The sequence below is a fragment of the Camelus bactrianus genome, chromosome 2, assembly GCF_048773025.1.
Source record: "Camelus bactrianus isolate YW-2024 breed Bactrian camel chromosome 2, ASM4877302v1, whole genome shotgun sequence".
Classification (NCBI taxonomy): domain Eukaryota; kingdom Metazoa; phylum Chordata; class Mammalia; order Artiodactyla; family Camelidae; genus Camelus; species Camelus bactrianus.
The window spans coordinates 108,344,000-108,573,128 of NC_133540.1; the positions used below are offsets into that span (position 1 = coordinate 108,344,000).

The following is a 229,129-nucleotide window of genomic DNA, read 5'->3' on the forward strand; positions in this document are numbered from 1 at the left end:
CAGCAGTCACTCAATAAGTAAATCAATGAATGATGTCCTTACAACCTGGACATAACTGACATTCATCCTTTCATTTTTGGTGAGTGTATCATGGGTTTGCATTTACTCACACAGATTGGTAAGTATAGGAAAATAGCTTCAAATCTAGATGAAGACAAGACTCCTTTACTTACTGAAATCATTTCTTTATTCTTTCTTGTTTAGAAGACAGTATGAAAGTGCTTAGATAGAAGATCACTTTCTTAGTGGAAAGTAACTCAAAATGAAGACATCTCAGTTCAAGGCTTACTTTTTATAAAGTCTTACCCAAGAGGAAGTGAGTATGAGGTAAACTGCATAAACTTAAAGTACCGCAGAGATGAAACTTAAACCAGGAAGAAACATGCCATCAGTGTACTTGATGGGAACACGTGTATCATGTGAATAGAAAATGACAAAAACAGCCCTCCTTAAATTACTTTTGGCAATAGTGATCATGTTCATTTTAACTTTGCCGGAATATTTCAAGACACCAAAAGGTGAGTATTTAATTACAAACTACTTTTCCTTTTTGAATTTTTGAAAATTATGTCAGCTAATGGTTACAGGAAAGGCCTATTTGTTTTGGATACATGCTGCATAGGCTGAACTTCTATGTCTGAAAAGCTAATAAAATGAGATTGCAATTTTAGTCGACTGTTACATAGTATAGCAATCTTACTCACAGTACTTAAGTATTGTAGCATATAATAATGAAATGAAAAAATGAAAAGAAATGTTTAAAATCTGTAGTCTAGCTTTCAAACACCAAGTTTACAAAAACCTCATAATATGATTTTGCTCTTTGAAAGTTTCTTTCAAAACGGTTTTAAGTATAGTTTACATCCTGGAATTATTTTATAAAGAAAGTAACATTTACCATGTTAAAAATGCTTGAATTCCCTCCATCACAACTATTTTACACAAATAACTTACTGTCACTTTTTGGGGAAAAAATAGTATTAAGATTTTTTTCTCAAATACAGCTAAAATAAGATGGGTACAAATTTAAGCAGAGGTATATTTGTAACTAGAGAAAGATGGAACAAAATGAACTCTGGATATTTCAGAAAATCGTGATAGGATTGTTGAAACCTAGGGTAGGAAAAGAAATAGATGTAAATTTAAACTTTTTTTATATGTCAGTAAAAACTTTGAAAATATATCAGTGTGATTGTTTGAATGGTAATTGTGCTTCCTAGCATTTAATAAGAAGAAATAGTAAAAAGAAAATGCTGTATTCTATTTTTTAAAAAGTTATCATATAAATTTGATTAAAATCAGAGAAAAGCTTATATTTGATGACCTTTGCAATGATTATTTATTGCTGCGTATACATAATACGAAGTGGCCACATAAAACATTTTTGCTAATTACATTTGGTTACGTATTGCAACGATTACTTAATATTGCATATATATGATGTGAAGTAGCAGATAAAATATTTTTGCTAAATAAACACTGAATGTGCAATTTTGTGAATAATTGAATTCTTCAAATTTCTCTATTTTCTGGGATTATGTTGCTTAGATTAAGCAATCATAGCATATATTTTTAATTCTTGATTTCACTGAGTGAAACTATAAAAAGAATAGTTAGAATTGGAATGGACATAACCTATTTCAATTTTTAAGCTGTTGTGGGCTGAGAGTAAGCTCATTTAATAGTTGTCTAAGGTAGGTCAATTAGTTTTATCTAGCACCTTCAAAAAAATGGATTGGATCTAATAAAAACCAGATAATCAGCCTAAAAAGATTTAATGATCTACTTGCTAACCATTGGCTAATGTTTTATGAGGATCAGTGACTAAGAGTATGTTAAAAGTTTTTCTGTTGTGGGGGCAGATAGCTCAAGGATAATCAACCGTATTTGTTTGTTTAGTTTTCTAACTAATTACGTTAGCTTCCAATACTATTTTTACTGCCTCCTCAAACTTAAAATAGCCATTTCTCTTTTCCTGGTCCAAAAGCAATGTAGATATTTCCTCCAACTCTTTCTGAAGTGATGGATTTATTTGAGAATTTTGTTTCAAAGGAACTATCCTTGTTGCCAACAAACAAAACTGCTTGAAAACCACCATCTTGTCCTAATGTTATTTTGTGGTAGCAGGAATTTTGCACAGAGCCACCACAAATGAAAAGTTGATTATTAGGCAAAATGTTTTACACATGCAATAGTGTAATAATAATGCTTTATATTTTATAATGGTTTATGGATTACCAAGAGCAAGTTCATATAACCTTATTTTATACAGTTCTATATTGATTAAACAAAGGAAACATAATTGTTTTGCCTTTTTAAAGTATTTTTTAATCACAATAATAGTTGCCTTATGAAATGATTTGACTTGTTAACTAGTGTACTTCATAAAATATCTAGTAAGATTATTTAGATGATAAGAGTGTTCCAGGAGTGCTAAAATTAACCTTGAGAATCGCCTGTGTAGTCTTACCCTCCCTATCATTTATTTGCATCTTCTTTTCATTCTTTTTTTATGTTCTATTCACTTTAATTTCCAGGATAAATATTATAAAATGATTTTTACTTATAAATTATTTACTGATACACTGCCTTTAACATGTCATATGAATTCAAAAGGAATCTTAATGAGGAATAATGTATTCACAAGGTTTAATAGATTTGATTTTGAAATAATAAACCCTCTGAAGGCCTAAGTTAAAAATAGAGCACTGTGTTTGATCATTTTTCATCAAGAATGTATTTGAGTCTCTGAATAATCTTACTCAGAATATTCAATTATTATAATCACATAGGATAAGTTATTTACCTAACTTTACCAAAGGGAACTTCTCCAATGGTGTTTGGAGCTTTTAATGAGTTTGCATTGGTATGTGCTGGCAAGATAGCCTATTCTAGCTTTCAGTTTACTGGAAAGGCAGCTTACACTAAGATACAGTGGTGAATATAATGGTTTGATACTCTCAGATTGAATTAGATAATAGAGATGTAAAAGGGGATGGGTATGTTTTTATTCAGAGTTTCTTGAAATTAAGGGAGCTGGGTTGTCCCAAACAAGTGACTTTACCAACCTGCTTTTGGTGGACTTACAGTACGTAAGAGAGATCTGATTAACTCATCTAAATTTCAGGGTCTTTTATTTATTTATTCTTTCACTCATGAATAGTGTCTTACGGATACTAGGAACACAAGGCTACAAAAATGAAAGGCAATTCTACCTTCAAAAAGCTTTCAGTCAAGCGGAGGACTGACTGGTAAATAATTAAATACAACATGGAAATTACTAAAATAGCGATGTAAAGAGGTGCAAAGGGAACATAAATGTGGCTTCCAGTCCTGTCTGGGGGGTGATGTTTCTTCCATTTTTGTTTGCATAGAGAAGTAAGTATCAGAGTTCTAATGATCGCCTAATATTTCTCCTTAGCTGCTTGCAGGAACACTTTCTAAAAGAAGCAATTGTTATTGATTTTCAAATAAAATATACTTATTTTGATATCTCAGAAATTCTTGAAACCAGAAATTTTAGTGACTTATGGGTGTGTGTTCCTGATTGTGGTGACAAGGGCCAGGAATAGCACAGGTGAAAACACCTCAAACCTAATTTTACCTAGCTGTTTTGACTTCCTCTCTTAAGAGCCAAACTGACAAAAGATGTTTACCAGCTTTCATTGCCCCCTCCTCCCACAACTCACACTTTCTGATGGAAATGGTACTATAGTAAGCAGTGAAACTGAAGAAAACAAAGGATAACAGGAACTTTAAATATTCACAAACTATAGGATAAACCCTGAAACATATAAGGATATGTACATATTACTTATGTCTATATCATAAAGAACAGTGTTATCAAGGTAACTGCAATTAATTTGTGAAATTGTTACCTAGTTCTCAAAAACCGGGCACTTTATTTTCTTATTGGCTGGCTCATTAATAATTCAGTCAGTAATCCCCAATCAGGTTTGGGATATAGTCATGATCATTAAAATTTTTTTAATTTAATAAATACTCGTACATACATATATAGTTACTACATACCAAGTTTTTTTTTTTTACATATAATAACTCATTTCAACTCATTAAATATTTCAACTCATTGATGGTGAAGCATCATTCTCAAGGGAGACTATTTGGAAAATCTTTGGAAAGAAGGAACAAATCTAGATGGATAAATTGGCTTTGCTGAAAGATTTTATTTCTTACTGAGTTTCCTGAATCATTATAGTTTTAAAATGCCTATTGATGGACACAGTATTTTTACATATATATTTCAGACAATATATACTGCCAAAAAAAAAAAAATACTGCTGAAAATAATGTTTTTCACTGCTTTGGTGGAAATGGCCTTGTTGTCTCCTGGGTTAGGTTACAATGCCAGCAACCCTTGCTTGGGATGCTTTCGAATTACCCGTCTCATTCATTTGTACTGGTGGATAAATGCTCTCTCTGTATATCCTTTGTGGTTTTATAGAAAAAACGGCTTTCTCTAAAGCATTACTATAGTGCTGTATCTTCCCCTTATACTGCTCTGTTCCTTTTCTCCTTAGCACTTATCACCTATATTATTTACTTACTTAGTGTTTTGTTGTTGTTGTTGTTGCCTGATTTCTCCAAACAGAATGCAAACTCAATGAAAATGAGGTTTTTGTCTATTTGTTCATATATCAAGCACTTAGGACAATACCTGCCACATTAGAAGGCCCTCAATGAGTATTTGTTGATTAAATAAAAATTCTGAGTCATATTGTAAAGGAAATTAAATGTACTGTAAAAGAAATAAAAAAAGAAAATGCTTTCTGGAAGGAAGCATTTCTCATCAGAGCCTGACAATCATCTTTTGATTTAGGTAGGCAAGGCAATTTTTTCCTCATCTTACATTGTTGAAACATAAAATTTCATCATAAACCTAGAACTTTGAAGTTGTGCAGCCTCTGAAATTTATTTCACAGAATCTTATACCTAAGAGATATGCAACTCTCTACTCTGAGTTATTCTTCTTACTTTTTCCCCAATGGAGAATTTCATTATGTGCATTTACTTTTCTTGTTTTGACAAGTAAAATCAGCAATCTCTTTCTTATGTCCCAAATCTGCCTTTCATAGACTACTACTATAAATTTAAAGTGACCCCAAACCTTGCCCCTTCCTCCAAGGAAATATTTTAAATGGTCTTCCCCACATGATCTATGAATAAATCTATATCCTGTCTAGACTCCTCCGGTCCTAAAATGGTTAACACCATGGATGTATCATTTATACACAACATGACCTTTTTCACGCTTTCCCACTCAATATTACTAGGGAAGCTTCAGCTGTTGGACCCAAATGGAAATATAATTGAGTTTTTGCTATTGAATTCGATACTCTTTTGAGTCTATGACAACTGCTAAAGAGGCAGACCTGTGACCAAAGGGTAGCAACTATTTTAACTAATGTCTTCGTAAATTTGGCAGCTAAGCCATAAGCTCCTATCCTGGCAGCTAATATATATATTTTAATTCCTGTGAAAAATAAATTTATTATGGCTTTAATTTTTTTCTTAATATCTTTATGCAGTATATGTGGTTATAGACTTCAGAATTTTTTAATTAAAAATTTTAAATAGAAGTATAATTGACTTATAATATTGTATTAGTTTCAGGTGTACAACAGAATGATTTGATATTTTTATATATTACAAGATGATCACCACAGTAAGTCTAGTTACCGTCTGTCACCATGCAAAGTTATTACAATATTATTGATTACATTCCCCATGCTGGACATTACAAAATTGAGACTTATTTATTTTATAACTGGAAGTTTGTATCTCTTAATTGCCCTCACCTATTTCACTCTTCCCCTCACCCTCCTCTCCTCTGACAACCACCAGTTTGTTCTCTGTATCTGTGAGTCTGTTTTGTTATGTTTATTTTGTTTTCTAGATTCTACATGTAAGTAAAATCATACAGTATTTGCCTTTCTTTGTCTAATTTCACTTAGCATAATACAATCTAGGTGCATCTGTGTTGTCACAGATGGCAAGATTTCATCATTTTCTAGGCTGCCCAATATTCCAGTGAATATACAATTGGCCCTTGAACAACACAGTTGTTAGGGATGCTGACTGTCCTGGAAGTGAAAAATTTGTCTATAACTTATAGTCGACCCTCTGAATATGCAGTTCCCCCACATCCATGGTCCTGCATCTGCAGATTCAACTGACTGTGGATTGTGGAATACTATTGTGTTTACTATTGAAAAAAAATCCATGGAGAAGTGAACCCACGCAGTTCAAACCCGTGTAGTTCAAGGGTCACCTATGTATGCCACATCTTCTTTGTCTATTCACCTTGGATACTTAGGTTGCTTCCATATCCTGGCTATTGTAAATACTGCTGCAACGAACATAGGGGTACACATATCTTTTTGAATTAGTGTTTTTGTTTTCTTTGGAAAAATACCCAGAAGTGGAATTTCTGGATCAATGGTAGTTTTTATTTCTTTGAGTAAACTTATACTGTTTTCCATAGTGGCTGCCCCAATTTACAGTCCCACCAATAGTGCACGAGGGTTCCTTTTTCTCCACCTCCTCACCAATGCTTATTTGTTGTCTTTTTGATAATAGCAGTTTGGACAGATGTGAGGTGGCATCTTATCGTGGCTTTGATTTATATTTACCTGGCGATTAGTGATGTTGAGAATCTTTTCATGTGTCTGTTGGCCATCTATATGTCTTATTTGGAAAGTCTATTCAGATCCTTGACCCACTTTTTGATTGGTTTGTTTGGTTTTTTGATGTTGAATTGTATGAATTCTTTGTATATTTTGGATGTTAACCCCTTATCAGATGTATCATTTGCAAGTATCTTCTCCCACTCAGTAGGTGGCCTTTTTGTTTTGCTGGTAGTTTTCTTCACTATGCAAAAGCTTTTTAGTTTGATATAGTCCCATTTGTTTATTTTTGCTTTTGTTTCCCTTGCCTGAGCAGACAGATCCAAAAAATCTTACTAAGACCAATGTCAAAAAGCATAATGCCTATGTTTTCTTCTGGAAGATTTATGGTTTTAGGTCTTACATTTAAATTCTTTAATCCATTTTGAGTTTATTTTTGTATGTGCTGTGAGAAGTAGTCCAGTTTGATTCTTTTGCATGTATCATTCCAGTTTTCCCAACATCATTTATTGAAAAGGCAGTCTTTTCCCCATTGTATATTCTTGCCTCCATCATGGATTAATTGACCATTTAAGTGTGGGTTTATTTCTGGGCTCTCTATTTTTTTCCTTTGATCTGTGTGCCTGTTTTTGCCCCAGTAACATGATGTTTTGATTACTGTATCTTTGTTGTATAATTTGAAACCAGGATATGTGATAGCTCCAGCTTTGTTCTTCCCCCCACCCCAAGATTTTTTTACTATCTGGGGTCTTTGTGTTTCCGTGTAAATTTTACAATTATTTGTTCCAGTTCTGTGGACAGTGTCATCCCTGCATCCCTGGGTTAATCCCACTTCATCATGGAGTGTGACCTTTTTAATATTTGTTGAATTCAGTTTGCTAAGATTTTCAGTGATATTGGCCTATAATTGTGTGTGTGTGTGTGTGTGTGTGTGTGTGTGTGTGTGTGTGTGTGTGTATGTGTGTGTGTGTGTGTGTCTGTGTGTGTCTGTGTGTGATATCTTTGGTTTTAGTATCAGGGTGATGCTGGCCTTGTAGAATGAGTTTGGAAACATTCCTTCCTCTTCAGTTTTTTGGAACAGTTTGAATAGGATAGCTGTTAATTTTTCTTTAAATGTTTGGTAGACTTTACCCGTGAAGCTCTCTGGTCCTGGACTTTTGTTTGTTTGGCGTTTTTAAATTACTGATTCAATTTCATTACTATGAATTTGTCTGTTCATGTTTTCTATTTCCTCTTGATTTAGTCTTGGGAAGTTGTACATTTCTAAGAATTTATCCATTTCTTCTAGATTGCTTTTTATTGGTATTTTACTGTTCCTAGCAATCTCTTATGATCCTTTGTATTTCTGTGATGTTAGTCGTAACTTCTATTTTGTTTCAGATTTTATTAATTTGGGCCCTCTCTCTCTTTTTCTTGAATATCTGGCTAGAGACTTATCAATTTGTTTATGTTTTCCAAGAATCAGCTCTTAGTTTAATTGATCTTTTCTAATTTTTTTTAGTCTTTATTTCATTATTTCTGCTCTGATCTTTATGATTTTTTTCTTCTACTAACTCTGGGGTTTGTTCATTCTTCTTCTTGTGGTTCCTTTAAGTGTAAGATTGTTTACTTGAGATTTTTCTTGCTTCTTGAGTCAAGCCTGTATCACTATAAACTTCCCTCTTAGAATTGCCTTTGTCGTATCTCATAAATTTTGGGTCATTCTGTTTCCATTTGCATTTGTCCTCAGGTATTTAAAAAAATTCCCTCTTTGATTTCTGCAGTGACCCACTGGTTGCTTAGTAGCATATTGTTTAGCCTCCATCTGTTTGTGTTTTTTCATAACTTTTTCCTTGTAGTTGATTTCTAGTCTCATAACATTGTGGTCAGAAAAGATACTTGATATGATTTCAATCTTCTTAAATTTACTGGGACTTATTTTGTGGGCTAGCATGAGATCTATCATGGAGAACATTTCATGTGCATTTGGAAAGAATCTGCATTCTGCTGCTTTGGGATGGAATGTTTTACATATATCTATTAAGTCTATCTGGTCTAATCTATCGTTTAAGGCCAGTGTTTCCTTATTGATTTTCTGTCTGGATGATTTGTCCATTGATGTAAGTGGGGTGTTAAGTTCCCTGTTACTGCATTACTGTCAATTTCTGTCTTTATATTTGTTAATACATGCTTTATGTATGTTGGCTGCATATATATTTACAATTTTTCTATCTTCTTGGATTGATTCCATTATCATTATGTAATGTCATTCTTTGTCTCTTGTTACAGTCTTTGCTTTAATATCTGGAAATACATATTGTTTTCAGGCACTTATGGAACTTATAAAAATTCACCATATCCTAGGTCATGAAAGTAAATAAACCACAATAAATTTCAAACAATCTTTGATATACATATCTGACTAAATACAATTAAGCTAGACTTTAGTAATAAAAAGAAAACTAAAAACAAACAATGTATTTGGAAATGTAAAAAGTTGACTTCTAAGCAACCCATGAATGAGAAGAAATCAAAATGAAAATTAGAATGTGGTAATAATTGAATGATAATACAAATAGTATCTATTAAAGCTTGTGGGATATAAAAATGGTAGGTATTTAGAAGAAAGTTTAAATACTTATATATAAGATATCAAAAGAACAGTGAGATAAACCCAAGGGAAGTAGAAGCCAGGGAATAATAAAGACAGAAGCAAAAGTCAATGGAATTAAAAGATAGAATAGAAAGGATCAATGAAGTCAGAAGTTGGTTCTTTGGAAAGACTAATTAAATGGACCCACCTCTGGAGTGATTGATGTGTTAGTTTCTAATGGCTGCTGCACAAATGACCACAAACTTAGTAGCTTAAAACAATACAAATACGTTATCTTATAGTTCTGTAGGTAGAAGTCCAACAGAGCTCTCACTGGGCCAAAGGCAGGGTGTTAGTAGGGCTGCATTCTTTTCAGAGGTTCTGGGAAAGAATCCATTTTCTTGTCTTTTTCAGCTCCTGGAAGCAGCCTGCTTTCCTTGACTTGCTGCTTCCTTCCATCTTTGAAGCGAGCAATAGCTTGTCAAGTGTTTCTTGCATCTTACCACTCTGGCACAGTTATTATTGCATTATGCCCACCCAGATAATCCAGAATAATTTCCCTATTTTAAGAACAGTTTATCAGCAATTTTAATTCCATCTTTTGCCTTAGTTTCTCTTTGTCATGTAATGTATCATGTAATGTATGTTATGTAATGTATCATATTGACAGGTTCTGGGAATTAGCATGTGGACATCTTTGGGAGGTCATTATTCTGCCTACTAAAACTGAATAATCAAGAAATGAGAAGGCACAAGTAACTAACATAAGGAATGAAAAAGGGACATAGAAATTAAAAATGTAAGGAGATGATTATGCTTATTATTTAAATCAATAAATTTGAAACATAAGGACACACTTGTAGAAAAATGTATCTTACCAAAACTTACTTAGGAAGAAATGGAAAACTCAAGAATCGAACAGCAATAAAAGAAACTGAGCCAATGATTTGATTTTCCCTGAAAAAACGCTAAGTTCAGATGATATTACATATAAATTGTGCCAAATTTTCAAGAAATGTTTTGAACAGATAAATGTGATTTTATAATAAACCTTTTCAGAAAATAGGAAAAGGGGAATCTTTTCCATTTTATTTTTTTAAGGCTAGTATATCTTAGTATCCAAACCCAAAAAAGACAGTCCAAAAAAGGAAAAATTTACAAGCCAATCTCATTTATAAACATAAATAAAAAGCCTTTTAAACAAAACATTAAGAATCTGGTTGCAGCAATGTATTAAAAATGATCAAAATGAAATTTATTCCTGGAGTGCAAGATTGAGGTAGCGTTAGACAATCTATTGATGTAATTCACTGTATTAACTGATTCAAGAAGAAAGACCATATAATCATCTCAATAGTTGTTGAAAGAGCATTCAGTTATATTCAACCATCCTTATAATTAAAAACTCTTAGCAAACTAACAATAGAAGAGAACTTCCTTAAATCGAAACAGGGTATCTAAAAACAGTGATACAAAATATCACTCTCAGTGATAAAATCGTATTTCTTCTTAAGATCAGAAGCAAGCAAGGATGCCCACTCTCAGCACTTTTATTCTTCATGAACTGGAATCCTAGTCAGTGCAAAAAGACAAGCAAAAGAAGTGAAAGGTATAAGGACTGAAAAGAAAAGCAAGAAAAAAGGTATCATTATTTATGGTCAATATGTATATCTGCATAGAAAGCTCAAAAGAATTACAGGGAAAAAATTAAAATTAATAAGGATGATTACAGAGTGGTAAAAAATAAAATTGATATTCAAGAGTCAATTGTATTTCCATATACCTCTAACAAATAGAAAACATACTTCTTAAAAGATAGTACTGGCAATAGCAACAAAAAATAAGGTACCTAGGAGGAAATCTAACAGAAGTTGTATGGGACCATAATGGTGAAAGTTTGGAAACTTTGTTAAAAGATATCAAAGAAGACCTATATAAACAGAGAGCTAGAAAGGGAGAAAGGAGTGAAAGGAGAAACTCAGTATCATCTTTCTTCTCCAGTTGTTTTACAGCTTCAGGTGAGAACCACAACTGGGTTCGTCACCAAACTTAATAAGATGATTCTAAAATTTATTGGAAATTTATTCTTAGCCAAGAATAGCTCTGACACTCCTAAAGAAAATGAACCAGGTGAAGGGATTTTTCCTATCATACATAAAAGCTTAACACAGCAAAAGTAATTAGGTCAGTAAGATATCTTTGTCATGATAGAAAAATGAACTGATGGAACAACATTGAGAACCCAGAACACAGTCTTATATACATGGATACTTGATATATGACAAAGGTGTCATTATATATAGTGAGGAAAAGATAAACTACTTAATAATTGCTAGTACAATTGATTAGTACATGTGGGAAAAGTTAATTTGGCTTTCTGCATCATGCTGTACATAATTCCAGATAGATTAAGAACTTAAATGTAAAAGGCAATTTTTTTTAAACTTTTAGAAGAAAATGTGGGTGAGGGTCTTTTTGAATTTAAAGGAGAAAGGTTTCTTAAGACAAATTGTAAAGAAAACGATGGATACATTCAATACGTTCAAATTAAGAGCTTCCTTTAACTGAAAGGTCATAAAGAAAATGAATAGGCAAGGTACAAACTGTGAGAAGATAGCTTAATAAAAAATGTAAAGTTCTTATAATTTCAAATAGAAAATTTAAAGAAATCCTGAACATTAATAAGAAAAACAAAACCATCTAACAGAAAAATGAAAAAATAGAAAAAGTAGGGAAAACTAGGAGAATGCATTTTTAAACCATGATGAGATTCTATTTAACATTCACCGAATTGTCAAACTTGAAAATCATTGGCGAACATATGTGTCAATGGGAACCTTTGTACACTGCAGGTGGGTGTATAAATTGGTACAACTGCTTCGTATAATGATTTGGCATTTTCTAGTAAAATCAAAGATGTGCATATTGAATACCCAGCAATTTCATTCAGTGTGTATGCTAGAGAAACTTCTGTATTTGTGTACCAGGAGACACGTTCATGAATATTCATAGTAGTATTATTCAAAAGTAAGCTTTATTGATGTATAATTTACATACAATAAAATGCTACTGCTTTTAAGTATAAAGTTCAAGGTTTGACAAATGTTAACAGCGATGTAACTACCGGCACGATCAACATATAAAACTTGCCAGTACCTCGCAAATGTCCCCCTTTCTCCTTTGCAGAAGAACCAGCTATCAGTATAGTTTTCCATTTCTTAGGATTTCATATAAATGGAACCACATAGTATGTAGTCACTTGTGCCTGGCTGCTTTCTCTTGACATAATGCATTTGAAATTCATCCCATGTCGTTATTTGTAACAGCAGTTTCCTCATTTTTGTTGTTGAGTGGTGCTCCATTATATGAATATGTCAGGAATTGTTTGTTTATTCACTAATTGTTGGACTTTTGGGTTGTTTCCAGTTCTTGGCTATGATAAATTTTAAAACTGCCATGAAAATTCCTGTACAGGTATTTGTGTGGACATATCTTTTTTACTTCTTTTTTGTAAAATCCTAGGAGTAGAATTGTTGGGTCATATGCTAGATATATATTTAACTTAAAGAAAATTAAAATGTTTCCTAGAGTGGTTGTACTATTTTATATTTCTACCAACAATGTGTAAGAGTAGAGTTCATAGCAATAATATCCAGAACAACAAAAATAGAAACATCCTGAATTTTTACTGTCAGAAGAATAAATAAATTGTGGTATATTCATTCAAAAGAAGACCATAAATAATTAACTACAGCTATATGCAGCGACACTAATAAGCAAAAAAGCAAGTCATAGATTAATACATACAATATAGTCCATAAATGTATGCATTATGTTAATGAAATAATGCTATTTAGGAATATATACATTTTGTGACGACTCTGAGGATTGATAAACACAAAATTCACGGTAGTGTTCAACCTCTGGGAAAGAAGGAGTGTGCAGGGCTGGAGAGGGTTAAGGCGTTCCAAAGATGTTGCTAATATTCTGCTTCTTCAGCTGTGTGTAGATACATGGGTGTGTGTTTATTTGTTTACTCTTTAACAGGCACAATATATTTTATATATGCTTATATATGATATATGTTTACAATAAAAGGTAAAAAGAAAATAAAGATAGTAAATGTTTATTTAGCCTCACTCTTTGCTTTTCTTTAAAAAGAACAGATAATTGACATGGGCATTTGTCCTATATGGTAACTTATTTTCCTAATTCTATTTAGTAGTCTGTATACTTTGAGAGACTGCAGTCTTGGTGCTGGAGTGACTCTGGAATGCATTTCTATCTCTGGGAGTGAAAATTTAGATGTCTGACTCTTGGCAATATTAATGGCAGTAGTGAAATTCATAAATCCTTTTTTATGAAGATGAGACTGTAGCCCACCTGATAACAAAAGTGACTGAGCAGAAGTCATTTATTTCTTAAAATTATATCCAGGGAAGGATGTGTCCTCTATTTCTTTCCTAATTGAATTATTTAAAATTAAGGTTTAAAAACCATCATAAAGTGCCCTTATAGCCAAATATGAAGGATATATCATCAATTCTAGAAAGCCCGGTTTGTCACTTACTGGATAAGAGGACAGCAATCTGGACAGTAAAGATTTCTCTATCTCCCTTCTAGGTCACATCATAGCAATATAAATTCAAGAGGTTGAAAATTTTGTAAGATGAAAAATGCTAGTGAGGAAAATGGAAAGATGGCAAGAAATAAGTTTTTCATGTGTTTTAGTAATATCAAAAGCTATAGATTATAGTTTCATCAGATGGTGCATTCCTATCTTCTTCTTGGGATGTTATCATTGAAGACATTCTTTTAAAAAATTAGTTACAACTTGATTACAACTTTGTTTACAAATATATTGAGACATTAAAAAAATGTGTATTTGTATAAAATACAATCTCCACATCCCAGAACCTTTATAGCAACTCAGGGATAAAATGTGTTTATAGATGGAAATCACATGTGAATTATTACAGAAGCAATTTCAAGTGTAGAGGGCTGGCAAATGAGCATTTAATTTATAAAAATAATAAAAATATAATCACCAGCAATAAAACACTTATGGAATTACTATCAAAGTACAAATTCCAGTAGTAAAAAAAGTGCCTTAATATCAATCAGTAGCTTGATTTTCTTTTAAGTTTGAATCAAGATGTATGAGTAGGATGGGAAGAGATAAATTGGGAGTTCAGGATTTGAAAATACTAACTACTATATAAAATAGATAAACAACAAGTTTCTACTGTATAGCACAGGGAACTATATTCAATATCTTGTAGTAACTTATAATGAAAAAGAATATGAAAGGGAATATATATATGTTCATGTATCACTGAAACATTATGCTGTACACCAGAAACTGACACAACATTGTAAACTGACTACATTTCAAAAAAAAAAAAAAGATGTGTAAGTAGGAATAATTGTTCTTAAAAATCAAGTAGTTCTTTCATTGTGCTCCACATTATTTAGAAAATTTTAAAAATATATTTTGTCCATATGATTACATGAGAAATACTGAAGAAAGCTACATAAAGGTGGAACTGAGTTTGTCAGTAATTTTTCTCATCCTAGTAAATGACTGTAAGACTGAGACTGTCTGAGAGAGAGGTTACCTGTTCCTAAGTTCATCACTACTGCTACAAAGGGATTCCCAACTTTTATGTAGTGAGCTTTAATTACTTGTGTGGATTAAATCGTAGATAATTCTATCTTAAATAAAGGATGAATTTTTGATTTTTACTTTGGAATATGGGTTTGCATTTTAATAATACACATTTGAACAATTTTCAAAAGGGTTTGCATCTGTACTGCACCACTTGATGCTACCACAACCCCACGAGGTTAGCAGGATCTAGCTGTTATCTCTATTTTGCTAGTGAAAAAATGAGATTTGTGGAGACTAAATTGTTCAAGTATCTTGGCTAGTAACAAATTGAGCAATTAAAGTCTTTGTCTTTTGTTTTGAACTCAGTGTGCTTTCTATTATACCATTATTTCCATATTTGATCTTTGGCTTCAGACAAAAATAAACATTATGATGTCATCCTGTTAAGTTTCATCTTTGGAGGTTCAGGTAGGTTGAATAACGGTCACCCAAAGGTGCTAATCCCTGGAACCCATAATGGTTACCTTATAAGGGAAGTGTCTCTACAGATGGATTAAGTTAAGGATCTTGAGATTATCCTGCCTAATCCAGGTGGGATTTAAATCCAATCACAATTGTCATTATAAGAGAGAGGCAGAGGGAGATTTGACACAGACAGCAGAGTAGAAGACAGAGACAGTAGAGACACAGAGGAGATGGCAATGTGACCATGGAAGCAGAGATTGTAGTGATGGGGTCACAAGCCAAGGGATTCCAGCAGCCACCAATAGTTGAAAGAGGGGCAAGGAACAGATTCTTCAGAGGGAGTGTGGTTCTGTGGACATCTAGGTTTCAGACCAGTAAAACTGGCATTGAACTTCTGGCCTTCAGAACTGTAAAAGAATACATTTCTCTTGTTTTAAGTCACTGAGATCGTAGTAGTTTGCTATAGCAGCCCTCAGAAACTAACATAGAGATACTGTGCAAGTTTTCCATTCCCTGTTCAACTCCATGCAATTGGCTTGAACTTCTATTTCAGAACAGATGGATTCAGAGGGACCTAAGGTTTGTTCATTAAAACTTACCCAAAAGAGAGAATGGTTCAAATGCTGGGGTTTCTGAGAACTTCTCAGCGAGTACTTCTCTTCTCTGAAAATTAATAGGGAATGTTGACAAAGTTTGAAAAGAAATATTTAAATGGAGTAGATATTGCTAATTCACATAAAAAGAAAGTTTTGTCACTGATAAACTGAAGAAACACCGAGAGCTTATTGCGTATTTACTTGAATGCCAAAAACTGAAAATTTTACAGTAAAGAAAGCTTTTTTTTTTTCCTTTTATAGGAAACGTATTGGAGCTATCATGTTTGGAAGTGTGCTTACAACCCAATTTCACCTATTCATTCTCCTCTTTAAATTCTCCTTTCGTGACTTTTCTGCAACCAAGAAGAGAAACTCAGACTATTATGGGAATGTTTCTAAATCACTCCAGCTTTCAAAACATCACCAGGATTTGCCAAGACATCACAAGTGAATTTAAAATGTGCTCCTTGTGTTTGGCTTGTGAGTCCAAAGGAAACACGGATTTTATGTCTCAGGAACAAACATCAAAAGGTAAATACAAAAGAAGAATGAGAAGAAAATTTATCAAGGATAAATAACCTTATTCTGTTAAAAAAACAAGAAGTATTGACAATATATCCCAACGTTAAGTCCAGTTGCACTGGAGCACTCAGTGGCATGGTGCTCGCTGAATGACTTGCAGGCTTTGTATATTAACTTGTTCTTGGTTTACTTTGATTTATTGAAAAGAAAATATCTATGCTGAAAATACATCAAAATGCCACTGTAATCCACCTACATTTGATGGGTAAAGGATAGTTTAGCATGCTGTCTTCAAAGGTATTGAAATAAAATTCTAAGTAAACTTGTAGGTTCTCATAGTAAAATCACACTTTGATTCCCCAAGGAGTCATTGAATCCTCGATGCATTTGTACCTATTCTTTGTACCTACTCCTGCCTAACATTCATCCATTATCTATAAATTGTCTTTTTACTTGTTTAATGATCCAGTGAGCTTCTTGATGGCAGGAACTTTGTCTTTGTTCCCTATGACATTTTAAGATCTTAGAATAGTGTCTACATGAGGCATTTGAAAAATACCTGCTTAATGATTGAATGAACAAATAAAAATTTGACTATGTATTTTCTGTAATGTCTAACTGAACCTTGCATTTATTATGAGACAAATATATATTATTTAATTAAATCAAATCAATTTGGATCATTGAGAATTAAAATAATTAATTTACAGTCATAAAATATACTGGTGGCCTCAAGCCCAAGCATCAAATTCATTGCTTATACCTATTTAGTGGGATCACTTCCTATATTATTTCATACTGGCATTTTTTCCCATTCTTTCAGGATGGGAACAAGATTTCTTGGCATTGGCTGTGGATGAAGTAAGATAGATATGTCTTTTTCTGTGTTCTTATTCAAGTAGTGCTGTAACTGTTGTAGGGTCAAATTAATCAGAAAACAATTTGGGAAAATACCTTTATTATGATAGAGAACTAGGAAGTGTTTTAAGAACTGGCAGCTCACAGGTGCTACTTCTCTGCCTCCTTGAAAAGTAAAACATTGATAAGTTATTCCAGTTGCTATGGCTGTGTCACAATCATCCCAAAACTCAGTGACCTTAACCACAGCAATCCTTCCTTCTTACCTTCCCTCCTTCCCTCCCTCCCCTCTTTCATTCGTTCATTCTTTCCTTCGTTCTTTTGTTCTTTCTTCTTCCTTCTTTCTTTCTTTCTTTCTTTCTTTCTTTCTTTCTTTCTTTCTTTCTTTCTTTCTTTCTTTCTTTCTTTCTTTCTTTCTTTCTTTCTTTCTTTTTCTTTCTTTCTCTCTTTCTCTTTCTTTCTTTCTCTCTTTCTCTCTTCTTTTTCTGTCTCTCTTTCTTTCTCTCTTTCTTTTTCTATCTCTCTGTCTCTCTCTCCCTCTCTCCCCCCACTCTCTTTCTCCTTCCTTCCTTACCTGTTGGGTCCGGGATTCAGAGTGGGCATAACTGGGCATTTCTGCCTTGAAGCATTTCGTGCTGCGGGAGTCAGACAGTGACGAGCTAAGACAGAAGTGGGGCTGGAGCAGCTAGAGGCAGGTGGGCATTTCTCTGTCTTCATGTCATCTCAGAATTTTTCTATGTGGTCTTTCTACTTGGGCTACTTTGGGCTTCCTCACAGCAGGGCAGCCTTAAGTTGTCGAACTGTTACTTAATGGTTCAAGGCTCCAATATTAGTGATGCAAAGATCAAAGTAGAAGTTGCTTCACCTTTTCTGGCCTTATCATATAATGTCATTTCCTCTGCATTTCACTGGTTACAAGCAAGTAACTCCTTCCACCCAGATTCAAGGGGAAAGATATTAGACTCTATCTATTTACGGTGGAGTGGTGAAGTTTTAGGCTAACATGTGTTATAGGTTGAATTATATTGAAGTTCTAACCCCCAGTATCTCAGAATGTGACATTATTTGGAAATAGAGTTGTAGATATAGGCAGTTAAGCTAGGATAAGGTCATTTGGGTGGGCCCTACTTCAGTATGACTGACATCCTTATAAAAAGTGAAAATTCGGATACAGACACACACACACGTAGGGAGAATGCCATGTGAAGATGAAAACAGAGATCAGGATGGTGCTTCTGCAAGACAAGGAACACCAAAGACTGCCAACAAACCATCAGGAGCCAAAGGAGAAGCATGGAGCAGACCCTCCCTCATAGCCCTGGGAAGGAAGCAGCCTTGAAAGTCTAGCCTCTAGAACTGTGAGACAATAAATTTCTGCTGTTTAAGATACTCAGTTTATGGCGCTTTGTTATGACAACCCTAGCAAACTAGTGCACTGTGGGGTGGGAAACATTGTTGTGACCATTTTGGAAAATACAGTGTGTCCCACAAGTCATCAGGGAATTGTTTTTTTTCTTTGAGATGCTCCAATTCTATTTCAACCCTACTGTTAGCAGGTTTTCACACTCTTAAAAAATGTAAGCACTTTGTTACTTTTAGTAACTGATACTTTTAGAAGCTGATAACTTCTTGTTCCTTTTTTTTTTTTGTATAGGAAGGAGATTTAATTTTGAGTTGTATCTGTTTTCTTACTGTGAAGTACTGTTTTGTAAATAGCATTTCTTTAATCTCTTTCTAGTTCTCATCATGAAAGGATCAATGCAAGTGAAGGGAAATGATCTTCACTCACCTTGTCAACGTTTTAACTTCACTGTAATGCCTTCAGTTGACCGCTTGGAGGAATATAATAGCACCTGCAACCTAAAAACCCGCACTAGAAGGTCAGCCACCAAAGAGGAAGACCCCACCAAGGAAACGTCCATAAACCACGCCTGTAGAATTATGGAACACCCAAATAATTGTATTAACATTTCTTTGTACTTAGAAATGGATGTAAAAAGTAAGTTTTAAGGAAATTAAAGGGAAAAAGAGAATCTGATACAGACACAAAATTAAGTAAGGGCTACCACATTAACTTCACTGAAAGTCAAATAGTTGAAGAATTTTACTGATGAGATAACAAGGCTGGAAAGAATGTCAGCCCTTTTAACTGTTTATTTTTCTTTCAAAATGTGCTTTCTGTGGAGCCTAGCTTCCAGGAGGCTTCTGTGGGTTGCGATTTGAGGGGCACTAGAAAGACCCTCTGCTCCAGAATAACTTCTGGGAATGCCTGTCCGCTGTGCTTGAAGTAACACTATCACACTCATGTATTAAAGGGTGAGATTTCTTTTTAAATGTAAATATACATGTACATTGTGATGTGCTCTTAACTTTTGAATTGATTTAACATGTCTTCTTTTACAGCTGAGAAAGATACCTGAATTAAGGAGATTTTTGAGGTACTGCTGTGAAGATAGGTGGGGTATAGGTTAGGCATTTTGGGTCACTGGATGACTCTAAATAAAGGAAAGGCAGGAGTCTGAAAGAGAAAGCTTACGTATTTCTTAACCCTGTTTAAGGTTGATTAGCTTCCTGGTCACTCTATTCTGAATTAACACAATTGATCCCCACTACTAAGCAGGGTGCCCTTCCTTCACCTATAAACCCTACTCTTGAAGAGCATTTTATCATATAACCATTTAATGAGTGCCTGCTGTATGCCAAGCAGTGTGCTAGGCATTGGGGTCACAGAGATAGATGAATGTAAAACAATCAAACAAGTGCAATCACTGTGATAGGAGGTGCTGTCACAGCTGGGGAGGCTGCATGCTGCCATTCCAGTCAACCTGCACTTTCTCCATGCAGCCTCCTCTCTAAATAAATGTTGACTGCCTCTTTAATGAGGCAGGTGACTGAATCTGTCTATGGATTGTGGTGCCTGTGAATGGGATACCCAGACCATGAGTCCCACAAGAGCAGTTATCCAAGGGTTATAAGCAAGTTATATATCCTGCTAAGCTGAATAATTACTAGCTGTGTTTTGCATGCAGGGAAGCAGGTACTTAGGGTGGCTTAGAAAATCAGTAGACAGTTGTGTTTTGGACAGGAAGACAACCTCGTTTAAGTCACTGATTCCTGGGTCTGCTGGCCAGTGTGTCTTTATGGGATCAAAGGAGACCATGTTAAGCTGTTGCTGGATGGTGACTATCCTTCCACATTGCCTGTCATTTGAATGAACAATTTTTTACCTGTATCCTTACTAAATTTAGGCTAGGGTAACTATATGTTTAACTAATGCATGCACTTGACCTGATCATGGCCATGAGAGCCCCTGTAGAAAGGAGGTCTGATTAATCGTCTACCCTGGCCTCTTCTATGCCTCAATCCAGCCTCTTTCTTTTTCTGTCTTACACTTTCTTCCATTCTCATCTTACTGCATCTTTGTTGACTTGAGGGCACATTTTTTGGCTGCTTGACCCAGGGCCAAATTGTTAATCACAAATGGCTTTGATTATGGTACTCTGCTTATTGCAGTCTTGACCTAGTGATTGTGATGATGGTGAAACTAACACCAACATGACCTGTAAGTGAAATTAACCTTAGAATTTTGAAACCAAACAGATCCCTGGATGCCACTTGGTCAAATTTCTTCCTTAAATACATTAGGAAAGAATTCAGGAGAGCAGGTGACCCTGTAACAGTGATGGTTAGATATTCAACTTTTCAGTTAAGGGCAGAATATATAGTAGAATCCAGCTGCACCACCATATAGCCTCTTATCTGCTGCATTATTTTACTGCATTTTTATAGTACATTTTTCTTTGCAGGTTTTATTTGTTCCATGAAGATCACTTGGTATGTTCTAGTTCTATTAGTTTTTATATTTTTGTTCATCCTCATTATCCACAAAATACTTGAAGGCCACAGGAGAGTGAAGAAGTGGCAAAGTAAGTATTGAGAAATAAATCCATCATTTGGGATAATTCATCTAATGTCAAGGAACTCCTAATCTTATGTATAGATTCCACTTATCTTTTTTTTAAGTTCAATTTACCATTTACTGAGCACCTACTGTGTGTAGGTGGTGATTCTAGGAAGCCCAAGGAACATAAACATAAGTAAGACACAGTGCCAGCTCTCAAGGAGCTTGGTGTGTCTTTCTCCTGCCCAGACAAGTGAGTAAGAGGGGAAGAAAGGCTGGGTGAATTGGAAGAAGTTGACGGACTGGAGGTTGAGCAGGAGCTTGGTGGAAGTGAAGGCAGAAGAGAGGCAGAAAAATAGGGAGTGGTGATAAAGAATTTCAGAGTTGGAGATCTTGAGCAGAGTGGTCCTAGGTGATGAGTGTGAGCAGAAGTCAATCTTTGATAAGTGTGGAAGTGACACTTTTTAGATTTTTGACTATGAAGAGCTCAAATGTGTAGTTGGAAATCAGGACAGTAAAAATGATACTCAAAAAGAATTAACAACTAGTATGATATAGGCACCTATCAGAATGGACAGTGACTGTCAACTCCTGGTGTGGCCCGGTGGCATGTACCCATGTGCATACTGGCCCTACTGGTGGGTAAGCATGTAGACATGCCCCTCTGGTGTGTACCTATGGGCAGACTGGCTCCAGTGTTATGTACCAATGCATATACTGGCTCCATGGGCATGTACCCATGCATATACTGGCTGAATGCGAGACCTGATGGACAGTTTATAGTATGAGAGGTTGATCTCTTAAAGACAGTATTAAATGTATCATTATGAGAATAGCCTTTGAAGACAAGTAGACTTGGGTTAGAATTCTAGTACTGTCACTACTAGCAAGTTACCATGTTTGAGTGTCCCTTTTCTCCTTTGTAAAACAATAATAATCATCATTTCCACATAGGGTTGAGGTAAGGATTGAACTAAAGAGATTATATAAGAAATTTATCCCAGTGCCCAGTAGTTTTCAATAAAGGATAGTAGCATTGTGCTGGGTGGGTGCAGTATTTCCCAAGGTTCCTATGTTCTTTACCAGGCGAGGCTGTGTTAGTCCTTTCAGTGGGCAGAACAAATGGTTGCCTCTAGGTTGGAATCAAACTATCATTCATTCTTTTGGCTAAGTCTTTGTTGGAGATCTTTCTGAGAAGTTTCCTATCAAGTCTTATCATTGGTACTTTAGTATATAAGGGTCTAAATGAATTGGTTACTAACATCATCAGCATTGTATATTTGTAGAATAAACATTCTCTGTTTCTGGGTATGTGCTATTACTTTTATTTTATAGTTAAAAAACCCCCGAGCCTCAGAGGGATTGTTTTGTCCGAAGTTATACAGCTTATAAAATTTCAGAATTAAGACCCAGGGTCTTTCTCATTTTGAAAATTATATTATTTGAAATAAGTGTGTGTCATTTGCAATTAGTACATAGTTTTGAGTTTTTTTGATCCCTTTATCTATAAATGATTACATATTAGGAGAGATAGAAGCCAGATAGAAAAAAATGTCTAGAAAGAAACCCATAGTGGGGAGTGACATTCAGTTTTTAGGAACATCTACCCAAATGGCAGGCTTAGTGGCTTTCAAAGGCTGACCTTATGAATCCAAGCATATGAAGTAGTGAGAAATATCCTGCCACTTAGGACAGTAAACATTATTAAATATTAAATATACATCAAATATTCTGTATATCATACCTATTATATATAATAATATAAATAATATTGTGCATATAAGAGGAGATGCATCATGGCATTTATAGCAGTGGAGAAGCCACTGGTTTTAGAAAGAACCTATTTATTAATGGAAAATAACTTAATAGGGAAAAGCTCTTAATGTCCTGCTACTCTGGGCTCTGGTGTGAATGGCCCATTTTCCTTGGTAATCCTTTGAAACAACATGGGGAATACATGTTAAGAATGTGCAAGCTTATCATCTAAATATTTAATTTCTTTTCTTGGAATAGGTCATAAATACAAATCTACATCTGTTCTCTTAAGAGGAAGTGATTCTGAGAAACTTCGAACCCTGAACGTGCGGGTTATTTCAGGTGAGTTCAGTGACATGCAAAAAAAGCACCGCTCTGGAATCCCAACTCTCCACCCTTTCACTCTAAACAGAGAATCAAATGATCTGAGCTCATTTAAATTAGTCTTGTATCTGGAAGAAAGGAGCTGTGAGCAAATGAAATCTAGTGTAATATGTCTTATTATCAAGGGACAGTTACGATCAAAACTACCTCCTTAAGTAATGGAAAGTTTGCTTAATTGGCAAGAAGAAGTATATGTGAGTAGGCAGAGGGGAGAAAGCAATAAGGAATAAGCCTCAGGTTTATTTTTAAATGAGACAAGATACCATTATTCCTCAGAATTGCAAGAAGTAATTGCAGAGTGGGCACAGCTCTTTGCTAGAGACTTCACTTAGCCGAGGGTGTCATTGCACAAAGAGAACATCTAATAGCCCCAATTAAAAAGTCCCCTGTCCTCTCTTGAGAACTAGAAATGGAATAAGGGAATCTAATTAGAGCAGCTAAGGGGGCTGTTAGCACAGATGCTGTGGGTCGATCTCCTTCTTCTAATTGTGAAGACTCCTTCTGAATTCAAGTTGTCAAACTGTATTAAAAAGAAAGAGAGGGAGAAGGTGACATGGGCAAATCTCTTCTTCTTCGGGGAGAAATAATATCCTTGACTCTGAGAACCGCAGAATTATGACTGATGCCCCACGGCTTCCACGCACAGCCAGTGAGCAGGCTCCTTCGTACTTTATGAGAACTTAGACAAGGAAGCTTCAAGTCTGGTGGGTAAACAGGTTTCAAAAATAAAAGGAAATGGAACAAACCCTGAGCTCCTCACTGCAGCTGCATCTGTGGCCACTTAGAGATTTGCACATCATTTCACTGGTGCCTGTGCTTGGAGACTTTTCTGAGCTATTTAAACCAGGAGGTCCTCAGACCCCTGGCCTGAGGAAAACCTGGGTTGGGTGCACCTAAAAAGCTCAATTAAAAAAAAAATTTAGACTTTCCAATCTCAGCATTAGCATTAAAATGACTAACCTATGGCTAAAAATAAGCATTAGCTAAGTAATTACTTGATACTAGATAAATGTGGGGAAAGTTGATAGAAATTTTGTGTGGTCAGTGAGAGTTTTATTTGGTGAATGAGGTAAGAATCAGAGGGTTGTTTCAAATGGCAAAATCCATTTTTAAAGAGAGAAAAACGGCGCTTCCTCTGCGCTCCCCTCTTGGCCAGTACCCGTGCTGACACGCAGGTCCCAGGCATGCTTTAACCTGGTGCTGCTGGGCTTTTGGTTGCCTTTGGAATTCTCATCTTTTCTCTTTTCAAGTCATAATTTTGAGCACTGCAGCCTCGTCTGAGAAAAAGTCAGTAGCTCCCCGTCCACCCCTGTCAGCGGGGGAGCGGCCGATTTAAAGCCCTAGCAAACCACAAGACTAACCTCTCAGGTTCTATTTACAAGCCTATGATTTTCATTCACCAGAGAAATCTGTCTGGGCCATACTTTCCGTGTAATAGCTCTCACTAAAAATCCTCTGGCTTTATTACCAGGCATATAATATTAATGTTCAGAGTGGGCCAAGGGGTGATGGCCTTTTTTAAAAACCAAGAGCCTTTTTGAGGCTTGGCATCTTAAAGAGGGGAAGAAGAAGATTTGTTCTTGTTTTATATATATATTCTTTTAACCTAAATGCGTTTTTCCCCCTCCCATTATAAGTTGCTCTTTCTGAGGGAGAAATGGGAAGGAAATAATATCTCCCTCGAGGGCTGTTTTTAAGGCCTCTTTTTGTAATGATGGATTATAGGCAGGAGTGAGAATGTAAGGGGAAAAAATGTGCCAGTACGGTTCTCTAGAGAAGCATTAACATAAGTGAAAAAAAAATGTAGTTCAAAGAGAGCAGTGACTATGCCCTCTTCAGCAGAGCAGCCTGCTGTCGGCCTCGGCTGTACGTTCCAGAATGTCTCTCCAGTTGTTCACGTATCGCAAAGTGAGTATTGTGGCACACATCCACACAGAGATATGGAGAGCCTCACAGCCTCAAAAACGATAAGAGAGAACTAAGGGGAGATTACCAACACCCTGGCGCTGCACGGGGCTGCCACGTACTGGGGGCAGAGGAAACATGGAGAGACGGAGACAATACATGAGTCTCATCACTGTAGAGAGCGACGTCATAGCATCCAACCCCAGGCTGTTATGCGTCTCTAGTATTTCCCTCCTTGCTCTGGGAAGCATGATGGCTTCTGTTGCCTGCCTTGGCATTAATCTATTTTACATCTTATTCATTATCTGCACACAGGTGATGACTCTCTCATTCCTCTTTGGAGCCTTGTCCCGAGCATACTATCTGGCATGTAGTCCATGCATAATAAAAGCTTATTAAATCGCACAAACCCTAAGGGGAAATGCGTATAGAGTAAAAAGAGCAGATGAAGGAGAAATGAATCCTGGGGGTCAGGAAAGGTGAAAACGAACAGAGAGACAAAGCAGTGATCAGAGGGAACATGATTCCACTTCATTAAAGAGCATAAGATGCACTTTACAGAATTGCTAAGGATATCAGAGAATAATGAAAAGCACTGACCATCTTGAAGAAGAGATTTTGAGAACCATGCAAAAGTAGCTTTGAAATGCATCCCTAGAAACAGTCCTTAATGAGCTGACCACACTGAGAGACCAAGGCCAGGGGCAGGAGCAGTGTGCTAAGACCCGAAGCGCTGGATGCAGACAACAGAGACCAGCTTGGCTGACTCGGCAGAAAGGAAATGTATTGGAAAACCGGTAGGTAACCCTTGGCAGCAACAGGAACATTGGGCAGTCTGGGCTTAGAAAAGGAGCAGGAGTCAAGGGAGGCCAGACAGCCAAAAATACAACCAAAGTTGTCCCAGGAGGAAGGTCTGGTGAGAATGCCTCGGCCAGTGTCACCACCGCTGGACACTCCCTCGGAGCTGCCAGAGCTACCCTCTGACCACCTTGCAGCTTTGCCTCACAGTCCAGGATGGCAAACCCCAAGGAGGGGTATCTGGCTGATGGAATACAGGCCACAGATTGGTTCTCTGGGTACCAGGAAGCAGGGAGAGGGGCTATCTGCTTCTCTGGCTTCTTGTGTACTGGACAGTTCCCCTGAGATGTCCACTTGCTGGACAGCCAATAAATACATACCTACGTATAGGACACTGTGTTCCCAGGATTAGAGCGTCCGCTTACTCCTGCTGCATGGGTCAATTAAGGGAGTCCTTTCATCTCTCCCTTCTATGTCCATCAAAAACGATGAGATCTTTAAAACTTGAAATTCTTCACCTTCAAATATTCAGTCAAAATCTACTGAACACTGACTATGGGCCAGAAATTGTGCTAAGCATTGACAATGCAGTGGCCAGAACACAGCACGGTCCCTGCCTGTGCAGAGCTGACACCACAGTTCAGGAGAGTCTACCCTGGTTCCTTAGGAGAATGTAAATGAATTAAACTATAAAAACTCATTAAGCACTGTACATTCACACACATCATTTTGTTTTATTTCATAAAAACTTCACTTTTTTCCTGATGAGAAAACTGAAGCTAAGAGAGTTGAAAGTAACTGACCCACTGCCAGCTCCTAGCAGGGTGAGAGGCCAAACTCAGTTCTGTCCAGTGGATGCACTTTCTGGCACACCGCTTAAAGGCAGTGACGAGCGGGGACGTTTTCTCCTGCTGCTTCAAGCCATAGATCAAAACTCTTCTTGCTCTTTTACATTTAACACTGGAAACAGAGATGAGACATTTTCTCTATGAGGTAGTAAGTAGGAAGGAGCTTGTGTGAGACAACGTGAGTCATCTGCAAAGTAACATTTTGGCACTGGCAGTTAACGTGGGTGGGCTCTTGGGGACCACAAAGCAAAGGAAACAGAATTTTGCTGTGCATGAGAACTGCCAAATGCCAAAAGGAAGCGGATGACCCAGTAATATGTATTACCCCAAAATAAAACTAATGGCAATGTAAAATTATAATTTGCAACATGTTTAAGGCCAGTATAAATAAAGACTAAGCAGGTTTCAATTTCCTATGGAAGGGAAGATAATTTACTGGTGCCAGATGTCCAGCAACCAAGCAAGATAACATGAAAATTTAATTTTTACTTGCTTAACTATGATATTTATGACTCTTAAAATACAGATTTGGGTTCATAAAACAGAAAAGGTTATAGCCATCTGCTTGGTTACAGACTAGATCAAAATGCAGAGGGTGACTCTGCCTGCAGGAAGAAATTCTTAAGTGTGAAGAATCTGTAGGCAAAAGAGGTTAATTTATTCTATTCATTCACTGAATGACTTTATGTGACAGCCAATTGTGCCTGGTCTGGAAGAACTGATGATGAAACATATGCAGATAAACATCTTCTCTTTGCACAGACTCTCCCTACCAACCATCAAGGCTCCCTCACCACCCCACTGCAAACCTCCCCCTTTCCCCCGCCCTGGTTAGCTCCTACCCTGCCCTTCTGATCTTGGCTTAACTAATATTTCCTCAGGGAAGTTGTCTCAGACCTAGTGGACCAGGTAAATTACACCCTCAACATCACACATCTCTCTTTGTGGCAATTAATTTACATTTTTGTTGCTATTTTACTTTTTGTTATTGATTGATGTCTCTTCCATGAGCCAGTTAGCTTCTGATATCGGGGACACTGATAATTCTCATCACTGCATCCCCAGCTCAGAGCACAGTGCATATAAAGATACATAGTAGGTACTCAATAACTGTTTGTCAAATAAATACAACTTTACATCCTCAGTGTTGAAAAAACGGCTGCTGCTGTCTTACATAGGCCTTTCAAATACTTTCCCCCCTAGATTATAACTTTTGATAATGCTTATCCAAAATAATGAAAGGAGAATGGTTAAACGCTTCATCAGCTTCATTCCTTGGAGTATTAAGTATACCTGCAGTGTGAATGAATCAGAAACCTAGTCAATGGCGCAGAATACTGGCAGCTGTCTGTTCCAGGAGTTTCTTTCCTCTTTAATTGTTAATTCCAGATAATTCTGTAGTCATTTATTTTCCCATCCTCATTTGATTTTCACATTGGCCAGATTGGGAACAGCTGAGTAGTTTTAGGACCACTGTTAATGATAACAGATGGAGCTTTGAACATAGTAGGGAGTTGGCACCTTGAATAATGGAAATCTATTTTAAGCCACTGTAATTGGTTCTATTAGCCCTAAAAAGCTGCTGGCTATCTTGGGCTTGCATAGAAGTGCTCATGCTTTCATGTGATGGAAAGTCCAAAATGATGCAATATTGAAGTTTTGTATTTCTATGGTAATAGGAAGAAATAATTAAGACTGAAAGGTTTTTTTGGAAGTCAGATTAGAGAACTAAGAATCACCAAACCACCTGAAGATCTTCACATCTGTCTTGATCAAAGTAATCTGTGAGGATTCACTTGAATTCCTTCATCTTTGGAAAAGCTCTTATGAGGAAACCAAGTACTTTGCAGGTAAAGGTTTAGCCATTTAGTGCCACTGTGTTCGCAGAGTTGTGGCTGAATACCTCAAAGTATGAGGTCATCATTTCCAGGGTTAGCTGCCACAGCCCCCCTGCTGCGCGCACACACTGGGCCTGCTAAGTTCCGAGCAGGGCTCTTGACTGGGCTTCAAACGATGCTGGGAAAATACTGTTTTGCACTTAGTGGTGCTTACTATTTTTCAAAGTACATCAAAATACATCTTTATTACCTTGTTTTACCCTTACCTTTATTTTCTTCCTCTTAGCCTCAAGGCAGCCTCACTAGCTTTGCCCAAGTCACAAAGAAACGATCTGGGCAGTTCAGACATCAGTACCCGCCAGCCAAGCTTTGAACCGAGCATGTCATGGGAGGCCCGGGCCCTGCTGCGAGAGGCTACCCGGTTGCCGCTGCCCACAAGGCCACACAGGTGCTGCGTGGAGGTGACTTTACCTGGTCCGGTGCCTCCCCGCAGGCCAGGGGGCTCAGCCTCCTGCAGGGGAAGCACAGCAGGAAGGGTCCTTGGTGTCATCCCGCTCACATGAGGCACAAAGAAGTTAAATAACATTCTTTCAGTCATTCAACACATCTTCAATGAATACACATTATGTGTCATGCTCTAAGGTGGGTTCTGGGGAATATAACCATACATAAAATACAATCTTTGCACACATGGAGGCAGACAAATAAGGAATTAAAACAAAATTGGATAAATTCACTATGGGGAGGAAGAGATCAGAGAGGGTCAAATATAGTAAACTAAACCTGTTTACTTCTCCTTGCTTTGTTTTTTGGCTTTCCAATTTAACAGCCAAGTAAAATATACCTGAAAAGTATTTTTGGGGATAGGAATATCAAAAATTGGTGGGGCAAATGTCCTTACCAGACAGGAGAGCCTGAGTAGGATGGGGAAGTTTTAAATGTGCCTTGACTGTGGGAGATGGACCTTGTCTTTGACATGAAGATCATCAGGAACTAAGTGAAGAAAACACCTCATAAGTTTCCATTACTCAGTGGGACTTGAGAATTTCTTTGGAAGGATGAATTGACGTTGGCTACCTGGTGTCACAGATATAAAGCATTTTAAAAAGTGATGGAAATTTTCAAAAAGGAGAAAAAGAAATATCAGAGGTTAACCTGGACATTGTCGTGGTCAGAATGATAAGGACTTTATTCGAGACGTAAGGTGTGGGGATTTATTTTCAATCAAAGTTTCCTCTGTTGGAAATTCATTTTGTTCACTGGGTTTAGCCAGGTCAAAACTCAGACCGGGCTTCTTTTATTTTTTAGGCTCTGCTGAGGTTCTTGGAAAAAGTCAAAAAAATGGTTCAGAGATTTGACAAATTCATGAAAAGACTTCTGTGAAGTTTTAAAATATTTCAGACTGCTTCTGCTGCCTTAACTAGTGTTGCTGAATTAATATGATTTGAAAGAAACTCTATTTCTCAGTGTAAAACTAGAAAAAATTTCCACCTGTTTTAGCTATTCTGAAGAAGGTATTAAAATGACATGTAGCCTACCTTTTTGCCTTTTTATAAATTTTTCAGAAGTTTTCCTATTAGCATATAACTTACATGATTTTGGACACTAGGAGAAATAGAAGATAATGTACTGGTAGAGAGTTACTTTGGACCAGCCATCAGTTTGACAGATAATGGCTTTCTGAATGATGGTCATACCATGCTATGAAGCATCAACAAACCGAATGAATAAGCAAATGACGAGCAGTTTGGCTTTCCAACCAAAGGAGGGCTGTTAATTTTCCTCAGTCATTATTTGGTTTCATGAATAGGCTCTTTTGGGATTTTAACCATTAAAAAGACCTATCTCCAAATCTCCAATTCTGGACGTTAATAAGATGCTTTGTCAAAGATGTCTAAACAAATTATTCGCATGGCAATTCATTCTGAAGCTTTAACGTACATCAGAATCAACCATCAAACACTCCTGAGCCTTTGTGAAGGGAGGTCGTAATTCAGTAGATCTGGGACAGGGTCCTAGAACCTGCATTTTAAATTACTACTTCTTGTGATTTTTCAGGCCAGGGATCTGTTGACCACTTTCTTCATTTTCTATTACTGTGTAACAAATCACCACAAATTTAGTGGCTTAAAACAACACACCTTTAGTATCTCATAGTTCCTATGGGTCAGAAATCTGGGCACAGCTGCTGGATTTCAGAGACTCACAAGCCTGAGCTCAAAATGTGACTTGGCCTGCATTCTCATCTTGGGGCTCCCCATCCAAGTTTGTTCAGATTGCTGGCAGAACTCATTTATTTGAGGATGTAGACTGAGGGCCCTGGCTTCTTACCTGGCTCTCTGCCAGATGCCACCTTCAGGTCCTGTAGGCTGCCTGCAGACCCCTGCTACATGACCCTTCCTGTAGACAGTTCAGGACATGCCAGTTTGCTTCTTTGAGCCCAGTGAGAGAGCCCCTCTGACCTCAGGGAGAGCCCAGGCTCTCAGTTAAGGGCTCTCGTCTCATTAAGTTGGACCCACCCAGGGTGGTCTCCCTTTTAAATAATTCAAAATCAAGTGATTTGGAATGTTCATTACACCTGTGAAAACTCTTCATCTTAGTGAAACCCAATCACAAGAATGAGAACTTATTCACAGCCCTGCCCACGCTCAAGGGAAGGGAATTACAAGGCAGGGGTGGGAATCTTGGGGGCCGTCTTAGAATTCTGCCTCCCGCAACCAGCCTTGAGAAGTACATGGCTGAAAAGACAAAAATCACAGACTACTGGGAACTTTTAGTGTGACAGACAAGGTTGATCGATCTAATCCCATAGATGTGGTTGGTACTTACTGACAACAAAATAAAAATAAAGATGCTAAGGGCCTCCAATGCACTGGATCTGTGAGGAAAAGAGTGTGGGGATGGGAGCCCTGAACTCTGGTAAAGACTGGTCTCGTTTTCCCACCTCTGTTCTAATCAGTCAGGGGAGCTCTGTCATTTACTCTTTAGAGTTATATGCTCCATAAGAAATTTGAAACTTGGTGGTTATTTTAGCATTTCTATAGGAATGAAAGGGCCCTCAGTTTCTGCTGGAAATGCTTCAAAGAGGCATCTATTCCTGCCCCTTGAAGAGTAGTTGCTATCTTAATTTTTCAAATGTCTAGTTAAGATGGATATTTTTCTGGAGAAATTTATAAGAGCTGACACCAGAAGAATAGAAAATCTAAACAAAACAATTGTCATAGAAGAAACAGAATTTGTCAGTTTTCTCTCAAAAAAAAAAAATCAGGAAGAACAGTTCACAGGGCAATTTTAACAGTGTCTAAGCAACAGATATTTCCAATGGTATTTAAACTGTTACAGACCGTAGAAAACAAGGATATTTCCTGCTTCTTTTTATGAAATAAACATTTATATTTAAACCTAAGGAAGATTTGTCTAAAGTGAAGGCATCGAGGAATCTTACTTATGTATATTATGCAAAAATCCTCAACAAATATTAGCAAAAGGATACAGTAGCACAGGTTAAAAACATGCATATATGCAAACTGGCACGCACGTTCCTACTATGGTCTTGTGGGGCTTACTCCGGAATACAGGGACAGTTCAGGACATCTACTGTGTCACTCATCATGTTAACAGATCTGAGGGAATGATTGTTGGATCATCCCTATAGGTACTAAAAATGTATTTGACAAAATACAATACCCATTCTTCATAAAAACTCTTAATAAAAATAAGTAGGTACTTCCTTAATGTGGTAAAATATATCTGTCTCAGACAAGAACCTAGAATCATGCTTACAAGGGAAACACGAAAAGCATGCCCAACTAAAGCCAGAAGTGTTCAAGAATGTTCGCTATTGCCACTTTATCTACCACTGTCCTAGAAGTCCTATCAACACAATTAGATAAGAGACAGAAATACAAGGTTCACAAGTTGGAAAGAATAGGTAAAATGATCACTTATATTGCAGAAGATATGATGTGTACCTGAAAAATCTAAGGTAATTCCCTAAAAAAAAAAATCTTTGAAAAATCCAGTAAGGGGCAGGGTACAAAATTAATATAAAAAATCAAATAGCATTTGTATATTTAAACAACAACCAGCTGGAGGATACACTGCATTTCAAATCAGGGCAAAAGATAAATTAGGAATAAACTTAATAAGAAATGTGTAAGGTCTTTCTGAAGAAAACTTCAGAAGAATGCTTCTGAGAGACATGAAAATGACTTGAACAAAAGGAATGGTATATCATGTTCTTGAAAGGAAGTTGAATATAAGAAGATGCCATTTTTTTCTAAATCAATAAATAAGCAAGTTCATTTCAATATCCCAATGAAAAATAAGCTGGCAATATGAGACAAAAAAAATTGACATAGAAGAATAAAGAGAAGTGTACATTCCATTATGGCAGTGATATTTAACTAGATTAAAGTATCCAGTAAAACATTAGAAAGTTCAGGACTTAAGTAAATGATGAAAATGGCATATCAAATCAATAGGAAAACAAAGAATTACTGAATAAATGATGCTGGGACAATTGAATAGTCATCTAGGAAAAAAAAATTTACTTAATCCAGAGCTCACACTAATACTAATACAGCGTAAATTCCGAACAGATCAATGATTTTAATGGAAACACGAAGCCACAAAAATTATAGAAGAAACGATGGTAGAGTTTATTTATAACTAACTCAAAGCTGGCCTTCCATTCATGACACAAAACTCAGCCAAAACACTAATAAATTTGACCGTGTGAAAAAGAATGTATACAGCAAAAACAACTGGGGAAAAGTTATTTGCAGTTCATAACAGATCAGCAACCTTTCCTTGCACAGAAGGAGTTTCTGATAATTGAGGAAGAAAAGATCATAGCCCAGTAAGCCAATGGGTAAAGGGTAAGCATGGACTGTTTACAGAAAAGGGAATACAAATAGTTCTTAAACATATGAAAGGTTGTTTTGGTCTCACTCAGACTAAATTCTTTCAAAAATATATATATTTTTGGGTGTTTATTATGTGCCAATATTGGCCATCGGGTATAGGAGATACAGTAGTGAACCGCACTAAAGATTTCTGCTCTCATGGGGCTTACATTCAATGAAAAAGCAAATTAAAGCTACACTGAGGTGCCATTTTCATCTATCAGATTGGCAAAAATCCCCAGAAGCTTGACGTCATACTCTGTGGCAAGGGGCAATAGGTCCTCTCATATACTAAGGTAAATTGAGAGGCAAAATTGGTACAACGTCTTGGATAGGTCATTTGGCAATAACTATCCAAGTTACAAATGTACAAGCCCTTTGAGCCAGCAATTCTATTTCTAGGAATTTATCCTATAGATTTACCTACATAAGAGAGAAATGTCATATGTACAAGTTACTGCTAGTTTGTTTGCAATATCAAAACATTAGACACAATCTAAACAAGAGGCCATTTAAAGACACGGTGGTATGGAGTACCAAGAATACCAGGTAGCTGTAATACCAGGTATTTGGAATACCACGAAGTTGTGAAAAAGGAATGAGGAAGCACTTATGTGGAAAGATCTCTAAGATATATCATTAATTACATATATGAATGATATTCTACCAATTGTGTAAATAAGGACAAAAATACATTTTAATAGCATATAAAAGTACAAATTTATCCTCTATCCATCTACCCACAAAAAACTAATTGGTTGCCTTGGTTGTCTGTGGCAGAGGAACAGGAGAAGGGAAGGAACTACATGATGTGGTGGGATGCGGGTGGGAGATGGGGCAAGAGGGAACATTCACTGAATAGCCTTTCATGGTTTAAAAATTTTTAATCATGTGAATGTATTCCTTATTCAGAAAATTAAACCCAAAAAATAAGTTTTTCTTATCAAAAAATTTTTAAATTGAAGTACAGTCAGTTACAATGTGCCAGTCTCTGGTGTACAGCACAATGACCCAGTCATGCATATACATACATATATTCATTTTCATATCAAAAATTTTTTTCTAATTAAAGGAATATAATTCTGAGAGAAGGTTTGATAGTATTTCTATTTTGGTAAACTACCCCAGTATTTAATTATCTTCTTGGACAAGAAGCATCATATTCTTGATTACACTTAAATCTTCTGTTTTGATTTATCTTCTTAAGAAGCAACTACTCAAATTTCTCTTTAAATTATAAGTCACCTCATTTCCATCCATGTTCAGGGCTTTGAATAAAAAGTAGAGACATCTGTGTAGCCAAAACCACTTGTATTATGTAGAACTCAAGTTTCAATATAAAAACTAGAAAAGCAAGACCCAAAACCCCAGTGGAATGAAAGAGGTACCATTGTGCCATGGACATCAAGTTGAATCTCCTACGTGAAGGCAGCGAAGATAATATTAGAAGAATTTTATAAAGTCACAGAGTTGTAGCAAAGGAAGACAGGTTCTAACCTGTCAATTTATCTAATTTGTAACTTTGCTTTTTGGTAAAATAGACCCTGAAATCAAGGATGTCCTTAATATTCTCCCTAGGGACATATTTCAACAAGATGCAATGGAAGGAAATGTTCGCACTTCCCAAAGTCAAATTCTTTTCTTGTTACTTGACATCGTACTTTGTCTTTTTCTTTGCTTTGCTCCTCCTTATGCTTCAGGTCTTGTGCCCAGAAGGCGGTGGGAGAGGAAGAATGAAAAGAAAGATACAGAGCTGAGAGAAATGGGTTCAAAGTGTCAGAGCTGCAGGCAGGAAATTTAGTGAGTGGGGGAAACTGCCAAAATCCTGTCTAGAGGGAGCGCATGGTCCTCTTAACATGTTAGAATATACCGTGCCTGCTTTTGCATTGCTACTGACTAAATATTGACTAGAACCGCTCTCCTTCTTAAACAGCAGAGACCACGCAGAGGCTGCCTTTGGCCCAGGTCAAGGACGTGCTTCCTCCAATACCAGAACTAGAAGCTTCTTCCACAGCACATCAGCAAGATCAACACACACGGTGAGTGATGCTTCAGTTTTACCAATGATTTGACTATTCATTATGAATGCGAATAGATCCAAGGAGGTATAGTTAACCCCAAACTGCATTTCTATCTGGGTGTAGGAGATAGAAAGTGAGGAACTTGCAAAATCAGTTAATATGGATTAGAAAGTATGAAATAAAGTCACTATTTCCTCCAAAATTTAGGAAGGACCAGTCAACTAACCTCTTGGTCTGTTGAACAACATGTGTACTGATGCACCGAGATGTCAGCTTATCCTCTGGCACTGTTTCCTGGGATTGAGTCCTCAGTCCAGCAGGCTAGTCGTTGCTTCACTTGGAGCATGAAAAAAGAATGTAAATTTGTAAAGCAGAGCTACTCACTGGCCCTCAACTACTGAAATAAAAAAGCTCCTCTAAATTTAATGTTTGGTAATCTAGATTAACTCACATCGATTTCCATGTATTTGAACCCAAAACTGTGATCAGATGTGTTTAGAAATTTTTTTCTTTCATTCAACAAATATTTATGAAGTAGCTATTTTGTTGACGGCACTAATGATGACCGTTGGGGAGGGTATAACAGGGAAAACAAGGGAAACTAGCATTTTTTTGTTGTGCTGGGTGGTGGTAGACCAGATCATTTACTCTTCGTAATATCTGGGTAGTTATCAGTCAAAGGTCCTGGCAGGAAACCCATGGTATGCTCACACTAAATAACCTGGAAAGAGTTTCATAAAGGACCTATTAAACCAGGATGTGGGAAAACCAAAAAAGGAGAGTGCAGCCCCCTGGGACCAGTAACAGTGGGGCCCTGCTACTGTCCCTAAGACTAAAGGGACAAAGAAGTCATAGAGACAGAGTCAGAGGCAGACACACACTCGCAGGTACACGCACAGAAGGAACCTGTGAGGAGGGCTGCCTGACAGCTGCTGGGGCCTTTGGTCATGGACACGACAGCCTGTGGTTGCCCTGAGGAGAGAGAATCAATGTCCCAATGTGGCTGACCTTCTTTTTCCCACTGTAGTACTCCGCACTGGCCCAACCCACCCAGAGCGACAGGACACAAGCTAGACTGAGACAGTTCATATAGAATGGCCTCCCAGATCACCAAGCATGGTGAACAAAAGGAGAGAGCAGATCTGGAAAGGCAACCAAAGGTTTTCAGCATAGGTGGCTCAATGCATCAAACTGGAAACTAAGTGCCAAGGATACCTTTGTGCTTAGGACTAGAGAGAGGCAGGGCTTCCTTAGAGCTCAGGATCTGCTGTTGGCTCAGAAATTCCTAGGGCGAATATGATGTCATCATAGACTTGTTTTAGTGAAACGTTCCTGGATATTATGCTTGATACTTCTCATTCTAGTCCTCATTCTGGGACGTTCAACCTTGCACATGAAGAGCTCTCCTCTGTTCATTCACTACATGCTTTTTGAGCACCTACTGTGTGCCAAGAATTCTGCTACTCATTGGCAAAAAAACATGTAGTCAGTGGTGAATCAGATTAGGGAACCCCCAATTCCAACCGAGCGTCAAGTTAACATGATAGAAGCACTCATGGGGGACTTGGGGAGCAAAATGGGGAAATCCTCATTCAGAGGACATGTTGCTTAGCATTTAATAGATGTCCAATAAGTATTTGTCGAGTGAATAAATAAATCTCAACTTCTGTATCTTTCTACTAGAATCATGGACTGTTACAACCAAAGAAACCTGTGTGAACACTTTCACTTTCATTTTATAAAAGTGGAAAATAAGCCAAAATATGTAGTGGCAGAGGCAAGAGGAAACCCTAGGTTTCCTGGGTCCTAGCTGAGACGTGTACCACCCACCACTAACCTCCCTGTCTTCTTGGGGATGTAAATGAGGCTCCATTGCATTGGAAAGAGCCCTTAATCAGTGACTTTAGGAAGTTTTAGGGTGATGTTATAAGACACAGTTTTTTAGAAAAATTTTTCTTTATTGACATAGTCAGTTTACAATGTGTCGATTTCTGGTGTACAGCATAATGTTTCAGTCTACATATACATCCATATGCTTGTTTTCATAGTCTTTTTCATTATAGGTTACTGCAAGATATTGAATATAGTTCCCTGGGCTATACAGAAGAAACTTGTTGTTTATCTGTTTTGTATATAGTAGTTAGTATTTGCAAATCTCGAACTCCCAATTTATCTCTTCCTGACCTCTTTCCCCTCTGGTAACCGTAAGTTTGTTTACTGTGTCTGTAAGACACAGTTTTAATAAATGTTTTTAAAATTGTTTTCCACTAATTATTTTCAGGTTAACAAGATTTTTGTGTGAATCATATTTGCCTTTTTTTTTTTTTTAATCTTCAGACAATCTCTATGATTTCCTCTGGACAATCTAGACTGAACCCTTTTGAAGAGTACTCATACTTTTGTTTTGGGAATGAGGTAACTGGTAAACATTTGGTCCAGCTGAGGATGCACAATAGAACCAGTAGGAATGCTGACTGGTGGACGGAAACTAACGCGAGAGCACTCATTAGACCCAGGAGATTAAAGGAATGAGTTTTTTCAGGAAGCCATTATGAGTCTCATGGAAAACAAGCTGATGAAACTGGTGGAAACAGTAAAAGAATGCTTACTCTCCTTGTTTATCCATGTTTATACAGCCTACAACAGCCCCAAGATTTTGATTTTGAGGAACCAAAAACAATGTTAGGAGGAAAATCCCTCCTCTCACTGACCCACATTGTAGATCCTGATTTGATGGGTTTGCCTTTTCAGATGGACCATTTCTATTTGGCAAATTGCTTAAGAGGACCAGGGTTGTTTGTTTATACATTTGTTTGCATTTATAAATATTGCTTCCTTTTGGCACTGGAATTTTTTTAAAAATTCAAAGATACCAAAATAAAAGGAATTTAAGTGAAATACTTGAATATTTAAATCTAACAATACAATGTTTCCTCTGATTCTTTTGGCTTTCATCTTTTTATAGTTTTGATGGATGTCAAGAATAATTATAGTTATTAATTTACAGTGAAAACTTGGACAAGAGGGCAGTTTTTAACTATGAAAAATAGAAGAATACCTTCCCAGAGTTAAGATGGAACTTAACCTCCTGACATCATTATATGGTTCAAATCGCTTATCTGAGTAGATTTGCAGAGTTTAACTGCAAGATCAGGTTTGATACTAAGCAACCTAACAGGAACACATGTTCAGCACACAGAGGTGTTTTTGGTATTCCATTTTCTTTCTTTTTTTTTTTTTTTTGTTAGATCACAAAATGAGATTCTAATTGTAAAATTTAGGAATTGACGATGTGGCAAATGGAATTCTACTAGTCTCACTTTTTCTTATTTGTGTACCCCTGACTAATAGGTGAGTCAGGCTCAGGTCTGGGATTATTCAGCAGGAATTTAGGGGTGTCACATTCTCTCAGGTACCAATATTACACAATTTCTCTGAAGCCAACTTATTGTTCCCTTGCATGTCACCTATTATGTTCTGACAAATGACTTGGAAATCAGTGGGAACTTGGCTTACAAAAGGCATAAATTAAGCTTCAAGTTCTGTTACATTGTGGCAGCTTTTAGAAGCTAATTTCACTTGTTTATTAAAATAATAAACTCTATCAGAAACTGTGAAGCACTGAAAGATGTAGCTGGCCTACTGTCTGCCCACAAGGAGCTTATGATGTGGTGGAGGAGACAGCACACGTGTGCCGCTAGTTGTGACACTAGACGAAAGGATAAATGTCATTAACATTCCCAGCTTCCTGCTGGGAATTCACAGGCCAAAGGAATCATTTCCAGTTGCAGGTAATCAGGACAGCTTCTCAGGAGGGCCACTATCAAGCAGGGTCCAGAAGATGGCTTTTTCTGATCTCTTAGTATAAGTCAAATCTCCCGTTTTACATGTTCTCAACCCTCATGGTTCCTTCCGTATCTGTCATTTACAATTATTTTCATGGTTGTTAACTAATGTCTGGCTCCCTCTCTAGACTGATTCTGCTCACCCTAGTATCTCTGGCAGCTGGTAGAATGCTCGGCTCACAGTAGGCATTTAATAAATATTTGTTGGATAAAGGACTATTTATTGAGCCTTCCACCCCATACATTAGGCACATGCCATGTATACTTATTTCTTTCTCACAACTGCTCTCAAGACAGGTATCGTCACTCCCGAGGAAGCTGAGGTCAAGGAAAGCTCAGCAATTTGCCTGCTCTCTGGACTAATATTTGGATTTAGTCGAGGTCTTTGGGACTGCGAAAACTTGCTGCTCCCAGTACTTGCAATGCAGGGTAGAGATGGGACAAAAGGGAGCAGGATGCTCGGAAGGGGTGCCCGAGAAAAGGGGCTCCAGCTCAGAGCACCAGCACGGTGCTCTCCTGGGGGTGCGAGGAGGCTGGGTGGACCGTGCCCTTGAAGGAGACCTCTGCCCGGAACTGCTGCATGGGTGCTGGTCCTGCGTGTCTCCCTTAGCCTGGCAGTTCTGCTCTCCTCCCCGCCCACCTGGGTCCCATAGAAACCAACTCCTTGGTGCCTGGTGTAATTCCTGGCTTCCAATCTGCACCACTGAGCCTGATGTTTAGCACACTCTGCTCTTTTCAACTAGCTCCCAGTCTGACGTTGACTCACCTCGCATCCCCTCCCTAGGACTTACAGCTTCGTCGTGTGTCTGTGGCTCTCACCGCAGGCTTCCCTTCCCAGCTGTGACCCACACTCACCTCTTTGCCCTCTGTGTCCTGCTGAGTGGCCAGGACCCCAGCCCGCCATGCGAAGGAATTCAGGTGCAGATTGGAGGGGCAGAGAGGAATCAGGGCACTCTGCTGGAAGGCTGCCTGCATCCAGTCTCTGCAGACACAGTGGAATCAGAGTGGTAGGAAGAGGGGTAGGTAGATGAGAGGCTATGAAGAATTGGTGACACCTGGCAAATGATTTGATGCACGTGCGGGAGGGACGGTGGGGCAGGGAAAGAGGGAGAGAACAGATACAGAGGACAACCTTCCTGATCTTTGTGGGAAAAACAATAATGCCCAAACTGACAGCTGTTAGTTCTGGTTTCTAGAAAGATTTTCATTTTCCAGAGGATTCCCTTCAAACTTGACTTTCATCCTAGTTTTAAATTCTACTTCCCTCACCCTCTACCCTGAATACTTAGTCATCCTGGACGGAGCAGTCATTCTTCAGACCACCTTGCTCCTTCTGCCTCTTTTCTGACTGTGGCATCTGCCCGTTTCCTCCCATCTGCAGAAATCGTCTCCACCCTTCAAAGGCAGATAGTCTACCTTGTCCATGGAGCATCCCCTGCTGACTCCAAATGGAATGATATCTCTTTACTGTGCTTCCCTGGGATTTAACCCTCTTGCCAGGGTACTTCTCACATCCTGCCTCATACCGCACTAGTTATACTTACGTATGTCTCCCCAACAGACTGTGAGTGAGAGTGGGAACCACATCATCTCCAGCTGACAGGTACCCAGAGCTCCCTGCCCACTCCTCCCTTAAGATACTCATCTTGGTAATGGAGCTTGACAGATGTTGGCTGTAAATTCAGCATAGTGGTTAGCTCTCAGGGGATGGGGAAGGGGATGGGGCTGGACATCGACATTCCAGGAACTTCTAACACAATGGTAATGTTCTTTTATAAACTTGGTGGTAGGTGTATGGAAGTCATTGTGTCATGATTCTATGTAGCTTACATGTTTTAAAATATACTTTTGTACCTACCTACTCTAAATTTAATAAAACCAAATTTCCCAAGAGACAAATATTGTATAAATTACATCTTCCTTTCTCCTTCTGTCTGTCTATCTTTCACTCTCCCAACCGTATTTCTTTCCCTTCATGTAAAATACAGTAGAATAAAGACTTGGACTCAATTTTCTGGCATTTAATTTCCATAATTTGACCTTGTTATTTCCTTCTCTGTCTCTTTTTAAATTTTACTTCTTTTTTTGCCTGTCTACATCTTTCTCAACCATCTCCAAGTATTGGTGCTATTCTGATGAGTGGCAATTTTAGGATACCAAGTGGAAGGAAGTTCTTACGTTTTTAAAATCTAAATAAGGTATGTTGTTGATTAACCTAGAGATATGACAACCAAAAGAAACAGTTAAAAATCCTCTATGAACTGGGAATCATGTACTTTAGTAAAGATAGAGTAGTCTAGAAGCTTCTGTGATTTGCAGATGAAGTAGGCATATAGAAGCAGGGGACATTTGGCAAAAAATAATACTTTACAAAATCCTTTGAATGAGGTATTCCACTCCCCACCCCCACCCCCAAGAGTTAAGGCTGTCAGAGGGAACTATGGAGACAAATTTATTGCTGACTGGGAGAGTATTTTGTGGGTTATCAGCTGAGATATTTTCATCTGCAAATAATAACAAGCCCAAGCCGGAATGATATAAGTTATAAGATTTACTGTCTTACCTATAGAACCAATAGAAGTTCTGAATAGGGTGTTTTCCAAACTGGGAAACTCAAGAACTCACATCACCAAGTGCCTGGGTTCCTCCCTCCTTTTCCCCTCTGCCATCTTCAACTTGTTGGCTTTTGTCTTCAGGCTTCCCCTCTTAGGCTTGTATTAAGTGGTGGTGCCACAGCACCAGCAATCATCACAGTCTTACACCACGATTCCTTTTTAAGAGTAAAGAAAGCTTTATAAGGAGCCCCATCCTGGAAAGGTTTCTCCTCGTGTCAGATCATCTAGAATTGGGTCACAGACTCACCCTTAAATCTACTGATGACAGGGGAATTGGGACCATCATGACTCGTTGAGAAGGATCAAGATTTGCCTGGTTCTCAAGGAGGGGAGAGGAACTGACCATCAGAATGAAAACAGGGCTCTGTATACGTGGAAGAAGAGGAAATGACTGTTGGGTGCCTCTGTGAATGTTCCTCCTCAATTCCAAGGAGATGTGCGGAGAGAAACTGACTAAAAACAAAACACAGACTTGTTTCTCCCCCTAGAACGATTCTGGAGTGCACGCTCAGGCTGTTCGTCAAGCATGTGTCATTGCCTCACATTTCGTGATGGTGTCTACAATATCATCATGGGGCTATTAGCTCCCTCCAAAGACATGTCTATTTGCAGATGGACTGTGAAAATAGTCCACCTGTTTCCATATAGAAAAGTGATGTCAGTGTGTGATATTACAAAGGCAGGCACACCATTTGTAGTGAAGAACTGCCTGGTGGTCACCACCTTTCCTTTGAAATCTTATGCCACTTTCCTCTTAGGGAACTACCTCTTGCCTATTGAATGATATCTCGATGAAACTGTAAATCTAGGTTTCTTGCCCATTAGTCAAGGGGGGGTCATGTGACCAATTTGACCAGCTATCTCAGGACTTCCATTTATAGTGACATGAGGGTGAAAAAAAAAAAAAACGATTTGAGTTTCTTCATTCCAGCAGCTAAGTTATTCCTCTTTTAAGACACCTCAGTATCTCCCTACACCCACCAAACTGCCTTGGTTCTGAGCCTGGCTCTCCAGCCTTCCCTTGGACTCCATGAGCTACCAGTGACCTCTTTGCAAAGAGATCTTTTTCCTGCTTTAGTTTCCAGAGCTGGTTTCTGTTGCCTGCTAGATACAGCATCTAACATCTACTTTATTTCATAAAGTCATAGGATGTCTGAGCTGTAAGAAATCTTATAGATCATCTGGTCAACGCCCTGATTTTACAGCTGAGGAAACTGAAGCTTCTAGAAGATGAGGGTTTCACCCAAGGTCACATCACAGAGCTTTTCAGTGACAGAACTGGGAATAAGACAGTGTCTCCTTTGTTCAGGGTAATGCAGTCTGCTTTTGATTTTAATTCCTTTTTAGTATAAACTACAGCCTGCCTTTCTCCTCTCTCTCTCTCTCATGCTTAATACAGAATAATGACTTTAAAAATCTTCATTTCCCACACCCCTAAACTGACAATTTGCTTTGTGTGGTTAAAAAATTTGCTTCAGAGATAGTCCTTTCAGGGATTTGGCATCTGGTAAAGACAGGCATCAGTTTACATCCTTATATGGAGCCTTAATTCTTTCCAGTTATCTATAAATGTTTATTTTCCCCTTGAAATTCATGTTTGGAAAGGAAGTAGTTTGCTCTAGGGAAATATATGGGCAAAGGTTCTGAAAGTGATAATCTACCATTTTTAACTCTAGCTTCATTTGGGGAGAGCCTTCCTCAACTCCTACTAAAAGATATATATTTGCATTATTTTTTCAGTTGCTTTAGGGCAGTCAAAGCTCATACAATGGCTGCCAAAATAGCCCAAGGTTAAAGTCAGAGTTGGTGAGCAGTTTAATACTACTACTACTAATTATGTGCCAGGCACTATTTTAAGCACTAAGAATATATCAGTTATCTCATGTTACCTCACAATACTAGGAGGTAAGTTCTCTCATCAGCATCCCAATTTAAAGGTGAAGAAATTAAGGCAAAGAGAGTTTAAGTAACTTGCTCAAGGACACATAGATTTAAGTGGCAGAGTTGAGATTTGAACTCAGGTGGTCTGGGTTTAAAGTTTATGCCCTTAACCCTCTGCTCTGATGCACCTTAATCATGGAATCTCTCTCTATGGAGGTAAAAGTAGATTCATTTTCTTAGGGAAAAAAGATTGTCCAATGCTTCTCATAATTCCTTCTAGCATGGGGTTCTGTAGCATGAATTTCTTGAGTTCCAGTCACGCTTGGAGTGTATACTTGTCAGCACTCCTCTACCACAAGTACTCCTACACCACAAATGCTTTCTTGTCTCTACCCAGGTAGTAAGGTACGTCTAAAGAACTCAATTATTTGGTAGTTGTGAGAGGAACTGCACAGAATGAAGCTTTTTGCTTTGAATGCTCATAAAATAGATCAAAAGTAAATTGTTTAATAGATTATTTAAAAGCATTAAATTCTTTGAACTCATATCAAGATGCCCTGTGGTGAAAGATATTAATTACAATGCAAAACACCCAAATATTGATGAGAAAAGGCTGTGAACTAAGTGCCTGGAAAGTCCCTTTCTGCTTACTGGGTTCGAAACACATTTTTCTACTTGAAATTAGTCACAGAGAGACAGGAAATCATCTCTGTTCTCCTTCCTATTTTGGCAAATGGACAATGTAAGTTTTATTTTTAAGCAATTTATCATAACAAAGTTCCACTATGTCAAAACAAATCAACCGTGCTTAATGATTATATCATAGTGAGATTTTTTTCAGAGTGAAAAATTCAGTAGAAAAAAAGGGTGTTTTTAAAAATTGTCTATTTTATTCCAGCTATCTAAATAAAAGGCTAATATAGGAAGAAAAATTCATTATTCAGTAGTAGTTGTTGCTTTTTTAACAAAATAATTAGATCAATGTGAGCAAAAAGGATCTTTTTGAATGACATGTTTTAGTGCCAGAAATTCCATCAGAGATAGAACTCACACAAGCTGTATTCTAGAGAATCTGCCGGTTTGCATGGGATGGAGAGTAGGGGAGGACCAGTAGGGAGGTAAGAGAAGGAGGGGGTTATCCTACCTCTCTTGGGAACTGGTTGTATGAGCCCTTGTCATGTAGGCACCCCCTCCTCTGGGGATGCAGGTTGGCCTACCTGTACCCCAATACACCAGTGTGTGAGTACCAGTTCCAAGTACTGGTATCTGATAGAGAAATTATGCAATAAGTGTGTGTGGACTTAATGAATGGAGTGCTATGGGAAACCCAGACAAGGGGCACCTAAATCAAGGAGGAAGACAGAAGTGAGGGAAGACTTCCTGAAGGAGGGGACACAGTCTGAGTCTTAAAGGATAAGTTGGCCAGGATGGAAGGAACATACATACAGTCACTCAGGCAGTTGTGTTCCGAAAAGGGGGGCCTAATTTAAGATCTCTGTGTCCTCTAACACACACACACACACACACACACACACACACACGGGCTCCTACCGAGCAAGAGACAGAAGCATACTCTCTTTGCAAATAGTAATAACCATGCTATTCTCTTTCAAGGACATTGCAGTAATTAACGTGGGAGAGAACTGGGCTTTGTTAAGCTTGAGAATGTCAGAGTTCTGCAGGAGAAAACTGACAATACTGTGATCTATTGTGATATTTTTCACACTCTATAATTTAAGCTTGTAACTGCTTAACCAATTAAAGATTAAGCAGGCAGACTTTAAATGGTACTACACAACTGAAAGAATGATTTATTACACACAAGGATATTGGAAGAGAGGGAAGCCAGATTGCAGAGGAACACCACTGTCGGTAGCTGTTAATTGGGGCTACAGATCTAGGCTTCCCTGTTCAACTTTGAGAGAAGCCGCACCTTCAGTCCCACTTTTGGAGAGTTCCAATGCACAGTAATAATCTGAAACGTTTGGGAAGTCCCTTGAGGTTTTTTTTTTTTTTTAAATCTTTATTAATGGTTAAACACACTTCCCAGGAATATTCTTTTTTTTTCTCTTCCCAATTAACCCTGAATACCAGTTTTTGAATCATTGCAGTAAGAGAATGGAGACACTGGAGGAAATGTCATCCCTCTTTTGGGGTTATACAATAGCCAGTTTTTTAAAAGTTCAGTCGAAGGTAAATTCCATTAAAGCACAATTTGTGCTAACGCTGCTACGCTGATTTCAGGAATGCACTGGTCTATGACGTTATCCGTACTGTTGAGTCCCTCAGTTCATATGGTCCCCTCACGGGCTCCAATCAACGCAGGGTAGCAGCCGCACAAGGTAAATTGCCAGTACATAGAGCTGAGAGGGAGCATGGTGCAAGGGGCACATTAAGTTGGTGAGGAATTGATGAAAGTACCTGAAAAGGTAGGCAGGGACCTGACTATAAAGGGCTTTGTTTGGGTATTTTCCTGAATGCTGGGGTCAGTCAATGAAAGTGTCAATTAGGGGAGTAACCAGATTTGCACTCTTAGAGAGTGTATGTTGACACTACCATTATGGGTGGCTAGAGGGAGACCAAGACCCACGCTGACCCCAAGTTGGTATTGTAGGGGATCAAAATGATTTTCCCTCTACCTTTCTGAGTTCTTAGCTGAGACTTGTAATAAAAGGCAGATTGACAAGAGAAAACAATCAGATCAGAAGTTTATTAGCATGTAACCTCATGTATGGGTGATACCCAGGGAAAAATGAGTAACTCAAAGAGGTGGCTTAAAATTCAGACTTAAGTGTTACCATAATAAGGAGAAGGAAGAGGGACGTCAACCTCTTTGTGGAGAGTAAATGATTTTTGGGGAAGATGAATAGGCCCTTAGAGGAATAGGTGAGACGTTTGATAGTTTGTGATGGTGTTGACTTCCAGTCTCCTCTCCTGTGATAAGAGTCCATCTTCCCTGGTTGATGAAATTCCTGGTGTGGGGAATCTATGATAACTGAGTTCCTTTTGGAAGCTCTGTCTTCAGACAGATAAGTGAAATTCAGAGGAAGACTTTCCCTGTATTTGCTGTTTTTTCAAGTGCCTAGAGCTCACAATAATCAACATACCACAGCAGCATATTGGGGGATGGCGTGTCCTGAATTCCTGCAGTCATATATTGGGGTGGCATATGCTGCTCCCCTTCAGTATCTATCACACCAGTTCATAGGAATGATGACAAGAAAGGGAAACAAGACTGAGGCAATGGGGTGGAGGAAGAGACACAAAGAAGTAATTGACAGCACTTGGAAACTGATTGGGTATTGAGGGTGAAGAAAAGCAAGAGCCTGGGGTGATAGCTAGGCTTCTGGCAGAAGTAACACTAAGCATCCAACTAAGACAGAGAACATAGGAGGAAGGGGAAAGATAATTTCCATTCAGACATGTTCAGATTAAGTTTAGTGGGACCCCCCAGATACTGATGTACAGGTGTCTGGTAGGAAGCTGACTTTATGAATGGAATTCAGGAGTGATATCAGGGTTCCAGGTAGAAATTTGGGGGTCATCAACCTATAGTTGGGTGGTTGCAGAAATCACGGATATACCTAGTGGATTTTTTTGCTCCAACTGATTAATGTAATTTTGGCTGAGAGAACTGCAAAGTGAATTTCAAACTGAATCCTATTTTACTTGGTAGAGTGCACGACAGTTGCAATGAATGTTGTGGATTGACTGGATGAATATATGGATGAAGGGCTGATTGAATGAATGAAGGGTATAGGCCTATGAAAATCAATAGATATTTTCCTCTTTTACTTTACTTTATGATTTGTTTCACTTTTAGCTCTGGAAAGAAGAAAAAATATAACTCAAAGAAGCAAAAAGGCAACAATGGAGGGATTGTTTGGATGCAGTACATGGAAGACTTTATTCCTGCTCTTAAAAATCAATGAGCCTTTCATTTTTAGGCCAACTAATTTCAGACCATTTGATGTATATTGTTCCCCTGAGGTATCAGTGCCCTTGCAGTGACTGACCAACTGCTGCCTCTGCAGCAAATGCAGATGGAGATGACCAGGAAAGTGACAGACTTGTTACTGTTCAGCAAACAAACATGTTATTTTGCACATGACTTTCTTTGAGTGCGAGTCTCTACATTTTTGGCCAGAAATCAAGTGATTTTAAAGGAAAGAGAGATGCAGAATCTCAGGCATTGGCTTGTAACACCCATATCTTATTATAAATGGCCATACTATGGCCCCAGGGGCCGCAGAATAGCCCAAGGCTCCTTAATAATCAATCACACCACCATCAAGGCAACAGATAGGGCAGGTGGGAAACAAGTCTTCCCATTGATGGATGACTTTTACCTTCCCATGGAAAAGTAGTTCTAATGCTTCATGAATCATTGAGGAAATAAAATGCACAGTTGTAGCCCCAAATGGTCAAAATGTTTTCATAACTCACTATGGGCACCAAATGGTTTGGGCAGTGCCAAGTAAATTACAAATCCATTTTGTAGTTCAGGAAGGTCATTAGGACACAGATTCATTATCTGCTGAGGCTTTTCTTTGTTTTCTATTTATTATTTTGAGTGAAATGGAGCTGTAGGAGCAGAGCAGAGACCTCAGTTCATTCAGCCCTGACACATTATTTGTGTCTACAATTTCACCATAAATTTGGAGCGGGAGAGACAGAAATGGCAAATACAGAGATTTAAATCCCCTTGTGCTACATTTGTCAGGATGAGCAGATTGCAAACTGCCTCTTGCAAATATGATACACATTTGGGGATCAAGCTAATAACTGTGAAACACAGATTCATTCATTTCTGTGGTGTTTCCCTCCAGAAGTTTCTAAAATTGCTTCTGTAGCCATTACATAGATGTAGAGCTGTTCAGGTTTAGAGGAAGATTAGAGACACAACCTGGCTAAAGAAGTTGGCTCTTTCCAGTGAGATGGAAATGACATACTTTTCTGTTTATACCATCAGAGTCTTCACAAACTATGCATTTAGAATACTTGGTTTGGGCTTTTCTATGGAGAGTAAGGAGAGACTTGTATAGTCATCAGAATGGTCTTAGAATTTTGTAGTAACATTAATGACAAAGAAATCCAGATCGTGTAGATGCTCTCACTCACACTTCTGGCCCTACTGTTGAAAAATAACCTGTGCATTTTACACTTTAAATCCCTGGCAGGGCCCTGTCCTCTCATCTCCTTCATCAGAAGCTATTTTCCTTTGCTTCTTGTTTTGATTCTTAAAAATTTCATTACAATAAATAATCCGTTTTGGAAAAACGAAAATATTTTTCATTATAAAAATATTTAAATATTACAAATAACATTGGAATTCCCTTTAATTACTGTGTCACATTCAGATGTTCTCCCTACCCTATCCACTCTTGGTCACAAATGTTACTAATGATTTTGTGTAGATCTTTCCATATCTTCTTCTAGGAATGTGTGTGTGTGTGTGTGTGTGTGTGTGTGTTAGATATTTGTGTGTGTACATGTTATTTGAGATAAATATACTACAAGTACTATACTGTAGCTTTCTTTTTCCACTCAGTGATGAATCTTGGAGCTCTGTTAGTACAGAGATCTGTTCCACCTTGCTATGGAATGAATGTTTGTATCATTCCAAAATTCATATGTTGAAGCCTAATCCCCAGTGTGATGGTATTTGGAGGTAGAGACTTAGGGAAGTAATTCATTCATAAGGGTGGAACCCACATGAATGAGATTAGTGCCCTTATAAGACAAGGCATAAGAGAGCTTGCTTCTTCTCTCTGTGTTCTCTGCCTTGTAAGGATGCAATGAGAAGACAGCCAACTGTGAACCAGGAAGCCAGCTCTCACTAGACTTTGGATCTGCCAGCACCTTGATTTTAGACTTCCCAGCTTCCAGAATTGGAGAAATAAATGTTTGTTGTTTAAGTCACCTTGTCTATGGCATATTTGTTACCGCAGCCCAAACTGACTAAGACACATTTTTCTATTCTTTTTAACTGTTACATAATATTCCATATAGTTATTTATTTAGATGGCTCTAATTTTTCACTATAGTCTACCCCTGCCTGATGAAGAGTCTTAAAAAATCCTTTATAGAGTGAATTCTTCTAAGTTAAAAATGTAAATTCCATCCATTTTAATGGACAAAATGTTTATGCACTTCTAAACCCCCAAATCATACTTATTTATGCAACAACACCAAATACCATTGAAATGGACACAATGACTTCTATGGTTAACGTGTCATGATATAACTTGACCAGATATTCTCCATCATTAATTACTCTATAATATGGCTGTTTCCATTCTCTCATTCAATGTTTACAGATTGGACACTTAAGACTTTAATGTATTTGTTCATTCAACAAATAATTACTGAGTACCTACCATGTGCCAAGCACTGCATTGAGTGCTGGGAATATGGTAACAGACTAAAAAAAAAATTCCCTGTTTTATGGAAATTACATCTTAGCAAAAGAGATAAATAATAGATAAGTAAGATGCAAAGGATGGTAGATAGTGATGTATTATCCTATGGAGAAAAAAGCAAAGCAGAGAAAGGAAATATTGGGAGGGTTGCAATTTTATCTGGAGAGACCTCACAGAGAAGGTGGCTTTTGAAGAAAGACCTGAAAGAAATGAGGGAGGGAGCTGTGAAGCTGTCAGGAAGAAAATTATCCTATGTATCCCTGACTAAGATGCCCTCTAGGACCAAATAATTCTCTTTGACAGAAATGGCCAGAGTCTTTCTGCCCTGCAATTCATCATTTGGTTTCTTGACCTTTATCACATTTCCTGACAGCGGATTTTTCCCCTAAAGATAGCAGACAAGCGCTTTCTTGCCGAAGTGTCAAAAGGCAATCACAGTTTTCCGTGAGAAATGGATCACTCAGCATGAGAGTTATAACATGAGGGAGAATGGGACACACAGGCTACTCACTCTCTCTTGGGATCAGAGGCATCAGCAGGAAAAATGTGGTTAGCCTCCTGACAGGGAGATTTGTGGAGCAATTTGTCTCTGCCTGGGGCCACAGGACAGAGAGAGGAGAGCCCAGGTATTAGCTGGAAGAGAAGAACTCAACCCAAGGGAAAATGGGCAACTTTTCCTTTTTATGACCAGGTATCTGCTTATCTGTGGGCTCTGGCTAGCATTTTATACACTGCCTGGGTATGAATCCTAGTTCTTGCACTTATCAGTTGGGTGACCTAAGGCAAATTATTTAATCTCTCTAAGCTTCACTTTTCATTCATAAAATGGATATAATAGTCACTATCATTTCATAAGGTTGACATTAGCGATTAAACGAGATCATGGAGGTAAAGTGTCTGGAGCACACTAAGTACTTAGTAAATAATCACCTTGTCCCCACACCCACCATCATCACCACCACCACCAAAATCATCATTGTCACCACCACCACCACCGTCATCGTCACCACCACCACCATCATCATCGTCACCACCACCACCATCATCATCACCACCACCATTATCATCATCACCACCACAACCATCATCGTCACCACCACCACCATCATCATCACCACCACCATCATCATCATTACCACCACCATCATTTCTACACCACTACCACAACCATCACTTTTTGGGCTTAACAGGGAGCAGCACCAAGTTCAGGGACAAGTAGGCATTACTGAGTACATCTTTCAAACATTTATCAGTATCTCACAACACCTGGTACTGAAGATTCAGTGGAGAGGCTGCCTAAAGTTGGTAATCTTTAAGGCAAGGGAAGCATAAAACAACCCCAAGCTCCAGGCAGGCAGTAGAGGGTTAAGGATTTTCAGGAAGGGTAGTGATTTGCAAATGCCCACCCCCCCCCAACCCCGCACCAGTGAAGGGGGAGTGGGATCTGGGAGCGGGAGGAGGAAATAGAGCCACTTTAGGACTATCAAAGGTACCTGTGAGTCAGGCAGCTGTGATGAAGTTGACCAGGAAGCTGCCAGATGGAAATGTCTGTGAAGCAGGGAAGAGGCCTCTGGTAGAACCACCCAGGGGCCCAATAACCTCGTATGGCTTCGTTCTGTGTCTCTTTGGTCCCAGTGTGTTCTCAGTTGCGTGGAAACCATCAAAGTTGTCGACCAAATCTTTCAGCTACAAATCTACCTAATGTTGCAAAGAGAGCTAAACATACAAGTGTTTGAATGTCTCTAAAAATAACTTGTTACTTTTGCTGGGAGGCTCTGCATAATAGTTTACAATGTTAGCTGGTCAGGTCAAATTGACGTGGGTTTGAATCCTGGCTCTGTTTTACTAGTTGTGCCACATGGAATGAGTTACATAACTTCTCTGGGTCTAAATGTTCTCATTTGGGCAGTGGAATTTGTAATAATATCTACCCAAAAGGGTACTTATGGAGATTAAATGGGATAATGCATATAAAACACTCAACACAGTGTCCAGCACACAGTAAATACATATTAGTGATTATTATTGGAATCTTTTGGATAGATTGTTTTCTGGTGACATAAATGGGGAAAGGAAAGTATAAATGTAGAGAAAGAGAAAGGGAAGAAGAGGAGACACAAAAAAGAGAGGCAGGATGTTAAAAGCTGATCCTGGAAGAGAGGCCCTTAATGACAGTCGTCAAAGAAGTTCTGAGAGAGGAAAAAGGGTAACGATGGCAGAGACTCAGAGGCAGAGAATTAGATTTGCTTTTTCGCCAAGGTTTCATCCATCTGCTCTTGGCTTCTGTGCTGGTTTTCCCCTCCAAATGGCAGCTCTAGAAACCTAGTAGTGAAACCCATGGCAGGGAGACAGACCGTTTCTGAATCACCCTAAACCTCTGTGCTCAGTGAAGGCATATATGAAACGTATGTAAAATTCTTTTGCAGTATGGGATTTCTTTGAGACCAACAGAAGAGACAGGTCTGTCGAGTGAGTCAGCGGTGACCACAGGCAGACATAATCCTATTGCTTTTTGGCTGACAGCTCATGCAGAGAAAAATACTCTCTGATGCAGACAAAGGTAAATGCAGCTTCAATGCCAACACAAAATTCTCACTCGCCACAATCAGCTTCTATTCACAGTCTATGCTGACCCCAGGCACCAGAAATATCAGAAACACAACGGATTTCTTACTGTTGGGTTGCAACAGGTTAATCATTGCTAAAGGTAAAATGCTCAAAGGGTAGAAAAGTTCAGATTATTTTCAGGATCTGAATACACACATATACAAGAAAGAATCTCAGATTTGTTTAATAGCATGTATTGCAGTGGAGCATCTATTCTAGGTGAATATACAGAAAATAAACATAAACCTGAATAAGTTATGAGGTATCTAGAAAAATGGAACAAATCGTTGACCACATGATTTTTTTTCCCTTTAATGTGAAGAATGGCTGATCTGAATCCACTCCTATGGCTTTTTGAATTCTAATCAACTACAAAACCAAGGCAAAACTGCAGTTCTGAAATGAGTTTTCAGTATGATCTCTTCTGACGTGCTTTTACAAACACAGTAATTTAAGAAACCAAGTTGAAGCCTGGATCTGAATATCAGAATGTAGAGCATGCTTAAGAGGAAGACCAAAGGGCAATTTTTACATTACAAAAATTAGCTTAACCCTGAAGGATAACTGCTTTTATAAAATCAAATACAGATTGAAGTCATGTGGTAAAATCCATCCCATCTGTTCAGCATACATACATACCTACATTGCTATATATATGTATATATACATATACACACACACACACACACACACACAGTATGTAAGTATACATACATACCTTCTTTTTTTAGAAAAGAAGAAAAATAAGTTTATTTCACATTTTTGCTGAATTACTTCCTAAGACATTACATTGTGGACCGCTAGGATGGCTGTGACTGGAATATGCCTGCTTTTGTTACTAACTTGAACGCAGCCCAGCCGGGCTGTGCAGAAGCTGACTTCTCAGATGCACGAGCACCTCGGGGCAGCTGACTGGAGAAAGCACAGGAAACACTCATTTCTAGGTTCAGACTTCTCCCATATAATGAGCACTTTCCTTAGCCCGTCCAAGGCTGGTGCTTCTTCCCTTTGTGCTCTGCAGCTGAAGTCCATGCTTCCATAGCGGGTGTAGCTGAAGCAGCTCATCCTTGCCACCATCCCGGCGAGCCACACTGCTCATTTAACCATGGACGTGAAGTACAGCACAGTGTGAGACTCAGAGAAAAGAGACTTCTGTCCTCAGTGGGATAGAATATTTAAGCTTAGGCCTTTGCTTTAAGATTTGGGACTCAATTTCACCTTCAAAGCTTTATGTATCAACACCCCAAAGTGGTTTTTCTTGGACGCATTTTGCTTTGAATTTGAAATATGCTTTTGATGCTTTTTATTTAATAAGGCACAGGTGCAGGACTTCATTCATTATTTAGACTAGAACTTCTTTTGCACTTGATCTCAGGAAAAAGAAAAAAACTGGCAGGCATATTCAGGGTAATTGCATAGAGTGAAATGAACCCAATTTGTGTAAAGGATTATTGAAGGAATGCAAAACTTTCAAAGCAAGCCTGCTGAGTCATTCATTCATTCATTAACTGATTGCCATTTGCCTAGATCTGGAGCCTGTGCTTTCTAGGCTTTAAAGGCAAAGTAAAGAAGCAATTATTTAAAAGTGATGGTGAAAAACAGTACTGAAAAAGAGCAATCCTGAAGGGTGGATATATTTTAAGTGATTATTCTCTCCTAAAATAATGTAATTCACAGACTGTGGAGCTAGGCCCCAGGAATCATCTCTCAGACTGTGTTTCCACCTGGCAACATTCCATCACTAAAAGATATATATGTGCCATTTAAATAACATCAACCACTTTTTAGAGAATAATTCTCTCTCTCCTTTTTTTTTTTTTGGTGCAGATTTCTATTTTATGATAAAAAATTTTGCTATGCACTCAATGGGTGCTGTTAGGCTTCAAGTCTAATTTTGGGGATCTAGCTCCTCTGAAACTATGTTTCTTTTACATTTCCAGTTAATGTCTATAAATCCATCTGATGCTAAAAAAGTCTGATGTGAAGAAATCGTAAATCTAAATCCTTTCTTCTGCTCTGAACATAAGAAGTGTAAAATTTACGAAGAGGTAATAAATGCAACATTTTTATCAGTTAATTGTTCTCTAGACTTAGTAGCAGAAACATTTCAGGCAATCCAAAAGCAAGTAGGAAAAACCATCTTTAATTGATTCCTCAGAGCAATTTTTTTTCTAGATTATAAATAAATTCTTGTATTTTTCATTTGGTTGTTTCAGGAGATATACCAATGAAACAAAGGATATAGGAAAATGAAATGTTAGTAAGTAGGATGATATTCAAATATCTGTACTTTGCCTGGGTGGAACAAAGGCAGTCTACTCTATCAGAGGAATAAAAGCAAATGTGAATGAGGGATTTTCACCCTGGCAAAAATACAGGCTTCACTTGGCCTGGAGAGAGCCACTGGGCAAGACGTCTTGTGACAGTACCTGTAGGGATGTTAATGGTCTCTGAAATAGGAATATGGTACAGAACCCCCAGCCGGAGTGACGTGTGGGGCTCAGGGCAGAAGTGTCCATTGACAAAGCCTCTCCTGGCTGCAGGGTCTTCTGTGCAGCTTCGTGGACTGTGAAACCATGTAGTCATCCACACATCAGCACTGTCTGTCTTTAGAAGCAATGATGCCATTTGCCACCGGCGAGTGTGACCTGTGCATTCATGGAACAGCGTGACTCAACTGTAGTGGATTTAAAAGTGCATCCCTGGGGCTCTGCCGTGTTGGGCTCCCTTCCATCTGCTGTTCGCGTATGTGCAGGCTTTGTGACTACACTCTCGTGTGTGTATGGCCCTAAGAAGTCAACTTCATACAAAATATTCTTTAGTATCCCTTTTCATATATGTTTTCACTCCAGATGTAAAGTTTGGGATAAAAAAGTTCAAGAAGTGTGAGAAAAAATACAATCAACTGAAAAGTAAAACATTAAAAAAAAAAAAAAACCCACTAGTATACTTTGTTCTTCAATTTTTTTCAGGTTTAAAAAATTTATTAGTATTTTAAAGTATTTTAGGAATTATTATAAATCCTTTTTCAGACTAGCTGCCTCTATTGGGGTGAGAGCATGTTCCTCTATTGTGAGCACACAGTAAGAGCTCAATAAATGCTTATTTTGAGAATAAATGACAATAAAGAGATACTTATGTTCCTCTTTCACCATCATTGGTAAAATCTGTAAGTAGTGTTATCTCTACCCATGGTATTTATAAAACAAAACTAAGTTCAGTATAAGAATTGATTTAAAGTCATATTATAAGAATGGGGAACTTAAAAGTGGAAATTTAAAGTCAAAGGTCTGCCCAGGAATTTCTAAATGTAGTGTGCTTGAGCAGGAAAATGGAAATGAGTATTTGTGAGTGAACTTCAGATTAAAGAAAATTATCAATACAAAGCTGTGTAAGTTTAAATTAACATTAAGGAAACATAATTATTTGTAAAATAACCATATACATTAAGAGAAATGATATTCTCTTTAAACTTGCATTCTCAATACTGTCCGTGCAAAATTGCTTATAGTGTCTTCAAACGGGCATCTGTGGCCAGGGGCGTGGAAAACATCCCATGAAATGGTATGTAACAATGCACCAGGGCCTGCCGTTTCCTTGAACTCCATGGAGTCTGGCCAGGTCACGGCCGTGCTCTGGAACAACTGGTCTGGATGTGTGAAACCTGCAGGACAGGCAGCAGCAGCTGGAAGGCATCCTGTATGTACGTCGTGCTGTTGCAGCCCTGAGAAGGGAGAAAATCGTAGTAGAAGGGTTATCGTCAGAGTTCCATCTTGACAGTTCTTCCAATTTGATAATGTTCCTTCTTCTCAAACCCCACACTATTTTTTGGATGTTTTTCTTTTAATGTTGGTGCTTAAAGCAAATGTAAATGCTTTTCTTCAGATGGAGTACCTCCAGCTCTGAATTATCTATGCTAACAGAAGAATTCACTTAAAACGAGGCAAGCCATTTCCATAGACTTTTAGGATATATCGATATATATATATATATATATATATATATATATATATATATATATATATATATATATGTATGTATGTATATATTCATGATCCAATGTCCAGTCTTACTTATCCTCTTTTCAGATCAACCCCACTGCTCTGAAATAACATAAAAGCAAAGCATGTAGGAGGCTGTAGTTTGTCCCAACCTATAGCTGAATAAACAAGAATGGGCTCCTGGAGATACCACTGTGTAATTATTTACGGCAAATCCTTGAACGCCGTCATCCTCCCATGGATGTTGGTACCTTCTCCTTGGTTTGGATATTCGATGTTGCTAGTCACGTTGTGGTGCTCTAACATACAGTATTTGACAAGAGGCTATTTAAAGTTTCAGGTAATTAGAACAGGAGAAAACTTCCACTGGGGGAATAAATAAACATTTGACTTCATATTCTTCATGGGTGACACGGTAATTGATCTGCTAATGCCTTTTGGATGGCCAAGGGGGAGATTTTCTCATTCTGTATTCTGCCTCTGACTGCCTGGGTTTCCTCTTAGCTGCCACTATGGTCCCTTGTCCCTTCTTTTCAACTCCATCCCCCGTGTGGCTGTGTCTTAAGGAATAACACTTAGTGTCACCACTTTGTTACTCCTGTACCCTGGTAGTTTCCCTTAACAGTAAGACCCAATTCCTAAATGCATTGCTATCAATATACAGGTAGCTCTCCCTTGAGGTTTTGTCATTTCCAAATTTTGCATTTGACGGCTACTTCAGACAGCGAACAACTACTGTATACGCACTGCCCATGTTCAGACTTAACTTGCTACCACCCTGTGGCTTCAGCTGGGTTCCCTGGGGCTACAGATGTGCGAGTTCCTTATGGTTTGGTCCCTAATAGAAGGTTTTCCTCCACTGGCCACAGGTGGAACACAGTGCCTATGACTCATAAGTGAGACCTCCTGCACTGCTTTTCTTCTCTCTTACATCACTGCTTCTGGCAAAGCCACAGCGGCGAGGGGCAGCTGTGTATCTGGGTTACAAAGCCCTGGCCCACGAAGTGAGTGCTGTGGTCCTAGAGGATCTTGCCTCTGGTCACTGAACAGGCAGTTGCTTAGGATTCTACTTGTCATTTCTGCCAGTCTGGAGCTTAGACCTAACTAAACCAAAAGTAATCGTGAATGGAGGGAAGTGTCCATTTTTACAAAAATCACCCTTGTGCAAGAATCTGTCGTTGCAGTCAGTAATCACAGTGTTAAATCTGGTGTCAAACTTGGCAGCAGAAATGTGCTTCTGCCAGGGAAACAGTGACAGAAATAATGTGCAAGCTTAGCATTTCTCTTTATAATCAGGAATTCTTGAAAATTAGGTATTGTAGCTTCACCCGAGGGTTTAACAGCTGGTTGAGCTACACAGATGTACTCAAAAAACGCTGTCGACGATAAAATTTAGAATTGCAATGACATTTGCTGCCTGGGAAAGAGACCAAAAAAAAAAAAAAAAAAAAGTAGCTCTATCATTTCCTTTGATTCACAAGCATTTTCTCTCCGGAGGGTCCACTTACCTCTAACAATACACTATTGATCATGGGGTTAAGGACCTCGGCCTTCTGGTGGCTCTGTGGAATCAAAAGGATGAAACTGACAGATTAGGTGCTCATACCCCAAGGCTCGTCACACACAGTGTCAGACGTGTAAGATGCCGGCTTTGCTCAGGGATCTCTTAGAGAAGGGGAGAAGTGGATGCTTACCGCAGACAAGGCTTCAGAGCTGGTGCTTCCCCCACACGATATCATTTAATTTCGACAGAAAACTTGGGAAGTAGCTAGGGTTCACAATAACCCTAACTTGAGAAAATGGGAATCAGGAAGGTTGAGTAACTTGACTAAGGTCACAAAGTTAGAACTGTAAACTCAGACCTTTCTACTCCTTCGAGCTTGTAGCAAGTCTGGGATTAGGGGGAGGTGAGGGAGGCTGAGTTGTACAGGGTTGGACTCAGTCTTTACTTAAAATTTTGATATTTTGTTCGTCTTGATTTTTTGGTATTCATCTTGATTTTTAAACATATTGCACTAAAATACCTATCTAGAAGACTGAGGTTGTTTCTTTGTGTTTCTGTTGGGGGTGGGGGTTCCCTTAAATTTTGTAGGCATGTTAAGTTCCTTTACTTGTGTCCCCTAGTCCCAGCCCAGGTCTGTAGTCTTTTTTATTTTAAATGCAAACTTGGGTACTTGATTATAGGGTGTGTCTTCCAGATTAGCAGCAAAGTTAAAATGCTCTAAAATATAACTTGCAAACACGTTGGTACATCTTGGTTCCAAGACATGAATATATGTAAAGTGCAGACTACAGAGCCTGGTATTAAGGAGGTGTTCAAAAAGTGAGAACTGGTGTTAGTGTCATCATTATTACTATGTCCACTATTGGTCCATCAATCAACAGTCTTCTCTATCTAATGTTCAATCCACTCTTAGGCAATAAATAATTAAATGGACTAGCAAGAGAGAGGCAACCTTAAAAGACTGCTTGCCTCACTCTACTTGAAAGACTTTATGGTAAACAAAAGCATATAAACGAAACACATCTTCCCAGAGCAGCCCACTTGCACTGGCATCGCTCTCCTGAGGGCTAAGTAATGTCTTACTAGGGAAACCATAATGGAGTCTTGGGAAAAAGCTCTTTAAAAACCCAGTCATTTTAGAGAATCACCAGAAAATCCATTATGGTTTGCTTTCATGTTTATCTGATTATCAATAAACCTCTAAAATATAATCAAAATGAGGGCAATAAAATGACATTGGTTTTCAGAATCAATGAGATGTGCAAGCAATTTAAATAGAGTCTGGAGAGCAATACACACTCATTAACTTCAAGATATGAATAATGGCTCTTTTAGAGATGAGAAATAACGACTTGATGTGAATGATTCATCAGTGCACAAGATGGCGGGTACTGTGGTGAGATAGCAGATCAGTAAATGCGATTTAGATTCGGCTTTTTCTTTCTCCAGAAGATAACTTGTGTGTTCCTGATTTTGTGCATGCAATCATTTGTACACGTGTGTGTATGTGTGTATTCTGTGTGTAAGTGTGTGTGTATAGATACTCATTCAAGTACATATTTATCCTCTGGAGCTTTGCTATTCAAGACGTAGAATGTGAATCAGGAGCTCTGTTACTACCTGGGAGCTTGTTAGAAATGCAGAATCTCAGTCCTCATCCCAGACCCACTGAATCAAAAACCTGCGTTTTAATAAGATCTCTAGGTGATTTGCTTGCACATTAAGGTTTGAGAACCTGGAAGAAACAGAGAAGGATCCTCCCCTAGAGGCTTCAGAGGAGGCATGGCTCTGCTAACCCCTTGCCTTTGGTCTTCTAGCCTCCAGAACGGTGAGATGATACATTCTGTTGTTCAAGCCCCCAGTTTATGCTGCTTGTTAATGCAGCCCTGGGCAACTAACACATTTATAACCCAAGCACCCCAGTCCAAATAGGAAGTAAAACTTGCTGTTTCTCATGGAAAAACCCCCTGCCCTTAAAAGAAAAAGTAGAAAGATTAAAAAGGGCTAATTTCCACTTGTCTTCCCGAATCCCACTTTGTTACATAACATGAGTGACTTCTAATGAAAATAACCAGAAGCCACATCTCCAAATGAACACTAAGCCTTTCAAAGTTGTTACCTTGGAACAGAAACACTTCTACAGAGCGATAGGTATAATTTTTTCTTTCGGTGAAAGTTAAAATGCAACAATAAAACATGGACATTTCCAACTTGCATGGCTTATTAAACAGGCTTTGAGGGCAACAGTGAGTGTGAATATTAAAAATGACTTTTTTCCCATTCAAATGTTTATTTTTTAAAAAGGAACATGAAATATCCATTATCCTACACAACACTGTAAACTGACTATACGTCAATAGAAATAAATATATACAAAAAAAAATCCATTATCTTTATGGCAAATCTGTCCCCTTCTCTGGCTAAACAACCATTTTCATAATCTGTCTTGTATCATCAAGTGAGTATAAGATTACCACTCATACACACGCCCATGAATACTATATTGTACTTCTGAGTTAGTTTTCAAAAATTCAGATAAATTTATCATTCTGTACTGCATCTTTTTCACACAAAAATGAATCATTTTAATAGAGATTTTTGAATTATATATCCCAGATATTCAGTTATAGAAGGAAACCTCATTTGACTTTATAAAAAACAAATCAAGGAAATGAGGGCCAGAGAGGTTTGAAACTCCACCCGGTATCCCGTGCGTTTGAGACGCAGCAGCAGGGCTGGAGCGCAGTGAGACGAGCGCCCTGAGCCTCCTGTCGCTAGAGCAGGTGCTCTGACCTCGTTTTAGTAAATGTCACGGCGGGGCTTCTGCTTTGGGGAGCTGTCAAACGCGGCACTGCACCCTCCACTTCATCTCACAGCCCCTCATAGGCCATCCTCCTTAAAAAAGGTAAAGAAAGAATCAATATCATAATCTTACCCCAACAGCGGTTAAAGTTCTTGTAAACTTCTCTGATAGGGTGGCCACTTCCTTGCACATTGCAGTAGTTAATCTGAAAGAAGAAAAAAAGAGGTTTGGGGATTTTTAATAAAGAAAAATAGTTGAACTACAACATAATTGTTGATATTAATACAGCATTCCCTTTAAAAGAACGGCACACACATTTGAAGATGTTCTATAGAAATGCTTTCCTCAGTAACCTTCCAGGATTCACAGTCACAGGTTACTTCTCCCCTACTGCTTTCTAGAATCAAAAGCATATGGAGGAAAAATACCAGGCTTGAGCTTCACATGTATAGGGTCTTGCCAAGTGATTTTTCTCCAGTTTTTCTGTTATTTAAAAATAATAACAGACATTCACTGAGGTACTATGTTAAGTACTTTTGGGTGCATATTCACATTTAATCCTCATAATGACATTATTAGGGTCCATTATTATTCCCATTTTATAGATGAAGCAACTGACATTTAAGAAGGTTAAGTAACTTGCTTAGGACAAGTAGTAGGAAATGAAAGAGGGGGGATTCAAACTCAGATGTCCCTTGATATCTTGATTATGTTTTTATTAGATGCCTCAGGATAAAACTCCTGTAGAATATGTTTTTCAGACTTATATCGAAACTCCACGTTTATTCCAGCCATTGCACTCCTAGGACTTAACCCCAAGAAAATAATGCAAGACAGACACAAATATTTAACAAAGCAATGCTCGTCATAACACTGCAGATGATGACAAAAACTGAAAACAATCTAATTACCTAACAATGTATTGTCCGATTTTTTTAAACAATAAGTATATATGACTTTTATGAATAGTGATTAAAATGCTATTAGTAAAACAGTAACTCCAAGTTAAGAATCTTACATGTTAAAAGGTCTAGTGACGTCAGTGAGGTAAATCTCGGTTTTGTTTTGATAAATAGGATTCTGTCTAAGCTGTATGTTCAAGTTTGTTGAGCTATATCCATTTATCCATATACCCATCCACCCATCCAGAACTTATCTACAGAAAGGGTCAGGAGTAAGGCCAGGAGAGAGCTAAGAGCATTTCTCTCTGTTCTCGGGCAGGTGGGTGAAGAGGCACTAATCATACAGACATACACGAGGCCTTGTTACCTTTTGCTTGGTGCCACCTGGTAAGGTGGGGACAGTCAGGGGCTGGGGATCGGACAGGAGCTTAGGGTAAGGTCTTGCTTTCCATACTCAGGAGCTTCTGGCTTTAGCCCTCCTCTTTCAAATCAGCACCACAAATATAAAACAGTGCTCAGATGTTTTCCTCAATATTTTAAACTTTTCTTATTCTGCTCTTTCCACTTCCTTCTATACAATGAGGTAAGTACATATTCTTTGTAGGCATTTTAAAGGCAGGACTTGTGTAGTTCTTATATTTTTGATTTTCACATGTTTAGGTATGAAAATCTAGACTAGATGACAAATCTGTACAAGTGAGGCAAAAATGCTACCAGTAATACAAAGACACTAATAATGATTTTTTGGAAGGTCCTGCCACTAAAAATTTGCTCCCCAGCCTACAACGCCAAGTGCAGTAATAAACGAAGACTAGTTAGCTAGCGAAGTAAAGGAATGTGTTGAGCTCTGTATGTGTGTGTGTGTGCACGCGCGTGTGTGTGTATCCATATATTTTTAGGAGGCTCTTATTTTGGCTCCTGTGTCTGTGTAATAATGAGAGGGCATGTGGACTTGTGCTAATTGTCTATGCCACAGCACACAGTCATATGCATAAAAGTTAATGGCTTTTTTCTTCAGCTCCATAATCAACTATCTTAATGAATACTCCATACCAGCTATTTTCATTTATAGAACATAACATATTACACATTTTTATTTCACTAGATAAACTAATAATAGTAGATACCACTTACTGAAGAACAAACATATGACAGCAAACATGCACACACAAGCAGTCCACAGTGAACTGGCTGACACTGGTGACCATCACTGCCAGAATTCAGACTATGCAGAGTTGGTGTAAGTCCCTAGGAACAGTGGGGGTGTGTTTGCATATTTCTGTGAAGCCAGCTGAGAAGTCCAATAAGGTGTCCTTTCTCTATTTGTGTGGCATGTCGAAAATGTAATTATCTTCAAAAGTCTGTACTTCCAGATTCTGATCTATTAAAACAAACACTTAGCTCTGAATGATTTAAGGTATCTTCTCTTAAATCTCTTCATAAGTAATTTCTGGAATATTTAGCTAATTATTACTATTCTTGCTAACATGGTTCTTGAGAGTCCTTATTTCTTAAGATGACCATAGAACAATGGAATCAGTTAACTTGAATTCTGAATCTTTAAGACCTGAGGGTGTATACATTCGTGTGTGTGTGTGTGTGTGTGTGTGTGTGTGGAGGGGGTGTTGTGGGCGTGCATTTGAATGGCACATATACATAAAACTGGAAAAATAAGAATTGAAAGTAACATTTACAAGACATAGAAACAACCTAAATGTCCATTAACAGATGACTGGATAAAGAAGCCGTGGTATATTTATACAATGGAATACTACTCAGCCATAAAAAGAATAAAATAATGCTATTTGCAGCAACATGGATGGACCTGGAGATCATCATTCTAACTGAAGTAAGCCAGAAAGAGAAAGAACAATACCACATGATATCACTCATATGTGGAATCTGTTAAAAAAAAAGAAAGAAAGGACACTATATACTCATTTATAAAACAGAAACAGACTTGCAGACATAGTAAACAATCGTATGGTTACCGGGGAAAGTGGGTGGGTGCAAATGTTATCTACTATATATAAAAATAGATTTTAAAAAAGAAAGTAACATTTACTTTATCAGGACTTTTGCTTGGTCCTGAGCTGGCTTTTCCTCTTCTTGTCCATGAAGAATTAATTCTGCTACTTTATGAAGCTGCTCAATACAGCGAGCTGTTACTTCTGCCAGACTTTCGATGGACAGCATGTATACATCCTGAAAGCAAATAGTACAAGGCAGAAAATTAATTACTGAACAGATGCCTTCTAAAAAATTTCTGTAACATTAAAACAATTATGTAATTCCTGGGGGAAAAAACTCCAAAACACAAATATGACCCGAAAAAATTTACCTAAAGATTAATGGGTACTCTTAGGTCTTTTTTAAGTGGAAATGGTACTACAAAACAGAAGTGTCATCAGGTAACAGGAACATGACAAGCCCTCTTCAGCTGGGTCCCCAGTTCTCAGAGCAATGCTGGGCACACAACAGGCAGGTCCTTAAGAAAGTGTATGGGAGGGTGCCAGAATGAATAGACCTCAGTGACATTTGTCTTCAGAGTGACCTAATTTGAAAGATTCTTTCTCTAAAATTAAAATTCAGTGTGAAATGAAGTTATTGCAAATTCATTTTCGGACATAAAGTGTAAATTATGCACTTATAAATTTATTAAACTATGAAATAAAAACTGCGGCAATGAAATTCTTTTACATCATTAGTTATGGGCATAAAGACATTTTATGATTACAAATTTGCATATAGGATAGAATTTTACCTTAAAGATAAATCAACTATGTTCCTAAAGATCTTTTTTCCTTTAAATTATAATTGTAAAGCTATGGAGGAAAGCTATAATATCTATGCTAAGTCACGAAATGTCTTGGAGTAGAGAAATCCTAGCGTCTACGACATTGATATTCATATTTCTATAATGTGTAACAGGGTAGAAATGAAAACGAAATGGCTTCGCCTCACTTAAAATTGAGCTGTTAATAGAATTAACATAGTATTACTGCTCTTTAGGTGGACAATGGAAATTCGTTTACCTCAACTGTCTTAGTTTTCCTTTCTTCCTCCTTGTCTTCTTTGGGGTTTGCAGGTTTCTCTTCCTCTTCTTCCTTCTTGGCTGTGTCCTCTGACTCTCTGGCCACATCTACTGGCACCACAGCTTGATCCTCTTCCACCCAGTCATGAGCTTTTTTCATGGCCTGCAAAGGCCCCCAACCAAAGCAATATGTTTATTGTACAAACATGGAAACCATAAGAAATGCCAGTCCCACGACTCAGATCAAACCCTAAAGCATCAGAGGTGGTTCTCTGTACATTTAAAGAATGATGGGGCCATTCCTCAAGCTCCCTGAAAACACTTTGTTGTTGTTTGGTAAAAATATAGTAGGAAAAAGGGACCAAATAGAAAGCATGGAGAGAACACTGCAGGGCCAGAGGAATTTTTGAAAAGCATCCTAAAATGATACTCAGAGAGGAATAAAAATGACAGTCACTTTGGAAGAGCCATAGTATATTTTTCACTTTTTGTGACCAACTATGAAAGAATTACGTATCTATATGAATTAGCCAGGGTCATTGCTAAAGCAAATTTCCTCATCTGCTATGTCTCACGAGGCCCTTGATGCTTCATGAAACTAATAATGTGTCATGCTAGGAAGATGCCGGATGGCTCTGCTCCTCTCCAGCCAGGCTGGGTCTCCCGGCCTCACGAGGGAGGAGGGTTGTGATTAGTTTCATTGCACGTGAGTGCAGTTTGAGCAACCTGTGGCCTTAAAAATTATTGAACAAGCAGAAACCACCTGCTCTCTCTGTTATTCCCTGAATTTTGAAAGGGCAGTCTCACCAGCTTTTACATTACAGTTTAAGCTGCTTGCTTAAGAGAAAGTTGTGCCTGAGCTTAGGCTAAACGTACTTCTCATGTGAAAGCTTGCATGTCAAAGTTTATTATGTCAGGGTGTTGATGGCAAGTTAATGGGGAGACAAAACCCCCACAAAACTACCCTTGGTGTATCCTCTTTGAGGGACAAAGGTTTACCTGACTATGTAAATAAGATCTTGGAGGCACTATGCACTCTCTGAGCGGTGGCAGGTGCTGCCCGGAGATGAATGAGGCAATTTCCTGCTGTGTTCAAGTTGCTGACCTGCCAGAATCAGTGACCTCTATCAGAGATAAAGAAATTACTCATCTCTCCACCTCACTGCCTCAGTCTGCCCTTTCCTCACCCACCTTGATGAGTGAGGACCTGCACCAACCACTGATCGCTAAAGAGAAGGAAAGAAAAGACGAGAGAGAGAGAGAGAGAGAGAGAGAGAGAGAGAGAGAGAGAGAGAGAGAGAGAGAGAAAATGGGGAAAATGATGCCATTTAAAGTAATTAATGATCAGTGACCTCATTAAGAAATGACATAGCAAGACCCTGTACTAACTTGCAAAACATCCTGTGTTACTTTACCATTAGAGAGCTCGAATGGCCTTAGACACTGGGTAGCACTGGCTTCCCAGTGGGAGGGGCATGTGGGTGAGCTGGCTCTGGCTGACGTGCATTTCTCTGCCTCATTCTGACATGCTGCTTTAGGGGAGGGGAGACGGAATCTAAAAAAGCCCTTTGGTGATTCTGCACCCTCTGTCCTCCCCTATGCTGAAGATAACCACTGCTCTGACGGAAAATTCTATTTTGTGGAGAAGTGCCTTGTTCAAGGCCACAAGGCAATTACTAGTGAAGTTGCAACTCCAGTGTAGGTCCCATGACAGCCTAGCATGTTCTCCATCACCAGGTTTCGTGATGTTGCCTCCTGGAACCTTAACTACCGCGCTCAGATGCCCCTCCCGCCATGTGCCACTGGGGGCTTGGAGCTTCTCTATTTCAGGTGGATCTCTGGGATGTTACAACTGAGACCATTTTGAGGAAACAAACAAAAAAAAAAACTCAGACTCATGGTGCTGACCTTATTGAGTTTGTCAGGTGTGGCCGCAACATGTAATTCAAAGAGAAGCTCTGTAAGCATGCTCGCAAATTCTTCACCCTTTTCTTCTAAGCCTGGAAACAGAAAATGACAGAAGTAAGAAGCATGATTTATCTTTCATCCTTCAGAATGTGGCAGCTCCCCCAACCTCACAGCCTGCGGTCAGAGTGGCAGTGGGGGCGGCAGCAGCCCATGTTCCAGCCGCCTGGCAAAGGGGAGCTGTGCCGGTTTGGCAGCAGGGCAGCCAGGCAGCAGGCTGCGGCCGGGGCCGGGGCTGGTGGAGCCCGGCTGCTCGCAGCTCTACCGGGGCACCCCGGGCTGGCCTGGAGGGCACGTGAGGGCAGGGAGGGCCCTATCGGCCTTGTTCCCAGTTGTAGGTGGTCAGTGGCTCTTTATTGCAAGAATGACTGAGTGAACAGATGAATGACCTTTCTCAGGTCTGAGAGCCCTGGGACAGCACTGATTTTATGACTTACAGTATATTGTTAGGCTTAGCACTGCAACCCTTAATGATACCCAGGGCACCTTTTTATGTCCACGAAGCCGCAGTGCTAAGCAAGTGGAAATCAAGCAAGTCTCCGTGGATTGTCTATCTGATGTAAAAATATTATACCTCTAGAGAAATTTCCCACGATTTCCTAGGCCACCTGCTTGGTCCTACAATATTTCGTATTGATATGTCTTCCCTCCAGATTAGAAGCTACTTAAGGACACAGACAGCATTTGTTTTGCTCATTTCTAAATTCAGAGCATCTAAATCAGTGCCTGGAACAATGCAGGTGATAAAATGAGTATTTACTGAATAAGGAATTTACTAATTAATTACACCGTATACACTAATATATTCATGATATAATATAACATGTTATATATATCATAAAATAAAACTAATTAATAAATTAGGAGTTTGGGATTTGCAGATACTAACTACTATATATAAAATAGATAAACAACAAGGTCCTACTGTATAGCACAGGGAACTATAATCAATATCTTATAATAAGCAATAATGATAAGGAATATGGAAGAGAATATATGTATGACTGACTCACTGTGCTGTACACCAGAAACTAACACAACATTGTAAATCAACCATACTTCAATTAAAAACACTTACAATTTTTTTTAAAGAGTAAAAAAAGTTTCTGGTACGTGCTAAAGCATTGATTCCACAACGAATTTATCACCAGTTTGGGGTGGTGGATGGGACTAAAAGCATCATTCGTCTGGTCTGATTACATGAACTCAAAAGCCTCTGAGAAGAAAGCACTCTGGCCTATGTCAGTGGGTGAAGGCAGCAGGTTCAGGGACGACAAAGCTATGTGAGAAATACTGTATCGAACACGTCTAGTTGTGCTGTTTTCTGTTTTATAAACAAAATGGTTAATCAGCAGCTTGTGAAGATAGCCAGGGCGACTTGTAGGTCTGTGTTCAAAACATTTGGCTTAATCAGTTTATCATCACCTCGAATTTGGGAGCAGATCAGTAAACAACAAACCAGAGAAGTAAAGCACATGTGTCCAGTGAGGAGTTTGATGGAGAAGCACAGACCAAGGAAGAGGAATAGGGGCAGCTCCGGGTTAGGAATTTCAAATGGAGAAATTGCCTTTTGAATAATAACCAGGAGGAGGAGAGTGGAGAGCCGCACAGATCCCGGGAAGAGCCTTCAGGCAGAGACACTGCCAGAGCCAAGTCCAGGAAGGAGGGGAGTGCCTGGCTTGCTAAGGGACAGCTGGGAGGCCAAGGCGGCCACGGCTCGGGGCAGGGGGAGGGAGGCGTGTGCCTTGCGGGTAGAGAGAGAGGTGGCTGTCTTTGTTCACGATGAAGATGATATAAGCAAATCATAAAACCCAAAGAGGTAAGGGCTCAGATGGAGCAAAATTTTGCAGCACGTAATCCAGTCCTCAGGGGTATTAAGAAAACTTCCCGGAGGTGATGCCTGAACTGAGCCTTCAAGAATGAGAAGTCTGTTACAAGGAATTGAATAGAGCTCCTGTGCTATATAGTAGGCCTTTGTTGTTAATCTACTTTATATACAATAATGGATGGAAAAGAATCTGAAAAAGAATATATCTGAATCACCTTGCTACAGACCTGAAATTAACACAACACCGTAAATCAGCCATTCTTCCAAAAAAAAAAAAAAATACTGAGGGAGAATAAAAACAACGGAAATTAAAGAAAACAAAAGAATGAGAAGGCATTAGTCACAAGCACAAAGGGAGAGCTGGAGGGCTACAGAGTCCAGGATAGAATGAGAGAGCGCGATTTCAACAAAAGCTAAGATTATGTCTTTGCTGGGTGGAGATCTTGAACCCATCTTCCCTAGTTAGGCAAAGAGGGGCAGCTCCCACAGGGTCTCATTCCCAAACTGCCCAGTCCTTCTCCTCTGGGTGAGGTGGTGCTGCAGGGCAGAAAAAGCCCTGGCCTGAGACTTGGATGGTAGGAGTTCTTCCCCAGCTCCTGCACTTACTGCTACGTGACCTGGGGCCAGTCACAGGGCTTCTTACCTTCCATTTCCTCCCTTGTAAACATGGGATAATAAACGCCACCCATCCCCTCTTTAGCATTGCTGTAAGGACCAAATAATACAACAAATGCGTAAGTATTTTGCGAACACTAAAGATTTACATTACTATATTGCTATGTGCTACAAAGATATAAACACAGGGAGATTAAAGATATTTGAAAGTAATCAACACTAAATTAGGATACAAGCACCCTGTGTAGCCCCCACTTTTCAATGTGCATTCATTCTATAAAACAGAGAAATACACCAATAGCTTGCAGCAAGTATTTTAGGAAAATAATCACAGAGAAAGTGCAAGTGGATAAAAAACAGATGATAAAGAATGATGCAACAAAGAATACCTATTGCCACAATTCTTGGTCTGTACATGTGGCCGAGAAGATCTTTACCAAAGCAATAAAAGGAGGAAATAGCTTTCAAAGATCTCCTCACAACAGTGGTAAACCAAATTAGAGACCCATAGCAGTGTGATAAAATTACACTCTGCTGGAAAGACAAACATGCAAATCATTAGCTAATGTTATTAAATGCAGAGGAGCCTGATATTAAATTTATCTAAAAATGACAGTTTATTACATTTCCTGAGACAATCAAATAAATTATTCAGGTGTTAGAGGGCTTTTAAGAATGTAAGTGCTTACAAGAAAAAAATATGATGAAAATGCTCTGGTTTCTCTCTGAATTTTGCTCCTGGATTGCCTGCTCACCCTCACCCATGAGACTGCTCTCTATAGCTTTCAGTTAATCCCTCACCTTCCTGGAGTTGTAACACTCCATTATAATTGGATTGATTTAATGACAACCCTGCTATTCTTCTTTCCTGTTCTTCTTTCAGTGTTCAAATGTCATTTATTTATTAAATTAAATTAATTAAAATTAATACTGTTTTGATAATCTGGAGATGCCCTATGGGAAAATGGATATATTATGGGAGATAACAGGATTCTGTCACTTAAAGAGAAATGAATCTATCATTTCTTAAACATGCTATCAAGACCCCAATTTTTTTTTTTTTTTATTTTGGACATATTCAAAAGTCTCTATTAAGCCTGGAACATATCACATGTAGTAACATTTTTTATTTAACAGTATTGAATCAAGTTTCCTTTCCAAGAAAAAGCACTAGTTGGGGATGCAAAACTGCCTTAACTACTTGCACTGGCAACAATATCTCTTCGCTGTTAGGGAGAATCTAGGATCTTCTTTTTATCCTTTTTGAATGACACCCCAAGAGGACCAAGGTCTGCCTCAGGTATCATGAGACTGAAGAGAAATAGCCTGGATCTTTTTGCTGATTGTTACTCTGGAAAAGAAGCATCTACATGAACTCACCTTGGGTCCATAACACTAGCTGCATGAACTTTAACAGCTAGTGTCTTAGTTTCTTCATTATTAAAACAAAGACAAGGCTGTCATCCTTTGTGACTTTGTAGAAACACACAAATGTTCAGAAACATTGTTCTCCAGCTGTCTCTTTGATATTGGCCTCTATGCTTCAGTATAATTGATTATTCTATTTTGATGCAAACGAGCATAAATCTCATTAAACTGAAGGCATATAAGGTCATTATGTGGGGCTAAAGCAGGGGATAGTGTTTAAATGATAGTTTGTAAATGTTTAGAATAATTTTGCCCTGAGCATCGAGGCAGAAGCATTTGAGGTCTTGTGTCTGAGCTTTCATTAAAGGTATGTAACACAGCTGGGCACAAAATGCTTCCAGGGACTGAGTATGCATGCATATTATCACGGATACAATTAGAAATAAAAGCTACAGTTTATTGCATCCTTACTATTTTCCTGGCATTGTGTTAGCACTTTAAATAATAATAACAGCTAACACTTTGAGTAGTTCTGTGTGCCAGGCACTATAATATATGTTTTTACATGTATTACTTAATTTGATCTTTACAATAGCTCTTGGGAATACATATCACTGTCTCCATTTTGCAGGTGAGATACTGAGTTTCAGGAAGGTTAAATAACTTGTTCAAGGCCAAATAGCAAGTAAGTAGTGAAAATGTTGCAAATGAGACCCTTCAGATGATCCCAGGAGAAGTCAGCCTTGTGTGTCCACGGTTGCTTAAATTTTCAGCATAACCTACACAAAACAGTTGTGGTTGTAGTGCTTGGTGGTGACATCAGTCACCCTCTGTGTATGTAGCCAATGCTTTCCTATCTTCTGCTCCCAAATGGACAACCTAGTCATTAAGCACATCCAACTCTGAGAACATCTTTTCCCCCTTAAGGGAGCCTTGATTCTCACAAAATAGGTTCTAGTCTCCTTGGGTCATGTCATTGTCTGGCTGGAAGGTTACTGGGAGCGGGTACCTGGCTTACTCAGTGATTGACAACCCCACACATGGCACACTGGTGTACTGCGTGCCTTCGTGCCTTTGATGGAGAGAAGCTAGAACTCTTAAAAAATGACCTTTGTCAGAACTGTACTCTTTGCGTGAAGCGTAGGTCACCGACAAATACACCCTGATTCCTACACATGTAAATCAAAAGGAAGAAGAAAAATATGAAGGGTAGGGGGATAAATTAGGAATTTGGGATTAGCAGATACAAACTACTATATATAAAATAGATAAACAACAAGGACCTACTGTGTAGCACAGGGAACTATATTCAATAGCCTGTAATTCTGAAAAAGAATATTAATAAGGATATGTATCTATATATCTATACATATATATATATGCTGTACACCAGAAACTAGCACATTATAAATTAACTATACTACAATTAAAAAAAGAAGAAAAATATGAAAAGAAATCCACTGAAAGACCTGCCCACCAACAAATCAACCACATTCAACAACTTTCACATGCTGATAAAAAAAAATTAGACACTGGAGCATAAGCTGTAGTCACTGGGCCCTGTTTAGTGCACTGTGACCTTGGTTCATTTGACCAGATGCATTTTCTGTGTGCCTGTGATGTGCCAGGGACTGCGCCGTCCAGAAAAATAAAGACGCCTGACTCTGGAGTCCCCACCCAGCAGAAGAGAGGATTAGAGGTCAACGTGACCAGCCCCCGTAACAAGAGCAGGTGCACAGAGTGTTTGGAAGTGAGAAGGAGGAGCGCCTGAATTAAATAACTCTGCCCTGTTCCAAGGGCTGTGCTTATTAACAGCAGTTGCATAAGGGTTTTCACCAACAGTCTGTCTTGCTATTTAACTGGTTATTTACCTTGGTCTTCTTGAGTCTCTTCATTCTCTAATTCTTTGGCTGCAAAGATGTCTTTAATGGAAATTAGGTCATTTTTTAAGAGTTCCAGCTTCTCTCCGTCAAGTGATGCTAAAAATGACTGAACCTGAAAAAAAGAAATAGGTCAGCATAACTGTCATCTTTTCTTCTCATTAATGATGTTTGTGTACAGCTGTGCCCAGGTCTCCCAGGTGAGTCCTGGTGTGGGAGGTAATGCTGGGTTGAATGTTGGATTTACTGCTTACAAACTGTGCAACTTTAAGTAAGTTACATAAGCTCCTTGGGTCTCAGTTTTCTCCTGTTTTTGATTAAATATATTTGACATATAACATTGTGTAAATTTAAGGTGTACATCTAGTTAATTTGACACAAGTGTATATTGTAACCTGATTGCTGTTGTAGCAGTATTTAGGACCTCTGTCAGATTACATACATAATTATCCTTCTTTTTTTAGTGGTTGGGATAATTGTTTTAGTCTCTTAGCAAGTTTGATGATTGCAGTACAGTACTGCTATCCACATTCCTTATACCGCACACTAGATCTCTATGGTTTATTTACTACTTTTGCAAGTTTGTACCCCTAAACAACATCAATCTTATTCTCCACTCCATCCCCTGGTAACTGCCACTTTACTGTTTTTTATGAGTTTGACTTTTTCAGATTCCACATATATGTGATACAATATAGTATTTGTCTTTTTCTGCCTGACTTTATCTCACTTAGCATAATGTGCTCAAAGTCCATCCATGTTATCAGAAATGGCAGGATGTCCTCGTTTTTCATGGCTGAATAATATTCCAATGTGTATAGCACATATTTTAAATCCATTCATTTGTTTATGTACATTTAGGTGTTTCCATACCTTGGCTACTGTGAGTAATGCTGCAATGAACGTGGGAGTGCACATATTGCTTTGAAATCCTCTTTTTTGGTTTCCTCCAAAAATTAGAAATAGGTCTACCATACAATCCAGCAATTCCACTTCTGTGTATATACCCAAAGGAGGTTTTCTATTTTAAAGTGAGATCCACACTTCATTGTGATCCTTTGTGGGGTAAATGCAAGAACAAATGGGAAGAACATTGCATGTACACACAACAGATACTAAATAAATGGTCGTGGTCGCTCTTCTACCACAGCGACTAAAGACACACTTCAGAGTTAACCCTGGATTCAAATATCAGCTCTTCACTTACTAGTTATGTGACCTTGGGTAATTTATTTAAGCTTTCTATGCCTCAGTTCCCGTAGCTATAACATGAGAACTAACAGCATCTACCTTAGCAAGATTGTTTTGAAGGTTAAATGAAATGAGGTACTTAAGAGTACTTGTAGTGATGCTTATAGTGATGGTCAATACCTTATATATATAATGTAAACAAACATGTATGCAAACAAGTTATAAATAAATAAATGTTATATGCATATTACAGATATACATACAAATACACGTGCTGAATGTGTTATTGTACTGGGGTTACAAAAATGTATGAGACACACTTTTCTTCTCAACGATCTTGCAGTCTCAAGGAGGGAGGCCCTTGTGAACTGGTAACAGCCACACCAGGTGTGAGTGCAGTGACGGTGGGCGCGCCAGCAAGGGGGCTGCAGGGCCTCTTGGGGAGGTGAGAGGGTGCATGGGGACACTGCACAGAGGATGATGCTTGAACTGGTCCTCCCTGCTCAGTGTCTTCAGAACCCCTCTTTTGAAACTATCCTTCATAAATACTTAAACATTATTTGTACAGATGGCCAGTCATCCTCTGTGAATCTGAAGACTGATTTGAAAGTCCAAAATGGTCACAGTGCATGGAGAACCGTATGAAAAGTGAAGTCTGACTCTAAAGTAGCAAGGTTTTAATTTTTTCACTCTGCAGGCCAAACACTTGCTCTAGAAGAACAGCCCACAGAGAAGCTGCCATATTCTTTGGATGATGTTTTATTATTCATCACAGTAGTGGATTCGCACATCAGGATAAGTGAGAGAGTTAGAGAGGGTGTCCTCGATGCCAGGATGCCACTTTCCTGAAAGCTGCTAATGCTCGTCATCAGGATATAATGCAACGATCGCCAAGGCTCTGAGAGGAAGCGTGGTGGGAAGCCATCAACACAAAACCCACAGGCACGGAGTCCAGAAGGTGGAAGCAAATACACCCTGCATGGTGGCCGCCACCACGCCTTTCTGCCCTGACCTTTCCAGAGTCTTCATTTCAGCTCATACACGCATGCATAGAGCTCATGATCCTAGATACGCTCACATCACATTCCTACAGTACAGATATATTTTCTAAGCAGCAGTTTTCTAAGAGCAAAGAAAAAAAGGTAATTGAAGAAATGTATTCAACTACAACACTTAGTGAAAATGTATACACACAGGTGGGACCTCCTGGTTTCTCCACGTCTTTTGAGGGTGACCATCCTCTGGGAGTGAATGCACTGGGGTTTTATGCTTTTGGCATCCCCCAGGAAGGGTTCCCCTTAGTCCTCTTGGTCAGCATCTTTCTATGAAGGCATCTCTTTTGCTTCCTCCAAGTTCATTCCATTATGCCAAGATGATGTGCACTGAATCTTGACTTCAAGCCAATAATAAATAATAAATAACCATGCACTCCTCAATAAATATTTGCAGAATGCTGACTACATGCTTCACACCATGCTTAAGTGTTGTCAGGGACACAAGGGTAGAAAGCCTGCCTTATAAATCTTTTCCCTGAGAAGGAATGATAATTCCTTCCTCGAAGGTTAGCAGAGGAGATGTGTATCACTTCCCGGTCAAGGTTTATCCTCACGCGTGCTGACGAGGCTCCTTGAGGTGAGAAACAGCTGGAGACAAAGGGAAGAGAGCAGGCAGGAGGGTGGTGTGGAAATCTGAGAATTCTAGATGGGAACCTGGCTTTTCAGGCCATTGTGAAGGTGTATTTGTCAAGGAAAGACAACAGAATATATTTTCTTTAATGGTTGGTTTCCAAAACTTCTTTAAGTTTTAAATATTGGGTATGTGTAGGGTTGCCAGCTAAAAATCTAGGACATCTAATTGAATTTGAATTCTAGACAAACATCAAATGTTTTCTTAGTAGAAGCGTGTGTCTCAAATACTGCACAGGACATATTAATACTAAACAGTAGTCCTTGTTTATCTAAAGTTAAAATGTAGTCATCCTGCATTTTCATTTGCTGAATCTGACAAGCCCCTGTATGGGTCTCCATTGGTATTCTTACCAGAAGCCTGTGAACATTAGGATGGGCCTAGTGGAGCCGCACCATGAACAAGGTGAACAGGGCCTGGCTTCTGGATTCCTCGATGCTGGAAAGCTGCCTGCCCACCAGGCACCCACATCTTGGACTTACAGGAGTGAGGGTAACTCCTGCTGTTTTTGATCCATATATTTTTGGGACTATTTATCATAGCACCCAGTAACTTTATCATTACTAAGCCAAGGAAAAATTCTGCATTTCTTACTATGAAAACTACAAACCTCTCCAGGCTGGAGAACAAAAGCAGAGCTTGTGGGAGGAGTATGCAGACAGAGGGAAACGCGCCCCTCCAGGGACCAAACCTCCTTCCTGGCAACAGCAGACCGCTGGGCTCTTTCTAGGGGCCTGGGGCTGTTTCACATCTGATAGAACCGGCCAGAGTGGAACGTCTCTCCGCTACCATGAACGCTTTGAGGAGCCATGTCCTCCATAATGTTTTATATAATAATAATACACACACACATATTTATAAAACATAGGAATGCATATAAAAATAAAATGTCACCAACATTATATATGCATATATATATATATGCATAAAATGGCAGCTAACATTTATTGACCAGTTTATTTGTACCAGGCCTGCTGACACTAGCTTCACATGGATTATCTCATTTAATTCTTTTAATATAATTTTATGAAGTAGATTACTATCATTCCCATTTCATCGATAAGGATATTGAGGTAAGATAAGTCCAAAATCATACAGCTACTGAGTGGACTGGATCACATAATGTATGACCTCCCCCACCACAAATCCTGCTTTTGTAGGGAAAAATTGGTGCTTCAGTGGAAAACTGCTTTTTCTAGAGCTCACCTTCCTAGACTGCCAGGCTCTGATTCCACGGGAATAATTTTATAACTGTAAAGTGTAGGTAGCTGAGAGCAGTGCAAAATAATTCTTGTCTTTAGACACGTGAATGAATTTTGCCCAGTGGAGGGACAACCTCCCCTCCCATAGAAAAGCCAGACTTGTGCCCATCTGTACATTCATTTCAAAATTGCTTTATTCCATATGAATTTGTGCTTCTTTGGCTTTTCCTTTGAACTGGTTATAACATATCTGATTCTTTCATTTAATTAAAGAGTGAAATAAATCCTTTGATTTGTGTTCATTTGATATTTGTATGATTTTGCTTTAAAAAAGTTATCCGTTAACAGTTTAACCACGAGACTGTCAGTGATGCCTTATGGATAACAAAAGAGGAAATAAACACAGGTAGTAACTTGTAACTCTATAATCTTGGTAGGGGGGGGGTGTCTATCCTGTTGGTTCTTGGTGGCAAAGGTCATCTTTCTCTCACTAGTTGGGCTTCAAAAATGTCTCAACTTCCTCAAAGTCCAAACATAAGAAGACAAAGCCTAGAAAGAGTCAAAAATCACTGCTCCCCTGTAAGGCTCACTTCCAAGATCAGCTTCGTGAGCGAGGACCTGCCTTTCCCCAGCATCACTGGGATCCCCGTGGCCCCTCACAGAGGGCCCAGAGGTACTGCCTTGTGGCCTCCACTGGAAAAACATTCCAGAGTACAGTCAGCTTGACATTCACACAAAAGAGCTGTATATGCAATTAAATGAATTAATAGTTTTGAAGTGCTTAGATTAGTGATTATATAAATTAGTGGTTATATAAACACATATAAGTGTTTGCTAAATAAAAACACACACATTTGGGGACACACGCACATCTGGGACACACAAAAACACACTCACATCACATAGATCCTTTAAAAAAAAGAAATCACCACATACTACTATGTATAAAATAGATAAACTACAAGGTCCTATGGTATAGCACAAGGAACTGTATTCAATAGTCTGTAATCACCTGTAATGGAAAAGAACCTGAAAAAGAATATGTATACACACACACACACACACACACACCTGAATCACTTTGCTGTATACCTGAAACTAACACAACATTGTAAATCAATTATACTTCAATTAAAAAAAAATCACCAATCCTGCTGACTTCTACTCTTGTTTTGTTTTCTTGGGGGTCCCGATAGGACAGTGGGAATGAGCAGGACTGTTAGGTAATTTCCCGGGGTTCCGTTCACGAGAGATCCTAAGTAGAACTTTAACCCCCAGTAAAGGAATCCTGCCCTCTGTGGCCCAGGCATTCTAACAAATGAGTGAATAAATAACTATATCGCCCATGAAAGTAAATATATTAAAACTCTGCCCTCTGGGAGAAACACCAGCTGCTTTTTTTCCACTAGGTAGGAATGAAGGTGTGGCCCGGGTGCGGGGGCACCTCTGACCCAGGTATCACCAAAGGGAGGCCCAGGCCAGGCACCTGACAGCAGTTTTGAGCAGCCCTCTGCACCATGAGGTGGGGGTAGTGATGACTCCGTCCATGCTGGCCCTCTGGGGGCTGGTGAGGGGGAACAGCTCAGCACAGGACAGGGAGGAAATAATATAGAACCTGAACGGGTCATCAGGCTGGACAGTACTTGTGACCTCAGCACAGTTACGAGGCTCTAAAAAAGAGACATTTTCATAACAGATTTTCTTTCATGTTTAAGGAAACACATTTGTGAACCTGCTACTTCAAATGACCAGGACAGACCTACCTTGCTCTCGCTTTCATTGGACAGAATCTCCAGGGCTTCCAGGTGTGACAGACCTTGATACTCATCAAACAGCATCCCGTAGTGTGCGGTCCTCTCGGCCGTGAGCTGCTGAGCCAGTCTCTGCTTCTCTTTCTCCTTGGCTTCCCGTAGCATCTGCACAACACACAATGTTGCATACTAGACGTAGGCTCACAAGCCCCACTTCCTGCCTGAGACACAGGGCGGTGAGCACTGACGTGGTACTTGCGAAAAGTAGGCTTTAGTCACTTTGGAATTTCTTAAAAAAGATTTTTTGATTGATTTTTACTCAATTTTTTACGTAATATTCCACTTCGAACTTATCCTGTTCATACATACACAACACAACAAAGCAACAATTCTACACCTAGGAATAGGATCAGAAAGAAGCAAAGCAAAAGCTGAACAGTGGTTTCCACTAAAGTGTTTTCCATGTGTGTGATGAAGTGTATTTTTTTAATGTCCAAATTTTCTATAATGAGCACATTTATGTACATTGGGGAAGTTTAATCTATTGTGGCAGGAATCATGGCAATCTGTGCACCAAGGCAGACTCCAAAGCAGAAACAAGCAGGTCTGATCTTCTCTGAGTTATTTTTAAAATTTTGTGTGTGGTTATTCAACACCTTTGGTGAAAAAAGTTAGTAAAATATTAACTCATAGTGTATTCCTCAACATATACGGAATATAAGTAAGAATGTTAGCTCCTCAATTCTTAGATAGACTGGTTTTGAGAAGTATCACTGTGAACTGAGTTCCTCTCCAGGTTGATCATTTTTCTCCAGTTATTTTTCTGTTGATTAAATAAGAAGACAATAAAATGAACACATGTCCACCAACCCCTCCTAATTTCCTGCATTTGCTTTCTTTGATTCTAAGCATCTTTTACTTGATCCCTCATCAAGGTTACTGCAGTATTCAGTTTACAGGGGTCTTTAATATCTGTAAAGAGCACCATAAATGCACTGGCCACCACAAGGTCACAAGGGGAAGATCATGAAAGAATAGATTTTGTTTTTTATTATGTGTCAATAAAACGATCAGCCTCATTCTCTTTTTGGGTTCTTGTGGTGTTAACCCAAAACCCCCTGGGCTGCAGAAGGAATTCTCCCTCCTGTCTGTTTTCAAGGCTAAGTAAGTACAAGATCTGAATTTTAAAGTTTTCAAAACAACCCCATCAAATCACTCCCAGGAATTTTTAACACTTACAGTAAGACCCTATTATCCCTGCTGATCTCACTGGCTTGGTGGTGAGGAAATAAAAGTTAGAAAGTGACACTGAAATTGCTTCCTTTCTCTACACCAACTTGCATCTTTAAATCTGCACTTCAGATCAGAGGGGGAAAGAGATGAAATAGAAGGTAAAGGGAAAATGTCACTCCGGAATGATCTGAATTCACTCAAGAAACGGAGAGTGAAATTAAAGTGGCTTAAAGAAGAACTAAGTGGCTTTCAGGATGCTGCCTCCACGTTCCCTCTGGAGAAGAAGAGGAGGTGGGTTTAAACAGCAGGAAGTGATCCTGGCATGGAAGACTTCAGGACAGAAGGGCAGCTCTGGAAACTTAGATATTGGTGGGACCTGAGAACCACCCTGCCCCCATGTTATTCAAACAGCGAGATAGAATACGTAAGAAACTTCGGGCAGGTGTGGATGAACATTTCTGATGTTTACAGTTACTTAGTGTGGATTAGGAAAAACATAACTGATCTCCTGTCTCAGTTGGTGGCAGCTTCATCCTTCTAGCTGCTCAAGCAAAAACACTGGAGTAATTATGCCTCCTCCTTTTATCTCATACCCCAGGTTCGATCCACCAGGAACTCTGGATTGACCTTCAAACCATACCCAGAGTCAGCCACTCATCACTACCTTCCTGGCTTCACACTGCTCTGAGCCACCGCGATCCCTTCCTTAGATAACTGCTTGTACCTCCAGAGGAGGCTGTGAGAGTGGAGCATAAATGAGCAAGGGCCCCAGATGCTGCGCTTTGAAATACATCCCTCATTCTGACCGAGGCCATGCCTCCCACAACCTCTCCCTGCCAAGCACTGGTGCAGCAGGGTCTGTAGGGCAGACCTGTTCCTGGGAGATGGGAACTCCTCTGTCAGCAGACTTCAACTGAAAGACCCTCCCATGGCTTTGCCAAACCTTTCTTAGACAGTACAGGACACTTCCTCTTCCACCTGGTCTCCTCCCTCTCCCCTTCACTGGGGACTTGCATCATAGTGTCTCCCACGATGGCTCTCCCAGTCTTCCTGGACACTCCCAACCCCTACAATTTTCTCTCACATTGTCATTTCCCCTAATAAAATCCTCACACGTTTAAGATCATCTTGGCATCTGCTTCTGGGAGGATCTAGACTGATACACACTCTAACTGGTCTCCCTGCCCTTGACCCTCCCCTAGCCCAGTCTATTTTCAACACAGTAACTAGAGTGATACTTTTAAACTCAGATCCTAACTTCAAAATACTGCAAAAGTCTCCCCATTTCATTAACAGTAAAGGCCAAGGTCCTTAAAAATGCCCTCATGATCTACCATCACCTGCTCCCCATTACTACTCTGGCCTCATCTTCAACAACTCTCATCCTGGCTCACTCCTCTCCTACCACATAGCATCCTTGCTCTTTCTTGTTCATATCAGACACTGCTGCCTCAGGGCCTTTGCACAAACTGCTCTTTCTGCCTGGAATATGCTTCATCCAGATTCTGCATAGCTAAGCCCCTCATCTCCTTCAAGTGTTTGCTCACATGGCATCATCTCCATGAGGTCCCCCCTCACAATCTGACTTAATACTTAACCTGCCCCTCACTCCCGTGTTCCTGATTACCCTCTTCTCTTTTTCTTTTTTTTTCCCACAGCACTCATCATCTTCTAAAATATGAGGTAATGTTTATTATTTGTTTGTCCCTCCTCACTAGACAAAATCTCCATAGTGACAGGGATATTTATCCATAAAAACCACGGGTGTATCTCAAGTGCTTAGAATGGTGCCTGGCACGTAGTGGACATTCAAAACGCATTCGTGGATTGTGTTGTGGAATGAATAAATGAACAATAAATTATCATTTGGAAGGAGACTGAAGTGGGTAATGTGGCAATCAGTGTAAGGTGGCCATGTGAATTACAGGTGCAACACTCAGATGTGCCCCAGAATGTTCTGTACCACACTCCCTGCACACGTTTCAGATGTGTCATGACAAACATTGCAAGTGTTCACATCTACCGTGTGGATTCTTGGGTGACACATTTCTATGAGCACTGCTATTTGCTTTTTAGCGGTAGATTGAATGCAGATGTGATAAAAATTATGAAGGTGCCACAAAAACTATGGTAATCTAGAAAATGGACCAGGTCTAAGTCTTCGCTTTACAAGTGTGTAAATTTAAGTCAAAGATGCCACAGAGTTAGCCAGCTTCTGGACTGGTCACATTTTCCATCACATTATCTCCTTCTTGACTAGAAGCAAATTTATATATATGTACAAATTTATGTATGTACACATACATGTTTAGATGTATGTATAAGTGTGTATATATAATATATATATCTATGCATGTCTCTCTCTATATATATATATATATAAAATCTTGCAGCAAAAATATTTCTGAGTGCTTACTGAATATCCTTTTCCTCCTAGACACATAGCTAAATGATATTTTTCAGTCCTCCTGAGTTGAATTAGGTAGAATATGTGATAAGTTTTGGCCAAAGGAATGAGGGTAAAAGTGATGTATGCTATTTCCACGGCTAGTCCTAAATTGTCCCATATGGCTATCCACACATGTCCCTCCCCTTTCTATGAGGCTGCAAGTAAAGGATTTTAAGATGGTGGAGCCACAAGATGCAGGCTCAGAAGAGAGCTGCCCAGAGGAGCCACCTGAACAGGAACACTCACACCACAGGAATGAAAGATAAACCTTTCTCCTTCTAAGCCATGTTGATACTTGGGTTATTATTATTATTTTTGGTTTTGTTTCACTTCGTATTTTTACAACATCTGGTGTTAATTGCCTGCTTAACACAAAATCTATTTTCTTCTTTAAGGATCCATAGTGGGTAGTGGTCTAGCTGATCCTGCCAAGTTCCTACCTGGGCTATGATATCAGAGGGGTTATATGTGGGTTATTCTGGAAGAGCCAAGGAGAAATAACCTAAAAACCAAACTTTTCAGGGGATACCACTAACCTGTTGTCAGACACAACTCCTTCATGGCTTCCCAGCACTGAGCCATAGAAGATATGTTTGTCCTGCCTGTGAAATTCACAAAATCCTGCGTCTGCTGCTCCTGATTTTGGTAAGACACAGAGAGACCCGGTGTATCAGACTTTTAAGGGGGTAGGGGGAGGGGGGTGCTTGAACTTGTGCTTGCACTGTGGTGTCTGGGCTGGGCATATACCAGCTGAAAGGGCAAGTTCAATGTTAGAGTTTTATATTTGGAAAAATGAGAAATATTATTTAAAACTTTCTTGGCTACTACAAGTGATCAAAATATAAAATAACTTGTTCATATCATATTTCTCACAGAAGAAAACTTCAGAGCTGGAAGTGTGAGAAGAGAAGCCCAACCCTGCGCCAGAGTAAGAGAAACATAAATTAAAATTCCAATGAGATACAATTTCTAACTATCATACTGACACATAACAATAACAACAACAATAACTAACATTCGTGGGGGCTTACTAAGAGTCAGGTTCTATTCTAACTCAGTTAATCCTTGCAACGGAGCTATCAGTAGTTATTGCTGTTACCCCAGTGTACAGGTGAGTAATCTCAGGCAGAGAAGGGTTAAGTCACCTACTCAAGGTCATGGAGCTAGAAAGTGGGAGAGCTGGAATATGGTGGTGCTATAGGCTGAATGTTTGTGTTTCCCCAAAATTCATATGTTGAACTCTAATCCCCAGTGTGATGGTATTAGGAGGTGGGGCCTCTGGGAGATGACCAGGTCATGAGGGTGGAGCCCTCATAAATGGGATTAGTGTGCCCTTCTAAAAGAGGACTAAGAGAGCTTTATCACCTTCTTCCACCATGTGAAGAAACTGCATGAAAACTGCCCTCTATAAATCAGAAAGCCAGACACCGAATCTGCTGGGGCTTTGATCTTGGACTTCCCAGACTCCAGAACTTTGAGAAATAAATGTTTGTTGTTTATGAGCCATCGGTCTATGGTATTCTGTTACAGCAGCCGGAATGGACTAAGACAAATGGCATAAATGGAATAATCTTCAAGAAATGATTAAGTATAACTTAATAAAGCAAGGTACAAAGGAATATGCTTAGTATGCTACCATTTGGTTGAAAAAGGTTGTATGTATATATGTGCATATGTATCTATATGTATATATGTGCATATATATGTTTGCTACATCTATCTATATATCCATATCTATATCTGTATCTATATAATTTGTCTATACAATGTCTCTGATAGAATCCATAAGAAGTTGTTAACAGTGGTTGTCTCCCATGAGGAATGGCTGGGGAAAAGGGTGTATTAGAAACTCAATTTTCACTCTCAGCTATTTTGTGCCATTTAAATTTGCATCATGTGCCTTAAAATATCTAATAAAAAAGATAAATAAAAATGTATTTACTTTATTGACCAAAAGAAAAAAAATCACAAAGTATATAATCCCACCTGAGACAAGGAAACAGTTCTCTCCATGAGTGTCTTAGTCCGCTTAAAACCTGGGTCACTTTCTGCAAGGACATTCATGGTTTTCTTGCCGATGAACTCCAAAGCATCGAGACCACCCGTTAAGACGCTTTTACCCTGATGATGGAATCATTGCGTGAGATTAGATTTTTATGTTTTGCTGTTTCACAGCAGTCAGCACCTCCTACATGGCGCTATCTTCAAATATTGAAATCAATAAAAAGTCTCAATTTTTCCCATCAGGAGATTTATCATTCATTTAATCCTATTTTTTTCCCTTGGAAGGGTATATGTCATATAATTTGAAGGACATATAATGTTATTTTAAAAGGATGCTTAAGAAAACCAGGGCACATTAGGGGATTAATTTTATTGGCTCTGTGTATATGAATAGATATGTTTCTAAGACAAAAAATTAATAGGTGACCCAATTGCTGTTTTTGTTTGAAAAAATTTTAAACCCAAGTAACAGAATTATTTGGAGCAGTCCATTAAAATGTCAAATACTCTTGCCATTCTGGGGAATCCTTTAATCTAGAGCCCTGGAGCGCAGGCCCCTCGGGCTGTGTCGATGGCTCTTGTACACTTCCAGAAAATAGCAATAACCGCCTGTAATTAGTATATTCATGAAATAAGACAGGTTGGCTTCCATATACTTTTGGCTTTAGAAACTTTTATTATATAGTTATCTCCTTGCAAATCCCTTTGCCAGCCACTGTTCTTCTTTATAAAAAAAGATCAAAACAGCTAAGATTTATTCACATTAGCTGTTCATATAAACAGAACTGCCTGCATTTCTTTGCAACAGCTTCTGTGCGTATAACCCAACTACACAACTACAATTACAATATGCATATGTCTGTGTTTTTTCTCATCTTACATGAGTTTGAATATGCTATATTTTATGATTACATTATTATCTATATGCATTTTCCATTTTTCATAATTATCACTTCAGTAGCAACATTTGATTTCACTGAGTGGTGCATTTATTTGGATGCATTCACTAAGTGGTGCATTCACGTAATATGCTTTGTTAGTCATCTCCATCTTGGACATTTAGACGTTGTTTCCAAATTTGGGAGACAATCAGTAATCATACTACCAAACAGATTTTAAAATGTACGTATGTTGGGAGGACTAGCAGATATCAGCATTTCACACTTTTTCTCCTAACATCCTATGAGTGGTTATTTCAGGAGAGAGTAAAATGGGAGAAGGAAGGACGCAGGGACTTTGAGTAAGGGCAGACTTGGTGGCGGGTGTCTGGAGCTTGGGAAAACTGAGTACTGGAAGGCTGGAGGGCACACAGAAAGGAAGATGAGGATGCTGAGGACAAACTCAGAGGGCCCTGCCTTGTAGCAGAGGGGGACTACGATTTCCTTCCTTAGACCAGGGATAACAAAAGAGCTCCGTCCCATACCTGACCCTACAGCCCCCATGGGCACCCTGGACTTGTACTGCTATCTGACCCCTAAAACATATTCGCTGATCTCCATTCTCCCTACTTAGTCTAGGGGTCCTCAAGCAGCAAGGAGAGGAAGAGTCACCTCCCACTTCTGGCATGCCCTGACCCCGGAGTCTGGGTAAGGCACCCTCATATGTGTGAGCACAGCCCCCTCTCCTTCCCACATGGCAGTGCATCTGACAACTGTTGAGTCCCCTCCGTCTTCCGGGATGTTGTGCCCGCTTGCTTATCAGCCTGTGCCCGGCATCCAGCATAGCTCCTGGTATATAATGAGGGCCAATCACCATTTTTAAAAAATGGATAAATAAATAAATTGGACATGAGCCATATTTCTTGAGAAACTAGTTATTTGGTTGTACACAGCAGAAAATAAACCTTTTGTTCCTCATCCCAAAGACTAGCTAGCTGCCTCATCTCAGTTGGGGTGCCTCTCCCTTATTCTCCATCAGTGTTTCGTTGCCAAGAACAAGCAACTTCAGCTTCTTTAAGAGGCAGGGCCTGGGAAGGGGAGGTGGGTATTAGGGTTATTCAAGGAAAGAGGGGAGTGGGAATTGGGAGGTAGGGATGGAGGAGAATGTTGGTCTTAGTTACCTGGAAACATTTTAGAAACATTTCAGGATGTTTCTGATTCTAAATAAATAAATAAATATTTACTTGAATTGCTCTATAATTTTTCAAATTGAAGGTTAAGAGACACAGAGCATCTCAGAAAAACAGCTGTCCCAGCTCTAAGAAAGAGCCCTCACTCCCCCTCAAATAGATGCTATCCTTGCAGCTGTTGGAAAGGACACTATTAAAGCAGACTGAAAAATGTTCCTTCTAAGAAGCTCCTTCCTTTTAAACATAAAATATATTTCATTTTGTTCTTATCATTTTGGTTCCAAGGTTATGCCTACTCCATAAGTGAGAAAGCATAACAAAGCCATAATCCAAAGTTATGATCAGATGTATCTAGGTCACTGGTAAATAGAAATATCAAAAGAAGGCACTGGCAGACCTCAGGGAAAACAGAGGAAGCAGCTAAGGACTCACTGTGTTTTGAACCGCACTGGTGATGGCCGACAGCATGCCCCGGGACCCCGATGAAGGTGAAGTGGGTGGACTTTCCGCGGGGCTCTGCTCTGCGGCCGCATCTGCTACTAAAGAGAAAAACACCCTTTTAGAGTTCATTTTGCTGATCTGAACTTGGAAATCTTCAATTTGCACACAGAGTGTAATACAGCTCAAGTTCAAGAAACCCCCAAATAAATGCACCACTCACCTTGAGGGACTTCATTTTCGGTATCAGGTTGGGCCCCTTCGGAAGAGCCAGAATTTGCACTGTGAATCCTCAAGGTGGCCCCTGCTTTTTCCTTGACCGCCGTCAGTCCATGACCTGTCAGGAAATAAGACACGGCTCATGGATACAGCAGCAGTCCGTGGTCTGCAGTCCTAGAGCCCATCTGCCAGGGCTCCTGTAAGTGGTAGGCATGTATCCGATTGTAAGAGAATGCAGTGATTAACAGCATAGAATTTGCAAGCCCTCAGATGTGGGGTCCAATCTGAACTCAGCTTCACCACTGCCTAGTTGGGTGACCTTCGAGAAGTTTCCAACCTCTCTGTGACTCAGTTTCTCCACTGCGCTGCTGTGAGGAGCAAATGAGATAAATGCAAGTCAAGTGCTCCCAGGTGCCTTATTATCTCCTTTTGCTTCTCACCCTAGCTAACTAGCAACCTGGGATTCTCAGCGCAAGATATATTTGTGAATGGTGTCCCAGTCTTACCCTCTTTCCTCTTTCCTAAGCTTCTCAAGGCAAGTACGCATCATTCACTTTTTGATTCCTTACAGACCTAGCCCATTGCAGGTGCTCAATTACTATTTGTTGAATTAAAATCAGTTGAGCCTTCAGAAGCTCTTCAAAAGTGTCAGTCACTGCTTTAGCACGGTCTGTGTGTGTGAGAGGTGTCAGGAGAAGCCGTGTCAAAGTCAAAAGGCAAGCCAGCAGGAAAACCAGGATGGGCACCCGAGAGCTCTGACAGTTATTTTAAGCAGTAACAGGCCAAACAAGACGTAAGAATAGACAGCCAGGATGAGGGGCACCGATTTTGCTCCATCTGAGCAGGACAATCCCTGTCTTAGAGCCCAGCACAGGGGGTATTCAGTAACTATTTAGTAAATACAGAGCTGACCTTCTCATCCACTCTCCCCCGACACACACACGCACACACACCACCCTTGGCTTGACAGAGAAATAGTCTTGTCTACATTTTATTTTGGAGCAGTATTTTTCTCCTTCGAGGCCCCCACGGTTCTCAGAGTTCCCAAACTGAACGAAAATTAATAGCTTAGTGATGGTCCTAAGTGGCTGTTTGAGTTCTTGAAGGAGAAGCAGCTTGGGCTGCCGTCACCACGGCGCTTTCCTCCCCATAGGGAGAAAATGGCTATTTCCCTCAGGACCTGTGCAGCCTCAGGTTGTTAAGACTCAAGGCAGCAGCAATATTTACACATGGAGAAAAAAGTCCCAAGTCACAGGAGGATCTGAGAGCCAAAGGGAAGCACCTAGCCGTAGAGGGCAGTGTTAAAATGACTGATCGTCCCCCTCCTGAGGGAGAGAAAGGCATGGGTGCATCCCAAACCCAGAGTCACATTTTGTCAACCGTAACCTTATATATCAGAGGGATCTTAAAGTAATCACAGCACTGATATTTACCAAACTGATATAGGACTAATTATACCGAATGGGAATCACCTGTCATTACACACCATCTAGAAAACACTGAAACTTAAGAAACATTATTATTAATGTTTACAACATTAATTACATACAGGAATATATTCATGTATAGATCATTAGACAAAGTTCAAGTTCATTACTGAATTACTTTTAAAAAAGATGCACAATAATTGCTAAAACTATGACTTGAATTCTCTCTAGCTTCCAATAAATTCCAAGCATCTCGATGGAAACTTATAGGAGTTTCCATAACACATTTAAGTTACAGGATATAATTATCTACATTTACATAATGAGCCCATATCCCTTGCCATCCTTTAAAAACATACATATTTTCCAAAAGGAAATAATATAAATCCAAATCTCAATGTATGATTCTTATCTAGATTTCTGAGAGCTAAAATCAAGGAATAAATAAAGGCCTGGAGGCATCTGCTACATTTTCTTTGTATAAAACCATTCAAGGGATGATTCCACATCCTTCCCTGAGACCATTCAGGGTTTTTTTTTTTTTTTTTAACATTTTTTATTGATTTATAATCATTTTACAATGTTGTGTCAAATTCCAGTGTTCAGCACAATTTTTCAGTCATACATGGACATATACACACTCATTGTCACATTTTTTTCTCTGTTAGTTACCATAACATTTTGTGTAAATTTCCCTGTGCTATACAGTATAATCTTGTTTATCTATTCTACAATTTTGAAATCCCAGTCTATCCCTTCCCACCCTCCGCCCCCCTGGCAACCACAAGTCTGTATTCTCTGTCTATGAGTCTATTTCTGTCCTGTATTTATGCTTTGTTTTTGTTTGTTTTTTAGATTCCACATATGAGCAACCTCATATGGCATTCAGGGTTTAATGGGCCTCATTGTCATTAACTCCTCTTTCTCCTTCTCTACCCCTTGCAGGTTAGGGCCTCGACTGAATCTTTTCCTGGAGAAGAAGAACTTCTCACCATCTCATAACACAAATAATGACGAATATGAATTACCTGCCTCTAGAAAAATCACTTGGTTTCTGGAAGGAAACACCACTGTTACGTGTATAATAAGTGGAATGTGTCTGTCTAACAGACATGACAATAGGCTGCTACTCCAACCACACACACACACACACACACACACACTAATAGCTTTGTTGAGGTATAATTGACATACAAAGATTTGCACTTATTTAAGACTCCTCCAATTATATTTTCTGACTAACAATTCTTTTTTCTGCATTCTTTTGTGAATGAAAGAACATCATTACTACATTCTACTAGGAACATAAAGCTATGGATTTTCCACAGTTAAGGTTTCTACTCTATGCCACACCCTACTTTGAAGAATAACTTCTAAAACTTTACTTAGTGTGACATCTAGTGCCCAGAACAAGGAAGTAATAATATGGTCATTGTAGCCTTTTCACTGAGAGTGATTCACTCTGAGAGAGATTGATTTGGTTCTACCAATAACAGAGAAAAACAAGCAATATGAATAATACCAGAGGGTTTAGTTCATGGATTCATCTCCTCACTTGTCATCATGAACCCTAAGTATCCTCAGGAAATGAACCCCCTCCAAGTTATATGGTTCTTAAAATGGAATATCCTCTACTCTCTGACTTACTGCAGTAAAAAGAATACTACAAAGAAGAGAAGGTAATACACGCTGCGATACTGTATCATTTTAAAACAAATGTTAAATGATTAGCTGGTGTTTAATTTCTCATCTATACTCTAGTGGAAAACACCCTAAACTCAGGAGTCAGGAATGTTGTGGAGGAATTTTGGTTCCATCAGTTATTAGCTGTGTGGTCTTGGGGCCCTTCCTGAGTCACTGCTGCTGCGTCTTCTCTGAAAGGAGGATTATAACATCCACCTCCCAGGGGTTTGTAAGGTCACTGAGGAGAAATATGGGAAACCCTCGGTATTGGCCAACATGATTGAATACTTACAATGTCCCAGGCACTGGACTAAATACTTTTAGTATAGATAATTATCTCATTTAATCTTCTCATTACAAAGTAAGGGATATTATTATACCCATTTCACCACTGGAAAACCTGAGACCTGGTGACGTGAAGTCACTTGCCTAAGGTCCCAAGCCAGTAAGTGGCAGAGACAGGATTTGAACTCAATCTTTATGACTCGAAAACTCGAACACTCAATCACTATGTTACATTAAGAAAGTTTTACATGCCGTTGATAGTTTACCTTTTTTAACTGAAGTATAGTCACTTACAATGTGTCAATTTCTGATGTACAGCATAATGTTCCAGCCATACATATACATACATATACTCGTTTTCATATTCTTTTTCATTATAGGTTACTACAAGATGTTGAATATAATTTCCCATGCTATAAAGAAGATATTTGTTTTTTATATATTTTATATATAGTAGTTAATATTTGCAAATCTCAAACTCCCAATTAACCTCTTCCCACCCCCCATTGATAGTTTATTAAATATCATTTTAGTCCCATTTCTATAGCTCCTTGGAAATCAGATCCTCGATTAGGAGTTTCCTTGTTTTTAAAACACTGGTTTATGCTAAAGTTAGCTTGACTTACCTGACCTTGACCAGACAGCAAGCTGAAGGTCACTCCTGCAGTGAAATCTTACTCTAACCCTGCCCCTCCCAGCTGTGCCTTGGGTTGGCAAAGCTTGATGCAGGCAGGATCCCAAGGTACTGTGTGGTGCTGGATGAAATATTTTATATCTTAATAGCACCTCTAGTTTTTTTTTTTTTCCCCTCTCAAAAAACACTGTGATTCCATCAACCCCTCTTCTTGTGAGTTCCACCAAGATCAAAATCTCATTGAAGGGAGGTCTCTCCTCTTTTCAAAGGATGAAAATAATCATTTGTTGGTGGGAGGGTCTCTTTGACCAACTGGTAACTTAGGGGAGCAACAGCCGTTCTACAGGACCTGGATGCACACCATAACCCTATGCGTACTTTCCACTGGTCCCTTATTGTAAAGGACCCCCAAGTAGGGCACTAGCTAACTTGTTTAGAGAGTTTTCCCCTTTTCGATTGTTTTAATTTTAATATAACATTTCCTTCTTTTTAAATTTCTTTTCTTTTAAAAGAGTGGATATATAAAAAAGACAGTTAAAAAAATCCCGTAATCTCACTTCCCTGATATATCTGGTTGATTTTTAAAAGTAAAAATTCATAATGTTAGTAAAATCAAAGAGTATAGACACAGAAAACAGGAGGTGGAACAGCCTTTCTCCCTAGACAGCGTCCACTGACATAGTAGGCAATAGAGCGTATGAGCATGTAAGGACCTACAGAAATATCTGACCTGGAAAAAATATGTTAGTTCTAAAAGACAAAGAAGAAAATTTGCAAGTCGGAAATTAAATAATATTTACTTACATGTATTCAAAATGTAGTATTAGGTCAATTGGTCAACTATAGTTTAAGTGAATTCAATTCTTCCATAGTTACATATAAATTATATATTTAATGAGGGTGTGGGTGCATTTTATTATATTTGGTGTGATAAGAGAGAGACCTCCAAAAGAAGGAATACCAGAGGCTCTTAAAAGGCTTAAAGCGGCCCTGCCTTCCTCTCCCCTAACCCCCCATTTCCTTTTAACAATAACAATTCTGATTTGTTTCTTGTTGATTTCTTTCAGAAAAAAATTTTTAAAGCATATGGGTACATATCAGTGTTCTGCACCTGCCTTCACCACGCACCGTGGAGGCCTTAGCACACGCAGACAGTGGGGGAGGCTGCGTGCACTGCCTGGGACTGCAGGGCTCTTCTCCCCGGCTCACAGCTCTCAGCTGAACGCCCACCTTTGAAACGCCCTTGGCCAAAGGGAACTGGCTCCCCCACGACTGTACTATAAAGTCTGGTCAACGGGGGAGTTGGTGATACAAAAGCCTGGTCCTGTGCATTAACAGGGGACATCTTTGAAGAGTCATCCCAACCACCAGGCTCCCTATGAGATGGGCTGAGGCCTCTGATGCACCTGCACTGCAGTTCGGCCTCTCCCGCAGCCCCGTTCTGTTTTCCTAGTCCTTCACTCTCTTGCAAGCCTTGCTCCTGAGAGCCCTTCTCAGTAAAACTCCAGCAACTCATCTCTGCCTCAGTCTCTCCCCTGGGCATCCAACCTGGGACACTGATCTACCTTATTCTTTTTAATGATTGCAGAGAATTATTCCACCAAGTGGCTATGTCACATTTTAACATTCTCTATGGACAGATCCTTGGGTTGTTTCCAGTTTTTCGTACATGCCTGGGGAACTCCCTCATTTCCTTCAGGTCTTTGCTCAAATATCGCCTCACTAGGTCTACCCCTCACCACCATTTTTAGAACCTTAACCTGTATTCCTGACTCCACTTTATATTTTTCATAGACTTACCACTTTCTAACCCTCCAAATAATTTTTCTATTCATTATGTGTATTGTTTATTGTCTGCATCCTTCCACTAGTCTACAACAGGGTCTTTGTCTTGTTTACTTACCGCTTTATCTCAAGCTCCTAGAATAGTGGCTAGCATGACAAGTATTTGCTGAGTGAATTCCACACTGAACATCTTTGCACATATATATTAATGAACTTTTGCAAAGAATCAACAGTGGACCTGTCGGATAGGGATTCCAGCCCTGGACAGAGGGCACGTGCATTTAATATTTTATGGATGTGCCAACTGCTTCTCTGAAAGTTGCACCCATTTTACTCTTCTTTGGGTGAATTTTCGAGAAATAGAACAATTTAAAAAGATTGCCTGCATTTCAGACTCTACTATCAATGAATTCAAGATATTATAAAAATCGTGTGAAGTAGTTAGAAACACACACAGATGCTGCTGCTGCGCTCAACTAAAGCAAACATCAGGGCAGCAAAAAGTGGGGCCAGCCAACCTTTCTTCCGGGAAAGTCTTCCCTCTCCATAATGATGGTCGATGTCCACTCTGCAATCAGATACTCACTTCTCTTTAGGTTCAAAATTGACAAGAAGAGTTTCTGAACTCATAGTGTTTGCCTCGCGGTCACACAGGAATTCATTAAACTCTGGGTCTTATTCATAGCTTGTAAAGGATTGCGAACAAGCTCCAAGCATTAATCCTATTATCTTTCCTATTGATGATCCTTGAGAATTTTCACATCATCAGCAATGTCACCTTCAAAAATGAACCCGTGTGATATTGATAGTGAAATACCTAGTGAAGAGTTTTTACTGTAGTATCATTTTGACAAGTTTGTCGTTCTCTGTGATAAACACTGTCATTATTTCTGACAGCGCTGGTAGAAGAGTTTCATTAAAATGTGCAGAAGGAAAAAATTGTGCAAGTCAAGAGAGGATGGGGAAGGGGAACAATGGTAATTCTGGAAAGTTCAATATACAGATCAGATCAGATCCGCCTCCTCTCCTCAGGGAACTTGCATAAGGTGTTTAGATTCATAAAACTGTCAAAACTAGAATTTTAAATAAACATTTAGGCCTTTTGTAGTAACTGGAAATAAGCTGTTCCATTCCACTACAGACATTTTACTTGGTATGTCTGGGTATGTCTTAGCATTGTCAGCTTTCATTTTGATCACTGGTCTATTGGTTAGCAATATATCCTATGAATATGTCAAGTCTCTAAAGTGCTTGTGGGAAATCACATCTGGTTCTCACAACAGTACTTTGAAATTATAATAAAATTTTTTTTTAACATGTTCCTTTTCCACTCTGGTTTCTGCCTGGATCTTAAATAATAACCATATCAATTGCATTTTACGAACATATCCAAAAGCATGGATAGCAGCCAATCAAGTCTTCTTAGAATGTGATGATAATGTAGCTGTGAATGAACTAATGCATGAGTTATGGCCTCTCCAAAAGTAATTGTTGGCTGAGAAATGTTTGATTTTATAAAAGCATCAGGAATGTCACTTTTTCTCATTTTCCCTTAACTGTGGGGTCCAAGTGGTGAGACAAAAGATAAGATATAAACATATAGAGTAGCAAAAAGTCAATTTTCTGTATTTTTCTACTTAGCACAGTGGCTACAAATATCTTTCTCCTGCTCTAAATAGCCACAGACCATGGAATCATCATATTCCAGAAGTTGGAAGGAATCTTAGAATTTCTCTTCCACCCACACTTTTCCAAGTAAGGAAGCTGAGTCTAGAGAGGTTCAGTGCATAATGCAGCTAGTTAGTGATCATTCTTTGTCATCACAAGTTAGTAGCAGTCAGGACCAGACCTCAGGTCTTAATGACTCTTGATACAGTGTTTTTTTCCAAGAAAGAACCATCTTCTAAATGTTTCCATTCTCCAATTACTCTCCTGCCAAATCTAAACAGTTCTAACAATTGTGACGGCAGTTTTTCAACAACTGTAAGAAGTATTGGTTTCTATTTCTAGTGCTCAATTGACAGCTCTGAGTTTTGTTACAGACTCTTGTGTTTTGCACATAGATCAGTCTGCAACTGGAATTACCCTGGGGGTAACATGAGGTTTCTGAGTGGGAATCAATTGCAATAGAATATGTGGTTATTTTCTTTCTTGGCTTTCCACAGGCAATTTATAAACCTTCAAGAGCTTGTCTACTGCTGTGAGTGCTCTGTTTTCCAATAAGTTTCTTTGCCCTGTGATAATAAACTATTAATGCTGCAAAGCCCCTGGTGGGCACTGTTTGCCTGTATATAAACAGCTTGCTTCTCAATCCAAAGACAGCAGCTCAGATAAACCACAACCCAGGACAGCGCCTATAACTCTCTCAAGCTTCCATTCACAGGTGGTTGAACTCTATTCCAATTCTCTGTTTCAGGCTGTGAGCCTGACTATGACACTTGTCCATTTGTGGGACACTTGTAATCCCTATTATCTTTTGGGAGTCAAATTCCCAATCACCCCCACTGCCTGTTTCCAGCTTTGGAACCTATGACTTCAGCCTCCCCTTATGCTACAAGTTTTAGTTCTCTATCAGGTCCACAAAAATACTTACCTTATTTTAAAGTATATATTGCTATTATTTTAGCTATGATTACTTTGTAAAATTACAGCCTGTCTTGACCAGAAATCTCCAAAATAGGCCTTGGGAACAACTTAGGGATGGTATTCAGCTATCTTGCTATTGAATCCACTGGGGCTGTGATGAGCAGTGGTGACAAACAAATTCAGTCTCTATGTCTCTAAAGATAGTGTCCAAAGGGATTCTCAGAATGGGTATCAATATTTCACAATTTCTTTGCTCTCCCTCATGTGCCCCTTTGTCTGAGAGAAGGAAACTTGCCTTCTCCAAACTATTTTGCAGAGTATATTTTCAGCTCCTTGAATAGTACAAATATTCTCCATCTATTGGGTAAGGATGCATTTCATGAATTTAATTTGTGGTCATTGTGGGTGCAAACAAGAGGAAAATGCCAAGATTAAAATATTTTTTTATAATTCTAGCATGTAGCCAGAGCCATAAAAAAATACTAAGTTTCTGAAGTTGGTAGTGTAACAGAAAAGGGATGAGCAGTCATCCTCAAGTGTGAGAAATCACCCCCAAGATTCTCACTCCTGGCATATACAACATGTGATCACTTCTCCTTTGAGTGTGGGAAGGATTGTAAATATGATAGTTCACTCCCATGATTAGGTTACATTATATGGCAAAAGTGAAGGAATGTTTCAGATGTAATTAAGGTCCTTAATCAGTTGAATCTGAGTTTATCAAAAGAGAGATCACCCTTGATGAGCCTGAACTCATCAAGTGGGCCTTTAAAAGGGACTCAGGCCCTTCCTAAAGCGAGAGACTTGAAGCCTAGGAGAGATTATCCTGCTGGCTTTGATGAAGGACCTGAGGATAGCCTCTAGGAGCTGAGTAACCCCTGGCCAATAACCAGCAAGAAAACAGGGGTGTCAGCCCTGTGACCACAAGGAACTGAATTCTGCCAACAACTTGAATAACCTTGAAAATGACCCTGTATGTCAGATGAGAATGCAGCTAGCTTACAGCTTGATTTCAGCCTGCTAAGTCACTAAGCAGAGAACCCAGCTATCCCGTACCTCAACTCCAGACCCACAGAAACTGTGAGATAATCACTGTGTGTTGTTTTTAGCCTCCACATTTGTGGTAACTTGTTACACAGCAATAGAAGTGAATACATGAGGGTCCACTTGAACTTCATTCTGTGATTTGATAGGGCAATGTGCAACTGTCATGCTGTCTCAAAGGAACCCTATCTCCACCAACCAAAAGAGGGACAGTGGCAGTAGTGAATGCATAGCGATCATGCTGGTCCACAGGCAGTTATCTCTCTAGGCTCCCCTGGATCAATTACTGCACAGAGCCAGGTGAGAGACCACCACAAGTTTCAAGCGGTTGTGACATTAACAAGATACAATATTTATCATCTTCGTGGTGCCTTAGATACAGGGAAACTTCAAGAGCAACACCAAACACAAGCACAGGCTACAGATTAAGACACTGACTTCAGATCAAATTAAAAGATGAGTGCCTTTTATGGGCTGGGACCTGCCACAGGAGTCACAGCCTGATTTTTAAGCAGTCAAGCCAGTATCATCTACTGGTTATACTTGAATCAGGTAACAAAACCCAGAGGCGGTGGAGCACAGTCCGTTGGATGAAGGCTACACTAGGCTGTATATGTGCAAAGGTCAGATTACAACAGGACACCTAAGAAGATAATAGCAAATTCCACAGGCAAGCTACTAGTTGGCTGACAGAAAATTTTATAAGGGTCCAGCGAAGCCTAAACTCAAGTGATGAGATGTAGCCGCTGACTGATGAGAAACAATAGCAAAGAGTCAGACCAACCAGGAGCAGGGCAGTTACAGGCGCGTGCACCTGTAAGCGCACCCGAAACACCTGCACCTGCTCCCCACAGGGCAGTTGACTTCTGTATTTACTGTGGAAGGAGCTTACATTTAAAATTTTAATGAGGAAGTAAATCTTTTGTCTATAATAGAAACTTCTGTAGCACTGAGTTCATTATAAACCAGGGCAGTTCTGGACACCCTTAGACCTGGAAACGCCCAAAACACTGTACTGTTTTATGACATAAACCATGAGGAAAGCTGTATAATTGAGTGACCATATTATCTACTGTTCCATGACTTATTCCAAGTTCAAAAGCTTTTGGACTCCACATTTCCAACTTTTGGTTTAGAAAGCATGCCAGTCCCAAATGCTGCCAGCAGCAAGGTCCTTTCAAGAGCCACCAAAACGTTTTCCCTAGGAAGCAGGTGGCCCACACGAAGAGACTCCCTCCTGTTCAGAAAACAAAAGAGGCCCCTCTACTTGAATTTAGTTAATTTTTCCATCTGCACATGTAATATCCATGACATTCAATTAGCAACAGAAAAAAGATTCTGACTCAGCCATAAAAAAAGAATAAAATAATATTATTTGCAGCAACATGGATGGATCTGGAGATTGTCATTCTAAGTGAAGTAAGACAGAAAGAGAAAGAAAAATACGATACATCACTTGTATGTAAAATCTAAAAAAAAAAAAAAAAGAAAGAAAAGACACAAATGAACTTATTTACAAAACAGAAACAGACTCACAGTCATAGAAAACAAACTTATGGTCACCAGGAGGGAAAGGGGGTGGGAAGGGATACATTGGGAATTCAAGATTAGCAGATACTAATTACTATATATAAAATAGATAAGCTGTAAGTTTATACTGTATAGCACAGAGAACTATATTCAGTATTTGTAGTAGCCTATAATGAAAAAGAATATGAAAACAAATACATGTATGTGTATGTATGACTGGAACATCACGCTGTGCACCAGAAATTGACACAACATTGTAAAGTGACTATGCTTCAATTAAAAAAAAAAAGAAAAAATTCTGCTTTCCAGGCTCTCACCAGAGAGGACACTATTCAGTGACCAGCATCCACTTCTTGCCAGAGGTCTCCTGATACTTGACAGACATGGAATCAGGAGAATGCAATCTATTCATCCTTCCAGGCAGCCTAAATTCTATCAAATTAATTATCTGGCCCTTCAACTCTTTGTGACCATGGTCCACTGAAGTGGGGCAAAAGACCTGAGGCCTTCCATCCTTCCTAGTTTTAGGTGTAACAATGAATGGGACCAATTCATGGCCCGTCACAAGATTCTCATGCCACAGACTATATAATTTAAGAACACCTGAGTTAAATGATCTAAACGCTATGCTACCTGTGGCTCCCCATGTCCTGCTCCTCACTCTCCACCTCAAGAAAATGCCTTTACTATATTATCTTAGACATGTTTACGTTACGTTATATCCTTCAGTTTTCATGTAGAATGGATATAAGAAATGGTCACATGAATATGCATAGGCATTTGATAGTCATCACCAAAGACCATTAGAAGCTCATTGATCAAAAAGCCATCGCAGAGGGGAGGGTACAGCTTAGTGGTAGAGTGCATGCTTAGCATGCATGAGATTCTGGGTTCGACCCCCAGTACCTCCATTGAATAAATAAATAAACCTAATTACCTCCCCTCCCCCAAAAAGCTACTGCAGATTTCAGTGACAACTTAGACACTGGGGAGTCAAACAGGCAAATAAACTATGTGTTTGTCATTTATGATTGGCATTAGAACTAACTTACATACTGTGAAAGAAAAAAAACTAATTTTTCCACTCTAAATTTTGTAAAACTATCTACTATGTAAATAAATACTATATAAATAAGTTATTTGCATTATTTTCAATGCATATAGCTATGTTAGACTCGATGAATTTTTTTTTAACTTATGAAGTGTGACTGAGATGTATAAATTTTGGTATATCTACTAAACAAGGTATATGTTTTCAGAAAAAAGAAGAACATTTTGATAAATCTTTGCCAATAACGACATTGGCCACTATATTTTCTCTTTGTATAAGAGTCAATGCAGGACATTTCTTCAAAAATTTAACATAAGGAAAATAAACTTATCTAGATCAACTAAGTTCTGTTTCATCATTCAATAAGACAGATAATGTATTGGCAGTCAAGAATCTCAGAGTCAAGGTCAATGTTCAATTGTAGTAATTCCCTCTCTCTCTCTCTATATATATATGTATATATCCTTCCTATCTGTATTTCAATGCCCATGATGAAGTGCCTTTTATTGAGACACCTCAAATCCTTTGGGGGAGTAGGCTAGTTGTATATTTTAAAACATTCAAGTGGGATGATAAGCACAATGCTTTAAGAGTAAATTATAGACTGAAAAACTGTGCTGTACACCAGAAATTGACATAACATTGTAAACTGACTATAACTCAATTTAAAAAACTCAAAAAAAGAATATATTATAAATGCCCAAATCTTCTATTCTAAGAGGCAATATAATGTAATAGTTAAAAGCCATGCTGTATGGTTCAAAGCCCAATTCAGCTACCCTTGACTTTGGACAAGGTCTTAACCTCTCTGTGATTCAGCTTCCTTACCTCTAAAACGGAGAAGAGTACCTCTTTGTAGGGTTATTTTGAAGAATAAATGTATTATACAGGAAGCACTCAGAACAGTAAGCACTAAAAACGATTTGCTCTTATTATCTCATGAGCGAATGTTAAACTCTATCAGTACATGGTATGATCAAAATGTCATATCCTACTTGGCTCCTGAACTTAATCCATTCAAATGTAACACAAAATGCTTACCTACTGTGGCAGATGCTGATGAGAGCAGAGATTTGCCCCAGGAGCCCCAGCCTGCCCATCCCCCTCCACGTGGAGCGGAATCCACAGCCTGCAAAAAACCAGATTAGCCACAAGGTCAGCAATTCAGTTTATCCCTGAATGGAAAAACACCCACCGGTCTAAAACAAAGCGAAGGTTAAAAAAAAGTCACCAGCAAACATCTCACTGGCTTACAGTTTATAACGGCCATAAAAGAATATACCAACCCACACTGCAATGTGCACTTTGGAGCCAAATTGATTTATAGTGGTATTGGCTTCTGAGCACTTGGCTTGAAGTGAGAAGAAGGAAATTTGATGTCAACTAAGACCCAAATTTCCTATTATATGGAAGACAGGAACAGGGCTGTGGTGGGGAGGGGGGAGACTTAGTATTTTAAGGTGATTTGAAAAAGTCCAAAACAGTCTTGACTCATGCAATTTTTACAGCACTAAACAATGTGCTCTTCAATGGAGAGTAAACTTTCAAATCTCTGGAGTGGTAGGAGGGAGCTCTGGCATGGATAGACAGTGTCTAGAAAAGCGTCAACAAGCTTGGACGTGGGGAGGACCAATAGGAAGCCTTTTGAGGGAGAGAGCTTTTGAGGCGTCCACTCCACGCACAATGACCTCTGTAATTATATCTCTCACTATCCCTGGGCTCACTCGGTTCAAATTCTTTTTCTTAGGTATTTCAACTGGGGCTGAGATATTCTGGTTCAGCCTGAGCTGGTTGCTTGAACAGAACATAAAAACTCAGGCAACGTGGGGTGACCATATTCTACCCACCACACGGACTAAGAATTAAGAGAAAGCAGAGTGAGCAGAAGGAAGGCGATATGCTCAGAGAAGTTATTTGGATTCTTGATAGCTTCTCAACCCCTGGTTCCTGTCCCTCTTCAAGGCGCTGCTGCACTCCTACCTTTGGGTTGTCTGAGATTTCAGTATAGTGTTTCTCTCTCTCTTTTAATGTTTTGTTCACTGATGTATTCCCAGAGCACAGACGAGTGCGTGGCAAATAATGAGTGCTTAGTAAATTCAGTTATTGAGTATATGACTGAAATTCATCCATCTTCTTAGGTGTGCAGTAGTGTCCATTACTTGTAACTAAGGCATCCTAACTCAACTAACGGAACCATAGCTTTCCCTAATATCCACGAGTGCATTTTAGAAAATAAGGTAAGAGTACATTAGGAGATGGAGAATCATAACTCTTTCGCTCCAAAAAATGAAAGGAAGAAATTACGGAGGAAGTGAAAAATACCTACAGTTTCCAGATTCTGTAACTTTTGACTCAAGTCTTGTCCATCAATCATCCCCAACTTCTGTCTATGTGTAGTATTTTACCCTTGCAGATAAGGGTGGACATGTGAAACAGTTTTGACCAATGAGATATAAATTGGAAAGTTTTTGCTTTCATGATAAAATTATATAGTTATGGCTGTTGTCAACTCTCTCCTTTCCCTTTTCCCTGCCCTGAATGTGGACCTGATACTTGAAACTGAAGTGGCTGTTTTTGCTGCCATGAGAGAAAGGCTAGAGAATCAGAGTCACTGGTCCTGGGCACTGCTGAGTTACTTAACAAATGTGAGCAGTTTCCTATCTTTATTCTTTCTGTTAAGTGAGGAAAAAAAATAATACATTACTATTTTGTAAGCAACTATATGTTAGATTTTGGTTACTTGCACCCAAATGCATTCCTAACTGATTCACTTAGTAAATATCAAACACCATCCATCAATGTAGACTACTGGTCAAGAGAAAAGGTTACTTGGGTTTGACTCCAGCTCTCACATTTTGGACAAATTAGTTGCTCAAGTCTTTTAAGCCATCATTTACTCATTACAAAATGCAGCCATAAGAACCAACAACCTTACAGGGTTATCATGAAAATTAAAAAGAAATAATTCACATAAAGCTGTGAGCATAGTGTCTAGCACATAATAGATACTCCATAAATGTTAACTAGCAAAAATAATAATAAAAAGTAACTACATTTTTAACATTAAGATGCAAAAAGCTTTGAAAGTTGGCTGACTTTTTTTTTTCTGTTTGGAAACAATGAGAAGCTTGTTAACATGAATTGAAATACTCATGATTCATGACAGCCTGCCTTCATTTTTGGTGTCTACATTGATTTACTTCACTTCAGCAACAGAAACCAGTGGCAATTTTATACCATCATGTAGACAGATTTAAGTCAGTGATTAATATAATTCTTTCACGGGACAAATCACTACCTATGTGATTAGGAAGAGTTAATACACTTAGGGGTGACAGCTTCTGACTCAAATTACAATACTTAATATGCTCTGACAGCTGGTAATTGACTAGCAAATGGAAATAAATGTTAAATGAGTATAGAACTTCTTGCAGTATAGTAAGTGACTACTTCAATTGCTTTATTAATAAAGCTCCTTTGACACTGAGCTGTGACTTTTCTTGATTAGCTACAAAGAATATCTGTTATCAATGGCAAATACTCAAGTAACTAAATATGAATATGAACTAAATATGAATGTATGGTTAATATAAAAACCATATCAATGAAATGTTTGACATAAATTATAAATACATCTCAACTTGAGTATTGTCTCCACTTTAAATGGCTTTAATGTCACATAATTATGAGACTATAAAGTAGGCAGCATGGATCTACTCAGAACTCCCATTATCAAATATGGGTATTCAAAAGCTTTTTTCTCACTCTCATCCTTGAGACCCCTACCTCCTTTAACAGACAATTTCACATCCTAATTCACAGAGAAAATAGAAGCCATCAGATGAGAACTCTCTCACGTTCCTGCCCACTCTCCATAAACTCTCAGAAGAATGATCTCATATTATAAGAGCAAATCAGACTTGGCTTGATCAAGAGGGATCTCCAAAACTCAACTGGAGATCATTTAGACATCTATAACTGTTACGTGGTCCTAAGAATGTAAAAGAGTGCAAGAGTCTATCAAGTTCAAAGTTCTTTAAATAGAAGGACATTTACATATTTGGTATCCCATTTAAAGGTTTCTATCATTAAATAGAAAATATATTTATTTATTTAAGACTATCAAGTTCAAAGTTATCATTAGGTATTAAAAATGTACAAATAGAATTCCATGAAATTCAAAGGTCTTTAGCATTTAGATAGAGAATATATGTACCTCTCTTAAAGATCAAAGATCAACCTGGTTGTCCTATTTCCTTGAATAGATCAAGAATCAGATACTGTGTGGGATGTAAATTGGTGAAGCCACTATGGAGAACAGTATGGAGGTTCCTTAAAAAACTAAAAATAGAGTTACCATATGATCTAGTAATCCCACTCTTGGGCATATATTCAGAAAACATGAAAATTCTAATTCAAAAAGACACATGGACACCCAATGTTTATAGCCGCATTATGTATATAATAGCCAAGATATGGAAGCAAGCTAAGTGTCCATTGACAGATGAATTGAAAAAGAAGATATATATGTATATATACACACACACACACACACACAAACATATATTTACACAAAACTCAGCCATGAAAAAGAGTGAAATAATGCCATTTGCAGCAATATGGATGGATCTAGAGATTTATCATACTAAGTGAAGTCAGACAGAGAAAGACAAATAGCATATGATATCACTTATATGTGGAATCTAAAAAACATGATACAAATGGTCTTATTTACAAAACAGATACACATTCACAGACACAGAAAACAAACTTACCATTACCAAAGGGGAAAGGGGGTGAGGGATAAATTAGGAATTTGGGATTAACAAATACACACTACTATATATAAAATAGATAGACAATAAGGATTTATTGTATAGCACAGGGAACTATATTCAATATCTTGTAATAAACTATAATGGAAAAGAATCTGAAAAAAATGTATATGTATGACTGAATCACTATGCTGTACACCTGAAACTAACACAACATTGTAAATCAACTACACTTCAACTGAAAAAAAAAACAATCAGATACTATGTATAATTTTTGTCTAGGGGTGTAGACAGTAGGAGTTGTGACCCAAACCCTTCTTAACTTTTGTAACCCATGATACAGCTGTTATAAAAAGGGGCTCAGTGTGACATCCTGGAGGATGTAAATTGCTCTGATGCCTTCAGATCTGTCAACTATTTGCTTGAAAATGGCCTGTGATTCCCACGTAATTTTCTACCTTGGTGAGTTTCATCATTCAACTATAGGAAGATTTAAAATCATGTATAGAAAGGTTTAAAGCATAAAAGTCATGCCATTAATATTTTTGTGCATATTTGGTCTTTTCTGTTCTACTAATGTTTAAGGAATTTGGCCGATTAGAGTGACAATTTTTGAAAACCAATTTAAAATGAGTAATTGAATTATTAAACTTATGATTTTAAGTTGCACTCTTCCTAAATTTATGCATAATGTTGAACCATCGAAGAGGTCATTTGGTCCACTCTATAAGCTTAATTTAATAGATTTACAACAATTCTTAAGTATTCAGCAAGATTTTGTTTAAGTAGATAAATGAGGTACTTAAAAAGTAGATAGAATATATTAAATTTATCGATATAGTTTAAAAATATTTGAACATGTTCAAGTTGGTAAAAAAAGGATGAAGTATTAATCAAAAGCCCCTTGAAAGTGACTGTTCAATTATGCTAGACTTCTACATAGAGTGAGATTTGTGAGATGAATGTAAATACTAGGGAGAATTGACATTATGAATCTGTAACCTTAATAAATTGAACACTAACTGTTTAAACCAAATTAAAAGTCAGAGTAGTTTTTTTTTTTTTAACGCACAAAACACATACTGGCCTACACCAAAAACCCATCTCAACACAAACCTAACTTTACTGCCCCCTACTCACAATTACTTCCTTCTATCATAATGGAACTGATACCTAATCACTTCCACCTGGTTTCCCTTCTCTCCTGGCTTTTCAACCTTTTTCTCCAGGCTGCTTCCCATACTTAATAATGTGCATGACTCCTCTACCTTAAAACCAGTAAATGAAAATCGCAATGACAAAATGTTTCTTTCAGACCTGTCTGGTTTCTGCTCCATGTCTTTCCATCCTCACTTCTTAAAAAAGGTGCCTACCTTCTATATCCACCCACCTCCCCTCCTCTACCCACCACAGTGACTGTCCCGTGGTCACTATTTCATGAAACCATTCTCATCAAGGTCACAATGGCTTCCCTGTTGTCAAAGTCATGGACTCATTTTAGTTGTTTTATTTCCTGACCTCTCCGTAGCATTACAAGCTTTACCACTTTTCAATTCTTAAAAGACTATTCTCATGGCTTCCATGCCCTGTCTTCTGACACTTGCTTTTTCTGCCCACCCTTTATTATTATGATTTCAGCTTACTTTAGAAAGTTTCTACATGCGTATTGTGATATTATGGGAGCTCCTTAGATTAGGTCACAACCCAACTGCTTCAAGCACTGTCCAGGGTGGTCAGCTGGCATCCTAATCAGGAAAGCCATACTCTGGAGGCAGCTATAATGAGCACTTCCATTATCTGTACCTGTATTAACATGCAATGCTTTGCTAATCAGCACACTGAATTGCAGGAATGGGTTTTAACGGGTAAATGTGGACTGCTAACTAGTATTCTGAATATGTGAAAGGGGCTCTAGACGGTGAAATTAAAGGTATTCAACCACTTGTAGATGGTTAAATATATTTTAGAGCCTCTTTCTACCTTTCCATGGGTAGGGTGTAAGAAAGGATTTTGCCCAGGGCTAAATGGTCTTCTATTCAGCTCTGAACTCTGGGGAATTCTGGCTTCTTGATGCCAGGTGTAAGGAAAGGAAACCCTGCCTCCAGAATTCTAGGCATTTGCCTTGAATAAACCTTTCACTCAGGGTGGGGCTCAAAGCACCTAGAAGTCTAGAACAATGGCACATTGCCAAGCCTACATGAGTTCTCATGAGCTATTTTTAACTTTCTTGTTAATTAACATTTAATTTAAAAATGTCAGTACACTATAATGTAATCTGAGACTTGATTTCATTTATAGAACGTGATGGTGAGATTACAGAGAAAAGAGATAACTCTTACCATCTCAACTTCTTTACTGGCAACCACAACCTACCAGAAAGCATCTAAGAGTTGTGCATGACCGAACTGGCTTAGAGGCAGGAGACTTCAGGACCAAGTCCTTGGCCTCTGTTTGTCTTTATTTATACATAACACCTGGGCAATCTCACCCACTCCCATTACTTAAACATCCAATGGCTAATGGCCTCCAAATCTCTCTCTCTCTCTCTCTCCTGGGCTCCAGACCCCTATACCCAACTGCCCCCAAAATATCTTCACTTGGATGTCCCATGGCATGTTCAACACTGAGCTCACCATCTTCTCAATCTCACCTGATTCTCCAACTAGGTCTTTCTGTGTACTAGTATGAGTGGTTCCCAAACACTAGTCCACAGACTGACTGCAAAAGTATTATCTGGAGGAACTTATTAAAAATACAGAGTCTTAGCTTCCACTGTGATCTTCTGAATAAGAATCTCTCAGGGTGAAGCCCAGGAATCTGAATTCTAACAAGCTTCCCAGGGGATTCTAACACACTACCAGACTGAGGAAGCACCGCCCAATAGGGCCAAAATGTAACAGCATCCACCTGGTTGCCCAAGTCAAAAATTGGGTTCTATCATGTAGAGAGGCTTAAAGGAGGAAATAAATACAACTGGAGCAAACTCTACCCACACATTTAAGGGGCAAAAATCTGTCATCAGCGTGTCTTGGTTGGCCTATATTCTCTCATCTCTCTTGTTAGCAATTTTACAGCTCTTAAACATTCTACTTTTCCTTTGCTTGGGAGCGATCTATCGAGTGGTAGTCTATGTTTCCCTTGAGAATACTGGCTTTTTTCACCCTCCTCATATTGGCCTTATGCACTGGTGTAGGACAATACAGATGACATTCTTTTACTTTGGGTGATATTTCTTGGTATTTCTAGTATAAAATAAAGGTCCCACAAGCTCGAGGAATAAATGTCACTCCTGACTAGCACCAAGACAGACATCTCTGAGTTGAGGCTGAAGATTTCACTGTCTCCTTCAGATTAAATGCTCCATCTCAGGATTCTTTGTGCTTGTCCTATCCAGTACTATAAGACATGCCATCATTGCTTTAATGCAACACTGCCTTCCCCAGCTAGATTGCAGGCATCCTGAAGACAGCTGCACTACTCAGATTCCAGGGCATGACGCACGGTGCTATGGGGCTGGTAGAGGCCTTAGAGGATCTAGTCCAACCTCCAAGGTTCAAGTGAGGCTGGGGACCATCTCTTATGGATGTTGTAGAGTGGACTTCTGCAGGAAGTCTTAACTCCGTGGCTTCTGTGTCTATACATCAGGATGGATGACAAAGAGAAGAGGCCCTAAAGACAGAGGTAGCTTCTCTGAGTACATCAATTGTGGATGGTATGATCCTTCAAAGCAGAGGTGCCAGCTCAGCAGCTGGCAGAAATCCTGGCCCCAGGCCCCCTCGTAGTCACACCCTACCACCTGCCAAGTTATGGCCACCATGCTGACTCAGGCAAAGGTGAAGATAACAATGTGGATTTTAAGGGGACCAAGGCTACTTATAGAAAAATATATATACATTTAAGTACATTATCACAAAATCTAGTGTGTCCTAGAAAATACTAGTTTATGCTTCCTTAAAGGCTATTCTGGTTTTTTTTTAAAGCAGGCAATTTCTCTTAGAAACTTTTTTTTTTTAAAAGTTTGATTATTCTTTTAGGCTTAGATATAGCTGGGATCAAATAGGCTTTTGAGCTGGGCTGTTTTCCTATAGGACCCACCATTCCTCAGCAGATCTGGGTTCAAAATTCAAAGGGCCAACTTGTAAATGAACTTTGATTCAAGATTTTTTGTAGAATGCATTCTCTTCTGGATCAACAGAAAAATGGTTGTTTTCATCACTGCAAAAGGACTCCTTATAAGTGTTCAACAAAGAGCAAACAAAATAGAGCAAATGAACAATGCTTGAAGATGAGGCACAAAATTGAGTTCTTCTGATATTAACTTAAGATAGAAGGAGAAGTTGCCGAGAGAGAGAGTAGAATCCCCTTCTCTGGTAATTATGAAAAAGAGACTAAACTCGCACCTATGAAGAGAGGTTTAAATGTGCCCTTGGTGAAAGAGCCCTCCTTTCCCCGCAAGGCCCTGCCAGCCACCCACACCAGCCTTCTGCCTTCTTGGAGCTGAGGTACCCACAGGTACTCCTCCCACACCGTGGTTCTGTCCGAGCTGCTGCTGCAACGCCACACACATACACGCAGGGCCCTGGCCCCAGCTCTGTGACCAGCATTTGTACTTCCGTCCAGATACTTTTGTGATGTGTCATTATGAGGAAATGCTCACCTTTCCAAAGTCCTTGAAAGCTCTCAGCGCTGTGCTGGGAGAGAATCAGAAATCTGTCAGTCAATCAGCTCTATCCCTATAGCATTAAGGAGGTTTAAAAAGAGCTTTCAAAAGCAGGACTCATTGTTTGCTCAGAATTTAAGAAGGCAGCAGATGCGTAGGAACATACTGATTTTTATTGTGCTATCTTTATTAACAACCTTGTTATAATTTTTGGAAGTCTGAAATTGAAACGTATACCCTAGCCATCAGGAGTATATGTATTTCGAGGCAGTGGAGCATATATAGTTTCTTTAAGTCATCTCAGGCCAGAACGCTGTGGCTAAGATATTTTCTTAATGTACAAATATATTTATTAACGGTAGCACCTATAATAAAAATTGGGAACCGATGCTCCCCTAGAAAGACAGCATGGAGAGAAAACAGGTTCCAGTCAGGCATACAGGTAAATATGGGTATAGGATAGATCCCATTGATTCTGTTTCTCTGGAGAACCCAGACTAACACAGGCCCTGGCATCATTATTTTTTAAAGCTCTCTCAGTGGTTGAAATGTTCAGCTGGAGTTGAATTCTTAGTCCTTCAAGGGGTCCATGGATGGCTTTAAAGACTCTGTGAACTCATGGAACACATATACAAAATTTTGCATGTATGTTTACATATCTGATCACAACTCCCAGTTGGTCCTCAAATCGCCCCCCTGACATCCCTGCAAAATGATTGTTTGCCTTTGTTTACACATCTCCAGCGACGGGAAACCTCCACTTCCCTGAGGAAGACCATCTCATCTTAGGGCAATTCTAAGAGTTGTTTTGAGGAAACTAAGGCCCAAGAAGCTTGATTTTGAAAAAAATGATCACGAAATAGAAGGATACCTTGAGGCCTTTGTGTGCAAATTCCTCATTTTACAGAGGAAAAACTGAAGCACAGAGAGTTGAAGTGGCTTGTCCAAATAAGAGAGTAAAGGCCAGATGAAGGATGACAGCCCAGGCCCCTGACTCCCTGCTCAGTCCCCTTCCCTCAATGCACATGGCAGTCCCTGCAAGGAGGTCACCTGTGGTGGCACATTTCAGGATGAGCAGGGCTGGGTCTGGCAGAGGGAAGTCGCCGATTCCCCCATACTCTAGCATCCTTCTAGAAGACAGGATTGGAGGAGAGGGGCCCACCTCCTCCTGTTACACTGCATGCCTCCCCACCCCTCCCAATCCCCACGTAGATGGAAGTGAAGGTGTCAGGAAAACTCAGCTGGTTGATCATATCGATGTGGAACGAGGTACCACCTGGGAGACACCAGCCTGTCTTACCTCCCAGAGAGACAGGTGTGAAGGGAAGCAGGACCGTGTTCTGCCTCTGGTCCCCTGGTATGTGATAATAAATCAGTGATCTGAATGTTTCAGATGTTCATAGTGGATTTGCAAATACGCATTAACATTTAAGTGATATTACAGAAACATTGACTTGTTTAGGGTGGAATCATGCTCATTCATAATTTGGGCTCATTATGTTCAATATCACAATATCTTCCATTCACTACCGAGCAGCTTCATATCTTACTGGGTTGTTCAATATTTCTGAGCCTGGTTGCCCCTTCTCTAACTTGAGGTTAATAATATCCAGCTTAGAACCTCAAAGAACTGCTATATGGAGTGAATTACATAACACATCAAGTAGCTAGCAGAATGCCTGGAACACAGAATGTGTCCAATAATTGGTGGTTGTTAATATTAATAATAATGTAATTATCAAAATGCAAATATTATAATGGCCAATTATTCTCGTATATGTCTTTTCTCACCACACATCTTTGACAACAAAGGTGATGTCATAGCATATTCTGAACGCCCAATCACTACCCACACAGCCTGGCACAAATCTGTGCCTGTGGTAGGTATCAGTAAGAACTTAGGTTGAACTGAGTCAAATGAACCACTCCTACCGCATGACTCTGTTCTTTCAGGGGTATTTCGGATCCAGGTTCTGCCTCGAGGCTCACGGAGTCAACACATTCAGCCAGGGCGTCCTCAGCCACTTCTCCGTTGAGGGGGGGCTCCACGGCCTGGGCGTCCTCCAGCTGCTCAGTGGGCCCAGTGTCAGCCGTCTCTGCACCCTGAACGGCTGCATTTTCTTGCACGTCTCCTCTGGGGTCAGCTGGCGTTAGCTCACTTGAAATTGTAGCTGAATCACAGTGCACTTCTGCATCTTCGGGTGAAGTGTCACTACTGGGCACGTCAGTAATTTCTGTTTTGTCTCCAGTGACTAAGGTGTCATTGCCATCGTCGGACATTTTAATATCTGTCAACATGATTACAAACAAACATTGTATGCTTTAAACTGAATTGTTAAAATTTAATTCAAAACTCTGAATGATTAAGTTAAATCTGGGGGGGGAGTCACCTTTCTTCTACCAAGAAGAAACTTTATGTAACCTTGGGGTAGGCTGATAATGGCCCCCAAGGATATCCATGTCATAATCCTTGGAAGCAGTGAATATTGCCTTATATGGCAAGTAGGACTTTGAGGATATGATTAAATTAAGAATCTTAGATGATTGAAGTGGGTCCTAAATGAAGTCACAAATGTCCTTACCAGAGAGAGGCAGAGGGAGATTTGACTACAAAGAGGGAAAGGTGATGCGACGACAGAAGCAGAGACTGGAGTGATGCTCTGGAGATGAAGGAAGGGGACATGAGCCAAAAAACACAAGTGGCCACTAGAAGCTGAAAAAGTCAAAGAAACCATTCTCCCCTCCCAGACAGCAGAACTGCAAGAGAGTACATCTGCATTGTTATGAACCACTAAAATTGGTTGTACTTTGTTACAGCAGCAATTGGAAACTAATACAAACCTACAGAGCTATCTTTAAACTTTCATGAATATCTTACCTAGCATGAAGAAATATGCATGGGGAACTAAGAGTATTATCTGTATCTGTGAAAGTACTTATTTAATATGACTTTATTAGTTATATTTGTATTCATAATGGGAGTAAGTAGAGCAAATACCTGAGAGCTTATCAAAACATACTTGAAATTGACCTCTGCAGTGTAGTCGGAGAGTCACACTGAGAAAAAGAGTTACATACACATAAGTGTGCTTTGCTGGGTACCAGCGGGTGAAAGCTTAGGCTCTATCTGGACAATAGTTTAGACAAGAAATCACAAGGATGAAATGGAAAGGAAGGAAGTGACATGTTAAGCCAAAAGAGGAATGTAGCCATTGCAAAATAACCTACAAAGCAGAAAACTCTTTACGAAGCTTGCAAGTTATTGCCATCACGTAGAACAGTGCAGTTCCACAGAACTTTCAATGATGATAAAAATGTTCAGTCCTCACTGTCTAATATGGTCACATGTGGCTATTGAGCACTTGAAATGTGGCTAGTGCAACTGAGGAACTAATTTTTAAATTTAATTTAATTTTAAGTAATTTAAATTTAAATTTACATAGGCACGTGTGCCGAGTGGCCACCTTACTGGATAACACATATCTAAAAGGCTAATTCAACGTGACAATTTTCTTAGTCTAAAATAAAGACACGGTGTTCTCACTACACAAGCAGCCAAGCCCCAGCAAATCAGTGGGTTTTTTGGTTGACCTCAGTGTTTACAACCAGTCAAATCTCAGGTCGCTGTTAAAACCACAGTATGTGAGAAGCCATTTAACACACCGGCCACATGATGGCACAAGCTGAGAACTCACATGCACCTGCTAATCCTCATGCCCCCTTAGACAGTCATTGCCTGAAGTTGTCCAGTTGTTTTCTTTCCCCTTACTACATTCTCTCCCTCGGTGAATGAGGTTCCTTTCTCACAGTTTTACATACTTTTGTATTGTGACTCTCAAATATCTACCTCCATTCCATAGAGGCAGAAGGTAAATTAGTAGTTTCGAGGTGCCGAAGGGAAGGGAAATGAGTGATGACTGCTACTGAGCATTGATTTCTTTTGTGGGTGATGATGAAAATGTCCTAAAAGTAGATAGTGATAATGGCTGTATGATTCCATGAATATATTAAAAACCACTCAGCTGCACATTTAAAATGAGTGAATTTTGTAGTATGTGAATTTTGTGATGTGTGAATTATATCTCAATACACTGTTTTGAAATCTTACCCTACCTCCAGATAAGCAGTTCTAATGACCAGCTGGACATCTCGTCGTGTCCCAGAGAAAACCTTTGCCATTAATTCTATACCTTCCTCCTGACTTTTGGGTTTCTTTTAACGGCACCTAGATTTCCCCAATAACCCAGGCTTAAAATCTTAAGGCTGTCATTGACCAAATCTTCACTGTCTCAAGAATATATAATATCAATAGTTATCATTTATTGAGTGCCTGTTAAATCAATGCTCTTTAAATGGGTATCTCCTACGAGTTCGATATTATGAGCTCAATTTTACAGATGAGGCAACTGCTGCTCAGAGGTCACACTTTAAGGATGTGGCAGATCTGAGATCTGAGCCCACGTCTGACTTTGATTTTGAACCACGTCAGGGCCCCATCTGCAATACTACCTTCCTCTTCTCTTACATTCAACCAGGGCTCAAATCCTGGAGGCTCTTTATTCCAAATCTGTAGCCTGTCTTTTACTTCTATTTACCCTACCATCAGCTTTGATCAGGTCCTCAGTTTAATTCACATTGATGATATTAATATTGGGTTCACCCCCTCCTCACTGTTGTTCTCAGTTCACTTCCCCACCATTTTCCTCACTGCTCTGGTTATGTCACCTCCTGCTCAGACATGCTCAGGGGCTCCCCACTTCCTACTGAGATGAAGTTACATCCTTCAGTTGGCATCCAAGGACCTCTGTGCTCTGACCCCACTAGGCTTACCCACCATGTTGACCTTCCAAATCCTTAAACGAGACAATATAAGTATGTGAACAAGAGACCCTCAGGTGGCTGTTGGTTCAATATGTTGTTTTAACACATTTAAGGCCCATTTAAAATAACCACCTCCTCATTCTTTGTTCCTCCTAGCTGGGTGTAATTTTTCTTCCCCTGAACTCCCAGAGTGCCTTGTATCTAGCTCACTTCCAATGATTACAATCATCTTTGGTTACAGTTGTTTGTGTTCCGATAACACTGTAAATTCTATGAAGACAAGGATCTTTCTTGTTTGTCTTCATATGTCATATAGCACTTAACATGGTCTCTTGAGTATGGTGGGACGCTCAACAAATATGTGTGCTGAGTGACATTAATATTTTTGTGGAGACTTAAAATGAAAATGTAATTTGAAATGAAAGCTAGCAGAAAATGCCTTTACCCCCATTCACTACTCAGGAGCTATCTTACAGCAAGTGGTTCCAAATGACCCACGTGGGCTTTCCTTCATTCCTTCACTTCCCAGATAACTGAGTTAGACTGTCTCTTTTTAAACAAAAATCCTTGGATTCTCTGACAACACACCTGTAAGCAAGTCTGCAGGTGAGAAAGGCAAATAACGCATATTTCTTTTTAGCTGGGACATTAAGTTTTGGATATTCAATGAGTCAATGAGAGCGGTCAGTGACTAATTGAAATAGTAAAGAGTGACAAAGGCCACTCTACAGAAAAAGGGTAGTTACTGTGGTTCGTGGGGGGTGGATGAGACTAAGGGAGGGTACTTGAAAAATTATTATCACGTGGAAGCTCATAAAGTCTCTGGGAAAACCTTTGAGTTAGGACTGGCCTGGGACAGAGGTTGGCAAACTATAGCCTGCTGGCTAAGTCTTGCCTTCCCTCTGTTTTGGTAAATAAAATTCTACTGGAACACAGACATGCTCATTTGTTTTTGTATTGTCTTTGGCGTCTCTGGCACAACAGCCGAGTTGAACAGTCATGACAGAGACCATATGGCCCACAAAGTTGCAAGGCCCAAAATACTTACTCTCTGGCCCTTTACAGAAAATGTTTGTTGACCCAAGATCTAGGACATTGCGTGATTGCCACGGCCTAGAGTTCTCTGTCCTCATTTACCTTCTCCTCACCTGGGTCCTAGGGCCGTGACCATAAAGGGAATAGGTCCCATACTTGGACATCACTTATATCCCCTTTTTTAGTTCATCAACAGCTGACCATGGGCACTGTCTGATATTTTAATTTCTTTGTAAGATAGTTGGACAATCCTTACTATTAATCTGGATTATTAAAAAGCTCCAAACTCTTTCATTTCTCTATAAGCAGGAACATGAGAATAAACCTGGTTATGATAAACACTCATGGGCAAATAAAAAGCATTATAAACAACTTTGTATCTGCTTTGCCCTAAATTGCTGTGATATTGTTCCTAATGCTAAAACACTTCACCACATACCCTGTGACCTCTCTGCGGGTTAGCCGTACTGTACGCCCTGGGGGTGGTTGGTTAACAGTTGAAATGCCCTATTCAGGAACATGCTCTCCAGGGGTCTTCAGTTAACATTTCAGAATCTGTAATTGAGTGTTCGCCTCTTGAGAGGGTTCAACTATCCTTGTCCCTGATCGCTACTTCAGGGTGTGCTACTTAGCATAAGGGCTATTAGAAATCATTTTTCACTGACAAAATGCAAATGGTGCTTACGGTGGACTGGCAAGAAATAACGTACAGGTGTTTCTGCTGGTCTATTTCCAGGGCAAAACATTACATTGAGTCCAGCAGCTCTTGCGCTTTGCAGTAGAGTTTTTCTAGTTCTTCTCACTGTGGGAGAACCCCAAGGCCTGATTAGAAGGCTAGCTGACTCCTACCTCTACAGCCATCCTCACCAGAGGCCTAAAAGGACAGAGAGCTAGGACTTCATCAACTCACAAGAACAAGCTTTGTAACTGAGCCCGGCTGCTGAAAGACACATGAGTGAGCGGCAGAACTCCACCTGAGAGGTGGATTCCTGGAAACACTGCTCTTGGGAGGGAGGTTGCATAGGAGGCCCTCACCCATCTCGGATGGTCAAATTGTTTTTGGTCAGTTCCTCTCAATTGTGGGAAAACTGCTGCAACAAAAGACTCTTCCCGTGGCTACTCTGTGTTCCACCAGCAACATGAAGCCATTCCTTCAGAAACACCCCCAAATCAGCCGTGTTGAACTGATACTGTTAGGAAACATTTATGGATAATTTATACATTTCAGAAAGGCTCTATTTTTACATCTCTTCAAATAATAAAAAAAAAAAATTTACCATCATATTCAGCCTACTTTAAAGTCTAATTTTACATGAACTTCTACCTGTTACTGGTCCACATTTTCCCTAAATCAAAACCAATAAAGAAAAACCCCAAAAACCTTTTTTTGCATGTTCTGGTAGACCTTTGTCTACTCTGGATGTTATTACGACAGGAGAGATGTAATCATTTTTAAGATGGTGCTCTTCTGTCTGCAGCCATTAGAAACTGTGTGTTCTAAAGACACAGCTGTTTCTGTTCAGTGACTGATGGAGTCCACGAGGACTACAGCCATGACACGTGCTGTGTTTCCTGGGACAGTCTCCATCCCTGCCTGGGTGCCCCATAAGCAGTCAAGATTTAAACCTTTCCTCATTTACGGTTTGGAACGCTGATCACTGCAGCCACGTCCTGTGGCTTTGATGCTATGGAGACTCAATCCACAGAAACAAGGAGGCTTCTTCAGTAAAACTCCAAGGAGAGGAAGAGTGGCATATAAAGAAGCCTTTGTGGGCTGGGAATAAGTTAGTTTTTCATGAGCAAATTCATTCATCACCTAAAATGCTCCCAGAACTATGTTAGGTATTGGAACAGCAACACTGTGGCTCCAGAAATAGGTTTAAAACGGAAGACATGGTTACTATCCTTCAGAAAGTGAATAATCTGTTCTCATTTTACTCCTGGTCAGTGAAGGTCCAGGAAACTATTCCACCTAACACGAAATGGTTAAATGATGATGTAAAACAACACATCAAAGCAGGGAATTAGGCTGATCTCATGCAAAGGAGAATCTGGAAAGTGGCTTTGATATGGTTATTCAGGCATGATGGGATCAGAGTATGTGCAAATGCCCAGGAATGAATTGAGATACTCAGAATGGGTGCTGCCTGGCTGGCCACAAGAAGAAATAGTAAGGGATGGGAGGGGTGGATTCTGAGGCAGAAAGAGCCATGCCCTGGTCCTACCATCCCTCTGTGGGCGTACACCTCCCTCATTTTTGCTGGGCTTGCTCACTTCCTCCTCTGTAGAGTAAGGCTGGACAAAGTGATTTATATATTTTCTTCCCCGACACCAGACTGTAGGACAGGGACCAGTCCATGATGGCAGAGAAAAATGAGGACAAGATAGTGAGTTTTTCATCGATCTAAATTTATTACATGTAGAGGACTGCCTTCACCTTGCCAGTTTAGCCTCCAAGCTTTTCTTGGTATTCAAGTGTCTTTCATCTTATGAAATAGTGGTGCAGTGGATGTATTTTTTTTTAATGGTCTCACTTGGCAAAGTAAGAATTTGGTAATACAATACCCTGTGTGAAATCACCGCCCCCAATTTTAAAAAATGTTGCTCAGTGAAAGACGAGGAACAAAAACTGTGGATAATAGAGTCTTAATCAGGTTGTAAGAGTCCTATGGCACTAGACAAGTACACGTGCTCAGACCCCAGTCTCTTTTTCCTCCAGTCTAGCCTTCATGTGCCTGCCAGATATTTTTATGAAACACACATGGGACCCACTTGCTCCCTTGTTTACAAACCATTAGATTTAAACACCTTTGCACAGCATCTGTGGCCACCCATAAACCAGCTCCAATCTCTCTATCCACCTCCTGTGACTCAACACACCGCACACTCTTGCCTCACCAGACTTTCCATCACTGCCTGCGCAGCTCATAAACATTCCCAGCTCCTCGCCTTTGCTTATGCTGGTTCTTCTGCCCAGGATGCCCTGCCTCCATTTGCCTGGCAAACTCCTATTTGCTTCTCTATGTCTAATGTCACTTTTCACTCTAAAATTTTCCTTAATTTGCCCCACTCCTTTCAAAGAATTATTTACTCCCTCTTCCATGTTTTTCACAATGCTTTGCACGGACTTCTATGGCATTTATAAGGAGTATTTGTTTCTGTGTCATTCTCTCCTCCAGAACTGTGATCAACAAGCACCGAGCTTGGTTTCTGACCCTCCAATATTTATGGAACTGAAATATATTGTTTGATACTGATTAAAGAGAAACAACATTTGATATAAGCCTGGTCTTATAGATAAATGGCATGGTCTGAATCCCTAAGACTTAGCAGCCCCCTCTCATCCTCAAATTCCTTATGCACTGGCTCCCTGGAATCTCTAATTCCACCTTGGAAGTTTCCTTCTTTTGCTTAAAGCTTACAGTGTAAGGAGTTTATCAGACTCCTTCCTGAGGTCGGGTTCTGAAGGAGGAAAGGAAGGAGAGAGCAGGGAATGGAGAGGGGTGAAGTGGGAAAGGGGCATTAGGAGGAAAAGAGAGTAGAGAGGGGCCTCCGAGGAGAAAGCCTGCCTCATTCTGTTTCCTCAGGTTAGCTGAGGTCTTCTGGAGTTCAAGAGACACTGATTTTTAAAAGCCACCCGCTTGAATCTCTCAAGATGCTTAGAATGGGAACTGACGGGATCAGTAAGACACAGATGTCACCGTTACAGCTCATACAGAGAGGTCTTCCTACACCAGGAAAGGGCAGTGAAGTCCAGGCGCCTAATCTGAGACGGCTGGAAAGACTCACTGGATTCCCGGGCAGAAGAGCCGATTGGGTGGGCGGGTGGGGGGCTGGGGAGCTGGGTAGTGGGTACAACTCAACCTAGGGGAGGGAACAGAACTCAACCTGGCTGTGAATGGAGATGCTGCAGGCTTCGGGTGTGGGCTGAGGTGGAAGGGCGGGCGTCTGCGTGGGGAGAAATGATGAGCTTGGGTGCGAGGTCAAGGCCTGAGCTCGGTTTTCCGAGGCCAAAGGCCGGCGAGCCCAGGGGTAGGACCTGCTCCCTCGGTGCCCCCGGCTGCCGGGACCCTGCAGCCTACCTCTCACTCGGACCTGAAACCTTGGGGAAACTTTTTCAGACTTGCTTGGTGCTGGGACCAGATACTTCGGGAGCACAGGCTCTGCAGAGGTTCACGCCGGCCGAGGGGGCAGAGCCGGAGTGCGGGCGTGTGGGTGTGTGCATGAGCGTGGACCCGGAGCGACACACACTCACACACACACACTCACACGCCCGCACCCACGCAGGGCCCTCGGCCGCGCCGCCCGCACCTTCACCCCCAAGGCCGGTCCTCCCAGTCCCGCACCCCGTGCCAAGTCTCTGCCGACGGCTTCTCACTAACGCAGCGGGCAGGATTCGGGGAGCAGGACGAGCAGCGGCGGCAGGGTCTCCCCACCACCCACCGGCGGCTGTCCCCGCAGCCCCCCGCCCGGGGAAGGGGATGACGGCGAGAAGTGCCCGGGGCTCTTACCGCTCAGGCGGCCGAGTGCGCGCGGGAGCGCCCGCCGGGTCCCGCCCCGCCACGTCGGCAGGGCTGGCGGGGACGCGGCCGGAGGGCGGGCCGGGAGGGGGCGCGGGCTGGACGGGCCGAGCTGCCCCGCCTCGCGGCCCCGACAGGGCCCCGCCCCCGCGTGAGCCCGCCCCGGCCTCGAGCGCCGCCGCGGAGGCCCCGACACCCCGTCTCCCTGGCCGGAGCGTCCGGGCCTCGCTGCTGACCCTCCTGGGGAAACGAGCCGCCGGCTGAGCTGGAGGGGGTGCCCAGCCCCACCCTGGGCGGGTCTCGGGGTTCTCTGCATCCCTCCCCTTTCTTTAAAAGCGCCCCGGAAACGCCGCAGTTTCGCCGGGAAGGGATCACTCAAGTTCAGTAAGTGTTTGCGATTCCCCCGATGTTGCTTTCAACAGCTTGTCCTTACCCTGTTGGTGGAACAGTAATCTGATTTAAAAACAACCAAACAAAAACCTTTTCTAGAAGGCCAGTTTGGAAATGTGGATGAAAATTCAAATGCATTATCTTTGGCCCAAGAATTCCACGTCTGCGAATTTGTCCTAACAGTCAAATGTCCTAACAGTTGAATATGTATGTACGAGGATGTTTGTTATGGTTGTTTATGCCAAGGAAAATAACCCGGAAATAATTTATCCCCCGATAAAAGATGAGTGAAGTAAACTACAGTAACTTCAAACAGTCGGATATACTGTACGCATTAAAAATTATAACTGTACGTCCAGTTTGTTAACATGGAAGGCAGGCAGGCCACAGCCAAGTATTAAGGTGAGGGCGGGGGAAGCTTACAAAAGTGTATGTAGAGTGTAAACCTATTCTTGTAATTATATATGTATATTTATATTTTATATAAAAGTTAGGGAAAACTCAATTTTAAAAAGTGATTCTTTCTGAGGTCTGCAGTTGTGAGTGTTCGCAAAGTGTATAGCAGGTGTGGCAGGTGTGTTTTGGTGTTCCCTGGACACAAACACCATGCCTGTGACTTCTGTGTTCGCCTAGGCACAGCAAGTACCTTTGCCACACCTGCTCCTCCCTGCCCTGCTGACCCACAGAAACCGGATGACATTCCTTTTTAAAGGTCTGGTTTCCTTTTCTCCTTGGACCCAAAACACACCGTTCCAGTAACAGGATATCAACCAAGCAACACTGTTAACAGGTTTTGTTACTGACTGTAATTATGCTTTTTTACTCAAATGTTGCTGCTTCTCAGTCCACCAGGTTTATTTCAAAACTTTCATTTGTTTGCAATGTAAAAATGTTTTATTTATTTAAAAAATTCCAGAGTAGTTAAGACATAGAAAACTAGAGAATAAAATGACAAATACTTATTTCTGTAAAAAAATTTAATGAATGATATAACAAAATGTAGATTTAGTAAATTTTTTTTGGCCATATTTATTTTGGAATCTTCTTTTAAAAGAAGAAAGTTACAGATATGCTTGAAACCCTGTTCCTTCTATTCTCCAGTTTCTCTGGAAGAAACCAGTGTCCTGAGCTTGTTGTCCATACTTCCCACTCATATTTCTACTTTACTGCACATCTCCTTATCCATAAACACTATATAGAATTATTTTTCAGTGTTTTAAAATGTTATAAATAACATCCTGTACACTTGTTTACTCAACACTATATTTTTGAGAACCATTCACATTCACACGTGTAGCTCTAACACGTTCATTTTAAAGTCTTCGTGGGATTCCACTGTATGAATGTGCCACAATCTATCCATTCCCCAAGTGATGGGTGTTTAGTGTGTTTCACGTTTCACTGTTGCATGGTATTAGATGTGCGGAATGCCAACAGAGTGCTATATAGTATATTGCATATAATGCTGCTGTGGCCATCTGTGTGTATGTTTTCTTGTATCCCAGGCTATAAGCCAGGTCATCTTCACTAGATAGCCTGAAATTGTCCTACAGTGTGGTCCAATCATTCATTCAACAAAACCTTTCTGAACATATGCTGCGTACCTAGAACTGCTCTAGGTGTTGTGAATGAAGTAAGGGGCAAAGAAAAGTCCTGCCCACAACGAGAAAGGGAGATAGACCCTAACTAGATAGTTTATTAGATGGTGAATAAAGCAGAATATGGACTCTATAGGGTCTAGAGAAGGATGGGTGGGAGCACTTGTGATCGGAGAAGGTCCTGCAGGTAAAGCAGCACTTCAGCGTAGACTTTGTGGAAGTAAGGGGGTGAACAGTGGTGATGTCTGGGGGCAGTTTTGGGCAGGGGGACCTGCAGGAGCAGTGTGGGAGCATGGTTGGTGCCATCACAGAATGGTGAGGTGGCCAGTGAGGCTGGAGCAGAGGGAAGATGGGGCAGAGTGGAAGGAAATGAGTCCACAGAGGTAGTGAAGACTGAGAGTTGGGGCAGGCCAGGCAGTGCCTTGTGAACCATGGTGGGGATTTCGACTTTGAGTGAGAAGGGAATCTTTACAGCTTTTGAGTAGGAGTGTGCCATGATTCTAATTGGGTTGGAGTGGGATGGGATGGGGTGGGGTGGGTGGGTGGAGGGAAAGGTAGAGCCAGATAGACCGGATCAGAGACCACTGCAGTTACCCACGTGAGGGAGATGATGGTTTGGCCACATGGGGATGGTGGAGGGCAAGAGAGTGGTTTTGCTTGCAGGTATATTTCAAAGAAAAACTCAACAAAATTTTTGCTCATGGGTTGGATGCGGAGTTGGAGCAAAAGAAAGAAGTCACTAATTACTCCAAGGATTTTATCCTGGGGGAATAGAAGTATCATTTACTGAGATGGGGAAGGATGCCAAAGGGGGAGGTTGGAGGTAGTGAGGATTCAAGGGTTAGTTTTCAACAAGAATGATTTAGCAAACGTTTAGAGCAGGCAGTTGGATATAAGAGTCTGGGCTGGAGGTGGTAACTGGAGAGTCATCAGCGAATAAATAGTTTTGAAGCCATGAGCTAGGATGTGAGTGCATGGAGTTAGAGAAGAAAAGATGTCCAAGGCTGAGTCTTGGGTGTTCCATGTCAGAGACATAAGGAGGACCCAGAAGGGAACTAGGAAGGAATGCCAGTGATTTAGCAGGAAAATTGGGAGGAAGGTGGGGGGAGTGGGAATGGAGGAGGGAATATGGGGTTCCAGAAACCAAGTAAGAAAACTTTTCAAGATCTTGTAACTGTGTTCAGTGCTGCTGATAGCTCAGATGAAATCTGAGAATTGACCCTTGGATTTGGCAATGTAGGGGGTCACTGGTGACCTTGACAAGGGTTATATCTCTGGAGTGGTGGGGAAGGAAATCTGAATTGAGTGGATTTGAGAGAATGGGAGGAGAATAATTAGAGACAGTGAGTAAACATCTCTTTCAAGGATTTCTGGTGGCAGAAGGGAGGAGGTAGTGCACTCTAAACATTTGCCAAATCATTCTTGTTGAAAACAAAGCAGTTAGTGATCGGGAAGTAGCAGGGAGAGTCAAGGACACCTGCATCACCTCCAAACCCTGAGGTGTGAGGAGTGCAGTTGGGGAAAACAGGAACCACTAGAGGGCGATGTGTTCAGAATGGTGATCATGTCTCAGCATTACCTGATCCTTACTGAGGTGGAGTGGCATCACCTGAAGAGCTTGCAAAATAATACTGATGTCTGGCCCCATCCCAGACTATTGAAGTCAGAATCTCTGGACATGTATGAGCACTCCTGTTTCCTCACATTCTGACCAACACTTGGTGTTATTAGATGTTTTAATTTTTGTCCATCCCAGGGGTATACAGTGGTGTCTCCTGTTATCCATTCATTTGTATCTTTAGCTAATTCCTTCCCCAATTGTGTTTGTTAGCCATTTTATTACTGATTTATAGGAATTGTTTACATATTTAGATATTAATCCTTTTGTGGTTATATGTGTTGCAAATATCTTCTCCTGGAATGTGGCTTTTTTTTTTTTTAATTCAGCAGAATATTTTGGTTTTAATATTAATATCTGAGTTACCAATTTTATTTCTAGTGGTTTGTATATTTTATGATATTGATAATTTTCACATAACTTATTTCAAAGCTGTTGGTAGGCACGAATATTTATTTACTGATTTTCCAGGGAAAGAGTAAGGTAGTTTTTTTAGAGTAAAAATCATTAAAATAATGTTTTACTTCTGTTTGTACAGGGACGATATGTTTGCTGGCTTTGGGCTATGTTATTTTACTTATCCCACTATAATGCTATTTTATTTTTTAAAAATAAAAGTAATGCATGTACATTAATGCATGTAAAAAATTTCAAATAGGACAAAAGAGCATAAAATGGTGAGTAGAAATCTCTCTCTCTCCCTTGTTTCTTCTGCTCACAGGTAACAGTTTCTTAGATATCCCTTCAGAAAAAAAGTTTTCTGCATATACCAGCACAAGTGTGTAGACCCTTGTGTTAGATCCCTGTGGCTGCCGTAACAGACTCCCACAAATCAGATGGCTTAAAACAACAGAAGTTTAAGGACTTTCTGGTCAACATGGCAGAGTAGTAGGACCACGAGCTCGCCTCTCCTCACAACTACAACATAACCACAACTAACTGACTGCTGAATAACCATCAGGGAAAAAAAAGACTGGAACCTAGCAAAAAAGATCTTCTTCCTGGAAAAGATCTTTACCTGGAAACATAAAGAGGGAACCACAGTGGGATGGTAGGAGGGGCGTGCTCATGATATAATCAGGCCTCATACCCCCTGGGTGGGCAGCCCACAAGCTGAAGAATAATTAAGTTGCAGAGGCCCTCCCATAGGAGTGAGAGCTCTAAGCCCCATGGCAGGCTCCCCAGCCCGGGGTTCTGGCACTGGGAGGAGGAGACCCCAGGACATATGGTTTTGAAGGCCAGTGGGGCTTAACTCCAGGAGCCCGCATGGGGAAACAGAGACTTCATTCTCTTGGGAAGCATACACAGAATCTCATGTGCGCCAGGTCCAAGGGCAGAGGCAGTGATTTCATAGGAAGCTGGGCCAGACCTGCCTGCTGGTTTTGGAGGGTCTCTTGGGGAGATAGGGGATGGCTGTGGCTCACCCAGGAAGCATAAAAGCTGGTGGTGGATATTTCAAGAGTGTTGATGTATATGAGCTTTCCTGGAGGCTGACATCTTGACTGGATCATTAGCACCAAGACCTAGCCCCACCCAGCAGCCTGTAGGCTTAAGGGCTGGGATGCCTCAGGCCAAACAACATACTGCTTGGGAACACAGCCCCACCCATCAGCAGGCTCTCTGAGCCACAAACACTCCAGGCATGGCCCTACTCACCAGAGGTCCAGGACCAAGCTTCACCCAGCAGTGGACAGGCACTGGCTCCTCCTGCCAGGAAACCTGCATAAGCCTCTAGTCCAGCCTCACCCACCAGAGGGCAGATACCAGAAATAAGAAAACAACAATCCCTCTTGTGGAGGCTCACAGTGAAAGAGAACGTGACAATGAATGTATGTATGTTCATGTATAACTGAAAAATTGTGCTCTACACTGGAATTTGACACAACATTGTAAAATGACTATAACTCAATAAAAAAAATGTTAAAAAGAAAGAAAGAAAGAAAGAAAACGACAATCCCAAAGCCTGTGGAAGGAATCCACAAACACAGGCCAGACTCTACTTTGGGACTGGCTGGACCCTGGCCCTCGGGTGACAAGAGAGGAGTATAATGCTGGGACACATAGGACGTCTCCCACAGAGGGCCACTTCTCCAAAGACGAGAAATGTAACTAACCTACCTAAAATTACAAATAGGAAGATAGACAATTATGAGGTGGCAGAGGAATATCTTCGAGGCCAAGGCACAAGATAAAAATCCCAGAAGAAGAAATAAGTGATAAGGAGATAGGAAGCTTATCTGAGAATTTAAAGTAATGATAGCCAAGATGTTCAGAGAACTCAAGAGGAGTATAGATGCACAGAGCGAAGTTTTTCATGAAGAGTTGGAAAATATAAAGAATACCCAAACAGAGTTGAAGAATAAAATCACTGAAATGAGTAACACACTAGAAGGAACCAAGAATAGACTAAATGAGGCAGAAGAACGGATCAATGAGCCAGAAGACAGATTAGTGGAAATCACTACTGCAGAACAGAAAACAGAAAAAAGAATGAAAAGTTTAAGAGAACTCTGGGACAACATTAAGTGCTGTAATATTCTCATTATAGGGGTCCCAGAAAGAGAAGAGAGAGAGAAAGAACCTGAGAAAATTTTTGGAGAGATAATAACCAAAAACTTCCCCAAGTTGTGAAAGGAAACAGTCACCCAAGTCCAGGAAGTGCAAAGAGTTCCACAGAGGATCAACCCAAAGAGGAATACACCAAGGCACATAGTCATCAAATTGACAAAAATTAAGAATAAGGAGAAAATACTAAAATGAACAAGAGAAAAGCAACAAATAACGTAACAAGGGAACTCCCATAAGGTTATCAGCTGATTTTTCAGCAGAAACTCTACAGGCCAGAAGCGATATGTTTAAAGTGGTGAAAGGGGAAAACTTACAACCAAGAATACTCTATCCAGCAAGGCTCTCGTTCAGATTTGATGGAGAAATTAAAAGCTTCACAGTTAAACAAAAGCTAGAAGAATTCAGCACCACCAAACCAGCTTTACAACAAATGTTAGAGACTTCTCTAGTCATTAAACCACAATAAAAGAGTACAAAAAGAAGGAAGAAAAAACAAAAGACCTACAAAAGATTGCTTTGGCAATTCTGGGTCTTTTATGATTCCATATAAATTTTGGAATTGTTTGTTGTAGTTCTGTGAAAATATCATGAGTATTTTAACAGGGGTTGCATTGGATCTGTAGATTGCTTTGGGTAGTACGGCCATTTTGATAATATTGATTCTTCCAATCCAAGAGCACAAAATATCTTTCCATTTCTTTGTATCATCTTCAATTTCTTTCATCAGTGTTTTACAGTTTTCAGAGTATGGGTAACCTCTTTGGTTAAGTTTATTTCCAGGTATTTTGTTTTTGATGCAATGGAAATATTTATGCCAGTTATAAAATTCTGGTTTTTGAAGTTAAAAAAAAAAGTGAATGAAGGGCTGCACATGGCAAAATATCCTTTTTTATGGGCGAGTTGTATTTCATTGCATATATATGGTACATCTTCTTTGTCCATTCATCTGTTGATGTGCACTTGGGATGCTTCCATATCCTAGCAATTCTAAATGGTGTTGTTGTTAATAGCAGGGTGTATGTGTCTTTTTGAATTAATGTTTTTGTTTTTCTCAGATATATGTCCAGGAGTGGAGTTGCTGAGCCGTATAGTGGTTCTATTTTTAGGTTTTTGAGAAGCGTCCATGTTGTTTTCCATAGGGGCTGCACCAATTTACATTCCCACCAACAATGTACAAGGGTTCCCTTTTCTCCACATCCTTGCCAAGATTTGTTATTTGTGTTCTTTTTGATGATGGCCATTCTGACAGGTGTGAGGTATCTCATTGTGATTTTGGTTTTCATTTCCCTGATATTAGTGATATTGAGCAAATTTTCGTGTTGCTGTTGGCCATCTGCATTTCCTCTTGTAGAAAAATGTCTGTTCAGTTCTTCTGCCCATGTATTAAGTGGGTTGATTGGTGGCTTTTTTTTTTTTTTGGCTTTTTAATTGAAGTACAGTTGATTTTAAATTTTGTATTAAAAAAAAGAATAACAGAAATAAAGGACATGATCTATGTTCAAAAAAAAAAAAAAAACCCAGAAATTTATTCTCTCACAGTTTTGAAGGCCAGAAGTCCAAAATCAAGATATTGTCTTTTAAACTTAAAAGCTTTTTTACAGCAAAGGAAACCATAAGCAAAATGAAAAGACAACATATGGAATAGGAGAAGATATTGCAAACAATGAGACTGACAAGGGATTAATTTCCAAAATATACAAACAGCTCATATAGCTTAGCATCAAAAAAAACCAAACAACCCAATCAAAAAATGGGCAAAAGACCTAAATAGACGTTTCTCCAAAGAAGACATACAGATGGCCAACACACACATGAAAAGATGCTCAATATTGCTAATTACTGGAGAAATGAAAATCAAAACTGCAATGAGGCATCACCTTACATTGGTCAGAATGACCGTCATTGAAAAGTCCACAAATAATAAATCCTGGAGAGGATGTGGAGACAAGGGAACCCTCCTACACTGTTGGTGGGAATACAGTTTGGTGCAGCCATTATGGAAAATAGTATGGAGATTCCTTAAAAAACTAAAAATAGACCTACCATATGAGCCATTAATCCCACTCTTTGGCATATATCCAGAGGGAACTCTAATTCAAAAAGATAATACACCCCAATGTTCATAGCAGCACTGTTTACAGTAGCTAAGACATGGAAACAACCTAAATTTCCATCAATGGGTGACTGGACAAAGAAGTTGTGGTATATATATATGTGACATATATAATAGAATACTACTCAACCATAAAAAATGAAATAATGCCATCTGTAGCTACATGGATGGACATGGAGATTATCATACTAAGTGAAATAAGTCAGATAGAGAAATATAAATATCATATGATATCACTTATATGTGGAATCTAAAAATAAAAAATGATATAAATGAACTTATTTACAAACCAGATACAGGAAACAACTATGGGGTTACCAAAGGAGAAGTGGCAGGGGGTAAATTAGGAGTATGGGATTAACATATACACACTACTATATATAAAATAGATAGCCAATGATGTCCTACTGTATAGCACAGGGAACTATATTCAATATCTTGTAATAACCTATAATGGAAAAGAGTCTAATAAAGAATGTGTGTGTGTAAATATATACATTATATATAATGTGTGTGTGTGTATATATATATGTAAACTGAATCTCTTTGCTCTACACCTGAAACTAACACATTATAAATCAACTATATTTCAATTAAAAAGTCTTTCCACCTCAGCATAAAAAAAAATAAGGCTTGCATAGAATTCTAAAACTCCTTACTATAATGACTTGTCTTCTATGTCAGTCACTAGTCCAGCTACTTTTTATTTATTATCTTCCCTAAAAGTCACAACCAGGCCCATTTTATGGATGAATAAATGGAGTCTTTGAGGTTAAGTGACTGTCCAAGGCCACACAGCTGGTACATGGTGCTGTGAAGAGTTCAGTGCAGCACTGTTTGTTTGATCCACTGCCATGCCATCTTCCACATTACCTGATTTTTGTGGGTTTTGCCATCTCCTTAAAGGCATTTCTCAAAATTATAACAGCCTCAACCACAATAGTGTCCTTGTTCCTGAAAACCAGCATTATTGTGCAATACCCTAAGGAGCATTTGTGACCAAACACTCACATTTTGTCACTGTATTATGCAACCAAATCTGCAGTGATGTGTGTGTGTGCATGCCTGTGAGTGTGGGTGCATATTTCTTAAGACTTTGGTCCATTGTTGCTTGAAATTCCCTCAGAGCCACAGTGCCTTACTCCTCTGCCTGTTTCACAAAACTGGTTTCCCAGTATCACAGATACTGGCTCCTCTCTAGCCATCTCATCCTGGTTCAGCAGAGACCCATCCACTCCTTGCTGACCCTCTCCAGACCTAAGAAGGCTTCCCGTTATGTTTGATGAGTAAGAATGAACAGTAAGAATTTATTCTTTCCCTTCCTCCTGAAAGCAGAGTAATTCTTACCCTTTGTTGTGGGTCAGACTGTAGGGTCTTGTCTTGTTTTTTTAATGATGAGATAATGCCAGACAGTGGGATTAATTACAGAAGAATGGGATTAATTATAGAAGGATTATTTAACTCATATGTCCCGTTCTTTACAGAACCTCAGCCAAGGGAAAGTCTTGGGAACAGTTATCCTGGCTGCCTGAAGTATCTGGTTAACCAGACATCCTCTTTTTGTATCATCAACCTTTGTTGATACTGTTCTAAAATTATTCTAAATGGCCTTTAGAAAATTGATTAGTCTTGCAGGATCTCAGTGCTATTTACTATTCTAGAATCAAAGATGAAAACATCTAATAATGCCAAATGTTGGTCGGAACGTGGAGAAACAGGATGCAATTTCCCCCAGGTGTAGCAACTACTAAATTTTCCTTGAAAGTTGATTTTTAAAAAAATAGTTCTTGAACCTAGGCTTATTTTAAATATCTCAGCCAGCTAAAATAATGCTCCATATTTGCTTGATAATGGTAGTTGTCATTTTTTTGAATATATTACATATGGTGAAACAGAAAACAGGCAAAGTTGAATAACTTTCCAGTGTGGTGACACCTTAACATTGAGGCTGCAAACTCTTACAGATAAATATTAACATAGAAAAACATTTTTCTTCACACTGAAATTGTCATGAGCCTCGTGCTCATGTGAACTTAAAAATTTGATTACTGTTTTAGTCCGTAGCCCAGGAAACCTACTGACCCACATGCTTTGCACATGACCCTTGAAGGGGAAATTCACATGTAGGAGTAATTCCAGTAAGGTCCGACAGGTGGCGCAAAACCGTTTCTATGGTCTTGCTTTACTTCAACTAAGGACTTGCGGTTTTGTCAAGCACATTTTTTTCCGAGCATTTGAAAGTTATTTTCTGTTCTTCTGAGAAAGAAGTCGTGGTAAGTAAGATGGCTTTTTCAAATTGTGGACTAATTACTTTTAATAAGCAAGAAAATGCTAACATGGTATAGGAAATAGGTAATTGCAAGATGATTTTAAGGTTTTTTTTTTGTTTGTTTTTAATGCTGCAATCGTTTTTTTAACTATATGAGAAAGATAAAGAAACATGACCATCCTGAAAGGTATAAAAATAACTAGCACTTGTCATTGTTAAGGGAAAAAAATAACCGATGTTATTTCTTCTGTTTTTGTCTGCTGCATTTTCTCTTTTCACCTTTCCCTACCTAGTTTCTGGTGTTCAGTAAGGTTTACAGTAGTTTGTGCCACTCATGCAGCACCTATCACGTTATGTATTTTTATATTAGACAGGAGTGTTTGATCATTGTCATTGTTTCTTTGTGTCTATCACTAATGTAAAAGCTTTTGAAAGCAGGGATTGTGCCCGGACTAGTTGTCTTTATATCCCCAGCACTTAACGTCTAACACGGTGCTGGTGCACAGTACACTTTGAATAAACATTTATTCAATGGAAGAAGTGGCAGGGACTGGCCGAGAACTTGCCTTACTCAACTTTCTCACCTAAACTTTGACTAATAATACAATATTTCTCTTGCATATTTGTTGATTTGATTATGGAATGACACAATGTTTTTCTAGTCTTTCCTTTTTTTGTAGTTTTAGTTTTTGCAGAGCCTATCTACCATTGCTTTTCCCCCCCTTGATATAGAGCTTCTTCCATCTGTCTTTTTTCTCCCCCTTTTCATTTGATGCATTAAAGAAAAAAAGGAACTTTTAGCTTTTATCCCTTCTCACTTCCTTTAAAAAAGAAGTTGTGAACTCTCTGATCTGCTCTCTTCTCCCTTTATTTCTCTCCCTTTCTTTTCCCCCTTAGGTGTAGAAGTTCCTAGCTTTAGTGTATACACTAGGAAAGACTTTAGGGTATAAATGACTGAGGAGGAATACTTGTGTTTTGGGAACTGGGTGATAAAAGGGAACTGATCAACTTTCCTATATAGTGGCTAAGTTTCAGTCCCCTGAACACAGACGCCATGGAGAGACCTCTGAATGGGTTCTCTTTCATGAATGTCAATTATCTAGTATCATATGAAAGTTCTCTCTTGCTCTGTCTCTCTCTCTGTCTATATGTTATTTGTATATATATGTATAAAATAATATAGGTGTGTTTATTTAAATATAAAATATTTTTATATCAGCTATATTTTAAGATAAGTCTTTCAACTTGTAAGAGATGTTCACAATTAGAAATTTTGAAAATATACAAAAGTATGAGAAATAAAATTAATCTGTGATTTAGAGATGCAGAGATAACCACTATTAACATTTAGTACATTTCTTCCCATTTCCCCCCCAGGCTTTGTGTATTTTTCAGGTTTGAACCACATTTTACAAAATTAAAGTCCTACTACATACACAATTTTGTATTCTTTTATTCACTGCACGTTATATTGTAGACTTTTCTTTAAAACATTTGAGGCTGCATGTTACTCCATTTGATGGGTGTACTGTAATTAATTGAACTATTTTCTATACTAGTCATGATTTTTTTCGGTTTTCCATCATGTCATGAGCATCCTCACAGTAATATTTTTATGTGTATTTCTTTAGAAGAAAATTCTGAGAAGTGGAATTGTTAAAACAAGGGTAAACATACGTTTAAAGAATTTATATACGTGACCAAATTGCCCTTCAGAAGGGGTCTACTAATTTTTCTTTCCTGCCAGTAGTAAATGAGAATTCTTGTTTTAGTCCCATCTGCCAACACTGGGTATTATATTTTTGAACTTTCCCAATTTGGCAGCTGCAAATAATCATGTCTTTTTAAAAATATGTAAGAAGCAAAAATTCCCATTTGATTCACTTTATCTTCTTATGCTTAAATATCTTAAATTATAGGCATTCTAATGTTTCATCTCTAAATGCTTCGTTGTTTATCTCCTAAAAAAGTACCTTTTCCTGCATAGCCAAATAACATTATCAAAAATTAACATTTATTTCTTAATAGAATCTAATACCTGGTCCATCTTAAAATCCTTTCTCCCTTGTTAACTTTTACAGCAGCTCTGTCTAAATTGAGACCCAATCCAACATCATAATTTCATTTAGATGCTATATCCTACTTTGCTTTAATATGCATTTTTATTTTTTGTGAGATTGGACATTGTTGATATTATCTATTGATCTTGGGGGGGTAAATTTTCTGATCAAGTAATGTGTTCTACTTAATTTTAAATGTTGACAAGTTGAAAAATACAGGAAACAGCTAAGAGGAAAATAAAACCTTTTATAATTTTACCACAGAGATAATCCATTAATATCTTGGTATGTATTTTACTAATTTTTCCACATGCATGTGTATGTATTAACTGTTGTACATTTTTTTTAAAAAAAAACTTTTTGTCACATAGAGATAGTAAGCAATGTTCCATGGGATTAGACTTTTATTCTTTTTAAAGGCCACTCAGTAATATTTAATTATATGGAGACACTGTAATTTATTTGACAACTTGCTTTTTTTGAATAATCAGATTTCTTTTTAAAAAATTTATTTTATACTACGTCTTTTATTACACTCCTTTACTGGTTCTAACAGTTTTTCAGTTACTTCTCTTGGATTTTCCACATTGACAGTCATATCTAAAAATAATGATAATTTTATTTCCTCCTTTCCAATATTTCTATCTCTCATTTCACCCCCTTAATTACAATGGCTAGAAATTCTAAAATAGTGTTAAATAACAGTAGGCATCCTTGACATTGACTTTAACAGAAATGCTTTGAAGGTGGGACATTGATTTAAGGTAGATATTTGATATATTATTTATCAAGCTTTTAAAGTATCTTTTAAATATCAACTTTAATTAATGTATTTTTGATTAAAGATGAATGCTGAATTTTATCAAGTGAATTTTTAACATCTATGGAGATGCTCATCTATTTTTCTCCTTTTATCTATTGCTGTGTTATTGTCATAGATTTGCTGACAATACACCACTCTTACAATCCCAGAAACATCCAAATTAATTATTGTGTACCATTCCTTCAACATAAAGCTACACTGATTTGGGTTTCTTCATTCTGAGCTTCTCCCCACTACCAAATAATTGGAATTTATCTCTTTTATTTTCTAATATTTACTCTTAATTTTATAATATACATATTTAAATTTATATTCTTCTAACAGAATCTTGAGTTAATTGGTATCTATAGCTTCCCCTCAATCAGGTGAGTATCTTAACATGCTTTTGGTCCAATCTCTCCCTCTCCTTCCACTTCTGTCTACTAACACCCTTGTTATCATTGGCAATTTCAATTCCAGATTGTTATTAAAATTTTTGTCATCAATACTTATTGGGATTTAACAATAAATTTTCTTTACAAAGTATTCCCTCTTGAGTCCTAATTTTTTTGGAGTGAGTTTCTTTTTCAGACGATAGCGTCTATCCTTTAGTAATTAGTGGGTCTGTCTTCCATGTCTTTTAGCATTTCATTCATATATGTCATCTCTTTAGCCTCTTGGACTGTGTTTTGAGACAATTTCTTTTCTTGGACTTCTGTCTCAACTTCTCATGTCGGCATTGCTACTCTGTGATTCAACTCAGCCAATGAGTTTTCCACTTGAATTATTAAGTTTTTAATTTGCATGATTCCTACTCCATTCTTTTTTAGAATCATACCTCTCCGAGCATTTCTGTCTATTATAAATGCCTCCCTGGGTGTGAATGCCTCTCATATCTTGAATTTGGATCCTTTCTGTCACAGTGTTTGCTTTGTAAACGTGTCATGCTTCTTGGTGGTTCAACCCAACTTGTGGTTGATTGAGGCTTTGTGTAAAACTGCTTGCTGATCTCTTTTCACAGCCTGCTTGTTGGAAGGGTGGACCAACTAGTCTGTATTAATTTTCTATTGCTGCTGTAACAAATTACCACAACTTAGTGGCTTAAAAAACACACTTTATCATCTTACAGTTCTGTAGGCTAGTAGTCCATCATAGGTCTTGTTGGGTTTAAGTAAAGATGTTAGCAAGGCTGTATTGCTTTTGGAGGCTCTCGGGGAGAATCTACTGACTTGCCTTTTTGAGCTTCTAAAGGTTTCTACAGACTGCCTGCATTCCTTGCCTCATGGCCCCCTTCCTTAAGGAATGTAAAGTCTTTCTCACATCACATCACTCTGGCCTCTTCTGCCTCCCTCTTCCACTTTTAAGGACACTTTTGATTATATTGGGCTCACTTGAGTAAATTTTAAGGTCAGCTGATTACCAACATTAATTCTATCTACAACTTTAATTCCTTTTTTCCATGTAACAGCATATTTACAAGTTCTGGGTTTAGGAAGTGGACATCTCTGGGAGGCTAGTGTTCTGTCTATTGTAGCCCAGTCTGTTTGTGGTTCTCAGAGACTTCTCTTGGCTTCAGTTCCCCTAAAGACTTCCCTTCCAGCTTTGAAGTGTGTGTGTTTCATCATTTTGGAGATTTAGGGCAAGAGGAGGAGGCTGAAGCATGTGCACATCACCCTGTTGACTTCCAATTTTTAATGCTTATAATTGAAAATGTGGCTTTTGTAACCAGAACATATTTAGAACATTTAAAAAGCGATTTTAGAAGTTTATTTTGTAGTCAGAAATATGACTTTAACAATTTCTGCTTTGGGGTATTTATTTCAAAATTTATTTGACATAAGAAACAATCAAATTTAGTAAATGTTCCATGAACCCTGGGTACTTAGCTACACAATATTCTCTTGGTAGGATCAAAGTTTCTGTCTCTATTAGATCCTTTATTATTTTATTCAAATTCTCCATATATGTTGATTTTTTGCTACATGATCTAACTATTACCCAGAGAAATAGACTAAATAATTTTACTATCAATGTCTCCTTGTATTTTCAACGCTTTTACTTTGTAAATTTTGATGCACAGTTATTGATTGTATATGTGTTCTTATCTGTTATATTTTCACTGTGAGCTATTTGTTTTAACTGGTATGAAATAGTAGCTTCTCTTATTCTCATTACCCAATTCTCTGATACTGTGACCTAATGGGGTATTATATATACAAACTGAAATTCCTGATAAATACACTTGTGATGTTTTTATCTCTGCCCCATTACAAGTATTGCTATATGGTTTACATCACTCAGAATGCAGTGTGCCCCCTTAAGTTCCTCCTTACTTCTTGCCCAGTTCTTTTTATTTTCTAGTTTTATTGAGATATAATTGGCATACAACATTGTGTAAGTTCAAGGTCAAAGTGACAATTGGATACACACATATATTGCAAAATGATTAACATGATAAGGTTAGTTATTCATACCCATCACCTCACATAATTACCTTTGTGTGTGTTGATAATATTTATGATCTACTTTTTTTTTTTTTTAGCAACTTTCAAGTATATTATACAGTATTGTTAACTATAGGCACCAGGCTGTACATTAGATCCCCAGAACATCTAGAAGTTTGTACCCTTTGACCAACATCCTCCCATTTCCCCTATTCCCTGGCCCCTGGCAACCACCTTTCTACTCTTTGTTCTATGAGTTTGACTTTTTTAGATTCCACATACAAGTGAGATCATACAGTGTTTGTCTTTCTCTGTCTGATTTACTTTCACTTAGCATAATGCCCTTAAGATCCATTCATATTGTCACAAATGGCAGTATTTCCTTCTTTTTATAGCTGAATAATATTCCACTGTATGTCTGCACCACATTTTCTTTACCCATTCACCCAATGATGGACACTTAGGTTGTTTCCATGTCTTGGCTATTGGGAATAATGCTGCAATGAACATGGGTGTGCATTATCTTCAAGACAGTTATTTAATCTCCTTCAGATACATACCCAGAATTGGGATTGTTAGATCATATGGTAGTTCTGTTTTGAACTGTTTGAGAGACCTCTACTGTTTTCCATAGTGGTTGCACCAATTTCCATTCCCACCAGCAGTGCACAAAGATTCCCTTTTCTCTACATCCTTGTCAACATTTGTTTTTTCTTGTCTTTTTGATAACAGCCATTCTAACAGTTGTGTGGTGATACCTCACTGTGATTTTGATTTGCATTTACTTGGTAATTAGTGATGTTGAGCATCTTTTCATATACCTGTTGGCTATCTCTATGTCTTTGGAAAAATCTCTATTTCATTCTGCCTATTTTAAAATAATATAATTTGGGACTTTTTGTTTTGTTTTGCTTTCGTTATTGAGTTGTATGAGTTCCTTACATATTTTGGATTTTCTCCTATTCTGTATGTTGGCTTTTCATTTTTTGTTTGTTTGTTTGTTTGTTTTTAACATTTTTTATTGATTTATAATCATTTTACAATGTTGTGTCAAATTCCAGTGTTCAGCACAATTTTTCAGTCATACATGGACATATACACACTCATTGTCACATTTTTTTCTCTGTGAGCTACCATAACATTTTGAGTATATTTCCCTGTGCTATACAGTATAATCTTGTTTATCTATTCTACAATTTTGAAATCCCAGTCTATCCCTTCCCACCCTCCGCCCCTCTGGCAACCACAAGTCTGTATTCTCTGTCTATGAGTCTATTTCTGTCCTGTATTTACACTTTGTTTTTGTTTGTTTGTGTTTGTTTGTTTTTTAGATTCCACATATGAGCGGTCTTATATGGTATTTTTCTTTCTCTTTCTGGCTTACTTCACTTAGAATGACATTCTCCAAGAGCATCCATGTTGCTGCAAATGGCATTATGTTGTCGGTTTTTATGGCTGAGTAGTATTCCATTGTATAAATATACCACATCTTCTTTATCCAGTCACCTGTTGATGGACATTTAGGCTGTTTCCATGTTTTGGCTATTGTGAATAGTGCTGCTATGAACATTGGGGTGCAGGTGTCATCCTGGAGTAAGGTTCCTTCTGGATACAAGCCCAGGAGTGGGATTCCTGGGTCATACGGTAAGTCTATTCCTAGTCTTTTGAGGAATCTCCACACTGTTTTCCATAGTGGCTGCACCAAACTGCATTCCCACCAGCAGTGTAGGAGGGTTCCCCTTTCTCTACAGCCTCTCCAGCATTTGTCATTTGTGGATTTTGAATGACGGCCATTCTGACTGGTGTAAGGTGATACCTCATTGTAGTTTTGATTTGCATTTCTCTGATAATTAGTGATATTGAGCATTTTTTCATGTGCCTTTTGATCATTTGTATGTCTTCCTTAGAGAACTGCTTGTTTAGGTCTTCTGCCCATTTTTGGATTGGGTTGTTTTATTTTTTTCTTATTGAGTCGTATGAGCTGCTTATATATTCTGGAGATCAAGCCTTTGTCGGTTTCATCTGCAAAAATTTTCTCTTATTCTGTAGGTTGTCTTCTTGTTTTACTTATGGTTTCCTTTGCTGTGCAGAAGCTTATAAGTTTCATTAGGTCCCATTTGTTTATTCTTGCTTTTATTTCTACTAGGAGAAAATTTTTGAAATGTATGTCAGATAATGTTTTGCCTATGTTTTCCTCTGGGAGGTTTATTGTATCTTGTCTTATGTTTAAGTCTTTGATCCATTTTGAGTTGATTTTTGTATATGGTGTAAGGGAGTGTTCTAGCTTCATTGTTTTAAATGCTGCTGTCCAGTTCATTTTTTGATTGTTTCTGTTTCTGTGCAGAAGACTTGAAGTTTGATAAGCCCTGCTTGTTTATTTTTGCGTTTGTTGCTTATGTTTTTGGTGCCAGATCCAAAAAAATCATTTCCAAGACCAATGTTGAGGAATTTTCTCCTATGTTTTTTTATAGGATTTTTATGGTTTCAGGTCTTTTAGTTAAGGTTTTCATCCATTGTAAATTTTTGTGAGTAGGGTAAATTAGGAGTCTAATTTCATTCTTTTGCAGGTGCATATCCACTTTCCCCAACACAATTTATTGAAAAGACAACCATCACCCCATTGAGTATTCTTGATTCTCTTGTCAAATATTAGTTGATCATATATGTTTGGGCTTATTTCTCAGTTCTTGATTTTTTCCATTAATGTGGATTGTCTGTTTTTATGCCATTACAACACTATTTTAATTACTACGGCTTTGTAATATTTGAAATCAGGAAGTGTGATGCCTCCAGCTTTGCTCTGTCTCAGGATTGTTTTGGCTATGCAGGGTCTTTTGTGGTTCCATATGAATTTTAGGATTATTTTTCATTTCTTTGGAAAATGCCATTGGAATTTGATAGGGATTGCATTAAATCTATAGATGGCTTTGGGTAGTATGGACATCTTAACAACTTTAAGCCTTCTGATCAATGAACATGGCATATCATTACATTTAGTTGTGTCTTCTTCAATTTCTTTCATCAATGCCTCATAGTTTTCAGTGTACAGGTTTTTCACCTCCTTGGTTAAATTTATTCTTAGGTATTTTATTCTTTCTGATGCATTTGTAAGTGGGATTATCTTCTTTATTTCTTTTTCATATAGTTTGTTGTTAGTGCATAGAAACACAATTGATTTTGTATGTTAGTTTTGGGTCCTGTAACTTACTGAATTTGTTTATTAGTTCTAACAGTTTTTTGGTGGAAGCTTTAGGATTCTCTGCATATAAAATCAGATCATCTGCAAACAGAGATAATTTTACTTCTTCCTTTCCAATTGGGATGCCTTTTATTTCTTTTTCTTGCATAATTCCTCTGGTTAGAACTTTCAATATTATGTTAAATAGGAGTGGTGAGAGTGCTTCTTGTCCAGTTCTCACATGATAATGTCCATCACTAACTAGGTGTAGAAATCTTGGAGAACTAGAGGGTGATGGTCTGTAGAAGGAAAACTGAGTATTCTGACCCACTCACATCAATAGCATTGGGGTAAAAGAAATGCTACTTAATTACCTGGTTGTTACTCATCTTTGGTGTTTGACTCAGAGACAAACAGAGAGAGGGACACGATTCTTGTATAAGGAGTCTATTTTCCTGAAACAAAACTTGAGTATGCAGGTTTTCCTTAATACAGCTCCACACACTTTTTCATGAGTGTAGATGCTTTTAGATCCTGCCATTAATTTTCCATCCTTTGTTTTGGGTGGCAAGGTGAGTTTTTGAGAGTTTCTGTGTTTTCTTGGGTGTTTGGGTGGGCAGTTGGCTTGAGATGCTGTGTTGGAGGAGCAGGGAGGGACTTTTTACTACTATATGCTATTTTGTAATGAAATTCCCCCAATTCCGAAGAGTTATTACTTGTCCAAAGAATGACTAATTTAAACTCTACTCATCTATTTTGCTATTTGCAGTATGCCCTCAAGTGATGAGCTTTGGGTTCTTTTATTAATAAAACCGAACAAGAAGAAGCAGTCAAAATCTGTTCTCAATTATTCCTGCTACACAAGGCCCTACTCAAGAAATGTTGTCTGCTTTTGTCCCCTGAGGGGCACCTAGATGCTTTTTTGTGTGTATGCAGATCAGATCCTGCATGGGTTTGAGCAAGCCTCGCAACTATTGCCTCTGTCCCAGTAGCAAATACTGGGTCTGTGGGCTGGTGCACCTGCCTCCCCGCCTCAGCCAGGTAATCTTTTCTCATTCACTCAGCATCATTGTCAATAGAGGCAATGTCCGTAATCCGTTGTAGTACAGTGAGACTTTCTGTTCTCCCTTACATACAGCAGCTTTGTCCTAGCGTGTCTTCTGACTTCTTCGATGTACTCTTTTACTGTTTCTGTATCTTCTATTTTATCAATGTGTCAACTGTAGGAACTTAATGATTTCAGATTATCAAGTGCCAAACTCTGCCTCTCTGAATTTGTTGCTATGGGTCTAATGTGAGATGGAGAAACACATGTACATTTTTATGGGAGTTGTGTCAAAAAATGAGATCCTGTGACTAAAAAAAATCTCCTGGGACTGGAAAGAGCAGTATATGCATTATCTCAACTGCCCCTCTCCAGTCTGTAAGAGCACTTCTAACGTCTACCTGTAGGTGGCTCCAGGCTGGTGTGGTTGTGGGCTCCCCAGCATAGGCGCGGGAGGCTGCCCTGTGGCCCGCACAGCTGCCATTGCTGCTCTCAGGATGCTGCTGTGGGGGCTAGGGGGCATGGAGGCTTGTCTGTCCTTGCCAGGTTTTATTCCCTGTTGGGGATCATAGATGTTTTTCTCTTCAGATCAGAGCCAGGGTGGTGTAGACTCATGAGTGTATGTCTGAGTTTCTGGGACTGGCTTCTTGCTTGACCTTTTGCACAATTTTTGTCCCACCCCTTTGTCTCAATCACAAGCATGGGGTCTGTGGGCTAGTGCATCCCCCTGAGGACCGGGCTAGTTTGGCTTATTATTAATCATATCTTCTCAAATGGCTCCATGAATGGTAGTATCATCTCTGCCAACCCAGCTACAGTTGGCTTAGGTGAGGTCAGTTCATGGAGGAAAAGATTCTAGATAGTTCTTCCTATAGCACAAACCTGGCCTCATTCCTATCCTCATTTGTCCTCACAAAAGGACTGATCCCGCCATATGCCATAGAAATTTAGCCAGCAAGCTACAGGTGAATAGGCCTTCCAACTGGGCCTCGAGGACTTGTCAGCCACTTTCCTCCCCATCCTTTTCATCTCATGTTGACTTGGCCAAATTGAGCTGAGGATCTGAAAGTCTAGCCCACTGCTGGCACCAGGAGTGCCCACCAGGAGGACCTCTCAGGCTCATCTCAGCGTTCAGACACACAAGCCCTAACAGGCCACACTTGGCCCCAGTTTACTCACAAAGATACAGGACGGGGAATAGAGTTCAATTTCTACTTGGTGTTTATAGTTCATACACAGTCCTTTCAGCCTGGATGCTATTTACTGTTCAGTGGTCATTTTTATCATAAGTAATGTTTTCCAGTAACACAGCTGACATTCTCCATGTATCAGGTTTTCAGAAAAGAAATGAGATTAGTCCATGGAGAAGGAGAGAAATGAATTCTTTAGACCTTCTCCCATGATGGGTCGCTGGTGGCAGCCTATGACTGAGCATAGTGCCAAATTGAATACTGGTGTAGGCTCTTGAGAACATCTTGTAGTTTCTGGGAGTAGCTCCCTTTGTACAATTTTAGACGATCAAACTGATAAGTATAACATTTTGAGGGTATAAAAGGACTGTTCTTTGAAAAACAATAAAGGATTCTCTGAGTCTAATGAAAAGAGACTATAGGCACGTAGTTAACTTTTAAAACTGAAAGTCTTTGTCAGAATGGCCATATCATTAAAAAGTCCACAAACAATAAATGCTGGAGGGGGTGGGGAGAAAAAGGAATCCTCCTACACTGCTGGTGGGACTGCAGTTTGGTGCAGCCATTATGGAAAATAGTATGGGGATTCCTTAAAAAACTGAAAATAGACTTACCATATGATCCAGCAATCCCACTCCTGGGCATATAGCTGGAGGAAACTCTAATTTAAAAAGACACTTGCACCCCAATTTTCATAGCAGCACTATTTATAATAGCCAAAACATGAAAGCAACCTAAATGTCCATTAACAGATGACTGGATAAAGAAGATGTGGTCTATTTATACAATGGAATACTACTCAGCCATAAAAAGAATAAAATAATGTCATTTGCAGCAACATGGGTGGACCTCGAAATCATCATTCTAAGTGAAGCTAGCCAGACAGAGAAAGAAAAATATCACATGAGATCACTCGTATGTGGAATCTAAAAAAAAATACAAATGAACTTACTTACAAAACACAAACAGATTCACAGACATGTAAATAAACTTAGGAGTACCAGAGGGGGAAGGGGTAGGGAGGGATAAATTGGAAGTTTGGGATTTGTAGATACTAACTACTATAAAATAGATATTATGAAAGATAAACAACAAGGTCCTACTGTAGTGCACAGGGAACTATATTCCATACCTTGTAATGCCTGTAATGAAAAAGAATGTGAAAAGAAATACATACATATATATATATACACACACACATATATATATATTAAAAACTGAATCACTACACTGCACACCAGAAATTAACACATTGTAAATCGACTTTACTTCAATTAAAAAAAGTCTTTGTCTAGAAAGTCAATGCCTGTGCTTCCTCAGGGACATTTCTATTGATTTCTCTTCTTCTCCTTTAAAAAAAAATTAATGGACTTTATTTTTAGAGCAGTTTTATGTTTACAGAAAAATTGAGGAAATAGACCAGACAGTTCCCAAATACCCCCTCTCCACTGCACACAGTTTTCCGTATTATAACATTTCGCATTAATGTGGTGCAGTTGTTATAATTGGTGAGCCAATATTGATATATTATTATTAACTAAGGTCTATCATTTACATAGGATTCAGTCTTTGTGTTGTACAGTTCTATGGGTTTTGACAAATGCATAAGGTCTTATATCCGCCATTACAATATCATATGAAATAGTTTCACTGCCCTAAAAATCCTCTGTACTCTGTCTATTCATCCCTCTCTCCCCCAGCCCCCTGCAACCACTGATCTTTTTATTGTCTCTTTAGTTTTGCCTTTTCCAGAATGTTACAGAGTTGCAATCATATGGTTGGTAGCCTTTTCAGATTGGTTTATTTTACTTAGCAATCTGCATTTTGGTTCCTCTATGACTTTTTGTGGCTTGATAGCTCACTTCTTATTGCTGAATAATATTCCATTGTATGGATATACCACAGTTTATCTTTTTACCTATTGAAGAATATCTTGTTGCTTTCAGTTTTTGGCAGTAATAAATAAAACTTCTATAAACATCCATGTGCAGGTTTTTGTGTGAACATAGATTTTTAATTCATTTGGATAAACAATTAGGAGTGTGATTGTTGGATCATATGATAAGACTATGTTTGGCTTTGTAAGAAACTGTCAGACTATCTTCTAAAGTATCTGTACCATTTTAAATTTCAGCAATAAGAGTCCCTGTTGTTCCATACCCTCAGCAACATTTGATGTGGTTTCATGATTGGCCAGGATTGTTTGGACAGGTATGTAGTGGTTTTTCATTGTTGCTTTAATTTGCAATTCTCTGATGACATATGGTATCAAGTTATCTTTTCATGCCCTCATTTACCATTTGTATATCTTCTTTGGCAAGACATCTGTTCAGATCTTTTGCCCATTTAAAAATTGTGTTGTTTATTTTCTTATTGAGTTCGAGTTCTTCATTTTTTTTACTGACATATAGTTGATTTACAATGTTGTGTTGGTTTCTGGTGATTCAGTTTAATACATATATATACATACATACATATACACACACACATACATATTTTCATTACAGGTTTTTATAAGCTATTGAATATACTTCCCTGTGATATACAGTAGGACCTTGTTTATCTATTCTGTATATAGTAGTTTGTATCTGAGTTCTTTCTATATTTTGGATACAAATTCTTCATCAGACATGTGTTCTGCAAATATTTTCTCCCAGTCTGTGGCTTGTCTTTTCATTTTTCTAAGTGTATCTTTTGCAAAGCAGAAAATTTTAATTTTAATGAAGTCCAGCGTAACAATTTTTTCTTCCATGGATTGTGCTTTTGATGTTGTGTCAAAAAAGTCATTGCCAAATTCATGGTCACCTAGATTTTCTCCTGTACCAGCCTCTAGAAGTTTCATAGTTTTGTATTTTACATTTAGATCTGTGATCCATTTTGAGTTAGACCTTCAGTTTTATTGCATGTGGAACGTCTAGTTGTTCCAGCACCATTTGTTAAAAGGACTATCCTTTCTTCACCAAATTGACTTTGCTCCTTTGTCAAAGGTCAGTTGACTATATTTATGTGGGTCGATTTTTGAGCTATCTATCTGTCCATTCTTACACCAACACCACACTGTCTTAATTACTGTAGCTTTATGTAAGACTTGAAGTTGGGTGTTGTCAGTTCTCTTTGTTCTTTTTATTCTTTTTCTCTATGAATAGAAAATACTTTCTTATTTCTTTGCATGCCTCATAGTTCTTTTGAGTAAAGCAGACATTTTGAATATGATAATGGGGTGACTCTGGAAACATCAGAGTGTGGTAACTCAGATACGCTTCTCTCCCAGCGTTTGTTGTTGCTGCTTGCTATGGGTTATGGCTGTTTGTTTGTTTAGTGATGTTTTGAAACTATATTTATAAAGACTGTATTCCTTCTTATGTGTGACCATTGAATTCTGTTCCATTGGCTTAGTTGTCAGCTAGTGATTCAGCAGAGATTTTCTTTTTTTAGCATTTTTTATTGAGTTATAGTCATTTTACAATGTTGTGTCCATTTCCAGTGTAGAGCACAATTTTTCAGTTATACATAAACATACATATATTCATTGTCGCATTTTTTTTTTGGCAGAGATTTTCTTAAACATCTGGAGAAGAAAATAAAATGAAAGAAAAAACAAAATTTCTGATCTTTACAGACTGACTCTGTGCTTCTCCAGACTGTTTACAACTCTGCCTTAGCCTCTCCTTTCTGCTTGCACAGAGCCTAAAAATCAACTAGAGGCAAAAGCCTGGGATTTGCTCAGGTCTTCTGTGAGCATGCCTCCAGCCCTGGGCATGTGCGTGACCTTCTAGGTTGTCTGGTATACAGAGCTTTCCAAAGCCCTTCTCCCATTTTCCTCCTTTCCCAGCCTCTTCCTTCTCTGGCTTTTTGGTTGTCTGTTGCCTGCCCCATTTGTGATCTTTTGTTCCAAGTAGCTGTGACTGGTATATATGCCTTTAAAGGTTTTTGAAACACTGCCCAGGAGGCTGGTCCAGCCCTGAGGAAGTTCTGAGTTGGGTGAAACAAAGGCAAGGTCCTGAGTGGATCCCTCAGAGAGCCACCAGCCAGGTTAGAACACACAACCACAGTTCTTTGATAACAAGATCTCTATTGCCTTTTCTGGCACAAGCAACTGGTATAACTGGAAAAAAGAACACATTAAATGATGGGGACAGAAATGATTCGGGTAGTGAATGATGAACTCACTGAGACTTTGTGTTTAGTAAGTCGAGGTTTGAGAGCAATCATCCAATCTTTACACATCTTAACATGTATTATGTTTCTAGAATTTGGATGCATATCAAGATGTTCTGAAGTACAGCAGCAACCCTTTGAGGGATGGCCACTTCAACACCATGACCAAAGACAAAGACTCTACTGTCAGAAGCTTTCATTTTGTTTACATCATGACTTTAATATTTGTAACCATAATCCAGTTCTCTGATGAAAGCGAATTTGTGGTAGACATGTCAAAACTAGGCCTTACTCATGTTCCAAAAGACCTGCCACCAGAAACCAAAGTCTTAGATTTGTCTCAAAACAACATATCAGAGCTTCACCTCTCTGACGTCAGCTTTCTCTCAGGGCTGAAAGTTTTGAGGCTTTCTCGTAATAGAATTCAGTGCCTTGATGTTAGTATTTTCAAGTTCAACCAGGATTTGGAATATTTGGATTTATCTCACAATCGCTTGCAGAAGGTGTCCTGCCATCCCATCATGAGTCTCAAGCATTTAGACCTCTCATTCAATGACTTTGATGCCCTGCCCATCTGCAAGGAATTTGGCAACTTGACTCAACTGAATTTCTTGGGATTAAGTGCTACAAAGTTCCAACAATTAGATCTACTGCCAATTGCTCACTTGCATCTAAGTTGCATCCTTCTGGATTTGGAAGGTTATTATGTGAAAGAAAATGAGAAAGAAAGTCTTCAAATTCTGAATACAGAGGAACTTCACCTTGTTTTTCACCCAAATAACTTCTTCTCTGTCCAAGTGAACTTATCAGTTAATAGTTTAAGGTGCTTACAACTGACTAATATTAAATTGAATGATGACAACTGTCAAGTTTTACTTAAATTTTTGACAGAACTCACTAGAGGGCCAAACTTACTGAACTTTACCCTCAACCACATAGAAACAACTTGGAAATGTTTGATTAGAGCTTTTCAATTCCTTTGGCCCAAACCAATAGAATATCTCAATATTTACAATTTGACAATAGTTGAAAGCATTGATGAAGAAGACTTTACTTATCAAAAAACAACATTGAAAGCATTGAAAATGGAACATGTTATAAACAGAGTTTTTCTTTTTTCACAGACAGCATTATACACAGTGTTTTCTGAGATGAACATTATGATGTTAACCATATCAGACACATTTTTTGTACATATGCTTTGTCCGCAAGTACCAAGCACATTTAAGTTTTTAAACTTTACTCAGAATGTTTTCACAGATAGTGTTTTTCAAAATTGCAACACTTTAGCTAGATTGGAGACACTTATCTTACAAAAGAATAAATTAAAAGACCTTTTCAAAGTAGGTCTCATGACTAAGGATATGCTATCTTTGGAAATACTGGATGTTAGCTGGAATTCTTTGGAATATGATAGACATGATGGAAACTGCATTTGGGTTGGGAGTATAGTGGTGTTAGATTTGTCTTCAAATATACTTTCTGACTCTGTTTTCAGATGTTTACCTCCCAGGGTCAAGGTTCTTGATCTTCACAATAACAGAATAAGGAGCATCCCTAAAGATGTCACCAGTCTAGAAGCTTTGCAAGAGCTCAATGTTGCTTTCAATTTTTTAGTCCACCTTCCTGGATGTGGTACCTTTAGCAGCCTTTCTGTACTGATCATTGACTATAATTCAGTTTCCAACCCATCAGCTGATTTCTTCCAGAGCTGCCAGAAGATTAGGTCCCTAAAAGCAGGGAACAATCCATTCCAATGTACATGTGAGCTAAGAGACTTTATCCAGGGTATAGGCCAAGTACCAAGTGAAGTGGTAGAGGACTGGCCTGATTCTTATAAGTGTGACTATCCAGAAAGCTATAAGGGAACCCCACTAAAGGACTTCCACGTATCTCAATTATCCTGCAACACAGCTCTGCTGATTGTCACCATTGGGGTCACTGGGCTGCTGGTGGCTGTTACCGTGACCGTCCTCTGTATCTACTTGGATCTTCCCTGGTATCTCAGGATGCTGTGTCAGTGGACCCAGACCCGGCACAGGGCTAGGAATGTACCCTTAGCAGAACTCCAAAGAACTCTCCAGTTCCATGCTTTTATTTCATACAGTGAACATGATTCTGCCTGGGTGAAGAATGAACTGGTACCTTGCCTAGAAAAAGAAGATATAAAGATTTGTCTTCATGAGAGGAATTTTGTTCCCGGCAAGAGCATCGTGGAAAATATCATAAACTGTATTGAGAAAAGTTACAAGTCCATCTTTGTTTTGTCTCCCAACTTTGTTCAGAGTGAGTGGTGCCATTATGAACTCTACTTCGCCCACCACAACCTCTTCCATGAAGGATCCAATAACTTAATCCTGATCTTGCTAGAACCCATTCCACAGAACAGCATTCCTGGCAAGTATCACAAGCTGAGGGCTCTCATGGCACAGCGGACTTACTTAGAATGGCCCAAGGAGAAGAGCAAACATGGACTTTTTTGGGCTAATATTAGAGCTGCTTTTAATATGAAATTAACACTGATCACCAAAAATGATGATGTACCAACTTAATGAAAAAAAAAAAACCAGAAAATTCAACTTAAGAAACTCTCATTAACTTGGATTCTGATGAACATGGTGGTTTTAAGTTATTTTCAGATGATGACTCCGTTATCTCCATGCATTCATGGAAGACCTAAAAATTAAACCAGGCTGAGGGCTGAGGTGGTGCTCAGACTTGCCAGTTACAGGGAGCTCAGTCTCTTCTGGTTGAACCATTCCATTTCAAATTGAAGCAGTCTCTTCTGAGTAAATGCTCAGTCATTCAAGGACCTTCCTTTTCTCTTCTCCTTTCCCAAATGGATTTTGTGTGAGCAGGAGTTTATGGGACCTCATGGCAGCAAGGAAAGGGTCTACCTCAGAACTGTATGCAATGGTGCTTGGGCTGTTCTGTGGATCCTCACTTGCCTCTGGATGGGTTCTGTCATCCTACTCAATTTTGGGACTTGGGAAAAAATTAGAGCAGTTATAGAAAATAAAGACTTTTTTTTCACATCTGAGTAATCGTTTATGACATGTTTGACCTTGCTACACAAATATGCAATTAACCAGTGGGGACGCATGGCATAATAGTTTATGTATATAATGGGAAAGATAGCCTTAGTCATAGGCTGTTGAGGCCAAAGACATGATTTACCTGCTTGCCGAGGAAACTCAGAGCCAAATTTATTTGTAACTGGTTATGGAATAGGAGTTTTCTGGTTGTGTTAGACTTTTGGCGACGCCTCAAAGCTGCCAAAAGGTAGTAAATACCACCACATTTTAAACTGAGATACTAGGCACAGCCAGGCTGGACTTACTAAAAAATAGCAGAAAGAGGCCAGTATCTCTCAGCTCATATTACCCATCTCCAGAAGGCTGGATTCAAAAGGGTGACTAGAGAGTCTTTAAGGGGAGGTTCTAGACCTATGGGGAGAATGCTTTGGATTTCCTTCAAAGCCTAAGAAGAGGGACTCTAGGCTTAGAAGAGTAGCCTGTCATCCCACTCCCAGCCTGGAAGCTTGCAGAGTAACGGGAACGCTCAGGTCCAGTGCAGCAGACAGTGTTTGGTGTGAGAGCTCTCAGAAGAGCTGGATGAATGTCCCCTAGAGTTTTGAGAGTGAGGTGGGTATTGTGAACATAGAGATCAGTAAATAATGCTTTGCAAATACAGGTGCTTGGTAAATATTTGTTGAATGAATGGACAAAGTGCTTCCCATCTGGGGAATTCAGAAGGTGAGAGGTTGGCTTGGATGGCCCAAAGTGACAGGGCCCCCTGCTTAAAACCTTCTAATGACCTCCCCTTGCAGTTAGTTAGAAGAAAAGTCGAGCCCCTATCATGACCTGCTGTCACGGTGAGGGTGAGAATGGGAGTCAAGGAGACGGGGTGGGGTTGCCTGTCGCATGACGGTTATCGAGAAGAGTGGTGTATCGGTCCGACAGTGCTGCCAGAACAAAGCACCACAGGCTGGGCGGCTTGGACAACAGGAATGTATTCCTCACAGTTCTGACATTCTGGAAGTCTGAAAAAGGGAGAGATTGGCAAAAAGAAGGGGTTGGATGAGTATGAGAGCAGGGGAAAGACAGTGACTCCACGACTGGACTCAGGGATATAGGAGAGAATGAATGCTAACAAGAGTAAGAATGCAAAACACAATACTGGGAAAGGAGGAGGTCAATTTCTGTCTTGGTTTCTGGAGATTGGTTTGATTAGAAAGGAATGAGAATACATTTCAGGCAGTGAAAGGGACCTGAAGGGATTTTTAAAGCCAAAGGACCTTTCTGGGGGTTTTTAATTACAGTTTATAAGGAATTTCAACAGAGTCAAGTCTAAATATGAACTGGATTCTAAAATTCTCCCCTTCTCCCACCCCTTAGTGATATTGTGAGCAGATTTCAGATCTCTTTGGTCCTTTTGAGGTATTAGTAATGGAATCTAGCTTAAAATCTTCAATCTCCAATTCCATCTAAAGCTCTTCTCTGTTCCCCACGTATAAGCTAGGCTTACAGCTCAGTCTTCGCGTGTGTACAGTGAGGAGGGCGTGGTCTACCTGAGATGCATGCTTCCTGGTCCGCCCTCTCCCAGGTCTAGCTTTCTGATGTGGAGACCAGGAATGAGGGGCAGAAAGGCAGATGTTTGATTCTGTGACTGTGTCTATTAAGGTACGGGCTGAACTGCAGGACAGGGAGACCCCAAACGTAGAGCTCAAATAACATAGAAATTTATTCTTTCTTAAATAATTGGTCAAATATAGTTAGGAAGTCCAGGATAGGTAGCTGACTCTACTCCACAAAGCCATTCAAGGGCTCAGGCTGGCCAGTTAGCTCTGTTCCACATACTCTTGTCTTCTCTGGCCTCCATTCTCCTTTATATGGAATCACAAGAATGAATGAAGTCCTCCTGTGCCTCTTCTGAGTCTGAGGACCAAGGCAAGCTGAGGTGGAGGCACACCGCCATTCCCAGGGATGTGCCACCACAGTCTCTGATTGCTTGTTGGCAAGGTTTACTCCAACAGAAATCTCCAGGGAAGTAGATACCAGTCCCTCTGTTTCCTTACACACCTGAACTCCCCAGGGCATGGGTAATGTTCTCTAAGGCTGCTCAGAAAGGGAATGTCCTTGGCGGGAAGTTCAGGGGTGTCCTGCACATTTGTGCATCAAAGCAACCATCCACCTGAAGAGAGAGAGAACTAGTCTTCCTGTCTAGTCTCCATGAGTGATTCTACCAGCAAACCCATTGCACTTGGCTTGGGAAGGAGAGGATGCCACCTCTCCCACTGGAGAAGAGGGTGCAGCGTTATATCATAAACACCAATATCTCAGTGCTGCTGGTGCTCTCTGCCCTCCCCTGAATTCTTGTGTATCTGGGAAATGTGAGGATGGGGTGATGGTGAGGAGGCACTATTTGGTTCAACTGCTTTTTAGAATGCCCTGATGGGACGGCTTAGCCCCATCTGTTGGCAGCTCTCTTTAGAATGTGGAGTAAGTAACACTAGGCTTTGGTTTTGGACCCAAGTCATAGGAAAAGTTCCAGTCAGCACCCTATTCCATAATCCATAGAATCAACAGATGGAAAGGGAAACTAAAATTGTTGGTGGGCTCTGGAATTATATGGCAGATTAACAGCCTAAAAATCTGTCCTATATTTGGATTAAACAATCGTAAAAATAGACATAGCATTCATAGTAATAGAAGAAAAGGCGGAGAATAATGGTATGGATATACATCCATTGGTTCAGAAAGTCTACTTCATGGAATATATCCTAAGGAAATAATTGCTCATATACATCCTAAGGAAATGTATGAACAAGCTGCTTACTGCAGAGTTGTTTATAATAATAATACAATGTTTGGAAACAACTTCAACACCCAACAATAGCCAATTGGTTGAATACATTGTTAATTAAAATATTTTAAAAATACATTATAAGTAAAATGGAACATTATTCAGCCAATAATAACAAAGTTGTAGGTGGATATTTACTGATATGAAAAGATATTTATGATGTAGTATAGACGAATAAAAACAGATTACAAAACAGAATACATGGTCCAATGTCATCTGAGGGGTGTGTGTGTAAATTGTGCAAACTTTCTGAACAGCAATTTGGTAGCAGGAGTCAAGAGCCTAAAGCATGTTCACGTACATAGGAAAAAGTCTGCATAGTTGCTATGAAAATGATATTGGTGTGTCTCTATAGGATGAGACTATAATTGATTTGAAATTTTTGTTTTTATTTATTTATATTTCCTGATTTTTTCTTCAGTAAACATTACTTGGATAATAAAAATTAAAATGACTAAAAAATTATCTTTGAGAAGAACACATACACACATATTTATTTGACCTTGTTATGAAGAAGATCTTTCTAAACCTAAACACAAAATGTGGCAGTGGTCTGCTGGAGCTAGTTTGTATAGGCTTATGGAAACCACTAGTTAAACATTCAGGAATTTTGCAAGCAGGTCGGTTGGTAGCTAGAAATGAATTACAGTGGAAATACTTATGCTGCAGATATTGTCTGGTGCTACAAATGAGGGTTTTTGGTTTTTTTGTAACTTGGTTTACCAGCACACAACTAAATGACAGGAATAGCAAAGAGAAAAGCAACTTACTTGTTTATATAAAAAGTACAAGAAGATCATGAAATAAAGACGTAAGCAATGAGCAAAGAAGTTTCCAAAAAGTCTGCCAGAGGGTTAGTATCAGTAACATAAAAAAGAACGTATAATTAAATAGTAAAAACATAATACTGATATAGAAATAGGCAAATGACATGAACAAGTAATTCACAAAAGTGATAGAAATTGTCAACAAACATGAAAAATCATCCAAGGCATTTATTCATTCCTTTCAGGAATTATTCTAAGGTGACAGTGAAAAAACACTTGGACCAAGATTGTGTACAAAGGTGCTTGTTGATGTTTTGTAAAACTGAAAGAGGGACCCTCCCTTCAGGTCAGTAGCTGGAGATGAGGCTGGCCTTTGCCTAAGATTTACTCAGGTGGCAATTTAAAAAATTTGCTGGAAAGTTTTAAGTAGTTAGGGAGAATTAATTAAAAGCTAAATGTCTAAGTGATGCCATTTTTCAGTCCCAGCCAACTTCATGGGGCACACTTTGAGGTCTGGGGTCAGTTGGAGAGAGGAATTGTGCTTTTCGCTGGGAGAGTAGGGAGGGAGGGAAGGAATGGAACACAACCATGAGTACAGCTGACCCTTGAACAATACGAATTTGAACTGCACTAGTCCACTTACACAGATTTTTTCAATACATAGCACTACACAGTTCTCGGCTGAATCCATGGTTGGGGAACCACAGATTGTAGGGCCCACTGTAAAGTTATATATGGGTTAGGTGCCCCTAACACCTGCTTTGTTCAATGGTTAACTGTACTAACCCTGTTGTGAGAGGCACCTCCAAACCAGGGCACTGTAGTTAGAGCATTTGTTTTCTTCCCTGTTGACTAAGAAACCATACTCTCTACCTCTTCCTGATGAAAAACACTCAACACACTAGGAATAGATGGGAACTTCCACAGCCTGATAAAAAAGCATAGATGAAAAACTCACAGCTAACATCATACTTAATGGTGAAATACTCAAAGTTGTCTCCCAAATTCGGAACCAGACAAGGATGTTTGCTCTCACCACTCCTGTTCCACGTTGTACTGGGAGTGCTAGCGACGGCAATCAGGCAAGAACGTGTTACAAAATCATCCATATCAGGAAAGAAGAAGATGACATTTTGCAGATAACATGATCTTGTTTGTAGAAAACACTAAAAAACTATTAGGCAATCTACAGATTTAGTGTGATCCCTATCAAGTTACCCAGGACATTTTTCACAGAACTAGAACAAATAATCCTAAAATTTATATGGAATCACTAAAGACTCAGAATTGCCAAAGCAATCCTGAAGAAAAAGAATGAAGCTGGAGGAATAACCCTCCCAGACATCAGTCAATTCTACAGAGCCACAGTAATCGAAACAGCATAATATTGGTACAAAAAACAGACATATGGATCAATGGAACAGAATAGAGAGCCCAGAAATAAACACAGAGACTTTTGGGCAATTAATCTTTGACAGAGGAGGCAAGAATATACAATGGAGTAAAGACAGTCTCTTCAGCAAGTGGTGTTGGGAAAACTGGACAGCTGCATGTAAATCAATGAAGTTAGAATACTCCTCGGGGAGGATATAGCTCAAGTAGTAGAGCATATGCCTTGCATGCATAAGATCATGAGTTCAATCCCCAGTACCTCCTCTAAAAATAAGTAAATAAATGAACCTAATTACCTACCCCCCAAAAATAAACTTAAGGGGAAGGTATAGCTCAAGTGGTAGAGTGCATGCTTAGCATGCATGAGGTCCTGTGTTCAGTCCTCAGTACCTCCTCTAAAAATAAATAAACTGAATTACCTCACCCACCCTGCCAAAATAAAATAATTAAATAATGCAATAATAAATAAAGTATTTTTTTATGTTTAAAAAAAAAAAAAGAATATTCCCTCACACCATACACAAAAATAAACTCAAAATGGCTTAAAGACTTAAACATAAGACTATAAACCTCTTAGGACAAAACATAGGCAAAATGTTCTCTGATAAAAATCTTAGCAATGTTCTCCTAGGACAGTCTACCCAGGCAATAGAAATAAAGGCAAAAGTAAACAGATGGGACCTAATCAAACTTATAAGCTTTTGCACAGCAAAGGAAACCATAAGCATAACAAAAAGACAACCTACGGAATGGAAGAAAATATTTGCAAAAGATGAGACTGAGCTTAATTTTCAGAAGATATAAACAGCTCATATAGCTTGTTAAAAAAAAAAAAAAACCCAAACAAAGAAACAAACCAAACAATCCAATACAAAAATGGGCAGAAGACCTAAACAAGCAATTCTCCAATGAAGATGTACAAATGGCCAATAAGCACATGAAAAAATGCTCACTATCACTAATTATCAGAGAAATGCAAATCAAAATTACAATGAGGTATCACCTCACAGCAGTCAGAATGGCCATCATTCAAAAGTCCACAAATGATAAATGCTGGAGAGAGTGTGGAGAAAAGGGAATCCTCCTACACTCTGTGGGAACATAGTTTTGTGTAGCAGTTATGGAAAACAGTATGGAGATTCCTCAAAAAACTAAAAATAGCCTTACCACTTGATCCAGCAATTCCACTCCTGGGCATATATCCAGGGGGAACTTTAATTCAAAAAGATACATGCACCCCAATGTTCATAGTAGCACTATTTACAATAACCAAGACATGGAGACAGCCTAAATGTCCATCGACAGATGACTGGATAAAGAAGTTGTATTCAATGGAATAATACTCAGCTATAAGAAATAATAAAATAATGCCATTTGCAGGAACATGGATGGACCTGGAGATTGTCATTCTAAGTAAGCCAGAAAGACAAAGAAAAATATCATATGATATCATTTATATGTGGAATCTAAAAAAAAGACAAACTTATTTATGAAACTGAAACAGACTCACAGACATAGAAAACTAACTTATGATTACTGGGGGGTGAAGGGGGTGGAAAGGGATAAATTAGGAGTTTGGGATTTGCAGATACTAATTACTATATATAAAATAAATAAACAAGTTTATACTGTATAGCACATGGAACTATATTCAATTTCTTGTAGTAACCTATAATGAAAAAGAATATAAAAATGAATATATGTATATATATATATGTATGACAGAACTATTATGCTGTACACCAGAAATTGACACAACATTGTAAGCTGACTATACTTTAATTAAAAAAAACTATTAGAACTAATAAGTTCAACAAGATTGCAAAAAAGATAAACAAATGACTAATATACACATGAAAAGATGCTCAATATCATTAGGTATCAAAGAAATGCAAATTAAAACCATAATGGCATATCGCTTTATTCCCAATAAGAAGGCTAGAATGAAAGTCAGATGATAAGAAGTGTTAGCAAGGATGTGGAGAAATTGGAGCCCTTATGCACTGCTGAGGGAAATGTAAAATGGTGCAGCTAGCCTGGAATGCCTCAAAAGGCTACACATAGTTACCATATGATGCAGCAATTCCACACCTAAGTGTACACCCAAGCGAAAATATGTCTACCAAAAACTTGTACATGAATGTTCATATATTCATGACAGCCATAAGTGTAAACAACCCAAGTGTCCATCAACTGATGAATGGATAAATAAAATGTGGTATAACCATACAATGGAAAGTTATGTAGAAAAAAAAATGAAATCCTGACACATGCTATAACATGGATGAACCTTGAAAACACTAGGCTAAGTAAAAAAAAAAAAAAAAAAAAGACACAAGGAACCACATAGTACATGATTCTATTTATATGAAATGTCCAAAATAGGCAAATCTATAAGAGATTAGTGCAATCTATAGTGGCTGTCTAGGGCTGGGGCATATGGGGCATTGAAGGGTGACAGCTAAGGGGTATGGTTCTTCTTTTTAGGGTGATGAAAATGTTCTAAATTGTGGTAATGGTTGCACAATTCTACGAATATACCTAAAGTCATTGAATTGTACACTTTAAGTGGGTGAAATATTCTATGGTAGTGTCAGCCGAGGGAGGCTGATGTGGGGTTCTAGGGGGTAAGCGGCCCAAACGAAAAAATGCACGAGAAGTTGCCACACTGCCGGACAGTCTTCAGCCAGAGACACCACGGGGTTAACAACACTTTATTGCCACAGGGAGGTGCGCGCCTGTGATGCACCTGTCCTGCTTTTATCTGTTTTCGGTCAGCACACGCGCGGTCTGAGTTTCTTTGTTCATTAGGCTTACAGAATATCTCTAGCACATGCGTACTTCTATTTTCTTTGTTCTAAAGCTTATATAATTGACGCATGCGTGGAGCAATTATTTACTGCATACTACAAACACGCTCTGTAATTGTGGCCTTGGGTCCCACAGCCTTAACTTATCTCAAGGCTCTGGCTGTGGCCTTGGGTCCCACGGCCTTAACTCATCTCAAGGCCAGCTCACATTCCACCCCCTAGGTCGTGGGGACCCTAGCCCATAGGGCAGAGCATTGTGCCCCAAAACCACAACAATACAGAGTACAGCATCCTACCAATACACAGGCAGCTACAAAAGCCAGGACAGTTAGGCTCCATCTCCAGGAGGGCGTCAAGGATGACCACTAATTTTTAAGGGGGTCTTGAGTTACATAATCTATGCAATCCAATTCCTGACCTATTTCATGCTGTGCCTTAGCTACTTCCTTCTGGTGACCTGGTATATAGATACAACATTCAATATGTAACATAGCACACGTGCCACCCTGGCTTGCAGTGAGAATATCTAATGCCATTCTATTTTGTAAGACCACCTTTCACATCTGGATAGTCTCATCTAACAATTCCTCTATAGCTCTCCTAGTAACATTCAGCACAGCTGATACGTGCTGAGCCAAGGCTTCTACCTGTAATTCGACACTGATGGTCCCAGCACCAGGCAGGAACAGGGCCATAGGATAAAACCACCAAGCTGCATGCTTTCCCTGGTGCCACCGGGTGTGCAGTGGGTCCCAGTTTGTGGGGCGCTCTGTTAAAGTGGGCCGGACATGTCCAGGCAAGTAAGCTCTACCCCAAGTACAGCGCCCTGTCCATTTAGCCGGGAGATAAGACCATCTGTGGGTGCCGCATACCCACAGGTACCCTGGTGGCAAGAAATTGGTGGGTTTTGTGCCAATTAAAGGTCGTCCATCCCACCAGGTGGAGGCATTTATATTATAAGTAATTTTGGCACATAGCTCTTCTGGGAGCCACCCCACTGTGCAGTTTGGAGCCTCGTGTTCAAACCACTGCTCAATATAGAGGGGGCTTTAATTTCTCACTTTTACATGAACACTATTCATCCATCCCCACTCATTCCGTACAGTCCTTCCAGCTGGGGAGGGGGGGCATTGCCCCGCTCACGTCGGAGTATCTCTTCAATAGTCTGCTGCCGCAAGTCCCAGGGCGATCTCGCTGTCCTGTTGGCATTCCATCGAATCAAGGTGCTCCAATTAGCTCCAGACATGGGGTGGAGGTGCCACAGCAGTCCATCTCCTGCTTCTATGGGAAGTTCAGTACAGACCCAACAGTGAGAGATGTTATGGACTCACGTGAATGTGTGTGCCCAGGAGAACATGGTATTTGCTGTTACCCTGGATGGAAGGACAGAACAGAGGTGGACACCATGATTGGCAAATCTCTCCCTTCCGGGAGGATGCAAGCCACTTTCTCATCCCGTGAGAGGACAGTGGTAGGAAGGGCTGTTCGCCCTGGGCAGTGGTACCACACCAGCCCGCCCACACTAAGTTGGTTACACTCTGGGAGAGCTTCAGGAGCTGTCAGTGGAATTGCCCAAAGCCGTAGGGCTTCTGCTCCTTTAAGTAGGGACACTCCTGTTTTCCCTAGAGTAACCTGCACATCAAAAGGCCATTCCCCCACTCGTGGGGTTACCTGCAGGGCTTTCTCTAGCCCATTGCCCCATGGTTCCAAAAGGGCTAGCCAGGGGCCTTCAGTCTGGACCTGATTCTTCCATGTCCAGGTGTCCTGTTTTCCCAAGTTCAACACCCTGGGGGCGTATAATATTAATACGTGCCCCGCTATTGAGACATCGGAGGCATTCTGCACAGGCCCAACTCTGAGCCTCCGAATAGTCCCTTGCAATAACTTTTCCAGTGGGCTCATACCTGTACAGCAAGGTTGTTCATTCAAAAGACGTACTGCCTGTGGCAAGACACTGTTCCAGCCTCGCCCTTGTGGTCTGAGAGCCCTCAGTTTGTCCTTCAATAGGCCATTGTACCGTTCAATCATTCCTGCTGCTTGAGGACGGTAAGGCACATGCAATATCCAGTTAATGTCATTTTCCTTGGCTCATTCCTGGGTCTGTTGGGCAGTAAAAGAGGTCCCTCTATCACTTTGTATTTCTAAGGGAGTCCCATAAAAGTCCCATAAAACTTCCAGTGCACTAATACTAGAGTCTGGTGTAGCTCGGGGCACATGATAAGCAAAACCTAGACCAGTAGCGGTGTCTACCACTGTCAGCAGGTACTGCAAGCCTGTACTAGGAGCAAAGGGGCCTACATAATCTATTTGCCGTACCTGCAATGGCTGAATTCCCTGTGCAATCTTCCCCATCTGTTGGGGCCATCACCGCTGGTGCGGGTGGTGCTTAGCACACCATGGACACTGCCGCACGGCATCTTTGGCTTCATGTGGCTCAGGTGCAGGCCCCACCAGTCGGCTACCTGTCTCATTGTGTATAAGCCAACATGACCAAGTTTCTTGTGGAGCCAGGGACCTATGTCGGGTGCTGGAACCATGGCCTGTATAGGGCGAAGTTGGGCTAGCACGTCAGCAGCATCATTGCCCGGTGCCAGGGCCAGGTGGTGCCCTGGTACGTGGTAAACAGTATACTGACCTTCTTGGCCTTTATCCCATAACTGTTTCCACATCTGTTGTCCCCATAGGGGCTGGTGCCCAGTCATCCAGTCTTGCAGGGCCCATTGGGGTATCCACAACGTAAGGCCTCGATATATGGCCCAACTATCTGTACAAATCTGCAAGGGGCTAGGTTCATTCATCAACACCAGCCATACTGCCCGTAACTCAGCCCATTGGCTGGATTGGCCTTCTCCGGTCTCATACCAGAAGGCTTCAGTGGCAGGGTGCAGTGCTACTGCAACCCAAGTGGGTGGACTGCCCTTACAAGATCCATCTGTATACCAAGCAGTTCCCGGGGGTGGCCCTTTCCCTTCACAAAAGGGACTGGGCACAGGATCCACCTCTTGTTGAGGGAGAGTCTGTACATCAGGTGCAACAAATCTCACAGGCCCTAACACCTGCTGCAACTCTGCAGTCAAGGGGCTAGCGGTGTACTGGGCTCTCTGTTCCAAATAAGCACCCCACTTCATCAGAGTTGGGGTTTGGGCAGTTCCCGATTGGGGCTGCTTTGCCCATGTCTGTACCCATCCTGCAATAGAGTATGTGGACTGCACTTGGACCTCTTGCCTCCCCGTCAGTGGCAATCAAGGATGCATAAGTTGCTAGCAACTGTTTCTTAATCAGAGAATAATGACAGTCAGCCCCTTTCCACAACTGAGACCAGAATCCTATGGGCACTTTCCGCTGCCCATGTTTCTGCCATAAGCCCCAGCCATATCCATCATTGTCCGAATGGACTGTCAACCAGAAAGGGAGGTCTGGATCTATAGTGCACAGTGCTTGTGCTTGTGCTTGGCTACCACCTGCTTAGTTTCAACAAATGCACATTCGGTCTCATCAGACCAATTCCAGACTTCTCCCTTTTTAATCAGCTTATATAGGGGTTTAGCTATTTGGGCCAAATGAGGAATAAACACCCGCCAGTATCCCAGAAGACCTAAATAAGTCTGTAACTGTTTAACTGTTTCAGGGCGGGAATATGCCTGGATTTTGTCTATTACTGCTTCAGGCAGCACTTTGTCTTACCCAACCAGACAACACCCAAGAATTTGACAGAATATCCAGGTCCTTGCACTTTGTCCTCATTCACGGCCCACCCCCAGCCCGCCAGGGCTTCTCGCAGCGCTGTGGCCCTGGTTTCCAAATCTGAAAGAGAATCAGAGGTTAACATTATGTCACCAATATAATGGAACAAACAAACAGTATCCAGTTTGCTCCATGTAGCCAGATCCTGGGCCACCAGGCCATGGCACAGTCTGCGGCAACACAACAAATGTCCATTGTCTGCCTTCCCAGGTGAAGGCAAACTGTTCTTGGCTCTCAGGGGCTATGTCTATCGAGAAGAATGCATTAGCCAGGTCAACCACATAGTGACAAGTACCCAGTTCATGGGACAGCTGGTCCATCAAATCTGTTATATTCAGCACAGCTGCATGCATAGGGGGAGTGACTTTGTTCAGTTCCCAATAGTCCACTGTCATCCTCCAGGAGCCGTCTGGCTTCCGCACTGGCCACACTGGAGAGTTATATGGGCTATGCGTAGCCCGAATTATACCAGCTTCCTCAAGCTTCAGAATAGTCTGTCCTATTTCCTCATGGCCTCTGGGCAATCGATTTTGCCAGACATTCACCACTCGCGTGGCCTGTGGCAAAATCAAAGGTGCATGATGAGGGTGTCCCCGTATAACTGTTTTCACCATGAACTCGAAGGTGAAATTCCCCTTGAGTCATCTGTATTTGCAATCCTTGCAAAATGTCTATCCCCAGAATGTACTCAGCTACTGGGGATATATGCACTTCATATGCAGCAGGGGGCAGACGGCCAATGCCCAAACTCAGAGTCACTCATTTAACACACATTTGCTTGTTTCCATATCCTTCTATATAAACCCATGGTCCCTGAAAATGCTCCGGATTTCCATGCACCAATGTAATTTCAGCTCCTGTGTCTACTAGTGCCAGCACTCGCTGTTTATTCATGGGGGACCAGTGGACAGTCAGTTCAACATGTGGCCTCTGGTCATCGGGGTGCCCCACATCCTGAACACCTTGGCCTTCCTCCTAGTCTGGGAGGAAATCAGCAAAGGCCACCTCTCGGGCCCGATGGGAGGTTGGCAATGGAGTATATTGTTGCTCGGGCCATAATTTCTTCCATAAGGCCATCAGCACCCCCAATGGCTGGCCATCTAATTTTACACGGTCCAGGCCAGCTGCCAGTAAATCGCACCATATCTGTTGGCAATCTAGCTTTCGGGGCCCTCCTAAAATTGGAGCTTTCCCCTTTCTCCTCCTCTGCGTGGACTTCCCTTTCTGAGTCACTGCACGGGAGCAGGGGGTCTTGGGCTCACCTTGAGTCTTCGCAGCACATACCCCCTTTTGGCACACCTCTATGTCCCCCAGACGAGCCAGAGCCTCAGTTACTTCATGTATGGGGTGGTCTACATATGGTGCTAGTAGCGCCACCATAGTCCCAAACGTTCCCGTTGGGCCATTAGCCAAAATCAAATCTTTCATTCGAGCTGTAAGGAGCTCATCATCCGGACTATGGAAATGCAAAGAAAATATCATCTGGCGCATGCCCATTTCCCGGACAACTTGCGCTAAGTCCAAATATGTGGTCCACTTACTCACGTGTTTAGGCAAATCCCCTGCACTTTCCCACACAGTGTGTACAGCAGCCATTAACCAGCTTATCAGCGTATGGTTGCCAGCATCAGCATTTGACTGGGGAACAGTTTGCAGCCTCTGCCGCAGTGAGGGGCAGAGTTGTTATGCTGGCCAGCTGGCCCATCTCCTTCAGAGATAGCTCGGTCTGGTCAGCCCCATCATCCCAAAGGCGCAGTAACCATGCGGGGATTGACTCACCCATACGCTGCTTGCATTGCTTTGCCAGGTCTCTCAATTCCATTGATGTGTAGGATGTATAGGTGGTTTGCCGTGTCACTTGCCATGGCCCCGCAGGAATTCCCCCCTGAGCCATAGGCTCCTCCACTTCCATCTGCTGCTTCATCATGGGCCATAGACGTAGTGGAACGGGGCTAGGAGCCGGGCTTATCACTCTCGGAGATGGTGGGACTGGAGCTACACAGGCATAGCTGCTCTCAGAGGTGGCGGGGCTAGCACCATGCAGACACCTTTCTGCTGTGCTGGGTCTCTGCTTAAGCTCCTCTTCTCTGCACTGCAACTCCTCCACTTGCATCTGTAAATCTCTCATGTCTTGGCTAGCATGCCATAAAACAGATAAGAACATCCAGGCTACCCTCCCGGCTGCCTCTTGGTGGGCTAATGGGACATTATTTTCTAACAGCTCCAACATCCTCTGGACGTCATCTGGCCGGGGTGCCACTGTGTCCCAATCCTCAGGCTGAGCCCACGTCAGCAAATAGGCTGTCACCGGGTACCATACAGAGGTAGGGGGCCACTTTGCTTCCATCAGAGCATCCCTGTCAGGGGCAGGGGGTTCAGAGGGGGCACTCACCTCATCCTGCTCACAGCGCCAAGTGTCAGCCGAGGGAGGCTGACATGGTGTTCTAGGTGGTGAGCGGCCCAAATTAAAAAATGCACAAGGAGTTGCCATACCGCCAGACAGACTTCAGCCAGAGACACCACGGGGTTAACAACACTTTATTGCCACAGGGAGGTGCACGCCTATGATGCACCTGTCCTGCTTTTATCTGTTTTCTGTCAGCACATGCGTGGTCTGAGTTTCTTTGTTCATTAGGCTTACAGAACATCTCTAGCACATGCGTACTTCTATTTTCTTTGTTCTAAATCTTATATAATTGACGCATGCATGGAGCAATTATTTACTGCATACTACAAACATGCTCTGTAGTCGTGGCCTTGGGTCCCATGGCCTTAACTCATCTCAAGGCCAGCTCACAGAGGGTATAGGAGGAAACAGAGAAAGACAGAATATTGAAGTGAAAGATAATCTCAAGGCTTTTAGTTTAGGGAAGTTGGCCTTGCTCACTGTGGTAGAAAAGCTGATTCCAGCAAGAATTGAGTCCAGCTTGTGACAGGACATCATGCAGTATTAGGCTGAGCACAAGCTCAGAGGAAAGACAGCTAGCATTTCTTAGTTTTATTTGTCTTGTTGTTTTGTTACTGTTATTGTTATTTTAAAAGACAAGAGTGGAGCTATCCGGTTGGATTTCTTGCGTGTGCTGACAACTAACCCACAGGAAGTGTCTTGGACCTTATCCAAGGAAAGAGATTGTTAGACAGCATGTTTGTCACATGAAGATTTTTTAAAAATCACTTTTTGAAGAAAGTTTGAAATATCCATGGAAGAAAAAATTGAGCACCGGATTTTCTCTGAAAAGCAATTTGTCAGAAAAGACGTGATTAGCATGCATTTTATATTAGCACATGAGTGCTCTCTCTTTATGAATGAGTTTTAGCAAAAAGTACATCTTGACCCCCTCCCTCGTTCCACTCTCAGTCATTTTTAATAGCGGCTTGATCAAAAGACAAGGAAAGCAAACCACCTGAAATACTTCAGACCGGTACTCCCACCTTCACCAGCACAGCTACAAGATAAGCATTTTGAATTCAGCCAATAAATCAACTGTGGGTTATTAACAGCACCTCCTTCACTTTGTTAGTGTGGACAATAGTGAGCTGACTAGTGGAATATGGAGAGCCACAAAGAAGTGGACCTATTTTAATGCAGGTTTATCAATTAACCAGACGGTTTTCTACAGATGAATAGGAGAAAGCAGGTTTACACTGACTGTATAGTGTAATTTCGGTGGGATTCAGTAGATGGCACAAAAGAGCTTCCCCGCCCCCCTCTGCAACATTAAATGTGGTTACCAAATAAACGTTTGAGGAAGTACTTGATTTTCCTACAGACTGCCAGCATGACAGAAGGACAGGTCATCTCGGTAAGTGATATCTTTTTAAACTACAAAAGAAAATAATAGTATTACTAGTTATTAGACACAAAAATCTCACAAGTTTCTATGATTAAGTTCTGGGTGTTTTTCTAAGTGGCTTATTTCTGTTGTGTACTCACTGTGGTTCGAACTAGCATTTGTTTATCAGCTCCTTGTCCTAAGTCAGAGAAAGGGTTTTTTTTATGTGTGTTTTTCTCTTGAATGGACCTCATCTCATGTGTGACTTGCTTTTGAGAGACATATTTGGGTTGGCAGATGAATTTTGGGTCATAAATGTCTCCTCAAGGGTTTCTTACAGAGATGCTAGTTGTTGATCGCAGGTGGCGTTGCTCTTCATCCAGTCCTCTCCCTTAGTCTCTTGGCCATGAGGATGCCAAGGACAATGGGATGTAAGTAAATTACTCCTGGAGTCAGTGCTGCTGAACACCACCTTTGTTTTTAGGGGCAGGTTCATTTGAGTTTTTTCTCTGGGCTGTTCCCATGAGCTATTCTTTTCTGTTTTCTCAAACCACTGAAAATGCTCTGGGTTGCTCTACCAGTCAGGTGGCATGGTAGGCTTTGAAAATGTTTCCCAGGCTACACCCAATTTGATTCAAAGAGTTGAAAGTGAGTGCAACTTTACAACAGAAAGCAAACGTTCACAAAACCACAGAGGAAACAAAGCAGAAAAGCTCCTGAGTTGGTTCTGATCCTTTCAGCCTGTGGTTAATAGCTAGTTGGTGCAAAGAAGACTCTCAATAAATATTTGCAGGACTGAACTTAATGGCCAGATTGATTGCATGAGTATTGGCCATTAAGACAAGTCAAAGTCCTGATCTAATGCTCCTGAAGTCTCCAAACAGAGGCAATTCACCTGTATTGGTGCATTGAATCATACAAGGTGAGGCTAAACCTATCATAATCATAAAAATTTACACAAGCCCACCAGAAATACTTTTATACTTTCAAATTAAAGCATCCTTTTACTGACCATGTTTGCAAATTAATAATTCTACTTGGTAGTAAAACAGTTTTGAGGCTCTACTATAGTTGAGATTCAGTGCTGATCATAGGACTTTCACAGAAAATACTGATTTTTCACTGATCTAGCAAGTTTGGTATATACAATTTATAGCTCCTGTAAGTACCTAAAAATCAGTTCCTTGTGTGTATGACACTTTGACTTCTTAATTACAGAAATAATGATAGTTTCATAAACTGAGTGCTCCCAATAAGGACTCTAAATGAAAGGGCAAGATGGAGGTTGGGCAAATAGGAGATATTTGAGTCAATGATTTCAGCTAGATAGAAAACGGAAGCCATGCTTTCATTAAATGCTTGAAGACAGGCAGTTTTATAAATGTAAATCTGTTGTGCTGGTTGCTTTTGGTAAGGAAACAGGAACAACGTTCATCTTGCTTGTGGTGGGTTCACTGTGTGTTAAGCACTCATGTTCATGCATGGAGTCCTATCTCTGCCCCTTGTCTCTCTGGACACTGTCTGTGCCCCATGCCTGACGATGCTGACCACGGCTTCCTTGAACTCTGGAGTTGGGTGGAAGGTAGAAAGATCCCCAGATTTTGATTCTGGCTTAGGAATAAGTAGGGAACCCCACTGGAACCAAGCCCAAACTGCTTTTACTTCAATTTACGTTTTACGGCATAGTTCTGTTTTGAGATGTTAGGCACTGGCTCAGGCATGTTATCTGGATTTGAATTTGGATTCTCATTGAAGCATTTCTCCTCGTATGAGTAGCTCTTTCAGGAATCTGGAGAGGAAGACTTGGGACATTTCTGGGTCTTTTGTCTAAATGCAATCAATGAGATAAAAATGCCACCCTTACTTTTAACATTCATTGTAATGTCTGTGTCCCCTTCTCTGCACAGAGTCTTCATGAGTGGTGATGGAGGGGCATCCCAACCCTCTTCTATGTTTGAAGAAGTCAGGACCACCAAGGCATCATCGGGCACCTCTGTGAAAGGGTAAGTCCAAGCAATGTCCCCGAAACCAGATAAATTTGCATATTGAGGAAATTTTGCAACCCAGGGTTGTTTCTGAGATGAATTATGTAGGTTCTTCTGTGCTTGTTGAGAGATGTGAGGGGACATGTGAAGAGGAATTTGACTCTTCACTGATATTAATGGCTTGCTTGTCTAATGCAGTTCTAGGGGATTTTGAATTAGTTCCTTGAAAGATCTGTGTAGCCATGTAGTCCCTGCCGAGAGGGTCTGTGGTGGTGAGGCGGGATGTATCACTTTCTGGGGTTCATACCAGCAGAACTCCCTCTGGTCTCATGTGCCATTGGAATGGTGATAACAGGGTAGAATCTGAACTGTGGTGGGTTGACAACTGGTGCAACAAGCACAGCCTGGAATGATGCCTAGCGTTTTATAGGGAATACATATATACTTGATGAATGAAAGATAAAAGGTTTTCTGAATAAGAGAGAGGAGGAAGCTGCTCCCATCTCAAAACCTTTCAGGGCTCACTGCCCCCTCATCACTCTTAGAATAGAAACCCAACTCTTAGCAATCCTCTACACCCTGTGATCTTGGCCCTAACTCTCCTCACGCTCGCTCAGTCCATGCTAGCGCTGACCTCCTTACTGTGTCTCAGACAAACCCAGCTCAGCCCCATCCCAAGACCTTTGCGCCAGCCTTTTCATTTGTCAGAAATGCTTTTCCCCCAGATCTTCCCATAGATTATTCATTCGCTTCCTTCTAGTTTCTACTCCAATACCATCTTCTCAGAAAGGCCCTCTCTGACTAATCAATCTAGAAAAGCTACCACCAACCGCTGTTATATACCTACTGTTATTCTTGATCGATTTACCCTGCTTTAATTTTCTATATAACACTTATCACTCTACGAAATTATGTTCAGTCATTTATTTGCCTATTTTCTGTCTCCCCACTAGATAATAAGCTCTTAAGAATTACAACTCTACCCACTTCACTGCTTTATCTCTAGTTCCTAAAACATGGTCAGAAGGTTATCAACAAACACTGGTTGAATAAATAAATCAACAGATGAATGGACTTTGTGAGAGATCTTTTATCATGATCTAATTACCCTTTTAATAAGATCAAAGTTAGGTAGCAAATTGTGTGTAGGTAACAAAAGATAATGCGAAAAGAATCCTAATTCACCTGCATGGGAAGGGAACTCTCAAGACAGCCATGGGGAGGTACATTTCCAAGGTGGAGGGTACACCAGCTGTGATCCTAATCTTGAGAGTGCTGGGGTCAGAGGACTTTCCTGTGAATATGTAAAACCATCTGTATTAGTTTCCTGTGGCTATTGTAACAAATTATCAGAACTTGGTGGCTTAAAACAACAGAAATTTGTTCTTTCATGGTCCTGGAGACCAGAAGTCCAAAATGAGGGTGTCAGCAGAGCCATACTCCGGAGCCTCTCTGGCATCTGCTGGCTGTCTGGCTCTTGGCATTCCTTGCCTTGTCAGTGTGTGGTTCCAATCTCTGCCTCTGTCTTCATATGGCCTTCTTCTCTTTGTCAGTGTTGTCTCTATCAAATATCTCTCTGCCTTTCTCTTTTTTATTTATTTTTGGTGGGGGGTGGTCATTAGGTTTATTTATTTAATTATTTTTGTAATGGAGGTACAGGAGATTAAACCTAAGACCTCGTGCATGCTAAGCATGTGCTCTACCGCTTGAGCTACAGCCTCCCCCCTTTTTAAAATGAATTTTTAATTCTTAAAATTTTTAATTATTATTTTTGATTAAAATGTAGTTGACGTACAATATTACATTAGTTCCAGGGTACTACATAATAATTTGACATCTACATACATTGTGAAATGATCACCACAACATGTCCAGTAACCATCTGTCCCCATACAAAGTTATTGCAGTATTACTGACCATACTCCTTATGCTCTATATTACATCCCTGTAACATTTAGTATCTAACTGGTGGTTGGTACCACATAATCCCCTTCACCTATTTTGCCCTTCCTCCATTCCCCTCCCCTCAGCAACCACCCATTTGTTCTCTGTATCTGTGAGTCTGCTTTCATTTTATTTTGTTTGTTTTGTTATTTAGATTCCACATATAGGTGAGATCATGTGGTTTTTGTCTTTCTCTGTCTGACTTATTTCACTACCTTCTAGATTTATCCATGCTGCTGTAAGGCAAGATTTCACTTTTCTATGGCTGAGTAATATTCCATTGTATATATATACCACATCTTTATCATTCACTTATTGATGGACACTTAGGTTCCTTCCATATCTTGGCAATTGTAAATAATGCTCCCTCTGCCTTTCTCTTATAATACTTGTCATTGGACTTAGAGACCACCTAGATAATCCAGAATCTTCTCATTTCAAGATTCTTAACTTAATTATCTCTACCAATACCCAATATTCAATTAGGAGATTAGGACATGGTTAGGAGGTGGATATATCTTTTGGGGGGGTGGGGGGCATCCATTGCACATCCATATTAAAAGTTATTTGATTAGATGTAGTATAATTATTTATCAGTGTATATATTTCCCTGATTTCAGGGTGTGGGACTCCAATGAGTGTAGCCTTCATTTTATGAGTCTCTAGTAAAAAAATGTTTAATGTCAGCCACCCCTAATTTAATACAATCACTTAATGTGGATTTTTTTCCCCTAGGATCTGTATCTGTATCAAGATACTCTGAAGAATAGCAACTACCCTTGGGAATGTCTCTTGTTACAAAATGACTAAAATGAAGTCTGGCATCTTCCATTTTGCCACCATCTTCATATTAACACTTGAGATCAGAATCCAATTATCTGATGAAAGTGAATTTTTAGTTGATAGATCAAAAACAGGTCTCATCTGTGTTCCCAAAGACCTACCCCTGAAAACAACAGTCTTAGATATATCACAAAACTCTATTTCTGAGCTTCGGGCACCTGACATCCTATCACTATCAAAACTGAAAATTTTGATACTTTCTCATAATAGAATCCAGTATCTTGATATCAGTGTTTTCAAATTCAACCAGGAATTAGAATACTTGGATTTGTCCCACAACAAGCTGGAGCAGATTTCTTGCCACCCTATTCTGAACCTCAAGCACTTAGACCTCTCATTTAATGCATTTGATGCCCTGCCCATTTGCCAAGAGTTTGGCAACATGTCTCAACTACAGTTTCTGGGGTTGAGTGCCACACAGTTTCAAAAACGTAGTCTGCTGCCAATTGCTCATATGCATATCAATAAGGTTTTACTGGTCTTAGGAGACACTTACGGGGGAAAAGAAGACCGTGAGAGCCTTCAAGACCTGAACATACAGAGTCTGCACATTGTTTTCCCCACAGGAAAGGAATTCCATTTTACTTTGGACGTGTCACTCAGCACTGCAGTAAGTCTGGAACTGTCTAACATCAAATGTGTTCTGGGTGATGATGGATGTCCTTATTTCCACAATGTTCTGTCAAAACTCCAAAAGAATTCAAGGTTATCAAATCTTACTTTAAACAACATTGAAACAACTTGGAATTTTTTCATCATGATCCTCCAGTTGGTTTGGCATACGAGCATTGAGTATTTCTCAATTTCAAATGTGAAACTACAAGGTCACCTTGGCTTCAGAGATTTTGATTATTCTGACACTTCACTGAAGGTCTTGTCTATACACCAAGTCGTCACTGATGTGTTTGGGTTTCCACAAAGTTATATCTATGAAATCTTCTCAAATATGAACATCCAACATCTCGCAGTGTCTGCTACACACATGGTCCACATGGTTTGCCCATCCCAAATTAGCCCATTTCTGTATTTGGATTTTTCCAATAATGTCTTAACAGACATGGTTTTTAAAAATTGTGGAAATCTGATTAATTTGGAGACATTCAGTTTACAAATGAATCAGTTAAAAGAACTTGCAATTATAGTTCATATGACCAAGACAATGACATCTCTACAACAATTGGATGTTAGCCAGAATTCTCTAAGGTATGATGAAAATGAAGGAAATTGCTCTTGGACTAGAAGTTTATTAAGTTTAAATATGTCTTCAAATATACTTACTGACTCTGTTTTCAGATGTTTACCTCCCAGGGTCAAGGTTCTTGATCTTCACAATAACAGAATAAGGAGCATCCCTAAAGATGTCACCAGTCTAGAAGCTTTGCAAGAACTCAATGTTGCTTTCAATTTTTTAGTCCACCTTCCTGGATGTGGTACCTTTAGCAGCCTTTCTGTACTGATCATTGACTATAATTCAATTTCCAACCCATCAGCTGATTTCTTCCAGAGCTGCCAGAAGATTAGGTCCCTAAAAGCAGGGAACAATCCATTCCAATGTACATGTGAGCTAAGAGACTTTATCCAGGGTATAGGCCAAGTACCAAGTGAAGTGGTAGAGGACTGGCCTGATTCTTATAAGTGTGACTATCCAGAAAGCTATAAGGGAACCCCACTAAAGGACTTCCACGTATCTCAATTATCCTGCAACACAGCTCTGCTGATTGTCACCATTGGGGTCACTGGGCTGCTGGTGGCTGTTACCGTGACCGTCCTCTGTATCTACTTGGATCTTCCCTGGTATCTCAGGATGCTGTGTCAGTGGACCCAGACCCGGCACAGGGCTAGGAATGTACCCTTAGCAGAACTCCAAAGAACTCTCCAGTTCCATGCTTTTATTTCATACAGTGGGCACGATTCTTCATGGGTAAAGAGTGAATTACTACCAAACCTAGAAAAAGAAGATATAAAGATTTGTCTTCATGAGAGGGATTTTGTTCCCGGCAAGAGCATCATGGAAAATATCATAAACTGTATTGAGAAAAGTTACAAGTCCATCTTTGTCTTGTCTCCCAACTTTGTTCAGAGCGAGTGGTGCCATTATGAACTCTACTTCGCCCACCACAACCTCTTCCATGAAGGATCCAATAACTTAATCCTGATCTTGCTGGATCCCATTCCACAGTATTCCATTCCTAACAGCTATCACAAGCTCAAAGCTCTCATGGCACAGAGAACTTATTTGGAATGGCCCAAGGAGAATAGCAAACATGGACTTTTTTGGGCTAATCTAAGAGCATCTATTAATATTAAATTGATGGAGAAATCAAAAGAATTAAGTTACACACAGATCTAAAAATATTCCTCTGCTGCTTTTAGAAAAAATGTTGCTGCTTTTGCAAGTTCCAACAATGACTTTATTTTGCATTAACACGAATCTAAACATGACTTTAAATTTAAGATGTAGACAAAAATGTGTACATCCTCTCAGGCCTCAGTTCCCCATTTATACATGGTAAGAAAAGTAAATGAAGTGATATAATTTCTATGTAAATGGTTGATTTCTAACATGAGGGATTCATCTGTTTCTTTGCTAGGACTGAATTCACTGAATTTATCATGTAATCGAGAGAAGCACCTGTTCAAACAACTTCAGTTGATATGTTTCTGTGTGCCAGGGTCAATGTTAGAAAACCCCATGCCTTTTATACCTGTAGCTAGGTTTCCATAGCAGATTTCTATAGCTGTTGGTGTCTTCCTCATTTCCACTCAACATTCGCCTCTGCATGTTGAGGGCTGTTTATTTCTAATGCTGGAGATTCTCTCCGTGAAGGATTTTCTTCTTGGCCATGAGAACCCACTTTACCCACACAAAGGGAAATTCAGAAGTGCTGGAGGGTATCCTTGGAAGCAGCCTTCCACCAATATCAGAAAGAGAATTGGCAGATAAATACCTCAACTTTCTCACTCATTTTGGGGGGACAAATCTGGGGTGTACTTTACATTCCCGCTGAATCTCCCAGTAGGATGCAATCCTGATTTTCTATGGTAGAAATGACTTTATTGGCCTCCTTTCTATTTTTATTTCATATCCTCATTCTTCCAAGGGTGTTTCCTGGGATCACCTCTGAAATAAACTGCTTGCAGTTGAATACTCGTCTCAGGGTCTGCATTGGAACTTAATCCCAGAGTGTGTTACATCTCAGGTCAAATGGAAATTCTGAGTCTGGTTTTCTGTGGCTGGAGATCTTGCTGAGATTCTAGTTGTTTGAACTAGAATGCATGGGAGCCTTTGCTCTTTTGAGCAAAAGGAGGAATATAGCCGATGTGTACTGCTTCTATACATAGTATTCCTGTCTTTTGGGAAACTATTAAAATAGGGCATGAGCAGATTGGAGCAGTGCAAGGAGTGGGCTACGTCAGATTTCTTTCCAGCTTTATTATAACAGCTATTTTTCATACTCATCAATCATTCTGTCTAGACACTTTTACTCTGACAGCCATCTCTAGGCAGGTGTAGCCTGGCAGCACCTCATCGTAGCTGCACCATCTATCTCTCACTTTATGCTCCATGACTTCACTAATACCACTGTCCAGGATGTTTGTGGAATCCTGTTCAGTTATTCTGGTACATGCACACACCTGGAAGTTCCAGAGATCTTGTCTAAAGAGATCTTTGGCCACCAAAGGGACGGGAGCCATTAGATAAATATTCCTCTCTCTTTTATTTTTGGGTAAGAAAATGAGGCATAGTCTGCACATTCCTCAGAGAGTCCCCAGTGGGATTGAACCTTCCTTGGCCACAGGAGTAACCAGTTCAATAACTTACTCTTGGATTGGCTTTGCCTTCATCCTTGTTTCATTCTTCTCAGTCCCCTCACTCTTGAGTCCTGAGACCACTTCTTCAAACCAAATGACCTGCACATAAAGCTCTTGTGTGAGTCTTCACTTTTGGGAGGATAAACTCAAGTAAGACTTAATATACTAGTTATTTCTTGCCCTAAAAAAAGCCCTATGAATCCAGATAACAAAAATAAAAATCAATGGAACAAAAATATAAATGGAAGTTCAAAGGCCATTTAGATTGAGTGAAAAAAAAAATCTTTTTAGAAGTGGTCATTTTTCCATTGGGCTTTGAAGGAGACTTTAACTTTGGATTTTTTTGATGCATAATGATGAAGAATGGAAAGACCATTCTAAATAGACAGATGGGGGAGCAAAGACAGGAATACCCAGGCCTATTCTGGGACTACTGTCCCAATTTGACTGGACCATGAAATTTATGAAAAGTAACAGTGAGACATAAGCATGGAGAGTTAGATTAAGATCATAGTGTCAAGGGTCTGGAAAGACAAGCTATGGACTTGACATTTAGGAATACAAGAAAGTCATCATTTATACTTCTGTGAGAATTAATAGTGGAAAACAAATTGAAACCATGAAATATATACTAAAAATGGAGAAAAGCGCTTGTTCTGTAATGGAAGTTGCAACCGTTGCTAGACCTGGATCTTCCTGTTTTCTCTAGGATGACTGCCCTTCCTGTTACTGAACTTGAAGATTTCATAACCAAGTTTCAGTTGCTCAGCACTAGGTGTATTTCAATTGCAATCCTAGTTGCATTTCAATTCCAAGTTTCAATTGCTTAGCACTAGTTTGCTGGGTCTGATGTAACAGAGTACTACACTCTGAGTGGCCTAAACAACAGAAATTTATCGACTCATAGTTCTGGAGGCTGGAAGTCCAATATCAAGATGTCAGGAGGGTTGGGTCCTCTTGAGGGGTGGGAGGGAAGGATTTGCTCCCAGCCTCTACCCTTTGGTTTTAGATGACTGTCTCTCTCTGTTTCTTCACATGGTCTTCCCTCTATGCCTATTTATGCCCCAATCTCCCCTCTTTTATAAGGATACCAATCATATTGGATTAGGGCCCACCCTAATGGCCTCACCTTAACTAATAACATCTACACTATCCTTATTTCCAAATAAGGTCACATTGTGGGGTACTGGGGTTTAGGACCTCAACAAATGGATTTTAGGGGACACGATTCAACCCATCACATCTTGCAAGTCTAAAAAAAAAAAAATCCTTAAAGGCAGCCATAAAGTCAGTTAAAGTTTATCTAACAAACTCAAGATTCTGAGAAGTTACATCAATCTGTGTATAAATATCTGATCTCCTAAGTGGTTTTAAAGAGGCAGCTAGGAGGTTGAGATTGTGCTTGTGGAATCTCCTGCCAAAGAATTCCAAGTTGGGAGATGAGGAATTCAGTTCAAAGTGTGGACAAATACATAGTAATGAAAATAAGAAATGAGAAGGCACATCGCAGATTGGATAAATTAGCAAGCTCTGATTTGGAACAACTGGGTTTCAATTATAGCTCCATTACTTATATGTGCATGATCTTGAACAATTAAAATTTCTAAGCCTAAATTTCATTATTAGTAAAAGGTACCCTTAGAGTAGCTAGCCAAGACCTTTAGATTTCAAGGTATGAATTAAAGACTGGTTGCAATATGTCCCCCAAAGGGCAGAGTTTACATGACCAACTTTCCAAGTGGTTCTGTTGAAGCCCCTTTTCCTAGGATTGAGATAAAAGGGAATTCATATTACACCAAAAGCTCTCCAAACCCTCTTCTAATCTTAACACCTCTCAGACTCTCCAATCCCTTTTCTTGGCTAGAAGTAAGCAAAGGGTTACAAACTCAGTTATCTAGTCTCACACTTCACCCAGGGTTCTCGACCAAATTAAGATGAAAACAGTTCCATTTTTTATCAGCTTGTTATTACTAACAAGGCTGCAGGGGAGGGGGCATTTTATATAGTGGTAATAGAAGGACCAAGGAGTTGGCAATATATAAATAGCCATGATCTGTGACCTGTAATTCCACTTCTAGAAATATATCGTAAGGTAATAAGTTGAAATGTGGACAAATATTTCTTTACAAGTATGTTAACTGCAAGGTTATTGTTAACAGTGAAAATTTTGAAGCTCTCCAAATTTCCAACAATGGAAGAAACATGCTGGGCTCATTTCGTGACATATTTTACAATTACTAAAAATAGTGTATAGGGTTAAGATGGTAAATTTTGTGTTATGTGTTTTTTACCACAATTTAAAAATAACAATGTATGGGAAGTCTTTTTTATTAACATAAGAGAATGCTTACATTACAGCAGAAATGAAAACCATAGAAATTTTGAAATGCAAAATTGTATGCACAGGATGGTTTCAATATGTTAAAAATATGCAGAGAACACAATCTAGATGAAAATATACAAAAATATTATCACTACTTGCCTGTGGTTGATGCTTGCTTTTGCTTTTACATTTTTCTGTACTTAAAATTTTTACAACCAAGAAAAAAGAAAATGGGGTTTAGGGGAATAAAACTAGGTCTCCATTAGAGCTGAAAGTAGCAGAGAATAAAGGTTATGGAACTGGGTTCTGCACACAAGCATTCTGGAATTAAATCCTGGCTCAATTTCTCTGTAACTGTGTCCTTAACTTTTTCTAGCCTCCTTTTTCTCATCTGTAAAATGGGCATGATAACCTTTCTTATATGGTTAAGAAGTCAGAGGAAAGTGGGTCTGCAAAAGGTTGATAAACATTAGCTCTAATGATGACATTATTATTATTGTGATTGCTATTATCTTCATTCCCTTATGCCACCGAATGTGGAACTGGAGCTAAGCTGCTGATCATGTTCAGTCTAGACTGTCCTGGGCTTTCTAAGAATCAAAAAAATTAGAAAAGGGACGGAATTTGACTACAAACCACCCCCACCCCCCCTTCCCGGGAAACAGCTGTATCTTAAAACAAACAAGCAAATGAATAAAAAACCAAAACCAACTAAAAATGGCAAACGGGGAAATACTAAATTGGGAAGTAAAACTGGTAGCAAATATCTCAGATAAAAATTCTCTTCCTTTTTTATATAAAGGATAAGATAAAATAGAAAAGCACTAAGATCCCGACTGATTTATTGGTGAAGAGATGGACAGCTCAAAACAGAGTCCAGTTACAAAGCAAACACGTGAAAAACTTCAACCTTACTAGTGCAACCTGATTGTCACCAAAGTTTCTTTTTTTTTTTTTTTTTAAATTGAAGTACAGTCAATTACAATGTGTCAACTTCTGGTATACAGCACAATGTCCCAGTCATGCATAAACATACTTATATTCATTTTCATATTCTTTTTCATTAAAGGTTATTCCAAGATATTGAACATAGTTCCCTGTGCTATACTGAAGAAACTTTTTTCTTTTTGTCAACAAAGTTTCTAGGTGTGGGGTTATCACCTTGTATTTTCAAGTAAAGCCACTTGAGTGCCCAGCCTTAGGAAAGCTGTCCCTCCTGAGGATTTCAGAGGCATTCTGAACTCCCGGCCACCTCTCCTGTGCTTCCTGGACTGTGTCTTCTGTGGCTCCCCAACACTGTGGACCAGCTCACCCCTGCCTTCCTTGGGTGTTTCAGAGCTCTCTAATAGACTTCATCTTCATACTAGGACACAGTTGCTTCCTGAATTCCCCAAGTTAACACCCACACAAGTGGATGACAACCCTTAATAAAAAGCCATGATCAAAGTTAATCAACAAGGTCCCAGGCACCATGCCTTTGAGAGGCAAGGGACAGGAGTGCTGCATGTTGATGATGTGGTCACAGACAGGCCCATGAAGATGTTCACCCTTCTTCCCGGAAGTTCAGTATGTCTTAGAACTTAAATATGATAGTCCCCTCCCCCAAAGAAATGAGAGCCTAAATCTGGGAGATCCACATCTATCTCTTTCTGGAACTAAATGTTTATTTGTTTTTTCGAAATATAATTCAGGGAACATAACCTCTGTCACTATTTTCTCTTACTAGAGGAGCGCCACCCAATCAACAGGCGCTTCACACTAGACTCCCAGACCGCAGAGGGGCAATGGGGGAAGCAGCGGGCCCGGCTGGCTGACTCTGTGCACTTGATATTCCTTCCTGCTTGCATCAGGGGAGGCTCTAGCAGGGGCAACACACAAAGGAAGCCCGCAGACTATTGGGTGGTCCAGGGGCCCCCTGCCCAATAGAGATGCTCCATTTTGGATGGTGAGAAAAAGAGGAGCCAATCAGATTTCTTATCTTGGGGGCTGTACCCTCAGGATGAGCTTCAGTGCTGCCCACCAGCCGTGATACTGAGAAAGGCAGGAAGAAAGTGGGAAGAAAGAGGCAAAGGCAGCAGGAAAGAGAAGCTGGGAGTAAAAAGAGAAGCAGGCTGAGAAAGAAAGAGTCAAAGAGAAGCTGAGTCAGAACTAGAGTAGAGAAGAGCCCTTTGCCCAATTTGGAGGGTAGCAAGCCGGCCTTCCAGGTCTCTGTGAAGCCTGCCTGTGTGCCGCTGGGCTCCCTCACTTCCTGTGGGTTCTCTTTTTTTCTGTAGTGTCTTTAAAATAAACCTCCATCCAGTTGAGGTAACCCAAAGTTCTCTGTTGGTTCCAAGTTATATGGCAGGCAGAAGTCTGAAATCAGGGGATGGCATGAGGGAGGAAATGTATGAGAGAGAGAGAGAGGGAGGGAGGGAGAGAGAGAGAGAGAGAGATGGGGGCATATCATGTCAGATATCTATGAAGCTCAGAGCAAGAGGAGAAGGGGGAAAAAGGAGGGTAAAGTGGATAAGAATGTTTTATGAGAATGAAAAATATTACTAGCTAAAGATGTCAGCACATACGGTTCTGAGCATACTGTTATTGCTTATTGCAAATAAGGGTTTAAAGATTTTAGAAATTCCAGGTGATGGCAGAGGGAATAGTATTTAAACTGTTGGGCACCTGAAGCAAACATTGTGGGCTTCAGAGCCAGATAGACTCAAGTTTTGAATCTTGATTCCACTTCTTACGGGATGATGACCTTGGGCAAGTTTCTTGTTCTCTCTGAACCAGACTCATCTGTCAAGTGGGAATCATATGTATGTTCTATGTAGTTTGCAGTGAGGATTCAACAGTATGTTGTTTGTAACACTTGCTGCCCTTGGGAAGAAGGCAAGCGGTAGTGATCACGATGGGGATGATGACAACACAGAATACTACTCTCTAACTTGGCTTCTTTCTGGAAATTAAATTGAAAAAAAATAAGTAAAGAAAAATTCCACATTCACTGACCGTGTAAAGTGTTTAAAAATGTTGGGCTCTGAAAAAAATGTGTCTTTGGACACCAAAAACCCCAAGTGATTATTTTTCCTTGACAGGGATGTTTAGAATGTGAGAGTGCTGATTGTAGTCATTTGAGAATTCTTGAGATGAAGGGAATGTTAGCGCCTAGTTCGTGCAACAAGCTAGGAATGCTCTCCAGCACTCTTGCTGGGCACGGGCCCGGGCCCGGTACTTGTTTCCAGGTGTAGACGGTTTCGTCTCTGTGAAGGTGGCAGCAGAGCGGACTGTATCTGTTGTGTTTTTCTTTAAACAGTTATTCATTGTGTGATTTTCTCTCTACAATATACATACAAATACACGTTATTACATTTTGACTAAAAATCCCCAATATGATTGTGAAAAACTATTTTGTTTTAAGGACCCCCCCCACACACAATTTCATATTTACATAAACTTATTATAATTATTCAGTTTCAAACTGACTATTCCTCCCATGGACAAATCCATTTGGAAATTTTCACCTTCCTCAGTGAGCTCCAGCAGTGTCAGCTGAATCTAAAGTCAAGCATAAGTAAAACTTCAAAAATTGATGCTTTGAAAAAATTGACCTCTTCTCTGCACACTACATTAAAAAATACCACGCTTGTGTTACCACTTCATTTCAAGACGAGGCCTCTGGCCCTTCCCACTCTCTCCCAATCAGACTGCTGAAATTTTGCAGCCACCGTTTTCATTTCTTCTCATCACCACTTGGCCTTCCCACCCAGTTTGAAGGGCAGGATGACTGATGTGAACCTTGAAGTGAAGCACCATCAAAGTGCTGTAAGCTGCTGTGGGAAACAGTATGGCAGCTCTGCAAAAATTCAGACACAGAATTGCCGTAGGGTCCAGCAGGTCTGCTTCAAGGCATCTACCCTGAAGAACTGAAAGCAGGGACTTGAACAGATAATTGTACACATCCATGTCCATAGAAGCACTATTCACAGTAGTCAAAGGGTGAAAACAACCCAAATACCCATTGATGGATGAATGGATAAGCAAAATGTGGTATACACACGCAATGGAATATTTTTCAGCCTTAAACAGGAAAGGAAGGAAATTGTGATACATACTACAACATGGAAGAATATTGAACACATTATGCTAAATGAAATAAGGCAATCACACGAATGTATGATTCCACTTATTTGAGGTGCCTAGAGTAGTCAAATCTGTAGAGACAGAAAGTAGAACAGTGGTTACGGGGGAGCTGAAGGGAAGAAAAAGTGGGGAGTTGTTGTTTAATGGGTACAGAGTTTCAGTGTGGGATGATGAGAGAGTCCTGAAGCTGGGTGGTGCTGATGGTTGAACGACTATGTGAATGTACTAAAAGCCACTGAACTGTACACTTAAAATGGTTAAAATGGTAGATTTTATGTCGTGTGTATTTTCCTGCAATTCTTTAAAAAGTGATCTAAGATTATGATGAACTTATGCAGCATGTAATGCCCCCAGCATGCAGTAGAGGGCAAAGGAGTGCAAACTTCACAGAAAAGCTGGACTCAGGCACTCCTGGAGCCAGTCCTGGTTCTGTCAATGAATCATCCGCACCTGCAGCTCTGCCGGAGCCGCTGCCAGCCTGGGGGTAAGAGCTGTTAGCTTTCTTTGTTAGAACACTCATGAAAAAGAAATAAGAATTGCATGGGGTCTTTTCTAAACAAAGTGGGAGGGAAGTAGATTTATTCACATTTTCAGATTATTCAGATTTACTCAGATTATTCAGATATTCAGACTGATTCAGTAGATGGAAAGCAGATGTGTTCAGGTTTTTAGTCTTTATTATTTTGCCTATATTAATCTAAAGATTGATGATTAGTGAGTGACCCTGGGGCTTACTGTTGATCACTATTGATTTGAAGAATTGTCTTGTAGGTGCTTGAGAATTTGACTTTCCTTTTTGCTGGCTTCTTGAACGTTGTGACACAGAGCAGACTATAAATAGCTTTGAAGAAGGGACATGGGGTGGGAGGGGAAGGAAGAGGCCACAGTGGTAGCTAGTCCTGCCAGTGGAATCAGCCTCGGCAATCACACCATAAGCTTCTTCATTTCAGAGTTTGAAATGCCTTCAATTTAGGATCCAGAAGGGACCAGATTCTGGGTTCAAATTCATGTTCTACCAGTTATTTACTGGATTACCTTGGGCAAATTACTTAACCTCTGGGTTTTAGCGCCTTCATTTTTAAAATGGGGATATCCATCATTTTGTTGGGTTGTTGAGAGGATTGAACAAGGTAATGTATGGAAAGCATTTAGCTCCTTACCAAGCAGATAGGAAACACTCATAAAACGTCAGTCATCCTTGCTCTTATGTTCATTAGAGATCATTCAAATTTCAATGGGTTTTTAACCCCTTTTTAACCCCTTCTCCATTTTTTTTTTTGCATCATTGGGTAAAGAAAAATTAGATGATTAAGTATTCTCTGGCAAGCCACCACAAGTCATTTCATGGTGTCTTTTGACTTAGACTTTTAAATCATAAACTATTAAAGAAAGCCATTCTGTTTTTCACCAGCTTTCAGTGCACAGTGACAGTAATATGAATATGATAATAATATATTTATTGACTGCATCTTTCATCAAAAGTTTATGTCAGACTTTTAAAAATGTTTAAATGAAATACCATAACTTGTATGCATTGCCTGAGAGATAGGGCCTTTTTCTTTTATTATGTTAAGAGAAGTTCAGAAAGAGTTTCTTAACTTCTTTCTTAACTTCACTTTTTTAGAATAAGTTTCACGTGAGGTTGTGGTACTGTGCAGAGAGAAAAAAGGTGGGTAAAACTTGAAAGCTATGACATCTCAACACAGAGGATTCCAGACAAACAGCTGAGTTAGACTTTGCTGCATTTTTCAAGGGCCATAGCTCTTAGACCGAAGAGCTTAAACTAAGTTGCTGTGAATTGAAGAACTTGGTGAGAAAATAATGGTAAAAACACCTTCATTGTCTTAGTGACATAACTTAGTGACTATATCCAGTGTCCTACCAAGCCATACTGGAGCTTGAGACAAGAGGAGAAATCAGTAAAACTCATTCTGTCTTTATGAAAAAATTTTAATTTTTGTTTGTCATGGATTTTACATTCACTTTAATTTAAAAAAATATTTTACTAAAATATTACTCATCTTGATTACTGAGTTTCTTGGTGCCTCTTAACATTTGTGCCTGAAATCACCTTAGTTTTGGCCCTGCGAACTGCTACCATTTGTGATATACTAGGCGTGACACCAAGTGATTTATATACATTATCTCCTTATGCCTCTGCAGAACCTTTCAGCAGTTAAATCAATTATCTAAGTTATCACATCCAGTGAAGGGCTAAGATTGGACTTGAACACAGACCTGTCCATCCCTGACAGTAAACTTACTCTTTAACCATCATGCACTGCACTGTAACAGGAGTTCACAACTCAAATTAATTCATTTGATACATATTTTTGAGAGTATGTTATATACCACCTTAGGCTAAGGAATAAAAAATTGAAATCATTCATTTATTCTTATATACATGAATGTATTTACTGAACATATGCCATGGACTGGGCACTGTTGTACATGCCAGGGATACAGAGGTGAACAAGGTTGTTAGACCCCCTTCTCTTGAGTGTGAGAGGTGAGGGTGGGGTGTAGTCAACAAACAAATAAATGAATAAAAGTTTCAGGGAGTGGTAAGTACTCTGTTTTGTAGAGAAACAAAATAGGATGATGTGCATGACTAGCAAGTTAATCTAAATGTCCTCTTTAGATTAGGGGGTCAAGTCAGGTTTCTTAGAGGAGATGAACTGTAAGACAAGACCTCAATGATAAGAAGGATCCAGCCAAGGAAGGATGGGAGAAGAACATCCCAAGCTGAGGGAAAAGCTAGTGCAAAGGCCCTGAGGTTAGAGTAAAATGTGGCCATGGAGCAGAGGGTCAGTCTTACTGGAGTTCAGAGGGCCAGGATAATATGAAATGAGATCCTACAAGGAAGAAAGACCAGCCCATGGAGGGTTTAGTAATCCAGTATTGGGTTTGGATTTCCTTCTAAGGATAATAGCACATTAGTTAGGACATAGGCGGGTGCTGTAACAAGTGACCCCAAAATACAATGGCTTCATCAAGACAGTACTCAACATAATGGCTCAATCCGTGTCTGTCCTTGTAGGTAATTGATCTAAAACCTAAATCGGAAAAAAAAAAAAAACCCTAAATTGGGTAGCACTTGCAGACTTACTCATTGGGTTCCTTGGACTGTGTATAAGGAAATGTTAAAGAATCAACATGTCTTAGTGAGATATAATTTCATCATGGTTAATATGTTATAGCATATATTGGAAACAGATTTATCTTGACTTACCCTAGAGACACAAGATAGCAGAATGGCTAAGAGCCCCGGCTCTGGACTCACCATGGATTAACTTTGTGACCATGAGGCAGCTACAGGACCTCTCTAAGCACCACCTTTCATATCTGTAAATGGTGAGTAGTGTTGTAAGGATCCATCTGTGTAAAGTCAGTGTTACTTAGCCCAGTGAATGGTAGTTGTTACCCAAAAAGACATTGAGTGGCCACTGCCTCATTTGCATGAGAGTAAATTTGGCGTGGACATACTATCAGACATGTTGAATAGCTATAAACGTATAGATTCATCAAACAGAAGAGTTACTCGGGTCATCTTAAATGTGGGTAATGTATTAAAATGTGGTACTAGCAACTAATTTATTTTACTGGATTCGTAAAATCTGGGAAATAACCATGGACATAAAGTTACATCACAGAGGCTCTCTTTGTATGTTGGTATTTGTTCTTATACTGGTCATTGGATGCTATATTAAACGTTACATAAAAAAGAGGTGACCAAGAGAGGACCACCTGGGATGGATTGGAGGAAATAAACATGGAGGGAATATCTCAGTGGGAAGGTGAAGGGGGCCACCTCCTCAATCCCACCCCCACCTAGTGCCCTTCATGTGCCTTTTCCCCTGAATGCACAATGGACAAGGCATGCCAAAAATCAAAATTCTCTCTTCACACTCACATCACACGATAGTTGAACATTTCTGTGTCCCTTTCCCTATTTTCTATGAAACAACTATACAAAGTATTTTCATTTTTAAGTTGTTTTAGGAAATAAAGACATGCCTCCTAGAATTTCTTCACTTCAACAAGAACACCAATAACAATAAAACAAAACAAACTTGGGCAGGTTCTAGAGAAAGAAAAATCCAGGTAAGAGTGAGGTAATAATCCAGATGTCCTTTTGTGTCAGTTGGGCCAGTTTTGTCCCCGCCTCAACACCCACGTGGGTGCATGTGTGCTCACATTTCTCAGAATGGAACAACGTGAACGTTAGAGAGAAGTCTCGCTACACCCTGAGTTTGCCCCTGGTCCCTCCTGCTTGTCCATAGGGGTGACAAGTCTAGGGGAGACTGGGAGTCAATGTGCAATAAACATGCAGGTAGAAGCAGGGAAAGTTTCACCCTGCTCATTACCTTCCGTTGTGTTGTCAGAGTGCCTGGTGTGGGGGGACATAAAGTTGAAGACTTCACTCATACAATAGTGGGATCTAACCACTTCTCACCCCCTCCTCACTACCCTCTTTCTGTCATGAATTCCTCGTTAGTGTCCCGGGGGTCTTTCCTGCCAGGCTTGCGCCCCTCCAGTCATTTCCAGCTAACAAGCAGAGGACGCTTTAAGATGTGCATCAGAATCTGCCACTCCGCTGCTCTAAATCCTACACTCATTTCTTATTTCAATCAGCAGAAAATCCCAAATCCTTACAAGATCTGACCTCTTCAATCCACTTCCTCAACTCCGCTCCAGTCACTCCTCACATTTTCGGAAGAGGCTCCCACATCTGGTCTTTGAACTTGCACTTACTCTTCTCTTTCCAGAATGCTTTTTCCCCAGACGACAAGAGGCTTGCTCCTTCTGCCCTTTAGATCTTTGCATGAAGGTCACCTTATCAGCGAGGCCTTTTTAGACTCCCCTATACCAATATCACCCCTCAGACACCCTCTCCTCCCCTTATCTTGGCTGTTTTCTTCAGCCCTGATCATCACCTAACATAGAAATGTATTTCTTTGTTTATAGTGCCTCTTTTCTTACCCCTTACTGGAATGTAAGTGTGTAAGAAGAGAAATTCTGTCTGTTCTACTCATTGCTGTATCCTCAGTGCCTGGAAAAATTCCTGGCAGAGTAGATCTTGAATAATAATATTGTGAAATTTTTAGTTCCCCAACCTCCTCTGTTCTGTGTCCAATCAAACACTTGAAGCCTGACTCTTCTCTCAAAGTCCTCAGAATTCTGCATGCATGACTGTCTTCATCTGTAACCTGTGGGTAACAGCACTTCTCTCACAGAGTTTCGTGATGAATAAGTAAGATAATATATGCGAAGGGTTTAGTGTACCTCTTGGCTCATTGAAAAGCTTCAAGAAATGGAAACTGATTCTATCACTATCAGTATTATTTGGCAGTGATCCAGATTGCTTTTGCCACCAACCTGAAGACATATGGAGGCATAAGGACCAGAACCACTCTTTTTATTTCTGTGTTTCGGACCTTCCATGTGCATGGGTAAGTATTATTGACAGTCAGGTATAAGCTTAAGAGACTCTCTATATTCACAAATAACAAAGTTGAGTAAACAGCTTCATAACATTAATTCAGGGGCCCACACTGTTCAGTTATAAAGATTACTTTCATTGAGGACTTATGTCCACACAAAAACCTGTACACAGATGTTTATAGTTGCTTTATTTATAATTGGTAAAACTTGGAAGCAACCAAGATGTCCTTCAGTAGGTGAATGGATAAGCTCTAGTAGATACAGATAGTGGGCTATTATTCAGTGCTAAAGAGAAATGAGCTATCAAGCCATGCAAAGACATAGAAGAAACCTAAATGCATACTACTATGGGAAAGAAGACAATTTGGAAAAGATACATATTGTATTGATTCCAACTATTATGTCATTCTAGAAAAGACAAAACTATGGAGACAAAAAAAATGACCAGTGGTTTCCAGGGATTGTGGGGTGGGCAGAGGATGAATAGGCGTACAGGATTTTTAGGGCAGTGAAAATACTCTGTATGATACCATAATGATGAATACATGTCCTTATACATTTGTCCAAACCCACAGAATGTGCACCAAGAGTGAACAATAGTATAAACTGTGGACTTGGAGTGACTATGATGTATCAGTGTAGGTCCATCAGTTGTAACAGATGCACCACTCTGATGGAGAGGGGGTTGTTGATAATAGGGAAGGCTGTTCACATGTGGGGGCAGGAGGTATATGGAAAATCTCTGTACCTTCCCTTCAATGTTGCTATGAATCTTAAACTGCTCTAAAAATGTATTAATTTTTAAAAATTTCTTTTAACTGTCTTAAAGCTTTCAGGCTATCAAAAGGGGATGTGGGAGAGGGTGTCGAATATGTCCTGGCAATGCAGTTCCTAATCTGAGCTGGGTGAGAGGCACTTCTGCCAACTATATATATCTATCTCCCTTCTGGGAATCCTGACTTGCCTCAGTGATGGGGGTATGACACAGTAATGGACTTGGAAATCTATGGAGCCAAGCTCTGAGATCAAATCAAAGACTCAGTATATGGGTTGGAACCCTACTGCAAATTCTTGAACTGAGAGTCTTCTGAAATGATCTCAACCAAGAAGATCAATTAGAAGATTACATGCAAGACTGAACTCTCATAAGGATGTTAGATGAATAATCTCAGGTGAATATAGTCAGATGTTAGTACTTAAAAAGTCCTACAGGGTTTAACAAATCACATAACCACTTAACATTATATGCTGTTTTTCCAGGGTTTGAACTCATCTTCACCATTTATATGAGGTGACGTGTGATAAAATTCACATGAGGTGAACCAGTGAAAAAATTCTCGGAATTACAATGAGACATATCAGAAGCATTTACCTATTTTGTTGTATTGTTATATCAGTGCGTGGTGGGGCTTCAAAGCTGCTGGAAGAAAGGGAATTGACTATCAACTGCTCCAACATGTCTTTAAGAAAGGTTCCCACAGACTTGACCCCAAGCGCAACCATGCTGGATTTATCCTACAACCTCCTTTTTCAACTCCAGCGTTCAGATTTTCATTCTGTCTCTAAACTGAAAGTTTTGATTCTGTGCCATAACAGAATCCAGGAGCTAGATATCAGGACCTTTGAATTCAACACAGAGTTAAGATATTTAGATGTGTCTTACAACAGATTGAAGATGGTAACCTGGTACTCACTGGCGGGTCTCAGACATCTCGATCTTTCCTTCAATGACTTTGATACTATACCTATCTGTGAGGAGACTGGCAACATGTCACACCTGGAAATCCTAGGTCTGAGTGGGGCAAAAATACGGAAATCAGATTTCCAGAAAATTTCTCATTTGCATCTAAATACTGTCTTCTTAGGATTGAGAACTCTTTCCCATTATGAGGAAGGTAGCCTGCCTATCTTAAACACAACAAAACTTCACATTGTTTTACCAATGAATACAAATTTCTGGGTTCTTTTGCGTGATGGAATCAAGACTTCAAAAATACTAGAAATGACGAATATAGATGGCAAAAGTCAATCTACAAGTTATGAAACTCAACAGAATCTTACTTTAGAGAATGCCAAGACATCCATTCTGTTACTTAATAAAGTTGATTTACTCTGGGGTGACCTTCTCCTTATCTTCCAATTTGTTTGGCATACATCAGTAGAATACTTCCAGGTCCAACATGTGACTTTTGGAGGTAAGGTTTATCTTGACCACAATTCATTTGACTACTCAAATACTGTAATGAGAACTATAAAATTGGAGCATGTACACTTCAGAATTTTTAGTATTCCACAGGAGAGAGTCTACTTGCTTTTTACCAAAATGGATATAGAAAACCTGACAATATCAGATGCACAAATGCCTCACATGCTGTTCCCTATTTATCCTATGAGATTCAAATATTTAAATTTTGCTAATAATATCTTAACAGATGACGTGTTTAAAACCCCTATCCAATTGCCTCATTTGAAAACTCTCATTTTGAAGGACAATAAGTTGGAGACGCTTTCCTTAGTGAGTTGTTTTGCCAGCAACACATCCTTGAAGCACTTAGATCTGAGCCAAAATCTGTTACAACATGAAAATGATGAAAATTGCTTGTGGCCAGAAACCTTGATCAGCATGAATTTGTCATCCAATAAATTTACTGACTCTGTTTTCAGGTGCTTGCCCAGAAATATTCAAATACTAGACATGAATGATAACAAAATTCAAACTGTCCCTAAAGAGATTATTCATCTGACATCCTTGCGAGAGTTAAATCTTGCATTTAATCTTCTAACTGATCTTCCTGGGTGCAGTCATTTCGGAAGACTCTCAGTTCTGAACGTTGAAATGAACTTAATTCTCAGCCCATCTCTGGATTTTTTTCAGAGCTGCCAGGAAGTTAAGATTCTAAATGCAGGAAGAAATCCATTCCGGTGTACTTGTGAATTAAGAGATTTCATTCAGCTTGAAAAATATTCAGAGGGCATGATGGTTGGGTGGTCAGATTCATACATTTGTGAATACCCTTTGAATCTGAAGGGGACTCAGTTAAAGGATGTTCATCTTCCTGAATTATCTTGCAACATAGCTTTGTTGATTGTCACCATTGTGGTTATCATGCTAGTCCTGGGGATGGCTGTGGCCTTCTGCTGTTTCCACTTTGATCTGCCCTGGTATCTCAGGATGCTAGGTCAATGGGCACAGACATGGCACAGGGTTAGGAAGACAACCCAAAGACAACTCAAGAGAAATATCCAATTCCATGTGTTTATTTCATACAGTGAACATGATTCTGCCTGGGTAAAGCATGCACTGATCCCCAATCTAGAGAAAGAAGATGGTTCTATACTAATTTGTTTTCATGAGGGAAACTCTGACCCTGGCAAGAACATTACTGAAGATGTCATAAAGTGCATTGAGAAAAGCTACAAGTCCATCTTTGTCTTGTCTCCCAACTTTGTCCAGAGTGAGTGGTGCCATTATGAACTCTACTTTGCCCACCACAATCTCTTCCATGAAAGTTCTGATAACATAATTATCATCTTACTGGAACCCATCCCACTCTACTGCATTCCTATCAGGTATCCCAAGTTGAAAGCTCTCATGGAAAAGAAAGCATACTTGGAATGGCCCAAGGATAGACGTAAATGTGGCCTTTTTTGGACAAACCTTCGAGCTGCTATTCATGTTAATTTATTAGAAACCAGACAGATGTGTGAACTACAGACATTCACAGAGCTAAATGAAGGGTCTCGAGGTTCTACAATCTCTTTGGTAAGAACAGACTGCCTATAAAATCCCATGATCCCATAGGGAAACTGGGGACTGCATACCCTGTTAGGATATAAATTGATAACAACCTTTATGGTGGAAATTAGCAATATCTATTAAAATGAAAAACTACCATTCCTTCATGTCAGTTCCTTGAAGGAGTTCTAAGAATGTATCCTACAGAAACACCCATTGCAAACATTTATATAAAAATGGTGTTTGTCCTAGTGTTGTTTATAATCATGAAAAATTGGAAACAGCTCAGATATCCACAAAATAAGGATTGATTTAATAATATATGGTACATTAATGCAAGGATTGATTTAATAAATTATGGCACATTAATGTGTAAGGCAAATATCATACAGCCTTTTAAAAATGAAGTGGCTATATATTTACTGTTATGGAGAAAATTATGTGTGGGTTTATACACTGAAATAAGGGTCTAAAGAAGTCTATCAGTACGTTGGTGTCCTAACAGTGGTTTGGGTCTGAGAAGTGGGATTATAGGAAGCATTTGCTTTCTATTTTGCATATTTCTGTGATGTTGGATTTTCTTTGAATGAATCTGTATTTCTTTTGTAAGAAGAGAAAAGAATAAAGATAATTTTTAAAATCGAAGTAGATGATATACAATGTTGTGTTAGTTTCTGGTGTACAGCATAGTGATTCAGTTATACATACATAGATTCTTTTTCATTATAGGTTATTACAGCTATTGAATATAGTCCCCTGTGATATACAGTAGGACCTTATTGTTTATTTATTCTGTATATAAGTAGTTTGTATCTGCTAATCCCAAACTCCCAATTTATCCCTCCCCACCCGCTTTCCTCACTGGTAACCATAAGTTTGTTTTCTATGTCTATGAGTCTCTTTTCTGTTTTATAAATAAGTTCATTTGTGTTGTTTTTCAATAAAGATAAATTTTAAAGCCTATATACCCTACTCATTTTGTTTGAGTCTTCCCTTCCAGTCTCACAAGTCATAGAAAGAAAACAAGATCTCTTGAATTTAGGAAAATCATATTTCAGAAACAAACATCATGTTACTTCCCTGACTAGGAAAATTTCTGTAGCTCACGCACATGATAAAGAAAGAAAATGCCACGCTCCTTTAAGATCTGACACCAGTCACCTCGGACGTCCTTGCGTCCTCTCACTGAGCCCTGTCAAGTTATTGGCCCTTTCCCAGAGTGTTCATCTCCTTTCACGTCCCTAGACCCTAGAATTTGGCATCAACCTGCTTGTAATACCTTTCCTGCCTTGGTTTGTTCAGGAAATCCTACATAATCTTACATAATAACAAATCTTTCAGGTACAATCCAAATGTTGACTCATTTTAAACCTTCCTCATTTCTCCCCCCAAACCTGATGCCCCCTATTCTCCATAACAATTTGGACATATGTCTATCACCAAACTGATTATATGTGTTTACAAAATACGCCTTTCTCATTCTTCTATGAGTGCCTTAAAGGCTAGGATGGACTGCCCCTGCCCTTGTATCAGCAGCGGTTTGCTCAGTCCCTGGTTCAGAGAAGGTGTTCAGTGAATATTTATGGAATGGACGTTGGGGTAGCTAGAGGAACTTGGTAGGGACTCAACTGGCTTCCATTCTGTAGAGAATGGAATTTGAAGGCAAATTCTGAGAAGCTGAAGAGGAAGATAAGAATCAGACTAAAGTCAGGAAGAGAATTCAGAGAGCCCAGAATTGAAGGATTCTGGAGCACAGCTTGAATCAGGTGAATTTGCGAATATTTGGCTGCTCTTGACTTACATATACGTCTATTTCATCTCGTTCGACCCAATGAAACCGGTCTCCTAAGCAGGCTGAAATTGGGGTCTGCATCTACTTCATTTCCTTACAGTTTGTGGTCTCATGAATTCCTCACACAAGTAGTCATTAAAAAATCTGTACTGCAGATGGCCAGCCTGAGAATATAGGGAGAAGGCTGGGTGTCCATCTAGAAGCCAGGTTATGCTTCCGCTTGGCCAGTGTCCAGTCTACTCAGAGGAGCTAGAATTCAGCAGCCTTGAGGCTGAGTGTCTCTCTTCCTTCTTCCTGGTGAACCTTGGTCCGCCTGGTAGAAGGGGGAACCCAAGGAAACCACAGGGAAGTAGCGCAGAGCATGGGGAGAACGCCTTACTCCCCAGGCTCTCAGCAGCTGCTGATATTAGTGTGATTCGTGGCTTCTGGAGGAGTCAGACTGACGCAGTATGAAGATACTGTAAATCTTGCATAAATTACTCAGTGTGAGACTCTAACGTTTAAAGACGAATTAATTTGGAAAGTACCAAAAAGGTAACATTAGCCCTAAAGTCCCCAGGACTGAGTTATTCCCTGGTAGAATTCTCATTTAGTAATACAATATTTAATTTATGGTTTTCATTATTTTTATTTAAAAAATTTTTTTAAATGTCAGTACTGGGAATTGAACCTAGGATCTCGTGCATGCCAAGCATGTGCTCTACCACTGAGCTATATCCCTTCAAGTAATACAGTTTTTAAAATAAACATGTTTTATTACAATTTTAAAAATAACTGAAAAAATATATATGTATGTATATGTATAACTGAATCGCTTTGCTGTACACCTGAAACTAGCATTTTAAATCAGCTACACTTCAATAAAAGATAAGAATTAAAAAAAAAAAACACATTAGGCTTAGCTCAAAGCAACTTCTTATTTCAGCAGTTGGACAACCCCTAATTCCTTCCTATCAAACCATTGTACTGTTCCTTTCTCAGAAACTGAGATACCATCCAAAAATTTGTTTGGTTTTGACTGTTATGGCTCAAATAAGAGGAAATGAATTTCACATGCCATCAGGTAGCTTTTACATTTTGCATTTGACTTCAGTATCTCCACCGTTTCATCTCCATTCTCAAAATCAGAGCCCTGGGTTGGGTCATTTGCATATCCTGCCTATACCACCCACAATTATTTGAGATCTGGACTCTGTCTGCAGTCTCTCCCCACTGGCCAAAGCATCCTGCATGTACAACCTGATTCACACTCCTAACAACTTGCTCTTGTTCTATCAGTAACTCACCAATGAAGGTTTCTCCTAAAGGAGCCGCCCTTTGTCCACAAGCCAGAATGTGTTCTTTACATAAAGGACAGAGAATGAGTGGGAACCTGGTTTCCTGTGGAGGTTGTGAGGACAGCTGTATCACTGGTACTCTGCTGGGGAAACATTCCATGGTCCTTTAGCTCTGTTTTTCACCTGTTGTGCTGTGAAACATGTGCTGCTGGCATTGATCTCAGCCCTCTGTGGGGCTTCTTGAAAAGCCACTTGAGGGAGTGGGTCTGATAGTGTGTCCTGACGTCCTCACCGGTGGTGGCAAGCTCAGTGGACAACTGCCAATGGCTGTGGATTAGAAGGTGGCCTGCACCTGGACGTCTGTTTTAACAGCCAGCTGCTGACACACTGCTCCCCTGAAAGGACAGGGGGCCATGGAGTTGCTGTAGAACAGTTGTCCAAAGGCAAAGGTGGGGCTGTTTGGGGCTGATATTAGAAAGGCTAGGTGGGGCCATCTGACTAGTACAACTCCTAACAGCACCCAGACATGTCTCTCTTTACAATGAGAGGTACTTGCCTTCAGACTGTGTCTTTTTAAAAAAAATTTTTTTTATTGAGTTATAATTAACTACAATATTATATTAGTTCCAGATGTACAACAGTGATTCAATGTTTATATACATTATGAAATGTCATCATAATAAGACCAGTTACCAGCCGTCAACATACAGAGTCATTGCAATGCTACTGTTTCCTCTGTGCAATTTACATCCCTGGGACTTATTTATTTTATAGCTGGAAGTTTGTACCTCTTACTTCCCTTTGCCTATTTCATCTGTTCCCCCCAATCCCCATCCTTCTTGGTGACCACCAATTCTCTGTAACTATGAGTCTGTTTCTGTTTTGTTTTGCTTATTAGTTTGTTTCGTTTTTCAGATTTCACATATAAGTGAAATCAAATAGCATTTGCTTTTCTTTGTCTGACCTATTTCACTCAGTATAATACTCTCTAGGTCCATCAATGTTGTTGCAAATGATAAGGTTTCAGTCTTTTTCATGGCTATGTGATATTCCATTATATGCATATACGTTGTATATATATACATACCACATCTCCTTTATCCATTCAACTACACATAGAATGTGTCTTGTTAGTGGTATCCATGCTAGTTGAAGGGTAAATAAAAATGCATGCACATTCTAATAATTATAATAATAATTCTTTTGAAATATTTGAAAGAAAATCCAATCAAGTGGATTCTAAATTCATTCACATTTCCCCAAAACATGTCAGTATTACCTTTGCCCTAATCCCATTCCAGTGATGACTTCCTGATGACTGAGTTGAAAATGGCAGCATGCATTATGCTCCTTCCTTGCTTATTATTTCTCCATGGCATTTGCCACCTTCTAAATTACTGTAAGATTTTTCTATTTATCTTGCTTATTCTGTCTTCCCCCACTAGAATGCAAACTCCTTTAGGGCAAAGATATTGTGTGGTTTGCTCACAGATGTTGTCTCCACCTCTGCCCAAGACATGCCTGGCACACAGCCACTCCCAAGGATACTTTGTGGGCCCTTTATTGACTGGCCTCTTCTGAAGGCCGGCAGGCAGCCAAGGCCACCCACGTCAGTGTCAGCCCTTGTTGTTTGTTGTAAACCAGACACACAGATTTTACTCATCAGCGAGTATTCTTCACCTTCAATAAGTGTATTTTTGCTTACATTCTCTGGGACCAGCTGTCACTGAGTGGTTTCCCCTGCCCAGCCCCCCTCATTGGCTCCTCTCTTTACTTCCTTTGGTTGGGATCTGCTTCACCCCAGGGGCTTGCTGAGGACAGCCCCTGAACTGTTTCAGAGTCTGCAGATTATATGAATCACCAGAAATGGGTTTTACGGATTCTTTCCTCCAACTGCCCTTCCCGCAACCCCCCATCACTGTCCTGTTCTGGTTGTTGTATCTGCTTTTTAGGAGGAGAAGGGGAAGTTCTGGACTAATAATGCTTCTGCCATGGCCCATGCCTCAGGCCCCTTCCCCTTTCCCTTGCCCCCAGATTTATGGAGAGACTTCCTTGAATTTTCTGAAGGGTCTCCGTGCCTCTGGAGTTCCCTGAGGGCATGTATGTAATGATGATTACACTCTTAGGGCCTGGTACTGCCCAGACCATGGACAGATGCTGCAGCATCATGAGTAATAATACAACAAGCATTACAGGCATGCTATTGGGGACCTGTGGAGACAAAAAGATCTATACTGTTCAATGGAAACAGGTTCTGAAGAGCCATGGTCCTTGTGATTCATTACAGCACTGCTACCATTCTTCCTGGTAGAAAGTGCAAAAGTAACTAGGAACAGTGCATGGGACAATAAAATGCCTGAAAAGATGGTTTCTGGATTTGAACCAAAAGAGATGATGCTTGGACCCTACAAAGAACCTTCTGATGCGCCGATTAGACGAGGAACAACGTGTAAGTAACTCTTCTCCACCCGTCTCCGTGAAGAAGTCACTATACTGCATGTAAGTCCTTACCATTTGAGACATTTAATAATCAGATTATTTATACAGACAGGAGCCCTGTACTACAAAAAAAAAAAAAAAAAAATCTCTTCCTGCAGCTCTGCACACCCTCGAGGCAGCTCTGAGAAGGAGAAGATCCCGGCTTAGCAGCCAGAACTTACACTGCTTCTTCTTTCTTGGTGGCACAACAATTTATTTCAGTTTCAAAATAAGTCATTGGTAGCAAGACAGATTTTGTCTCAAGTGCTAATGGGTGATGTGAGATTCAGTGCTAAGACTGATGTGTCTGACAGATTGAAACAGGCAAATCCCAGTACCAAGCTATTAAGGTTATAGGAAGTCCCTCCTATGGCTTTTATTTAAAAAAAAAAAAACAAAAACTAAAGAAAAAGAGGCATCTCTTATTTTACATCATGCATTATTAACATCTGTTCTCCCCAGGGAGGAAGCTAGATCTTTAGTTGTGCCCAGGAAGTCTCTAAGCCTAAGGACCTGAAGCATTTGACTTCCTGGCAGCAGTACCTTTGGCTCTGGGAGCAAAAACCAGCCAGAGAAAGATGCTGGAAGAATCTCGACCAGGTTAGCTCTGATTGTCACTAGGACCAATGCCTTCTTTGGATTCCTAGACTCACTAGCCCTGAGGAGATCCAGAGACCCATCAGCCCTTGACCTCCTCCTGGTTCTTTTATTTCTAGAAAAGAGTTGACTCAGTCTCCGTGATGCTGTTTTAAGCATCCTGGTCTCGTGTACAACAAAACAAATTGCTGACCCTTCTTGGGTGTCTATGGCCAGTCACTGTTCTAAGGCTGTCATGAGTTTTACTTGTTAATTCTCATAGGTCTGTGAATTAAATTTTTATTATTATTCTCATATAACAGACAAAGTACCCAAGGTACCAAAAAGTTAAGATTTTATGGCAGGTAAATGCCAGAACTCCAAGGCAGTCTGATGACAGGGCCTGCTTTCATATCTTGTCTGGAATGCTGCCTCCCAAGAGCTTGGAAACCAACCACTGTTCCTGTTAGACCCAGTTCTTGGATGAAGGTATCTTGTTGCATAAGAGCAATTATCATGATTTAGTGTGTAACCCCAAAGCTGCCAGTCCTCACTGCTCGTGGCTACACAGAAGGCAACGAACATCAGTGACCCCGAATTCTTGGTCCCCATGACTACTTCTATGAGACCCCAAGGAGCCTGGCGTGTGCTCGCACCCCCACACTGTCACTACACTCACCATCTGCTGCCACCAGTCTGGTCCACTCCAGCTATCTCAAGTGGCTAGACCTGGGGCCTTTCAAGGTCCTTGAAGGAGCTTTGCACAACTGACATTGCTGAATGAGGTGCCTTGTAGATGGTGTTAATGTTCATGCAAAGGGTGCTTTCCTCCAATAAGCCCAGATCCATTTATCTCAAGGTGAGGAGCCGCGCTGAGTTCCACGCCGGGGTATGTTCAACATCTGTCTCCTCAGAACCGAGTGTCGACACCTCGCCATTCCAAAGCTGCAAAGCCAGGGTCCAGAGTCTCACCAAATCAACAGGCTCAACATCACTAATCGCCAGGGAAATAAATGCAAACCAAAACCACAATGACATATCATCTTACAACTTTAGACTGCCTATCATCAAAAGGACCACAAACAGCAAGTGGTGGTGAGGATGTGGAGAAAGGGAACACTTGTGAACTGTGGGTGGAAATGTAAACTGGTGCAGCCACCATGGAAAACAGTATAGAGGGTCCTCAAAAAATTAAAAATAGAACTACCATACCACCCAGCAACCCCACACCCAGGTATTTATTTGAAGAAAACAAAACACTAATTTGAAAAGACACATGTGCTCCCTTATTCATTGCAGCACTATTTACAATTGCCAAAATTGGAAGTAACTTAAGTGTCCATCGATGGGTAAATGAATAAAGAAAATGTGGTGTATATGCAATGGCTATGCAGTTCAGCCACAAAAAAGGAATAAAATCTTGCCATTTGTGACAACATGCACAGACCCTGAGGACACTGCACTAAATGAAGTAAGTCAGGCAGAGTCAGGCATGATCTTGCTTACATTTTGAATCTAAAACAAAACCAAAACCAAACCCAAAAACCAAGCTCAAAGATAAAGAAAACAGATTGGTGGTTGCCAGAGGCAGGGGTGGGGGGTAGGTGAAATGGGTGAAGGGCATCAAAAGGTACAAATTTCTGGTTATAAAGCAAGTCATGGGGATGTAATACAGCATGGTGACTGTAGTTAATAATACCGGATGGCATATTTGAAAGTGGTTAAAAGGGTATATTTTAAAAATTCCCATCACAAGAAAAAATTTTTTGTAACTGTGTATGGTGACAGACGTTAATTAGACTTACTGTGGTGATCATTTTGCAATATATACGAATACCGAATCAGTATGCTGTACACTTGAAACTAGTGTGATATATGTCAATCATACCTCAATAAAAAATCTGGAAACATATATGACAATTGCACTAGTGCTTATAGTTTATCTAAAAATGACTAATAATTTAAAATCTAATGTCATATTAAATCACCCTGTTAGATAAATAAACCTTCAAAAACACAACTTAATACTAATTTGGGTGCACAAAAATATACACTGTAAACTACCAAATCTATAAAACATCGGCCAACTTTTTTTTTTTCTCATGTAGTCTTATTTATTGATGGATTCTGACCAAACGTAGAGAAATGATAATTTGGGCAGAACTTAGCCCACAGGGGAAAATGGGACAGAAATGTTCACGAGCACATTGATTTCTGTTTGCCTTGCCCACTCATTGCCCAGTTCTGGTATTTCTTTTTTTTTTCTCTCTACAACTTTTTTTAATAAAAAGTGACTATGGCTATGTACACAATCTCAGAAACTCTCCTAATTAAAGAGGCACTAAGGAAAGAAGAAAACACTGCATATTCATTCCAATAAAAATAGTACCGTAAGTATGTATAATCAAAATAATGATCTGGTGGATTTTTTCCGTAACTATTATAACATGAAAATATAAATTTCTGCTCATTTTTAAAACATTGTCAAACATTCTTTTGGGCTCTTTTCTATAATATTCTTCTGAAAATTAAAGAAAAATCACTGAATTGTTTGATGCTTAATAATAAATGTATGAGGGTGAAATTGTGTATAATTGGCCAATTGGGCAAATTTGTGTTTTTCTTTCCAGTTTTTGTACCTGATCGGTTCAGGATTCACAATTACGCAAAGACCATAAAACTGTATCATATTCCTTAGCTTTTACAATTTATATAGGAAGTTTGGGTTAGAAATTTAAAATATTTTATTCTTTAAAAAGTTCAGGAAATCAACTCCTCCAAGCCAAGTGTGTGGTTTATAGAATCGAAACAAATAGTTGAACTACATATGTTATGCAAGATTTAAAAAAAAAAACAAAAAAAAAAACCCAAACTGGGCGTCAACATCTCAGAGTTCCCAAGCTGCTCTGCTGGGATCCGAAGTCTCATTGAGTCTTTCATGAAATTCATTTGTTTAGTACTCACTCCTACCCTTCCAGGGAGCCCCAAACCAGTCCAGGAGGCAAAAGAGTATGAAACAGCCTGCCACCCCCTCCGGTACTCCTCCCCACCCCTCCTTTGTGACTCTCCAAATACTCTCCCCCTACTATGCATGTCAATTTATGCATATAAATGGAGAGGGGTGACCATCACCCCAACAGCCAAATTCTTCTTCCAGTTTGGGTTCAGCTAGGATACCCTGCTGCATCTTTCATGCAAATTGGATGGGGAGGTTTGCCAGTAAGAAGGCCCAGGACGGGATGGAAGGGGAAATTAACTCCATTGTCAGAACCTTAGAAAAGACTTAGAGCCGACCTCTTCCGTAGACTTTACAAGCAGGAAGCTGGATAAGCTTTAAACTGAACGAATATAAATAAAAACTGAATAGATAGAAATTTGTTTTTAATTCTTAAATCTCTGTCTTAAAACCCAGCTTCAGGCCTGAAAATAAAAAGGACACAAATGACATATGAAGATCACAGCAAATGAAAGAAAGAGAAGAAAGAAAGAGAGAAAGAAGGGAAGGAAGGAAGGAAGGAAAGAAGGAAGGAAGGAAGGAAGAAAAGAAAGGAAGAGAGAAAGGAAGAGAGAGAGAAAGAAAGAAAGAAAGAAAGAAAGAAAGAAAGAAAGAAAAGAAAGGAAGGAAAGGAAGGAAAGGAAAGGAAAGGAAAGGAAGGAAGGAAGGAAGGAAGGAAGGAAGGAAGGAAGGAAGAAAGGAAGGAAGGAAGGAAGGAAGGAAGGAAGGAAAGGAAGAAAGGGAAGGAAGGAAGGAAGGAAGGAAGGAAGGAAGGAAGGAAGGAAGAAAGAAAGAAAGAAAGAAAGAAAGAAAGAAAGAAAGAAAGAAAGAAAGAAAGAAAGAAAGAAAGAAAGAAAGAAGAGAGAGAGAGAGAAAGAAAGAAGGAAAGAAAGAGGAAATCAGCATAGCGGGAACCAGCTGTACTGCAACTTCTCCTTTTGCAGCGTCTAACGTTGAAGCCAGCGCCACGCTGAAGTCGGGTTAGAAGCAGTTTCACTCGGTTGGCTGCCCTCCAGGGGCCTTTCCGGGGCGGAAAGCGGAAGTTCACGGTATTAAAATAGATCCCATTGTGCACACAAGAGTAACCAGAAGCACGGCGTCTCTTCCGGTCGGGCGACTACTTCAGTTCTCTGGTTGGCTCTCTCCAATCCGCTTCCAGGGACTCTCGGCCTGACTTGGCTTTTAGTGGGGGAGCTATGGCGTGTATGCTGAAGCATCTGGCCACTTGGTGTTTTGCAAGTTCTGCAATTAGTTCTTTAAAGAGCCCTTGTGTCAGACGAAGAACGTACCGGGAGGATCTACTCTGACCTTCTCCACAGCTCACCTTGACTGGGGCACCTGCCACATCCATCACTCTTCAGAGGATGGAACTGCAGGAGGCTCCTGGGATGGGAACGTTCAAAGAAAGCTGACTCTTTTTCTTCTGTTGTTTCTTTCTTTCTTTTTTTTCCCTCCCTCTTCACTTCCTCCGAAAGGGTAAAATGGGGCCACTTTTCGGGTCTGCCTAATTCTTATTCCTGGCCCACATCAAAACAACAACAATGGAGAATTGCTAAAAGTTCCAGCCTCGGTATCACCTGAGAGCTTGTTAAAAATGCAGGCTTTCAGGCTCCATCCCGACCTATTGAATTAGAATCTGCATTTTAACCAGATCCAGCTGGTTTGTTTGCACAGTAGGGTTTCAGAAGCGCTGGGAAAGAAAGCTTTGAAAATGATCCGAGGTCTTGCCCCCGGGTACTGGCCCTGGCGTGAAATTTTTGGGTCACAGCGACACCTTGTGGTTACTTTAGTAGTTGCAGTTGAGCTTTCCAGTGGGCAAGCTGCTGTTGACAGGACAGCAGTTATAATTATTCATCGCTGGAGGAAACAGATGAAGGTTGTACTAGTGCCTGGAGGTCTCCAAGTTCGGCCTCTCTCCACCACGCTGTCAATCAAAGAGATATGGGCCCTCTTCCAAGGATGACTTCTACCCGAGTAGAAGAATAGCCATAACTATTTTCTGCGTCAGAAACTGCAGGATCAACAGATCTCAAAATATTTCTTTCCCCTTCACAAGATTTATCATAAAATTCATAAAGACGGTAAAACTCAGTGTCACAAGGATGGTTCTAAAGATCATCTAGATGAGTGGTCCCCACCTTTCAAACATGAGGCTGGCTTTATAATAACGGTTAGAATTTACTGAACATAATACTGTTCTGAGCACCTGCATGCATTTAGTCAACTAAACCTCACATCAGTTCAGTGAAACAGGTGCTATATTATCTCTAGTTTGTAGAGCCCTAACAGTAATTTTGTTTGTAATATTTATTGGTTGAGAAAAATCTACACTGACAAGAAACGGTTATTATGACCCTAGTAACTCTTGGAAATGAATTTGCATTGAATTAAACCCAATCACTTCTGCATATATTTTGGGAAGAGTAGTGCAGACACATAAGATATGTTATCTACCCGGCCTCAGACTGCGGTGGGGGTGTATTTAGACTTGGGGCCTCTTGGAACAGCTCCAAGGCTCTCAGAGGATTCATAGCTCGCAGTCTGGGAGCCCTGATGTAGAAGCACACCCTGTGTACTTTATTGACGCCGTACTGTGTAATCCTGAACACAGCTGATTTCTTTTAGTGTCTGGTGATCAGCAGGCTCAGGCTTGCCTTGGCCTTGGATGGGAGACTTCTGGGGAGTAGGAAACTGATTTCAAAAAGGTTCCCCATGGTTACACTTCTAGATTGAAAAACTACAACTATGGAGACAAACAGATTCCATGGCCAACCCCTCCCTTCTGTTCTCCAACCTATACCCCCTAGAAAGAATAATTTTCTTAAAACAAAGTTCTGTTTGAGTTATTCCCCATCGCAAAATTACCTCCAACTGTGCCCAGCTGGTTATGTGAGAGAAAGACTTTTCTGATTACCTAGGTTTTCAAAGTGAAAATCTAATACCCACCAACCTGCTTGTTGCTACTCTCTGCTCTGTCTAGACTCTTCCTCTGGTCTCCGTGTTGCCAGTGGAAAATGGTGGCCTCAGAGGAAACCTCTAGGAGACCAGCTAGCGGCAAAGGTGGCCCTCCCCAGGAAGTGCTGTCACGTGGAATGCAGAGTTAGGTCCTACACAGACACAAGGTAACAGTTCTGGCAGGTAACAGTTAGACAGCCTCTCAAGACCAAACACCAGTTTTCTGTGAAAAATATCATTGCTGAGTTGACCAGGTAAGTGCACATGCTGGTGGTCATTCTCTTCTGCAGGCCCTCAGGAAGAAATAGCATAAGCAGAAGGTTGCTTGGTTAGTATGAGTCTTGGCCATTTCTTATTTCTGGCTGCCCAGTTTCAAGCCCGTCTATTTAAAAGAACATCATTTCCTTTCAGGCATTCTTTTTTCCCACGGTCTGGGAGACAGTGACCAAGACTCTGGCACTGCTAGTGACTGGGCAGCCCAGGCTAGGACATTTACATGTTCTCTTCCTGGTATTTGAATCTTGACCAGAGGATCAAAGAAATAGAGAAGAATTCTATTTCGTCCCAGCCTCCAGAACCTGCTTTTAGACAGCTTACTGGTTTTGGAATCCTCACCTCCAGAAATAGCCTAGCTCCTTCCTGGTTCCACGCTTCCACCCTGTCCTTGAATCTGTGAGCCCCCGGCATCTTCCCCTTCACCCATTTTTTTCTTTTAATTAAGTTAATGTGCTACTCAGCTATTTCTAGAATAATTATAAAAAACCACCCTCAAAATCTGAGTGGTTTGTGGTGACAGAATTTTATGTTCCTAACTGACAGTCTGTTGGTCGCCTAGGCTGGTTCTGTTTTCAGACTCAGGTCTGATTGGGGCTGTTCTGCATGGCTCTCATTTGAGGACAGCAGCCACTGCTGAGGGAATGCTCTTCTCATGATAGGTGGTAACTTACAAGGTAAACCACACCAGCACACTTAGTATCTCTGGTATGTTACCCTGTTATGTATCAAGTATGTTACTCTGCATCCTGTTGGCCAAAGCAAGTCCCATGGTCAAGCTTCACTTGGTTGTACAGACATGCCTATTCTGCCTGCTCTATAAGCGGGCACTGCTAAGTCACCACGGAAAGGGCACCAATGTGTTTGTATTCTTCCATTACCTGGAGAGAGTGTAAAGCTGGAACCATTAACCTACCTTGGTTAAGCAGAAAATTAATTTTAACATAGTCAAATGTATCAACCTTTTCCTTTATGGTTTGTGTGTTCCAACTGTTGTTCAAGAAATTCTTTGCTATATGTCAATTATATCTCAATAAAATTGATAAAGAAAACAAATAAAAAGTTCTTCTTTGACCCAGGAATGTCATAGGGATATTCTTCTTTATTGTGTTTTTCACATTTAAGTCTTTATTCCAGAGTATAGGTAAGGCAGGGATCCAATTTTGAGCTTTTGCTAATGGCTGACCAGTTGCCCCAGCGTTGTTTTTTTTTTTAAATTTTTATTTTGTATTGAAGTGTAGTCCATTTACAGTGTTAATTTCAGGTGCACAGCAAAGCAATTCATTTTTACATATGCATACATATATGTATACATTTTAGATTCTTTTCCATTACAGCTCATTACAAGAAACTGAATATAGTTCCCTGCAGTATACAGTAAGTCCTTGTTGCTTATCTATTTTATATATAGTAATGTGTATCTATTAATCCCAATCTCCTAATCTATCCCTCGCCCCCCTCCCCCACCTGGTAACCACAGTTTGTTTTCTTTGTCTGGATCTGTTTCCCAGCATTGTTTTTGGAATAACTTATCCTATTCCTACTGATCTATAAAACCATCTTTGCCATATATCAAGTTTCCATAAATACAGGGGTGTCTTTCCAGGCTCTCTATTCTGTTTCACTGTTTTGTTTGTCAGCCTCTGTGCTGATACTCCACCTCTCAATTATTTGCTCTTTAATCTTCATTTAGAATCAGCTTGTCAAGTTCCACATATACACACACTAAAAGTACCCATCAGTGTTTGCTTGGAATTTCTTTGAATTAGATTAATGTGGGGAGAAAAAAGGTCCTCAAGATAATAAATCTTCCTCTCCGTGAACATGGAATATCTCTCCACTTATTTGGTTCGTCTTTAACTACATTCAATAAAAGTTTATAATTTTCTTCTTAAAGTGTGCCATCATTTGTTAGATGTATTCCTAGATATCTTACTTTATGCTATCTTAAATAATATAAATACAATCTTTAAAAAATATTTAACGATTTGCTGCCACGTATTGGACATAATCGAATTTTGTGTATTGATCTCAAAGCCCATGACATTTATCATAATAGCTAACATTTATATAATCCGCACTCTGTACCGGGCACTGTTCCAGGCATTTCATATGTATGGAATGCATTCAATCTCACAATGACTCTGTGAAGGAGGTTTTATTATTACAACTATTTATAGATGAGGGAACCGAACTCCAGAGACATGCAGAGAGCTTAAGTAAATTGTCTTAAGATCGTAAGTGATAGAGCAGTGGTTCAAACTCATCCAATATCCAAAGCTATAACCGCAACACTGTATTTGTCTTTGAACCTCTTTAAGCCCTTCCATCAGTTCTAATAATTTGTCTGTTTATTGTCTTAGGTTTTCCATGCAAATATCAAGAATAATACATACTTTAAAAATCAACTCACGAACACACAGTTAATGGCCTATTAAAGCAGGACAGGGAGTGGAGTGTGTGTCGGGTGTGTGTATGTGGGGTGTGTGTGTGTGTGTGTATGTATAGAATAGCAGGAGGAACTTTCTTTAAGAAGAGCAGCATTCTCAAAGCTCGGAATTCACCGAGCCCCCGGGATGGCTGGTATCCTTCCCGAGGAGCAGCGAGGAATTTCTGGCATCGCAGCAACTAGCCAAGTCAGGGCATCCTCAGAGAGGCCAGCAGGCTCCAGGGAGGCCTGAATAGGAAAAGAGGCCCAGGGCCAAGCCCAACAGAGAGTGTCAAATGACAGGCCTGCTCCCCCGCCCTCCGCCCCCAGATCTGGGCTGAATCAAAGGGCCATTCAGGCCCCTCCCTTTCACAGACCGAGGCCACTGGGGCAGCTCCCGAGGCTGAAATGCAACAATCCCACGGGCTGCTGCTCCAAACAGGCTTGTGTTTGAAACCACAATATTCTTGGCTCCGGTTTTACACACATTACTTTTCTGGTGATGGAGGAAAAAAAAAAGGAATTAGAAGAATGAAAGCGAGAGATTTTGAGGGATGGGAATTCTTTCTTCAGTCTAGTGAATGAGGTTAATAAGTGGAAAAATGAAACTACTCTCCGTGAAGGGTCTTTGGAAGGGTTACCAGGCCACGATAATTAAGAGCAAATTAAAAGGCTGCATCATTCTTTCAGCCTCGGCCGCCTCTCTCAGCCCTGAGGGAACTGAGTCTGCTGCAGGGCAGGCAGGGCGGTGGTGGGGGGGTGGCCCCCTCAGCATGTGGGGCGATGACCCTTCAGGAGAAGTGGGGACACCCACCTCTGTGTCCATCTGTGGCATCCCACCCAAATGCTAATTCATGAATTGGGGAACTGACTGACTGATAGCCGCCCCCCAAAACCCCTGCTCATTGGACACTTGCTCTCACATTTCAAAGCAATGTTTTCTAGTGCTTTGCATCGTGTAAAAAAAACCCCAAAGCAACCCTGGGGGTTGGGGCCATCTTCTGGGGATCTCTTGAATCTCTCTGGCTCTCAGTTTTCTCTCTGTAAGATGAAGGTGCAAACTAGATTAGTTTCTTCCAAACAGTGCTCTCCTGAGTCTCTCTGAAGCCTGGAATGTGTTGAAGGAACGGAAATGGAAGCATTAACTGAGACATTACCCCACGTCTGATTCTGCCATCTTTGACCTCGGACCATTTTCAACACAACCTGCTTGAACAGTTCATTCTAACATGCCTGTTTCTATGACATGCTGACTCTGTCAGCAATTCCAGGTGACCCCAGAGTTCAGAGCCACTGCCTCTGCGCTGCTTGGGTCCAATTGCCACCTTGAAGGAGGTGTGGCGGGTTCCTGCCAGCATCGTGTCTTTCTCCGGGAGACTGAGGAAGACTGGTGACAGCTCAGGTGGATGGTGTGTACCCACGGTTTCTCTGCTAGTGGCTTCTGGAGGTGGCCCTGTGGCCTGGGTTGGAGTGGGATCTAGCAGATGTATTTTCACAAATGCAGGGGAGATTTTGCATAAGATTCTGCAAGAATTTTCCTGAGAAACCTTTTCTGAGCTCCAAAGTTGGGTTGTGACGTTTTTCTGAAGTAGCTGGGTTGTTTACTGCCCTAGAACTTAAAATGATAGTGGCACTGCCTGTTCACCTACTCTCTGGTCTTGAGGTCAGAAACCATGGCTTTTTCACTACAAATTCCCAGGACCTGGCAAAGCCCCTGCCACACAAAGGTGACTGTATTTTCCAAAAATAGCCACCGTGATATTTCCAGTTTCATGTGTTCTTCCACAAACTTTCCACTCCCCACCACCAGGCATCATCTGTTTCCCCTCGCCTGAGACTTGGGTTGGGGAGGGTGGACCCTGTGACTGCCTCCATAAATAGGAGTCTGCAGAACGATTGACTTCCAAGGCCAGATTATAAAAAGGAATAAGGCTTCTGCCTGATGTTCTCTCCCTTGGGATGTTCACCCTGGAAACCAGGCAGCAGCTTGTGTGGAAGCCTAAACTAAACCATGTAGGGAGCCAGCTTCAACTGCCAGACAGTTGGAAATATGAGCCTTTAGAAGATTCCACGCTCCAGCCTTCAAGTCCTCCAGCTGAGGCCTCGGACACTGCAGGGCAGAGACAAGGTATCTCTGATGGGCCATATCCAAACTCCTGACCCACGGATTCTGTAGCATAATAAATGTTTGTAATGCACCACTAAATATTGAGAATATTTGTTACACAGTCATAGCATTGAAACAGTGGTCAATAACAGACACTAAATACATTAGTAAAGGCTGGCCATGGGTTCTATCAGATCCCTGAACCTTCCCTCGAAGGTGGAAAAGAGAAGAACTATTCCAGGAAATGGGTGAAAGTGTATAGTGTTTATCTAGTTTTAAGGTATAAATATTTGTAAATATCTACTACACTATAGTAGAAAAGATACTTTCAAAAATCAGGGTCCTATCAAGCCATGAAGAGACATGGAAGGAATGTAAAGCATATTAAAAAGTCAAAGAAGTCTATCTGAAAAGTCTGTAGATTATATGATTCCAACTAATATGACATTCTGAAAAAAGTGAAACTATGGAAACATTAAAAAATATCAGTGATGCCAGGAGTTAGGGAGGAGGGCATGAACAGGCAGAGCACAGGGGATTTTTAGGGCACTGAGACAATTCTACATGATACTCCAATTGTGGATACATATTATTATACATTTGTCCAAACCCACAGAATGTACAACGCTAAGAGCAAACACTAATGTAAATTACAGGCTTTGGGAGGTAATGTCGTGTCAAAGTTGGCTCATCAATTATAACGAATGTACCACTCTGGTGCTGATGGTGGGGGAAATTGTGCTTGTGTGGGGGTGGGGGGATATGGGAAATCTCTGTACTTTCCATTCAATTCTTTTTTCTTTCCACTCAATTTTGCTATGAACCTAAACCTGTTCTGAAAAACAAAGACTTTTTTTTAAAGGGGGGGGGTCTTTTAAATATCCTATTTTTTAAAAAACCTGGGGATTCCCCCTTCCCAACCGCTTCACAAATTAACTGTGCAATTATTGATGGAATTTTTAGGGTTTGCGCCAGGGCACTGGAGCTTGAGGATAAAATTTGACCACGTACATCAGGGGTTAATTTACCTCGCGACTTATTCTTTCCTTCCTTTCTGTCTTTGGTGGAGTGTGAGTTATCTGGAAGCTGATCTGTTTCTAACATAATTTAAAGAGGCGTCTGTTTCTGCCTTGAGTGACAGTGAAAAACTTCAGCCTTAAAAGGCACAGCCCTAAATGAATGGCTTAGGATGAGATTAAAACCAGGACTCCGGGGCAGTTTGAATAATGAATTCAGCATTCATTATTCTTAGTCTCTCTCTCTCTCTCTCTGGCATTTATTAATTAGCAACTGTTTTCCATAAAAATAATCAGTGGGATCATCATCCTTAAAACTGACCAAAATAAATGTAATGTTTAATTTTGTGTTTTAATTAAAACTAGATGTTATAATTGGGTTTCATTGTTATGGCTATTTGTTTAATAGATTTCTTCTCAGAAAATAAGCAGGTGACCACGTAGTTCCCAGAGAGATGATTTAGGTGGAAAGTGATTACATGGGGCTTTCATAGTTTAAAAAACATCTGTAATGATGATTATTGCTGGTTTTGGTTAAAGCTATCTTGAATCTGATTGATATGCACGTGGGTATGTGCACACGTTTGCTAAACATCTTGGGAGAAGAGTGGTTGTCAATCTATGGCACAGAACTTCCCAGCTTCCATGAAGGGGGGCAGCTGATGGCAGTTTCCTTGGGCCGGGGATCTGTGGGACAGGGAAAGACATCGCCAGAATCTAGGCTGACAGGAGCGAAGTCTAAGAGCCACTTTCTGTGAGTTAGTCACAGAGAGATGGTTACGACAGTTAGGTGCTTTTTTAATTAAAAATAATTTATTATGAATATGCATTTATTAACTTTTTTAATCTTATCAAAGTTCAACGTGCACAAAGTTTACAAGTCAGACGGTTTATAAGGCTTCTATGGAAAACTCAATACGCCTTTTTCCATCCCTGATTTCCTCTCCACAGAGGTGATGAGTTCTCTTTCTTGAAGCCTTTTCTTCTGGAGTTTGTCTCCTTACTTCTAAAGTACATGCTTATACTGCTGTTTTTCACATCTTTGTCTGTAAAATGAATTTTAAAACCTCATAAAGTTGATGTGAGCATTAAAGGGAATCAATTCATAGAAAACACTTTGGCAGTGCCTGGCACTGTTGTTGTTATATTAACTTTTCAGTTTTAGTTATTATTTAATTGTCCTCTTACTACAAAAACATTAGGTTTTAGTCTGTTACAATATCCCCTTTGTACACACACACACACACACACACACACAGAGTTTCCCCTCCTGACCAATATTTTTTCTATCATAAATGTTTATGATCAATATTTAGTGTTTATATGATTATGACTTTGTAATTATCTATAGCTGAGCCACATAGAACGTTATGATCATCGTTTCTTTCTTGTTCAGCTATTTGTTTTTACTGGAGTTAATCATTATCTTGTTTTTCTTTCTTGTTTGTTTGCTTAGTTTTTTATGTATTTCTACCTAAATCATTCCCAAAGCCTCCATCAGGAATGGAAACCTCCTCTGAATATGTTCTAACAACATAAACATTTGGGAGGGAGGTGTCCTTCTCAGTCCTCTCCCACCTCCTGCTGCCTCAGTCTGTGCGTCTGCTGCACAGCTGTCACCTGGGACTTCCTTTTGCTATAAACTCAAAATTCCTTTCAGCCCTCCTCTATATTGGATCCCCCTTTTTTTCTTCAAAAAATTTTCTACAAAAATCCTCTTTTTTTACTTTACACTTTAATTTTGAGTGAGCCCTTCCTCTAGGAGCTTCCAGATCATGAATGTCTAAAAACTTATTTCACCTTTATACCTGGTTGATAGTTGAGCTGGGTATAGAATGTTAAGTTGAAAACATTTTTCCCTTAGTAATTTGAAGGCATTGCTCTTCTAGCATCTAGGGCAGCTGTTGAGAAGTCTGATATTCTACCTTTTGAATGTGTTTAGAATCTCCTTTTTTTCCTTGGAATTTCAACCTTTTATGATATGTGCAGGTGTGGGATTTTAAAAACCCTTATGCAGGGAACTGAGTGAGGCCTCTCGATATGACAGCTCATGTCCTTCAGCTTTGAGGAGGTTTTTTGAATTATTTTCTGAATAATTTCAATCCCTCCATTTTCTCTGTTCTCTCTTTCTGGAACTCCTATTTTATTTGAATATTATATTTTTGGCCTAGTCTTCAAATTTTCATATTTTTTCCTCTTCTATTTTCCATTTTTGATATTTCTTCTGCTTTCTGAGATATTTTCCAAACTTTATCTTCCAAACTTTCTGTTGTATTTTACATATCTGTTGTCATAATTTTAATTTCCAAGAGCTCAATTTTTGGTCTTTCAATGAGGATTTAGGTAACCTCCTAATTTCCTCTGTTTTTTTCCTCTAAGGATATTCATTATAGCTTTTTAATGTTTTCTTCTGCTCCTTGCATGATTTCTGTTTCTACTGAACTCTTTGAAAAACTATTTTTTCCAATCTCAGTTTTCTTATTAAAAAGTTTTCCCAGATGTTTGGTCATTCTTAGTTCCCATCTTCTATTTAAGAGTGATGCACTACAAAACTGCTTGGAAGCTGTGTGTGTGTGTGTGTGTGCATGCGCACGTGTATGCGTGCGAGTGTGTGCACACACATGTGCTAGTGAGGGCTACAGGGAGCTTGCCAATGGGTGAAGTTTCTGCAGGGTGGTCTTACTGGGCTGTTTCATTGGGAGACTCCCATTTGTTAGTCTCCTTGGGTCTATTCTCTTAGTCTAGAGAAGACTGATTTGACTACCAGCATTCTGAGACTGGAGTGGAGGGAAGGCAATGGCGGCCACAGTTTAGGAAGTAGAACTCCACTTGATCCCCAATTTTCCATATGGTTCCCTGCCCTGCTGTCAGAGTCTCTCTGTCCTATTCTTTAGAGTCAGCCTCTGGACTTCTGAGATTGGGGGTAGAGGGTCAACAGATCTTGAACAGGTGGGAGGGTGTCTCTATTTCTTGTATAGCCTGGTAACCAGTCTTCTGCTCTCAGCCTCACTGTTAACCCCAAAGCCACAAACTCCTAATTCTTTCCAAGGTTCTGTGACTCAGATCAGCCTGCTTCCAGGCTGTCCCGATGTAAGCACTGGTTCCTGCTTCCTTTGATCAGCTATGTCCATAATCACTTGTCCATATGCTTTCAGCTTCCAAAATACTTCTTTTCTTTTCTTTCTTTTCCCTTGGTCCTTGTGAGTTTATAGCTTTTTTTCAGCCCATTCACTGCCATTTTGGTGGGACTGGTGGAGGCAGGGGTAAAACTGTAAGTGATGTACTTAACAGGATGTTTGAGTGGTAGAATTCAAACAAGGTAATAGTAAAATATAATCTGACCTGCATTAACTCCTGTTGGACTCAGTCTTGAGTTTCATATTTTCCTTAGGGTACTAAATTTGGTTGTTATTGTAGGACTTTTATATCTCCTTAGGTCTTATTTCTATTAAATGTTTATATTAGAAAAAAAGAAAAGCTAAAAATCTATAAACAGTCCCAAGGAATTAGGAAAAGAACAGCAAATTATACCCAAAGAAAACATAGGTAAGGAAATTGCAAAGATAAAATCAAAATGAACTAGAAAACAATGTACAAAAGAGAAATTCAGCGAAGTCCAGAGTGAAACTCTGGTGAGGACTAACCATGAACAAAATAGAGAAGGACTAATATTAGAGATGAAAACGGAGGCCCCTCCTTAGATACTAAATAGATCCAAGATGATGTTATAAACAACAATACAATTAAAAATTATAGATGAATTGGGTGAATTCTTAGAAAAATAACCTTCCCAAAGGAACATGAGGAATCTGAATAGTCCTATAAATACTTTTTAAAACTGAATCTTTAGTTTAAGTCTTCCCACAAAGAAAAGTTCAGACTGAAATGGCTTCACCAGAAAATCTAACCAAGACTTTGAGTAAGAAATAAGACCAATTTTACACCAACTATTCTGGAGAACAGAAAAAGATGGAACAATTCCCAAGTTGTTTCAAGTGGCCAGCATATCCTTGGTATCCAAATCTGACAAGGACGTTAAAAGTAAAGAAAATTATAGGCCAATCCCACACATAGATGAAAATATCCAAAATAAAATATTAGTAAGCTGAATCCAGTCATGTATGTAGATATGAAAAATATAAAAACATTGTGACTAAGTTTATTTATTAAAAGGGTGTATTCTGGAAATTCAAGGTTGATTTCTCTTTCAAAAATCAATAATTCAACACCTCAGCAGAAGAAAGGCAACAGCTGGGTCAAAATGACGATTTTAGAGTCTCTGCTGTCAAGCAGAATTTTGAATAACTTGGTAGTTTTCTCTGTAAGATACTGATCAAACCAGAAGTGAAGAGATTCTGTCCAAAATCTAGTCAAGGCCCTGTGCATTGGGCTTGGGGAGAACTGGGGAAGCTGGAAAGTTCTGAGACTGGACCCAGACCTGGACGATGAGGAAGCCAAGGGCAGGGATAGAGGCCATGGCAGCTGGGAAATGACTCTCAATAGGGAACAAATTCCCCTCCCTTCCAATAAATGCAAAGGCTTCCTGAAGAGAGTGTGTGTTCTGGTTTTCAAAATATGTCAGTACTTTCCAAGAAGTAGCCAATGCTTAATAACAAGCACCTCATCCAACTTCCTTTTAATGATACCTGAGCTGGGGCTGGCCCAGTTCCATTTGCCCCAGAGTTCAAGGTGATGGTCATCTCTGACACACTGACCCAAAGAGGTGAAGGCAGTAGGGGCTTGGAGCAAAGTACAAGAGGTGACCTTCAATCCTCCCCTCAATCACGCCAGTCATTTCTGAGAGATAGCAACATTTGGGTATGGCCCTATTTGAAGTTAACTTTATGTTGTTATTTCTAAAAATCTCGGGTTATCTTCTGTTTTACCTACTCATTGTTCCAAAAATTATAGCCATGATGTTTTGGGGGCTTTGTTTTCGTTTTGGTTTTGAACCATCATGGTCTTATTCTAGCCCAGTGGTTAAGAGCACTGCTCCTGGACACAGACAGTTCTGGGTTCAAACCAGTGATGAAACTAACCTGAGTCACTTTGATCAGATACAACACTGGGTTTCTTCTGTAGTCACAGCAGGTTTGAAGCGAGGATAAGTGACTCTCTTCCTCACAACCTCACTACCAGGTTATAATTCCACCACAAAGGTAAATATTTATTAAGCAAACATTTGTTAACAAACAAGCCCAGAACCGTGTCTGTAAACTGTTCTTCAGCCTGAATGAAGCCCCAGCTTTCTGTCCCTTTAGGTGCTTTTTTCACCACCTTCCATGACCAGGTCATTCAAAGCAGACTCACCAAGCACCCAGACACAGGGTTCTCTTCCCTTTAGAGCTGGCACTGGATGGAGAGTGAGCCGGGATCCTCTGAATCCACTGCTGTGCATGGAACCAGTTAAGGGTTTAGCCTAGAGCTTTATCCTTAAAGGTGAAAGTGACAAGAGTCAAGGGTCTAGGTTATTTCATTTGTGCAATTGTAGGGTATAATCTCTGAAATATTTTAGCCAAGCCACATGCTTTAAATACCTTCCATTACTCCCATCAGAGTCCATTTCTAAAATCCATCAGGCTAGTGAATGCTTGTTCACTATGATCACAAATGAAAGCCATTTCTGACACTTGCGACACTTGCAACACATTAGATGTTGATCAAGATACAAATAGCTGAAGCCAGTATAGTAACCCATAGCACAGGCTTCCTGATGCGAATTGTGCTGACCACCCCCCACCCCCAGACTGTCCGTTAGTCACTAGACTAGGCCACCTGAGTCGCTGCTTAACCAAAGCAGTACAATGTATATATGGAAATATTTAAAACTGAAGTGTAGACATTGAAACAATCATCTCTGTCACATCCTAATTAATACTCTGGACACATTATTCAACATTTCTATGCGTTAGTTTTCTCCGTTGTCTGTACACATGGATTGTTGGGTCAATAAAATGAGATAACGTCTGTAAAGTACTTAGGATCGTGCCTGACATATGGAGACAATTAATACGTGGAAGCTGCTGTTACAGGCTTCATAGCGCCAGCCACGGTACAGCTTCCACTAGCCTCACAGAGGCTCTCCTCTCTGTCCAAGTTGTGGTAGAAATGGAGAGTGAGACTGAGGTCCACCTGGATGTGCTGGATGCTGTTGCCTACCAGGGACTGGGTTGCTGTGTTGAATGGCAGGCCCTCCTCTTACAAACCAGGAGACCGATTTTCCTCAGTATTTCCAGAGGTGACTTATAATAATCAAACTCATTAGAGACTGATGTATAAATCAACTTTCAATTGTAAATCATAATGAGAGATACAGCCACCAAGTACATTGGGATATTGAGTTCTTGGGAGTAGATGATGCTATCTTTAGTGTGGGTTCATGTTATGCAATGGGTGTATTCCTGAAGATTTTGCATTATTTGAAACTCATGTAATTCAAAGCAATATTTCCCACGTTAATAACTTTAAGATATGGAGGGATATGTTCCCAGAGCATAAAAATTGACACCCATTGGCCTGTTTTGATGACATCTAAAGTCTGGAATAAATGCCTTGCTTTTGGTGTTTTCTGCATCACCACATTATGAATGCTCTGATGACTTGGTCATAGAATATTAAAAACGTATTTAAATTATAATAACTGCACAATTGTCACCAAAATAAGTTGATAAACTTCTGAGCCATGTGACCAGCAGCATAGTTCACAAGATACTGACAAAAGGAAGAGAGGATTTCTGTTTTAGAACCAAACTGGCATGGTTTGCAATTCACTTGTTTGAACAGCTTTGAAGTTGAGCAATTCTTGATTTCTTTTTTAATTTGGGGGATTTGTGTGAATTCTCATTTTGAGCATAAAATGAGGCCTTATGTTTTGTATCACAATTTCAAAAACATGTAACTCAAATTCACATAAAATGTAGCTGCGCTACTGACAAATGATTGCTTTGGGGGTCGTTCTCTTTTCAACAAGGGTATAGTACAAATACGTCGGCTTTGAAAGCCACTAGACAGATCTGGGTCTAATTTAGTTTTTGTCACTTATTAGCTGTGTGAGACTTAGTTTCTTTATCCATAAAATGGGAATTATAAATGTCTCTCATATAGGGTGATTCTGAAATGAATAGTAATATTTACCACTTATTAGTGGGCTTACTATAGGCTAATCAATATATCTATATATTATTGCATTTATCTTACAGAAATTCCACAAAATAGAAATTATTTCATGGAGAAAAAAGCGCTCACGGAGGTTAAGGAACATGACCAAGTCCTAACACCTAATAGGCAACAGAACTGGGATTCAAACTCAGGTCTGAACTGACCTCACATCAAGAGACACTACACTTTATTCCTAGAACTAAATGGGATAATATCTTTAAATGACCCAGGACTGTACCTGACACAAGTAAATGATCAATAAATGGCAGTTACTGCTTATCATTATTATGGCAACCTCCTCCGTGTCCAAATCACCCACACACAGATACAGACACACACACACAGACACACACACGAGTGTATGAAATAACAAAGAATCTGTATTCTGCGTCACTTTAACCTTCTTCCTTATTCGTTTCCCCCCTCATGTGTGTAAATCTATAATGTGAAAGGAGAAGTGGAGCTCCTCAAGGCCTTTCCAGAGAACTTACAGCGACAAAGAAAGACACTTACTGCTTTTCTTCCTAGAAGAGAGAACTCTGGCAAAGTTACCAAGTTATGTGTCAATACTCTATGTGCGTTAGTTTCCAAGGGCTGACGCCACAAAGCCACACTCTGGGTGACTTCACAGCAGATGTTTATTGTTTGTAGTCCTGGACACCTAGACTTCGGCGATCAAGGTGTCTGCAAGCTTCCTTCTACTGGCTGTGAGAGAGGTCTGTTCCATGCCTCTCTCCCAGCTTCTAGGGGTTTGCTGTCCATCTTTGGCATTCCTCGGTTGCAGAAGCATCACCCTGATTTCTGCCTTCTTCACACGGTGTCTTCCCTATGTCTCTGTCTCTTCACATTGTCTTTCCTCTGTGTGTGTCCACATTTCCCCTTTTTATAAGGACACCAGTCTTACTGGATTAGGGTCTAATCTAATGACCTCATTTTAACTTGATTTCCTCTGTTAAAGACTCTGTTTACAAATAAGGTCACATCCCGAAGTACCGGGGGTTAGGACTTCAGTGTATCTTTATGAGGGGACACAATGGAGCCCATAACAGTGTGAGTGTGTGTGTAAGAATACACATGAACGGGGCTAGCAATAGGCAAAAAAGGATTTGTTGTTGAGTTTGTCTACCTTCTGGAATGTCTTCTGGCACGTTGGAAGTGTGGAGTCATGCCTCTGAGTTGCAAGTGACAGACTTAACCTGAACTAGATTAAGCAAAGGGGGTAAGTATTGGGTTATACAATCAAACTACAGAAATGGCAGGGCAGGAACAGCCTTCAGGATCCAGGGACTCTGGAGCAGTCAATCTCTTTCTCTGTCTCTGCCCTTTTCCGAGGGCTGCCTTCACACCCCCAGCTGTCTCCATGAGGCTGCAGACATGATACCAGACAACCCACACTTCCCTTCTTATCGTCTTGTAAGTAGAGGATTTAGAAACTAGTTGGCTAGGGAATGAGGCCAAAAGGCTCTCCTTGGATCACATGACCTTCCCTAAACCAGTCCCTGATTCTAAGGGGATGAGGAAATGTGCTTGGGTCCAATTGGGGCATGTGCCCCACTCTAGCCATGGGTCTAGGGGTGCTAGTACTGGCGGGGTTGAAGTTGGAGGGAAGTATGTCTCCAAACAAATGGATAAAACAATCAAAGCTCATTATACAAGGGCTTTGGGCACATTTGCAGCTTGAGGTGCAGCTAAAATTTATATTCCTGCAAGTTGGCCTGGGGGCTCACGTCCCTGGCCAAGTCTGACTGGTGCTTTTGCTCTGTCCTGGAATCTCATGTTCCTAGTTGTTGGCGGTGGGTTGTGGCAGGGACTGCCTGGCTCTACCAGATGCATTTGCTTTTCTTCCTGGGCACGGAGCTGTTCTACACGTCCAGCCTTTCACCGTTGCTAAGTACCGATGAAGTAACTGTTCTAGCTGAAGGACTGTGACTGCAAGGGATGTAGCCACTTCCAAGTTGGACCCATGCAGCCTGCTCCCCTCCATGCTCTTTCCCCTCCTGCCAGCTTGAGGCAGATGGGCACGGGAGCCTGAAATCACATACTGAAGTACGTGGGGTCATAAGATGGAAGATTCCTGAATCTCTACTTGGAAGACAGCCATCTGCTTAGCAGCCTTTTATGTGATTTTGGACTTTACGTGAGGAAGAACAAACTTCTGTTGTTGGAATGATTACAAATTTCAGAGTTGCATATAGCAGCGACAGTTGCCCTAACCAATGGGTAGATTTCCTTCCCTTCCTCTGCTGTTGCCTTCACCATCCCTGTTTTCCCAAATAGCGGCGGGGGATCCTGGAACCAACAGAGCTGGGTGGATCCTGATTCTGCTACTTTCCAGAGGTGTGACTTCATGGAGGTCACCCACTTTCTCTGAGGTGCAGTTTTCTGATCTGTAGGATAATCATGCCAACTTGTTGGGCTGCACCCCGCAAGCCTGTAATCGCCCAGCCTTACGATGTCAATGATTTATCGAATCTTACAAGTCCAAGGCAGAAGTCCTAGAGCGACCCCCCACAGTGTGCAGCAGACAGCAGGCAGGATGCGGCCGCAGTCTTGGTACTGGGGGAGGTGGAGACCGCCATTTATAGGGTGAACTGATGTCAGGCTGGCTTCTCAGTTCCCAGGGAAACCAGCACCTGGGGCAGGGGGCAGGTGTGCTGGGAGTTACTGATTAAGCCCTGTGGTTAAGAAGATTGGATAGTCACGTGAGTAGGGTGTGCGTGAAGCAGGGACTGGTCGAGCAGGGGACGTACAGCGAGAACAGCCATCTTGACCACACACTCCACCCCAGCAGACCCAGCACGACCCTTAGAACCCTGGTCGGCCCCTCTTCCATGATCACTGGGGTCAGGTACTTAGAGGCGCGTTGTGACCAAACACCACGAACGCAAGACAGACAACAGCACCTGAGGAGTATCAAGAGTAAGACACCTAGGACACTAAAAACAGGGATTTGCCAAGAGATAGGCAAATTTTGAGCCAGGCGCTTGGCACGCAGGACAGGAGGAAGGTGAGAGTCTTCAGTGGTCCCCACAGGGTGGCATTAGTTTCCACGGCATCTCACTGCAGACCCAGCAGACTCATTTCGCAGTGAGGTCACTGTTGTCGCCCAGTCTGCTAACAGATTCCCTCCCCTCAGGCTAGGGACGAAATGTGAGATCTTTAACAGGCACAACACAGGAGAGATCATGACCATTTTGAAAAATACAAGAGGTAATAGCATTCTGAGATAATACCACCCCTGCCTGTGGTTTCTGTCCTGGCCTGCAGCTCCATACCACCTGTCCACCCTCAGTCCCCACGGCCAGAGGGGATACTGAAGAGGCAGTGCAACAGACCACAGGGTTAACCTAATCGCGCCTTTCTCCACTAGGGGGCCCGGATGAAGGACCTTAGTAATCTTAGGTGGGGCCGGGTAGAAGACAGGTGAAATCTGCAAATCCCTTTCTAATCCGATTCCCCAAGGGGCAGCAAACTCAAACCACTGTGGACTTACCTGCCGGTCCAGGGCTGTTTTATAATGTGTTCACTGAGGGTTCCATCCCGTGGCAAGGGCAGACGTGAGTTAGTGTCCTCTGTGCTGACCTACAGTTGGCACCGGTCCTTGAACCCAGCTTGTATTGACTAGTTGCCCCTGGGTTAACATGGTGTGGGCACTGTGACAATCGCTCCTGGTCCCCATGTTGGAAAGCAGTTTTTCAGTCTCAACTGATGTCTAAGTAGTCCATTCATCCTCTCCATTAGCCCAGCAGCAGGTGGAAATGCCAGCATATGTCATTTTTATTGGCATTCTTGAACTTCATGGCTAGTAAAAGTGAGTCCCTTGGTCACTGTCAATGTCTCGGAGGTCCCGTATGTCTCACACAGCTGTCCTAGACCCATGATAGTGCTTTTCTGCATTGCTCAATGACTTGGGTAGACCTTTTGTAATGTCTTCCACCTGCTATAATGCACTGTGGACTGCACACAGCTGTTCCATCACACTGCATCACTGCTCTGTCCCATAGCAGGGACCGGAAGCCCAAGGGTACTTTTTAATTATTTTGCCATTGTTACAGACCCCAACCAAACCCTTCTGGGTAACTGGCCGTGTCCAATTCACAAACCTGTCTCTGTCCCAAAGCCTGTGCTTGTAATTGTTTAGGGGTGGCAGGTCAGGGGTATGTTGTATTTTGTCAATAACTGCTGAGGGTACCGTTTTTGTCTTACCTGACCAGATAACACCCAAGTATTTGATGGGTAATTCAGGTCCTTGCATTTTGTTTGTATTTATCAGCCATCCCCATGCACTCAGATGCGCTATGAGCAACAGGGCTGCTACTTCTAAACTGGAAAGAGACTGTGAGGTTAACAGAATATCATCAATATAATGGAAGAGAAAGACATCTGTCATAGTGGTTGGCTGCCTCTGTTCTCAAGGAGGGAGCTGCTCTTCACCTATACCCTATGGGACAGGGATGTCTATGACCTTGTCCCACTCTTCTTCCTCTTTTTAATCAGTGCTCTGGGTAGGTTCCCATACCCTGGGGTCTCAGTTTGAATGGGCCATGACCATCTAGACTCTCCTGCTGGCCCCCATTCATCAAGGACAGACACCATAGTACCTATGTGCTAGTAGATAGCCATCCAAATATTTCCCCTGTAACTCTTGGCATTACTGTCCCTTCCCCCCAGTTTTTCATTCTCCATCCTTATTTCCCCACAACTCCCTGCTGGCAGGAGCTTCCTTAGTCTCCTGGCTGGCTCACCGTATCAGGGGGGAATTAATGTCAAGCTGGCTCATCAGTTACCAGGGAAACCAGCAGCTGGGGCAGGGGTAGGCAGTTACTGATTAAGCCCTATGGTTAAGAGAATTAGATAGTCATGTGAGTAGGGTGTGGGTGGAGGTGGAGCAGGGACTGCTCAAGCAGGGGATGTACAGAGAGCAAGGGTGGCCTGACCACACACTACTTCACAAGGCTGACATGAGGTTTGAATTATAGAGGGTATATGAAAATACTCTAATTGTGTTGTAGATTCTAGATGTTGATAGTATTGTGTTTTATTTAAACTGCCGCAGGGTGACTTCACCCAAAATGACTTCCCACATGGCTCTGGCTGTGTTGGAGAATATATTGTCAGCTAGGAGATTCCTCAGTCTCAGAAAAAAGCCTTCCCTACTCAGAACACTAAATTGTGTCCTTAGGCTGTGCTAAGATGCTGTGGCCACTGACCCTTCTTTCTCCTGGGAGGCAAACCCCAGCAGACATTAAATCCCAGGCTCTGGCTCCGCCTCTCTGGACCTCTCCTGTAGGAATAACTCTCAGTCCTGGGCTCACAGGCCTCAGCGTCTCTTATTCATTTACTCATTCATTCATTCGTTTGTCCACTCATGCACGCGTCCATCTGTCTGCTGATCCATTCATCCAAACAACAAATATTTATTGCATGCCAACTGTGTGCTGGAGATACAGAAGTGAGAAGAAAATGAGTGTCCTCATGCCCACGAGAGTGATGAGTGCTACAGCCAGGACCAGGTGCTGTGGGGCTCAGAGAAGGCACTCGGTCCAGGCGCTGAGGTCAGGAAAGGCGTCCCACAAGTAGTGATGTCAAGCACAAGCTTTTCCAGACAAAGCAATGGGAAAGGTCTTTCTACCATAGTTACCAGCTACCCCTGAAATCAAGCTACTAGAGGCTTCCACTTACCAGCTGCATCACTGAGATGCGCTGTTGTCACCACCACCACCACTCCCTTCCTAAGCCCTGCCCTGCCTGACTTCCAAACTTAAGAATATAGTGCTCTCTGTAGCCCTACAACTATTGAAAATGTTTTCAGACCTCCCTCCCACCCCATGACCATCAACATTGCATCCAAAGAGGCATCAACATCTTTAAAGCATTCTGTATGTACATGGTATGTATAATCTTTAAAATCTTCACAATATATGCGTGTATTTGCAAGTGCCTTAAAGTGCAATGGATAGGTATGCATGTTTGTATACATACACACACACAATGCATATTTACATATGTGAATATACATATGTATAATCTCCAAATTTCCAAGAAAACAAATTGCTTAGTTGGGGTTACCTATTGCTACCTAAGACACTAAACTTTATTAAATTCCCCCCAAATCAGAAATAAAAGGCAGCCTCCAGCTTACTTTGCTAGCCAAAGAAAGCCAGCAGAACCAACCAGCTTTGGAAGTGCTTGGCTGATACAAAAGTTAGTCTACCTTTTCCTTTGAGAAAGCTTTCTTACTGGAAGAGTGTTAATGATTTCTTCTCTTCCTTTCTTGTCTAGAATAACATGTCCTGTGACACATGCCAAGGTTTGAATGACTAACAGCTGACAGTAATGGACTATTGACTAAGGGGTGGGATGGGAGATGTGTTTTATATGTATAATTGTCTCCACCGAGCTCTCTCTCTGTGGTATCTCCCTGTTAATGATTCCCAAATTGTTAGAATTCTTGACGGCCACGAGAGGGACCCTTAGGTTTGAGAAAGAGGAAGGAAGTTTTCTTTTATTAATAGTAACCATGAGAATAATGATGATAGCATTTATAAGAGCAACAATCAACCTGTATATAATGCACAATTATAATCCTCATTTACACAAATTACCTCATTCATGTTTCAGTGTTTGCTATATTACTTCATTTATGTCTTGTGACTGCCCTGTGAGGTAAGTTCTAGTATCATCATCCTGATTTTACAGACGAGGAAAGTAAGGCACAAAGTCACACGGCAGTGGCAGAAACAGGATTCGAACCCAGTCAGCCCGTCCAGCTCTGGAATCCACCCTGCTGATCACTTAGCCATGTTGTCTTTCACCGCTTTTACTCAATTCAGTCCTGGAAGGACAAGAAGAGCCATCTAGCTGAGGGGAGCAGGGGTGTTTCCAAAAGCCCTCAGAAGACTGGTGGCTTTGAACTTGAGGCCCCAGATTTCTGGGTCACCCTTTCCAGCAGGAGGCGCCCACAGTACACATTTTCTGGGTTCCCCCTTCAAGACTGATGCCTCAGCTATTGAGAACCACAACTCCTGACCCTTATCAGGAGAAGCCCTCGTCTTAAATTTTGTCCATCATTCTTGATATGGCTATAGCTCACTAATCCAAGCAAGGATCCAATACATGGAAACAATCAACAGCGATCCAGCATGTTTCTCAGAGGACCTGCAACAGGCATGGATAACCACAAACCCAATAAACCTGCAGAAGCCCCAGCAGATAGACCACAAAGACATCAGAGACAGCGATTTTTTTCTCAACACACTCAGAAGACTAGCCACCGCTCTCGGGGTGGCCTTGACCACACTGGTCCTCCTGCCTGGCAGTCAGGTGAGGGTACCATGCTGTGCTCACTGCGTTGTCCCCTTTGGAACTTGCACCCAGGTGTTTTCTCTCTCTAGTGACCTTTGTCACACCCTTTGCAGGAAATTAGCTCAGAGGAGCTACCCCAGAAAGCCAGACTTCAACCTGCACCATAGACAGAAACGCCAGGAGACCAGGTTCGGCAGAATTTGTACCTTTCACAGTGTTGGGAAGCAAATAAGGGCTATTATGCTGTAAAGGGTCTGTCCCCCTCACAGACGCTCCCTCCGCCCTTGCAATCCTCTGCAGTAAAGACCCAGTGAGGAGCCGCACCTGAAATGGGGGCCTCAGTCTAGTGGCAGCAATAGAGTTGACTGCTCTGGGAATGCAAGTTTCTCCGACATCCTACACATTCCCCAGCTGCCCTGAGGGGCTCTAGCAGGCTTCCAGGGACCCTCATCAGCCCCTCCAAATGGTCCTTTTTCTACACACACTTTGGTAGAAGAAATCTGATTTCAAATTGAAAGAGAGGGAAAACAGAGAGAGAGACACCCCACCGCTAGCCTCCAGGGAAGGGCTGGGGGAGATTCTAGATCTGCCTGGGTTCAAATTCTAGATCTGCTGAGCAGCCCTCGGGCAGTTTATTTACCTTCTCTCTGTACCATGGTGTTCTCATATGTGAAATGAAGATAATAAAATCCACCTCATAGGGTCGTTGAGCATCTCCAATGAATTAAGGCAGGTAAAAATTAAACACAGGGCTCGGTGCACAGGAAGCCCTCAGTAAATCTTAGCTGTTGTAATTAAACCCACTCACGCAGGCAGCAGTCTGTGAGAAAGGACTCACTCTCCTTCACTACCGCAAACTCGATTATGGGGACCAGGGCAGGTTCTTCTGCTCTGGGTGACACTGGTAAGCTTCCTGTCTTCCCCCAAGAACATCACGCCCCGCTCATCTCCTCCAAACTGCAAACCCCATCCTTCAAGGTAATTAACTAGAGACCATGCTGAAGCTTTCTATCCTGGAATTGGGTTCCTGGGACTTTGTCCTCGTGACTAACTGGTTTGGAGTTGAGGTCAGTGGAAGTTCAAGAGGGCCTGAATAATGACTTTTACTGCTTATTGATTTGTGGCATTTATAAGCCAAAGCACCCGGCCTCCGGGGCCAAGACCGCAGGCACAACAATGCGGCCATTCTCCAGCAGCCCTGTTTACCTTCCGGGAGCAGGCAGGGTGTGGCCAGAACTTCTGGGGTGGCAACAGCACAGCACCAGGGTGTGGTGAGAATGCAGGGTGTGGCTGCCCGGGCCAGGCCCTGGAGACAGCAGCCCAGAAACAAGCCAGGACAGCCCAGGTCTGAACGTGGAGGCCCCAGCGTTCCTGCTCTGTGTGGAGCGTTTGTGGGAACGCAGGTTCTCTGCTCCTCAGACACAACAACAGCAACAGCAATAATAATAGCATATCTTTATGGAGAATATTCTAGCAGCACGTGGCACCCTGCAGCTCCCCCTTGATTGCCAAGGTCACGGGCTGGGTGTGAGTCTTGCATCACTACTCACTAGCTGAGTGACCTTGGGGACTTTACTTACCTTTCTCTTCCTCAACATCCTCACCTCTAAGAAGTGGGGGTGTTAAAAGCACCTTCCTCGAGGGCAGAGCTGGAGGCCCCCACCCAACCCCATGGCCAAGGTGCTGGAGCCTGGTGAGCCCGGGAAAGGGCAGGGAGAATTAAATCATGCGATGTCAGAGGAGGCAGATTTGTCTTGGTGACTTGAGGATACTGGTTCTCTGTAGGTATCAGTAGGCAAAGCTAAGGATCCAGAAAAGAATTGACAGAGAAGGAATTAAAAATAAGATTTGATAGGAAAGTACTTACCTTGATCCTGAGATAAAGTAAACCAACTGGCAGAGGCAGTAACTGAGCAGAGTCTGGAGCATAGAAAACCAAAATCTGACTCACTGACATCAGTGTGAACGAAACTGAGATTAACAACATAAAACATTTGATGGATCATAAGAAGGCTTTCAATCAAGTAAATAAATATGCGGAAGGGAGTTGGGGAAGAAAAGCGCCTTCCTCCTCCAGTTGTACAAGGATCATGTGGAAAGCCCTGGAATAGCTTCTGGCCCCAGGCAATGTGAGTAAGTTTAGCAATCACTACTGTAGATTTCACACGTGTGATTTCATGCCATCTCGTAGCAAGCCTGGGAGAGAGGGCCTCTGCCCAGGAGAGGCTTAGGCACACTGAAACAAAGGAAGCAAAGCTAGGTTTCAATCCCAGGATTATCTGCTTCTGAATCCCAAATTCTAGGTCCAAAAATCACTGTGCCTAACTGCCCTTTATTTACTAATTCCACGCGAAGAAACATTAGTTGAGCCCCTTCCTATGAGCCGAGCTGCTGTGACCTTATTGAATTCACTGGAAGTTCCAGTCACTCAATTTATAAGCACAGAAGAGAAGCACTCTTCTGACGGGGACGGAGCTGGGCCCTGGATCCATCTCCAGAATGTTAGCCTTGCCTACAAGGAGCTCACGGGCCAGTCTGCAAGCAAAGAGCCCCTGCGTTGGCATCGAGCACCTTTGTAAGTCCAATGACTCTCTCTGCTTGCAGCACCATTTGGACAATTTCTTGAGCTTCCTCATCTCTTTTGAGGGCCTTAACTAAACCATCTGCCCCCACTTTACTTGAAATTCCCATTTCTAGGTCGAGGTTTAAAGTGGAGAGTTAAGAGTCACAGATACAGAGAACAAACTAGTGGTGACCAATGGGGAGAGGGAGAGGGGAGGGGCCAAACAGAGGTCGGGGGAGTGGGAGGTACAAACTACTGGGTGTAAGGCAGGCTTCAGGGATGTATTGCACAACTCCGGGACTACAGCCAGTATCTTGTAATAACTGTAAGCGGAGTGTAACCTTTAAAAATTGTATTAAAAAAGTAAAAAGAAAAGTTGGAAGATTTCCAATATTAAAAAAAAAATGAAGTGGATTGTTAAAGAGAAAGGAAGAAACTGGGAGAGGCATCGATCATTTCTTCCTCAGTTATCAGTTTATCCTTGAAAGACTAGAAAGATTTGATAAGGGTTTGAGGAAAGACCTCTATAGGGTACACACCCCTCTGGGCATGGGTCTGTGCTAAGTAGTGAGTTTTGGGAAACTGCTCCCAGATTTTGGAAAAGAGATGAAGAAAAATGTCACTTACTGAGAAACTGAGAAGAAAGTCATTGATGAATGAGGTCTCTGCAGGGGCTCCCCGCCCCCAAGATGTGCTGTAGGTTGCTGCCCAGGGCGAAATGTGAAACGCCACGATCAAATCCATGCGTCTATGAGACAGGTATTTGTGGAATACCCTACAGGCACTATGTGAAACAGTGGGGATTCCAAGATGAAGCAAACCCAGGCCCGGACTCCAGGTGCTGCAGAGTATAACCTGGAACTAAATGTAAACAAAGACTGGTGTGACCTAATCAACTGAATTGATCTGGGTGTTCAAAGCTTTGACGTGACAATGGAAGTGTGCGGCCAGCACGGTGTCCTAGAAAGGAGGCGTTCAAGCCCACTCCTGTAGTGTTTACCCAGCCCCCAGGAGGGCCCAGGCTCCCGTCAGGAGAAGTGTGAGCTGCCCGGGGCCAGAGGAGCCTTTTTTGGGCTCTCCATACCTGCATGAACTGGTCATGTTAGCAGTTACAGAGGTTTCCTCTGGGCACAGGGCTGCTCTAAGCATTTGACATCGGATGGGCCATTTAATCCTCACAATAAACCTGTGGAGTAGACAGATGTACTCTCCCCTCAGCAACTCCCAAATCTGAGGCCTTGAGAGGTAAAGTAACTGAAGGTGAATATCTCAGAGAGCTACTCAGGTGCCAGGGAAGAGCCGCTGGCACTGGGGCCCCTGCTCCCACCCACAGCACCAGCAGTCCTTCTGCTGGCACCAAAATAGCCTTTTCATGAGTGGCTTGGGTTCCTTGGTCACTTGATCCCAGGTGGGTGCTGCACAATGTGTACAGGCCTCTCATTGCAACTTAATTATGTGGCATCGGATTTATACCCTAGTTTCATGTAAATGTGGGCTCCATACATTGGTTTCCCTGAGCCTGACAGCCTCAAGGTGCTCAAAGGAAATAAAATTCCCTACTAGGAACCTCAAAGCACCAAACCCCAAGGCAAATGGGGTCGGGTCCCATCAGAAAACAAGTAATACAGGTCACACAGCAGCAGAACCAAGGGTAGAACCCAGTCTCCTTGGCTTCAGCCATGTTTCTTTATACCTGGAAAGGAAAAGAAAGGAGGACTTCAGATGCACAGGAATCGAGTTCTGAGAATGTCGAAGCCACACTTAGAAGCATGCTTTTAAAGTAACTGAGATTGAGGACTTGCACAGGTACCGTGGAGTTTTTTCCTATCAGCAGCCTCACTCACGGGGATGGCTCTCTCGGGGTGGGAGCTTTGAGGGGCTCGCAGAGTGGGTGGGAGCCCAGGGCCCGTGAGAGTGGGGGAGATGGGGAGAATGGGACCAAAGGTGGACAAGCCTGGTTTGGAGTCTTCAGGTTTAGAATCCAGGGAAGGTCTTAGACTTTTCCTGTTAGAGCCTTAGGACTTGTGTGGTTAGGGAGAGATGGGCCGGGCCCTAGGGACATGGATGTGGACTGGGAATTGAGAAGGCTGATGGTAAGGTTCCTGACCCCATCCATTTCCAAGCCCTAGAGGTATTAGAGCAGGACCCAGAGGATGCAGTTCTAGTCGGAAAGGAGCTTGGATTTGACCTTACTGACAAAGTCTTGTAAGAATAGGGCCTCCAGGTTTGGGGGAAAGGTACTTCTGGAATCCAGGAAATCTGAAAGAGCCAGAAAGCATTCATGGTTTCAGTTCAGTTTGATTCAATTCAGTTCAATTTAACTCAACTCAACCTAGCTGAATTCAGTGTATTCAACTAAACATTTACTGTGTACCACGCACTGTACTGGAAGCCAGAAATACAACAGTGAACAAGACAGGCTGACTCCTGCCTGCAAGAAGTTTATAGTCTAAAAGCAGAGGCAGATAAAAGCACAATTAAATCCACATTTAATCACAAATTGCAGTGCACGCCATGAGACCGGTGTGGCAGAGAATAAAGGAGAGCTGCTTTAGACAGTGTCCTCCTTCTCTAGGAAGTGACTTCCTCTGCAGCTTGTGGGATGCGGGGCCCCCGGGGGAAGTGGCTGCCGGTTAGCAGTGCGCCTCCCTGCAGTGCTCCCATCTCCAGAGTCAGCACTGCCCAAGCCTTATTGCTTCATCCAGCCTCTGATGCTGTTGAAAGATTTTTTTTTTTTTTTTTACAGTATCTAGATTTTCCAGTTTTTCCTGGCAGCAGCTTTGGTTTGCTGTAGGCTACTCTACTCTGCATGGAAGTGGAAGTCACATGACTTTTACTTTCATACCCTTTTTTCTTTCCTTTTTAACTGTGTAAGTTGCTCTTTGTAAAAATTGATTTTAAACAATGGGAGTAGATGGAGTAACTGTGACGGTTGTCTTAGCCCCTTGTCATGACTTTCTGCCAATAGGTAACTGTTAAAAGTGAACCTTCTTCCCCTCCCTGACGTCTCTCCTCCACGAGGCATTGTGGCGCCCTCTTCCCCTCCCTTCCTCTCACTTTCTGCCATGGCTGGGGGAGGAAGGGGGTGGCTTGGCCTAGCTGGCAGATTCGAGAACACTACCGGGCATGCTCAGTTCGGGTTTCCCTCTCTCCCTCCTGAGACTGAGCTGCCTGCAAGAAACACACATTCTCCTCTGCCCTAAGTTTTACCAGGTCCTCCTCCCCCAGCGTGGGAAAGCCACTCCAGACATATGTTGCCCCAGTGGCACAGGTAAGTTAACCCAATCCTGGACTTAGCCCATTGGAACCACACACCAAGTATGCACTCCAGCTTAGCATTTATCAGTTAAGAAAAAGGCGGGGGGGGGGGATACTTTGAACCACATCTGACATGCCTTTTGTGAGACCTAATTCTCATCCTGAATCTCAGCTGCAAGAGAGCATGGGAAATGTAACGTTTGTTTTCCAGGCTCTGTAGTAAGCACTGCAGGAAGGTGCATTAGGAAGTAGCTTGGAGTGCAGAGGCCAGTTCCACACATCCAGGTGAGCATCAGTGGTGTATATGATAGCTTATCTCTCATCTACCCCCCACGGCCATTAGTATCTGAAGCACCCTAATCAGAAACCCACAGTTGAGGTATGTGGTCCAATATTAAAGTTATGTCATCTGCCTCTGTTCACTGGAGTCAAATGAATTTTACCAGGAGAACCTGACAGTTGTTGCCTAGTAAAATTAGTTTAGATTCACTTGCAACAGGTTCCTGGAAATTACATATATATATATTAAATTTTGATAAACACTATTAGGTTATTTTCTAAAAGATCTCCATCCATCCTCCGTTCACAGGCGTGGAGAATGTCCTTTTCCTGTAACCCCAACGACTCTGGGGTCTCTCTTCATTGCGTTTGCCTGTTCTCCTTATTCTGAAAGCACAGACAGTAATGTAGTGAATTACATTATGGGCTACTGGGCAAAGTACTGCATTGCACTGATCACGATTTTGTTTAATTCTGAAACCTTATCAGGTAGATATGAACTGCTTTGGTTTTTTCAGAGAGGTTTAGAAGCTTCCCAGATGTTCAGAATGGTAAAGGACAAAGCAGGAACTTGAACAAAGGTGTCTGTTCAGAAGCCTGTGCATTTAGGAGCAAAAATGTTTTTTAAAAAAAGGGACAAATTTAATGACGAGGGCTGTTATTGTTTTAAAAATAGTATTTAGTTGGTTTTTGATTACTCAACTAGTACCTCGAAGATGGTGGAGCAGAAGAAACTTGAGCTCACCTCCTCTCACGAACACAACAAAATCACAACTAACTGCTGAACGACCACTGATAACAAAGACTGGAACCTACCAAAAAAGACCTTCTACTTCTAAAATCATAGCAAAGGAACCACGAGATGGTGGGAAGAGTACACTTGTGATATAATCAGATGCCATACCCTCGGGTGGGCAACCCACAAACTGGAGAATAATTATACTGCAGAGGCCCTCCCACAGGAGTGAGAGTTCTGAGCCCCATGTCAGGCTCCCCAGCCCGGGGGTCTATCATCAGGAAGAAGAGCCACAGAGCATTTGGCTTTGACGGCCAAAGGCGCTTAACTGCAGGAGTTCCACAGGACTGGGGGAAGCAGAGACTTCATTCTTAAAGGGCACACACAAAATCTCATGCACACCAGGACCCAAGGGCAAAAGCAGTAACTTCATAGGAACCTGGGCCAGACCTACTTGCTGGTCTTGGAGGGTCCCCTGGGGAGGCAGGAGGCAGCTGTGGCTTGAGGCTGCCATCTTGCCTGGATCATTAGCATCAAGACTTGGCCCCACCCAATAGCCTGTAGGCTCCAGTGCTGGGATGTCTCAGGCCAAACTAAGTGGGTGGGAACACAGACCCACCCATCAGCAGGCAGGCTGCCTAAAGACTTATTGAGCACACAGCCACCTCTAGACATGCCCCTAGAAAGGGCACTGCCCACCAGAGGGACAGCATCCAGGTCCACCCATCAGTGACAAGCACCAGCCTTTCCCGCCAGGAAGCCTGCACAAGCCTCCAGAGCAGCTTCACCCAGCAGGGGGCAGACACCAGAAGCAAGAAATTTACCATCCCACAGACCTTAGAGTCTGTGTTCTCTGGCAGGGTCTGCAGATGAGCTGGATTGTCAACCAGGTCTGCAGCCCAATAGGGTCTGAGGTGGATTTGCCGTGAAGCTAATGTGCTTCAAGGGCCTCACTGCACGGGCTCCTCCACGTCTGGGAGGGTGCCAGCGCCACGATCCCTCACCATCTATTTCTATGGTATTTGCAGAAGTAGGATATTTCAGCTGCAATTGGTCAAGACTCCTGTCTGCTTCCTTGGTGATTTCTGCTTGGATTAATGAGACTAGAACAGCTTTGGACACTTTTGGGATTCATTTAAAGGATATTAACTGGGGAATTTCACTTTGGGCTTAGAAGGGTGTATTCAAGTTTTCACATTACTTCCTTGCTGCGTTATTGTCAGTGTGGGAATAACATCCAGGAATATTTTTATCACCCACTGGGCTGGCTCAATGTGATGGAAACACGAAGCTGCAGGGCCAGAGGTTGTACAGCAGTAAGAGACCATCCTGTGGCATCTGGCCCAGATGTGCCAGTGGAAGAAAAGCAAGGTTTGAAATGTACAGGGTCAGAAGCTCAGCCATGGGAAATGCTCGCAGTCATCAGGCATGTAAAATCATAAGTACGGGCCTCAGTTCTCATCAACACCCAGTCTTTTCTGTCAAATATCTTCTCCTAATGCAATGGATATAATTCTAAATGAAGCATATACATCTTTCCTTTTTGGTGGAATCACAAGAAGTAGACTTTTTTTTCAGGATTTCTGTATTTATAGGGCACAAACTGCAGTGTTCCTACAAAAGCAAGAACATGTGCGTGGGAAGTCACATTTTATGCATCCAATTATTAATAATAAAAACCAAATTTTAATCAAGCGTACTAGAGGAAAGACTGACTTGTCTTTCTATTCTTTCTCTTTATGAAGTTGTTGTCATAGAAAGAGGCTCTGCAGCCAAAAACATGCAAAAAACAAACATTGTTGAAAGGATCAGGCAGTTCATTAACAGTATGAAATTTTTAGAGATTCTGTAATGTTTAATGCAGCTATCAGCTTTTTAAGTGTATAGTTTATTGGGATTTCTTTTCTAATTTGAAATAAATGTTCATAATCATAACCAGTTTCATATTTTTATATTATGTTTATATGTGTCCATATTTTTATATTCTTTTTTTGTAAGAGCCTCTTTCGTCTCAAATGGAGAAGCTTCAGATCCCACAGAACTATCTACTCCTAACTAAATTACATGGCATTTCTGAGACTCATTTCCCATATAGCTGCCAGCCCACCTTTCTTTTCCTACCACCTCTTCCAATAAGGTTGTATTTCTCCCTGAATTTTTTGGCCATTTTCACTTACCCAGATAATCTCTTATTTAATCCTAGTCAACACATCTTCCCAGGTGTTAAATTCTTATAAAATCAGTAGCAGAGATCTTTGCAATGCCCAGCAGGCAAAGTTCTTGTAGGCATATTAAATTTAATCTAATAAAAACTCAAGTGCAACCAATTGTTTCCCTCCATTTTTTATTAGGGAGGAGAGGTCTTGAAAAGAAATGAACCAGATGACGTTTTTTCTCATTTAGAATATTCAGCTCAGCTGTTGGCTCACTATTTTGTTTTTAATAATAAGAGAGTTCTGATCAGGAAGGGTGAAAGATTCTGCTTATTGAAAAAAATATGTGCAATAAACCTAGGCCTGGTTGCACAATCTGACATGAGTTTTCAAGGGAGTGCTGGGGAGCCCGCTAATGAATGCACAGCTGGCACATGAGTTACCAGACTGGACATTTTACAAACGTTTTCTAGTCTAATTTTTTTCCAGCATAGAATTGAGTTGCTCATGTTAAGAGTAACGATGACATGCTCTGAGCTGAGGTGTAAGTCATCTTTCTTCCTTCCTTTCTCCCCTTCTACCCTAGTTTCTACTGTCATTCTCCTGTCTCCACTATACACACTTTAAGTTGTGGCCTTAAATATGTCTGTGTTCTTATAAAACATGTTATTTTGTTTTGTATGCATATGTGTGTCTCATTTATATGAATGGCATGTGATATATATATGTATATATGGCTTACATGTGTTCACTGACAGTCCTTGTGTAGATATTGGCAATGTCTTCTTCCATTCTGTTAACTGTTGCTAA

At 40.3% G+C, this 229,129-nt stretch overlaps 5 protein-coding genes and 1 long non-coding RNA gene across 24 annotated transcripts; 5 read left to right on the forward strand and 1 right to left on the reverse strand.

Moving 5' to 3' along the window:
• Positions 1-294: 294 nt before the first annotated feature.
• Positions 295-75,058, forward strand: TMEM156 (transmembrane protein 156). 5 transcript variants are annotated; one of them, XM_074349278.1, is made up of 7 exons: positions 301-518; positions 16,153-16,422; positions 19,010-19,270; positions 21,078-21,197; positions 23,186-23,269; positions 35,541-35,646; positions 74,787-75,058. In XM_074349278.1, the coding sequence occupies exons 1-7, from the start codon at positions 431-433 to the stop codon at positions 74,842-74,844; spliced, it is 987 nt and encodes a 328-aa protein (XP_074205379.1). In that variant the 5' UTR covers positions 301-430; the 3' UTR covers positions 74,845-75,058. The 5 variants fall into 5 exon arrangements, with proteins under 5 accessions (XP_045378359.1, XP_074205379.1, XP_074205388.1 ...); XM_074349287.1 differs by lacking the exon at positions 74,787-75,058 and adding an exon at positions 37,910-38,526 and having other exon boundaries at positions 303-518; XM_045522402.2 differs by lacking the exon at positions 74,787-75,058 and adding an exon at positions 37,966-38,526 and having other exon boundaries at positions 303-518; positions 35,544-35,646.
• On the reverse strand, positions 55,126-119,120 carry FAM114A1 (family with sequence similarity 114 member A1). 2 transcript variants are annotated; one of them, XM_074349270.1, is made up of 14 exons: positions 118,967-119,120; positions 110,532-110,887; positions 100,206-100,293; positions 87,144-87,257; positions 86,915-87,018; positions 84,397-84,531; positions 78,741-78,893; positions 72,890-73,013; positions 67,151-67,242; positions 65,244-65,405; positions 64,274-64,413; positions 61,439-61,511; positions 58,508-58,561; positions 55,126-56,722 (listed from the first exon to the last, which is right to left on the reverse strand). In XM_074349270.1, the coding sequence occupies exons 2-14, from the start codon at positions 110,877-110,879 to the stop codon at positions 56,621-56,623; spliced, it is 1,689 nt and encodes a 562-aa protein (XP_074205371.1). In that variant the 5' UTR covers positions 110,880-110,887; positions 118,967-119,120; the 3' UTR covers positions 55,126-56,620. The 2 variants fall into 2 exon arrangements, with proteins under 2 accessions (XP_074205371.1, XP_074205360.1); XM_074349259.1 differs by having other exon boundaries at positions 86,915-87,021.
• On the forward strand, positions 82,048-84,384 carry LOC141574341 (uncharacterized). Its single transcript, XR_012501249.1, has 3 exons — positions 82,048-83,055; positions 83,286-83,338; positions 83,795-84,384. It is a non-coding gene; the product is annotated as an uncharacterized LOC141574341 (long non-coding RNA).
• Positions 119,121-119,220: 100 nt separating the features above from the next.
• TLR6 (toll like receptor 6) lies at positions 119,221-153,288 on the forward strand. Of its 3 annotated transcripts, XM_074349126.1 has the most exons (4): positions 119,225-119,359; positions 123,303-129,535; positions 142,385-142,461; positions 144,501-153,288. In XM_074349126.1, the coding sequence occupies exons 3-4, from the start codon at positions 142,426-142,428 to the stop codon at positions 146,958-146,960; spliced, it is 2,496 nt and encodes an 831-aa protein (XP_074205227.1). In that variant the 5' UTR covers positions 119,225-119,359; positions 123,303-129,535; positions 142,385-142,425; the 3' UTR covers positions 146,961-153,288. The 3 variants fall into 3 exon arrangements, with proteins under 3 accessions (XP_045378342.1, XP_074205227.1, XP_010960979.1); XM_010962677.3 differs by lacking the exon at positions 123,303-129,535 and having other exon boundaries at positions 119,226-119,359; XM_045522386.2 differs by lacking the exons at positions 123,303-129,535; positions 142,385-142,461 and having other exon boundaries at positions 119,221-119,359.
• On the forward strand, positions 119,317-187,933 carry TLR10 (toll like receptor 10). Of its 10 annotated transcripts, none has more exons than XM_074349211.1 (7): positions 142,418-142,461; positions 164,667-164,762; positions 178,128-178,273; positions 181,027-181,143; positions 181,783-181,893; positions 183,130-183,242; positions 184,064-187,933. In XM_074349211.1, exon 7 carries the CDS (start codon positions 184,583-184,585, stop codon positions 187,016-187,018), a length of 2,436 nt encoding a protein of 811 aa, XP_074205312.1. In that variant the 5' UTR covers positions 142,418-142,461; positions 164,667-164,762; positions 178,128-178,273; positions 181,027-181,143; positions 181,783-181,893; positions 183,130-183,242; positions 184,064-184,582; the 3' UTR covers positions 187,019-187,933. The 10 variants fall into 10 exon arrangements, with proteins under 10 accessions (XP_074205286.1, XP_074205312.1, XP_045378344.2 ...); XM_045522388.2 differs by having other exon boundaries at positions 184,495-187,933; XM_074349150.1 differs by having other exon boundaries at positions 181,783-184,406; positions 184,495-187,933.
• Positions 119,318-170,677, forward strand: TLR1 (toll like receptor 1). 3 transcript variants are annotated; one of them, XM_074349246.1, is made up of 3 exons: positions 119,318-119,359; positions 164,667-164,762; positions 167,424-170,677. In XM_074349246.1, the coding sequence occupies exon 3, from the start codon at positions 167,491-167,493 to the stop codon at positions 169,879-169,881; it is 2,391 nt and encodes a 796-aa protein (XP_074205347.1). In that variant the 5' UTR covers positions 119,318-119,359; positions 164,667-164,762; positions 167,424-167,490; the 3' UTR covers positions 169,882-170,677. The 3 variants fall into 3 exon arrangements, with proteins under 3 accessions (XP_074205347.1, XP_074205337.1, XP_010960976.2); XM_074349236.1 differs by lacking the exon at positions 119,318-119,359 and adding an exon at positions 142,420-142,461; XM_010962674.3 differs by lacking the exon at positions 119,318-119,359 and adding an exon at positions 162,751-162,789.
• Positions 187,934-229,129: the final 41,196 nt, after the last annotated feature.

What these genes read in the sequence shown, in the direction of transcription:
- TLR6 (XM_074349126.1), top strand. Translation starts at nt 142,426, where the DNA reads ATGTGGTTTCATGATTGGCCAGGATTGTTTGGACAG. An exon ending in GGCCAGGATTGTTTGGACAG is followed by an intron (nt 142,462 to 144,500) that starts GTATGTAGTGGT and finishes TTATGTTTCTAG; the next exon opens with AATTTGGATGCATATCAAGA.
- TMEM156 (XM_074349278.1), top strand. Translation starts at nt 431, where the DNA reads ATGACAAAAACAGCCCTCCTTAAATTACTTTTGGCAATAGTGATCATG. An exon ending in CTTAGAAATGGATGTAAAAA is followed by an intron (nt 19,271 to 21,077) that starts GTAAGTTTTAAG and finishes TTTTCTTTGCAG; the next exon opens with GTTTTATTTGTTCCATGAAG. An exon ending in CAGCAAGATCAACACACACG is followed by an intron (nt 35,647 to 74,786) that starts GTGAGTGATGCT and finishes TTCACTCTGCAG; the next exon opens with GCCAAACACTTGCTCTAGAA.
- FAM114A1 (XM_074349259.1), bottom strand. Translation starts at nt 110,879, where the DNA reads ATGTCCGACGATGGCAATGACACCTTAGTCACTGGAGACAAAACAGAA. An exon ending in AGAGACTCAAGAAGACCAAG is followed by an intron (nt 67,243 to 72,889) that starts GTAAATAACCAG and finishes TTCTGTTTCCAG; the next exon opens with GCTTAGAAGAAAAGGGTGAA. An exon ending in GGAAAACTAAGACAGTTGAG is followed by an intron (nt 64,414 to 65,243) that starts GTAAACGAATTT and finishes ATTTGCTTTCAG; the next exon opens with GATGTATACATGCTGTCCAT.
- TLR1 (XM_074349246.1), top strand. Translation starts at nt 167,491, where the DNA reads ATGACTAAAATGAAGTCTGGCATCTTCCATTTTGCCACCATCTTCATA.
- TLR10 (XM_074349185.1), top strand. Translation starts at nt 184,583, where the DNA reads ATGAGACATATCAGAAGCATTTACCTATTTTGTTGTATTGTTATATCA.